Here is a 288358-nt window from a genome sequence, read left to right as displayed (position 1 = left end):
AAATATGGCTGATACAAAATGCTACCTGTGATAAGTACAAAATATACTCTGGAGCACTGGGGGCTGGCTCAGTCGGTAAGGCACTTGTTGTGCAGGTATGAGAACCTGATTCCTAGCACCCACCTGAAAGCCGGGAGCAGGGCCATACTTCTGTAACCCAACCCTACACTTCATCATTTGTCCCCCAGAAGAAGAATGGAAGGTTCAGAGAGGGTTGAGACCCAGCCAAGGTCACACAGCATGAGCACTACTCAGGGTTTTCCATTGCACCAGTACTGTTTTTAGTTTGTCAAAGCTTTTTATATAAAAGTCCCCCAATTAACTTCAAAGATATTTCTGGGAAATAACCACATCTACATTAGACAGATGAGGAACTTAGGCCCTAAGGGACAAAAAGACATGATTCATAGCATCTCTGGGGTAGCTATAACCCTGGCCTCTCACCTCCTGCTCCCCTCCCAGGCCAGGTTTCCTCTCTAGATTGGAAGGCTTGACCCCCTGGTGTGTCCTCCCACCCTTGTCCGGGAAGAATTACCCGTGAGCATTCTCCCACCTAATTACATAATGGAACCACACTGATCCTTTCTTCAAGGTCCAGGGGCACCATTTCCTCCCTGCCCCAGATTTGCTTGGGAATGTTGACTTTGGAAAATGGGATGAAAACCACCTCGGCTGCAATTTTCAAATCAGAAACAGCCTCCAAATCCTCACTCAATGGAGAGTAAGGGGGCCTCAGAAGGATCACGAGAGCCTAGGACCGCCCCTCCCTTGAGAAACTGGAGAGACAGAGTGACATCAGCACATAGTCTGCAAATGGATACCAGCCAGGTGTCCCAGGATGCAGGCAAATGAGCCAAGTTTTCCTTCCCCGCTGTCCCTCATCCAGCACGGGGAGAAGACGTGAGTAGCTGGCCAGGCAGGAGTGCATGGGTACCACACCAGGGTCTCAGGGTAGAAAACAGTAATCCAAGTCGGTTTCCCAGCGGAGCGGTCTGACTGGAGTCTCAGAAAATGGCAAAGGCATTGTAGGCTATTCCTGGCAGAAAATGAGATCATACCAACCTCTGAGGACACATGACCTGGGCTAGATGCTCCTTCCTGGTGTTCTCCCAGGCTCCCCCTGAGCCCAGCTGTTCCAGCAGCCATGGTAACTCCCTACATCTCTTGGATTTTTCAGCCCACAGCACAAGTACCCCAGAAATGAGCCAGGCAAACATCACCACATCCACGCTCCGGATCAGAAAATCACCCTTGAGGAAGGTAGTGTCCTGACTGATGTCATCTAGGAATATCAGGGAACAGTGTCCCAACCCAAAAAAGGCTGACTTCTGCAACTCAGTTCCGCGCGGTCCACACAGCTCAGCAGCCATGCATGTGAGGCCTGCCACAGTTTTCTGTACTCTCCCCTTCAGCTAATGCCAGGTGCCACTCAAGGGGCACCTTGCAAGTGTGACTGTGTTCTGTGGTTCTGGTCTCGGGACGTTTGTCTCCCCTCTCATAATACCAACCCAAGTGCTGGGCACACAGTAGGTGCCCAGTAGACTAGCAGGCTGTGTCAAAGAAGGATTTCAAAGACCTCTGTCACCATGCCAATCCATAGACAACTTTCTCTGGAGGTCTTCCACCAGCATGGCTAGCCCCACTCATTGTTCCTAGCATCATCCCATCACCCATCTCCACACACCTTCCTAGTTGGCCACATGGACTTCCTACATCCCCAACTCTCCTGTCATCCTAGGAATTGGCTTTCAGAAAGAACAGAAGGTATAGGGCTCTGCCTGTCTGTCTGCACATGTCGGGAAAGGAGGGAATGTTACAAAGAAGAAAATAGATTTCTACTACCACTAAGCTCTTCTTTTATTTATTTTTTTTCTGGTTGTTCGAGACAGGGTTTCTTTGTGCAACCCTGGCATTCTGGAACTCAAGCTGTAGACCCGGCTAGTCTCAAATTCAGGGATCCACTTGCCTCTCCCTCCCAGATGCTGGGATTAAAGGCATGCACCGCCATGCTCAGCTTCATTAAGCCATTCTTAATTGAGATGCATAAGTATCACGTACACCCAGATTTCAAAGACTTAGTCCAGAACAAAATAGCTCATTATGTTGAATACATGTTGCTGTGGGACACTGGCCTGTACCTTGTCACTTGTATTTTAAATAAACACTGATTGGTCAGTAGCCAGGCAGGAAGTATAGGTGGGGCAACCAGGCAGGAAGTAGAGGAGGGGCAAAGAGAATTCTGGGAAGAGGGAAGTTTCAGTCTGCAGTTGTCACTCAGACACAGATGAAGCCAGACACAGAGCAAACAAGATGTGACTTCCTTGCCAAATAAGGTACCAAGCTATGCGGCTAATACAGACATGAATTATGGGCTCTTATAAGTTACAAGAGTTAGTAAGATGCCTGAGTTAATTGGCCAACTAGTTTATAATTAGTGCAGACCTCTGTGTGATTCTTTGGGGCTAAACGGCTGTGGGATTGGGCAGGACAGGAATCTCTGTCAACAAAATGTGAAAATGATAACACATTAGACATACTGGGTTAAGTAAGTATTATTACAAAAATTCATTTCGCCTACTTTTTACATTTATTAATATGGCTACTGGAAACATTTTAAGGAACACAGGTGGCTCAGGTGGCATTTCTTTTGTATCATTCTGGTCTGTAGAGAGGTCTAATCTGGAAGGAAAGGATATGAACACGGTACCTAAAGTGAGTCTGATGTGTCGGGCGCAGGGCCTCAGCCTAAACTTCTACCTTGTGTACTTCATTTTTCCCATAGTGTGCACATGTTATCCCTTAGTCTGTCCAACCCAACTAATATCTCCCACCTTTAACCAATCCAAGCCCAAGGCTTTCACACACACGCACACATGCACACACACACACACTGGAAGAACAGCCTTTCCCCACAGTACCTATTAGCAGGTCTGCTTAGCGGCTCCTGCTGCCCCACTAGCCAGGGGACAGCATGCTGATTCTAGGGTAGCCCCCCAACAATGGGACTGCTCGGTTGACAAGGTGACAGCCGGACAAACAGAGAATCTGGTGCAGCTACAGTTCTATCTGCCCTTCCCCCTTTCCTTCCGCTGTGTGCGGTGCCACACTCATAGAAGTCTTCTCGTTCTGAGACTTCTACCTTATCACGTTAGCTGGGCTCTCATCATATGATTTCTATGTCAGTACCCAAAGAACTTTTGACAGAAAGTTAATTCTTTTTCTCAATGCCAAGCCAGAGTCTCCTTCATAAACTTCCCTGAGATCTCACTGAACCCCACTCTTCCTCCCAGTTCTGTGCGTGCTATCCATACAGTGAGACAAGTTACGTCATAAGTTTTCTTTGTCATTATTTTCTCAGTGTGGAACCTCCATTCCTTTTAGTCCTATGCCAGCGTAGTGGTTCCTTTTCTGTTGCTAGGATAAAAACACCAGGGCCAAGGCCACTTGGGGAAGGAAGAGTTTACTTTGGTTTATGGTCCCAGAGGGGTAAGAGTCCATGGCGGCAGAGGCAAGAAAAAGTGACTGCAGCAAGAAGCTGAGATCGCGCTTCTTCAAGTTGCAAGCATGAAGCAGAGAGAGCAAACTGAAGGTAGGAAGAGGATTTTGGCTCTGAAAGACCACCCTGAGTGAGGAACTTCCTTCAGCAAGGATGCTCCTCCTAAATGTCCCCAAACAGCAACACCAACTGATGATCAAGTGTTCCAATACAGGAGCCTATGGGGGACATTCTTATTCAAACCACTGCAGCTATAGTTTGTATATTGAATGTTCCTGTAAAAGCTGATGAGTTAGAGGCTTGGTCCTGAGCTTGGTGCTACTGGGAGGTGGTAGAAGCTTTAAGAAGAGTCTGCTGCTGGGAGGAGGTAGTGTCTGCAAGTCGCTGAAAATTTGTCCTTGAAGAGGCTACTGAGGCATTCCCTATTTTTTTCTCAACCATGAGGGAAGTCTTTGTTTTGGCCACACACCCACACATGATGGGCTGTCTCACCTAAAAGCAACAGGGCAAATCCACTGTGGATCTGAACTTCCAAAACTATGCTCGAATAGCCCCTTAATACAGTGATAGCCTTGGGTGTTATAGTTGAGCTCCCAAACCAGGCACACTTGGCACGTACTCCCTCGGCCCATGTCCCCAATGAGCTAGGAACGTGAGAGGACCCAACCAGGCCTAGGAAGTCAGATGGGATTCGGAAGGCTGTTGTGTAAAGCAGCCCTGACACTGCTGCCATTGCCCACCAGATTCCCCGCTTCAGAGAGCCCACAGAAGACAGGGACTTAGTTCCTCAGGTCCACAAACCAGCTGGCCAGGTTATAACCTTAGCGCTCTATGCTCTGTGCATTCTGGGTGGTTCTGGCTCTGGCCCCTGGAGTCCCAGAGGAGCCTTCTATAAAGCCTCCCATAATCTTTACCTGTGACTGTCTCTTGTCACAGACATCCTGGAAGGGACAGGGGAGCCCTACTTTTGCACTTGTATTGGGTTTCTCGGCCTCTGTTGCCACAGGCAGCACTCTTCTCCTGACTTTTGAAGCTTCCATGGAGCTCCGTGGACCACCGTTCAGCATGCAACCCTAGCCATCAGCAGAGTAATTAGTACTTGAAACAGAAGAGACCTAGAGTTGGGTTCACAGGTCCTCCCTGGACCTCAAGGGGTTCGCTGGGAGCTGCTCAGGAAAGCCAGATACAACTCTGAAGTGAGGCCTGCGAATCCGGGACTCTCTGAATGGAACAATAGTCCACCAGTGCATGATCACAGGTCCTCCAGGCTCCACAGGCCCCAGGGACTGGTTTTTCTTCCATAGTAGACACTACTGAGTGTCAAGGCACTTCTCTCTTGGCCTTAGTAATCTACTTCATCCAGAATGTAAATGGCCAGTTTGTTACAGGGCTGAGCCCTCCCTGCTGTCCCTTAAACCCTCACTTAAACATCATGATAAACGCTGAAAACCGTTGGACTTAACTGCATTCAATGTTTCAGGGAGAGAAATAAGCCTGTATATCTTATATTCGCTATCCTTCCCTAGATCAGGTAAGCGGTCAAAGTTCAATGAAGACTTGCTGGTTGAAAGCACACAAGCTCTCAGAAGAATTTATTAGTGCTCACAAATGGACACCATTGGCCATGAAATGGGTCACATTTGTACGCCAGAAGCCTAGAATATAAGTTAAGCTGATAGCAAGGTGGGCAACAATGCCCTGTGAGTGGCATGTGTGTGAGCATGAGTGTGTGCACTGGTGTGTGTTGGAGATCTAGAAGTGGGGGATGTCAGAGATTCAAACCCAGATATCCTCCATGGCCTGAAGGCTTCTGATTCTGTGCTGGGAAATAGATCTAGCCATCTAGAGATCCAGTACCAGAGAGGTCCCTTAACCAAGACAAGCCCAAAAATACTACTGTGGCCCCACGAGAGATTAAGAGGGGCTCTCAGGGTGAGGCTGCAACAGTGGGTACACTGGATCCCTGGCAAGGGGAACGGAGTAGGCTAAAGCTCATAAAACACAAGAGACAGTCCAGGTCCGAGACCTGAGCAGAACCACCCCCGTCGGTGGCCTGATATTGTGATTGTCCAGAGCGCTCGGTTGAAGCAAACGAGTCTAAACATCCAGCTAGGACTGAGTTTAAGACTCAGCACCTCCCTCCATCCAGAGTGTTAACAGGAAGTGATGTGGACATGGAGCTAAGCAGTCACTTAACAATGACTGGTCCAGGGACATTGATGTGCCTTCATTTCAGATTCTAAGGATTCCTGGCTCCTGCCACCATCCTGCAAATGGGACATATTGACTTTCTACAGCCCCGCTGCCTGGTCTCTCTAAAGTCTTTGATTTTAGGAAGGTTGGAACCACTCAGAAGTGGGAGTCTGCTGACGTGTGTGAGCACATACCTGCTTGGAGCTTTAGGAGGATGTGTGTGCTTATGTCTTTCACTTTCCTCACAGGCCTTTCTACTGAAGTTACATTTTTCTAATGTTTTATTGAAAACCAAAGAAATACATGACTGTGCAGTGTGGAATCGCTGGCCTGTTCAGAATATGTGGGGGACATTAAAGACACTGTTAGGATTTGATGACAGCTGCCAAGTATCTTTTTAAGAGTCATAAATGAGATAAAGACAAAGTAATGAAGACAACATAAAAAAAAAATCCTGGCCTAGAGCAGGGACAGGTGTCTCCCCTGTTAGAGCTAATGACCTGCAGGAATCTGCTGCTAGCACCACACAGGCCCCCAGAAGCCTGGGGCGCAGGGGCTATGCAGTCACAGGGTGCCTCCCTACTGATGCCTATTCCTACCTATAAATAACTTCCCAGGATCATATTTTGACTTGGAACACCTCCTCTTCCATGTTTCCAGCTACTAGAATCCCTGCCTATCTTCAGCGAGAGCCCCTTTCATCCCCAGAAGACTGCCATACTTCCCTCCTGTCCCCGTCCCGAAGTTCATCTGGCTCACCTGGTCTCCTACTCTGTGTCTTCTACCAGTGGACCCTGGATTGCCTGGCCTACAGTGGAACATTCCCAGACTCCATATCCAGAAACTCTGCTTGTTCAGGGAAATGTCAATTGCACTCTGATAAGTACACACCGGGGCTCCGTACAATGGTTTGAATGTCTCTGCCAAGACTCGTGTTAAAACTTAATCCCCATTGTGAAGAATTAGGAGGTAGAGTATTAAGAGCTGATTAAGTCATGGGGCTCTGCCCTCCTGAATGGATTGCTCCAGCTATGGATTAATAAACGAATAGATTCATTATCTTGAGACCCTGGAGAACCAAAAGTTAAGCTTTGCTCTGTCTCCTGTGTGCACCCCTCCTATAGTGTGACATCCTGTGCTATCCTGGGACTCTACAGAAACTCTCTAGCAACAAGATGGCCTCACTGGATGTAGCCTCTCAGAGTTGGACCTTCCAAGCTCTACCACCGTGAATGGAGTAAGCCTTTCTTCTCTATAAATTGCCCAATCTCTGGTGCTCAGGTGTAGCAACAAAAAATACACCTGAACTCTTCTTGAACAAAGAGGCCAGGTCTCACAGGTACTGTAGCCTCTACGGTTGTTTATTCTCCGACTGCCCTCTCTTCCAGAAGTGCTCAATCCTGAAAGTTGGAATCAAGTTCTTACTCGTGACGCATCCAGGCTGCTATCTAGATGAAGACACCCAAGGAGCTGAATCACAAAAGCTGTGTGGTACACAGAGAATAACTCACCCACTTGTGTCTCTGTCACCCACTCGCTTTATCCCTGCCATGCCTGATGTTATACTACTGGGAAGTAGAGGGGGTGAGGATGAGGGTGGGGAAGCAAGGGAGAAGTGTTGTTTAGTGCCTAGCCTGAAGTCAGTTTCCAGGGGACAGCACTCAGTTGTCACGGAAATCACAGAGGCATAACTCCTCCTCAGTGCCCTCCCCTTGCCCAGGGCTGAGGTAGCATTGGAAGCCAATGAATATTCTGAGGGAATCCAGTCCACATTCCCTTCTCTTGCACCAAAAGCTGGCTAGGCAGAGAGGGAGAGGCTCCAAAACCTGGCAAGCATAGAGCCCCTGCCGGACAGAGCCAGAAGACAGATACAGGGCTAGCCAGTCTGTGGTTAAGACCTCACTGTCTAGACACTCTTACTCCTCTGAGAGAAGACTAGTCTCCAGCTCCCAAGAGCATGCAGATCGAGCCAAATGTGATTTTGAAGGACTCTCACTGAAGCATGGATTCACGGGCTGGAGCCTAACTCCAAGTTTTCAAACACAGTTGGAGAAACCACAGGCATCAGGGTTTGGGAGAAAGACACTTAATGGTGGGAGACCTGGAGCAATGCTTAAGGCAGGGGATCATTCTGCACAGAAGACAGGACAGCGTCCCTCAGCTTTTCTGTCCCAGGGCTGGCCTCTGCCCAGTGGTGACCACTTCAGCTTTTCTCATTGGCCGGACAACCGCTCCCCTGCTTGTTCCCTACACCACCTGCTGTGAAGCTCCTGAGACCTGCAGCCTCTCTGAGATTTTCTAGTGAGCAGAGTTGACCCTTGGAAAGCACCCGAGCACTGACTGCCATGCAAAAGCTATGCCCTCGCCCTTGAAATGTCTGTTTTTTTCCATCCACAATTCCCTTTTAGGGACAATTGAGGGCTCTCAGAGGCCTGGAACCAGTGTGGTAGAAGAGAGGGTGGGGTGCAACCCCAGTGGTGTCTTGTCTGAGCTTCTCTTTGGTCCCCAATACCATGATACTGCTGTCCCAGGGCCACAACTGTAGGACATGATGGCATGCAGAGACTCTTCTCTGTTGTCACAGGATGTCCCTGTCACCCAGCACAGTGTGTGATTGACACCAAGGACGTGGTTAAGAGCCACTGGCACATTTGGTGTATGCCTTGATATTTCTGTGATCATCTGACAGATAACCTCAGAGTTTCCCGAGTGTGAGAAGCCTAGGGAAACCACCCAACCTCGGAGGACAATGGCACAGCCTATCACAGTTAAGCCCAGCAAGGTCAACATCATTAACTGGCCTGGGATAGGAGGAGGCAGATGGGAATGTAGGTGGGGAGGGTGGAGAAGGTCGGCGATAGCCATCCAAGCCTTTCCATTTCATATCAAACCTTCTATCTTCTGTTTTTCTCATTCCCTCGTCCCCATCCTCCCTGCCTCCTCACCATCTTTCTGGTTTTCTTTCCAGTATCTTTGGTTCTGTCTTCATCTTTTAAAATGACTTGAACAAAGAGTTCAAGGCACCTTCCCAAGGCGGGTGCTGAGCTGTAGTGGCTCTGCTATTTGAGATCAAGGCTCTGCAGAATCCTGGAGGTGTCTCTTCCCTTGTTACCTCCATGCATCTGGCCAGCCTAAGAAGAAGTCTCCCAAGTCTTCCTTTAATTTCGCTCCTTGTGCACCCCAAACACTCGACCGCTGCAGACTTCTGTCCTGTGCACCCCAGGGCTTGTTTTTATTAGCGTAGAGCACACTCTCTTCAGGAGCAATGACATCACTCTCCCCACTGAAGCAAGTCCTCAGGAGAAAATGCCACTATCGCAGAATAGAATCATATCACTTTATCACTTTCTACTAGAAAAGGAAGCCTAGATTTATGCAAATTGGTGAGTGGGTCAGACCTGAAAGAATACCACCATATAGTTTGGAAATAATTTTATCTTACTAAATTTTATTCTGGAATAATTCTAGATTTGCGGAAGATGTAAGAACAGTGAAGACTTCCCGTACGCCCTTCACTTGGTGTCCACTGTTGTTAGTGTCTTATGTAAACACAGTATACATGTCAGAACCCAGAAATTCACATGGTTGTACTGTAATTAACTGAAATTTATATCTTATTTGGAGCGCATTAATTTTTCCACCAAGGTCTTTCCTGACACCCACCCCCTTCTCTGCTCTAGAATTCAATTAGCCAAATAAATGAATTTAGTAATTCAATCTAACTTGTATGGAATGCTTTAGATGCTGAAGACCATCATTGAAAAACTATGGTTTTGAGGTTCAATTTTGTTTATTATTATTTTATTTTTCATTTTGAGACAGTGTTTCTCTGTATAACAGCTCTGACTGGCCTGAAACTCACTTTGTGGACCAGGCTGACTTGGAACAGAGATCTGCCTGCCTCTGCTTCTTAAATGCTGCAATTAAAGGCACATGCCACCACCACACATAGAGATGCAGTTGTTTAGCTTTTTTATCTTAGGAACTTTGTGCTGTAGCACCTCTGTGGTTGGCTAACCTTGGGAGCTTGCTCTTTCCAGACTTGTATTCCTGGGAACACAGTGTTGCTATATCTGGCTAACTTACCAACCAGACAGCCCTGAAACCACATGTCCTTATTAGGATGATCCACTGCTCCAGATAAAGAACATGATGTAGTTTATATTTAAACTGTATCCCACAAAAGACTCATAAGCTAAAGTTTTGGTCCTCAGAGCGTGGGATGATATTTGATTAAATTGTTAGGGGTCTGACTTAGTCAATGGATCAATCTCCTAATGGCTTCATGATCTGATGGTACCTGAAGGTAGGAGAAAATAGGAAGTGGGGCCTAGTAAGAAGATTGGCTGCTAGGGGTGTCCTGGAAACACAGGCTGTCTCTGGCACCTTCCTGCCACCCTGCTTCTTGACCATCATGAGATGAGCAGCCCGTCCCATTACACCCTGTATGACCCTGCCTCTCCTCAATGCCTAAAAGTGGTGCAGTCAGCCAGACTTCTGAAACCCCGAGCCAAATACAGCTTTCCCTCCTTTAAATGTTTCAGATCCTGTGACAGTGAGAAAGAGCTAACACGGAACCCGACTCGGTGCTGTTCTCTGCTCCTCAGCATCCTTGCCTGGGAGGAGAGCTAAGCCCCTTCCAGAGTCCCTCCTGCCCACTCTCTAGGAGTCTTGACTGAACCAAGGAAAGATGTTGTCTAAGGTACTGAAGCAACTACAAGGTCACTTCAGATGTCATCTCCTTCCCTCTCATATCAGTAAGTTTAAAGCTACAGAACCTAAGAATTTAGCTCCAGCAATAAGTGTTTTCAAGGGACCTACCCCCATAGCCAGTAAGGCTTTGCCATTCCTCATTCCTAAACCGTTCATCAGGGTATTCGCAAAGCCGTTCCTACAGTCCAAAATCAAATCCAATTTGATAGTTTTAGGAGGAAGAGTATCATTAGTACAGTAGGCCATATGAATGGAGCTCTTGTGCATGGGATCAATGCCCTCATTTTGACTTACTGCCTAATTTCTTCAACTGTGTTTGGCAACCCCATCTGAGGTCATGTAACTAAACATGGGGAGTCTCCAAAAATTGGCAACGATAAATGGTTTTTGAACAAGCAATGACTAAACTTTGTTTAATTCAAAATTAAATGTATAATGGATCCAAGGTGTTTCTGGTGGTGCTCACCCCTTCTGTATCACATGACCTCACCCCATGTGGCTATAGTGCGCATTGCACCTTGCACTGTGTTCGCACTCAGGCCACACAAAGCCAGTGAACACTGCCCAACATATCTCACATCCTCAATTGCAGGGCTTTTACTGTTAAACAAAATTTTCTTCTATTATAGAAAAATAATGTTTAATTACAGAAAACAAAAACTTTTGATTGTTTTCTACCATCACCCCTCAGCAGGCAAACATCATCATATTTGAATATCTTAGTTTATGTTAGAAATGTTCGGTCTTAAAAATTGCCATTTGAGGGGGCTGGAGAGATGGCTCAGTGGTTAAAGGCACTACCTGCTCTTCCAAAGGTCCTGAATTCAATTTCCAGCAACCGCATGGTGGCTCACAACCGTCTATAATGAGATCTGGTGCCCTCTTTTGGTTTGCAGGCATACACACAGACAGAATCTTGAGAAAACTGTATACATAATAAATAAATAAATCTTTAAAAACTTGCCATTTGAGTTGCTGACTTGTGTTGTATTTTTAAATATCACTTAAAAATCACTGAATGAATTTTGGGTTGAGATCAAAACAAGATTTTTCAACAGTTTCTTAACTTACCTTAAACATACTTCTGCTATTTTATATTTCCTATGTGGAGCAACATTCTGAATATTGATGATTATAAAATAAGAATATTGATCAACCCTGAAAACTGTTGGGGATTCTCTACATCATGCAGTATTAAATATTCAGCCAAGTTCTGACCTTTCCATAGAAATAGACAAGTATATCTATCTAATTAGTATGTAAATTTGTTTTATCATTAATAAATTATAAAGTTAGATATGTAGATATATAATAATTTTAAAAAATAAACTTATTTATGATTGTAGTGGTTTAAATGAGAATGGCCTCTGTAGCCTCGTATGTTTGAAAACTTGGTCCCAAGTTAATGGAACTGTTTGGGAAGGATTAGGAGGCGAGGCCTTGTTGGAGGAGGTGTGTTTCTGGGGATGGGCTTTAGGGTTTCAAAAGTCTCATGTGATTCCTCTCTCTCTCTCTCTCTCTCTCTCTCTCTCTCTCTCTCTCTCTCTTTCTGTTCCTTGTGGTTGTGGATCAAGATGTGAACACTCCACCATCATGGAATCTAACTCTCTTAATCAATAAGGCAAACTAAATACTTTCTTTTATAAGTTGCCTTGGTCACTGTGTTTTATCACAGCAATAAAAAAACAACTAAGACATAAGCTGCTCAGGTGCAAGAACACCAGGCAGAAGAACAGGTGAGTGACCTGTCTGCCAGTTGAGCTGCCCCTCTCCTAGACTCTGTTCCCAGAGACCCATTCCACCATCCACTCCTCCCACCTCGTCACCAGCCTTGAGGCAGGTCCTGACCCCACACTGGGGGGCTTCTGCTGCTGAGGTGCAGGCCATACCAGTCAGAAGAACAGAGAACCCCAGATGCACCAAAGGTCAAGCTAAACCCCAGAAAACCAGGTCCCAACTTGGATACAGACTCCTTATTAGCTCACTAGTCATGCTGTCTGCCAGAAATCCAAACTACAAAGTCGAGAAGATCAAAGAGGAAACAGAAATCATTGAACAAAACACTCACCCAATAAAAACAAACTCAGAAATCAGAACCTATACCTATAAATATCCCAATGCCAGTGCTAGATACCAGTGTAAGAACACAATCAACAACAGTCAGGACAGCATTAGAGCCCAACTATACTATGACAGCAAGACCTAAATATTCCAATGCAGCTGAAGCATAAGAAAACAGCCTTAAAAACAAATTTTGAAGAGGATAGAGGTCCTTAAAGAGGAAATGAAAAAAAAATCTCTTAAAGAAATGGAGGAAAAGACAATAAAAAGATATGGGCTAACACAACAGGCACAAAACCAGGATCCATCCTTCTGCTGCATACGAGAAACACACCTCAACATCAAAGACAGACATTATCTCACAGTAAAGGGTTAGAAAAAGATTTTCCAAACAAATGGGCCTAAGAAGCAAGCTGATATAGCCTAGCAAAATAGATTTCAAACCAAAATTAATTAAAAGAGATGGAAAAGGAAATTTCTTACTCATCAAAGGAAAATCCACCAAGAAGAAGTTCCATCTTAACATCTATACGCCAAGTGCGAGGGCAATCATATTTGTAAAAGAAAGATTACTAATGCTTAAATCACACATCAAGCTTCTTACATTAATAGTGAGAAACTTCAACACCACACTCTTACCAATGGACAGGTCATCCAGACAAAAACTAAACATAGAAATAATGGAATTTACAGGTGTTAAGAATTAAATGGGCCTAACAGATATCTACAGAATATTTCACCCAAACACTCTCTTTTCGGCACCTCACAGAACATTCTCCAAATTTGACTAAATACTTGGTCACAAGGTAAGTCTCAACAGAAACAAGAAAACTGAAATAACCCATTGTACCTTATCAGACCACCATGGATTAAACTCAAATATCAACAATAACAGAAACAACAGAAAGCCAAAAATGCATGGAAACTGAACAATTCCCTACTGAATAACTACTGGGTTAAGGAAAAAAAAGAAAGAAATTAAAGACTTTCCAGAATTCAATGAAAATGAATGCACAAATTTATACTCAAATTTATGGGACACAATTAAAGCTGTGTGAAGAGAAAAGTTCATAGCACTAAATGCTTCATAAAGAAACTGCAGAGATCTCACACTAGCAACTTAACAGCACTCCTGAAGGCTCTAGAACAAAAAGAAGCAAGCATACCCAAGAGAAGGTAGACAGCAGGGATAAATCAAACTGAGGACTGAAATCAACAAAATAGAAATAAAGAGAAAATACAAAGAAGCAATGAAGCAACGAGTTGGTTCTTTGAGAAAAATCAACAAGATAAACAAACCCTTTTCCAAACTATCTAAAAGACACATGGAGAGAATATCCAAATTAACAAAATCAGAAATGGAAAGAAGGACATAACAAGAGACACAGAGGAAATTCAAAGAATCATTAGGGCAGTCTTCAAACACCTGAAATCCTCAAAATTGTAAAATCCAAAATAAATGGACAGTTTTCTCAATGGATACTGTGTACCAAAGTTTAATCAAGGTCATACAAATAATTATAATAGACCTATAACCCCTAAGGAAATAGAAACAGTCATTAAAAGTCTCCCAATCAAAAAGCCCAGGGCCAGAAGGTTTTAGGGCAGAATTCTACCAGATTTTCAAAAAACTAATATCAATACTCCTCAAATTATTCCATAAAATAGAAACAGAAAGAACACTGCCAAATTCATTTTATAAGGCCACAGTCCCCCTGATAACCAAGCCACACAAAGATTCAACAAAGAACGAGAATTAGAGACCAGTTTCCCTCATGAACATTAATGTATAAATACTCAACAAAATACTCATAAATAGAACCCAAGAACACTTCAAAAAGAACATCCACCATGACCAAGTAGGCTTCATCCCAGAAATGCAGGGATGGTTCAACACACAAAAATCTGTCAGTATAATCCACCATATAAACAAACTGATAGAAAAAAACCCACATGATCATTTCATTAGATACTGACAAAGCTTTTGACAAAATCCAACCCTTTCGTGATAAAAGGTTTGGAAAGATCAGAGATACAAGGGACATACCTAAACATAATAAAGGCAATTTACAGCAAGTTGACAGCCAACATCAAATTAAATGGAAAGAAATTCAAAGAAATTCCACTAAAACCAGGAACAAGACAAAGCTGTCCACTTTTTCTATATCTCACTAAAACAATAAGACAACTGGAAGAGGTCAAGGGGTACAAATTGGAAAGGAAGGAGTCAAAGTTATTTGTAGCTGATATGACAGTATACATGTGACCCCAAAAACTCTGACAGGGACTCCTATAGTTGATAAACACCTTCAGTGAATTAGCTGGATACAAGATTAACTTAAAAAAAAATAGGTATTCCTCCTATATACAAATGATAAATGGGGCCAGCAACACTGACCCAGAGTCAGTGATCTCCACCAGAATGGGAGTGGGACAGAACCAGCTACCTAGGACAGAGAGCAAACAAACTCTGCCAGGAGCAGAAGTCAGGAGCAAATCCAGTCCTAGGAGCCAACCCAGTTCAGGACACTGAAGGATCAGGATTGAGCCAGCGACCAGATCCAGAATCAGTAATCTCCACTAGAACAGGTATAGGGGAGTAACTGCTGAGCAAGTGAGCCAGAGCCAGAGACCGCTGAGGGTCAGGACATAAATCTGGGACCTTCAAGGGAGTAGACCTAAGCCAGGATCCGGGTGGGTCTGGGCATTAGTCTAGGACCTCCCAGGAATTAGGCCTGTGCCAGGACCTCTGCCAGTCTGGGCATGAGTGAACCTGGGGCCTCCAAGGGAATAGGCAGGAATCAGAGATCTCGGTGGGGCCAGGCATGAGTCTGGGTCCTCAGAGAAAGTAGGCCTGAGCCAGGACCTCTGTGAGTCCAGGCCTTGGTCTGGGACATCAAAAGGAATAGGCAGGAACCTGAAACCTCTGTGGGTCCGAGCATGAGTCAGGGACCTTGGAGGGAGTAAGCAGGCCCTCTGCAGGTCTGGACACACCTGAGCCTGGGACCTCCAAGGCAGTAGACCAGAACCAGAAACTTTTCCAGGTCCAACTCCAACCCAGAGACTTCTACAGAAGGGGTTCCAGATCAAGATTTACAGAAACAAGGCAAAGCCAGCAACCTAGGCCAAAGCAGGCCTGAGACAGCAAGTTCCAAGGGAGCAGAGCAAAGTACAGGAATGCTGAGCTATCTCCAGGAACATGGAGTAACCAGAAGGGTAACTAGAACTGTGACACTGACTGTACCACAAGGAACAACCATCTGAGCTTTGGATTCACTGGCACCTAGAAGATTATTCTACAGAATCTCAGAAAACCCCAACCACACCTACTGAAGGAAAAGATAAGTAGAAAAGGTAAGAACACATACAACATCACAAAGAGCAACACAACACCAGTAAAACCTTACAACAGCAAGATCTGAACAACCAAATATGGATGAAGCAGAAGAAAATGACCTAAAAAAAATAACTTCAAGAGAATGTTTGAAACCCTAAAAGAGGAAATGAGAAATTCCCTTAAAGAAATGGATAAAAAGACAAACAAAAAATTGGAAGACATCAGCAAACCACTTAAAGAAAGCCAAGAAAAAGAAACCAAATGTATGAAAGAAACTATTCAAGACTTGAAAACTGAAAGAGAGGCAATAAAGAAATCACAAACCAAAGGAATTATAGAAACAAAAATCATGAGAAAATGATCAGGAACCACAAATGCAAACATTAACAGCAGAAAAAAAGAGATGGAAGAGAGAATCTCAAGCACTGAAGATACTATAGAGGAAATAGACTCATTGGTTAAAGAAAACATTAAATTTAACAAGTGCTTAACCCAAAATATCCAGGAAATATGGGATACCATGAAAAGGCCATATCTAAAAATGATACGTATAGAAGAAGGAGAAGTTCAACTCAAAAGCACAGAAAATATATTTAACAAAATCATAGAAGAAAAGTCTTCCAAGTAAGAAAAGATATGCCTGTGAAGATACAAGAAGCTTACAGAACACCAAATAGACTGGATCAAAAAAACGTTATCTCATCACATAATAATCAAAACACTAAATATACAGAGTAAAGAAAAGAATATTAAGAGCTACAAAGGAAAAAGGCAAAGTAACATATAAAGGTAGACCTATCAGAATTACACCTGACTTCTCATTGGAGACAATAAAAGCCAGAAGGTCATGCTCAAGCAGTATGCAGACATTAAGAGACCATAGGTGCCAGCCTAGACTACTATACCCAGCAAAACTGTCAATCACCATAGAAGGACAAAACAAGATATTCCATGACAAATCTAGATTTCACCAATACCAAGCCACAAACCCAGACCTACACAAAATACTAGAAGGAAAACTCCAACCCAAGGAAGTTGGCTACACCAAATAAACACAGACAATTGATGGTCTCATAGCAGCAAATCCCAAAGAAGAGAAAATACACAAATTAACATCACCAACAATAAAAACTAAATTAACAGAGATAGCAATCATTAGTCATCAATATCCCTTAATGTAAATGGACTCAACTAACCTATTAAAAGGCAAAGGCTAACAGATTGGATACAAAAACAGAATCCATCCTTCTTCTGCATACAAGAAACACACCTCAACCTCAAACAGACATTGTCTCAGAGTAAAGGGTTGGGGAAAAATATACCAATTAAATGGACCTAAGAAACAAGCAGGTGTAGCTATCCTAATATTTAACAAAATAGATTTCAAGCTAAAATCAATCAAAAGAGACAAAGAAGGTCATTTCATATTAGTCACAGGAAAAAATCCATTAAGAGGAAATTTCAATACTGAACATCTATGCCTCAAATACAAGGGCATCCTCATATGTCAAAGAAACACTTCTAAAGTTTAAATCATACATTAAACCCCACACACTAATAGTGGGAGACTTCGACACTCCCCTCTCACCACTGGACAGGTCAATCAGACAAAAAATGAACAGAGAAATAAGAGAACTAACAGATGTTATGACTCAAATGGACTTAATAGACATCTATAGAATTGTCCATCCAAACAGAAAAGAATATACCTTCTTCTCAGCACCTCATGAAACATTCTCAAAAACTGACCACATACTCAGTAACAAAACAAACCTCAACAAATAAAAAAAAAATGGAATAACCCAATGTACCTTATCAGATCACCATGGTATAGAAGTCAACAGCAACACTAATTCCAGAAAAGCCACAAACACATGGAAATTAAACAATGCTCATCTGAATCATCAATGGGTCAAGGAAGAAATAAAGGGAGAAATTAAAGACTTCAAAAAATTCAATGAAAACGACCACACAACATACCCAAATTTATGGGACACAATGAAAGCAATCTTAAGAGGCAAGTTCCTAGCACTAAACACCTACACTAGTGAATTAACAGAACATTTGAAAACTTTAGAATAGAAAGAAGCAAACTCACCTAAGAGAACTAGAAGGCAGGAAATAATCAAATTGAGAGCTGAAATTAACAAAATAGAAACAAAGAAAACAATACAAAGAATCCATGAGACAAAGAGTTGGTTCTTTGAGAAAATCAACAAGATAGACAAACCTTTATCCAAACTAAGTAAAAGGCAGAGAGAGAATATCCAAATTAGCAAAATCAGAAATGAAAAGGGGGACATAACAACAGACACAGAGGAAATACAGAGAATCATCAGGTTATATTTTGAAAACCTGTACTCCACACAATTGGAAAATTTAAAGAAAATGAACAACTTTCTGGATAAATATCACTTACTAAAATTAAATCAAGACCAGATAAGCAAATTAAACAGACCTATAGCTGCTGAAGAAATAGAAACAGTCATCAAAAGTATCCCAACCGAAAAAAAAGCCCAAGACCTTATGGTTTCAGCTCAGAATTCTACAAGACTTTCAAAGAAGACTTAATATCAATACTCCTCAAATTATTCCACACAATAGAAACAGAAGGAACATTGCCAAACTCTTTTTATGAGGTTACAATTACCCTGATACCCAAAACACAGAAAGACAACACTAAGAAAGATAATTACAGACCAATCTCACTTATGAACATTGAGGCAAAAATACTAAACAAAATACTGGCAAATGGAATCCAAGAACACATCAGAACTATCATCCACCATGATCAAATTGGCTTCATCCCAGAGATGCAGGGATGGTTCAGCATATGAAAATCTGTCAACGTAATCCACCATATAAAAAAGCTGAAAAATAAAACCACATGATCATCTCATTAGATGCCAAAAAAGCTTTTGACAAAATACAACAGCCACTGAAAACAGGAACAAGACAAGGTTGTCCACTCTCTTCATATCTATTCAATATAGTTCTTGAGGGCCTAGCTAGAGCAATAAGGCACAAAAAGGAGATCAAGGGAATACAAATTGGCAAAGAAGAAGTCAGACTCTCACTGTTTGCTGATGATATGATAGTTTACATAAGCGATCCCAAAATTTCTACCAAGGAACTTCTACAACTCATAAACACTTTCAGTAATGTAGCAGGATACAAGATTAACTAAAAAGAAATCAGTAGCCCTCCCATGCACAGATGATAAAAGGGCTGGGGAAGAAATCAGAAAATCAACACCCTTCACAATAGCCACAAATAGCATAAAATATCTCAGAGTAACTCTAACCAAAGAAGTGAAAGAGTTGTATGACAAGAGCTTTAAATCTTTGAAGAAAGAAATTGAAGAATACTCCAGAAAGTAGAAAGATCTTCCATGCTCTTGGATAGGCAGAATTAACATAGTAAAAATGGCAATCTTACCAAAAGCAATCTATAGATTCAATGCAATGCCGCTCAAAATCCCAGCAAAATTCTTCAAAGACCTTGAAAGAACGGTACTCAACTTCATATGGAAAAGCAAAAAACAAGAATAGCCAAAACAATCCTGTACAATAAAAGAACTTCTGGAGGCATCACAATCCCTGACTTCAAACTATACTACAGAGCTACAGAACTGAAACCAGCCTGGTATTGACAAACAGGAGGACCAATGGAACTGAATAGAAGACCCAGATATCAATCCACACATCTTCAAATACCTGATCTTTGACAAAGAAGCAAAAAATATCAAATGGAAAAAAGAAAGCATATTTAACAAGTGGTGTGGTCATAACTGGATATCAACATGTAGAAGAATGAAATTAGACCCATATCTATCACCATACACAAAACTCAAGTCCAAATGGATCAAAGACCTCAACATAAAGCCAGCCACACTGAACCTTATAGAAGAGAAAGTGGGAAATACACTTTAACACATTGGCACTTCCTAAATAGAACCCCAGCAGCACAGACACTGAGAGACAATTAATAAATGGGACCTCCTGAAACTAAAAAGCTCCTGTAAAGCAAAGGACATGATCAACAAGACAAAATGACAACCTACAGAATGGGAAAAGATCTTCACTAACCCCACATCAGACAGAGGTCTGATCTCCAAAATATACAAAAAGCTCAAGAAATTGGTCACTAAAAGAACACATAATTCAATTTAAAAAATGGAGTACAGACCTAAACAGACAACTCTCAACCAAGGAATCTAAAATGGCTGAAAGACACTTAAGGAAATGTTCAACATCCTTAGTCATCAGAGAAATGCAAATCAAAACAACTCTGAGATTCCATCTTACACCTGTAAGAATGGCCAATATCAAAAACACTGATGACAACTTATGTTGGAGAGGCTGTGGGGAAAAGGGAACACTTCTGCATTGCTGGTGGGAATGCAAGCAGGTACAACCCCTCTGGATGGCAGTGTGGCAATTTCTCAGAAAATTAGAAAACAACCTTTCTCAAGACCCAGTAATGCCACTTTTGGGTATATATCCAAAGGATGCTCAATCGTGCCACAAGGACATGTGCTCAACTATGTTCATAGCAGCTTTGTTTATCATAGCCAGAACCTGGAAACAACCTAAATGCTCCTCAACTGAAGAATGGATAAAGGACATGTGGTACATTTATGTTAAAAACAATGACACCATGAAATTTGCAGGTAAATGGATAGAACTTGAAAAAATCATTCTGGTAAGGTAACCCAGACTCAGAAAGACAAACATGATATTTACTCACCCATAAGTGGATATTAGTTATAAAGAAAAATTAATCATACTATGGTCCACAGACCCAGACATTCTAAGTAATAAGCAGGGCTTAAGGTGGGACAGAAGGATTTTCCTGGGAAGAGGAAATAGAACAGATCCCTCAGATGGATTGATGGCAAGGTGGGCTTGGGAACAGGAGGGATCAAATGTGGCGGGGAGTGAATACTGAGAGAAACGACTGGAATTGGGGGAGCATTTCAAGGGCAAGGTGGAAACCTAGTGCAATGAAAACCCCATGGAATCTCCAAGAGTAACCCTAGCAAAGACTCCTAACAATAGGAGACATGGAGCCTAGACCAGTCATCTTCTATATCCAGACAAGGTCTCAAGTGGAGGGACTGGGACACCAGGTCAGCCACTGAACCTTCGATTTACGGTTTGTCCCGCCTGCAGAGTGTTCTAGGACCAGAACTTAGCAAAATCATCATCACAGAGACGGGAGAGACTTCACCCAGCAACTGATGGGAGCAGGTGCAGAGCCCACAGCCAAACATTAAGTGGAGCTCAAGGCATCCTGTGGAGGAGGGGGAGGAAGGAATAGAGGAACCAGAGGGATCAGGGACACCATGAGAACATGGCCCACAGAATCAACTAACAAGGACTCAAGGGGCCTCACGAGCCTATAGGTGTCTGTGATGGTTTGAAAGAAAATGGGTCTCTGAGTGGCGCTTTTAGGAGGTGTGGCCTTGCTGGAGGAAGTGTGTGACTGTGGAGGCTGGCTTTGAGGTCTCACGTTCATGCCAAGTGAGACAGACCTCTTCCTCTTGCTTTTGGGTCAAGATATAAGACTTTCACCTCCAGTACTATATCTGCATGCCTTGTCTCCCACCATGACAGTATGGACTAAACCTCTGAACTGTAAGCAAAGCGCCCCAATTAAATATTTTCCTTTATAAAACTTGCTGTGTTTATAGTGTCTCTTCACAGCAATAGAAACCCTAAGCCAGGATCTGACCTAAGTCCTCTGCATATGTTATGTCTGTGTAGCTTGGTATTCTTGTGGCAGTTCTAACAGTGGGCTTTGTGGTGGGGGCTGTCTACTTTGGGAACCTTTTTCTTTCTACCAGGTTGCTTTGTTCAGCCTTAATGTGATTGTGCCTGGTCACATGGAAGCATATTATATCATGTTTGGTTGATGTCCCTGGGAGGCCTGCTCTTTTCTGAGGGGAGACGAAAGGAGGGTGAATCTGGAGGAGAGGGGAAGTGGGTGCAGAGACTGGGGAGAGGGGAAGGAGGGGAAAGTGCAGTCAGGATATGATATATGAGAGATGAATAAAAAATAATAACAAACGAACACAGAAACAAAAATAACTAAGACTGATTTATTATTGGTAAAATAATTTATTTGCATACTCATTTTATTTCTTATATACCTAGGGCCTCATAAAAAGATTTTCAGGTGAAAAGGGATGGTAAGCATAGAGCGTTAAGGAAGCTCTGCCAAGAGGGCAGGGTGACCAGGAAGCAGCCAAGTGCCGAGGCAGTGAAATCTGCCATGATTGGTATGTCCAGTCTACATGTGAATAGCTACAGAGTGCAAAACCGCCCACTCAGAGCCCTGAGTGGGAAGGATCAAGGCCAGGGTGAGCTACTCCTCATTCCAAGCCCTCTCCACACTAACGGACTTGTCCAGGAGTCCTAATGCCCACGGTGCCCACCAAGTGCCCACGGTGGAGGGGAGGTAAGCAGGTCTCAGCCTGCTTCTTCTAGAAGTTCCTCTCTCCATCCTTCCCAGAGATGTACCAGCACACCCAGATGTGATGCTGTGTGTTAACACCTTCCAGCCCCTCGAATCTCCATCCTTCCCAGAGATGTACCAGCACACCCAGATGTGATGCTGTGTGTCAACACCTTCCAGCCCCTGGAACCTTCCCGGGGTGACAAAACAAAAAGCAGCGGCAGGGCCAGAGTCTCTGGTCTGCTCTTCCTAGGAGGCCTGGTTTGTTTGTTTTGCTAAGCTGGGCAGCTGCAAGCTGTTTGGTTTGGGGCTGGGGGATTAGTGTTTTTTCTTTCAGCATTTGATGAAGTCAGGTGAGAGGACGCCCAGGGCCTGGGCTCCCACCTCACTCCTGCTGCTTGGAAAGCCTCTCCTCCAACAAAGGGAGAAGCCGCTGCTTTTCAAGGCAGGGCAATTCCTGGATACAGACAGAAGTCTGGTCTGCCCCATGGGAGGAAAGACCCCAGCCCCTGAGCTCTACCCCATCACCAATTCTCCTACCCCATCTTGGGAGTCTGTCTCACACGGGGCAAGGGAGTATGAGGGGGACCAGGCCGAAGAGCAGTTCCTTCTCAGGCTGCTGAGCTCCCAGGGCTGCCAAAGGCAAATTCTCAGCACAGCCAGGACACTTTGCTCTCAAATGTATGAACTGCTGCTACGCCATACCAGTCCGCCAGTGTGACAGGGTCTACTACGTTAGGGTCGGAGAGAATCCTCCAAGAAAAGACAAACAATCACATATGTAATAAACGAGAGTGCTTTATTCCAACCTTAGGGTGGCACATGGCGACCACCCAAGGAGGTTGCAAGCTTCTTTTAAGCGGAGTTAGGGGAATTCCAGAGAGGAGGAATTAATCTGGGGCTGATTGGTGGAGAAAAGATTACTCTGGGGGCTGATTGGTGGAGGAAAGATTACTCTGGGGGCTGATTGGTGAAGGAAAGATGACTTTGGGGCTGATTGGTGGGAGGTCCTAGTGTTAGGGACTTTCCAGCAGCAGGGTAGGGAAAGCTATATTTAGTTATTAGGAGTCTGTGGTCATCTGCTGAGCCAGCAGAAGACCAAGGGGGCACCTGTTGATTGGTTGCCCCTGAGTTGTAGTTTTCTCTGAGAGCTGTTTCCTCGGCTCCAGCCACCTTCAGTAAACCTAAACTAAGGCCTGGTCCCTGGCAGGGGCTCTTAGAAGCCCGTCTAGGCTCTGGTGCCCTCCACACTCCCACCCTCCCATATTACATTCTAACTTAGATGAACAATAGTTGAGTTCTGTTTAGCAATTCATCTGCATGGGCTTTTCCTCTTGGTTTGATCAAAAGTTCTTTTAGGGTGGAAACATCTTTCTACAGCCTGAAAACACTGGTTGAAAAAATAATTAAATCATACTCACTGAACGATGAAGCTAGATGATGGATAAACAGTTGAACAAACAGACAACTGAATGGCACCTGTCTTTCCCTACAGGCTTTGTAGCAGGACTACTTTTTCTGTTCAGTCACATCAAATATGTCTTTAGCATGTGCTAGCTATAGCTTTAGGTCCCTGAAATTAATTCATGAGCAAAACAAAAGTCAAAGTCATTGTCTTCATGGAACTAATATGCAAATGTTGGAAACCCCAAATAATAAATATTTTAAAATAAATAAACACATACACACAGGACCTCAGAGTGGGATACGTACTACAGAAACAACAATGACATAGAACAGGGGAAATAGCTTGAGGTGGGGAGGCAGGTGTAGTAAATAGGGGAGGCAGAGTAAGTGCAGACATGGCAACACTGAGCAAAGATTTGAGGGAGGAAGAGAGTGGATCGTGGGAATGCCTGGGGACCATTCAAGGACAGAGAATGATAGTAGAGCTTGTCAGTTGGAGCATGCCTTGGGTGTTGAAGAGTTTCAAGGGTGCTGTGGAACAATTTTTTCATGCACTATGAGTATTACTCTCATTGGCTAATAAAGAACTAATGGCCTATAGTGAGGCAGGATTTTCAGGGAGAGAGGATGGTGGGAGAAGGAAGGTCAAGCTTTGAGGAGATGCAAGGAAGAAGGGAATGAACACACTGTACTGAGATAAGATCCTGAGCCACGTGGTAGAATAGAGCTAAAAATATTGAGTTAATTTAAGATGTAAAAGCTGGTTAGTAATAAGCCTAAGTTATTGGCCCAGGATTTATAATTAATATTAAGTCTCTGTGTGGTTATGTGGGATAGAGCTGACTGGAGGTCCCAACGAATCCCCACCTACATAGTCACAGGGTATCGTGACTGAAGTAGAGTTGATAGAGGCAGGATAGGAGATGAGTTTGGAGAGGTAGAGTTGGATGGCCTCAGGGAAATGGAGAGCGACTAGAGGATGTTGAGGAAAAAGACATGGTCTGTTTCTATCTTAAAAGACTCTCTTGTTGACTAAGGTTTCTGTCTTGCCCAGTTCCCACAGTCATTAAGTCCCAAAGAAATCACACAGAGGTCTACATTAATTATAAACTGATTGGCCCAGTAGCTCAGGCTCTTCTTAACTAATTCTTATAACTTATATTAGTCCATATTTCTTGTCTATGTTAGCCACATGGCTTGGTATCTTTTTTGGCAAGGCAGTCACATCTTGCTTCTTCTGAGGCTGAGTCATGACTGTGGACTGTAACTTCCATCTTCCCAGAATTCTCATTGCCCTGCCTATACTTCCTGCCTGGCTACTGGCCAAACAGTATTTATTTAAAGTACAAGTGACAGGGTACAGACCATTGTTCCACAGCGCTCCCCTCACCCTTTTTTAAACAAGAACTCTGAATTGAATTTCTTTTGTTTAGCTTTTCTCCTGACCATTATCCATAAACACTTGTAACCAACATTTTAACAAAGGCAAACATCCATAATCCATTTTTGGGGAATGTGGGTGTAGTTTTCCAAGCTGCTTCCTGCTGATTGGGGGTGCTGATAATCTCATGGGATCATAAAGAAAATTTAGAATTATGATCAAGTCATGACTGGGTATCCTGTGAGGCTTGATCATCTCAGGCAGCAGTTTTGAATCTGTTCTGGATGTAGAACTCAGACATCTGGGCTGTCCGCTCCTATCAGAGATTTCTCAGGGAGTCTTCCTTGGTAAAACCTGATTTTTCTTAACCCAGAATGAATCCACAGCCTCTCATTTCCTGTGGAAACAAAAGCAAAACCTCTTCTCCAAAGTAACATACCTTTTGACTTCAATTTTGAAGTCAATGTATTTTCAAAATACCTATCTTGGATTAATTCAGCAGCATTTATAAACAAATATCTTTTAGCAGCTGTTGCTCCTTCCTCAGCATTTAAACAATTCAAAAAGAACATAATAGCATAGAGTATCTAGACTCTTTGTGTATTTTTCATCTTTACATGGCTTTATTTTAACCTTTATTTCTTTTATTTTTATTTTTAATTTTTGGCTTTTTGAGACAGGGTTTCTCTGTGTATCTTTGGCTGTGCTGGAACTCACTTGTAAATCAGGCTGTCCTTGAACTCACAGAGATCTGTCTGCCTCTGCCTGCCAAGTGCTGGGATTCAAGGTGTGTGCCACTGCACCTTGAACTCACAGAGGTCTGCCTGCCACTGTCTCCCAAGTGTTGGAATTCAAAGTGTGTACCACCATGCCCAACTACCCTCTTTCTTTCTTTTTTTATTTTAAGGACTTTATCCTTTAAAAAAAAATCCCAAGTCTGCATATATTTTTAAACACACAGTAAACCATTTAGAGGTTTTGTTCATCTTTGAATCTATCTTTATTGTATATCTCTCTTTTTCTGACCACATGAGTCTTTAATTTGCTAAGCGATATGGCTAGGATTAAACTGTGGCCTTGACAGCTGGATCCACCGCTTTTCTTAGCTTTCTGAGAATCTAGCCTCATGGCAGAGGTACTGGCTGAAGCCATGCTTATTGCCACAACTCTATGTTGTTTCAAGATTCCTGCCACTATCGAAAGTGTGCAGTCAGGTTTTCGTTAACACCATTTAAGTGTTTGGTGGCAGGACCTCTTAAAGGAGCTGCAAGGCTTTGTAGCTAAAGCTGAGTCAGGAAGCCTCTCTTAAACAAGAGCGCTTGCCTCTAGCAAACAGAGCCCACCTGAGAAAGTGCTGCTATGAATAAGCCATGCTTTACTCTATTATTTTATGTCTAGAGTTACTTCCCAAGCTCTCTCAGGCTTTATGTGGATGCAGTAGTCCTTGTGGGTACCATTTGTTACAGAAGGTGGGACAATGGTCTTTTATCCTGTTACTTGTACTATTTTTAATAAAATGCTGATTGGCCAGTAGCCAGGCAGGAAGTAGAGGTGGGACAACAAGAATTCAGGGAAGAGGGAAGTTTCAGTCTGCAGTCATGACCCAGATGCAGAGGATGCAAGATGTGACTGCCTTGCCAAAAAAGGTGCCAAGCCATGTGGCGAAGACAGACAAGAATTATGGGCTAGTATAAGTTATAAGAGTTAATAAGAAGCCTGAGACACTAGGCCAATCAGTTTATAATTAATGTAGACCTCTGTGTGATTTCTTTGGGGCTTAACAACTGTGGGAACCAGGCAGGACAGAAACCTCAGCCAACACCCTCTAGCTGTCTTTTTTTTTTTTTTAAATAGACTGTAGCAAGACAAGGGAGGTCACTGAACAGTTCAGGTGAAAGTGATGCAGATCCAGATAGGAGGGTAACCATAGGGGTGATGAACCTAGGTAACCAGGAGACTGGAACTATACCAAGTGTGATAGCAATAGCTGTGGATGAAGGAGCAACCTTAAAGAACCAAAGATGCCAAGAAACCAAGTTCCAGAAACCAAGAACAAAGAAACGGTGGACTTGAGGCTGAGGAAGCAGCCAGCACAGAAGAGAAGATGATGTAGTGAGGAGTTGCGGGCAGGCCTGCTTTTCATCCTGCCCAGCTCCCGCACAGCTAGCTTAGCCCCAGAAATAATAACACATAAGTTGTATTCATTTAAATACTGCCTGGCCCATTATCTCTAGAGAGTTAGTTACTGGTTAACTCTCACATCTTGATATTAACCCATTTCTAATAATCTCATGGTAGCACCATGAGGTAGTGGCTTACCGGAAAAGATTCAGCATGTATGACCTGGTGGCTGGCTCCATGGCGTCTGGCTCATAGCCCTCTTCCCAGCATTTTGTTCTGTTTAACTCTGCCTACCTAATTTTCTGTCCTATCAAGGGGCCAAGGCAGTCTCTTTATTGACCAATGAAAATAACACAATAGACAGATAACCCTCCTCCATCAAGATGAGATGCTCAAAGCACAGCTGAGAGAACCGGACGTTCCCAGTGGACCCGCGAACAGCGACAAGGGCAGGGTGGAAACTGAGACAAAAGGCCGGGCGAGAGACTGGGAGGAGACAAGGGGTAGAAGCGGGACACAGAGAACGTCCCAGAGCGGTTTTGTGGCATTGGGAAACACACAAAAAGTCTTAGGTAAATTTGGCCCAAAAGACGTTTTTAAAGCTGGAGGGCACAAGTCCATGTGTGTGTGCTGGCAGGAAAGATTTAGGAGGAAGTGGATAGCTGAAGATGGAGGAGAGAGTGGGGAAAACGGCTGGGGTGACGTCTTTGAGCAGAGAAGAAGGGATGAGATGAAACACAGGTGGAGACATTGGCTCTCCAGAGGCACGAGCGAAGTTCATTCTTGATATAGGGAAGGAAGCAGAACACTAGGGCAGCGGGGAGGGGGAATGGTGGCCTGACCATGAGGAAGGAAAGGAAGCAAGATTATCAGCCAGGAGTGATGAAGAAGGAAGGCATTAGGGGTTTGAGGAGAAGGAGTGAAGTTATAGTCATTATCTTGAGTGAGAAAGTGATGCGTTCAGGCTGTGGGTGATTGATACCTGCCAGTGTGTGATAACTTGTCAGTGTGTGATAACCTGTGGGCATGACCTGAAGATGAGAACATTCAGCGTAGTTGTGGTACCCACCCCAGCCCCCAAACAAGCATGGATTAAAAGGAAAGTCAGCCTTAACCATCCATGGATGTGGTTTTATAAGGAGATGGAGACAGAGGCGTCAAAGGGACCCAAAAGGGAGCAGTGATAACGATTGGCCATCGAAGGTAAGTTGCATTCGAGAAAGAAGGGTTTCCGTTTTAGTAAGTGGGAACATGTGAGGTCTTTTGCTTTGTCAAGAGTGAGCTGTGGATGGAAAAAGTCTGTGCCTCATTGCCCGGAGCCATCATTAACTCAGTGGCTCCCTGATGGCTTCATGGAAGTGACCTGCCTCCTGAACCTGCTCTCCTAATCAGCCCGCCAAGAGACAGGATGCAGCATATGGGTTGGCTGGCAGAGGAACAGAGGCAGGGGGCTGTCATATTTTATTAAACTTGCCATTAGGCCACCATGGAGCACCCCATTCGAAAAGAAAAAAAAAAGTTTTCCTGCCTCATCAGCCAGTCTGGTCTCACCAGGAGTAACCCCAGCAGCAGCCTGGACTTGGGCCACGCCTCTCATTCCTCCCATTGAGCTGAAGGAGCGCCCTCATGCGTCTGTCCCTCCTGCCTTCCTGTCATAATTAACTGTGTACCCAGTCTGTCAGCCCCACCTCACAGTCATGTCCCCTAAGAGATGTCAGAATCTCTGATCCTGGCTTCTAGGACCAAGTCCTTGGCTGCGGTGCCTCAAGCTGCTTCCTTACCTACCTGGTCCTCACCAGAGATGTAGGTGGACCTCAGCAGCAAGCCAAGTCCTTCTCCATGCAGCCCCAGCCTCACCTCCCCCATCCTCACCCAGCTGCACTGTGTGCTGGGATTACAATCGGGCCTCCATGCCCATGCATCATTTATGCTAATTTAAGTTAATGCTGGATCCCCAAACTCTGGTACTCACTGATTGCACAGCACGTTCTTTCCCTGCTGAGGATTTCCCCAGCCCCTTGGGTGTTGAAGTCTTAAGAATGAGCAAGTCTCTCTACCGTATTTATCTCTTTAATTCTCCCAAGAACCCTCAGTAAAAGCTGATACGGTCCCAGTTTTACTGATGAGGAAACCCAGAATTATAAAGAACCACAAAGCTAACAAGTGATCAAAATAGAAGCCAACCCTGTCTGCCTCTGGGCCCACTACCTCATAGGAGGAGCAAAGCCACTCTGGACCCACCAAAGACAGAACAGGAGGTTACAAACCAAAGCTGCTCACCAGTTGAGCTATGTTGACGTTTGGTATGATGGACCGGGGAAGCTCTCGGCTCCAGCAAATATCTTTGTATCACCTAGCCCTAGAAAGCGGGACCAGGGACTGATAGCCGCACTTCTCGGATAACTTTGCCTCAGGGACACCAACTTAGAGCTAGAGCCTTGGAGAAGAGTTCAGAAAGTCCTTCCAGCAGTGGCCACCCTCAGGCTTCTCTCACGACCCTGCCCTGTGTGTTCAGGAGCTTATCTCAGATACCAAGTGCAGGACAACCGTCTGCCGCTGGCACCGACACCGCCAGCTGACACCGCGTGTTCAGCCGTTTCACAGGACAGCGACTGTCTGGCTAAGTTCTGATGACACTTAAAGCAGTGTGTGCTTTTTCTGCATCAACTTAACTGTTGGTGACATTTCTTCCCAGAGAGCATTTGACAATGTCTACAGACATTCCTCATTGTCACATCTGGAAGATGTGACTCCTGATATCTAGACGGTGGATTCCAGAGGTGGGAAGCATACTACACCTTACACAACAGCCCCTCCCATAAAAGAGTTACTTGGCATAAAATAATATAAAAAGTGTTAAAGTTGCAAGGTTCCAGTCTAGATCATGCCCCAGAAAGGAACGCACGCTACCTCCTCTGGCTCTGTCTTCTCCTCCGTGCTACAAGGTGAGAGTACAGCATTCTCTCTAGATTCATTTGTTAACAGAGAGCAAAAACTTGATGCCGTGACTTGGAATACAGCGTCCCTGTGAAAAGGTCTGTGAAGTTCAGTCATCAGCTCATGGATCCAGTCATTGAGAAGCGATTCGACTTGGAGAACTCTGATGGAATTGGTGGATAAATCCATGGGTTCCTAATTTGATAGGTTTGCTGGGAAGTGGAGTGGGGAGGATCTAGGAGGTCAGGCCTGCCTGTGGAAGCAGGTCACTGGGGATCTATCTGCCTGTCTGTGACCCCTGATCTTTCCGCACCCTCACCTTCTGTCCTGTGTCCCTGACACCATGACACTCTGCCACACCTCAGTCATAGCAGTGGCAGGCTAGTGAACACACCTGGACTTGTCAGCCTCGCTCCAGCAGCCCCGACTGCTCACCTCCACAACTGCCACAGAAGAGCAGTGACCTTTCTTGCTTGTGGCAAGCGCCTGTAGCACTCCTTTTGTTATAGCAGCAAGCCCAGTAGCGCTCCTTTTGTTATAGCAGCAAGCGCCTGTAGCGCTCCTTTTGTTATAGCAGCAAGCGCCTGTAGCGCTCCTTTTGTTATAGCAGCAAGCCCTGTAGCGCTCCTTTTGTTATAGCAGCAAGCGCCTGTAGCGCTCCTTTTGTTATAGCAGCAAGCCCTGTAGCGCTCCTTTTGTTATAGCAGCAAGCGCCTGTAGCGCTCCTTTTGTTATAGCAGCAAGCCCTGTAGCGCTCCTTTTGTTATAGCAGCAAGCCCTGTAGCGCTCCTTTTGTTATAGCAGCAAGCCCTGTAGCGCTCCTTTTGTTATAGCAGCAAGCCCTGTAGCACTCCTTTTGTTATAGCAGCAAGCCCTGTAGCGCTCCTTTTGTTATAGCAGCAAGCCCTGTAGCGCTCCTTTTGTTATAGAACCGTAGGCTTCTTTACTTTGCAAAGGCCAGTCTGCAATGACAGGTTCCCAGAACGGCGAAGGCCCCTTTGCTTTCCATAGCACGTCCTAACTGAGGCAATGGGATCTAAGAGGACAGCAAGGTAGACGTCTCCAGATGGCCTCTAGGGTCAGCAAGCAGTCCTTGCTCTTTGGCTCACTTCCCCAGTTACTCTACTAATTCCCTGAGATGGTCTCTTATCCTAGGCACTGAGTAACTCAGTGGAATTTCATTTCTCCTAGTCTTTTTCTTCCTCTTTCTCTCATGACATGCAGAATAATGCCTCCCACCCCCACCGATATCTACATCCCAGTCTCTCAAACTAAGCAATTCCTAGCACTGGAAGTGGGCCCAGGGGTTGATAAGCTAGATTTCTCAGAGAGCTCTGACTCAGGGATGCCAACTGACCGTCTAGAGCTTTGGAGAGGAGTTCAGAAGTTCCTGCCGTTGGTGGCCTCCTCAGGCTCCCCTCGGGGCACATCCCCTGTGTGTTCGGGTACCACATAGAGACTCATAAGTTGTCAGTCAAACCACCTGCAACAGGAGCAGACACCGCCTAAAACATGTGACAGCTTTGTGTTACCCAGCAGAAGCACCCCTAGATTGTCCAGATAATCCCAAAGTCATTGCAAAGGTGATTGTAAGCTAAGGATGGAAGCAAGAGAAAAGGTCAAAGGACACTGTGACAAAGGCTGGTTTTGAAGATCAAAGGGGCTGCAAGTCGAGGGTTGCAGAAAGTTTCTGGGAACTGGGAAAGGAGAAGGAATTTATTCTTTCCAGAGCTTCTAAGGGTATCAGCCTTACTGGAACCTGATTGTCACCACGAGACCCACTTAGGACTTCTGACTTCCACAACTGTAAAATAATGTCTGTTGTTAGGCACCAGATGTAACTCATTCCAGCAGCCATAGGAGAGAAGACTCACCAGGCCCCCTCGCCACCCCCACACACTTGGTTCTATTCCTCTTCCCAGAGTAACTTTCGGGGTTCTATTTCTCTGTGAAGGTCTGAGCTGGCATGGAGAAGACACCTGGGTCAAGCTAACATATGTCTGCAGCCGCCACAAATGCCCTCCCAGGAGAAAGGAACTAAGACTAGAGAGAAGAAAATGTGTTCCCACTAATCCGAAAAAGGAATGGGATCCAGTGAATCACGAATTGAGGACTAATTCTTCCTAAAATGTACTTTCCAAAACACACCGCATGATCCCCAAGGTTCTATAACAAGCTGCCTGGTCTGCTCCTGTAGCAGGCTGCCTATCATAGCTCATCTACTGCTCAGGGATGCCCTCCTTCTCAAAGGTGCTCGGTCCGAAGCTGAGGGACCAGTCGGTGGGAGCTAAATGGAGGTGGAATTAGCCAACGCTCTAATTCCAAAGTGTTTAGCTTTGGAGCACAAAAAGTTAAACACCTTCTAGCAACACATTGTAAACATGTCAGTGTGTTTAACATGTTAACCGTGCTCTGTTCTCCTGCCCATGTGTTTAGAAAAGAAACAGGTTATGATGTTTAACTAGTAAATGGATGTATGTGCTCATAGCAGCTAACACTTTTTAAACACTTGTGGATGCTTAAAATTATGATGTGTTTAAGATTCGAACACGTTTGCTTTTCTACACTCTTAATCCAATGAGCGCAGGCTCTGCTCCTTCCACTCACGGGGCTTGTCCACCTTGCTGGGGCCAGTCTGCAGCTTCCTCCAGCTGCAGGCTGCCCCTTCTCTCTTGCTCTTAGCATTTTCGTCCACACGGACCCCTTCTCAGGTGACAACACCAAAGAGGAGAGCGTAAATGATAGTCATGCTTCAGAGGATGTCTAGAACCCTGTTTTAAGGGCTTTCCTGGCACCCTCCGTGGGGCCTTACCAACTCTACTGTATGACTCAGGAAATGAAAACCGAAAAGACTTCAAGTCCCACGCAGGCCACACAAAGTGCAGTGTGCAGTGCAGTGTGAAGGAGCCAGGCGGGGGTGAGGCCAGGCCTCTAGATGCTATCCAGGCTCTGCACACTCGTCTTCTCAACCTAGTCTTCCAAATCAGCATCCAGAAAAGGTTTTCTTTGGTCTTACTGGTATGAGCTCACACTGCAGAGTCATGGAAGCGGGCAGGAGGGGTGGGTGCCTGTTTCTTTCCTCTGTCCTTCTGTCACTGCGCCCTTTCACCTTAGGGTTCTACCTTCTCCTTTCTGAGGATTCCAGGTATCCCCCCACTTGTCTCCCTTGGCCTGTCTTGGTCTTCTCTTCTCCATGCTGTACTCCTGCCATCACACACGAACCCTAGCCACCTTGTTTCTCGCTAGTTTCTCCAGCCACCCTGGCCTCCTTTCCACCGCTGATATTTCCTGCTCTGGGGCCCTGAAAACCATTCCTTTCTTCGTTGTCTCCCCCAGGCTGTTTGGACTTTTAGCTCAGAATCCTCCTTTCTGTGCTATCCTAGCCCAACAGCCCCAGTCTCCCTCTCCTAGCACCTAATTACCATTTATTTAGATTTGTTTTCCACCACCGAGCTCAATTTCCAGCGAGAGCCTGTCTGTGGCTGTCTTGTTCACGATTGTACCCCAGCACCCAATGCCTGACACATAGTTAGCACCTAATGAACGTGTGTCCAATGGCCAGTGGGACTTCCAGCTATTCTGTTAATCTTGAAGGAATGGAAAGAAAGGTTGCATTATGTGTTGGGAGCTGTGAACGAGCATAGATTCCCACCTGGTGCAAGCTGTTTAATTTCTCCAACTCTCAGCCTGGCAGCGGGCCAGGTGGGAGCTAGCTCAACTCTGCAAATGTTTATGAAGCTGGCCAAGGGATGAGAGCTGTGCTGGACACCCTGTGGGGGGGGGGGTGGCCAAGACCGCCAGTTCTTATACCCTCCAGGAGCTTGTAGTTCAGTGTTCAAGACAAGGCTCCAACGCGACTAAGTTTAGTACAAGGCAAGCCCAATAGTGCTCCAAGGTAATTTAAAAGGGTAAGAGATTGCTAAGAAGAAAGAAGCCACTTCAGAGTCATGTAGGGAGCTTCACAGTGGAGGGTCATCTGGGCACCACTTACAACAGCAGTACTTCAGCCTAACAAAATATAGGGGTACAAGAGAACCCTGTCAGTAATGCAGGGACTAATGACAGAGACCAGAGGCACTTGAACCAGCACAGAGCCATCTGGGATAGAGTGAGACCATGACACAGAAGGCGTAGACTGGGGAACCATAGAAGATTCATTACAAACCCAGTGCAGTGGTGGCTCGTGGCAGACTGTGGGCTACGAAGGATGGTTGAGAGTCACGCATTAGTGTGCATCCAGTACCTTCCTCGGCTCTAAGAAATACAAGATAAAGGCAAACTGAGGCAGGATAGGGGCTGTCAGGCAAGGCAGCTGTCACAGTGTCCACAGTCAAAAGACAGATGAACCCCAGCCCGGTGGCTGCAGCCCGGTGAGACCCATGCAGGGTAGATCTTTCTTACATGGGCAATGCACTTAGAGGTGTGTCTCCTAGGTGACTCCAAATTCAGTCAGGTTGACAATAAAGGCCAGTATCTCGAGGTGGTTGATTCAGTAGGGAAGGGTGATCACCTGATACATGATTTAGATGAGAAGGTGGATGGTAGAAAGGCAAGAGAGAAACTGGGTGTGGTAGCATATAGCAACCTCCCAGGACATCAGGGATCCAAGACGAAGATTCTCAGAAGCCAACTAGCCTAGCGTATGCAGTGGGACACACGATGCAGAACAAGCCCCTATGCCTAAGACTGTCCTCTAACCTCGCTAGTCCTGTGGCATGTCTGCAGTTACACTCACACATGCAGACACACAGGTATACAGGCATGCACAGAGGCACAAGCACAGACACACACACACACACAAGCACACACGTGTAGCACACATTCTAATTGGTCTTAATAAGAAAAACTCAGAGTCCACTATCGGGGATGAACGCTGAAGGATCAGAGAAGCAGAACAGCCAGCCACTAGAGTTCTTACCTCGACCAATGCTCAGACGAAAGGGGCAAGCTTATCTCTATGAATCCTCAAATGAAATCCAAACCCCTGTCTCCTCCTGCCTTATATTCCTCTCTCTGCTCAGTCATATATCCTGTCTCTACCTCCCTAGTGCTGGAATGAAAGGCATTTGATCCCAAGTGCTGGGATCACCTTTGTGTGAGTTCTGTTTCTTTTTAAAGCAGATTCAATCTTGTGCAGCCCAGGGTAGCCTTGAACCCACAGAGATCCATCTAGCTCTGTTTCCCAAGTGCTGGGATTAAAGGTGTATGCCATCACTGCCTGACCTCTACAGTCAACTAGTGGTTCAACTCTGCACTCTGAACTTCAGGCAATGTTTATTTGTTAAATCGTAGACAAAATATCATTATACACAGGAGCACATACACAGGCATGCATAGAGAGATTTAAAAACAGGAAGGTGTGGGGAGGGGTGGAGGATGAGATCAGGAACTGGGAGAAGACATAGCCACTGACAGACCTAAAGGGAAGGGGAAGGGAGAGGCCCAGCAGAAAACCCAAGGCTGCAAGCCTCGGCCATTGGGAACACAATGCTATAACACACAAAAAATGGGAATCACGGAGGCCAAGAGAAGTGGTACAGCTCAGACAGGCTCCCGTTGAGCACTGATGAAGCCACAGCAAACATCTTTACAGAAAACAGGAAATGCAGGTCATGAAACTAGAATGTGGGTTGGTGCCTCCACACCTAGGACAAACAAAGGGGGCTTACAAAACAGCAGGTATTCTGGGACATACCAGCCACTGGGTGCAGGAAAGGTGTGGCAGTGTGTGGATTACTATAACAGTATGTATGTGTATTAATATCTAAATTAAAGACGAGGAAAGTGTGTCTAATCGCTTTGTCTCTCTGCTTAGAGATTAGAGTCCCAGTATGTAGAGGCAGCCTGCTTTCCTGGGTGTTGAAACCAATCCACGAGCAAGCCCAGTGAAGTACTATAAGACAGCCTGGCATTAGGACCTGGAGGTAGTGAAGGCACTGAATAATCCCAGGGACGGGGACAGGGAAACAGGGGGGCATGTCTGGTCTCACCCATCCGTCTACTTTCTAGGGAAACTGATAGAAAAGTGTCCCCCATCACTTTGGGGGACAGGTGTGCACACACACACACACACACACATGCATGCACACTCCCACACTGCACTGCTTCTATTTGCATTCTATCTGCAGAGATGCAGCCTGAACTTCTAGTCTTGCAGCAATCCATGAGGCTGGCTCATGGGAGTTCTACATGGAGGGAATGCAGTCCCAGGCAGCAAGACTGAGCCTCAGGCCCACTGCTAGCAAATCTGCCCAGTGAATTAGTAGACAGTGACCTCGGTCAGAGAGAAACGAATAGGCTCAGGAAGGGGATGTTATAGGAGTAAGTGAATCGGGCTTTCAAAACCAACCTTTAAAAAATGAACACTAAGAAAAATAAAGAAGGTACTTATTTTCCGACAGTAACAGTCAAGCTATTTTTATGACTAACGATTCTTATTAAAACAGAGAGCCCCAGACAGAGTGTGCCACCAACACTTTAGCAGATTTAGAACGAGCTCTCATTTCCCTCGTCCCTAGGAAGTGTACAACATCTGTCCTTCACACTCACCGACATCTGGGGTAACCTCAGTGGACAGAAACAAAGTCATACCCCAAGTATGATTTAGATGCCATTTTTCCTAGCTTTCCATTTCTGTGTCATTCCTTTGGCACTGGGTGAGCGGGAGGCTGGCTCCCGGCAGGTGACCCCAGAGGCAGTTGGCTCTTGAGCACTCTGTAGTCTTCTGAACCAGGTAACGTCTTGGGAGGTACAATAAAGTGTTTAAGCTTTAGATTGAAAATAAATAAATCATTCATTTCCTGAGAACAGCATTACTCCATGTTTGGTGTGGGTTCAGATTCCAGCCGATGATGCCCGCCAGCATGGGGCAACCCTCTCTGGTAAGTCTCAGGGCTGGTGAATTTGCCTGTGATGCACATGGGGTAGCTTGTGAATGTGACTTACCACCACACTCAAGGGACAGTCCAGTCACGGGACAGTGCAAGGAACCTTAACCACCACTCTCAAGGACACTGTAGATACATGTTTGTTATATTTCAATTTATTTATTTTATGGAGGGGTCACCCATCACAATGTGCATTGAGCGGTTAGAGGATGACACGTGGGTTCTGGGACTCAAACTTTTGAAACTATGGAGGCTGTCTGAATTCTTTGGTTTCTGTCCCCCCTTTTCATCTTCAAAGTCAATACTGTGCCATCTTTAAATATTTCTTTCTTCACTTTTGCTTCTGCAGCAACACCATCCTCCGAAACTCTGGCTTTGTGCCCCCTTATGAGGACACATCTATAGGGCTCAGGTGGAAAACTCTGGGTATCTCCTGGCTCCAAATTCTGAACTAAATCTACCAGCAATGCTCCTTCGCTCTGTGAGGTAACAGCTCACAGGTTCAGACAGATATCTTTAGAGGGCCTCATTCAGCCTTTCAGGAGACCCATATATTTGCTTTTCCAGCTGGTCTCCGATCTCACTCTGCAGGAAATGGACCGAGGTAAGCGGCCTTCGCCAAGCAGTGGTCATCCATACTCCCTACAGCATGTCTATCATCTATACATCTATGTGTGAGAACGGATGGTGGATGTACTGCACATAAAGGAAACACCTAAATCTGCAATGAAAGGAGAATGCATGAGGAAGTTCTAGAACATTCCATGTGTGACTAACAGGCAGCCACTGTGAATGCTTGAGACATAACTGCGTAGCTAAACTTCATGATCATTTTTAAAGCAAACTGTCATTTGGAAAGCTCTCAACTCTGAGAAAAGACACTAGAAGAAGGGAAACATGTTTATCTCAAATGTTCATGCGGACTCTTTACTCTTTTCCTGGTGGCTACATGCCTCTTTTTTATAATTACTGTTACACTTTTTAAATATCTGCAAAGAACAAGGATGCCTCTGCCATCAGAAACCCCTCCTGGTAAAAATGGAGGAGGGGGGCACCAGGGACCAGAGTGATCGGAAGATTCCAGGGAGTTACATATTGACTGTTTCTTGGAGTAGGAACTATGCTAGCCCTCTGGGAGCTCCTGTAACTGGCCAGTCCTGCTGCCTTGTGTGCTCAGAGCCCAGGCTTCCCTTCCTTCTGTGTAACATCCCTGACAGACTAGTCAGGACTTTGGAGGAAGGCAGAGGGACCTGCTGAGCCATCTGGGACAATGGGGCTCAAGATCCAAGATGGCTCTTGGATCCTGTAGGCTCCTGTTCCAGTCAGCAAGAGACGATAGAGGCAAGGTCTGGACATGAGGAGGTGCCCCACCTTCCATTGTAGCCTGGGGACATGCGAGAAATAAAATTTCAAGTAGAGCCGCACAGCAATGAAGCAGTGCAGGCCTGAGCCCACCCGGTTCCTGGGTGAAAATGAGTGAGATGGCTGGTGTGACACACACAAACGATTCCTTTGAGATGGCTGGTGTGACACACACAAACGGTCCCTTTGAGATGGCTAGTGTGACACACACAAAAATGGTGCCATTTGAAGGTGGCAAGAACCACATGATCAGGAAGCAAACTATCACAGAGGCGTCCACCTAGCACAGTATTTCCACTTGAAGGAATCCATATTAACACAACAACAACAACAACAAAAGGCCACAGAGAAAGAAAAAGCCGTGAGAGGTCAAGGACGGGGTGACCTTGAGGAAGGGGAGAAGACTACGTGTAGGAGAAGCCAGTGGGAGAATCCTAGGGCTAGAATGGTTTAAATAGGGATGGGAGCGCAACCAAAACATCAAATATACAGGGAAAAGTCAAACAGAAACATACTAAATTATAACCATGAGATTTAATTAATTAAAAAAAAACCTCTCACCAGAGGTATCCTATATGAATGGACAATGCTGCTCTCAGAAGCCAGGTCTCAAACAAGAATCCCTGGGTCAAGGGTGGGCGAGCTCCCTTTGAATGATTAGTCAGAGCCCCCTCAGAGACTTTCAAAACAACGGAGGTTATTGTCATTGTTCTTGGTCACCACCGGAACTGGACGGTAAGACCCCATTGCTGATGATATGACACCACCCACTTGGGATGAACACAGGGATGAGTCAAGCGGGAACTAAGATGGGAACATCCCCGCTGCTGGCTAGCATCATGGTGCCAGAGGGTGCTCTGCAGGCTGCCGAGAGGGAAAGCATTAACCATCTCACCCGGCTGGGGCACGAGTGCTGAGTACCAAGGCACTGGCCTGCCAGGCAAGATGCAAGCAGCCACTTTCTCACTGCATCTGAGGCCGTCCCTGCAGGAAGAAGCATGCACCTGGTGCTATAAACCAAGCACAGATCTACAGCTGAGGATGTTGTAAGTCCTAGGACGGAACTACTGACACAAAGCTGGATAAATACTAGTCTAACTGCCTTCCAAATATTTATGTTCTTAGGCGAGCGCAGCTATCCACTCTGGGTGGAGAAGCCCCGTTTTGCAGTGGATGACAATTGTTAATACGGAGACTCCTAACTGGTCAAAATGCAGAGAATAAATGACTGTTGAGCGCTCGGTCCCAAATGGGACCCGGGGAACATCACAGATAAAGGGGCCAGAATGACGGCATGAGCTGGAGATTGGTGTGTGTGTGTGTGTGTGTGTGTGTGTGTGTGTGTGTGTGTGTGTGTGTGGTGGGAGGTGCTTTGAAACATCTTCTGGCTGTGACACGGCTGGTGTAAGGATGAACAAGAATGACTGTGTCCACACACACAAGACCTTGCACACAAAAATAAGACATGAAAGTAAAAGGGAGACAGTTGGGAAGAAGGGAGCCTGTAGACTGGGAAGTGGAGAAGAAAGGGTAACCTCGGTGGATATGTTTAGGATACAGTATATACACAAACACACATATATATGTATTATATTTTATATAGTACATATTTATAATCATATAACACATATGCATATATGAAATTGCTTTTAATTAAAGGAAAAGTAATAGTCCTAATGTCCAGATTTGTGAACTCCATTTAGTAAAATACCATCCATCCTCTAACACTGTTTTTGGGAGAACGCTCAAGAAAGAGATTTCTCACACTGTCAGGTTTTAAAAGCAGGATATAGAAAGCAATATATAAAATTACTCACAAGGCTAATCTAATTCCACAGCAAATAAGTAAGTGTGTAATTAGATGTTCCTAGGGAGGAAATCCTGCTATTCTGTTTCTGAAATCATTACGCAAAACTGCTGGTATTATACCCCCACCTCTGTGCACCTTCCCCCCTGCTATGTCTGAGTGGTCAGTAGAGAGTGTGAACTTGAACAGACAGCCTAGCTTTGCAGAATCCTTATTCCTGGTGCAACACCAGGTGCCTAGGCAAGAATTTAAGTACTGAACATGATTATTTTAAGGTCAGACTTGTGGTCCATTTGGCTAATTATTTTTAAAAATACACTAGAAATGTTTTACCTTCTGGTCACTCCATGTCTAAAGCAAAACAAAAACTGCCACTGAAGTTCATATAGAGCTGGGGGTGTGGTTCAGTGGTAAAGCAGTTGCCCAGCATACATGAGGCCCTGGGTTTGATTCCCAGTTTCACAAGGAAAGACTTCACACCTAAAGTTCTCATGTAGTCATCATCCCCAAACCCGCAGACTGTTTCCCGGAGTCGCTGGCTGCTGGCCTCTGCCAAGGCTCCCAGATTAGCAGCAATTACCTTGTGGCCATGCGAGCCCCAAAGTCCACCTCCCCTGTGGGCTCACCACCATTGTGGTAGAACGCAAACCTGAGTCTGGGCTAAGTCAACAGCTGCTTAAATCCCACCAATCCCATGCTTCAGTCTCAGGAACAGAAATGGTTGGATTTTTGCAAACCAGCAAGGCTCCTAGTAGACTGAACTTCCTTCCAGCCCTGAAGCTCAGGCTTCAGCAGCAAGAGCAGTACAAAACCACACCCCCTTCTCTCTGTCCTCCCAGGCCAGCTCACTTAATGCAAGGCTGATCACCATGATTAGCAAATACGAAGGAAATGCCTGCCCACACATTGACCGCCTCCCCACACATTGGCCACCTCCCTACACATTGGCCGCCTCCCCACACATTAATCGCCTCTGACTCCCCACACATTGACCGTCTCCCACACATTGACCATCTCCCACACATTGACCGTCTCCCACACATTGACCATCTCCCACACATTGACCGCCTTCCACACATTGGCTGTCTCCCACACATTCATTGACCGTCTCCCAAACATTGACTGCCTCCCCACACATTGACCATCTCCCACATATTGGCCATCTCCCCACACACTGACCGTCTCCCCATACATTGACTGCCTCCCACACATTGACTGTCTCCCCACACATTGACCGCCTCCACACACATTGACCGCCTCCCCGCACACTGACCATCTCCCCACACACTGACCATCTCCCCGCACACTGACCATCTCCCAAACATTGACCACCTCCCCACACATTGACCATCTCCCACACATTGGCCGTCTCCCACACATTCATTGACCGCCTCCCCACATGTTGACCGTCTCCCACACATTGACTGTTTCCCACATATTGGCCATCTCCCCACATACTGACCGTCTCCCTGCACACTGACCATCTCCCCATACCTTGACTGCCTCCCACACACTGGCCGCCTCCCCACACATTAATCGCCTCTAACTCCCCACACGTTGACCGTCTCCCACACATTGACCATCTTCCACACATTGGCTGCCTCCCTGCACATTGACCGCCTCCCACACATTGGCCATCTTCCACACATTCATTGGCCGCCTCCCCACACATTGGCCGCCTCCCCAACGGTCCCAACAACAGGCAGCACAGATTCTCTTTTCTAAAATCAGAGTCCCGTTAAGTGTTATCTCTGCATATACGAGAGTGGAAATGGGGGCTTTACTGACCAGCACCCCTGGTTCCTTTCCAGGACAGGTCAGAACTTCCAGCAAAGCTTGCATGTCCTGGGGAATGCTGATGTTACATGGCAACTACTTTAAAGGGGACACATCTCTCCTGGCCATGTGTGTTTTGTAAGGTTAGTTTTAAGGATGTCTCCATTACTATCCAGTGAGTTATTCTTAATAATTTTCGGTTCCATGTCCATCAAGGGCCTTCCTCAAAACCTGCAATAAAGGCAGGTTTTGCAAACTAGCTCGTTCTGGGGGATCCTTTGTCTCTGCCTAGAATTAAGAGTGGGACACCATGTACTCCTGGCATTGTAATGGATTTCTGGGGATCCGAACTCCAGTCCTCATACTTAAGTGGCAAATACTTTAACCACTGAGTCACCTCCCCAGTCCCATCTTATCCCTTTGAGACAAGGTCTTACTATATAGCCCAGGCTGCCTCAAACTCCTAAGCCTTCTGCTTCTGTCTCCTGAGTAACTAGCCTTACAGGCATGCACCGCCACACACAGCTTGCCATCTATTGATCACACCCAAGCCCACTCTGTCCCCTTCCTTGGCCTCACTGCCTGGCCTTGTACTGCAGTCTGAACTGCGGCTGTCTTCTGCCGGTCTGTCTCAGGTCTAGACCTCCATTGCAAGCTGTTCTTCTCACCTCCCTGTGGTAACTAATGGGCTTTGACTGTCGCCTTGATTGATTGGGTGACAGAGTAGTCAGGGTCTGAGGCACCCTAGTGACTCTTTGCACGAGAAAGAGGAATCTAGGGCACATTCCAACCCTGTCAGCATTGGCTTAGTCCCTTGTGGTGTAAAATCTCACGCCTGGAGCCCTGGGAGCTCCTGGTACCAGCTGCAATTTTATTGGCGGTCTGTGACTTCAAAGGCCTCTCCTATGCACGGCTGGCCCAGGCAGTCTGCCTAGCAGAAGGCCTGTCTGTGCCAGGGCACTGAGGAATCCCCTGGGAGCTGAACCCAGCTTGCCTTACTGCTTTCTTTCATATCAAAAAAAAAAATCTCTTTCCCAGTTTACTGTGGCCAGGGCACACAGAAGGCAGCTGCCTGCTTTGGAGACCTTTCATAGACCAGTGTGTCCCAGGTTTACGGGCAAGATTCTTCTGATCAAACATCTGTCTGCTGTTGCAACCGGCTAAGGCACTTTGCTTTCCGTATTAGGGAAAGCCCTTGCACGGGTGTGGTTTGGGTAACTCTGGATTCTTGCTTGCTATCTCTCTCTCTCCCTCATCTACCCCAGAGGGTGATACTAGGGTCTGACCACAGCCTCACAAGGGTTTAGAAGTTAAATATGGAGGGGCAGGTGGTAGAACTCCCGGCAGAAGGCATCAGTCAATCTGTACTGCTGGTGTCCTCTGGCTGGTCTGAAACTCAACCAAGGATTGTATTCAAGGCATACCCAATGTCTGAGTCTTCAATCTTACATGCCCAGCCACGTTCCTTTGGGAAAGCACCCAATCCCTCTCTGCCTCCGTTACCTCATGGGGACTAGTTAATATCGATGCAACCCGTCAGTAGCCCTGGTAGCGCAAGCGCTATGGAAGTGCTGGCTACCATTGTCATGTGTCCACACATGTGTCTCATTTTGCTTCTTTATCCCACCTGAATATGTATGATCTGCCAGTGAATGAGATGGCCATCTTGCAGGGTTTCCCACTTCTCCCACAGTACAAACAAGCACGTACATCCCAGGTTGGCATGGGCAAAGAGGGCAGCTCAGCTTCTGTTTGTCTTTGCTCACTTGTTCAGTGAATTTGGGCAAGTTTAGTAAGCGCCTGCAATCTCATTTCCTCCTATGTCAAGGGACCTAAAACAACTGGGTTCCTCAAGTCGCACGGGATTTACATGGAGTTGCAGTAAAGCTACCATGAAATATGAGCGGAGCAGAGCACCTGGTCTATAGTGGGCATCTAGTAAGTATTCATTCTCCCCATGGCATGAAACATGATAGCTCAGTAAACGCCTGGTAGATTGAGGCCCTTTCTGGAAGGTATGTGCGCACCAGGGAATTGGCAGCAGTGACTAGCTCACACACCATCACTACCACACCTTCCTGAATGGCCTCAGTCAGAATGAGCTAGATAGGTTGATTGCCAGCACTGATCTCTTCCTTCACACCTGGCAGCATCTGGTAGAGCATCTGGCACAGCTCCGTGCAACCCCAAGACACAACCTCACAGGGGCAGCCCTTAGCCACCTGAAATCCTGTCCAAGGGAAGAGTGAGAGAAGCCGAAGAAGATAGAGCTACCCTCCACTCTGCCCCGAATCTTGCTGGAGATGGAGACAAACGGGGATGGAAACACGTCAGAGGGAAAATACACACCATTTTGAAGTATGCCCACCTGGGGAGTCAAGCCACATTGAAAATCAATAAGGCATTCGAGGCCGGGAGCTCAGAGAGCCGATTGGATACCTGTTTGGGCCTCCTTTAAAGTAGGGAATCCTTTGAAGTTGCAGATGACCAATAAAAATACAGCTGGCATTTACAACTTCAACCCCTTCTGCCTTTGCTTTTCCTTACATTGCTAACACACCACACGAAGCTACCCCAGGCAAGAATCTTTGCCTGGGACCACAGGGCCCCTGTCCATTCTGACAGCAAGGGCAGGCTGTCTCCTTGGCTCCTCTGGCCAGGAACTGATGATAGGCCAGGCAAACTTGTCAGGTTTAGGCCATTAGAGGCAAGACTGGTTGTCCCCAAAGCCTTCTAAGTTGTGACCACGATCCTCAAAACAGCAAGCTCTTGTCCGCATGAAAGACCATCACTCCAGTGTGCACTCTCGCCCAGTGTCTCATTCGGCATGTGCTTAGGGATGGAACAATGGAGACACAACAGGTAGAGAGAGGAGTCTATGAAAGCAGAGGAGTTACATTGAGCGGAGCTAGATCCTGAGTCCCAGACAGACCAAGAGTTACTGTCCTGCCGGAGGCTCTCCTCACCTCCCTAATTACCCAACTCACCTTCATAGGTTCTTTGACCTTACTTTTCGTTCAGTAAGTGCATAACAATTTTTTATTTGTGGATAACTATTTCAAACAGAAATGTTCACATGAAATTCTCAATGCTATATAATATTTTAATTTTTTAAACTGTTTCTTAATGGGTTTCACATCATGCATAGTGATCCTATCCATCCCCCTGTCCCTTCACATCTGCCCTCCACCCTTGCAACCCCAAAACAAAACAAAATTTAAAACACACACACACACACACACACACACACACACACACACACCTCAGCATGCAAGCTGTAGTGTGACAGAGTGAGCCACACTGAATACCCTTTCGTCCACACATCTTTACATGCTAGTGTAAGTGTTCATTGCAATGCATCACGAGTCTGTTTCAAAACTTCTGACTTCTGCTAGATCCTCAATCCTGGGACTCCTTTTGGATATCCTGTTGCTGCCCTGTGTCATTGAGACCCTGTAGCTTTGAATCTGCAGGTCCAGACTCTTCACATGCCCCGGTAGTTCAGAGATGAGGTGAACATTGGGGTGGGCCAACTCATAACACTGATTCTGGGCCTGGGTTGGTCAGCCTGTCAGTTTTCCTGCATTGACATCAACAGGGCAAGCTCTCCAGCATTGGCCCAGCCAGCTCACCTGCTGCAGCAGGCAGAAGGAGTCAGTTCTCCTGTTCTTACAGCCTCGGGGTGGGGCACGCACACCACCAGGGCCAGCTCTCCTGAGCACGTAACAATTTCTTGGAACTAAGGCCTCATAGTCCAGCCAAGACCATGAGACCCAGAGACATAAAACATACGGAGAAAATGTGCGAAAGCAGAATGAATAGATGTTATGCTACACAGTATATATAGGCGATGTCAGGGCTAATGACCAAGCTCTGCTAATGTCAATAAACAGAGAACTATTAGGAAATTCATTTATCAAGGTCTCGTTTATACTCCTATTTGTCAACCAATTATTTGTTTGACTTGTGGCCTCCTTGGTTTCTTACGGTCACTTCTGTCGTCAGCAGGGCAGAGCTGCTGGAATCTCACACGCTGGCTCGTGGAGCAGTGGCGAGCAGCACGCACGTTAGCGGAGCTGCAGTGGGCAGCCTTCTCAGAGGTCTGTGTTCAGTTAACAGCCACTCTTTCTAATCTGAGGACTGGCTGGACCCTAATTGATCTGCTAATCACTGCTTCCTGCTTCCAGAAATCAGCTAGAGCGGCTGACCTCCGAGCACCCTCTTACTCTTTGGGGCTTGTCACCAGGAAGCAATGGCAGGATGAAAACACAGCAGCAGGCATAAGAGGGGACTGGCAACTTTCTGAGAATGCCAGGCTCCTACCCAGCCCGACTGTGATCTCCGGAATGTCGCCTCTTTCTGATCCTCAGATCCCTCATGCATCTGCACCTTGTCTTTTGCTTCCCCCCTTTCACCACCCCCCCTTCACATGCTGAAGGCCAATCTCCTTCAAAAAGCCAGAAAGCCAGGAACAATTTATCACTCCTCGACCTTCTGGGGTCTTAATCTGCTCCACTGGCACCTGCGAGCTATGGTCAATGGGGCAACGGTAGGTACGTGCCCAGAGGGCTACCAATCCTCCATGCCTCCCGGTTCTGTGTTCTAATTCTCAGCCCTGTTCCTCCACCGATACTCATAAATCTGTGTGTTCAGGTGTAATGCTGGACCAGCAGAGTATGCTACCCAGTGCAAATGTAACTGCCAATAGAGGTTGGTCCCCAAGGCATCCCTGTTTAAGGCCCTGCCCACAAAAACAAGTAGGGTATGATAATCACCTTGGCAATAAGTAGATTTCCCCCCTCTTTCATCTCCTCAGCTACACTAACTTCTGGAGTTTCCGCCTCTTTGAGCAGGGGCTTCCTGTTCGGGAAATAAACGTGAAATGATTTCTCCATTTCAAATGACAGATCACAGTAGGTTTCTGAGTAGCAGGCAGGGGAGCCCACCTCATAAAAAGTCAACATCCTTTGTTACTTTGAAGGGAAAAGGGTGAAAGGCCTTGTGGGGAGTGAGACCAGGGATCTGTTTTCTCTCGAATCCCTCGCGGTAACATCTATCCGCAGCCGCCACCCTATGGCTTCTGACAGATCTCAAAAGAGGAATCTGGAAAAAGCAACCAGAATCTCTTACTCTTCTGCAAAGGGCTACTGTGCAGTCTGTCCCTTTGTAGTTGTGGGGAAAAAAGAAAACGTCGAGCCATCTTGGAAAAATCAGAAAGCAGATGCTCCTGTAATTGAACTTGGCAAGGGCAATAGAAACCTCGTTATGGGTGTTACAGGCACTCACACCCCAATTAACCTGGGGGGGGGGCGAGAAACTGTTGGCTGCTTTGCACAGATGTCTGGGGCAAGAGATTCAGGTGCTGGAGAGACTCCACAATCTGAAGGCCCAGGATCCGTGGCCAGGCTGGGTGCAGAAGCCCTTCTCCATGCTTTGGAGATAGCTCTCCTGTGAGCCCGCAGCGGCCTGGGACACCAGGCCCACCCCAGAGCCGACCCAGCACAGCGCGAGGCCAGTTCTGCTCCCATCGCCACGACCTGGGCTGAGTTTTACTGTCCGTCATTTACCATTCTGACGGGGGAAACAAATTTAAAACACCTGGAAATTTATGTCTCTGATGGGTCGAGTTGCACTATTCCATTATATTAAATAATCCAGGCTGTGTGCTTCAAAGGCCGGCCTCCTGGAGGCCAGAGGGGCGCACTGCCTTTGTTAGCTGAGTGGGAGCGGGTGGCAGGCCTCACCTGCGCCTGTGCAGAGCAGAGCTGGGAGCAACCGGGCCCAAGACACTCCACTACCCCACCCCCCTACCCCCCCACCCCCTGCCAACTGCGCCTGCGCCCTGGCAGCTGTAAGCTTGTGCCTAAAAGACCAGGCTGAGGGCCAGGCTGAGCCCCACTTGGGACCAGCCATTTTGTACTTTTAATTATCTCTGACACCTGCCTGTCCTTTCCCCTCACCTGAGCACATTGGGGATTTGAGCAGGTAAGACCTGGCATTTGCACGTGGGCTCGAGTTCAAAATTTGAGGTCTCATTTCTCAGAGAGGTGTTTACTGACTTTGACTTAGAGAAATGGTTCCCGCTCCTGTGTTACCAGGACACTGGCGCCCGGCAGCTGTGTGCATGGCCTGCTCCATCCCGTAGCCAGCCACGGTCTGCACAGCAGCCCTCAGACTCGCCTATGAACCAGAGCTCCTGATTCCTCGAGGGAGCTCCCATGTGAAGGGTGGGGGTGGGTAGGGGGGGATGAGGTGTGGGGAAAGTGAGGGTATTACTTGCTTTTGTTTTGTTTTCTAGACAGGGTCTCACAGTATAGCCCTGGCTGGCCTGGACCACATTATGCAGACCAGGCTGGCTTCCAACTCACAGATATCCACCTGCCTCTGCCTCCCAAGTGCTGGGATTAAAAGGCGTGCACAGATATGCCCAGCTTGTTCCTGTGGGTTTGATTGCCCCTCCTGAGGTAAAAGTTCTAAGAACTCAGAAAGTCCCAAAGTGATTTGTTGCTTCAGATTATGACACAGATTATGATTAGGTTGCATCACCGGCAGATATAGACAAGTCACAAGAGGACCAGTCCTGGCTTGGGTGTTGATTGGGCTTCCTTGCCACAGAAATATACAAATAAACTGTTTTCAAGGGAAATTTGGAAGGAGCCAGCACCTGGAGGTCACCCCACCCCTTTACACAGGTCTGCAGGTTGTAGGAGCCTTTTGAACTTCATGGCACCCAGGACAACATCCCTGACAGGAAGTGTCCATCTCAAGGTATCCTTGTTCTGGCCACAGGCATATAAGAAAATATGTCCAAGTCACTGTATGGACAAAGCAAAAAGGGCCATGAGAAGCCCTGGTGGATCTCCACCAGGGTACTTAGAAGAGCCCAGTCATTAGCCCATTCAGAGACATCAGATGGCAGAAGCTGGAGCTGGAAGAAGACTCTGGAGGGCGACTGGCCCAAGCCTACTGGCTGGCAGGAAAGATATTTAAACCCAAGGAAGAGGCAGGCGGTGGTGGTGCACACCTTTAATCCCAGCATTTGAGAAGCAGAGGCAGGCGGATCTCTGTGAGCTTAAGGCAAGCCTGGTCTACGGATCAAGTTTCAGGACAGGCTCCAAAGCTACACAGAGAAACCCTGTCTCAAAAAACCAAGCCAAACAAACAAAGACAGGTCTGCTCTAATGAATGAGGCGTATCTAATTATCCAGACTGTACATATGTGTGCAGCAAGCAAGCTTAGGACATTTTCCTAGCTTAAGGAATAGTGACAATACTTGAATAGATGATCATTTCCAAAGATCTCACATGGTATGATTCTGCATCACTTCATGACAAGGAAGGGTGGGTATTAGTACCACTGTTTAAATTAGGCACTTCATATACTATCATGCCAGTGAAACGCTTCTGTGTGTCAGGTCTCCATTGTCTCCCACAGTCTTATCCTCACTGGGAAGCAGTTCTTTGCCCAGAGTACAAGCAAAATTTTTTTTATCACTTGCTTTGTCAGCAATTTTATTTTTATTAGAGGCATAGATTGCATTCCCAATTATAAAGATAAAACTCGAGATATAAGATTATGTTTGAAGTATGATTGCCAACTTTTAAAACATTTAGATCACACTCACATAGAATAAAATAACCAAAGTAAAACACACCCAACTGTTTAGCTGTCATTGCCCTGCGACTGTGAGAAGGCAGTGCACTTGACTTTCGCGGCCGTCCTTCGCCTCTTCATACGCTTTAAGACCTTTCCAATAATATGTGCTAATTTCGGATTTTAAAATAAGATACTTTACAAATTGAGTTTTGGCTCAACAAAACATGTAGGAGTTCAGCTTGGCCCCATCTGCATCTTTGTGAATTTCACAATGGCACCAATCCAGTTGGGGATGGCAATTACCAAGGGAGAGCTTGTACTTTAGCACCCCAAGGAAGCCCCAAATTAATGGCTGTTAGCCATCACAATGGCCGATTTCTCAGGGATCACTCCAATTAGGATCTTCTCTGCGGCTTACGGCACCAGCCCTCCGACTTCAGACAAGCGGCATCTGTGGCACAGCTGGAGCAGCTGGGTTGGAAAGTCAATCACTGCCCAACAACTGTGCAACTGATGGCCCATCAATCAGAAACATAAGGCGTCCGCTCCGTTTATAAAGCACATACATTTGCTTGCAGATCTGCAAATGCACTCAGCAGCCCCCGCACCTCCAGCCCTGGAGAAATGGCAGCCACCAGTCTCTTACTTCTGCCTGTTAAGAATCACACGGCCTGGCACCCCTATGTGGAATGCTTCCACCTCAAGAGTCTGCTTGGCAAGTCTCCTTGGTCCCTTCCCTGCCAGCCCTCCAATCTCCAGCATCCCTTTAGGCCTCCCGATACACTCAGGGTTGGCTTTGAGGATTTTACAGACCCTGAAAACTGCCCTGCTGTCATTGTGTGAGGAGCTGTCCATGCACACAGAATGCAAAGCCTTGTAAAATGCCTCTCCTGCTTGTCTGCTTGTCCCATCTTTCCTTCTAAAATCCCAACTTTAGAGGGGCGTCACACACCTGTAATCCCAGCACTTGGAAGCCTGAGGCAGGAGGATGATGGTTTGAGATTAGCCTGGGCTGCTCAGTGTACTCAGTGAGAGAGACAGAGATGGAGGGTGTGGACTATCTTTTCTCTAGGTCATGGCTGGGCGAAGAACAGAATTATTTGTCTTCAACACCCATACATGAACTGATTTCTGGGGTGTATTTATTTTTTCAGGCCCACAGAACATTGTTTCACACATTTCAGAAGTCCTAGTAATTAGACTTGAATTAATGCATGAACAAAAGACCTCATGTCCAACTCTGTCCACTTGGAGAAATACGGCAGCCACCTCTGTTCTTTCTGCCCTCTTACTGGCCTCTGCGAAAAGTGGGCAAGCATTAGGTTTTGGCTCCACTGGGCTGGGAAGGTAGCCCAGACTGTTCCATATGTCTCCTAATAAAGATGATGTATACTACTCTGTGATTTCTAAGTTATCTTGTTTGATTCAGGAAAAGCTGTGATTTGAGCATCATCATCCCTGATAAAGAAAATGAGGAAACAGGAGAGTAACTAAAGGAGCTTTAGATAAATGTTTATTATCGATGTATTTGACAGGATATTAAGCACTTTTCAAATATGAAATCATCTGCCCTTTGGGGCAGACTTGAAAAGGTGAAGTGCGCTCAAGCACGCCTGCGCACACGTACTCACAGACACACAAACACATACACACACACATGCATGCACACAATTATATCCGTTTTTCACAAAACGAATTAAGATTCAGAAAAGAAAAAGAATCAGAGAAATTGTAGACATCATAAGTCTACATTTATGGTCTACATTAATGGTCTGTTGTGGGTGAACTGGGATTTACACTTGGGACATCTTAATAAGGGAATCTCGGAACTTTCCAACTGTTGGTTTTGTTTTTAATTGACGTGTAATAACTATAGATGTTAATGAGGTCCACATGACATTTCAACACACATGCCCAGTGCATACTGATCAAATCAATGTAATTCTGATCACAATTCTGTGAGTTAAAGAGACCTACGGGAGGGCAGGCAAGATGGCCCAGTAGGTAGAAGTATTTGCCACATAATACTAACTACCCGAGTTCAATCCCTGGAACTTATGGTGAAAGGAAGAGAGCCAACTCCCAAAAGCTGCCATCTGACCTCCACACAAACACAGTGGCGCGCATGTGCCCCCACTCACATCACACACACACAATTTTTAAAAAGTCAATTAGTAGAATAGTTGCTACTGTTGCGGAAGCTTCTCTGGTTGGCTGATGGACTGGAGTTCAGTGTCTCCTTCAGGTAGCAGAGCACTGGACCAAGAATAGCCCTGTATAACTGTCTAAGTTCAGACTGACTCCTTGGAATGTTCCCCATGCTCCGAATCCGTGCAGCCATCCCCAAGGCTAGATAAAACATAAGGGTTCTGGAGGTGCCACGTCATACGCACCAAACACAGTGCCAGGCCACCTCTCAGTCCTTGCACATCCAGCCTGGAACTGCAGGCTGGGTTTGCTGTAGAGGCAGTGCTTCCCGACCCCCAGGATTCCCCAGTTACACTGATTTCAGGAAGGAAAGACAGTTCCCTCTGCGCTTGCTTTTAGAAGCTCTCCCCCTCCACAGGGGGATGGAAGGACTCCAGAGTGTCTTGTTCCCCTTCTGAGAGGTCCTCAGAAAACTTGAGATGGCAGAAGCCGACTGCCAAATATGACTTCGGAGGAAGAGCGGTGAAATCACGGGATGAGCCACGCACAGGGAGTTTGGGTGGGTGAAGGATGTTAAAGAATAATAATAGAGAGCGAGTGTTGAACATTTACATGTGCTTGGTGGAGGAATGCTTGGACTTTTCCGTATGGTACCTTGGGAGGACCACAGGGAGACAGACTTCAGGTGGCTAAGGGGAGAGTAGAGTTGCAGCGGTGTAGGAGTCTGAAGATAGAGGTCCTTCCCCTGGAGAGTCTGAACAAGCCCTTGCCGTGTTGTGGGAGAATCATGGGACAGAGGAGCAAAGCATAAGATCTGAAGACCTTTGATATTCTTCCCAACAATGAAGCTTCCAGAATTCTACCACTGTTTTAGCCATGTGCTTTTTCTCTCCCATCCTTCAAACCAAGTACTTGTTGACATTTTCCAGCAACCCTGGGCAATACCCATACCTCAGAACTTTCTGAGAAGGTGGAGACATGAGAATCCCTTCTCTTATTCACACAAAGAGTGAAAGCGGTTCTCCAGAACTTTCTGCCAATATGCTGTTACTTGTTCACACTTGAGGCCTCTGCTGCAAAGGACAATGACTTCAGGTAAAAAATGAGCATGGTACAGTGATAGAGCCCAATAGCTCCAACCCAGACAAACGCCACTGAGAACACACACCACGTAGAAAGCCATACCAGCAAACAGACAGCAAATGAGCTCTTGCAGCTCAGTGGGCCTGAAATGTGGCCAGCAGAGGCAAAAGCTTCATTACAACCATGCATGGTTGCTGGATGGTGGTGGCACACGCTTTTAATCCCAGCACTCGCAAGGCAGAGGCAGGCAGATCTCTGTGAGTTCAAGGCCAGACTGGTCTACAGAGTGAGTTCCAGGACAGCTAGGCAGCTAGGGCTATTACACAGAGAAACCCTGTCCTTAAAATGAAAACAAAACAAAACCAAAATGGAGCATGGTCTAAAACATCAGGAGTTGCGTTGGTTTAGAGGTTCTCTACTCAAAAATGAAACTAGCACTGAAGAGTGTTACTGTCGGCTCTGCTTTGTCTGGAGAGGTCAGGGAAATAAGGTATTCATAAAGCCAGAGCCTGGGTCCAGCTTCCACAGGATCAGGGTAGAAGATCCAAGCCATAAATACCAGGCTTATAGGAGACACCAGGGACAGGGCACAGGATCCCTGCAAAACTGTTCAGTGAAGGTAAATGCAAGGTCAGAGAAGGAAGGAGAGAGGGAGAGAATAAGTGTGTGGAGGAACAGAAATTACATTCAAAATAAGTTTGCCAACAAAAATTCCCAAACAAGAGAAAAACTAGCCCTCAGAAACTTTCTGAAAAAAAGCAACAAGAAAATGAGTTTACTTCAAATTAAATAAAAACAATTGAGAGTTCAAAAGCATTGGAATAAGTACATTTAGGAAAAAGGTAAAAGAAAATTAACATCTTAAAGTAACAGGAAGATAAACGAGGGTGAGACAGATATAAAAATGAAGAAAACCCAAAACTTTGAGGGAAATAGAATTAATAAAATTTTAAAATGGAATAAAATAAATCTTACATGGGATGGATGTAGTTAAAGAGAAAAATGATCAGTTACAAGGTGAAAGCAAAGCATGTTCTTAAAATTCAGCATGTAACCAGGTATGATGGTGCACGCCTTTAATCCCAGCACTCAGGAGGCAGAGTTAGGCAAAGCTCTGTGAGTTTGAGACCAGCCTGTTCTATGGAGTGTGTTCTAGGCCACCTAGGGTTACATGGTGTAAGACCCTGCCTTAAATGATGTCAGCATGTAAAGAAAAATAAATTATATATGCAGTTTAAGAGACCTAGAGAATAGATTGGCTAATGCAAACATATTTAGTAGATGCTCCATGTTACTAAGAAGGAAGGGAAGAAAGAAAGGAAAGAAGGAAGGAAGGAAGGAAGGAAGGAAGGAAGGAAGGAAGGAAGGAAGAAAGGAAGGAAGGAAGGAAGGAAAGAAGGGAGGGAGGGAGAGAGGGAGGGAGAAAGGAAGGAAAGAAGGAAGGAAAGAAAGACAGAGGATCAATACTCAGAGGGGGAGAGATGCAAGGAATTTCCCAGTAGTAAGGAGATACATACTTCTCATCAGATTGAAAGAAGTCCCTGAGAGCAGACACGCTAAATCTGGACATCACTGTGGAAATGCAGGCCATGTCAAGAGGATCCTAAAGATGTATTGGACCCGGTTCCAACAGAATTCAGGAGATGATCATCAAAGAAGCCTATGCCTAGAGGCAAGAATCTCTGGTTCTTTTTCTTTTTTCTTTTTTTTTCTATTTTTTTTCTTGAAATTTGAGGCAAATGGATGGATCTAGAAAACATCATATTGAGTGACGTAACCCAGATCAGAAAGACAAATATAATATGTACCCACACATAAGTGGCTTTTAGACATGAAGCAAAGAAAAGCCAGCCCGCATGCAATTCACAATTCCAAAGAACCGAGACAACAAAGAGGACCCTAAGAAAGACATACGTGGATCTAATGTACATGGGAAGTAGAAAAAGACAAGATCTGAGTAAATTGGGAGCATGGGGATCATGGGAAAGGGTAGAAGAGAAGTGGGGAGGAAGGGAGGAGAGTGGAGAAAAATATATAACTAAATAAAAAATTTTTTAAAAAGGTGCCCCTGATCAGAAAATGATTACAGATATGCAATAGAGACAGACTCAGACAAAAATAAACCTCTGAATGGATCATAGTGTGTTTAAAAATGTATTTAGGCTTGGGAGTGAGAGGAAAAAGAATAAACAGTTATAAAAAAAAGTATATAAAAGAGTACAGCCTGATATAGATTTTAAAAAGTAAAGATAATAAGATAAATACTAAAAAGTAATAGAGTAAAAAAATCAGCCATGTAAAGATGGAATATACGCAGAGAGTCTGGAGTATGCATATTATTGTGTTTTCTTTGAATTTTTTTGATTGTGAGTGAGCTAACTACAGAGAGAAATTTCATTATACAGGCTGCTAAGCTAAACTAACATATATATTTTAAAAGTGTCTTGACTTCAAAATTTGAGTCTAAGGATATATTATTTTGGAAAAGAGGTTCTGCTTTTGTTTCCACAGAATTTTGTTTCTGTGAATTCCTACCAGGCTAATGTGGTTTGATGGAACAAGACCCCCTAAAAGGTCTCCGTGAACCCTAAGAATACTTTGCCCAACAATCAGGAAGAAGTCTAAAGAACTATGCCCAAATTCCCAAATATCATTTATAAATGTTTGTTTTCAATTAAAGGAGGTTTATTGTAAATTGCTAATGGTCACAATCAAGGTCTTTCTTAAGAAAAAAAGGAGATATGATATAGATATGAATATTGGTTTGGATCTTGATCTATTGATACAAACTTAGGCCAATTTTGTTATATGTATATTGCTACTCTTGTTTAAGGTTTTATGTTTATACAGCTCATTTAAAAATTTAATATATAATTAAAAACAAAGATTAATAGATAATCATAATAATCAAACTTGTAGTCATGTTAGTTAGATTTTCTAGATATATAGAGATATATTTCAGTTCGACACATAATCTTCAACACTTCAAAGACCTACAGAATATGACATTTAAAATATTTTAAGAACTTAGATTTTTCTTGACAATGAGATATGTCTGCTTCTGGCAGCATCAATTGCTTCAGAGAGGCTGATAGGCATTGAAGAAACTCATTATGAAATTTGCTTTCAATGTGAAAAGGCTAGTCATTTGGGCAAGAAACTTCTGCCTGGAGTGCTTGATGGTAAGCTATATGAATTGGACATGCAGAACCAACAGAAAAATGACTGATAAACTTTCCAAAAGATGGGATGATCCTTCAGGGTTCCTACTTCACAGAGAAAACTGCCAGACATTCTGCAGGACACAGAAGAAAGTGACTGACAAACTGCCAATATAGGTGAAACAGTCTTTGAAATTTTCTGCTCCACTGAAAAGTTTGCCAGATATTATGGGTCTGTAGGCTAAAGATGGATGTCCCAGCATTACAGAAGAGCTTTAGGTGACCATCCAGACAGCAAGATGTCTCTGTCAATTCTAGAGTTTTGGAAGTTGCTTACAATGCACTTTCTGGTTACTTAAGTAATATTATATTCTTCTGGAGTCTCTGATGGAGCTGAAGACAGAGAGTTATAGTTTTCCTTACTTATGATAGAAAAATAAATGAGAAACTTTAGACTCACAAAGATAAGATAGATGATAGAGTATTTTCCTCAATTTGCCAAATATAAATGAACTAAATATTGCAATTATAGTTCTTACTTGATAACTGTTTGTTATATGTAATTTTACTGTGTTAAAGTTAAAACCTTCCTTTTTAATTAGAACAGAAAAGGGGAGATGATGTCAGATGTCCTGTATATATGTGTTGCTTTTGTTTGTTAATAAAGAATCTGTTTGGCCAATGGCTTATCAGAGTAAAACCATTTGGAAAATCAAAACAGAGATAGAGAGAGTAAGCAGAGTCAAAGAGATGCTATGTAGCTGTTGAAACTATATAGCTGTTGAAAGATGCCCAGAACCTTTACCAGTAAGCCATAGCCTCATGGCAATGAGCAGATTAATAGAAATGTATTAATTCAAGATGGAAGAGCTAGCTAAAAATATGCCTGAGCCATTGTCTAAGCAATGTTGTAATTAAAAATTTTAAATTTTAATTTGTGTGTGTGCATGGGAAAGGTGTATATGTATGTTTGCAAGTGGTTGGAAGACAACTTGCAGGAGTCCCATCTTCTACCACATGGGCCCTGGGGATTGAACTCAGGCTGTTAGGCCTGGCAGCAGGTACATTTACCCACCAAGCCATCTCACAGGCCCTAGGATTTCTTCCATTTGTTCTCAGGGCGAGGAGTACAATTAGACCCAATACCCAGAAGAAACAGGGCCAGCAAGCTGCCACCACCATGCTAGGATGGAGCAGTGGTCCAGGTGCACAGGGAAGTACACCATCATGATCTAAGTCATCCATAGGCCACTTGACCCTACCTGTACACCCAATTCCACATACTCGTTACAAAAGCTCTCAGATTCTTGATAGCTCTTATTTACATTTGTAATGAACACAGATTTCAGAACTTGCTATAGTAGAGTAAATCCCGATTCCTAAAGAAACAGGTCTTGTGGACGGCATCTGAATTCTTTTCTTGCCAGGTGCTGTTTTTCTTAACTTTGAAATTTTTAGTTTTTCCCACAGTTTGTCACCCTGGAAAGAATGTAGAAATGGGACTTTTACATGTTTGAGAAAGAGAACACAGTCCTGTTGGAAAAAAACGAAATCTCCAACCTGGAGCCCCAAGTGTGAGTCAAGCTTCCCACAGTATCAAAACCTCTTCTTGCAACTCGAGAAGCAAAATTAAGTTGTAATATTCCAGAAAATAACCAGGGCCATTCAGAATTCTACTCCTGGCTTCTTGGCTGAATCACAAACCGATGTCGAGGCAAATTTTAATTACCTGTCAGGAACTAAATAAAAAGTCTGCTTCATCCAATACTCCCAGTGTGCAGAACAGCTATGAAAACAAGCCCAACACTCAATCGATTTGCTGTTTACAGAGGCCTAAAGAGGCACCAGGCCACGTGAGCGAGATACCTGGAGCTGGAAGTTTTCACTGTTGCTCAAATGCACTGGCCAACCTCTCTGACTTCCCCACCTTCACTCAGAATCACTGCCTACCCACAAGAGACCTTGCATTTATGTCTTTAAAATATCCCATAATCTTCCCTTTCAGAAGTAAACAATGGCCTCTAAGGTGAGGCCCAGGGCACTAGGTTATATATACAGACAGAATTCTGCTTTCTGAGGTCTGGTGTTCAGCACACATTCCCCAGGCCACCGTGACTAAATCTCAACAGTAACTTGAAGCCACTAGTGGGTCACAGGAGAAAGAATATCTTGGTATCAGTTTGGGAAACAAGCTAAGCTCATATCCACCGCTTCAGAATTCAGTTTCCCCAACTGCTGCCTGGAGAACTCTACACAGGGGGGGGAGGGAGCCGAGTGTGAGCTGATGAATGCAAATATGAAATACCCCCAACAGGCAAATGTGTTGCATGCTTGGTCTCCTGCTGGTTTCATTGTTTTGGGAGGTTGTGAAACCTTAGGAAGTAGGCCTAGCTGGAGGAAGAAGGTCTCAAGCAGGGTGCCTTTGAAGGGCGCACCTTTTCCTTTGCCCCCGCCTCCTGAACTTGTGAGGTAAAGACTCTAACCATCGTGATTTTCTGCCCAAGCACATGGGGTTGAGCTACTGTAGTCTGAGTGAACCCTCTGAAACTGTGAACTAAGTAAATCCTCCCACCCTTAAGCCATTGGCTTAGCCATTTGTTTACAACTAAATCACCCAGGTATGAAAGACCTGGGTCATGTAGGGAGGTCTTAGTATGCTGATCAGTGTTACATTTCTTGTCTGGTGTTGAGGGTCAGAGGTCAGGAGAGCAATTACCGCTTTTGTAAAGTGGTGCCACACTTGAGAGTGACCGTTAGCGCTGGGGTGGAGCTGCTGCACCCTGGGCAGGAGGTGATCACTCCCAGTAGAGTACACGAAAGCCGTGTGGCCCAGAGCTGAGCTTGACACAGCCCGCTTCAGCTTCAGGAGAACTCAGAAGCAGTTTCAAAAGAAGCAGTTGGTTGGAAAGAAAAGCCAAACTCAAGACAAGGCAAAATAGAGTTTTTCAAAATTTTGTTTTCCCTGCCTAAAGTCAGCCCTACTGGTTTTCAGAGCCGAGGGGTGGGGGTGGGGGATGGGAGTGGGGTTATTGCTGTTACACCTGGATGCACTGTTTAATGTCTCTGGGCCTGAGTTTACTTATAAAACAGATTCTGAAAACCATCATTGAATTATCATAGTTTCTGCTTTCCACCCAAGAACCCAAAGGACTTCAGAGCCTCATTAGTCTCTCAATACTGGCTTCCTGGCCCAAGTGAGAACACTCCCATCTTAAAGACCCTGGAAACTCAGCATGAATGTTGGTAAATTAAAGCAGGTTTTCCCCCATCTTCCCCTACCCCTGATGCCTGGGCAGTGTCAGCACCCAGAGCAGGGCTCCCAGGATTGGAAGGCCCTAATACCTCTTACCCACACTTCCTAACAGGTGCACGACGTAGCCTTGCTGAAACTGAACCTGTGACCTCTCCTGTTCATACGTCATCGCCGTGGCTCTACCCACATCTCGATGGCCCTGCCCTTCACAGACCAACTTCACGTTTGCTTCTTCTAACCCCGGAAGAAATACCCTACTTTCTGGTCTGCCTTTCTGCCTACATGCAGAAGACCCAGGGGACCTGAGTATAACTGGCCCTGAGCTAAGAATGGAATGAATGCGGACACGGAGCTTTGCCTGTTTGTTCCAAGAGCAGAGCGTAGGAAGATGCTTCTCACTGTCTTTAAGGATCCGATGATCAGGAAGATACCAGATTTCTAAATTGCTCTCCTTGGTGGTTTTTCCTAAACAGTGCTAATAAAATCTTAAACCCACATGGCAGCCCCACTGCTCATCAACCATCCACCGCCCTCAGGGCGCACCAGTCTGTTTGTATTATAAATAAAGACTAAAATATGCAGCTCACTCCACACAGGCTCCTTGGGGTCCAGTAGGAGGGGAGCCAGTCTCGTCCCACTGCCTGCTGCCCCCAGTTGGGGAAAGCTATCCCTACAGAGAGTCCTTGCCTGAAGGCAGCTCCCTTAGACGTTAACAAACCACTACAAGGACCTGCGATCCATCCCTGGAATCGTGGTTTAATTATTTAGGAGGAAGAGAGCATTTGCTTCCCCCGAGCTCTGTAGGCCCCCAGAGCCCATGGAATCATTGTTCAATGCTTATTAGCACTGCAGGCCCCCCCAGGCACGGTGTTTGCAGGGGCCTCATTTCAATATTTACCACTTAGATCACTTAAGGGCTGTCAGCTTTAATAACATTTTATCAATCGGATACTTATATTATTCACGGCTTCATAAAAATAACAAGACCTGCCTTGGCATTTCAATCATACCCCCGCTAATTTTGGTGACTGCTCAGGGATTTCAGTTTTATTAACGTTTAGATCGGAAGTGGCTGGTTCCCTTCTGAGATGCAGTGTCTGGGGCAAGCAGACTGTGGGGGAGGGGGAGGCTTCCTCAGAGCTCTCGCAGTGAGCTAGGATCACCCCGAACCCTGGACGAGTTCTCAGTGCTCAGGATGACTTGGGGGTCCCTGAAAATTCCCTCTTCCAGACCTTGAGGACCTGGCCCTGGATTCTCTCTCCTTCCCACCCTCTCTGCAGCATCTGCTGTCGGATGCAGTCCAGATGACCTGCTTCAACCTTGTTGTTGTCTGTCTGTCTGTTTATGGGTCACCTCTACCATAGAGCACTCCCCAGCTCACCGAGAGACTGGAGCCAGGTAGAGGCTCAGTGTCTGTCTGTATAGTAGTGACAGCCGGCCGCGGGCACTCTCTGTTACCCCAGGGCAGATTCCAATGTCCTCATCTTCCTTGGGCAGCAGAGCTCCGGCCTGAAGCTGCCCTTCTTTCTGTCATGGAAGTGCACCACACTTCTGCAATTTTGCTTTCAGAAAAAGCTGGTGGCCCGATGTCAGACTCAAAGCATTTGCAGTTGCTGGTGACGGCAGGACTGCTGTGAGCGTCTTGGTCATAGCTCCAGAGATGCCACCCTTTCAGAGGACACACCACTTCAGGCAGTGGCTACTTCGTCTCCAGTGGCTCTCAGCGCCCATCACTAACTTATTTTCTGCACGGCAGCCTTGTCTCCAGGCTTGTGCTCCCTTCTGCCCCCTGAAACCCATTCGCCTCACTAAGTTCTACGGTGAGGCTTCAACTCCCACATACTTGCTCTCGGCACCAGCTCCAAGCCTGCTGTAGAACAAGTTGGTTCTTTCTAATCAGGACTTAAGGGAAGTCAGTTTCTCTGAACTGCCCTCAAAGAAGGGTTACCATTATCCCAACAGCCCACAGCACAGCCAGCATCAGGCAGGGAAGGGGCTGGTTTCTCCGACTTCCCTCTGGGAAGGTGGCTTGTGGCCCTCTCTTACCAGAGAGAGTCCCCTGACCACAGAGACTCCAAGGCTGCCAGAGCCAGTTTCCCTTTGTAAGTAGCACTGTCAGTAAACGTGTCTATTGTTGCTCTATGTCTGTCTATTACAGGGAGGTCAGGTGCCTCCCACACTACTGGGCGGTGCACGCCGGCAGTGTGTGTATGTGTGTGGGTGGTGCTCTGTGGTAGACTTAGCCTGGTGCCACCCAGGTTGCCTGGTTCTGTCCTTTCAAAGGTTACAAATTGCAGGAGTCACTGGACAGACCCTCCCACTCACAGACGAGTCTTTTGTTACTGACAAAGGTGTTGATCCTCCCCTGGTCAACAGCTTAATTAAGTCCTCAGAGATGAAAGAGTCGTTTTGAGTTTCGGAGCTGATATTTATAGACAAACCTCCTCACTCCTCCATACTGGAGGTGTTAACAACTTGAGGGTTAAATCAAATAAAATTATAAAACTCATTTTTTCACTCTACAAAAATTACCAGCAAATAAGGAACTCTCTGGACTCGGGACTGCCTCCGGATGCAGTTTTACAGAAGCCCAGGCAAGCAGCACAGGTTGAAGCATACCATAGATACTTGAGAAGCATTTGCTGAATAAAAAGAAAAAAAAAAGCACTTACTACATTTTATTTCTTCCATGGAAAAGGAGTTGCTTCTCTCCTTCCACCATGTCAGTTCTGGGGCTTGAATTCAGGTCATCAGACTTGGAGACAAGACCTTTCCCTGCTTAGCCACCTTGCCAGCCCCATTTGTTGGATTTTACATTGTTCATTTTTCTGGCAGAGATCACTGTGGCATCGTAGTTAAGAGGCTGGATTGGGACTTGACCTTGTCACTCAGTTCCATGCCCTTGGACAGGCTGTTCAATATCCTGAAGCCTCAGCTTCCACAGCTGTTAAATGGGACAGTAACACTACCTACTCCTCCCTTCCCCAAGTCTGTAGCGCTGTCTTTTGGAACACAGAAGCACATTTGGCATTGGCCACTTTGACTAACAAACTCAAGCCTTCTGTTTCTATAGAGGCCTTTGGCCGCTTTGAAAGTATTCCCTAAACGGCTCAGTTCTGTTAAGATTGAACATTTAAGGCCCTGGGTTTGATCCCCAGGCCAACACACAGAAAGAATATGTTGAGTCTGAATTGGGTGTAGGGGCATACACCTATAATCCCAGCATTCAGTAGGCTGACTGGAAGATCAGGATTGTTCAAGGCCAGCCTGGGCTACGTGGTGAGAACTTATTTAAGGAAAAAGGAAGGAAGGAAAAAAAGAAGGAAGGAAGGAAGGAAGGAAGGAAGGAACGAAGGAAGGAAGGAAAGAAGGGAAGAAGGGAGGGAGTGATGGAGGGAAGGAGGGAGGGACAGAGGGAAGAAAGGAGGGAGGAAATATTTGATTCCTTTACTTGGGAAATGAAAATTCAAAATCAGAATTAGTATCTGCTTCATATCCACTAGGCCGACTCTAAAAGAAAACTGGAAAATGGCACTGTTGCCACAGTCACTGAGAGACTGGAACCCTCGGGCCTCGCTGGGAGATGTGCTCCAAGGGCGCAACTGCGGGAAGGACTAGTGAGTCCCCACAGAGTTAAATGTGGACTAGGACTTGGCGTTGCACAGCCTTGACCCTGCCTCTGGGAGAACAAGGCAGGACGGTTGTGAGGTCAAGGGCAGCTTGGATACACAGCAAACTCCTGCCTCAAAAAGCAGTTAACCCTCACTGTGCTCCGCACCCAGCAGCTCCTCCAGGTGTGTCCTAGCCTGGAATAGCAGAAACCACCACAGACTGGGAAAATACAGTGTGGCTCCGTTTATGTGACACGTCCAGGAGAGACCAATCCATAGCGAAAGAACATGGAATGTAACGCCTGTGCTACAGAACGGTCCACGAGTCGGCGAGGGGCTGGAGATTGAAACATAAGGGACGTGGGTCATCCGTGAAGAGAGAATGCCCAGTGCTGTTTATTGAAGCTTAGAGCAAACCTTGTATACCTAACGGCTGCTATCCTCTTTCCCTATCATTTTGGATCTCACCAATGGGCAAGAGGTTTCTTTTTCATCTTCTTCTTCTGAGTCAGGGTCTAAGATGGGACTATAATGTAGCTGAGGAAGACCTTGAACTTCAGATCCTCTCTGCTCTGTCTCTTATGGTGAGATCACAGACTTGCACTACCATGCCCAGCTTATGTGGTGTTGGGGATTGAACCCAGGTTTTGTGCATACCAGGGAAACCACTCTCTCAGCTGAGCTACAAGCCTAGTCCCAGACATGGTGCTTCTACTCGGGTTGATGAAACTGCTCTGGAATTAGTGCCGAGTTCGTCCATCAAAGTAATGAGAGTCAAAGCTGCTGAAATACTGTCCCTAAAGCAGTGTGTTTTATACTACGTGAAGCACATCTCGGTCCCAAAAGGAATGGATTGTCCTCCCAGTGACCCACACCCAGCCTTCGCTCCTGCGATGCCCATGTGAGCAAGCTTGGCACAAGGCCCCCTTCATCACCTTGTTGTCTGAGACCAGAACTAAAAAAATGTTTAAAGGCAAAGCCTATATAATATAAAATTTTTCCTAATCCTTTACACTTTGCAAATCACCTACCCATTTGATCCCAGATACAGCCATGAAGGTTTCTATTGCTGCCGCTAGTCTGCAGATGTAGAAACAAACTTAGAGACACGAAACAGCACAACCAGGATCCCTCAGCTAAGAGACGGGGGTTTGAACTGACACTCTGGCCTTCAAGCCCCAGCACCGTTTACTTTCCCTCCCCGCAGACACAAGCTTGCCAGTGGCGTGTCATGTCATCACCACCAGGAGCCATTTCCAGAGTCCTAAGCTGACTCTGATTTCAGCCCTTAGCTTCCTCCACATGCATGGCTTTCCTGACTCTGTGGGCCTCCAGAGACATGTCTCATAGGTCAGACACACTGAGTGTGACACAGGAGATTCTGAGAAATGGGTCTTCCGGTTTTCATTTCAGCCAGAGTTCCCCTGCTACTGACCTTGACATTAACCAAGGCAAACACAAGAGGACAGGAAGTCCCAGTTTGTTTGTGTCTGTCTCTTCCCTTTGACCTGCGTCTGTTCTCCTCAGAAGACTTCTCGTGAAGCTCTGCAGCTTTTACACAAAAGGTGAATGAAGGAGATGCCAGGTCAAAAAAAAAAATTAAATTAAATTAAAGCCAGATGCAAAGAAGCCGAGAAGAGAGCTCTCTGTTCTGGGTGTTAGGTGTGAGGTGAGAGAAAAGAGGACGCCAGGGAGAGCGTGTGTGGAGGAGCCATGAGAGGACAGGTGGCCCAGGGCAGCAAGGGCAGAGATGAAGCAGCAGCAGTAGAGTTACCAGGGCGCAGGCAGCAGGGTAAGGAGGAAGGGCTGTCAGGTGGGCAGTGACAAGTCGTCCAGACTTCCTGAGGAGGGACTGAGAGGAGGAGCGCAAAGGTCTGAGCGGCCCATATGCAGAGCTGAAACAACAGAGAACTTGCTCTTGGCTCTGAGATGCAGGGAATGTGAGCAGCCAGCAGCCATGGAGGCCACTGTATGGGGAACGGAGCCAGTGGCGTGCCTAGAGGTCATACTAAAACCTCTAACTGGGAGGTGCTACAGAAAGATTAAAATCCTGACACCCCCTCCCCAGTACATTATTCAGATAGGAGGGTGATCTTGTTTACGAAAATAATGGCTTCATCCTTTGCTTCTTTACTAATATCAAACCGTTTCTTGCTAAGGCTAAGAGTGACCTTAAACTCACCAGTGCTCTTCTGTGCAACCCGGGCCCTGAAGTGACATCCTTGTCAACTATTGTCTTGCCTCTGCCTGAACCCCAGCAAGACAATGCTGTCACCATTGGCTGTCAAACGTCTGTCTTCAGATTTTAGGAACCCTATCCTTTGATAAATTAAACCTTCTTGTCTTGTTCCACTTTGAGGGCTGTTTAGAAACACTCTTGCAGGGCTGGAGAGATGACTCAGTGGTTAAGAGCACTGGCTGCTCTTCCAGAGGTCCTGAGTTCAATTCCCAGCAACCACATGGTGGCTCACACCCATCTGCAATGAGATCTGGTGCCCTCTTCTGGCGTGCGGCCTTACATGGAGGCAGAATGTTGTATACATAAGAAAGAAAGAAAGAAAGAAAGAAAGAAAGGAAGGAAGGAAGGAAGGAAGGAAGGAAGGAAGGAAGGAAGGAAGACTCCTGCTCATTCTGCTTCACGGCGCTTTCTGTTTTGTCTTCTGCTGCAACCCGAGCCCCTTCCCAATGAGCGCTCTCAGTAGCTCTCACAGATCTCGAAGCTCTGAAGTACCCTAGTCATTCGGGATGTGGTGCTGCGTATGTGCTGTGCCCCTCAACGACACCCTCAGCCCCAAGCACAGCTTGTAGGAGTCGGTTCTCTCCTTCTATCATATGGGCTCCAAGAACTGAATTCACATTGCTTGGTGCCAAGTGCTCTTTCCCGCTGAGCCAGATACGTGGCCATTATGAGCTACGTTCTAGAGGAGAAAACGTTTGCATTTCCTCTGGGACACTTTGTGATGCCCCCTCCTCGGGTTAGCACCAACATAAAGGCTTGGTTTCACATCCTCCTCACCTTCCAAGTTAGCCATCTCGTGGCTTGGTCACGAGGACACAAGAGCAAGGGTAGAACCCGGAAGTAGAGGCCTCAGCTGTGACACAGAAGCTCCTGGGAGGAAACCAGACGTAACAACGGAATGTGAGAGCGACGTCTAACAGGCCTGGGAGCAAGCAGTAGTGGCCAAAGAAATAGCTCTCCAATCCCCATAGCAGGAGTGTGTTGCGATGCAGACTAAACACTCTTAGCCAAACAGCCATGGGTACCAGTGGAGCCATTTTCAGAGGCGGGTTTCTGAGAGGTGGTTGGATCACGAAGGCTCTCATCTCATGAATGGATTCATCCATTCGGTCTGGATCGCTTAAGGGGCTATTTGGCAGTGGTGGTGATGCTAGGAGGGAGGTATGGTTGGAAAAACTGGGTAATTGAGAGTGTGTTCTTAAAGAGCACAGCTTGTTCCTAGCTTCTTCCTCATCTCTCTCTCTACTGTCGGCCGCTATGTACTTCCAGGCCTAGTGAACCAGGCACTGAAACTTCCAGAACTGTGAGTCATACTAACCCTTCTCTTAAGTCAGACCCTCTGTGACAGCAACAGAGAACTAACCCAGGACTCTCCAGAGAGACTATGCATCTAAAAATGACTGACCACCCCAAGACACGCAGACAATGGCTTCAGGAAGGCTGTGCAGCCTCCTGGCCCAGCAAGCCTCAGGACCAGGGTCTTTGTCTTGAGACTGGCATTAGGTGAAGGCCATCAAAAACAGGAACAAAGGCACAGGGAGTTGAGCCTAGAGCTCAGCATCTGCATTTGGATGAGGTCGTGGCCCGGAAGTCTGCCACTCTGGCCGTAGGCAGAGAGTTCTGGGCCACCGGCTCTACGGTGTAAGACAGTCTCCCTCCAGTAGCTCTTGCAAGCCTCTGTTCCCGAGTGCTGGTTCCTGGCACAAGCAGCACCCTCCTCTATCCTTTTATTCTGTCCTGCCCTACCTCCCACTCTCGATCCCAACATCTGGAACATCTGTAACAGAAAGTCCCCTTCACTATTCTCAGCATCTGTACATCTTCCTTTCCCTTCATCCAGCTGATTGGTGTTCCTGGTACGGTAACCATCTAGACCTGGGATCCCAAGTTGCTGAGACTGTTCCTAGAAAAGAGGTTCACAGCTGATTACCATTGCCACTCCAGCATAGGCGGGAGGTGTTGGGGAATATTTGTTTACACTGTAAAGATGTGTCTCTGTCTAAGGAACCTTCTGATTGTTTTAATAAAAAGCTAAATGACCAATAGTTAGGCAGAAGAGATAGGCGGGATTTCTGGGCAGAGAGAGGAAACGCGAGATGAATCTAGGCTCAAGATAAACGCCACTGAGAAGCAGAATGAGCTGGGCGGTGGTGGCACATGCCTTTAATCCCAGCACTTGGAAGGCAGAAGCAGGAGGATCTCTGTGAGTTCGAGGCCAGCCTGGTGTACAAGAGCTAGTTCCAGGATGGACTCCAAAAAGCTACAGAGAAACCCTGTCTTGAAAAACCAACCCTGCCTCCAAAAAAAAAAAACAAAAAACAAAAAACAAAACAAAACAAGAGAAGCAGAATGAATTGGGCACACAGAATGGGAGAGAGGTAAAAGCCATGTGGTAGGATGTAGTCATAAAAATATGGGTTAATTTAAGTTCTATGAGTTAGTAGGATAAGTGTTAATTTAAAAAAAAGTTTCTGTGTCATTATTTGTGAGCTGACGGCCAAAAGGAAAAGTTTGCCATGAATGCTCTGTACTTTCAAACTAGCAGATAAGGCTGGCATCAGAAGGGGAAGAGCATCAAATGGTACTTGAAGCTGCTGGATTCAAAGTTGGAGCAGAGCTGCCTCAATCCCTCCTGCCAAAGCACAGGATAGAGCCGACTGCAGCATACCAGGGAGGCACTGCCAAGCTTGAAGAAAAGGCAGCGCTCAGCCACAGTCTCCATGCTAGCGTAAGGCTCTGGCTGTTTTCAATTCCTCCAAGCTGCCCTGGTCCTTGGCTTTCCTCAATTTAGATGAGAGACTGAAAGATGCAGGAATCGTTCCATGGAAGGGATTTTTTTTTTCAGTGTCAAAAGGAGGACACCACCTGTCTCAAGCCCCTCCCCCCCAAATCTTACACAGAGGGTAGGGAAAGGTGGCCCAGGAGTGGATATAGTTAGTAGAGAGATTGACTTCTATAGTGAGCAACTGGAAAAATATATGGGAAATTTCACTATGTATTTAAAGAGCTCCTATCACAACTTGGACATGATCCTGCATATGAACCCTTGTAATAAGAACTGGCTGGGCTTGCTATGTGTGTTCTTACTGTAAAAATACCACACCCTTAATGAAGCTCTGGAAAGTCCGAGGAGGCCACCCGGATGGACCACGGCCAGGAGGGCAGAGTATCTGGGAGAGGATTGGAGTCTATCAAGGCATTCGAGCAGGATTTTATGCAAATATAATCAGCTCCAAAATCAAATCACAATTATTTAACCCATTATCTCTGGCCCTCAGTAATGTCAGCATGTTGCCCTCACCAGCCCCTTGCCCTGTCAAGGAGAGGAGAAAATAGGAGTGCTTACTTTTATTATTACACATCCTGTTCCAAACCCCACTGTTGCTAAGTATGTACAGAACCTTTAACTAAAGGAACTAATTGCAAGCCACTTTCAATATCTCTTGTTTTTTAATTTAATGCCCTCGGAGAGACATAATTGGGCTGGAGGGAAGAATTTTCACTGAAGTCATGAATTTGCTATATAAATACAAACAAGAAAGAAAGCTAATACAGTAAGGGAATATGGGATTAATTTTGAAATTGTCTGATTAGTGGATTGCTGCCCATCAATAATTGCCTTATATTTTCCCAAGGCCCTCTCTTTATTGGAGTTTGGCACCGCATCTGCCCACAGTCTGTCAATCAGCCTCTGCAGCTGGGAGGGTCTGGAGACGCCACAATTGGAAGCCTGCTGGGGCGCCTTGTTAGACAAAGCAATATATCCCAGACGTGAAAACACTCCATCTCAACTCAGCCGCTAACGTCTTTACATTCAGTCCTCCTAGGCTGGAGTCTGGCCTCCATGGGACAAGGCCTGACTTTTTTAAAGGAAAGGGGGAAGAAATGTCACCGTGGCCCATTTATGTGTCATTTATGAGCCCGGGCTCTGGTGGAGTTTGAGGTCAGGAACACATCCTCCTCCCGGCTGCCAGGCTGGTCCGGCACTGTCATTAAGATGAGCTGGGCGACAGCTGGAATTCCTAAAGTTGCAGTGGCTTTGTGGGGGGCGGCTAATGTGCTTCCTACATTTAGAAATTCAGAAAGATGATCAGAGGGATAGGAGCAAATATGCAGATGGCAAGTTTCTAACTTAATTAGCACTGAAGATCTGGAATGTTCTTCCAGCCCCCAACACGTTTCCTGAAGCTGCAGTCATTAAAGACTGATCAGAGAACGGAGAGGAGAGAGAGTTTGTTAGCCGGAGGCACCATAAGCATCCCTTCAAGCCACACTGGCTATCACACACACAGAGACAGAGTTGCTGCCTGGTTAATGATATGTTTATGCCATGTCCGTTTCTAGCAATATTTACATCTCTCTATCTTGCCAGCAATCAGTCAAAATATACAAAATGATTCGCATGCGGGGATGCTTCCTTTGGAAGACAAAACATGAGAAGGCAAAGATGGCGTAGATCATGCTTGTTTCTGTTTGGTTTTCTCATTATCCACTGTTTGCCTTCCCTGTTTGGTAAATGGAACATTTGTTCTCAGCAGGGAGTTTGTTCTTGCTAAGTAGGGAGCACATGACCTGGAGCAGGATCCCCATTGTGACAGGATGGGTTGATTAGTTACTCCAAGGCATCCTCACCTCTAAGTCTCGGTCCCTGCTTTGTCCAGTGACCAGGACTAGTTTGAGGTAGCATCTTTCCTTCATCCTGTACTGTGGACACCTGTGGTGGTGTCAGCCTACATGGGGTACACAGGATCTAGATCTTCCTCCAGCTCTGCCCAACTGCTTACTTTGGATGTACTGAGAAACAGGCTAGGCTGTAGGTACACGGAGCTTATAGAAGTCACCTTCCCAGCTACTGGCCCAGGGCTTCAGCACGTCAGAACATCTTTCCAGTCTCTGCTTCACTTTTGCAATCTGTTATCCCTCCAAGGGCCTCCAGGCACTGGACCAGTTTCTATTCCAACTTGAAGCAAGTCCGCTTCTTCTATTTATGACCTAGGTACTCCTCAGGAAGTGGCAACTGACCACGTCCCTCCCTCCTAATTAGTTTCCAGGACTCCACGGCTTGCTCCTCCTCAGATGTGTCTACCCTTCCTCTAAGCTGATCTCCTGACTCCTGACACAGGCAAGGATCCCCCTTTGATCTTGCCCTTCCCTCCCCTCTGTCGCTTCTCTTCTTCCTTCACCAGTGACAACCTGCCCGCCTGTGAAGCCCAGCTTTGGTCTAGTGGCTTCCAATTGCGCTCACTCCATGGTTCCCAATGTCATCCCTTGTCATCTCCTCCTCCAGCAGTCTTGTGTCATTTGTGGTTGATAGATATCATGCCCACAGGGATTTTCCTTTCACATGTACTGAGAATCTCCTAGTGTTGTGTACCATGCTTGCACAGATCCACATGAGAATATACACACTTATGTCATTGACTCTTACGTCCCCAGTGCTTTGTTCTATCTGGTATGTGAGAGACATTTGAGGAACACTTTCTTTAGGTTGTTTGTTTTTTAGCCACGATCTTGCCATAGAGCCTTGGATGACCTGGAACTTGCTACGTAGAACAAGCAAGCTGGCCCTGAGTTTGTGGTCGTTCTTCTAGCATTACATCCCAGATTCTGGGATTACAGGCTTCCGTCACTAGGCCTGGCCAAGGAGCACATGTCGAAAGAGTAAATCTGTGTGTGAACAGATAAGGGAATAAGCTCTCAGGAAATGCAATATTGTTCTCACTATCACATACACAATAACTGTCATGAAGTAATTTAAAAAACGTGTGTGTGTGTGTGTGTGTGTGTAAGTGAACTGGCTTGCCAAAAGAAAAACACACAGATTGATATCCAAGATTATAAAGAGAATCCCTAGCTGGTTTTTTATCTTTGGGGCCTATCACTCAGCTCCCAAATAAACACATGGAGACTCATTCTTACTTATGAATGCCTGGCCTGAGCTTGGCTTATTTCTAGCCAGTCTTTCTAACTTCTATTATCCCATTTCTCTTTAACTGCATTTTGCCTCTGGGCTTTTTACCTTTCTTTATTCTATATTTCTTTCTTTCCTTCTTACTCCATGGCTGACTATGTGGCTGGGTGGTTGGCCCCTGGCTTCATTCCTCACTTTGTTTCTAGATTTCTCCTATTTATTCTTTCTGTCCTCCAGCCCTGCCTATTTCTCTCTCCTATTAGCCATCCAACTTTTTATTAGACCACTCAGGTGTTTTAGGCAGACAAAGTCACACAGCTTTACAGAGTTAAACAAATGCAACATTAAAAAAAAATGCAACACGTCTTTGCATCATCAAACAAATATTCCACAGCATAAATGAATGCAACACATCTTAAACTAACATTCCACAACACATAACAGAATGAAACTCAGGCCTAGTGGGACTAGAAGAGGGTGCCATGGGGGGGGTACTGAACCTGCCTTCCTGATTCTCTTTCCACAAGTTCTGCAGTGGTTTGAATGAGAATGGCCCCCATGGCTCTTAGATTTGAATGCTCAGTCACCAGGGAGTGGGGGAGTGGAACTATTTGGGAAACGTTGGCAGGATTGGGAGGCATGGCCTTCCTGGAGGCAGTGTGTCACTAGGGTGGGTCCCATGCTAGGCCCAGTCTCTCTCTGCCTGTTGCCTGTGGATCAGGATGTAAACTCTTAGCTACTGCTCTAGCATTGCACCTGTCTGTTTCCTTCCATGATGACAATGACTAAGCCTCTGAAACTGTAGGCAAGCCTCCAATCAAATGCTGTTCATAGCACAGAATGGCGACTGAGGCAGGTCCCCTCCCTCCTCTAAAAGCTTGGATCCAGCACTGCTTTTGCCTCCATTTCAACTTCTTGCAGCAAGGCTGAGCCAGGACTGAGCTTCGAAACAGCTCTTCCCTGACAGCCATGGGATCCTGAAGAAAAGGCTTAGTCTCCACGGAATGACATTTCAGACCTTGTACACAGGGCACAAAAAATAAAAAAAGAGCTTTGAGGGTGTCCTTTCTTGGTGACCAGTCTTGTGTAACTGACCCTTTGGGGAAGGTAAGGTTGGGAAAGAGGAAGGAGGACATGTCAGTCTTATTATTGACTTAGGTTGGACACCAACACCACAAGTCAACATCATGCATGGACGGAAGAATTGCAGGATCAGGATGTCCGATAAGAAGGCTGAGGGGCCTGGAAATACATTACATCTCTGTTCCTTTAGACCCTGCTGCAGGGAAGTCTTGTCCTCCGGTGGCAGCCTAAAGAAGATGGGGTGTGTCCACTTACATTGCAAACATGTGCTGTGGCTTGTCGTAAAACAAATGGTTTCACCTTCGATTCCCCAGTGATTAGCACTCAGAGAAAGCTCGGAAGCAAAGCCGCACCCTAACCATAGGCCCAAACGGTGCGTGTGGCTGATGCCGGAACAAGAGGACGTGGACCAGAGGAAAGCAGGACAGCAATTCCAAGATACGCGGCTGCATACAAGGAGCTCGGGCGCTGACTGCATATTAGAAACAGTCCCCACTTATCCACGTGGAACCGAGCAATCTGCGGCATAAAAGGTGGGTAACATTTGGCAGGCTCACTGCGAGCTGGTGAAGAGGCATGAGAGGAGAGAGAATTCCCGAAAGAGACCCTAACTTAATCAATCACTCAAAGCGGGAGGCTGAACTAGATCAAAGGGCTGTATTGGCACAGGCATGCACACACCATATCAATCTCTGGCCCGAGCGTGGAGGCTCCAGGCATTGCCTCACAAGCATGCCCAGAGCAGCCTGATTTTATTTGTAAACGCATGGGGGAAGGCTTGAAACACGATCCCGGGCAAAGCCTATGGGCATGGCCATGTGGAGCAGGAGTCAGGACTAAGAGGAAATTCCCTTGGATTTATCTTTCCACTGATTCCTTTCCTGTGGTGCACATACAAAGCCATCCCCAAACGGACAAATTAGTGAGGTTCCATCTAAGAGGTGGAGAAAGGCCCAAGGCAAGAAAGAAAGGCCTGTGACAGAGGCCTTGCCTCATTGGCCTGTATCTACATGACCTCAACTCTCAGCGACAGAGATCTTTCTGGTCTCCTAGCTCGGCACTCAAGGGTCTGGCCCCAAGAGCTAGCCCTGGCTTGCCTAACTCCCTGCACATGTAAGCAATGCCATCCACAACTTTTTAATCTACAGAAAGGGAATTAATTCTCCATCTTGCTTATCTTTTCTCACTTTATATTATAAACTTTTAACCTTTGTTTTCTTCCTTGAAAGTATTCTCAGAGGAACTTTGCATGCCTTGAGGTGGCAGTGGGTGTCTTCTCGACTCAACCTCTCTCCGCTGCATTTGGAATGACATAGTAGTTGCATCCCCGGGAAGAACTAGGAGCCCTTGAAGTCACCTTGAGGTTGGGTGAGAATGAGCCTTGCATCACAGTTAAGAGTGTGTTTAACATCCTCTAGTTCATAAGTAGCAAACAGGCCTTGAGTCTGCCTTTTTAAGATACCTTTTTCTTCTCTCTTCCCTTTGCTCCCTGGAGTTGAGTGTTCTTGATGTTCAAGCTTCAGGCTCACCCTGGCAGCATGATTGCCAGGACTCTGAAGTGTGACAGTCACAGACCTCAGCCCAGCTCTCTGCGACTCGAGCGCCTGGGGGCCTTTGAAGAATCTGGCTAACATAAAACTGAACCAGGAACACGACTGGTTGGGGTCTGGTGAGATGTATTTGCGATACAGTCTCTAAGTCATGACTAGCTGCACTGTTGAAAAAGCAAAAAAAAAAAAAAAGTCAAACCCTTAATTTTACTAAAATAATATCAAACAAACCAAATAGTTCACGGGTCCTGGGAAAAGGTTGGATAATCCTAAGAGACATATAACCAAAGGCAGTCCACCCCAACTGTCCGAGATAATTACTTTCAATTATTTTGACATCTACTCTAACATTTTCTTGACCTTTATATCAATGCTTTCAAACAAAATTCTAATGCTCCATTTTTTTTTAAAGAAAAAAGAAAACCAAACTTGTGGATACATGAAACTCCCCTTATAAAAGTAATCTAGTTTCTGTATAGGAAAATACCTCATTTTGGTCTTGAATATTATAAAATTTAAAAATTAAGATAAATTGTCATGTAAATAGTTTATTATAGGCTTCTTGATTTGTAATTAGATACTATATGCTCAATCTCAGCCCGTCGACTTCTTCTCTCCCACTTTCTTTTTGTGGTTATGCTGCTTTTTCTGTGGTTGTGAAAATGATGAACTTATATTTTAGATGACAGGGTTAATACTTTTGTAAACATTAAACGGATGCATCATAACTTTCTTCTGTATAATTATTTCAACTGTAGAGCTGATCTATTTCCTCCAGTAAGCGCAAGAATACTCGTAACAAAGCCACCCCCAGGGCCCTTTAACTAAAACTCACCCACGACTGTCAGGAATAGACTGTGATATACAATTAAGCACTTCGATATGTATGATAACGCGTGAACTGTTGTTGCATGCAATAACATGAATGGATCTGAAAACCATAATATTTAGCAAAAGAGATGAGCCACAACATGGCATGTGAATCTTACACAAATACATAAAGATACAGCTACTGTATTTACTTGGAAACCAAGTAAGCGAACATTCTGAGGGAGGAACAATTATGGTAAAGAAACCTGAGGAAGGCTTTCTGGGTGCTAGAAATATCCAATTTCTGGGCGGCTCCTTTTTACATAAGTATATTCATATGCTTTCCCTATGAAATTTAACAGTATGGGTATGTACAATTTCTGTATTTTTCTATGTATACTTTACTTGCATAAAATTTTGAATATCATTATAGAAAGATGTTTACATTTCTGATATTAAATGATATTACTTGACCTCCCAGCTTTTAAGGACTTCTATTTAGAACATGCCTTCATCCCTTTGTCCAGCCTCTGCTGCTTCATTCCCTTTTCAAAGTTTCTTGGTTTATATTCGCATTCTCTGCTATAATCAAAAACTGAAGTTTGTTTTGATTTGTTCCTGCAGCTACACGGATCATCTGACCGTAGCAATGCCCCATCTTTGTCTATGTGATTAAAATACATCTCCTGCCCATCGGTAAGATTCACTGACACAAGCATCCTCGAGTGTGTTCGGGATTGTTCAAACAGTGTATTGGTTGGCTTTTAATTTAGGATCTTAGCTTGACCCGCAGGAGAAGTCTCAGGTCACACCTTCTCAAGACGGTAAATTCTATCATCTTCTAATCACTGTGAGGTGTGTCTGATAAACCCCACACTTTAGCTTCCCATAAGTAACTCATTTTACTTGCCCACTTCTCCGAAGAATTCTTTGAAGCTCAGCAGTGTTTGAGTCCATAGCTCCAGGTGACTGCTCAGGCTCACTAGTTCCTTTGCCTCATAAAGTTCTCTATTTTTAGGATTTCCCCCCTGAATTCTATCTTTAGATATTTGCTCTGTCCATTATTCCTGATGCCTTCTTTAAGTAGACTACTTCTAGTCGTTCTTCCTCAGGGCTTTGCTCCTCGGCAGTTTGCTCTCACTTTTCGCTGTTAGTAGTCCCAATTGAGTATGTACGCCCCTGAGCAGCAGCTCTCTACGGGGTGTGCAAGCATAAATCGTTTTAAGAGCATCAGTTTCTATTCTCTCGATTTTCCTATGTGTTCTTTACAAAAATTGATCTGCCAGGAAACACGTCTGAAGTTGCAATGTTCTACGGGTTATTTTTCCCATCTCTGCTTTCCCAGTCATTTGTCACTGGTGCTGGCAAAGCCTCCTAGTGAATGACCATAACCCACACCAGGTCGGTAAGACTGGCTCTCTTCTCCTCGGGCCAATGTGCTTGCTTCTTTCTAGGGAGCTGAGGCCCCTTTGAGGGGAGGCCCTTACTTCATGCAGTGACTGGAGTGTCACATGGCGGTGCCAGCGCTGCCCCTGAGGCCTCGGGTTCTGTGCTCAATGCATCAACTCTACCCACACCCTGCACAAGTCAGTATGAAGACCGAGGTCCCCCACTGTCCTTAAAAGAACTGGTATAAGTGTTGAACCTCTCTGGCCCGGCTCATTGCCAAAGGTTCTGGCCGCTCTCAAACTTGAGGGCTTTGTCTTCTACACCGGGGCTGGTGGACCTCCTCCAGTAGCTGGCTCTGGGCCAGCAGGAAGTCCGCTCGTCCATCACGGCGGCCCTGGCTGAGGAGAAAGCAAAGGCAAAGAAGGAAGGATCTGAGGAGTCTATGAGTTCACTGTAGAGAGGGTTGGTAAGAAAGATCGTGGATTTCGTCTGCGATTCTCGCCTCTTCCAAGCCATAACTGTTGTCAAAGAACACGTTGCCCCAGGAGGAATTCTGTGACGGCATTCAGGGAATAAATGTATACATGATCTCTTCTGTCTTCATTAATCTGAGAATTTTGAGCATCAAAGTGATGTGTCAGTCCACAAGGGGCTCTTTCTGAACCTGTATCAATCTTCAGGACAGGACTTGGAGGACCTTCCATCGACTCATCCCTTGGTCCTGGAAGGTGCATATCACATGGCCTTGAGGACAAAATGAACAAATCTCACACTAATTTCCCAATGCCTGTAGCAGATTAGTGTTGCCTCTGAAGATAGGAAATATATCTAAATTATCATAGTGTTTTTTGAACTTTTATTCAAACTAAGAGAGGAACATCTGATCTTTTGCCAATAGATTATGAAACACAATAAGCTCATTATTACTTGGGTATACATACAAACACAGAAACCACACACCGCTCGATTCTTCTTCTTCACTGTGCACTTAGTAGATATGGATGTTAGTGGTAGGAGTTGTTCCAGATCCCACTGCAGATAATACATAGAGTCACAACTACTAATACTTTTGCAGGCCTCTGATTGTTGATGGGCCAGTGCTCTCCATGAAGGAATTTAAAATGTAATTCTGAAACGCAGGTCAGCTTCTTCTGTGCAGGCCTAGGATAAAATGTTCCCTAAACACACACTAGAACACGATACCCAGAACTTTCGATGGCCGATTTTACTTAATCGGGGGTAACGTCTCCAACTCCATGTTGATGTGCTTTTCTAATCATGCCAGAAGCATAATTATGAGCACGCGCCTTTCGAACCATTGAGTAAGTCACCAACAGATCCCGCTGAGGTCCAAACTCTCTTTCCCTGTCCTTGTCTTTTTAAGACATTTCATGCTACCTTAGGAGACAGTAATGCAACCTGATGCTGCTTTGCTCTTAACACTGGGCCATTCTTTCTTTGAACTCTGTGAGTGGGAAGAGATTCTTTGGAAAATAACAAGAATAATTCATAGAAATTTGGTTAAGTCTTGAAAAGAGTTGGAAGAGGGGCAAAGTCACAACTGGTGGGTTCTAAAACTTAGGCAACACAATCTTTTGACAGCTGGGTGAGTTCTAATTCTGGATTTTGACAAAATAAAGGGATCAAGTTATCATTATAGATACTTAAAATAATTTGTATTACCACTGTAAATTTTGGTATAGGGATGTCCGCAACTTTGGTGACATTAAAACATTTGTCTGTCTACTTAAGTTAAAAAAAAAATAGGGGGAGTTCCCAGCTCTTACATCTATGAAAAACAAAATAAGGGGGGGGTAGAACTGACGCTAGTTCAGCCATATTTAGAGCTATAGCTATGACTGGAAAGTGCTTCTTCCATTACCGCCTAGAGATAATTGTCTAGCCGACTTCTGCTTTCTTATTTATCAAAATTGATAACATTTACTTAGCTTAATTGTACACTGCTAATAACTGGTTCAATGGAAAAAGAATACTTAGGAGGCTTATAGATATAGGGAATTATAAACGACATTATATACTATGTGTCGATTTTGTTGCAGAGAAATATGATCGGGTGAGAAATTACTTCTTTTAAGCATAACGATGCTGTGCTGGGATAAAGTGTCCCAGCAAAGAAAGGAAACGGGCCCAAGGGAAACAGAAATGGCGCGAACAAGGCATCTTTTACAATAAAAAGCTCACTTACATAGTTTGACTTATATCAAAGTATTGAGAGAGCTAATTTTATTTTTGAGTCAGGCTCTTCCTACATCACCCTGGATAACCTGGAACTCACTCTGTAGACCAGGCTGGCCTGGAACTCACAGAGATCCACCTGCCTCTGCCTTCAGAGTGCTGGGATTCAAGGTGTACGCCCCATGCTTGATGTATTGTGATATTTAGACTTGAATGGGGTTAGAACTCATGCAGTTCCAGGGGCTCTTGGGTTGTAGTTTGCAATCCCTCATCTAGATCTAAGGAAGCATCAGAAAGAATGTTAACACTACAGTTGAGACTTAAATGTGTGTTGTGTCTGCAGCCACAGGGACTGTAAAGAGGGAAAATGAAAAGAGAAGAGAGAAGGAAATAGAAATCGGCAATCTCCCCAGTAACCCAGAACACACCCAACAGAGGGTTTACCCACGCCACTGGCAGCTGGTGGGCAGCGGAGTGGTGCTCCGTCCACTGTCCCCTCCATGTCACCAATGGACACAGAACCCACAACCAGGCAAGTAGGAGACACGTTCCCAGCAGCACATTGCTGCGTGAGTACCTTCCTGCTTCAGTCAATAGTCGCTGAAGCACGAGCCCCCGGTGCTGCGGGAGCGCCTTCCACTCCGTCGAAATACCAGCCTACTGGGGCGTGGTATATTGCTCTTTCTAAAAGAGCTGCAGGTCTCCGCTCGGGCCTCTTGGTTCAGGCGCTTGGTTCCGGCTCCTGCTTTCGGCTCCTGCTCCCGGCTCCTGCTCCAGCGACTAGGCTCCCTTCCTGACGGTTTATGGTGTATGTAAGTTTTACCCCCCAAAATAAATACCCCCTTAAAACATAATTGGTGTGGGATTGATTCGCCATTAGCACATGCTAGTGGGTGGACTCGGGCGAGTGCCTCCTTGTTCAGATCATCTCCTTTTGTCTCCAAACTAAGTTCGGGACCGGGAGCCTTCTGCCCCCAGCCTATGCCTTTCTCTCGTGTGTACATGAAGACCTTAAACGCCACATTTCAGAATGTGTGCCTCCGCTCTGAACCTGTGGTGATGGGTTCTCTGCTGCTTTCTGCCGCTTGCCACACCCACAGCTTCTGTCTTGTTTTTAATTCAATTTGAATAATCTCTGCCTTCCCATCAAGGAATATTCAAGGTAATTATTGATGGTTTGGGGCTTAAAACTAGACCACTATAGCTTTTTATTTGTCCCATCCAAAGTGCTTCCCGCTCTCCTTTCTTTCATTTTATAAGGAAATTAATTTAATATATTTACCCATGTGTTCTCTTTTAGATTACTCTGTTAATTATACATCATCTTCTAGTCTTTCCGTGGTTACTGCACCTTGACTCGCTAGAACACGTTAGAAATTTTTGTTTCAGCAGTGTAAAGATTACATAGATTTTCTTGGTTCTCTTGATGTTTTTCTTACTTTTAGTGTGCTATTATCATCAATTTTATTTCTACATATTTTAATCGCCTCAAGATAACATTTTTAAGAGTTTTAATTTATTTATTATATCAAGGTTTTGAGGTTTTTATCAAACAAAGTAGGCCCTGCTAATCTAGAACTCACGATATCCCTGTTGTAAGTCCCCGAGAACTTAGATTGAAGAGTACCACCATGGCCAACAAATCTTCTAAGAGTTCTTCACCTGTCAGTGTTAAGATATCTATCCACATGTTTTTCTGGCTTTATTATCAAGGCAATACTGGCTTTGTGGAATAAGCTGGGAAATGCTTTCTTCTGTGACATTCTAGAAGTAATTGCTGAAGCAATCAGTAGTTTTTCTTCAGTGTCTGCTGGACTTGAGAAATTTTCAGCGACAAATCCAATCTCTTTAACAGACACAGCACAGGCCATGCCACCCACTTCTTCTAGAAGCAGCTTTAGGACCCAATTTACACTTCTAAGGAACTGGCACCTCAGTGCCAAGCCAATGGTCACAAAGATGTCATCCAGTCTGTCTCCTCACCCCACCCCAGTGTAGAAGAGATAGGGTTTATCCAAACTGGAGTGAAACCCTCTCACAGGGTGAGAATGGCCAATGGTCAAAGAGGTCCCTATCCCAACCCACATTTTAAAATGTATTCCTTGATAATTTCGCACATGCACCTTGACCATATTCGCTCGTTACGCTCTAGTATGCCCCTCCCAATTTCTCTGGACTGCTTAACAACAACTTCCCATCCTAGTTTTATGTGTCTTTTAGACAAATTTGAAAGACTCACCAAGTGTAATTAGGACTGTCTACGTGAACATGGGTATAGGGTTATTTATTGGAGCATGGACTTACCAGTGGCTTTACCACTGAAGAAAAATAGCTATTAACTACCAAGAGCTCCTCGACTAGGAGGTGGGGCCTCCTGGGTGCTTCTCTTGCCCATGCTGGAATGTTGATGGACTTGGATAGATGTTGAGCAGGTAACCACCGTTGTTACACAGTTGTGAGCACAAGAGCCATGTCTTGTCTAGAAGACAGCATTTCATGGCACCCCTCGCTATCCTTCCCATCTCCTCTTCTACGGTGTCCTCTTAGCCTTGGATTGAGTTGACAAAGATGTTCCATCTAGGGCCTAGTGCTCAACTGTCGCTATCGTCAGCGTTCTGACCATCTATGAATCTCTGCATTAACTGCTGCTCACTGCAAAAAGAGGCTTCTCTGACCAAGGGTGAGAGCAGCGTAGGTCGGCTGACCCTACAGGAATAGGAGGAGCAGTGACCCCTAGGCTTAATATATTTGTTTCCAGAACTTCTCTGGTGGGTAAACAGTTTAGTTGTATCGTCTTGACTGTTTTTCCTTCATGGACCTTCTGTAATGACGTTACTAATCTGTCATCTCATCTAGAAGGCCGAGCTTTGTTCTTTTATTCTTTTAAGACTTTGAATGTGAGCCAGGTGGTTGTGGTGCACACCTTTAAACCCGGCACTTGGGAAGCAGAGGCAGGTGGATCTCTGTGAGTTTGAGGTCAGCCTGGTCTATAAGAGTTAGTTGCAGGACAGGTCCCAAAGCTATGCAGAGAACCCCCCCCCCAAAAAAAACCCAAACAACAACAACAAAACCCAAAACAACAACAACAAAAAAGACTTTGGATGTGAATAGGAGGTAGTTATGACATCCCTCTCATTCCTGAGACTGAGAAATTATTGTCTCTCTTTTGCCAGTCTGGATGGAGGCGCCTGTGCCCTAACCCCTGCACTTCAAGTGTTTTGCTTTATTGATTTTCTCTGCTGTTTTCATTTTGTTCTTGTATGTTATTTTCCTCCTTCTTCTAATGTTGATTTCATTTGATGTTCTTTTATTGTTCCTTAAGATGAGAACTGAGGTTATTGACTTAAAGAATAAGACTGCTAAAGACTTTATAACTTTCCCACTTAGTGAACCTGCTGATCCTAATGACTTAAGTAAAGAACTGAACAAACAGAGCAAGGAGGAGTAACTTGGATCTTGAGGATCCAATGGAATCTTCCCATAGACTCCCAGGCTTAGGTCTAGAACTAGAGACCTGCACCTGTGAAGAAGGAGGGGCTTGGATCCACAGGCCAGCTTTGTAGATACGGTTCTGCAGGGGAGCATCGTAGGTCCATAGACACACGGGAAACAGAATGGCTCTGCAAGAAACTGGAGCACCACTTCATGTTAGCTCTGACTGTCCTCAAGTGATCTACCCCAACTGTAACTCCGTGGCAAATAACAGTGACTAGTACCTGGAAAATGACAACATTCACCACAGTCTCACAATATAGCCATGCTTTTCATGTATTAGTGTCTAAACCAAGAAAGTACCAGCCATACAGAGAGATAGACCCAAAAGACCCAAACTGAGGCATCCAGTAAGTGGCAGAACAGACTCATGGATGACAGAGCTTGGAGTTATCAGACATGAATTGAAAACAACTAAGCAAGAGCGCTACAGTCAGCAATGACAAAAAGAATCAGCATGCAACTTGGGTGCATGCAACATCCAAGTTACCGAATTGCTCATTCAGAAGGGGTGAGCTCTTATCTGTTGATTTTTCCACCTTCGGGGCGCATCAAGCACAGCGGAACAACTGTCCCTGTAGCGTGATGCTATGGCTTACAGCCTAACCGAGCGACACTTTCGAAGTTCTAAGAAACGTTTCCTTTAGAATTCTATGTTCAGTTTAGCAGTCAACAGAGTGGGTAGACTAGAGATATTTTCAGACATTTAAATCTCAAAGTATTGACAGCCAACGTTTATGTTTCAAGACATCCTTAGAAATGTGTTCCGGCTAAACAACAACAAAAGAATACAACAAAGCCAACTTCAGTTTTAAGGAACGGTTCCACCTACCCGCGAGTATGACTTTAGAAATGTTCACAGCAGGCTTTGAGAAGAACTCATTTCAACTGCCCCCCCCCCCGCCAAAGAGTCTACCGTCCAAAGAATGGATTTTGTCAAGGGTTAGTATGATAAGGGAACAGATGTTTTCGAGTATGGAGAGTATGTTGCCATATGCTATAAGGAATGTATCTAATATCAGCACCAGGATAAAAAGGCAATTAAAAGCCTGAAGCACATGATGATGTATAAGAAAGGTGACCAACTACAATGCATTAATTTTCTGAGTGTAAGATGGATACAGTGGTGTTTGGAATGTTCTACCTACTTCAACAGTAAGTGACATGGGATTTTGTTTCATTCTCTAAGTTTCTAGTAACAGTGTTTGAAGACACAGTTCACCATATTTTCACAGTGTGCAATAATTTAACCAAATGCTATTTTCCCAGTTTTAAAAACTGGAGTAAAAAAAAAACCCACGGAAGACATAGTTGCCTCAAATCTCAGTGTTGTAGGAAATGACAGAATAGTACCAGATGGTGCATGGCAAAATTAGAACAGGTAGGCAAAAGAACTGTAGATAGGTTCACTTTCTTACTTTGCTGTACATAAATGTATGCGTGATTTGAACTTGGTAGGAAAGAACTAGAAGCTTACATGACTAGAACACAAGGCATAACTAAGAAGAGAACTAAACTAATAAAGTCGGCAGGTCTTCATTTTAAGATGGAGAACTGAGGATTGCTCTGACCTCTTGTGTCTTCTAAAATCCACCCTAAACAAGGTGGATACAAATTGCATCTGAAGGAAGTCAAATAACATCTACAGTCTTTTGCCATAGTGAAAATTAGCTTGGCACTCATGTCTGTGGCGAACAATGGTGCACAATTTTCCAAGCTAGTGACTTAGCCTGAGAAGCAAACATTCTTTATTTGAAAAGGGATGGGGCTGTAACTTCTATTCTGACCATAGAATTCTTTCTTCCTTACAAAGTCACACAGAGAGAAGGCTCTTGCAAAGAGATGCCCTTTAAGCAAGTAGAGAAAGAGAGGTTATTGAGTAGTCCAGAAGAACTACCAATTCTTGTAAATAAAAAGCTGGAAAATCTGACTTTATTCTTAAGCTACATTCTAATCAGCTTAAATACGGGGCTTCCCTGTGAGTCAGAACTTCTTGACCCAGAGAGTGTTTAGCGTCTCGGACATCCTTCCCACACTTTCTTTCCACAAGAAAAATTCTTCTTTAAAAAGAAAAAAAAACAACACTTGAGAAAGAAAGCAGGAATAGTTTCACAACACTGCGAATATCATTTTAAAATATCAAATTGTTAGGCTGAGAGATGCCTGAGTTGGCAAAATGCTTGCAACTCAAGCATGAAGATCTGAGATCAGATCTCCACTCCCCTAACAAAAGCCATATACAGATGCTGGAAGATGTGCCTGCAAACCTGACACAAGGGGCAGAGACAAGTGTGTTCCTAGACTCCTGTCATCAACCAGGTTCAGTCAGAGTCCCTGCCTCAAAAATTAAGATAAAATTAGAATAAAAAAAGGTACCTCCTATTAGTCCCTAGCCTTTGGATGCACCTGCATGCCCTTTTAGGCAAACATGTGCACACACGAGCACATGTGCACGCAGGCACAATGCACACAAATTTTCAAACTGTGCGCTTTAAGAGGTCAATTATATACTTCTCTGCTCCCACATCCACCCCTCCTTCATCCCAACCATTCCATTCCCTCAAACTCTCCCCATCCTCCCTTTCTCCCTTCTCTCCCCCCATCTCTCCTTATCCCCACTTCACCCCCACCCCCGTGCTCCCAACCCCTGCCTGGCAATTTTGTCAACTTCCAATATCCAGGAGGATAACTATATGTTTTTCTTTAGGTTCACATTCTTATTTAGCTCCTCTAGGATCACGAATTATAGGCTCAATGTCCTTTGTTTATGGCTAGAATCCATTTATGAGTGAGTACATACCATATTCCTCTTTTGGGGTCTGGGTTACCTCATTCAGTAAAACGTTTTCTATTTCCATCCATTTGCATGCAAAATTCAAGATGTCATTTTTTTTTAACCACTGTGTAGAACTCTAAAGTGTATATGTGCCACACCTTCTTTATCCATTCTTCTATTGAGGGGCACCTAGGTTGTTTCCAGGTTCTGGCTATTACAAATAGTGCTGCTATGAACATAGTTGAACAAATGCTTTTGTAATATGATTGAGCATCTCTTGGGTATATTCCCAAGAGTGGAATTGCTGGGTCCTGAGGTAGGTTGAGTCCCAGTTTCCTGAGAAACCACCACACTGATTTCCACAGTGGCTGCACAAGTTTGCATTCCCACCAACAATGGATGAGTGTTCCCCTCACTCCACATCCTCTCCAGCATAGGCTATCATTGCTGTTTTGATTTTAGCCATTCTGACAGGTGTAAGATAAGGGAGTCATTTTAAGGTTGCCAAGAGACTTGACTCTAGAGGGGTTCCCAGATCCAAGGAGATGTCCCCAGCTTGTTCCTTGAGCAGCAGAGGAAAGGGTGCCTGAACTGGCCTTGTCCTATAGCCACACTGATGAATATCTTGCATATTACCATAGAACCTTCATATGGTAATGAATGGAGATAGAGATAGAGATAGAGACCCACATTGGAGCACTGGACTGAGCTCCCAAGATCCTAATGAGGAGCAGAAGGAGGGAGAACATGAGCAAGGAAGTCAGGACTGCGAGGGGTGAGCCCACCCACTGAGACGGTGGGACAGATCTAATGGGAGTTCACCAAGGCCAGTTGGAATGGGACTGATGGAGCATGTGATCAAACCAGACTCTCTGAATGTGGCTGACGGTGGAGGCTGACTGAGAAGCCAAGGACAGTGACACTGGGCTTTGATTCTACTGCATGGATGGGCTTTGTGGGAGCCTAGTCTGTTTGGATGTTCACCTTCCTGGACCTGGGGGGGAGCGGGGAGGACCTTGGACTTCCCATAGGGTAGGGAACCCTGACTGCTCTTTGGCCTAGAGAAGGAAGGAAAGGGAGGGTGGGTGGAGGGGAGGAGGTGGAAATTTTTAATAAAAAATAAAAATTAAATAAAAAAGAGGTCAATTATATTGCATGTGGATTGTGTTTCAGTAAAACTTTAAAAAGTGAATCAGAAAACAAAATAATTAAGGGGAAAATGCAGAACGGAGAAGAAAAAATCCAGCAAATGTCAGGAAATAACACTGGAGTAGCAGTTTAAAAATGGCGATCAAATAACTTTACAGAGATTTGAAGGACACAGTGAAGAAGTGGCTTCCGTGGGTCACAAGTACAAAGCACAGATAAAAGGACCAAAGCAAAAAGAGGCCACAGGAAGACAAACTGAACTGAGTGACGCCAAAAAGATTGTGATACATAAAAAGTAAATTACACAACTACAGTTAGGGTTATTAGGAGCTAAGGAAATGGAGGAAGCTGAGGGAAGTAAAAGAAAAAGGAAAACAGGGTTTTGAAGAATTACAGAAAAACATTCATCTGTGTGAGCATTTGATAAGAAGAGTCACAGTTGAGTTACATTTTTTTTGAAGACAGCAGAAAAATCAAGCACACACACAAAATCCAGGGTATAATTCAAGAAATCTTCTGAAATAAGATACTCGAGTCTATAATTTTCAAAAGCTCATCATCTTCCAGGAAGATCTAGCAAAGGTTAATCAGTACTAGAACATTCTCTACTAAACTTACAGCACTTCAAAGATACAGCCATTCAGACAGAAGGTCAAACTGAGCTGGGGAAGGCCAAGAGAGGGGTGGGGTTGGCTTTTAGTTTTGTTAAAGCAATATTCTGCGTGTAGAAACTTGATGTCTTCAAAAACCCCAGGAAAACTATGACTAAAGAATTTTTGTTTCCAGCCAAAGTCTAGTTCAAGCACAGAGACAACACGTGGATGGCTTCAAATATGCAAATATTCAGAGAGTAAATCCAGGTACCTTTCCCTTAAAACTTCGTATAAAGGGCTGGAGAAATGTCTCAGTCATTGACGCATTCGCTGCTCTCAAGGAGGACTCAGCTCAGTACTGAGTGGTGGCTCACAACTGTCCATCAGTCCAGGTCCAGGGGAATCCAACACTCATTTCTGGTCTCAGGTCTCCACTGGTACACCTATAGTCATGCTGGCAAAATACTCATATACATAAAATAAAAATAAATCTTAAAAACAAAAGAAAACAAAACAACTATTTTAGGTGGCTTTATTTCTTAAGAGAAGAGTATAGGATGGAAATAATTAAGAGTTCAGTAAGTTAGAAGAAGCTGGTACCCTACCTACCCTTAGGAACAAAGGAAGAGGGATGACTTGGGAAGATTAAAAGAAACAAAGAGTTAGACAAGAAGGAAGCTGTGGGACACTGGGAGTTCATAGGGGACACTAAAAGGTACACATTTAGCTAGGCTAATCAAAGAAGAAAAAACAAAAGACATGGCAAAATACTAAATATAAAAATGGAGAAAAAGCCTGAGAACATTGAATTGCAAAGTTATGTCATGCTCAGCGTTATGATATGTTTGCTCCTCTGTGTCTGTGAGGGATTTGTTCCAGGGCCTCTGTGGGTAACAACATGTGTGGATACTCAAGTCCCTTGTACAAACGGCATAGCATTTGCATCCAACTTACACGCATCCTCTCTTACACTAGAAAATTATCTCTGGATGTATCCTGCAAAGGCCATGCCCATCGCTGTTGCACTCTATTCACTTAGGAATAATGACAACAAAGGCTAAACATATTTAACACAGATAAAATATTTTTTAAAACATTTTGAATCTGTGGTTGATTGAATTCATAGATGCAAAAGCCATAGGGATACAGGGCTGGGTGTGTACGTAGTAGATCGAGGTGGAAATACAAATGATCAAAACTTACTCCATAAAAAGGACAACATACAAATATATTAATTAATAGAAAAATTAGCAAATGGATCCCACCAAATCTTTTAAGGGAACATATAATATTATTTAAATGGTTCCAGAGAAAAGAAAGTGTCAAAAATCTTATCAACTCAGCAGTCGAACAATTTAACCCTCAAATTTATTAAACAAACACTAGCAAGCAGATTCCAGTAACACCTTACAAGATATATATCATGATGAAGCAGAACTCACACCAAGAACTCAAAGATGGTTCAACATTAAGAAAACTACTATCATAATATGACTTGCACATACATATAAGGAGAAATATCACATAAACATTCTTGAAATTGCATCTAATAATATTTAATACTCATTTTTACTTTAAAAGATCAGTAAAATAGTAATAGACATATATTTCTAAAAAGCTATTGAAACATATGGAAAGTATACATATTTCACATTAAAATTCATAAAATACACAGTGAAATTCTGAGTCCCATTAAAGTCACAAACAAGGGTACATGTTGCCACTCTTACTTAATTTTCTGTGGACAATACAAGCCAGTATCATTAGAGGAGAGAAAAGAAAAATATATCAGAGCAGACAAGAAAAAGATGAATATACTTAAAGGTGAGAAGAAACTGTGCCACACAGTTTAGTAAGTCAACTAAAAATATCCATTGACAAAAGCAAGACAACGTAGACAAAATGACTAAGAATCAAACTGGAACACAAAAGTAATAGTTCTTCTTATAAACAATAATCTAGAACTATAATAGAAGAAAATATTCAATTTACAGTAGTGGGAAATTATAGAATTCTTAAGGATTAACCTAAAAGGTATGTGCTATTGCACTATTAAATAAGGAAATAATGGTAATATGATGGCAATCCTTTCTAAATAAGTCTAAAACTTTTTTTTTTTAATTTGAGACTAGCATTCATGATCCTGGAAGATACTCCACACGGCAGCAGAAGAGAAAGTTAATCACTAGCACCCGATAGCTGCGATTCTGAGACCTCCAATAGCAACCTGCCTGGAAGGTGCACTGGTGCGGAAGTGGCAGAGATACTTCTTCCTTGGACTTAGGAACCCATATAGGACACTAACAAATTGGCCTAGAACCTGAGACTAAATAGATAGACAGGCCATGGGACCTAGGGAAAAACCCAATATCATTGTGCTAAAAGAACAGAGAAATAAAATGGCTACTAATGATATACTGCTATACCCATAGCTTCTTCATGTAGTAGTTGGTAATTATCATAAAGAAATCAAGCCAGAAGTAACCTGAAAACTTGCTACCTGCATCCAGCTTTCATAATGCCAGAAGGTGCTATGTAGCCACTGGTGGGGAAGGATGGGTGTAGAAAAGCCACCAATGGTATTACCTAGGGAGTCTGCAGGTAGTGGGCCTGCTGTGGTACCGACCTGCTAGGAAGATGTGCTCACTGGAACAATAGTGGCACTAAGGTTATTAGGGTAACCACTTTAAGATTGTATTAAGATTCACTCCATAGGATGGAATTCATTCCTGATATGTAAAACTGGTCAATGGTCAGATCAGGAGGTCCCAGACTCTAGAAAGAAACTTTCCATGGCTGTTCTGTTATGTACCTTCTAAGTAGTTATGCTTATACATATAGATTAGGGCTGCCTTCAGTCTTGGACAGAGAAGGTTCATCATGCAGTGGTCAGCAGTTAATGTGAAGACTCATAACCAGTGTAAGTGCTGAGAATGAAGGACTATGGAATGTTCAGCTCGAAATAGGACATGTGCATCAGTCCCCGCCCCCTCCAAGGCTCAGGGGCATCCTGAAGAAGGAGAAGAAAGGAATATAAGGGCCAAGGGATGGGGAGGAGCGCTATGAGCTGCCGCCTTGCTCATGATTCCCTGCAGCTATGGCGACCTTAGAGAACAAGTCAGCAAAATCAGCAACATTCCGACGGGCAACACTAACAGGACTTGGGAGAGTTCAGTGGAAAGAACAGAGAGAAGAGATCATGATATAAAGAGGGGGACTTTTGGTTGAACCTGAGAGAAGTGAGGTGGAGGAATGTAGGCAGGGATCTGATCATTATCTACATCTATGAAATTGTCAAAAAATAAAAGATCTTCTATTAAAAAATCTTCATTTTTCCTTCCTTTTGTTTTAGCATATCAAATAATCTGTGTCTAGTAATTCCAGCATGCACAGCATTCACCATCAGTCTCATTCCTGCGTTTATCTTCCTGCTGGTTCTTCTTCAGGGTGGCTTATGTATTGTTTCGGGTTGTTGTTTGCTTTTAAATCCAGGACTCTGAGGTCATCCATTGAACTCAGTGGAGTGGATTCCTTCAGATCGTGTTCATTCCAGCAGGTGTCGAGAACACGGTGATTTGAAGCCATACTCTTGGCTTGAGGATTTTGGGGTCACTCAGGTCATATGAAACCAGCAGCACGAAATGACATTTTCTTTTTTGATAGGGTGTCTTAATTTAAAGTTATACTTTCTAATTTTAACTTGTGTGTGTGTGTGTGTGTGTGTGTGTGTGTGTGTGTGTGTGAAAAGAATTGAACGTTTCGATGCTCCTTGCTGGTTTTTGCTGTCTGGCTCACCTTCCTGGGAGTCTGTCGTGAATGCTAACTGCCACCCTTTATTCCATCCTCGGTCCTCTCCTCTCATACAGACGAACCACTGCATGCTGTCTCTAGCATCACTGCTGTCACTATGCTTAGGGGTGAACACTCTTTGTCCTTTGGTTTGTTTTTGTTTTTATTGCACATAGTGGCAGGTCTAATCCAGATCTTATAAAATTACTCCAGAGGGGGAAAAAAAATTCACAGACAAAATCTCCCGCGGAGGACGTCAATGATGAATGGGCTCACCTGAAACAATAGAGTCTATTGAAGCAGGGCAGTCAAACCTGCTTCCTCCCAGGACAGAGTTGATTTGTTTAATTTCTGAAAGGTCATCTGCCCCCGGAAGAGGAAGGGAATTCTGCATTCTCTTCATCCGTCTGTAACTTCATCCGTGACAGCTGCAGGGACACGTGCACAGGACCCTGCTGCTTTGCTAGTCACACAGAACTGCCTGGCCGTTTGCTCTCATCACTGGGATGGGATGGGCTTTACCTGCTAGACAGCATGCTCTCTGCAGAGGAAAGCTGCTTTTCAGCCTCTCAGATTGCCTTCCTGACTCCCCTGCAGGATTGAGCTCGGTTCGTCAATAAGCCTTGCTGAGTGTAACTATCCATCCCTGACTTGGACTGAGTGTCTAATCACCCTGGTTTTATAGTTGCAATGTTGTGTTCACCAAAGCAATTGACCTAGGGTAGATAAATTGAAATGCCTCTTTCCTAAGAAATAAAGAAATACTATCTTTCCTAAGAAATAAAAAAAGGGAACCAGAGGTGATAGACACAAAAGTTAATATAACAAATCCTACACACAAGTACTTAAATTCTTTTCTTAGTTTCCCTAATAGATTTTAAATAATAATGACACCAGTGTATGACTACTGGGTTGTAACACATATAGGTCTAACACAATATGACAAAAGCTGTAGAAAACAGTACCAGAGAAGACAGAGTTGCATAGGAGTAATATGTTTCTGCAAATCAATGAAGTCAGCATAATCTGGAATCAGTTGTGCTAGGTTAAGATGTAGATGGCAAGTGTGGAGAGATACCAAGAATATATAAATCCAAACAAAGATATCCCATGCAAGGAAAACTACAAGTCAACATCTGTTACAAATACAGATGTAAAATCCCCAACAAGCTACTAGCCAGCCAAAAGCAGTACTATATAAAAGGATCACATATCATAAAAGTTTCCCAGGATTTTTGAAACAACGTATCAGAATGGGTGTTAAATTATCAGTTCTGGAAGTTAGATGTCTGCAATGAATAGTCACAGGTCTATTCTAGAACTCTCTTCTACCATGGTTCCACGGCACATACCAGTCTAACTTCATTATTCACACAACATTTTCCCGGGGTCTGTCTGTGTGAAAAATCTTCCCCTTTAAAATATCAGTGATGGTGGCTTAGGACCCATTGCAATCTAATAGGCCTTGTTTCAACTAATTATATCTGCACTGATCTTATTTGCAACTGAGGTCATATGCTGAGGTACTGGGGAGCAGACCTGCAACATATGAACTTTTAAGGACATGATTCAAACCATAACATGCCATGATCAGTGGAATTAGAGTTGGGTTAGCTTTTGAAAATTAATTAATGTAACACTCAGTATTAGAAGACTAGAAATCAGAACTTGTGCTAATCAATCTCAATATTAAGGAGAATTGGCTGAATTTTAAATCACTTACCCCTCCAAAAAAATTAGAAAAATAAGACCTTAAACCTCACAAATGGTGTATACACACACACACTCATACACACAGACATGCGTGCATGCATACGCACTCATACACGTATGTATGCATGTACATACAATGTGTTCACATACTCATATACACATATACATGTGCATATATGCACACGTGTGTTCACATACACACACCAAAACCTCAATAGCTAATAGTATACATAACAATGGAAATAAACCTGAATTTTCCCCAAGATTATGCGCAAGGCAAGAATGACTACTCTCAATTTTTGCTCAACTTCACTCAGGCTCTAGTGAGACCAACTAGTTTTCCTGAAAATATACTAAAAAGAACGCCTATTTCTATTCAATAAAGATGGGTAGGACCTTATACATAGTGATATACCAAGAAATCCACTAAAAATGAAAGAGTTTAGCAAGGCTGTATTATACAAGATCAAGAGTATAATAAAAAGTCAATTATATTTCTACATACTTGGCAGTGGGTGTACAGAAATAAATATAAGAAACATCCTCCTTTATAAGTTCATCAAAATGAGTAAAACAGGAATAAAAGTAGCAAAAATGCAAAACTTATCCTCTACAACAACAAAACCATTTTTAAAGGAATTTAAAAAATAAGTAATGGGAAGACATCCTGAGTTCATGATTGGAAAGTTTAAAATTGTTGGATGACAATGGTCCCCAGCTGGTCAAAACAAACAACAGAATCCTCAGCAGGCAGCTTTGAAGAAACTGACAAGTTCATTCCCAAACTTCTAAGAAAATGCAAGGGTCCTAGAATAACCAAGATATTCCTGAGAACGAGGAACAGAGAGTACACACATCCCAATAGTGAAGCCTGCTCTAATATTACGGTACACAGGGATGTGTGCTACCGAACACCACCTTTCTCCAGTGGAGACAAGGTGCATCAACCACACTCCAGAGCAGGCTCCATGCTCAAAAGCAGTTGGCCAACCTAAAATGGACTACTGGATGGTAATTTTATGGAATTTTTGTTTCTTTTTGTCTTACTTGATCTTTTTATTTGTTTGTTTGTTTAGATTTTATTTCTTTGTGTTTTGCCGAGTTTTTGTTTCTTTGTTTTGAGAAAGCTAAAAAACATAAAGTCGGGTGGGTAGGGAGGTGGAGAGGCTCTGGGGGAGTTGGGGAAGAGAAAAACATTATCAAAATAAGATGTATGAAAATTTTAATAAAAAATTAAAATGCATCAAACAAAAAAAAAGAGGGAGGAGTGTATGCACTGACATAAAAGTCTGCGGATTAAAATTGGTCTGCACAGGAGAGACTTCACACTGTGGTCAGCTGATTATTGACAATGTCCTAAGACAAACATGAAGAAATGGTTTTTCTTCAACAAATAGTGCTGGGATAACTGGACAGATGATACTGACATCCCAAAGAATCAGTTTAGGCCACTGTCTCAGTCTTTTCATAAATAGAAACTACTTGTGGACTAGAAACCCGAGTGCCTGAGCTAACATGATTAAACATTGTGTTTGGGGATGGGGTTTGGCCTGTAGCTTGGCATTTCTTTTGATTTGGCAATCCTACCGCCTCAGCCTCTTTAGCATGGGGATTATAGGTAGAGCATCATCACACCTAGCCTCAAATAATTAAAATCCCAAAAGAAAAGAAAATGTCATAAATCTTTGGGATCTCGGACTAGGCAAGAGTTGATTAAACACAACATCAAAAGTTCAAAGTAACCAAATTTAAAAAACTATGTAAATTAAATACGAAAACTAAAAACACGCTTCAGTAAACATCGTCAAGAAAATGAATGGGCAGGCACTACAGTGGGATAGTTGGTAAAAGCTGTACATCTGAGGAGAAGCCTTTCCTAGAGTACGCAAAAATGCTTACAATGTAGAAAGACACCCTAATTAAAAAGAGTGGCCAGAGTCTTGCAGACAGTTCTTCAGAGCACATATATGTACAGTCAGAACGCACACAAAACATGAACAATGACATTGTGTGTGCGGCAGATGTAGGTTAAAATCACAATGTCAAAACACTAGAGTGGCTGTAATTAAATATGAGTGATCACTAATGCTGATGAAGATGTGGAAAAATGGAACCTGTACCAACTGTTGATAAAAACGCACTGTGTGCTGGGTTTGGTGGCAAAAAACCTTTAATCCCAGTGCCTGGGAAGCAGAGGCAGGCAGATCTCTGTGCATTTGAGGCCAACATGGTTTGTGTGTGTGTAAGGAGTTCCAGGCCAGCCAGGACTGCATAGTGAGACCCTGTCTCATAAGGTAAGATAAAATAAAAGTAAGTGACACGTCCAGAAGGCAAAGCCACAGAGGCAGTGAGTGGATTAGTCATCATGGCTAGAAAGACTGCTGAGGAGATGAAGGCTCTAGAGAACCATCGTGGCAACTGTTGCAGAACTCGGCGAATACACTAAGGCCTGCGCCTTCTATTATTGCTTTCTTGTGCTGTCTTTTGAGATGGGGTCTTGCTGTATAGTCCATGCTGACTTTGAACTCAAGAGTCACCCTGCCTCAGCTCTAAGTGATGAGTAGAGGCATGTGCCACCAGGCCCAGCTTCGCTTGGATGTAGCTTTTAAATGGGTGGATGGCATGTTGTGTATATTTGATCTCAGTAAAACTGTTAAGTGAAACTAAAAGCACAGGGTCCCGTTTCTGGAGGTGAAGCATGGTTGCAGACTGTTTTCTTTGGTCCTGGCCCTATTCGCTGGGGCCAGCAGACTGCAGTAATGAAGGGCTGGCCAAAACCCAAAGGAACTCTCCTGCTCTACTTTGCTTTGAGCGGTTTATTTTGAAACAGCCCTTTGTCAAATCAGACATGCACAGCCTAGTTTTGCATATCCTCTCCTAGGGGTTTTGATGTTTTTATCTTGGGGATGGAATAGGACAGGGAGAGTGTTTTCCTCTTTGAAAGATGTGGGTTAAGGGCCATTTGTCAGCTTTGGTTTTCTTGGCCCTTGACTCACATCCATTTCCAGCTACAACAGCTTCCAGTATCAATCACACAGGAGCCAAACTCGCCCCGAGCCAAAGCCCTTTTCCTACTGCTAGGAGTTTCTCATTTTCCTTCTTGGATGTGCGTGCAGTGGCTGCTCAGAACCCTCAGAGGGCTGGGGGTGGGGGGTGGGGTAAAAGGAGCTGAAGGAACACTGAAAATGGGCAGGCTCTTGGGGTCTGGACTACCTGGGCCCAGTAGCATGGGTGGCAGTTGAGAACCACAAGTACAGAATGGGGACAAGCGATGATGGGGGTAAGCTGGTGTGGTGAGGTACTGTATGGCAGGAAAATTCAGTGTGCTGGGGAAGACCAATTCTAATGCACCAGTCTGTGCTGGTTGTTTATGGGGCCCCCCAATTCATGTGGTCTTCCCTCATCACTCCCAGCCTTATTGTCTCAGCCTGGATGCTACTGTGGTGACAGGGACAGCTGTCTCACTTAGCCGGGCAAGAAGACAGGGAACAAGAACCAGACTTCAGCATGACCCCCATCACAACCATTGCCATGGGGACTCAAGGTGCTTCCCCTACAGTGGTCTAGCCCCATTGAATTCATTTCCTCACTTGCTGTCCACAGAAACCAAGAGGCAAAGCCAAGACAGATATGCGTACCCGGTGCACGATCAGGTGAGGACTGGGCAGTGAGAACGTCAGGGAGTAAACACTCTGTCTTTTTATGTCTGCTTCCTCCTTCTGTTCTGAGCACCATCATTTCACACATCTTCCCACCTGAAGACGAAGAACCCTGGCCAGGTGCTGCTCTGAGGCTGTGAGCGGCCTTTTGTGTTTGTCTTTTCTGTCTCCCTGGCTCTTCAATCTTCTCTTCCTTTTCCTGCCCTGGGGTGGTAATCCTTAAATATGCCAGGCATGTGAGATTCCTCAGTGCTCTATTTTCTACAGAGAGTGAGCTAAAGGAGAGCCTGAAATGAACACACCTAGGGAACCAATGGAAGAAGATGGAGAATCTGGGCTGAAGTCAGAGGAGGAACGGATGAGGAGGATCAAGATGTCTGGATTAGCATCAGCAGTGGGACATTCAAGGTCACAACCCCCACAGAGAATGCAGAGGAAGACATTAACAAAATGTTGAGTCACATAAGTGGCTAGGAAGTGAAGGCTGGTTTTGCGGTACGAGGAGAGCCTTGTGTCAGCTTGATTTATGTAGCCTAGCAGGTCCGTGAGACTTCTGATGAGATATCTTCCGGGGTGAGATTGTTCAGGGGATCTGATGGAGGAGCGGGGATGCACATGAAGGGAGACTGTCTCAAGCGGAAGGAGTGACTCCAAGAAGGTTTCATAACTTCCTCATCAACTGGCCTGGATTTAGAATCACCTAGGAGACACACTTCTACCAGTTTCTGTGAAGGCATTTTCAGAGATGTGCAACTGAGCAGGAAGACCCAGCATGGATGCTGGCAGTCCTATCTCATGGGTTGAGGTTCCACAAGCAATAGAAAGGGAAAACGAAAGTTGAACACCAGCATGCAGGCTCTCTGACATGTGGCTAGCATTCTCACATTCCGGCCTTGGCACCTTCCATGAAGGACTATACCCACTTTTAAAGTATGACAACCCAAACAAATCCTCCCTCCTATAGCTTTTTATCAGGCACTTGGTCACAGTGACAGGACTCACAGCTGGTGGCATCATTCTTACTCCTGAAGGATTTCTTTCAGGCTTGACCTTCCCTTCTGAATGTCACAACATCTGCGGTGGTTTGAAATGCCCCCAAAGGGAGTGACGCTATTAGGAAGTGTGGCTCTGGTGGAGGAAGTGTGTCACTGTGGGGGTGGGCTTTGAGGTCTCTTTTTTTCTCAAGCTTCACTCAGTGTGACAGTCAACTTCCTGCTGCCTGCAATATGTTGCATTCTCAGCTCCGGCCACCACGCCTGACTGCATGCTGTCATGTTCCCCATCATGATGATAATGGACTGGACCTCTGAATCTGGAAGCAAGCCACTCCAATTATACGTTTCATTTGTAAGAGTTGCTGTGGTTGTGGTGTCTCTTTACAGCAACAGAAACCCTAAGATAACAGATTCTACATCTTAGCCCTTCATCAGCACACAATGGGCATAGAGAACCGAGACAGACATTTCACAGAATGATAGTTCTCCTCCACCCTGGGTATCTAAACATGCTTACACTGGCAGAACAATACCTTCAGGACCGGGTATCAGTGTTCCCAGCAATTGTCCACAGACAATGCTTTCCTCTCTGCTCTCACAGAATCCCTGACAGAAGAACTAAGGGAAGGAAGATTTGGGGTTTTTTTTTTGGGGGGGGGGTCCAGGTTTCAGATTTCAGCCCATCACAGTAAGGACCACATTAAGTCAGGAAGTAGACAGTACAGGTACAGAATCAGGGACAGGTGTAACCTTCAAAAGTCCATTTTTTAAAGAACTATTCTGTCACATAGGCCCCACTTCCATAAAGGTTCCACTGCCCCCTGGAAGAATACCACCATCTGGGGGGACAAGTGCTCAAATGAAAATTCTGGCAGGGCCATCTGAGACTCCAACCTGGACCTGTGATGAGGCGGATATGTGGGTGTTGATATGAAAAGAGCGTCCATACTACACATTTTTAGAGATAAAAAGCAGAAGGGTAAAAATAACCCCAGTTTAACAAAACAGTAGTTAAGACTCCAGTCTATTAAAAGTCTTCCCAGGAACATACAAAGTCTGGGAAGTACATGATCTATAAAAGTGGCTACTTTTCACATTTTAATTTCATTATTTGCACATTATACCACAATGTGTTCCTTTTTTAATCAGGAAAAAAGGTCATAAAATTATGACAAAACAACTCCAAAGAACTTCAGGAGTGTGTTAGGTAAAATGACAGTATACCTAAGAATTGAGTCATTTGGTTATTAAGGACCAAATTATACAAACTTAACCAAGCAAGCATTTTGTGGTCTAGCCTCATGAATTCCTTGGCAGTGTGAAGCAAAGAATTTGAGAAAACGTTTCTTTTCCTCTGGTGCTACCTTCATTGCTGAGGGAACCGAACCTGGAACGCATGTGTGAAGTCATCCAAGGGGACAGGCACTGGGTCACAGAGACATGCAAACGAGGCTGCCTGCAGTGAATGCTCCTCCTTGCAGTAAGGGTGGAAAGCTTCTGCAGTGACAGTGTTCAGTGAGCACCAGGTTCCCTGGGTCACTTGAACACTCTGTAAAACACTACAGTAAATCCAGAATTGAACTGTGTCTGATTGCTTGGATACAACGGGGTTCTCCAGTGACGCAGTCATTACATACACCCCACCCCATCTCCTACCCACCAGTGTCTCTGGCTGGAGATTTGCCTGCTAGGACTGGGCTACACAGCATCCCAGGCCTGCAGGATGCCACTTCTCCGTGGCATTTAGAGGAATCCTTTCCTTACTTTAGTGCAAGGGACGACTTCTCTCTGGCAAGACGTTTGAGGGTAGGACCATAGTTGTTAGCTAGAGGCTGCTCCAGGGTACAGAGCAGTTTCTGGGGTGAGTCTTAAGTAAGTTTGTGATTCCTCTCCCCTAAGTAAGAAATCCAGGCTGTGTGAGCCATCCTCACCCTGTAAGACGAGTGAGTGAGAAGAAATCCCATTTTTCTTCCTGTGGAACGGGCGGCATTGGCAATGAGCCCGATCATTCAGGAGTCTTCATGATCTGCTAATAAAACCCAACTCATAATTATGGCTGGCTTTATGCAGGAGGCCAAAATGAGGAGACAGAATTTATTTCTGGTTTTTCCATCCCGCCCCTTCTTGCCGTTTTCAATTTTAATGCAAGTGTTAACTCTGAGGTTGGAGTTAGAAATATAGATCTTCCTGCCCCCACCCAAGTACTCTATTAATCCAGAGCTAAGCTTTCTGAAGTCTCGTGGCTTCCAGCATGAGGAGATGACCGCTGTTTGGATCCCAGGACCATTGCAGACTCCCGTAGACCAGCTCCACCAGACCTTCTTCCTCTGCGGTTCCTGACCTCCCGGCACAGGGCCCCATCACCTGGGACATGCCCTTCTGAGTAGAATGCTTAGGTTCACAGATCCATGTCTTCCTATACTTTGTTCTTGCACTGTACAAAGCTTTTCAAAGGTTTCTCAAAGCCCTTCTCTATTTGCTTCAGAAGACATTTCATTTATGTATGACCCACCTAGAATTTATTTTATCTGTGAAATGACAATATAATTTTGTCTTAATTCAAAATATCGCTTGTTTACATACACTGCTTTTATTACTGTTATTGGGTCCCATTTGTCCAGCTCCACTGGTTAAATGACAGCAGTTTTAGAAAAGTCCTTCATATTAGACATTTTTCTCAAAACTCCCGCATTCGAGCACTGGCCTCAGCCTTCACCTTTCACTCCATCTCAACCTCTTCTCGTCTTTCCCTTTCTTCTAAAGTCTCTGATTTCAATACAGAAAAACAGAAGAAACCAGGGACCTGTACACTCCCGCATCCACTCCTGCCTCCGTGCTCAAATACGCCATCTCCTCTCCTATTAATGTGGATGAACTCTGTATGCCTAGCTTTGTAAAAATCATTTTATTTTTTAATATTTAAAAGAATTTTAAAATTTAAATATATTTTGATTATATTCTTCCCCTCTTCACCCACCCAACTTTATTCTTTCTAAAAAAAAAAAAACAAAAACAAAATCCCAAAACCCAATACAAAAGTGGGAACTCCCCAAACTAAGCAAAATAAAACCACATTTAAAAAAAAATATCCAATTGTAACCAAGTAAAAGCTTACATACAAAACCAAAACAAAACAATAACGACAACAAAAAGAAACCCTGTGGAGTATTGTCCATTATATGTTGGTCAACTACTTCTGAACAGGAGGCCTACCCTAGAGTGGTTGGCAGACTCTGCCGTTTGATTGGAGGAAACGGATTTTCCCTCTCCCAGCAGGTATGAGTACAGTTCAGCTGTTACGGTGTCCCTGTCTTCTAAACCACCCCGGGAACTGGATTCCATTTGAACCCGTTCAGGGTATCATCCAGCAATTTTCCTGTCGTCTGTATCAAACTCCAATTTTAATTTTTACACATATTTCTTCTTTCTAGAAACACACAGAAACTCTCTTGGCTCCATTTCCACCTTCTAGCCGGTATGCCATTTTCCCCTACAGCCAAACTCCGCAAAACTGTTTATGGTTGCCATCCCAACCTGACTCCAACCCTTAAACCCGTATCAGTAAGAGGACAATGATGACTGAGATACGGGCCTTGTCTCCTAAGACGGTCCTTTTCCAGCGCGCCTGAGACATAACGGGCAGAGGACACGCCGACGGCAGTACTACCTTCTTAGCTGCCACGGGCTCAGAGCTGCCCTGGCTCCTTCCTGAGAGCACCCTGGGATGTCACTCAGCACTTATGACTCTGTGAACCAGAGAACCTTGGGAAGAATGAATAGGAAGATCTACTAAACATGATAGTATTAGCATGCACTGCCAGGTGAAGACCGGCAAGCAGCAGTAAAGCTCACCAGGAATGAAAATTCGGCAAACAGGACTCCAAAGACACCTAGTACACTAGTTAGAATGGAGGGCTACCAGACAGAACCATCGCGAGATACTACTTCCTGACTACTATCTGTAACTGTATGATCCTGAACTGGGCATCCTGAGAGCAAAAAGAAGCAGAACTGAAAAGTCTGCAAGGGTAATGGGCACCTACTTACAAATAAATCAATAGGGCTGCCCAGCCTCAGTACCCATCCTCCACACACTCCCCATGGAGACCGTCAGACACTGTACTGGGCAAACCATCGCGGCAGCAGTGCGCAGTGTGGCTCTGCTCACCTCATTTGACCCTGAGCTCTCATGAAACACTTACCTTCACTGAACAACACGAGTCAGGGTCACTTCCTCCACAGTTCTTGGCACATTTCACCTGATCTACATTTAGTCTTTTCTAAGGTCATTTTTATTCTGATTTGAAGTTTAATCCCAACAGTTAAGAGAATATGCCCTCTGTGATAAGTTAATTAATGTAATTCTTGACATTTCTAGACTCTTCCCACTTCCCCAAAGGCACAGTTTCACAAACTTTAATTCAGTGTGGTTTCTAGCATTCACTCAATGAACACAGCAAACCAAAGTCACCAGCCAGTCATTTATTGGAGGGCCATATATATGCTCTTCTGAGGAACACACTGTCATTGACTTGATGGTCATAAACACATGATAATTTCTTTTACTGGTATATTTTTGCTCAGTTTGGTAAGAGAAAATAAAGATTATTATTACAAAATTATGAATTGTGTGCAAAAGTCCTAATTTAACAACTAAAAAAATGGCAGGATTAAAGATGGCTACTCCTAATGTGTCAACCAACATCGTGCATTTCAGATAAAGAAAAGAACCCACCCAGGTCCAAGACAGCAGATGCTAGCAGGGAGCCATGAAGCCACCGGCTACAGAAGGCAGTCAATGAGCAGTTACAAAAGGTACGAAAACTGCTGCCACCCAACGCCATGTGAGGACATTAGGAGTTGTTTTCTAAACGGGGAGTCAGGATGGCATGACCAACACTTCTACCCAGGATTCGATCTCTCTCTGCTGACTAGGTCTCCTGAGCTTTGGCTTGTCCTTGAAATGAGGAAACACAATGGTGCTTGGCCTTCAGCGAGGGACTCACAACACCCGAAGGAGGTCCAGCGAAATCCTACATCTGGGGATGTCGATGTTGAGGACTTTCACTTCCACCTTCTCTCCAGGACCTAGGCCCAGGCTCCTTCTCTTCTTTGTCTTAGACAGCTTCGCTTCTGTTATGCTCCGTATAGGAATCAGACCCAACTTCCCCACTCCTATATCCACAAAAACCCCAAACAGTGTGGCATTCTCGACTTTGCCTGTAAGAACTGTCCCAACCTGTAGATCTTCCAGACACACTATGTTTCTCTTGAAGTCAGGTTTATCAAAATCTATGAGGAAAGAGGGTAAATGTTAGTATAACCAAGAAGGCGCTGCGCTGAGAGGGCTGGGGCTCACAGTATGCTGACTGATAGGGATGCCCAGATCAATAGCAGTCTCTGAGGGAAGGCAAAAGGAGCTGAGGGCACAGGCTTGTCCTGAGAAAAAAATACATCCTGGGAGAAACAGTTTACACAGACGATTCAAGAAAAATTTCTCTGACATTTTCTTCTCTCTACAGTCTGTCTCACTAATGTGAACATGAGCAGTCTGTAAGGCCATGGACAGGCGGTCTCATTTTCTTTCTGGCAAAAGACCATTGGTGTGTACCTTTGCTGGTGACCACACTGGACTAAATGACAAATGCTCAGGAAAGGAGAGCCCTAGGGACACGAGAGCAGGAGTTAGCGTTCAGTTCCTGGATTCTTAAATTGTTTCAAGGTGGTGAAAGTCTCACTAGTTTCTGGACAAGTGTGGGGGAAATCAAATGTTCTCTCTCTACTTCTTCCCACAAACTGGGAATTCATGAGTCAATGCTTTCTATTTCAAACACATTTATTCAATCAGAATACATAGGTTCTCTATTACCTATCGCTCAGAAACCCACACCAGTCAGAGCTGGCCTTCTTCCTTCAGTTAAGCTGATGGAATATTTACTTCCTCCTACCTCATGGCCAGGTGCTCAGCTGGATGCTAGATACACAAAGATACCGAGGTCCCCATCTCAGTCTTGACAGTCTTCTCCTGGCCCACCCCACTCTCCAAGCTTCTATTCACCAACACTAGCCCTCACAAAGGCAGCACCCAGTCCACCTCAGCTTCCTCCCAACTGCTGCTCTCCCTGGCTACCTGCTGAGTTATCCTTTACAACTGTATTAACAACTGCTCACCTTTCTTGTCCTCCCTCAGTCCAACCACCTTAGATCAGGATCTTTTAGAAATAAGCTCCCCCACTGCTATCAAACAAGTCCAAACCCAGGAAACCCAATTTCACTGTCCTCATTAAGCACCCCAATATGGGGACTGACTCTGAGATTTCACCTGATGCTGAATCTCAAAGCAGGAAACCTCTGGGAACTGAACCCACAGAGGGTGAGGGCTACTCAAAGCCGAGTGAAACTCAGGCAACGCAGGGTCAGGGCAGGATGGTCCCCAGGCCCACGCGTGAAAGCTCTCTCCTCCTTTCCCGTGCAGAAGTCCAGGTGCTGCCAACCCCAAAGGGCTCTGATTAGCTGCTCAGTTTAACTGTGCATGAAAACCAGATTCAAGGGCTACTCAACATGTTCCCCTAGATGGCTCGGGCTACTGAGAAACCAAAAATCCTCCGTGTACATGCAAATTTTAACACATTGAGAGCCAAGGCAGCACATACAGTTAGGTAACTGTCATCAGCTTGTTCCTAATTAAGGAAACTCACTTGCAAGGAGAGCTTGGATAAAAAGGAATTGATTATGAAACTGAAAAAAACTGAAGTTTTATGAGTATAAGAATGAGACCATTAAGACAGGAAACACTTTTGAGAAAAAGGAGAAAAGAGATGTAATTCAAATACTATAATATGAAAATGCCCAAAATATGTCTATGCCCTCTCTACCTCCAAAGTATGACTCATCAGCACCCCCCTTTGGGAATGTGTTCAGTAGTAAGTTGAAAGTTCTCAGATATCTTGAAAACTGTGACTTAACAAGGGCAAACGTTAGTTGCAAAGTCTGCTTAAAGAAAGCTATTTGAATTTGTACTTGTCATGCTGGAAAGACCAGGTCTGTCCGTGTTCCGCTCAACAAGAGGCTCATTAAGGAAGGCCCTCTGCTTAGCTGGGTTAACTGGATGTTTACCTTTGAGTCCCTAGTGCAACTGAGATAATGAAGCAATCAACAGTGTGACAGAAAAACCAAGGTATCAGGAAAAGCCAATACAGGCTACCTGTGGCTAAAGTCTTTGTCAACCATCCAGTTGGCACATAGGCATGTCACCAATTTCACCCTGTGTGAGAGACATTGATTGATCTTAGTGTTTCTGTAAAAGACAGCCACGGAATCCACATAGAGAGAAGTAGGCTTCTTGGCAGTTTCATCTGTGGGAGCAGCCACTTTACACGAAGGACAACTGGAAGGCTTTGATACCACTGGTCTTACTCAGTGTTTTATTTTCTCCAGCGGCAATTCAGTCTCAATGGGCCATTGCTCTCAACAACTATGGCTATTATACTTCCTTCGCCCTCTACTTGCACAGAAAGCCAAGAGCATGCTAAATTAGAAAGATGATCAACACAGAGGTATCATCTTATTTGTTCATCGTGTTCAGTGACATGGAATCCAGAAACCTGGAAGGCTGCAATTTAGGAAGAAGATTCACTTGGCATGAAGGGAAAACTTTACCTTCCAGCACTTCAGACAGAAGATAATTTCCAGTGTACTCAGGGAGAGCATGCCTCTGTGCACACAGTGATGTATCATCTAGCTGAGTGTACTGCAAATCAACAGCAGGCAAGGAGTCAGAGCCCTGCTTCTGTTTGACTCCAGATACCAATTCTAGTGAGTGTGGAGGACAAATGCTGACCCTTGGCTCTCTCACGGACAGGATGGCAGAATCTGTTCACTTCAGGCACTCGGCCATTGTGAGGATCAAATGTGATGGCGTAGCTATACGAAGGCATGGGCTACAACTCAAGTTCAGCTCACCTGTTCGGAAGTCAAAGCTTTCGGGCTGGCTCAGACCATCCATGATGACCTGCAAGGTGTGTGTCGTTGTCTGTAACCTCTCTGCAATCTTCTCTATACTTTCTTTTCCAAGAGACGAATTTATTTTTTGTTGCATTTCAGGCTTTCCAATCTCATGTAGTGTCCCACCAATGAATGACAAAAACCTTGAGTGGAAAGAAAAGCCCAAATTCATTAGCAATACAACTTTTACATTTTCTTGCATAGGTCATCTTCAAATTCTCTTTCCCCAGATCACTATACATCAACCGGTCTTTGCTGTAATAAGTGATGTAGCTGAAGGGCATGTGGGCGGGGAAGGAGTGTATTTAAACTCTTGCGCTACTTCCCAAGGGCAGCACCTGATCAGAGTTGGCCCAGGAACATTTTACAATACGCTGTTCATTACAATTCAGGGTCACATGCATACTTCCTAGGCAAGGCTATCTGTACTTACCTCATGTTTCCTGCGATTTTCAGTTAGGAAAACATTTGAATTTAGAGTAACAATCACATACAATCTATTGATGATACCAAAATATAACATGGCATATGTCAAGCATTGCCAAATTCTGACAAACACTCTGCTCATGTCCCATAGTCTTGTTGTATGTGTATGTCTATGTGATGGGAGGGTGACCTGCCAGACTGCCAGTACCAATGACACAAATGTCATTGAGTCACATATACATGAAATTATCTAAAAATTTCATGGAGTATTCACAGGAAAATAAAAACCAGAGTGCAACGAGGCATTTGTGAGTGCTCGTAGCATGTGTAAGTGGCAGGCATAAGAGAACCTGGACATACCCCACAGCAACAATATAAAAGTGGGAATGTGAAAGAAAAAAGTGATTTTTTTTTCCCGAAAGGAGATTAAGTAAAATTTCAAAGATATAATCTAAAGATGAATGTTCTTTATATTCTTTATACACCACATACTGCAGTGTTCGCTATCCCCCTGCTTACACAGATGCTACCCAATTATCGAGCAGAGGTAAAGCCATAGCAACACAAAACAAAAAATGATGGTTAGGATGCAGTTCCCTCCAGTTTCATGTGAGTTCTGGGTCATGGCTCCCTTTCTTGACATTCCTTGGCTGGGCATTTTTCTACATCATTAAGTTCCATTTCCTATGATTAATGGCACTTTAAAAATGTCAACACAGTTATCAGACAGATAGTGATACTAATGCCCTCAAATTCTTTCCTTTAAGAATGCCTCTTGAACACAGGAAGGGAAAAGGAAAGTGCTGGAGGTCTGTCTTTAGATCTGGCCCACACGGCAGACAGCTGCACTGTGCAGAACTGGGCGCCACTCTGTTTCTGTTTGCAGTGCCCAAGCAGAGCAGACCTCTTTCTTCAGTGAGACTCTGGTCTGATTATCTTGCACCTTGTGGGAAAGGCCTCTCACCTCACATTTAACTAGGATGTCTCTTGGGTTGGCTCAAATGTGAAACTCTTCCACATTTCTGGAGCCATAGTTTTGATTTTAGAAGATCCTCTGGCATCCACCAAATTCTCATGAGGATCTATTTTGGTTAGCAGTCTGATAAGAAGACAAGGAGTGATGCTTAGATCCTTCTTTGGACACGAGCATCCTCTGGAGGCCAGGAATTCCCCAGCAGGTGGAGAGGCAGTCTGTGTGTTATACTGACTGACGGACAGCAGCACCAGGGCCAGCTGCTGGAGTTCCTACTGAGAGGGTAGCTGAGACAGGCAGTGTCTGCACACAGCTAACTCATTTCTCAATAACTGCCTCTCTTTGGACAGCCCTTTCTGGTACTCACTAGTTTGGCTTTACTGTGTGTGCAACTAGTTACTATGTAGAGCACCTTCCAGCACCTCGATACTCTGGCTCACACAATAAACCATTTGTTAAGATGCACAAAATTAGTGGATTTTTGGGCGATATACATATATATGAAAAGCATCTAGCAATAAGTAAAGCTATGGCAGAAAACTTCCCAAAGCACCCACTCAGCAGGCCACTTAGAGTCTTAAGATTGTATCGTATGTGCATACGTGCGCGCACATACACACATACATACACATCGGAGAGATAGTAACTGCTACAAAATCACATTTATATATAAAAAATGTCTGCTTTTAGTGACTGCAACTGTAAGAAGAAAATGGGTTTGTTTAACCTAGGAGTGTATTTCATTTATCATTTTCATCCTCATGAAGCCTGAAGGCAGTAGTCACGGAAATCAATAAGAAAGTATCATGTTTGCTTCCAGCTAAGGCGCTGTATTGATCAACCTTATTTTTTAACAATAAAGGAATGAAGTTAAATAGATCTTGCATTTTGAAAACTTCCTTAAAGTTGACTAGGCCACAGGAAAAAACCAACAGAAGGAAGGGAAAAACTGGGGAGGACTGGAGCAAGCACTGAGGCAGGTCTTACCCTACCCGGGTCTCGGGTATGTTTTGCTGCCCAGGATAGGAGGGGACACTTCATGCTCAGGAGCTGCTCAGGAAAAGTATTCTCCAGATCCCAAATTTCCCTCTAGAACTGAGAACTAAGGCCAACACAAAGTACTAGCTCAAAAGTACAAAAGGAAAACGCATACTCGAAGAAGCCTGGAACCTAGAATGAGCCCATACAGATAAATATATACCAAGCCCCGCTAGCCACACATTCTCATTTGATCCCAGCAATCTGAAAATGCAGAAAAAAAAAATCGCTAATAGCCTGCCATGGTCATGCAGCTCCTCTCAGTCACTGGAGTCTCACCTCACACATAGGTGTCCGGGCCACTGAGCGCACATAAAAATTACTGTTATATTTGGCAAGATAAAACTCAATGTGTTGGGAAATATTACACCAGCACAATTTAATGTCAGATCACTTCTAAACATTAGGCAGTTAACACCAAGAAAATCCCACAAAGAACTTACTATACACAAGCTTTTAAATAGACAGTTCTCACAAGCCAATGAGTTATTTAAACCATTGTCTTGTTTTCTCTCCTGTCTCTGGAAGGCTTTTTCCATTTGCTAAGGACTGCTGTTGGAGCTGCTGTTTTTATTTAATATGTAATTTCATCCATCTTACTTAAAGTAAGAAAGTAGCATAAATGCAACAAATAAGCACATCATGTTCTTTTAGCACACATCTGCACAAAGTTAAACACAGCGTTTTCAGCGGAGACCACGCTTACCCTGCAAGGACAAAGCTATACAAACTAACACTCCTGATGTTTTCAACAGAAGCTTGCGACAAAGGCCAGGTCTTTCTCTACAAAGGAAAAGAAACGTCTTTGTAAAACTTTTCTCCCAAAGAGTAAGAAATTCTCTAGATTCATAAGACTTTGGAAATGACCATTCAGATTTCTGTAATCATTTCCAGCCCAGGGATTTAGGAGCAGAGGAGTTTGTTACATAGAGCAACGTGACACCCTGTGGAGCTCACAAGAGCCTTGGTGATATAACACCATCACTTAAAAAAAAGCACATACAGTTTACAACAGAGAGAGAGAGAGAGAGAGAGAGAGAGAGAGAGAGAGAGAGAGAGAGAGATGCTACCATAGAAAATTTCATGGTTTTCAGAGTTTTTCACAATCACTTCATTTTATCCATTCATTAGAGGAGTTTTTGTCAACAAGTAAAAAATTCAACATAAGAGCACAGCCATTTTGGAAGGAAAAGGAAACAGAGGGTAGGTCAAAACTGGTAATGTATGGAGAAATTCCATGACGTGGGGAGATTTAGCTTTTAGGCTGGGGTTGTGTGTTAAGTGGTGGCATTGACTCAAAGCCCAGCAATGATTTGCTACTCTAAAGACTTCAGATACATGTATAGTTTCAAAGCTGTTACTGGAACGAGGAGAGAAGAAACTTTAACACAGTGTGGCAAACGACAAGACCCGCTGTGCCTCTGCCGCTGCCTATCCAAGTTGGTGTATTTAGGGGCACTGTGCACAATGAGTTCCATCTGGATTGATGGAGAGGGTGCCAACTTGACTGTATCAGATGTCTTGTGATCACATCAGGTGACAGCCACAAGGCACTTTCATCACTAAGAACCTTCATATTTCTCCTGGGTAAACTAAGACATAGGCCTGGGCCAGAATCCTTAACAATCTGTGCTGACACACACCCCAGAAGCAAGGGACAATCCGAGAAAAGTGCAGGTGCAGAAGGCCCGAAGCTGCCGACTGCTACCCCGGGAAAGAGGTTAACGAAGTGATAATGGAAATGGCACGAGTGGGTTTTCTCAGCATTGAATCAACCACGGAAAGAACAAAGAACTCTCCATAAGAAAGTACAGCAGACAAGGCTTTAAGAATATAGAAAAGGTAAATATTCTGAGAGATATAATGGGGTTTGCTGTGAAGACTTTCACACTCTGCCCTGGAAAGTGCAGTTTTAAATGGTATGCACTATCTGGGCCAGAGTAGGGACAGATGACTCTAGAGCCATTTTGGGGCACTATTTAGAATGTCTTCAGAATGTCTCCTGCACTGGTGAGTAGCAGAAAGTCACTGAGAACCAAGAACCTGCTACCAATGATTGAGGAATACAGGGTTTGTTTTTTTTCCCCTGCTCTCACCTCCTGCAGACCGATGAGATGAGACCCTTCCTTCCTTTTAAGGGCCATCAGACAATGCTCAGAAGCAGAACTCACAGCACGCTGCAGTAACTGCAAGGAGAACCTGTCCTCACGCAGCTGTTTCAGTAAAACTCACAAGCTTCAGCACTCCAGCACAGGAAATGAACTTTACTTAAAAAGAAGTGCCAGTTAAATATCTTGACAAGCCTTCTAGAAGTTCAAGCATTAGGACGATACCTTTTTAGAGACAGTTTCACCAAAGCATCTAAGATTGGTGAAGCAACAACCAATGTCATAAACAGCACTGATCACCTATTCCTGAACAACTGAACAACCTGTGTAAGTCATATACTGTGTAAGTGTCACAGTTTAACTTAAAAGTCACAAGTGTGGGTGGATGCACGTGTGCACACACACAAAGAAAGAGACAGAGAGAGACTGAAACAAAGGAGCCCAATGGTGGGGTTATGACAGAATGATAGTGTCCTGTTTGATCACCTTCTTTCCAGCGAGCCTAGGCATTCTCAAATATATAATGAGGAGAATTTGCTAAAATCAAAGCCTTGTGACAAAACGCTGAGGCCAATTAAAAATACACTGGAAAAGCTTGCTTAGCCTGGTTCAGTACGCAGTATTCATGTGGAGAGATTCAATATCAAGGAAACAGATCCTTGGCCTTGAATAAGCTTTCTCAGGACTCGGGGAAGAAGAGGCCAGTTGGGACACTGTCACTTCTGCCTGTCCTCGGAGGCAGGGCTTCATGTTCAGGCAGATACACACTTTCAAAGTGCTCAATCAAACATGCGTTTCACTCTCTGGAAAATCTTACTGTAGCTTTACATATAAGAGAATCAACGCCCCAGAAGTGACCAGTGCAGAGTCACGCAGCTGGAGCTGCACAGCTGGAGCTAAAGGAAAGTTACAGTCCTTTACAGCTTCACTAATACTCTGACCCCCTGACTTTATAGGAGCCCCAGTGCAGACAGAAGATTCAGATTGCAGATAAAATTTGGCACCCAGAACTACTGCCTGGGAGCAATTTATTATTATTTTTTAAACCAAATTTGAAAGAAAGAAACTTTGGCTCTTTTTGAGTTACTGAGTAAGGGTTGAACAAAATTAAGTTAGTGGTTTCAAAGGCTGCAGCCTCTATATAGTTCAAAAACACTGTGTTTAGAATGAATATAATTTAATTTACTGCCTGTAAAGCCATAATGTGGATTAGTGCCTGCAACTATTTGAAAGAGTAGGGTAGATAAAGCAATAGTATTCAGAAGCACACAGGCGGCCGATGGAAGGAAAAGCTGAAGCAAGTCACTCTAGTGTCACTTGGAGCAAGCCCAAGTGACAGGGAAAACTCCTAAGAGGCAAATTTCATACCACAGGGCCAACTGTCAATGACGTTCCTTTCTAAAAACTAGCAGAAGCTTCCTAACATCCACCATTTTGGTAAATCTCCAGCTGCCCCTGAATGGCTAGGAGCCCTCTGTTTCAGTAGGGAAGGGAGGCTGAAGCAGCTCATTTATGACGACACAGTATCAGAAGACAGGCTGAGCTCAAACCCACAGCTAGACTGGGAGCAGGAACGTGAGAGAACAGGAGATAGAATCAGTACCTTCCTGAGAGTCAGGCTCCAGGCTGAGGGGTCTAAACTCGAGCGAGAGTCAACAAGGAGACGGACAGACACAACTTGTATGGTGGAAGTCTCTAAAGGCAGCACAGTCCCCGGCTGGCCTGCAGCTCCCTCTTCATTCTCCTCCACTGGGAGGAGCTGGCTGTTGTACATACATTAGCAGAGAAGCCAGCCTACTCCCCAGTCCCAGGAGCGGGTATTGATATGAGTTAGCAGTGCTAAATACGCAAATTACAGTCAGATCACAGGCTAGAATAAGAGTCCCCCCCACCACAGCCTTAGACAAACTATTGTGACTTCTCCATGCTTTTTTTCCAAAGCTTACTGACAGCACCTTCTTGACAACAGCAAAAACAACAGCCATCACTACGGCCACTATTGTGTTCCAGGAACTAAGTATATGACATACATCAGCTTACCCAGTCACATGACATCGGCACGACTATTTTACAGACAAGAACACTAAGGCTAGTGATTTGAGGTCAAACAGCCGGATCTGAACAGGCAGTCTGAGGATTTTTACTTCCTAGGACCCTCCACCAGTTTTGTTGGGAGCTTAACCGGGCTGTGTTGGAACAATGTGTATGGTATTTCCAGGAGTGCCATGGCCTGGTCATCCATACTTCAGCAGGCAGGTGCTCTGCCATCATTTCCCACTTCTGTGATAGCACTTTTGATATGCAAATTTCCTGGGAACTACAGTGAGATATTTAGATTAAGTAAATGATTATTTATTATTGGCTAATCTTTGCAGCCTGCTTTCTCCTGGACGACTGTCCTTCCAAGGCTGAAATTACAGGCTGCCCGTTATGCCCACCTGCCTTTACTTGGTTCTGGATATCCAAACTCTGGCTCTCACACTGTGTGCCAAGCACTTTGTCCTGAGTTGTCTCCCCAGACCACCTATTTGCTTTTTTCACACCCACACAAATAACTTAAACTCCCTGCATTACAGTTGTTTGTCATTAGAAGTTTTGCTCCTAGCTGGGCACCATTTAGTAAAGGGTCACAAACCTCTCTAGACAGCCCTGGAAGAGAAGTGCAGGCAGCACAGACAGCCCTCACTAAGGGTGCGCAGTACAGAGGGCTGCCATCAGCCCCACTGCTAGCCTGTAGGTGCTGCTCTGGGTCCTCCTACCCACTGTGTGCATCCAATGGAGTCATTCTACTTCGGGTCTTAAAAACCCACTATAACTTCTCAATAAATCAAAAGTCAATATTGATTGGTTTTTTTGTACACAAGTTCCACCCCTGTCTATGGAAGCAGGGTGCCAAGTTTATGTGATTATTCTTATCCAAGACCTGAATTTTACATTCATGGTTGTTGATGCTCTCAAAACACACCTTGTTGCAATGACTGTAAGAGGCATGAACAGGCAGACCTGCAGTAATAATGCAACTTGCACAACTTCAGGACTTCAGCACTGAGCTGATAGGAACTGCTCTTTGAAATCTGCTCACCTGGCACGTGACAGTGGCACCACACCTGGCACATGACAACAGCACCACATACCTTCTTCCTGCTACACTGGCTCCTCTGGGAACCTGTCTTCTAAAGTGCTCCCTAACGGACCAAATGGAAACAGCATATACTTTATTAAAATGAGTGCTGAGTGAGTCTTGACATGAAACTTCCTGGCATTTTTCAAGTTAAACTGAGAGCAGAGAAGTGCTGGGGTTTAACTATCGGCAACGCATCAGATTCTTAACCCAGCCTTCTCTGGGTGAGTGCCAGGTCTGATGTGATGCAGAGGGCTCAGCAGAACCTGCAGCAGGAGTTCCCTTCTCTCCTAAAGCAACAAGGAAAATCAGGTATGTGCCTAGCTCTGATACCAACTAAAATGGTAGGACAAAGGGAGAGGAGGCATGGAGGGGTGGGGGCCCTACACACACTCTTTCTGGGCCTGCTTCCACTCATACAGCAGCAGCAAACTACTCACATGTGGATACCTAAGGATTTCTCCATAACAAAAAAAATGCAGAAACAACTGGCCTGTGGCTTTCCTCTGCTTGCCCAGTCTGTAAACTCTGAGAGGGCACTGGAAGCAGACATAAGGCTCTGTGAAGGTACATGGGAGTCTGTTTAGAAGGCTGGAACCCTTTCAGTGAACTGGGATTCTCAAAGTCCTTAGTTGGTACGTGGATAAGCCAAGAATGCCAGGAAAGGATGATCCAGTGTGTTCAGCAACAGCTGTGCTTGCACATTGAACTCAGCAGCTTTAGACTACAGAAAAGAAAAATGCTGGAGGTCAATCTAAACATTTCACCTTGTTTTGGGAAAGTTCACTCATGGTTTCTTTCCCTCAGTGTTCTCTGCATAGTTCCCTTTCATTCTCTATTCTTTCACTTATTCCTTCAAACTTCTGGATCAGTCTTTGTTGGGTGCTGTGGATACAGTGGTAAGCCAGATTCCGATCGTCCCTAGCCAATAGGAGCTTATAGCCTCCAATAACTAACCTTTAATTACATTGCTACGAGCCTAACAAATCTGATGCCAACTTTTCCAATGCATTATTTATGTTACAGGCTCAGGAACAATTGTAGAGAGTCAGAACTTTAACTATGCTATTACACTGTGCGGTTTTTTTTGTTTGTTTGTTTGGCTTTTTAACTATCCAAGTCTATTGTGAATATGTAAGATAAAGTAGAGAACAATACAGTCACATCAAAAGATGTTTAATGACAAAATTGAAATCTAATTCTATTTTTCTTGATTTTATACAAACAAGTCTTTTAAAGACTTCTATGATCAATTCAATATCTTTGTTTTTCAATACTTTTATGTTTGCTTGCTTTTTATCTGTGTGTATGAGTGTGTGTTTTTATGTGTGCATGTATGTGCATGATGCTCACTGAGGAAAAGATCCCCTAGAGCTGGACAGGTTATAGCCACTTGATGTGGGTGTTGGGAACTCAGAATTCTCTGGAAGACTAACAAGTGCTCTTAATCACCGAGCCTTTTCTCCATTCCCTGTTATCTTTTTTAATGGTTCCAGTATTACCATATGAATTTTGTTGGTGACGATTTTATTCCTTTGGGATGTGGACAACATTGCAACAGGATATATAAACCGAAACATGAACAGAGACGATCTATGTTCTCAAGAAGCCTGTCAATGCAGGGAGGAAAACACTCTCGGACGCTAGACTAGAGGTCAACAATTAGCAAGTAAGATCCATTCCTTCTGACAGCCTCAAGCTGAGAGTGTCAAATAAGGCAGTATGGGTACCTGGTTTAAGGATGGTTTTGATAAGCAGGTCACTGGTTGAGAAAGAACTTCAAAAGAGGAACAAGGATAGAAAAGCGACAGGGAATGAGAGGAAGAAAAGAGTAAGAATTAGAGGCAGACAGCTCTCAGCAGGGAGCACTAGATCACAGCAGTAAGAAGTCTGAGCTAAACCCATAAGCAAGGTGGAGGAGACAAGGAAGTCCTAGACTTTCACAGAGCTAAAGCACGGTATTCCCCTAGCTGCCACCTCCTTACTTAACAGAGACCACTACAGTCATAGCGCATGGAGGAAGTGAGGGTGGAAACAGAATCCCAAAGCTGAGTTGCTAGGGAGAGACAGGGGGGCAGAATGAGTGCAGAGAAGGGTGTAGAGAGGCTGCAGGGGAGTTTCAAATTCTTCAGCGAGGAAGGAAGTGAAGTCACCCTGTGAGTGGGAGAAAACCCGGAATCAAGTTAAAGGGACACAGAGGCCAGTGTCTTCAAAGGCCTGAAGAAATGCTGGTTCTCAGCTCCAGGCTCACTCTGTCTTCCAGGGTATGAGTGCTTCCCCCACATTTCATCCAAACGCTTTCTGATAAACCCCATCTGCTTTCTGCCCCTCTATTCTGGTTCCTCAAAATTTTCTTAATTAAGAAGAAAGCAAATGTGGGTACTATTGGTCTGCTTACTTTACTTGCTCTAAAACACAAGCAAAGGGATACTTTTCTTTTTTTTATTACAACACCAGGAAAAACACCTTTAGCAGAATAGTATAAAACTCTACCTGCTTTAGAAAGCATCCACTTCCTGAAGACTTCTCAATAAAATAAATAAGCAAAGCTTCTGTTAGGAGACAGGATGTTTCTTGAGAAGCAGAAAGAATGCTCAAGGATGCTAGATAATACCCAAGGCAGACAGATACTCCCAATATTCACTATTTTTCCTTAAGGGGCACCTTACGTTCTGTGAACACCACACTTTATCTTTCAGAGAAGACCATGACCACAGCGATAGCATTCAAATCTGGCTCCAGTTTGAAAAGTACGATCCAGTTAAGGACTCAGGTTTTGAGTGATGGCAGACCTGGCTTAAATCTTGGTTCTACTAAGCTAAGTGTCTCAGGCAATTTACTTTCTCCCTCTGAGACTTGGCCAGTCTGAAATGGGAATAACATCAGCACCAGTTTCCTGGGGTTACTGTGATGCTTACACACCCTGATCCATCTAACATGCCTGGGAATGAGGAAGTAGCCAATGAATGTTTGTTCTCACGGGTCTATCAACAACTCCTTAAATTAGCTTGAGCTGCATTCTCCTCTCTCCAGCCTTCTAGATACCCTGTCCGTTTTTTTGTCCCACCACCTGTATGAACCTACAAGACAGCCCTGTCTGAAAATGAGCTCTCTTCCCCCTAGTTTAAATTCTGCCTTGCTGTGGTGTGCTCCTTTAAGGGTACATTACCTTCACATACCTTTATGTGCTCCAGGCCCTACCACATTCTAAGGGGTGAATAAAACCTCAACAACAAAACCTATGGAGCAAATATTGGAACCATAGGAATATTAAAAAATTAGAGAAACACTAGGCTTCCCTGAGATGAGCATATTGAAAGATGGGCCATCTTACATAAAAGGAAGAAAAAAAATTAGCTCATCAATATTAAACATTCCTATTTCAAGCCAACATTATGAGCAAATACAAAGGTAAACAGCGCAGACTAAAGTCTTTAGCTCACACAATGGCAGACTTTAATATATGAAGAACCCATAGACAAACAAGAAAAAAATCACACAAATACGATAATAATGGTGTAGTTATGTCTCTGCATCTGAAGGTACTGCCAGCCAAGATTCAACCACGCATGGATCAAAAAAGCATTTGGGAGGCTAAGAGATGGCTCAATGGTTAAGACTCGTGGGACACCACTGTGAGTAGGAACTGTCTATGTTGGGTGTCGTCTAGATGAAGTGTGTGAAAGTCAGATATGGCTTCTACAGCTTAGCACTGGACAACAAACACACCAAGGCAATTACTCATTTCATCTCCAAATTTCTGAGGTGAGGGAGGGGGAACTGCATGTAAAAGAACTTCCCTATGAAACTGTCTACAATTGTCTTGATTCTGGGCAAATAGGTCACCCCCAAAGGAAGCACAGAGAGAAATGAAGTCACCAGTTGTGCACTGACATTCCACAGGTGGAAACTGGTGCGGGAGAATTGTCTGTAATCTGTTAATCATGTTTTAAATAAATGCTGATTGGCCAGGCAGGAGGTGTAGGTGGGAAAACCAGACAGGAAGTGGAAATGATGCAAGGAGAGCAGGAGAATTCTGGGGAGGAGGAAGTTGATTCCTCTCACTCCTGCCCAGATCACCCAAGCAGCAGGATGTGAGCTGCCCCACTGAAAAAGGTACTGAGCCACATGGCTAACATAGATCAGAAAAATGGGTTAATCAAGATGTGACAGTTAACTAATAAGTAGCCAGACCTAATGGGCCAATCAGCTTTATAACTTATAGAGATCTCTTGTGTGATTTTTCTCTGGGACTAAATAGCTGGGGAGCTGGGCGGGACAGAAACTCCCAACAAACAAACAGGCCCCCTCATGTTACAAACTGGTCCCCGTGAGAGCTGACAGAAACACCTGCCTCCCAGGGGAAATGAAGACTGCTCTGGCTTGAATCCTGCTGAGAGCATCACAAGCTAGTATGTTATTTGACAATGTATGTGAAGAGCCACTGAAGCACTTGAACCATTGGCAAAGCAGTACTATTTCTAAGGATCCACCACAAGGAACCATTGCTAAAACTATTATTACTAAGTTACAGTCACCCAATGAAAAAGATCTAGATCTTAAATAAGAGGAATATATGCTTACAATAGAAGCAAATCGAAAAATCTTATAAACCATATTGTAAATGGGGTAAAGAAACACAAAAATGCACATAGAGAAAGACTGGTTTATACAATATAACATGCTAATTAGGTTCCCATGAAATTATCTGTTTTTTTATTTTTATTTTACAGGGGATTTACAGTTAAGAGACTGCATGGATCTCAGAAAAGACTTTGAACTTTGGACTTTTAAACATCATTAAGACTGTGATAGAGTATGGGAACCTTTGAAGTTGTACTAAATGCATATGTGTTATGATATTGTTATAAGTGTATGGGGGCCAAGGAGTGGAATGTGGTAGTCTGGATGTAACTGGCACCCATAAGCTCACTGGGAGTGTTACTATTATGAGGTGTGGCATTGTTGGAGTAGGTGTGGCCTTGTTAGAAGAAGTGTGTCACTGTGGGGGTGGGCTCTGAGGTTTCTTCTGGTCAAGCTATACTCACGGTGACACTCAGTTCTCTTCCTGTTGCCTTCAGATCAGAGATGCAAAATTCTCAGCTCCTTTTCTAGCACCATGTTGCCTGCAGGCCACCATGTTCACCATAATGACAATAGACTAAACCTCTGAACTGTAAGCCTCCCCAGTTAAATATTTTCCTTTAAAAGAGTTGCCATTCCATCCACAATATGTGACCTTGGCCTAAGCCAGCAGAAAAGCCCAATCTTGGACTCCAATCTCTACAATTAAGTCTACTTCAAACAAAAGTCTAGGGATCCAACTAAGTCTTTAGTTCCCTTAGGAGATAACACTGGATTCCACCCAGGGAGCGGTTGACCTACAGAATGCTTTGGTCTAGGGTGTGAGTGTGACTTGTTTTGTTCTAGCAACAGACTATTAAATATGAATGTAACCCACAACCTTCAACTGGTCTGTTCATTTCCTTGTATTGTTTTATTGCAGTTTTTTAAAATCTTACTCCTGCCTCTTGGGGTTGGGGTATTTTAAGCAATTGGAAATTAAATGTGGGCAATTTTAGTATTCAAAAAAAAAGTTGCCACAGACAGGTTATCTCTTTATAGCGACAGAACCCTAAGACAGTCCCTCATGCTGCTCCTGTGCATTATACTGAAGCTTTTGATCACTGCAACAGGTAAGAAAAAGAACTAAAAACATGAAGATTAAAACAAAAGAGGTAAAATTTTAATCTATTTGCTGATGACCTAAATTTATGAATTCTACAAGAACATACACTCATGTGGCAGGTCTGCAGGCTAGAGCAGTGCACAAAGATCAACCGGGATGAACACACTGGGAAAGAGAAGCAAGCCATGAACTAGAAATGCTTCCATAGCATCGCTGGGAACACTACACAGTAGTGCAGCACAAGTAACAACTGTAGACAGAAAACTAAGCTTTGCTTAGGAAAACAAAAAAAGAACTAAATAAACAGAAAGAATTACTTAACTTTCACTTTTTTGTTTGTTGCAATCACTAAGTAGCCCTGACTGGCCTGGAACTCCATAAATAATCCAGGCCTGCTTTGAATTCTCACAGAGAATTGTCTTTTGTGTGCTGGGATGTAAGGTGTGCCCGCCTGACCCCTATTATTGTTTAACAGAAATTAACAAGTTGGTTCTAAAAATCACAGGAAAATAAAATTAATCTGGAACACCCAATGCAGATTTCATCTGGACTTGCTAATTGAGAACTTGAGTTCAACAGTAATCAGTGCCGTGTGGCAGTGACACCAGGCTGAGCCATCAGTAAGGACTAGTTAAGCTCAGTGGTAGAGCATATACCTAGCATGTCATGTGTAAGGCCCTGGGTTCTCCAACATGGTAAAACACAAAACCACCATAACAAAACCCACAACAATTCTAAACAGACTAATTTAACAGTTTGGAGCTAAAAATGAATCCATATTTACACAGGCATTTGACTCTCCATGGAGATCTGGGTAAAGGAATGGTTGAGTGTACATATGTGCCTGCATGCATGCATGTGTGTGTGGTGTGGGGGGGAGGGTGCTTTACTCTTTAAAAGTCACAGTACTGGAAAACTTTCAGTCCCACATTTCCAGGGACAGGAGAGGCTGTACTCTGAGTTGATCACCAGTGATGAAATCATTCAGGCCTCAAAAAACAACCCAGAAGAATGACGTCCAAGCTCTCGAAGGCTGGACATGGGCAGAGGTAGAAGATGCAGATGCTTCAGTCGTAGCCCCTATGTCATAACTCACCACACACACACACAGCTGTGCGTCTTTACTCACAACAAGAGGGTGCACTTAAATATTTTCCCCTACGTTCTGTGAGCTGGCAAGTCGACCAAACCTAAAGAGACTATCATAGAGACCTCAATTTATTGGTTTGTTTTGCAGTATTAACATCAAAACCAGGGTCTAACACAAGATGGGAAACCCTAATTCATAGCAGACTGGCCCAAACTGTGGGTGACAAAACATGCTTGTGAATGGCATGCGAAGAGAGGGCATTTGTAGAATGGAACCTCCACCTCATGGAATCTGACCCTTTGAGCATTGTCACAATGAATTTAAGGGTGTCCCTGGTCCACTGAGAAATGTGTTACACAGCTAGCTTTGGACACCACAGGTTACAGGCACATTTTACGTTGTACTGAGAGTAAGGAATAGTAAAGCAGATTAATTTTTTTCTATAGCTCTTAATTCTCTAAATATAATAGGTAGGACTGTAGTGTATTTATACAGTGGGATATTACCTAGCAAAAAGAAAATAAAAGAAACAAGTTGCTGGTGTTGGTTACAAAGGGAATAAACCTTTGAGTATTACACTGGCAAGACATGCCTGGTGAGCACATCTGTGTGGCAGAGTCTGGGACACGCACTGAGCACATCTGTGTGGCAGACTCTGGGACACGCACTGAGCACATCTGTGTGGCAGAGTCTGGGACACGCCCTGAGCACATCTGTGTGGCTGTGTCTGGGACACGCGCTGAGCACATCTGTGTGGCAGAGTCTGGGACACGCGCTGAGCACATCTGTGTGGCTGTGTTTGGGACACGCGGTGAGCACATCTGTATGGCAGAGTCTGGGACACGCGCTGAGTACATCGATGTGGTGTCGGAGTATTTCTAAGTTCTAAGAGCAATGAGCTAAGTTTTGCCAAATTCCTGGGAGGTTTCAGCAGGATTGGCTTCAAGAGAAGGGAATGTTTGGCGATGAAAGCAATAGTTTTTGTTTTTGTTGTTTTTTAATTTTGAAAGAGTTTTGGGTTACATTGATATATGTATTTTCCAAATGTACGCTAAAAATTTAACTTTATGTTAATTTTACAAGAGAAAAAAACTAAAGAATGATTATGTTATGCATGAAGAATAGGGAAAAATACACTGATGTCTATAATGTTCTTATTTCAGCACCTAGATAAGTTTGATGATAAGTAGATGGATAGATATGGATAGATGTAGAAAAAGGCAGGTGCAATGATATGCTAATATCTAGATGCAGGTGTAATGAAATACTCTGCATGCATCAATAATTCTCAAAATCAAACTCAGGGGAGGGCAGACTGCCGTGGTGATGGTGGACTAGCTTCACATCTCCTTTTCTGAGTTATTCCTCTACCTTTATAATAACAAATACTGTTGAAGAAAGCAAGTCAATGACATTTACCAAAGTGAGCAAATACAAATGGTTTCAAAGCAATCTATTGATCCCATATTTTAGCATTAAAGCTAAAACAAACTGGTCCTAAATCCACTACTGTACAATCTAGTCAGAACCTTAGGATTTCTGGTTATGTATCAAGTCATAGGTTTCGAACTAACTGAAAGTTTTAAAGGTAATTAAAAATGCAACTAAAAAGCTGTTTTGGGGTCAAATGGGTCAGTGAGTGAGACCAGCTATCAGTCAATCCAGTCATGCCAGTTTTCTAAACAAACAGAGAATGCCATGCAATTTTCATTTCATACACTTCTCCCTAGAACCAGGGCTTATTGGCTGACACAGCTCTAGGAAGAGCAATAAAATAACGTGTGGTCAACTCAGAAACTCAGGAACTTCTGAAAACTGCTATCATGTTTAGTATGACCTCGGGTCTCAGCTCCCATTATGCCCGTCCAAACGTTGTGTGCTGTGCAGAGCTCACTGTGAACACGCAGAGTTCTGGAGCTGGCCTCCGGCTCACCTGACTGCTATGTCATAGGATTCCGGATGGATGCAAGTCTGGTCCAGTGGGTTCGGTGTGAGGGTGACATCTGCTTTGGTCTTCTTTTTGCCCAGCTTCTCACCAGTGAGCACAGCAGCTCCCTGGTGGCTCTGGCCTGAAGAGTCAGTGGGCCCACTACTGCAGTCAGGAAAAATCATGATAAAAATGAGGAAGTGGGGCAGAAAAGCAGAGAAACATGACTTAACTATGCACTCAGTCCTCTGCTACATAAACCACACATGGCAGTCATTCACTTCACAGAAACTATCACATTTTGCTTAAAATACTATTAATACAATTTTGTTACAATTCAGTCCATACAACTGGCATTCTAGGGGAAATGAAGAAATAAATAAAACCATTGCCATTATAGTAAGATGGCAAAGATAGTTTCTCAGAGCTGAGGAAAACCAAGTTCCCAAGAGAAACTACTGAATGTAGAATGAGACCATGAAGCTAGATTCACATCTGACATATAAACAGGACATCTACTTGAATATCTACTTGAGAAAAGATAACGGCTTTCAAAGGAGTAAGCTCAAACTCAGTATTTAGAGACAAGCCAAGCCAAATCAGCCTGGCATTAGACTTCACCTACAAACAGCAGATGTCAGAGCACAGGCGACTAACCTTGAAAGAGTAAAGAAAATGCCCTGAATGCAGAGTCAAATGCTCTGAATGCAGCATTCAATAGGAAGACAAACCAAAAACATCTCCAGGCATGTAAAACTTCAGCAAAACCTATACAGCAATAACATGTAAAACCTATACAATAATATGCACTACAGAAACAGTGGGAAGTACAGGAATAAAAAGTAACATTAAACAAATGCTTATCAATGTTATTAAAATGACTATATAAATATATATAAATCTAAATAATGCTACTGTATATATGTATGCATGTATGTGTGCATGCACGCTCATCTCTCCATGGAGGGAAACAGAGCTAAAGAGAAGTCGGCAAGGAGAGTGGGGAAAGTCCTAAGTGTTTAGCCCTTTTCAGGAGGACAGAGCTGCTGATTAAATAAAGATGTGACAGGAAAACAAGGAGAGACACAGGAGAAAGCATGATGGGAAAAATACAAAAGACAGAAGATTCAGTGCATTTAATTACTACAATACATACAAATGCATCAGAATCAGACTGAGGGAAGCCATGAGATCAGCTACATGCTTACAAGAAGCACACCAACAATTAAATGCTAGGCATGAAAATAACACCAAACATGATCTATAGAGGCAAGCAGAGCAACAATGCTAGCCATCAGAAAATTTCAAGACAAAATCACAGAGGTAGCAATTTATATGATATTCTTATTAAAAGGCATGAGTTGTCCAGAAGATGTCACAGTCACGAAGTTCAAGTACTGACGCCAGCTGAAAATATGAGGCTTGAAAACTCAAATGTTTACCAACAAGGCAAAGATTACATTAAATTATAGCCCGCCTGTAATTTAATTAAAATATTACATAGGCCATGTAGAAAATGACAAGAAAAATAGCAAGAACCTATACATAATACTTGGAAAGATTTCAAATAGTTATATAGCATAAGCTTCCTGCTCATATTTAACAGAACGCCACAAGCAAATGATGTGGAAATATACCTACAATGTGGAAATAGGTACAAGAAGCTCTAAAAGTGAGAAAGAAAAGCATGCTCACTTATTTCTTTTAAAATACTATCTGAATTTTCTGACCAAGCTTTCAAAATACATATCAGTTAACAAAGGACTATTTTATCTTCAACACTATTAATGTATGGCTTCTGGGTCGTGTGTGTGTGTTACATGGAACTGCAGATGAGCGCAGACTCCCGAGGTGCAGTCTTTCTTTTGGGCAGCCAGCTCACAAAAAAATGACATGAAGACATTACTAATTATGAAAGCTCAGCTTTAGCTTAGGCTTGTTCCTAACTAGTTCTTATAACTTAAATCAACCCGTCTCTTTTAATCTCCATTCTCTTATGTGGTTTAGTTACCTTTACTCTGTACTGCTCAGCCTGCTTCTCAACATCTAGCTCATAACCCTGCCGTCCTTCTTTTCCCGGTTCCCCCTCTGCCTGGAAGTCCCACCTATACCTCCTGCCTAGCTTTGGCCATTCAGCTTTTTATTACATTAATCGCAGCAGCACACCTTCACATGGCATACAAATATTCCACAGCACCTGGGCTTTACGGTGGTGCCAGGACTCAGGTTCTTGTGTGTGTTCTGCAGCACTTTATCAACTAAGCTGTCTTGCCAGCCCCAGATTCCGGGCTTTTTAATTTGCTTCGGAAGAAGTCCTACTGTTGTGCAAGAGTTCCCCAAGTCTTTCACTATACACTTACAGCTTCCTCCTTTACATATAACTTTATGAGCTACTTAGAATTTACTGACGATGAGAGTGAGTTAGGATGCCAGTATCCTCTGCATGCACCAACATTCTGAATTACATTTTTCTGTGATTTTATCTATCCATGATCTACCAGTATACAAAATGTCACCTTATTATAAGCTAAGTTCCAATTATTTTATAGTGGGTTTGAGATTTTACTCTGCTCCACTTACTTATCAAACCCCAACTGTTTCGTTCTTGCTCTCATGACTGAGCTGTGTAATGTATTCTACCATCATACGGGGCTGACATTCGCTTAACCCACTTCCGGGTGAGACTGCTTCTGCACGACCTGTACTATAGTTTGTGAGGAGAAAAGATTATGCGTTGATGAACCAGGAATTCCTAAAGGAGCCGATGCATAAAGAATATCCCTTCATGTCTATAACATGCTACTAAATTTATCCAATTTCTTTGCTTTTGGACAACTTGGACTAGAAGGGAAAGATTCAGTTCAGTCCCCCAACTGGTGGCCGGTGGTCAGCATGAACTCAGCAGTGCAATATGGACACATCAAGTCTCTACCACTCCTTCCCCGGCCATGCTGCCATCATGTGGCCGAGCCTCTCCTTCCCCTGACACATCGTGGCCATCCGGATGAGCCTTGTTTTTGAACACATCAAAACTGGCTCTGCCACAGGACTTCTCACACTTGCTGCTTCCTATGAGCCCTGTGTAGCTGGCCCCTTCATTTCACTTAAAACTTTGCTCAAATAATTTTCTAATTCATAATGTAGTTAAAGCAGCTGCTTGGCCCCCAGGACAGTGCCAAATTCCTTAATTTTTACAGCACTTACCATCTGAATCTGCTTGTTTTACTAGTGGCTTATTGTCCTTCCCAAGCATTAAAACGTGATACAATGAGAACAGGCAATTTTCTGTCTTGCTGGCTGCTGTATTCCTAGCCTAGCACAGTAATACTGACCCCTGTGGGGGTGAGAGGATGGACAACAAGAACAACAGAGGAGCCTGGTAGTACCACTACAGGTGCGAGCTTCACAATCACCTGCAGAATGTCCGGATGTAGTCCTGGTTGATTCTGATGAAGCCAGCACACTGCTGGAAGGATTTTGGACCAAGCCCTTTTACCTTCTTCAACTGTTCTCGGTTGATGAAAGGGCCATTCTTCTCACGCCACTCAATAATATTTTTGGCTCTGTTGGCATTAAGTCCTGCAATATGCCTAAAAAATAAAAAGGTAAAATAAAATAATAGTTATAAATGAAAAGAGAAAGATCTTGCCTAAAAATATGATGGCACAAATCACCTGGACCTTAACATCAACTGCAATGACACACCACCAGACATCTGCATTAATCAAAAGCAGGACAGAAGAGAAAATGCAAAGCAGCAACAAGTCAGTTGCTCCCTGTGCTACTGGAGGAACTGAGGCGGCAGCAGAGCGTCTGCTCCTCTACATGACTCACAATCTCTGTATCTCCCAACTCAGGAAAAGTGTGAACATCTCTGCTCAGCTTAGAGAAGGCTTCACGTAGCTGTCCCTTCCTATTAGAATCTCCCGGTCCATTGCTATATAAAACTGAACTTTAGAGAGGAACTTCCCTATGAAGTTGCCATAAAGGCATGAAAACTCTATCACTAAGGTCTTTGCTTGATTTCAATTAAAAGACTGTTATTACAGAGAACCCTAATTCCACTGCACAGTTCCAAGCATGGAATTACGACTTTTGTGGCTTTGGTAGGAGGTAAGTGGTATCTTAGAACACAGAAGGTATTTTCCACTATCACAGTTTTAGTGAGAAGGGCTCAGATCCAGGAACTTCATAGAGCACCAGCAGACCCGTACATCCAGAGCAAGAGTGTGAACCAAAACAAGGAAAAGAAAAGAAAGAGGTACTCCTCTGTAACTGTCAGGAAAACAGCCAGTCAGTGTTGACAGGTGACTGAGATACTCTTTGAACCTGCAGAAGCCCTCACCATTTGGTGACCTTCAGCTTTGACAGGTACATGAAAGAGACTAGGCAAGTGAAGGCATCTACTCTGCAGCTTGGGGCAATGGCACTTTTACATGCTAACCTCATTTAAGTTCCATCAGCAGCATTGATGCAATCAATGGTTACCACGAACCATTTCAGATGTGCACTACTAAAAATAATTATGTGCACTCCTGCAATTCTTTCCTTAAATGACATCTTCCTCTCTGGTTATTCTACAGGAACATATAAAACTACAGATTTTCTATGCTGGACAACTTTATACACAAGCCCACTTCTCTCAGTTAGCAAGTTAAACTCTTGTCTCACCGCAACAGAATCTCGGAACAGATGTTGATATCCACTCCCACAAAGCTGACACATTCTTCCACAATGCTGTCCAGGGTTGCCTTGAGTAAAGTCTGGGATACATCGTGCTGAAAAGATAAAGATGAAGCAGTGATCAAATGCAGGTGATGCCATTTGTAGACTGTTTCATTTCTGCCCACATTTATTGGTAGTTGACTAACGCACACCATGAAAATCCCTTTATTCCTCTTAAGCACACTTTAATAGATGTAACTGAGCTGAAATTAAGGAATCTATTTCCATACATTCTAAACCATGCATACACGTTCATATACCACACACAAAGGGAAACAGAAAAAATCCCCGATAGACTGGAAGTGTATCTTTGCGAATGATGTTCTGATAGACTGAAGGTGTATCTATCTTTGCTAATGATGTTCTGATGGACTGAAGGTGTATCTTTGCTAATGATGTTCTGATAGACTGAAGGTCTATCTGATAGACTGGAGGTGTGTATCTTTGCTAATGATGTTGATAGACTGAAGGTGTATCTATCTTTGTTAATGATGTTCTGGTAGATGCCAGCTTTAAAACTGCAAAACTGAAAACAAACAAAAGCACTTCTGAGTATTCCAACCAGAAAGACTGAAATACAACTGGTGGCAAATACCAAATATTGGTGAAGGTGCAGACCCATACTGCATGGAGCATTATGCAGTATGCACCAAAAGTGCATTTTAGATCAAATATATAAAGCAAGGCAGTTTTTATGGAGGGTTTATTTTGTGTGGTTTAAATATAACTTTACATATAACATAATCAGACATTTACACAATGTAAAAAGTGTACTGTTAGTCAATATAAATTAAACTACAAAGGAATAAAAAAATTTAACAAAATCCCTAGGAACTCACCCAAGAAGAAACAGAACAGCTGAGCAGACCTACCAGGGGATTCAAGCTTGAATTCCTCCAGTGAAGACCTTGGGTACAGGGTCCGTTGATGAATGTGACTAAACATCCCTAGAACAATTACTGCCAACACTTCCCAGATCCTCAACTACAGGAGTGACAGCTCCTACCTCATTCCACAAGGCCATTACCAACACCAAAGTCAGACAAAGATACCACAGGAAAATGCCACCCCTTAGGAAAATAGGTGCACACAATGCTAGCAAACCAAATCCAATGAGAAGAATGACAGCAGCTTAACTAGGAACCTTTCTTGTTCCAAGGAGTGAAAATCAGTTTGCAAAAGGTACGGCTATCTGTTAATGCACTGTAGTGTCAATTATATGTACATTTCTGTAGCCTTTATCTGTTCTAGCCTTTTCCTTTTCTTTTCAATACATAAAGTATATTGCACTGTAACTATAGTAGTGACTAGGAATAAAAAATAAGGTATTTTTAACTTTTCAAAGAAAAAAAATCACTACACACCATGGCATGCATATGTGCGCACGCACATACACACACACACACACACACACACACACACACTTAGATACACTCAGTAAAAATGAATTCAAGAACCAAATACACATATTTTTAAATTGCAAACAATCATGACATTTTTAAACTTTCAATTTCGAATTCAGAAAAGAAAAGTATTATTGTAGAAAGCTAGCTTCAGAGCAGAATGCCATTACCATCTTAATCGGGCACCTGAGGCTGCAGCTGCTTCTTGCACTTCCTTCTCAGCTGATGTAATAATTCTATGGGCTCCCTGTGGTCTTTGGAGGGAATGTGGAAGTTTAGAGCCCATCTATGCAGCTACGAGGGAGCTGTCATCCATGTTTAGTGAGAGCTTGCAAGGATGCACTGTCTGGGCATCAGGCAGACTCTAAGTCAGTCTGATTAAATAAGCTCACTTGTTCACCACACACAACTTGGTCTGTCGATGGTGCCCTATCTGGGGTGAGTAAGTGTTACCTCTCTAGAAAAGTTCACCCAAGTAAAAAGAGCTCTTTATAGTTTTCCATCAAATAGACACTCCAGTGTGTTTTCCAAATAGGAAGAACAGTGTCACACATATTCATAGCACAACTATTAAAAGCAGGCTAATGCATAGCCCACATTCAAGTTTTCTGAAAATCTTAATCACTCTGCAGAGAACTGTTCTACCAATCCAGAACTCAACTTGGGATCACAAACTAAATTTAGTTGACTCATCTTCACATACTTTACTAGGCAGCTTCTAAGAAGGTTTCTAATGATCTCCAAATCTTACTATTCGTGCATTTCTGTAAGTTTCTATTGAGTACTGGACACATTAATGACTCTTCTGCAGATCAAGTGTTATTAATATTATTATACCAAGTACAGTGAGTGTGAATCTGAGAAGTGAATGGACTAAGCTTGAAAGTATCATACAGCTTCACAGCATTGCCCTCACCAGTAGCCTATCTACATTAAACCTTTGCTAATATTTGTGTTTGGCCACTAAATATGCAATGTGGTGCTTAATCTTATAATAGCGTGTTAGTTAATTTTACATCACCATGCTGTTAAATACCTGACATAAACTGTTTAAAGGAGGATTTGTTTCCGTTCACGGTTTCCAATGTGGTGGGGAGGATATGACAGAGCAGTTTCATACCGTAGCAATCAGGAAACAAAGAGAGATGGAAAGGATCCAGGACGAGACAACACCCAACGACACCCATGCTCCTACCCCACAACCTACTTGTAGCTGTCTTATGTCCTAGTGCCAGCTCCTCCACGACAGAGGACCACGTCTGCACCACATGTGCCTTTTGCTGTGCATTTCACATACAAACCATAGTAGGTGGCAAAGGTCATTATTCATTTATTTCTAAGGAATTAGATTTCACTGTTTAGAGTGATATATACATATGCTCAAATATATGTGTGATGGTAATGTGACCATAATACAAAATATATTTCCTCCAGTGGATCCAAAGGGATGAAAAACAATAGTCTAAGCCAACCATGCTAGCTCTATTCCATTTATTTAATGATGTTAAATCATGTGAAGATAGATCTGCCAGGGGCTTAGAATGAGAAGCCACCATTACTCAAGAAAGACCATTAGGATCTTTGTACCACATGATAGGACGACCTTGAGAAAAGCCAACTCACTGAGGATGGAATACTCGGAAAGACAGGAACTCCAGAATTAACTGGCTCTGGACTCATTTCTCTGAGTTTCTGGCAATGCTATTTCTTTACTACTTAATAAAGATAATAGGTTTCCTTATTGTTCAAGCCATTTTGGGTTATGTCCACTAATGGTTTTCTAACCAAATGCCTTATCTAGGGGCTCAAAGTCTAGCAAGAAAGACAGAAGCAATGAAAACAAGAAGCATACGACCAAACACCTTTGAGCTTTTACAGTAAGGCATTATTTAAGGCTTTGTAACATCATCTAATTGAATTCTCACAACAATCGACAAAATGCTTCTATGATTTTACACAATATCTTGACAATAAGAATATCTTCTAAGGAAACAGCAAGACAAATTAAGGGTGAGTGTGTTGTTTGTATGTGCACATGTGCATTCAAATGTACAATCTAAGGGTCTATCTACAGGGGACTCAGGAAATACATGATAAAATCAACCAAACAAATGAAGCCCAGAGTAGACTGGCTATTTCACCAAAATGCCACATACAAAACGTCTACGGCAACCCAGGGCTAAAATGTCACCCTCAGCAGCTCCTTAGTAAGAAGTCACGCAAGCACTGCTGTCCACGCTCACCATGGGCTTTGCTGATGGTGTCCTTCACCTTTGTGCTCGGGACGGGGCTAACATCCTCGTCTATCTGGGAAGACTAACGGATCCACACTGTGCCCCTGACGCGCTGAAGCAGAGGTGCCTGTAGCTCCTCTCTCCCGGGCACGGTGCAGTGCTCACAGAGCTCGGTGCAGACAGCGCTGTGACGCCATGTGTGTGTCATGTCTCAGAGCTTTGCTGAGACTGTTGAAAGCTGAGGCGTGACACATGGCGCTACCTGCACTCACTGGTCCAAGACATGAGGCCCCCAGGACTGACTGCTAATAATCCCCAAGGACCTGTGCCAGGAAAAATGAGCCATTCTATTTTCAGAAAGAAGTTACCCAACTCTGCGGTTTTTTTTTGTTTTGGTTTTTTTTTTTTTTTGGGCAAGTTATGTGAATTGTATAAACAGACTCCTTCAAATTCAAGGACATACTTTTTGGGTCATTATATTTTTACATAAAATTTATGAGATTTTAAAAGAGGATTATAAATGGTCATTAATGCTAGTCAGCTTTTTGAGGTCAGAATCCACATTTTTATTATTACTTTACCACAAACTTCTGAAGAATTGCTCATCAAACTGCTTGTTTTACTCTCTCCTGAAGCACCAAAACTATCTCACAATTATTTTCTTGTTAAAAGCCCTTCCAGATGCAACACTGGAGATTCAGCTTCTAAAGCAACAGAATTTCACTCTGTATATTCACACTAAACTTCAATTTTATCCCTTGTGGTCTTCTGGCATGGCATTCTTTTAGAGTCTTTATTCTGTTCTGACCCAGGTTCCTTTCTAGCCCTTAAAGATGACCAAATACAAACCACAGCTAGGAACTAGCATGCAAGCCAAAACAATGAAACAACAACAACAGTGTAGAAGGAAAAGTCTACCCGATTTTAAGCAAGGCAAGTTTTTTCCCGATTTTTCCTCACCCTGCGCCTACTATGCTTTGATTGACATGTGGCAGTCTAAGAGTCATCCAGAGGAGTGTGAATAACCCATGAGCGAAAGAAGTGACAGGAGAATGGAAACCATTCCGGAAAACAGAATACAACCCAGAGGTCTTTATGAGGCCCTGTGAAAGACAGGACAGAGATCCTGGAACCACTGTGTTCCAGCTCTACCGATCACAGAGAATTGTTAGACGCAACAAGACAAGTGATTTTGTTGGACAAATGGACAAGAGTTCTGCATAAGCACATTCCTTAAAACACACCCTGAACTCCAGAGAACAAGTTCTGCGCTCTAAATGAGTAAACTGTCCGGTGAACTACTCACCGCGCTTACGGGGCCCTGGGATTAAGATGGCAAAGGGCACTAGTCTTTCAGCACCAGAGGGATTTTCAGGATCTGGAAACAGACTGAAATATGGCTGGTAGTTGGGAGAAGAAAAAACAACACAGAAGGAAGTCTCTGCAAATCCTCTTGGTGAAGCATATGGAAGGGATGCTGGCAACCACTAATGTGGCAGTAAGCAATGCTGCCTGCGTGAGCTTTTACTATTTAGTGGTAATCAATTATTCAAGCCAATTTGACAGAAAAATCCTTGGAACTACAACTTATTTGTTCTGCACAAGACAAATTGATTAATTTTAAAACCCTAACCTTTTAGGGCATCAAGTGAGCATCCACAGATGTTCCATGCTCTGCATGGCCAGACTCCTGTTTCCAGGACACACTGTACCTCTGGGAATCTCCATTCAGCTCACAAATCTCCAGCAACTTTTCTGTCTGGCTTCATGGAATCTTGTTATATACACACTTTTATATTTAACAACTGATGTTGGATAGCAAGCAATGCAGTACTATTATCTGAGGTGAGGACACTAAACAGGAAAAACCTACACCCAACATCACATTAAATGTTAAGAAACTAGATTTCTTACTAGTAGAAGAACAAATCCAGGACGTCCTTTCCCAACATCATCCTCTAAGGCCAGGCTAACATAGTAAGACAAGAAAAAAGGAGGTGCATATTAGAAGTGAAAAAAATTAAACTACCCTTGTTAAAGTCACAGGAAAGATGCAGGATACAGGTAGATACACTAATATAGAGTTCAGTCACATTTCTATATCAGTGAATGAATGACACTTGAAATTGAAAACAAATTATCATTTACTTTAGCAGTGCAGAAATAAAGAACTCAGGTTCAAACCTGACTATCTACACAAATAGTCCTTCCCTGTCTCCATGTGTACGAAGAAAATCAGCAAACTTTGGCAAAATACACTGACAAATTCAATGAGTGAAAGCCATTCTATGTTCATGGATAGGACAACTCAATATTGTTAAGACGTCAGTTCTTCTCATATTGATCTATAAAATTCAAACCAATACTAGTCAAAATTGTAGAAAATGATTTTAGGGATACCAAGTTGGTCCTAAAATGCACACAGACAAAGCAAGACTCAGAATGGTTAACAGAATACTGAAGGAAAAAGTAAAACTACAGAACTGACAAAACCCAACTTGCTATAAAATTTCAGTAATCAAAAACGACGAGGAACCGGGGAAAACAAACAAACCAACAAAAACAGATTAAAGGAATGAAGAGTCCAGAAAGTCTCATGTGATGAACTCATCTTTGACAAAGGAACAAAAGCAACACAGTGAAACAAAGGCCATCTCTTCAACAAACTGTTGCTATAGCAACCACACACAGAAAAATATTAAAATGAACTTAGGCACAAAACCAATTCAAAGTGGATCAAAGGCCCTAAATGTAAAATCCGAAACTATTAAACCTTGCATCAGTCACAGGGAGAAACCTAAGTGACTGGACTACAATGGAAACAAACTGACAAGTGGACTTCATTAAACTTTAGAACCTTCTGCTCTAAAAGGGACAATGTCAAAAGAAAAAAAATGAGAGGACAAGCCATACATTGTGAGAAAATATTTTAAAATGTTATTATAACAATAATAATTATTAAAATTGGACAAAAGATACACAGATGGTAAGTAAGCATATGCAAGATGTTTCGTAAAATTGTGTCACTTGGAGAATCCATATTAAAGCATTATTGAGGTCTGAGCATTCAAAAATTCTATTCCATGGTTCTTACCAAAATGAATTGAAAACTTATATCAACATAGAAACTTTCATATGTGATGTGGGATTTTCCTCTGTAACAATGATCAATAAGGAAATCTCATTGGACCTATAGCAAGGTAGAACTTAGGTAGGCAGGGAAAGCTAGGCTGAATGCTGGGAGAAAGAAGGGCGGAGTCAGGGAGATGACATATGTGTCCCGTGTCCCCCCCCCCCCCCCCACTGGAGACAGGCGCCAAAACTTTAGCTGGTAAGCCACATGGCAAAACACAGAATGATAGAAATAGGTTAAATTACTATGTAAGAGTTAGCCAATAAGAAGCTAGAACTAATGGGTCAAATAGTAATTTAATTGATACAGTTTCTGTGTGATTATTTCAGTGCCGAGGAGCTGGGTTCCTCCTCAACAAATGGTTCTCTCCTACTACACATATGTATCATCATTCCCAAAACTTACAAGAACTAAGATGATCTTTAGTAGATAAATGGGTAAAGGTGGTACATCCAGATGGTAACATATTAATCAGTAAGAAAAAGAAATGACCTAGCAAATCATGAAAAGACATGGCCAAACCCCCACTGTACACTGCTTAGGACAAGAGGTGAATCTCAAAAGGCTACCCTACTGTATGACTCCAATTCATGTTCTGGGAAAGGCTGTCTTACAGACACAATGGAAAAAGTGCTTACGGCTAGCTGAAGGTGGAATGAACTGGCATGGTACAGACAACTTCTGTAAGATTTTCGAATACTAGATACATGCCATTACACCTATGTCAAAGATCTACAGAACAAATACCCTCAACTATGGACTCTGGTGATAACGTAACAGTTGGGTTTATTGGTTGCAATCAATACACACCCTGGTGCAGGGTGCTAGTAGTCTGGGAATCTGTATTTCTATGCAGGGGAAAATATACGGGCACTCTAGTTTCTGCTTAGTTTTGCTGTAAACCTAAAACCTCTCAAAATTCCTATCAGATTCAGTCTGATCAGCTACTAAGTTACTTGACTGACAGAACAAATCTAATACTCTGAGGAAAACAAAATTTGCGTTGTGTCCCCATATAAAATAAAAAGGTATGGCAAGAAGTGACACAATGTGATCTATAAGAGAGATCATTAGTCATTCAACAGACAACAACCTAGGATGGATGACCCAGATGGCAGAGAGTACAGACAAGTACTTTAAGGAAGCTTTAAGCTACTAAGAGGGCAATATGATTACAAACAAACCAAGCAAAAAACAAAAAGCAAGCAAACAAATGGAAAATAGAAGAGAATCAGAGGCTATAATTACCACATGATTGCAAAAATGTATCTGAAATAAAACAAAATTAATGAAAACAAAGTTATTAAGTTTAATAGTGGATTGGAGGAGACCTGTATTAGTGAACAAAAAGATCAGTAAAATTATTATATTGGAAAAAAGAATTATAAGGAAGGGATGGGGTGGAGACAGGAAAGCCTCATGACCTACAGAACAAAAGTTAACATGGATAAATGTGTATCATGGAAACCTCAGAACAGAGAGTGTACAGAATAAAAATATGAACAATTGACAGCGAAAATTTTTTCAATTCTTTTGGAAAACATTATATAGATCCAAGCAGCACACTGAAACCTCAAGAAAGATAAGAAAACCACACCTAGGACTGTTGTAGCCAAGCTACCAAGAACACAGTGAGAGCAGTGCAGACAGAAAGGGTGCACTGTGCATGGAGGACGAGCCCGGGTAACGGCTGGACTGTCAGAAACAAGAGACAGCGACGTGACATCTTCAAAGTACAGTATAAGGAAAGAAAACACAAAAACCCTGTCAACTTCAAATTTATCTCTCGAAGATAAAGGAAAACTATGGGCGCTTTCAGATAAATGAGAACTCGCTGCCAGCAGACCTGCCGTACAAAAAATGTTGAAGGGAATTTTTCTGCCTAAAGAAAATTGACAACAGATGGGAAATGGGTGGACACATATAAAATTATGAGTTAGTGTGTATTATAATTTTACCTTAAAGATAAAGGAATACTTAGAGCAAAAACGATAACATGGAATTTGGAGATACATGTCATATATGTGACACTTACATATCATGTCTATGAAAACAAAGGAAAGGGAAGTGAGGTAATGCTACTGCAGACTAGGGCAAAGGTTACACATTACAATCCCTGCCATAACTGCTAAGGGAAAACTGCAGAGAACTACAGATGAAACTGAAAGTTGAAAACCAAAAGCTCTTTGACTTTTCTGTCCAAAATAAGCAGAAAGAAAGAAGAGAGGAGCAAAGGACCAATGAGAAAATAGAAAGCAAAAAAAAAAAAAAAAGAAAAGAAAAATAAGAACTGTAGACCTTAATTCAGTAATATCAACACTCAAGCTATAGTCTAGATGCAATAAATGACAAATTTGTCTTTCATCATTCAAAATTTTTGTACTTTTAATACATATAATTTTAAAATAATTATAAATAGTTGAGGATATGGCTCAGTAGTAACTGCCAAGCAAGCAAGCATGAGAACCTAAATTCAAATCCCAAGCACCCTCAGGGAAAGCTGGGTGTAGTGTTGTCCTCTTGCAATGTCGGCACCATAGAGGCAGATTCCCCGAGGTTCACAGGCCAGCTAGCCTGGTTAAACTGATGAGCTCTGGTTCAATGAGAGATCCTGTCCCCCAAAATAAGTCAGAATGCAAAGGCACCTGATGCTGATCTCTGACCTCCACACTCATGTGCACAGTACACACAGAACTATAAGTAAGCAAAACTCCACCCTAAGTTTCTAAACTGTGAACTCAGATTTCTGGCTATCAAAGCTAACAGTTTAGAAGGGATACTGATACTCAGCTCTGCTGTCTTTAGCTCAGGTTTCATAGCTCTAGAACACGTGACTGAGACTACTCTGGGGTTTGTCCACTGGACTGACAGCCCTGACTTTGACAGAGGATTTCCCTCTATATAACGCTGTTATTTTCAAAGCTAAAATCATTCTCGTCACAGCCTTCCAGACCCGAGAACTCAAAGCAAAGGAGCACAGTTGGGTGGCACAAGCTACCCAGTCAGCTGCAGGTTTGCTACCCTCCTTTACAAAGCTCCCCATGGTAACAGAGATTTAAACAGGGTGGGTAGCTTCTCTATGAACATGAAGATCATATCCACGTCTTCCTAACTGTTCAGCGTTTACATGTTAAGAACTCAGGCTTCTACTCTGTCCTGCAGCAGGTGCTCTTATGTCCCCTAGTGGATACAGGATGACATAGTGGAGAAAAGACAGGGCCAATACCAGCCCAGTAAAGGTCCATAACTCCTAAATGCCTGCCTTGCCCACAAACTTCTCCAAACCAAGGCTTTGTGTGTCCTACTTGATCATAACAAGGAAAACATTAGCACATCTGAACTGGACCACGCCTACCTGCCCCATGTGTGGCCACCTAGCTAAAACATGATCTTGGCTCATGACATAGGCATGAACAAATGTACACCAATTAGTGACAGAGTTTGACCTGACACAACACAAAGGAGTCGACATTTCCACTGTAAATCTTTATTTTTAGCGATTTATGGCTTAGTCATAAAAGCAGACCTTAGGAAAAAAAATAGAGTGAAAAGATTTAGCCACAACAGAGAAGTTTTCCTTCTAATAAACTAAAAATAAAACCATGTAGAAAATCTGATCTGAGACGACGGAGGTTGGAGGGAGGCCCTTTGTGGGTGTGAATGCTTGGACAGCTGCTGTGTCACTGTGTCCCTAAAGTGGCAGTGACTGGAAAGAACCAAGGCAAGGTTCAATTGTTCTTGAATATGGAAAGAAGGCTCCCTGATGGCACCTCTAAGTTCTAAAGACACGTGTCCTCAAATGCATGTCCCACGCACACAGTGGCCCACACAACACCGGCTATCAACTGACTTCTGCCTATTATTACTAGAGACAACTTACTTTCTTCAGTAAAACCAAAGGCCGTTGCCAGCACTGGATTCACAGCAGAACATTTCCACAGAGTTGCAGCATAAATACAGAAGGCAAGGTACCCATTGCCTTGGTATCCCTTTTCGACAGAGCCGACTTGGCAGCATGGAGCCTGGGGGCTTCATGTGGTCTACAGCAATTCTGCAGCTAGCCTAGCTTTCTGCATCACTTGGGGTGAACAGTGGGCTCTAACACTTAGCCCTCTCATTTCCTGTTTTCAGCTGTATAAGGAATATGCCATGCCCACAGCTGTGGAAAGTGAGGAACTTCATTTTATTTCTGGTGTATGTGGTACGGACTCAGTGTGAGTCTTGCCATCGTCTTTTGCACTCCACTGAGCATGGGGCGTGTGGAGGAAGTTTCTGTGTCTCTGTATCTCCACTTCCTGATGCCTTGCTGCCTGATACATGGAGAAAGAGGGGCAACTGGGGGCAAAGTTCTTTCTCTTCAGCCTTTGGATTCTTTTGGCATGAGTTGAGAATTAAGTTAAAGAGAAGAGTGGCATCAAGTAAGACGAGACACTGGCCCAGAGCAGCCTGAGAATATGGTGGTATTACGTCCCAAACACACATTAGACAGAAAAATCTTCAGCAGGCAGTCAGCAGCAAACTCAGAATGAAGTTTTACAACAAAATTCAACTGTTTTAACATGTTATACTAAGACTGGGCATGGGCCTTTGCATTCCACACTCACCAAGTCTCCAGAAGAATGGTCTCTGGGTGAGGTTCTAGATTAAGAGCTCCTGCTACTTCCCACACAGTCAAGACAACTGCAGGTGCTTTGCTGCAAACACGCGTGCCTTTTTCCTGGAAAGCTGAGAAAATTCAGCACCTCCTGTCTTTGAACTCACTTAGCACCTATCATCTCAAACTCCACTAATTTGACACAAATCAGGAGACAAAGAAATTGGGTGGTCTCAATAATAGAAATATTATTGAGTTCTCACCTGGGCAGCTTTCAAGTCAGCCTTCAGAACTCATTCACAAACACCCCTTAGCACACTCAGAGACATTATAACAAGCACCAAACAAACAAAACCAAAACAAAAAACAAAAACAAATCAAAACAAACAAAAAAACCCTGACTCAATGTCATTGCTAGACAGGTCAAATAGTTGCAGATCCTGACAGACAAGCAGCAGGTGTGGAGACAGTCTAGTTGTTGACATCACAGACTGCATCTATATCCATTATTTCACTGGGACCAGTAAGTCTGTTATCTCCGCTCCCAGGAGGCCAGGGCAGGAGAGTCTTTGCAGTCCATGCCTGGTCTCCACAACAAGCTCCAGCCCAGCGAGAGCTGTGGCAGCAGACCATACTGCCGTTCCCTTACAGCCTCTGACAGTTCCATGTATGACAACTGCCCCTTTCCCAGAAGGATCCCCCATCTGTCTGACCCAGAGTGATGGCTTTATAGGGGAAGGGTAGAAACATTCTGAAGTTCAGAAAGGTATTACAAATGTTACCGACTCCTCAGAAATAAGAACTGAACACTGTCCTTACAGAGCAGCCACACAAGATTAGGACTCAGACACTTATTCGCTGTGTTAATTCTTCAAACCACCAAGGAGACTATTTAATCAATAGGAGGCTCTGTTTAGAGCAGACTGTTTTGGATAAGTTTGGTTTTTAAGATGAATTTGTACTTCCTTTCTAGTTTAGTTTGAGAAGTTTGTTTGTTTTCCTGACACTGAGGAAAAAAAAAAAAAAGAAAGGAACACAGTGGGCATTATAACAATGAGGGCGCTACTCTGTCTAAGTCATAAAAGCAATGGTCAGGATAACCAGCTGTTCAGAATGGAAGGTGCAAGAGATGGCCACAGGCCATTCAAACAGGAAGCAATAGTAAGCCTTACCCTGTTTAAAAGCAACACACAGGACTGGGGCTGTCGCTCTGAGAGAAAATATGCCTTGTTTCCACGGGGACCCAAGTTCGATCCCAGTACTGCAAAAGAAAAACAAACCAACAAACCCCACATAGTCACAGGCCACCATTAAGGAAACTGAAACTCTAAGGCAACTTTCTGCCTTAGACACTCACTGCCTGTAATCAGGTCCTCTTGATTATGAAAAGGAACCCTGGTTTGCTTCTGAGCTGCATGTGGTTATCACCCCTGAAATGAGGTCACATTATGGGGTGAAGACAATGATCTAATGTGGATGAAATGAACAGTCACCAGGTGGCGACCCGAGTTGTGGGTGGCCTCAGGGAAGAGCTGAGGCTGCTCTCAGGTTTTTAATATAAAGAAGTCTTAATGAGGTTTGGAGCTACTAATTGGATTTGCTCAACTGGCGGGGGGCTGAGCTCTCTATTAGGCATAAGTCTGGGATGTCTATTAGATTTCCAACTTATAAGCTATAGGTAGCTGGTACTTAGGCTGGGGTTCAAAGAGGTAAAGGATGGAACATACTAAGCACGGAAGGCTTAGGAAGAAGTGCAGTGTAGCAGGACAACAGTGCAGAAACACTGAGGGACGAAAGTGGAAATGTACACTCTGTAAGCAAGAAAGTCACCAAAAACTTGAGGATAACATTTTTACAGTTGCTATGTACAAATGACCCAAAGAAATCCATCTTTTATAAAGCCCAGCCTCCAGAATCGACACACACGCCCAGTGGCATCCACTGGATCAGACATTAATCTGCTAGGTGGGTACTCTGTAGGTGACCAGGACAGGGCTGGGTTTCCTTAAGATTCATCATTGCTTCGTTGTTCTTCACATGAGAAGCAGAAGGCAAAGTGCTACAGAGAACCCACACAAGGCTGCCAACGCTCACCCATGTCTACAGAGAAGATCCATTTTAAACAATAATCTAGAAAACATTAATACTGAATATTAATAGGTATGTACAATCTTAGATTATAATTATAGTCTGAAGTCATCTCCACAAAACTGTGTTATAATAAACATTACCTTTCCAAGTTATAGAAGAAGAAACTGAGGCACAGGTGGGTTCGGTAAATAGTCTATGTTGGCTGAACATATTGGCAATGTGGCTGAACACAAAGGCTCTATCTCTGGAGCCCAAGAATTTAAACATGAAGTCCCTATTAGGACTCAGACACCCCAGCTTTTTTGCTTGCGTTACAAAGAAAACCCACTGATTTTACCTAGCTTATATTTTTTAAGGCAAGTTTTAAAAATATTCATCAGAATACCTTTTTATTTTTCATTCATTCATAAGACTTGCTATGACTAAAGGTTATGATAGAGATAAACTTTTAAAATTCTGTATTACAAACCTTACATAAATGACAGCTGTGTACAATTTTAGGAGAAAAAGCAAGATAAGTGATTTCCAAAGAAACTACATGGCAACTTGTTTGACAGGGTACTAGTCTGCTCTATCATAAAACTATAATTTACTTTCTCCTGTCTGCTTCCCTCTCATTTTTCTATCCTTCGTCACTAAGAAGGATCAATTGTAGCATTTTATCTGACACACTGAAAATAATTATGATTAGCTGCCTAAGCAACTCAGTTCTGAATGACAGATGTATTTCTTCCCCCAAGGAAATGACTACTTTGGGACATTTCCATCACGGGTAGGGTCCCTCACAGAACAGTGTTGATGTAGGTGAGCATGTGCAGACGCACACAGCAGAGTCAGGGAGGAAGAAGAAAAACGCCTCATCAACTGGCTCTTGTTTGCCTGTCTTTCTCCTTCTGAGTAATTATATAAGTCTTGATGAGATTTCTAAATGTGATTTTAGACAACTGCATTTTAAAAAATGGGAAGGGGATGTGATGGACCCATACCTTTAATCCCAGAACTCAGAAGGTAGAGACAGGCACATCTCTGTGAGTTCAAGGTCATCATGGCTTACAAATCCAGTTCCAGGACAGCCAGGATCACAAAAGGAGACTCTGTCTCAAAAATAAAACAATACAAAACCAAATGGAAAAAAAGAGCAATTTGTAATGTCTAAGGGTCTTTGTAAGATCTGATTTTTAGGTCAGAAAAGCTTATTAGGGATTACACCATAGTATCCAATTCATAAGAAAGAGTAGCTACACATCACGATCACAATGTCTTTGCGTGGAACTGCATCTCTGTCACAAGAAGAAATAACACTACACTACTTGCTTCAGTTCTTCTAGAGCCTCAATTCAAAAGATAACAGTTTCTTCCTTTATCTAGAAAATAACTGAGGATAAAACACGGGCAAAGCTGAGAGTCATCAGCTGAAACTCAGCATGAAGTAAATGCCAGCCGATGACAATTTGTCCGTGCTCAACAGCAAAACAGAAGAACAGTGTGACAAGTTTTTCAACACAATAATTTCCCTTTAAAGAACTGCCATTTACTATGTAATTATGATATCCCTACTATTTAGGTGTTAAGACAGTCCTTTCTCTTTTCCTCGTCACAAACAAGGGAAAACTTTAAAACCGCGTCAGAGGTCCACAGCCCAGTGCCTTAGTTACCTGCTGCTGTGTACCAAACCACCCCAGAGCCCAGCCACTCACAGAAGGCGCTTATTTTCTCAGCTCAGAATGGCTTAGTAGAGCCTCTCAGGTGGGTCTCCTACGAGCTTTCCATCACGGGGCAGGCTGGAGCTACAGTCAGGTTAAAGATTGCTTGCAAGATGGTTCACTTAAGTAATTGTTGACAAGAAATGCTGAGTTCCTCAGAGGCTGTTGCCACCGTTGGAGGCACCAGGCCTCATCATAAAGGTCACTGCATATGGCTGCACAGGACATGGGAGCTTCCTTCCCAGTGAGCCATGAGGAAGAATTTAAGCAGTGTTAACTGAAGTCAAGATTACCTCATATAACTGGGTCTCAGAGACAAACCACCACTTCTCCTATGAAGTACTGGATAAAAAGTCTGACAGTCTGATACAGTGGAAGACATGAGAGCAGGGTGTGAATACCAGGAGTCAGGGATCAAGGACAAGTATCCTGGACACTAGAGGTCATGATAGACTTTTAGAAGATGTTGTTAGTCATGAAAGAAAACATCTAGAAACTGCTGCTGTATCACAGATACAAAAGGCAGGAGGAAAGAGAACACTAACTAGTGGCAGGCAAGTCACTTAACTTTTGAGATTTTAAGTTCTTTAGATAAAATGATGGGTTTAGTTTAAGTCCTCGGGTGTCGTCCTCAACGTTAACAACTTAATTCTACAGGAGGAATGGTGCAGTCGACACTGAACCCCAGCAGCTGGAAGGCAAAACACCAGCCATCTTCCATGGAGCTAGCAGCAACCCTCCCCTCCCTTTTCATTCGGTGGCAGAGCCTTGCTCAGCTGCCTAGGCTGGCAGCCAGCTTCTGAGCTTCTTGCCTTAGCTGCTGGACAGTTCCTGCCACCCTAATATTAAATAAACTAAAACAAAATCTAGTAAGAAATAGCAAGTGAAACACTATTTAACATAGTGCTATCAGTTGTACCATGGAGAGAAAAATCTTGTCTCATCCCCTTTAGTACATCCTAAGAATAAACTTTTCTTTTTACCACAGTGTAGTGGCTTAATCAACTTGTATAGCAATGTTTTTTATGCAGTGTGAAATTCCCTCCATGAAATCACCACGCTATTATACTATTCAGACAGCCCCTTCTTGCAATCTTGGAAAGAGATACACTTGCTATCATCTACAGTATGGACACCTGTATGGCTTGCAATGGTGTGAACTTGTGCTAAGCTTTTAAATCATGTTTTTCTTTGTTCTCTCATTTTCCTTCTTCCTATGAACTTTTATTTTTCTCAGAAGAACGTTATGATGGCTTAGTTTTAAAATTAGTTCTTTTTGTTAACAGTTTTCAGGAAAACATCAAAGATTCTGCCAATACAAAGAAAACATTTTACATTGTCATATAGAGGATAATTCCTCATCTTCTTTGTTAAAAATAACAATATAAACATGCTACTTGGCATCATCTCAGGGTAATTTTCCTTATGTTTTTACAAATTTCCTCTGAAATTTCCTCACAGGCTGAAACCTGAAACCAGAAGCAATTCTTGGTATCAGTAAAAACAAGGAGAGGCCCTTGCTCTGGGGCTGCTCACTGCTCAGGAAACACAAACTTCTGACATAAAAACAAGGCAATAAAAATAAAATAAGAAAAAAAAATCAGAAGAAATGATGCAAATTTTCTTAAAAACATTGCCAGACTGGCTGGAAAGACAGCTTAGTAGTCAGAGGTGCAGGCCACAAATCCCCATGACCTGAGTTTGATCCCTGGGACCCACACATGGAAAGGGAAAGGCAACTCCTACAAACTGTGCTCTGACCTCCACATGTGTAGATGCACACACACACACAAGCACACGCGTGTATGTGCGCACACATGCATGCATTAATAAATTAAAAAATATTGTCAGAGGACCAAGAAAAATAAAGGCAAAAGCACAGAGCAAATTGGCTTTTCACTTTAGGAAGTCAGGGGAGGAGAAAAGTCACCTTGGGCACAACAGACAGTGCTTCCGCTGCGCTAACTGGTAGCATGGAAAAGTCATCCACATGTGGGGCTCTGGAGGGTGACAACTGTCTCTCAAACAGTTGCAAAGGACTTGACAACATTTGTTGGAATAAATGGAATGTGCCTTGGCTTCTGTGGTCAAAATTTCTGGGACTCAGCTGAACATGATTCTGGCTTAAGACTTCCATGGTTTTCAACACCCCATAAACATTAACATTATTGATGTAGATCTGCCACTTGAAATATTCTACCCATATCCTCTCTGGGAAAGAATTCTCTTTTTACCCATTAGCCTCTGGTGACATATTTGTGGCACTTACAAATTTAAAAGGCTGTCAGAGTCTAATAATGGAGTCTTGAGGAGAGTCATGTGGGCCAGATCAGAAAGAACCAAAATTAATTTCAGAGGATTTACTGCATAGGTTAGGGTCACAGGGAGGCAGAGTTCTCTCTACAATGTGAAATTACAGAAGCAATACCTTTTGAGGGTAAAGAGAAACCAGAGGAGAAATTAGTACTAGCTAAGGCACAAAACCCAAGTTAGAAATGCATGAAAGAAACCAACACATGGACAACATGAAAAAAGCCACTCACTGTCAGTGACGTAAACGCCTGGGTCACACCTACTTTTAATGATGCCTGTTACCATCAGACAAAACCCTCAACCACTGAGAAAGCTCACCTATAAACCCTTTCCATCTGAACAAGGACTAAATTTAAAGATGGAAGCTCTAGACCTTGCCCCCGTGAAGTTTAAGAAAACATGCAGAAGAGCAACAACAAAAAGTATCAGGGTTTTATTTTTCCTTCCTAAATCCTATATGGTATGCCTGCCACTAGAAAATGTCAGCAGCATGGGACAGATGTTTGCTTCATGTCCTCAGCACTAAATGCCTTAAGAAAGAAGTTGCAGGCTAGAACATTTACAGCGAGGATACGAATGAGGAGGGAGGTTTCTAAATCAGATAGATCCTCTCTAGAGTTCTGGCATCAGATGTGTCAATGGCCATACTGGATACAGCGGGTGCCTTCCAACGAGAGTAAGTAAGAATTAACAGGCCAAAGACTGATGCACACTGCCTTCATGCAGTGTGGAAATGGTAGCCAAGGAGACACGACAATCCTTACTGGGATTATTCCAATCCCCGCCTTCTGTACATGGTACTGTGTCAGGGGACTTTGTTCTCATGAGGACACTGGTAATTGGATCAGGGCTCATGCTAACGTATTATGGCCTTATTCTAACAAGTTATATCTCAGAGACCCTCTTTCCAACTAAGACACGAATTTTGGCTTCTCAACCAAGTATCCACAAGACTTACCCCAAGCATCATGCAAAATATCAACGTCCTCCATTTAAGGGGGATGTGTATGGACACACATGCGCTCTCTCTCTCTCTCTCTCTCTCTCTCTCTCTCTCTCTCTCTCTCTCTCTCTCTCTCTTGTTTTCACTAAGGAGGAGGACCTATTAAAACACCAGAAAAGTCCTCCTCGGTGTGGCAGGTAGACACTTTCTTTCCCCTCAAGAGATCCTGGCAAAGCAGAGCCTGCTAATGAAGTATGAAGCCCTGCTACATAAAGCAGAGCTCCTGTCTGCTCTGGATAACTGGATCTTTTTTTTTAAAAAAAAATCTTTTTTTTGGTTAATTCTTTGGGAATTTCACATAATGTTTTTAGATCATATTCATCCCCTCTCCCCCAACTCCTCCTAGATTCACGCTCACCTTTCTACTCTAATTTTGAGTTTTCATTTTCTTCCTTAAAAAAAAAGAAGAAACACAAACAAACAAACAAATCATCAAGTCCAATCTGTAGTGGCAAGCTACTCATGGGAATGGGGCTATGCTGGAGTGTGGATGACCTACCAACAATGACAACACTTTAAAGAAAACCAATTCCCTGCCTCCAAGTACCTACCAAATGCCAACAGCTCCTCAGCTAGTGCTGGGATTTGGTCTAGCCTGAGCTCGCATGGGTGTTGTGTATTTTGTCACAATCACTATGAGTTTATACGTGCAACTATCCTACTGTATCCAGAAAACACTGTTTCCTTGAAGCCATCTACCATGTCCGCCTCTTGCAATATTTCCCCCCCTCTTCCAAGAAGATCTTGAGACTCTGTAGGGATCTCTCCTCTGTGATACATGCACCCTCTTTAGTGTCAAGTCTTTCATAGTTCCTTATTATCTGTATGGTGGCCAGTTAAGATCTGTGCTAATTGCCATCTACTACAAGAAGTTTCTCTCTGGAGAGGGATGAGAGATGCACTGATCTATGGGTATAGCAGGAGTCACTTTAGTACTACATTTATTCACCAATGACTGGATTTTTAACTTGGAAGAGACCATCAGACTCCCATTAAAAGCTGAGAAACATCTTTATTCTAAGAGACATCAAGATAACAAGGAAAATTAAATATAATATCATAGCTAAAAAATAAGATCATAAAAGGGATTAGAACTCAAAAGAATATTTTTTAAAATTAGAAATATAATTGCCAAAATAAAACTATTAGAAGAAAAGCTGAAGGGCCCCCTAAGAATAACGATATCACTACTACAAACCAAGAGTTAAACATTTATTGGTAAAAAGGAGAGAGACATAGCTAGTATCCACCTATGAGTGATTACATACTATAGTCATCTTTTTGAGTCTGGGTTACTTCACTCAGGATAGTGTTTTGTAATTCCATCCATTTGCATGCAAAATTCAAGACCGCTGAGTAGTACTCTAATGTGTAAATGTGCCACATTTTCTTTATCCATTCTTCGGTTGAGGGGCATCTAGGTTGTTTCCAGGTTCTGGCTATTACAAATAATGTTGCTATGAACATAGTTGAACAAATGCTTTTGTAGTATGATTCAGCAGCTTTTTTGGGGTATATGCCCAAGAGTGGTATTGTTGGATTCTGAGGTAAGTTGATTTCCAATTTTTCTGAGAAACCACCATACTGATTACCAAAGTGGTTTTACAAGTTTGCATTCCTACCAGCAATGGATGAGTGCTCCCCTTACTCCACATCCTCTCCAGCATAAGCTATCATTAGTGTTTTTGATTTTAGTCATTCTGACAGGTGTAAGATGGTATCCCAGAGTTCTTTTTATTTGCATTTCCCTGATAGCTAAGGAAGTTGAACATTTCCTTAAGTACTTTTTGGCCATTTGAGATTCTTCTATTGAGAACTGAGCCTATAGTTCATGATCCTAGAGAAGCTAAGGAATAAGGTGAACCCAAAGAAAAACATATATAGACCCACCTGGAAATTGGAAACAGACAAGATCACCTGACAAATTAGGGAGTAGGGGGGTTAGGGGAGAACGGAGGGTAGAAGGAGGAGGAGGGGAGAAGGAGAAGGTTGAGGAGAACTTGAGGGAATGGAATAGTCGAGTTGGAGGAAGGACAGAGATGAAAGCAAGGAAAGAGATATCTTGATTGAGGGAGACATTATAGTGCTAGCAGAAACCAGGCTCTAGAGAAATTCCCAGGAATCCATAAGGATGACCCCACCTAAGACCCTAAGCAATAGAGGAGAGGGGGACCCACCTTGACGTGCTCTGTAATCAGGCTTATGATTATCTTAAATATCACCATATCCAGCAACTGATGGAAACAGAGGCAGACACCCACATTGGAGCACTGCACTGAGTTCCCAAGTTCAGTTGAAGAGTGGGAAGAATGAGAATATGAGCAAAGAGGTCAAGACCATGATGGGTTCACCCACTGAAACAGTCTACCTGAGCTAATAGGAGCTCACCAGCTCCAGCAGGACTGGGAAGAAACAAGTATAGGACCAAACTAGTCCCTCTGAATGTGGATGACAGTTATATGGCTGGGGCAGACTGAGGAGCCATTGGCAGTGGCACCAGGATTTATCCCTACTGCATGTACTGAGTTTTTGGGATTCTCATCTCTTTGAATGTACACCTTGCTCAGCCTAGATATAGTAGGGAGGGCCTTGGACCTTCCACAAAGCAACGTACCTTACCCTCTCTGAGGATTCGATAGGGGTGCTACAGAAATGTAGCACACCCTTTTGAAAGTAAGAGAGTGTGTGGAGGGAATAGGAGGAGAGGAGGGAGTAGGAACTTGGTTTGGTATTTTTTTAAAAAAAATCTAAAATTTTAAAAAATTCATAAAACTGAAAAAAAGGAGAGAGACAATGATATTCCACAAAGCAGGACCAATACCCAACTTAGTAGAATTAGACAATAAGAAAGCAGGATTTATAAATACAGCAAAAGATAATTTCTCAGAAAAGACACTGTCAGATTCTGAGAGTCCCTGAAGAAGTATGCATCCCACCAAATAGAAAAAAAGAAGGTAAGAGGAAGGTCCAAACAGCAGCAGCAATATCTTAGCCACCATTTATTTCTATTGTTGTGAAGACACACCGTGACCAAGACAACTCACAGAAGAAAGCTTATACTTTCAGAGGGAGCTGCCATGCTCCCTTCCATAATGGTCATGGACCAAAGCAAAAGCTTTGGCTCTAATAGTAAATTTCCTGTTCTTTTTTCCTCAAATTATACATTTTGCATTTGTTTTTACCTCATTTGCTCATTTTCACAGCAAACCTGGATAGGAGTCATCACTAATTACGAAGTGACAGTCAATTTTAGGATATCTTGAAATTTCTGCCAATAAAATTAGTTCAAAATTCTTCAATTTAGCCTCAGGCAGATTCTTAGAAAAGGGCAAAAAGCAGTCACATTCTTTGCCAAAACATCAAGAATGGTGTCTAGGCCAGTTGCTACCATTGTTCCTGTCGGAAAGAAACCTCCTGAGCCAGGCTTCTCAGTTCTATTGTCTTCTAAGTGCTTACTTACAGTATTTAACTGCTTTTCGAATCCAAAATCCCAAAGTCTTCCACAATCATCCAAAAAATAGCATGGTCAGGGCTGTTACAGCAATAGTCCATACCCTGGTACCAGTTTCGGTCTTAGTCATTTTTCCACTGTGAAGAGATATTATGACCATAAAAAAAGTTTCCTGGGACCTGTTTCCAGTTCAGGGTGAGTCCATGACCATTACGGCAGGGAACACGGCAGCAGGCAGGGCACTGGTGCAGCAGCTAAGAGCTCACATCTCAATCTAAAAGCATATGGTGGGGGGTGGGGGTGAGGATGAGTGAGCTAACTGGGAATGGTAAGGACTTTTGAAACCTCAAAGACCAGGCCCCCATCCCCTGGGTCATGCCTCCTCCAACAAAGCTACACATACTAATCGTTTTCAAAGAGTTCTGCCAACTGCAGACCAAGTATCCATATATTTGAGCCTTTGGGGGCCATTCTCATTCAAACCACTACGAGCAACAACAAACTTTAGAAGTTCCAAGTACAGATTATTCTTCAAGGGAAATGCAAATCAAAGCACCATTGATATGACTGATGGTAGATAATAGAAAGTGTGCAGGAAAATTTCTAAGGAAAAATTATTTTCAATCCAAATGTCTGTATCTGTGAAAATATCATTCAAGCATGAAAGTAAAATATTTTTCAACATGTCAAACATTTACACACCTCCCCCAACTCTCCACCAGGGTAGACAGATGCCGCTTCCGTCTTCCTAACTTCCCATGTGTGAGTGGATTTAAACTCTTTACACAGTCTACAGCTAGCATGGCCTCAGTGCATCCCCACGCCCACCCCATGCCAGCTTTCCCCATGATTTGTAAACAATTACTTTCAAAAGGGTGTGCTACATTTCTGAAATGGGGTTTCGAAAAGAAGTGACTTAGCCTTCATGAGGTTGTTACAAATTTTGGAATATATTTATTTTTTGTTCCACAGAGAAGCCAATTTCTCCCTTTAACCAGAATCTCCAAAACAGTTACTTTTGCTAAAAGAAGACCCAAAGGGAAAACTAAGTATGCATTTGTGATAACAAACATTAGGCACACAAAATATTGGTGGTAGTGTATCAAGGGATTACCAAAGAGCTTGCTTACTGACCAGGTTATGATTCTCAGTACATGGTACCTCACAAGCCAAGCACATCAGACTTAGAAGTTTGAAGCTAACATCACTTTATACACAGAGGAAGCACACGTTTCCTTCCTATAGACATGACATAACATGTATATCAGGCCTTTGTTGTACATAGCACTGTTTCTTCTCCACATCTCAACATTGTACAATAGTCAGTTAAAAACGTAAGTAACAGAATACTGGTTAATGAGAGCATAAAGAATAATACCAGGAACCTTAGGTATTTATTGTTTTGTTTGCAGCACATAGTCCACTTAGTAACAGCTAATGTATAGGAGAATTTATGCTAGCAAAGAGAAGATATAAAGTGCAAAATAATGTAAAATAAGGACTTAAAGAGAAGACCATATTTATGTATTTTACAGAGTAAAATTGGTCTGAGCACTATTATTGCTACTCTCTTACTGTGTTCAATTTAGAACTTAAATTTTTATTTCATTAATTAATTTAATTAATTAATATTATTATTATGATTTTTCAAGATAAGGTTTCTCTGTGTAAAAGCCTTAGCTGTCCTGGAACTAGCTCTGTAGACCAGACTGGCCTCAAACTCACAGAGATCCCCCTGCCTCTGCCTCCCGAGTGCTGGGATTAAAGGTGTGCACCACCACTGTCCAGATTAGAAAATTTTTAACATGAGTGTGTAGAGTATAGGAAAAAAAGAGACATATACACATGTATATAGGGTCTGCTACTACACATGATCTGAAGAATTGTCTAGGGCTTTTCCAACCTGTCCCTGTGGATAAAAATGGTTTTGTTTTATCTACTACATTCTCAATGAACTTCAACCCTGAACTTGATTCAAGAAAAAACATTAATCACTGTATCTTAGACCAACAGATTCAGAGGCATGCTGTGTAGCCCTTGTCATATTCTTACAGGTATGCATGTTTCTTTTCTAAGGCCACACCAGCAATGTTAAGCACTTACAGTAATACGAGGTAGGTAAGAGTTCTGGAGTCAGCTACCCAATGAAATTTCAGGTGAGCAATCTGAAGCAAAGATCCAGGCTTCCAAAAACAATCAGAAGCTGGGTATGAGGGTACCTGCCTAGAGTCTCAACACCTAGAAGACAGAAGAACAGACAGGAGGAGGGACTCAAGTTTAAGGCCAGCATGGGCAATAAAGCAAAATTCTATTCAAACAAACAAACAAAAAGCTATCAGAATTGATAGCAATTATCTTTCCTAGGACTCTTTCTTTTTTTTTTCATTTATTTATTTATTATGTATACAATATTCTGTCTGTGTGTATGCCTGCAGGCCAGAAGAGGGCACCAGACCCCATTACAGATGGTTGTGAGCCACCATGTGGTTGCTGGGAATTGAACTCAGGACCTTTGGAAGAGCAGGCAATGCTCTTAACCTCTGAGCCATCTCTCCAGCCCCCCAGGACTCTTTCTTGACAGTAAAACCCAAACTGTTCCATAGAGATATTCAACGGAAGCAGCCCACATGTAATACATCAACAGTACTTGGGAGGGAAAGAAGTTTTTACTTACATTTTCCAAAAGATAGCAGAGGACCACAAAAAAGCACAGCAGACACACTTTCATATTAATCTCATGAGAATGTTACAACATAGAGATCAAATATAGGAACAGCGAGGAACCTGGAAAGGGAAAAGCCCTTAGGAGCTAACAGCTTTATGGACTGGCAGTTACATATAAAAAGAGTGAATTTAAAAGTTCCTCTGAAGCACAGCTCGTGTACTTCACTACGCAACATGCTGTCCTTGAGATTGTCCACTGGTTAAATAAGCAGAGGAATAATATTAAACCATATTTGCACAGTATCATATGCCAAATAGGTTTGTATAACCATATGTAACATACTTTCACATAAGGAACAAGTATATACCATAGCAGGAGTGGGCTTCCAAAAAATTTTAGGCCCTTTATACTAGGAAAAGAAAAACCCTTAAAACATTTTTCTATTTTTTTTGTGTGTGCTCTGAAATGTTAGTTGCAAATTAGAAAGTTCTTTTCAATTAGTATTTATCAAAAAAACAAAAAACAAAAAAACCTGTCCTGGTCCATTAGATGGTCAAGAGGAGGAACAAAAAGATGACTATATGTCAATTAACGCAACTACAGAACAGAAGGATGTTAGGATGAATATCGATCAAATTCATTTTAGTACAAATAAGAAGCATCAGTCTTAGAGGGGGAAAAAAAAGCAAAGTGCCCTATCTAGGCCGAGTAGACTATTAAATTCAGATGCAGGGTTCTATTTAGTTTGGACAGGTCCCAGCCACAGAACAAAGTCAGTCTGTCCTAGTGCCATAACTGAATTCTACAAGTTAACAGCTTTTCATGAAAAGCTGCCATTTCAAAATGTCAATCAAATCTGAGCATAAGTGGGAACTCCTGCAGAAATAACCAGCTGCAGGTTTGAAAAACATTTTTCACTGAAAGTGGAAACACAAAAGATGTTTGAATGGGATCTCTTTTCATTCCTGTAACAGTAGACAGCCATTTTCACAACATCAAGGACAGAAAGCAGAGGACAAAATTGCAAATAATGTCTTGAAAGGGTTATTTGCAGGGGTGATGACTGATTCAAGTTACAAATGACAGAATTATTGGCAAATGGGTTCTCATTAATATGAAATTGTTTGTTTCTCATTACATGATCATAGTCTCAGACTGTTTTAAATTATACTTGAATGATTATGCCACATAGAATGAACTGTAGACTTAAGTTTTGACATTTATTCTCAACTTGTTTACAGAAATAGATGATGGTATCCCCTGGTTTTCTTGAGAGAAATCTACCAACTGAGGCTTATAAACATATAAAAATCAAGATTAAAAACACATTATTTTACTGCATTTAATATCAAAGTCAACAAAAACGTCACAAATCAATACTAAACCTGTCTTCAAGAAAGATCCTCTTGTAGGCAATTACATAACACAGAAAAATCTAAAGGACAAATTCTAAATGTACAACAGGAAATATAGTTAGGTGGAAGATCTGCCAATTATGTATCTTCAGAGGTATTCAACAATAAAAGATCAGTCAGAAAAGAATATTTAGAGTAGGAAAGGGAGCCTAATGATAGTATCTATGCCTTGTTAGTTCGAGCCCTTGGTTTGCTCTCCAGCATATGTGCACATGCGCACGCACACACACACGGGGGGAGGGAGGGAGAGAGGGAGAGAGGGAGAGAGGGAGAGAGGGAGAGAGGGAGAGAGAGAGAGAGAGAGAGAGAGAGAGAGAGAGAGAGAGAGAGAGAAATATGCATGTACATGTAGCACACATGAGTATGGGAAGATGGAAAGAAGAAAGGGTGAGGGAGAAAATAAAATTTTTCTAAAAGAAATTGATAGATTACAGATTTTCCAAACAAAATCTCTTTGTATCACACTTCGACATTTTTTTCCCTCATTTGCTGGCAGCAATTAGGGCAGTCAGTTCATAGGGATGGTGACCCCTCCCAACACCAATTGAATGGCCAGTCTGTGCAGCAGAGCTGGCATCAATGTTAATTTTCTTTTACAGACACAAAACAAGACTGGTAGTTTAAAAGCAGAACCCTTCTGCACATATCCTATTAGAATTCTGCAAACCCTTGAATTAACCGCTTTTATTTATTTCCAAGACTTGAGAACCTTTTGAGCTGTATTTATACATCCTATATTGGTGTCACTTAAATACAAAAACCGAAAGGAAATTAGAATGGGATCTCCAAATAAATACCACAAACTGTTGGAACCAAAAGATGCTTTTGTATGGTATGCCAAAATTCACAGACATTAAAATTTGTCACTTTTTTCAATTTTCTATTTTTTTACAAGTTTAAACTTCTACTGTATTGTCAACACAAAAAAATGGCCACATTCACCTCAACAGCAGATTTAATTTTAGTAGGTCTAGTCTAATTAACACACTTATCAACTAGCCAAATAGGGATTCTTGGGTTTCACACTCTAGGTTCCTCAGAATTTCTCTTGGGCAGAAATTGGTCAGGGAGAAGAGAGCCCCTAAATAAGCAGTTAATAATATCTACAGTATCAAATACACAATATTGATAAATCTCGCTAATCTCTCTTCCTTCCCAAGAGTCACAATTACATTCACCATTTTAAAGAAATCTGAGCAAATACATTTGATATCAACAGACATGTTTCTCAGCACGGATCCTTGCATCCTGACAAGGTGGAGCCTTTCTTGTTACCTGGAGAACTTCTCACCCACTGCTGTCACATTCCCAGATCTTCCTGCAATAACAGCTAATGTTTATCTCTGAGAGCGCTGAATTCCTATGTGTTCAAACAGCTGGATAAGTAGAACTTGAGAGAGAGAGAGAAGAAAGAAAGAAACTTGGTCATGGTGGCGAGCAGGAGTTTGCTCCCAGTGTCATCCAGACACAGGCACTGCTGTCACTAGGATATTACAAATGCAAATGGCTAACGTGGCATAAACTGTATGCTAGCTTTAGTTAGAACGTCTAAAGCTATCACACTGGGCATCCATCTGCAGTCCCTGTTTATGGGAGTGAAATATGTAGTCATTTGAAGTTCACAATATGTATACTGTGTTTGTAATAACTGCAGATTTTACAAGCACATTATTCTTTCCATTAGGATTAAAACCTCACCGAATAGCAATTTGTGAAGGAATTCTAGCAGGGCCCAGAGCCCAGAACTCTGACCTCTGATGAGATACTTGGCAGCCACAAACTCTAGATCTAGGCAAAACATCTGGTTTGAGTTAGACTTCCTGAAAAAAATAGCCCCTGTACTGGGGAAACTGGTATTCACCCAGCTTTGTATATATACTTTGACTGACTTCGACATTGCTAAGGGGGAAAAAGAGGAAGAAAAAGAAAAGACTCCACTAGATGCTTGTCAATCATGACCAAGCTCCTTGGTGGCCCGAGTTAAGTACCCTTACCAGACAGAATAATCTATTTCATTCCATATTGCTCAAGCTATTTTCTATATTACAGCATACACAGTCTACAACAATGTTAAAGTAAGTTCAACTTTGCTACTAACAAACAATACATTTCTTTAATCAGCACAGGAGAGGAACTGGTGTCTATATTACCCTCCATTCTGTTTATATGATCAGAGAGGAAAAAGGCAAAACCCCCACACTTGAGGGCTCTATAGATTTCACAAGGATTAAGTGTTTTTGTTTTTTTTTTTTAAAAAAGGGGTGGGGGTTCTTAACTAGCTAGTGTTCCTTTATCCTAAAAATTTACACAAATCAAAGTTAGTGGTGAAGTTTGGGAAGAAGTTGTACTTTGAGAGTCTGATTTATGAAAAATCACAACTAAAAACTTGTTCTTCAAATGTTATAATAAAGAAAAAAATTTCTGCATTACTCAGAATATAAAACAGTCCAGAGACAGCGCATAATCTAAGGGTTCCAATCCTCTTGCTTTCTGCTACACGGCTTTAGGGAAACAAATGCGACAATTCGCTCACTGCAATGAACAAATCTCTAGTTTACTTCAAAGTCACCCAAGGGGGCAGTTTTTAAACTGTCCCACCTTCTTAAATAAACTCAGCCTTTTGAAACACGTTTTTATATATCAGATGGAAGATGGTCCCAAACCACAAATGACGCTGGAGGCACAAAGCCTACCTAGGCCAGCTATCTTCTGCACTGCAGGCTGGTAGGCAATCTTAACAGTGGGATGTTTCAGCACAGGACTGCCCACCTTGTTGGTGATTCGATTTGAGCATCTAGTAAAAGTCAACGTGTAACATAATTTGTTCCATTGTTACTGCGGGGAATCCATATGAGGTAATCACGGGAGCATGATTCAGTCTGAAGAAGCTGGAGACTTTCGTTGTTAATCTTAGGTGGTGGTAAACTGCCATTTTACCTTCTGATGTATCACCTTAATTTAATTATTACTTTTGTGAGTAGAAGTAAAAACATATTTAAATTCGGTCTTTTGAAAGAACAACATGGAACAGAAAGCAAATGGATAGTTGTGCGGTTTTCTTTAAGGACAAATTAACTTTTCCACTCAGTGTCATTTGGCCGGACCCACTGAACAGTTTCACGTTATAAACATCAATAGCGTCTCTGACAAGGGTCTGCAGAACTCACCTCTACCACACTTTAGGGGGCAATTTCAGGACGGTTATAGTTATTTACATTCTGCTTCTGAACCAAAAAAAAAGTATAACTGATCAAACTGAAGCCAGATTCTGCACAAAGATCCCAAACATCTGCACGATATTCAATTATCTGTCCAGGTGTGACACACATCACAATTTTGACATGTTTATAACTGTTACTTACCAAGTTACAAAATTGTGCCATGGTAATGATATAAAAATTTTTAAAATTTATATTTCTATGATAGTCTTGTTTTTTTCTATTCTAACCTGAACTAAAAAAAATAGTGAATTTTGCTTCTCTGAATTTTATTTCTTGAGTGCATAACTTTTATATAAACTTTCTATTTGTCAATTTTAGGTAAACATATGTAGCTCAAATTCAGCCTTCATATTTCCACACTCTGAAGCCCTGTTTGTACATATAATCCCCTACTGCCTTAGTTCACGTTAAAGTTAATACTTCTCTAAAAATACCTATTTTGGTTCAAAAAAGTAAACAAACTCCTCTCATTTGAATTTAATTTTCTGAAACTATGTTGTGAATGTAAAAATGTTTATTAATCAATATTTTCAAGCTTCAAAATGAGATAAAGCAAACCTGTTTGATTCGTTTCAGAATAAAAGGCACTTCAGAAAGAGCATAAAAATGCACGCACTATTACAAAGCACACACACCGCACTGTAGGTGCGTGGCAGGGAGAGAGACAAAGTTTTAGAATAATTATTGTCCTTACTGCCTACTTTAGCTATTTAGTTATACGTGAGAGATCAGTCTTGTCAACAGCATGACCAAGCAACCATCTGTACTTGGGTCAGAGCACAGACATGCCTATGACTTGACATAAAAAGGGTTCTCATCATGTCTGAAGATGATAAAGAAGAAAGCCACACTCCTACTTCTGAAAGCAGAAAAGGAATCCAGGGAAAGGGACTGATCTGTTGCTTCCCCACAGTAGAGCAGCAAGCAAACCATCTCCCAGGACACTGTGCACAGGGCAGAGCTGGACAACACTGAACAGAAGGACAAGTAACAGAGCTGATTCTGTATTCTCAGGCCTCTTTATCCTGAAATTAAATGGCCAATTCTCCTCCCAAAAGGCATAGAGAGCACGCCACAGCTAACCTCATGCCTTCTTAAAGCCACAGTCACAAAGGCACATTTATGAAATAAGCCCCCACTTGTTAAAATGTAACACTGCCACCATCACTGGAGTTCACCTTAGTGACTTAAATAAATACAAACAGAGGTATAAACACTATACGTTTTATAGGGTTCTATGAACAGGGGGAAAAAGTCACCTTACTAAATAACCTTCTGGCAAATGCAAAAGGAAGGTAAATTTGGTTTATTCATATTTTCTGAATTCCCAAAATATAAGCAGCAGTATGTGGCCCTTAATTCCTTTAGCTGGAAGACGTTTACTCCTTTCATTTTCCACACTGGCCTTTCTGAGAAGCGGGAGGGAAGCACGAAAGAACCAGAGCAGCACAATCAACAGCAACAACTACCTGGGGTCTACGGGGCGCTGCTCATGTTCTAAGAAACGCTCGCCAGATCTTTCTACCGAGTGAAGCTGGAGGTAGAAAGATCTTGGAAATAAGCTCTGTGAGATGCAGACAGGACAATCAGCTAGTCTAATTGGCCAAAGCCTCCAACAAATAAGTTTCTAGGTTTGTTGTGCTCAGCAAATGACAGCCAAACATTCCCAAATACTGAAATGTCTAATAAGGCAGTCCTGGAAAATGTTTGTTTGGAACATGCTAATGACTACCATCATATAAACAGTTTCTCAAAGATACAGTGCTTCAGATGTGTTAATATACTAGTGCAGTTTCTGCAAAGTGTGAGTACAGCTTTTGAATCATCACCTGGGTGACATCAACAACAACAACACTTATTTAAATAAGCACAAATTATACTCACTTGAGTAAATTTTAATTTGTTTTCATTTAAGGTCTTCTAAAGTTGAGGCCAGCATGCTGAAAAAAATATTAAACTACCTAGAATCCTGTGTCAACACATGATGCTACTGGGAATGGTAAGTGAATTAATTTTCCAAGGAAAATTAATTACTTATGACTTACAGTTGTAAAAGCAAACAACGTAACTCTGGATTAGGGCACATTCAATTTCTGTTTGTAGTAGCAATTAAATTAATTTCATATAATTCATGGTATGTAATGGAAAGCAGAGCAAAATTGAAATTCTATACAATGACTGACAGAAAAATGTATACATTTATGAATCTGATTCATAAATAAAGGTCATGGATGTTAATCACTGGATAATAAGCCAGTATTTTTAATGGCTTGATAATAATGGATTTTTAGTTTTAGAGAAAGCATTACCAGACAGTAACATCTAAAAAAGAGAATGAAGTAAGAAGGTAAAATACTATCCTGTGATGTCTCCTAGCACACTCTCACTTCCCCACGAAGGCCATTAGACTCAGGATCTGAACACATTTTATTTATAACAGACTGATGTTTATCCACCTAAACTTGAGCAGCTGAAATGAAATACAGCATTAAATGATTTGGGGATGAAGTTCTCAAAATTACAACTGAATTTTCTTCCCCTGACATCCAAGCAATAAAGCGCCTATAAACGGGTCATCTGTGATTGATTTGCCTGAACTGTGCACCTGAATGTGAGCTACCAGAGCAACAGGTCTGGGCGAAGGACGCAACACCACGGGCGCAGCCGCATGCAGGAGAAAGCCTACACCACCTCCTACTGCTGGAACCAGGGAGCGTTAATCTCTGGGTTTTGAATTCCAACCTAGTGGTACATAGCTAGAGTTTAAGATAAGGATTAAATCCTGATATTAACTGTAATTAAATGGTTTAAAAACAGCTTTAAAAATGCCATTTTCTTGGTGTCATACAGCTCACAAAATCAGAACATGTCATTCTGGTAATGACCCCCAAGTTTTAACTGTCACCAGGGACCTGGTGACATCACTTTAATCTAATTCCCATTAAGGGTTGGACTCATTTGGTTAGGCAAGAGGAAGACTTTGACAAACACTTTGAAAGTATAACTTACACTTTTAGAAGAGAGTGAACTTTCGGTGACAGACACAGTAAGAGCATGATGAGAACATATACTATAAAATATATACTATAAAATATGTACTTCAAAATCTGACTTTTCACACAATTTAAACTAGCTTTCCTCTTCCTAGCCAGTCTTTCACAAACAGAATTACTATCCACTGCAGCTTTTAAATTACATCTTTATACAGAGAATAATTAATTTATATAATAACTTTATGACTAGAGGGAGAATTCTACTACAGGTATTTTAAACTCCATTGCAATTTCAAATGTATCAAGCCAACAGCAGAGCAACGAAAGACACTCTTAGGAAGCACAAACAGACTACTCTGCAGCTCAGAGGGGTTTTTCTAAAGCACCCTCCTCTCCAAGACCAGCGTCGCGTCTAGAGATGTGACTGAGATGATTGGAGCAGCAGCGGCAGCTCACCTTTCTGACTTCTCTTGCTACAGCATAGAGATTCGTCATTTTAAACGGGACTCGCTGCAGTATAGAGCCAAGAATCTGTTTATAAACTGGCTTGGAAGCCTCTCTACAGGAAGAGGCACATTCAGGTTCTTTTCAGCTGGTAAGGCTGCCCTGGAGGCTGAACCATCATTGCAGATGCAAAGAACTTTGATTTAACTTCATTTCCTTTCATTCCTGGCTTTCCCATCAGAACAGTGTTCTAGGGAAAATGTCAAAAAGATAGAAGGCAACCAAGGGTGGCCTTCTGGATCAGAACAAACTTTTCCTACTGTCTGCATGTGTGCAGACTAACTACATTCATGGAAGCAGAAACCAGAATGCCTTTCAGATGGGTGGTGGGTCCTCAAGAAGGTAAGTATTACGTTGAGACCCACTACCACCAATACTCTCGGAAAACATGCATGAAAAGTCCCTCAGCATTCCCTTCAGTTTAAAATGTACCTCAGAAGTTTCTTCAGGCATCTTTCTTTTATTACAACCCACATTCATACTTCAGTAGAATGACTACAGGAGAATCACTAATTTTTTATCTAAACGATGACGTTTGGCAAACGTTATGCAACCAACTATAAATCTACAACAAGCCTCAAACAGTAAAGAGCTAGTAATTACATGATTAGAAACAGCTTGATTATGGGAGAGGAAAGGCAGGCTGTCAACAAACAAACAGCTGCTTTTTATTGCCAACACACAGCCAGATCGTGGGTCCCAGGGAAGGAGTTTGTTTCTGTTTTAGCGGCTATGTTTGCTTTTAAGCATTCTACTCTCTTCTATCCCACCTCCAGAATAGTGAATCAACTTAAACACTGGATATGAACCACAACAGAAGAATCAGATGTGCACAGATAACAAGTAAAGCACTATAGACTTGGATAAAAGTCTAGCTAATCACTAACAGAAGTCTCACGTGCATGCCCCAAGTCAGCTCCAAACGCCTGTCTCTCGCTGTGCAAGACACTCTGTCATGACTTTTGGTGAGAGGCAGCTCAGGCCTCACTTCCTCATTCCTGGATTATGACCATAGCGAGGCTGCCACTCTGGGCCTTTGTTCTGGAAGTTTCTCCTACAGCTTCTTCTGTCCTCCTTGCCTTTGACAGACAGGAATGAACATGTTTATATGTGCCAGTATGAACTGAGCGACCTTGACATTAAATGATCCGATGAATACTTGATAAGCTTAGCATATGAATAAATATTTGGAATAAAACGAACTTTAACAACAACAACAAAGGCTATAGAAAAGTATATGGAATTTATTTAATGTCTCCTAAGAAACAAAAACACTTCCATAGCTTAATCTTCAGGCATTTTCATGTCTATTTTTCTTTGTCTTTTAAACATTTTTGTAGAAAACATATAGGCATCCTTATTTTCCAAAAGGGCATGAAGAAGTGAAATTATTTTCCCAAGGAGACATGGCAAGGTAAAGCCATTTTGCCCCGAGGCTGTGCTCTCCTCACTGAACCACGCTAAAATGAGGACGGTGCCATGAGAATGTTTGTGTAATTTAAGTTTAAGACAGGCTCTGTCTGGGTAAGAATTTCAGCTTTCAGGGAAACTTTGATTAAACACACCCTGAATTATAGCTATTCAACTGCAAAGATGGGCATAGGTCAGTGAACATAGTTTTGTGCCCCCATACAATGATTAACTAAGAATTTTAACCTAGAATTCAAATTTCCTTTACAAACTTAATGGTAAATTTAACATTTCCCACAAAAAATATTTCCCTCTTGTCTCCCTCTCAATTGGAAGGTGAGATTTATTTCAGGTCAAGCTCATGGGACAGACTTGACCAGACATGGTCTGTATCCTGCTGCCGTCACCAGGCCTGGGTGCAGTTAATGCTACTAACTTTTGTTAACACATCCACAAATTTGTATATGAAAAACTAAAAAGTTGCCTAAATCGCACATCTCTGTAAATTTCAAGTTATAAATAATGGTTGGATCACTTTTTAAAGAAGCCTGGCTGTATTTCAAACCATATGAAAGTGGGAGGTGGTGGGAAAGTGGGAATGAGGGACTGGAGACAAACTACTCAGGAGGCTTCTTGTAGCCTACCTATCAGAAGTACAAAGACACACACTAAAGCAAGCAGACAGAGCAAGGCAAAGTGAAAGGTTCAGGATGCACTAGGGATCAAGCTTTCTCCAGGACCAGGCTTTACAAACAGCCGTGAAGCTCTGCACTGAGTTGTGGGTATCTAGAAAAGCAAGACTACCGGATTTAAAAAGCAACTCTCAAGAATAACTATTAAATCTCAATCTTCTAATATATAGCAAAAAAAAATTATGAAGAGAAACCCACTTTTACTAGGTCACATATTGTCCAACAGTGTCTCTTCCCAGACTATTTGTCTAAAATGGTTTTCTTCTACCAGTGAGAAGTCATGGGAATTGGAGAGACCCAATGAGTATGGCTAAAACAAGCTTGCCTACTATCCAACTTCTTCTAACGTTAAATTTCTACCATAGTTGGGGCTGCAGATGGTCATTACTGCTGAGGAAATCTAAAGCAGCCTGCCATGTCTGGGCACATGGTCACTGGAACGGCTTGGCTGTGATGACTGAGAGCAGCTGCCCAGTGCCACCCTTCCCATCCATGCTTACAGACACTGCAGCCCACACTGCCCTGCACTCTCTTCAAACTCCACAAACGAAGTTTCTCCTGCCATCGCCAGCTCTTTCCGAAAAGTATGCTATGGAGTGATCATTTCTGAAGTAAATTTAGGACTCTGAAAAGGAACGTGGTCTGCTAGTTCCCAAAGAAAAGACGAACTAGAAAAGGGATTGTTATTCTTACTTCATGCAAACTGGTGATGTCTCAGATATTAAATGCCTTCATTTTTCTTGTCAATACAATGTCTGACTGATTTCTAAGGTTTGGTCTATAAACGAGTGCTACTGGCAAATCTGGAAAGTGAAAGAGTCTTTCAAAAACTGCCCTGGAAAGATGACCTATTTTTCACTCACCTTCTAGGCAGGTTCACATCAGCAGATTATGCTGGCTATGGCACAGTTCCAATGAAAACAGCCTTCCCAGCCATTCTACGGCTGTTTATGAGTATACAACAGGAGCTTTATATGCACCGTGAGCTAGTCAGATGCTTAGGGTCCCTTCCGACCTCACTCCGCAGTACACACACTTCTGTGTGGTGGGAGGTTCTCAGCTCCTCCCACAACCACCCTCCAGCCACAAATACACACTTGTCAGGGGCTCCTCCAGGAGACTTTTCCAGGGTAGCTGTGTGTGGACACGGCACAGGAAGGGGAAGACTTCTGATGCCTGACTCTCCCCACCCTTGTCTGCTTCCATCTTCATTTACTGAAACCTGGAGGTGTCAATTTATTCCATCAAGACCTCTTCTCAAGTACATACAGGGGCTTAGAAACCATTAAGCTATGTTACCCACTTTCCTAATGGCCCCACACATAGATTCTCAGCCCCACCTTCCCTTGAGGTCATTGGCAAGGACTGTTTGGTTTAGATTCAGTAAGTGCTCACAATAAAATGAGGGAAAAATTTCAAGGTTAAAATTAGACAAAAAGATTACAGAAAAAAAGAAAGAATTGTTTTGTAGATAAACTTCACGCTCTGGTGTTGAAAGTTAAGGTCCACAAATCAAACAGCAGACATGTCTGCAGAGCTGGGCTTTTCCACTGCACCCTCAGTGAATCATGCTGCGGTTAGTTGAAAGTGCTGTTCACATAATAAATTAACCACCTCATTTCCTTCATCACCAAAATATACACAGCACCCCCATACAGATTTGTTTTAATAAAAGTAATAAAGCAAGCCCAGAGGTTATGGCTGTTATGACATAATCACACCTCTGAGAGTTAAAAACACTCACTTGCACATCATGCCTCACAAAGACTTTGCCCCTCCAACAAAACCTAACTGTACTCATGCCTTCTGGGCCCATTTATTTCAAATAAACAACCAAACAAAAGACTTGGACACATCAGGAGAGACTCTCTTTCAATTACACATCTGAAAGCATGCAATTTTACAATTGTGCAACAAACAACTTACATGTCTGCCCTTGGTTATCACAGAATCCATCTCACCCTGGTGAGCAGTGTCCTACAGCACCAAGCAAGTAGCACTCTCGCCCCCAAGCAAAGCTGTTTTCTAAAGTCAGTTGTTCAAAATGTCAGGCCACAGATGCTTTTCTTCCCAAGGACTGAAAAGAGAATTCTCTATAATTCCTAGCAAATGAACTTTCTTTCTAGCAAATGGTATTAAATAGTAAGAATAGTTGAGAGGGAAAGAAAACTTTCATAAATTCATATCGTCTTCTGGGATTGATTTATTTTTCGCTCCTTTAGATTCCTCTTTATGACTATAGAAAGACACTGCAGTATAACTGTCCACAAAAGAAGGATCGGGTAGTGTCGCATGCCACTGGTGAATACACGCTATCATCAGTGTGGCCAGCTCTCCTGCACTGTATCACATTATAATCCCTTTGCAGACATAGGGTTCACGGATCATCTAACCCGACTACATCCGAGTGGTCCCATAGGAGCCACTATGTCACTATGCTACTGATGATGCCTTCTTTTGGATGCAAAATGTAACGGGATCTCAAGCAAATATTATTACCAATGCTGTTCTTTTAATAGCTTTCCACATACAAAGTTATGATTAACGTTTTTGAATGTACCAGATACAAAACATTCAAAATACACACTTTTACATGCTCAGTTCAGAAGTGGCCTTTTTTTTTTAATATTTACACATTTTCTCTTCTTTTTCAGTCATTAATTATATAGTAAAATTTATAATCTTACAGTCCTTGGGTTTTCAACATCCCTCTAAGGTGCTGGGAATTTAATCCAGGACATTCCACATGTGAGATCTGTAGAGTGCTACACCATAGCTCTCAACTACCCCCTCGTGAATATTATTATATTGCAGATAGTCTTTTTGACTAAGATAAAAATTGTATTCAAGATTCTCCATGATATTCCAGTAACTCAGACATAATTATATCTATATAAATACTCAAACTGAACATTTTTAGAGTACTTTTTTTTGTTGTTGAGACAGAGTTTCTCTGTAGCTTTGAAATCTATCCTTGAACTAGCTCTTGTAGACCAGGCTGGCCTCGAACTCACCAAGATCTACCTGCCTCTGTCTCTTTTAGAGTACTCTTAAAGCTGTTCAATGCATGTATGTATGTACATACATAGTATAGTATACACAGTACATAAATAAATAGTATATATAGTGTACTATATATATTATTTGTCCATATCTAACCAATAAAATAATAATAACATATTAAAAAACTTTTTAGGATCGATTAAGAGAGTTAATAAACTTCTATTCTGATATCTAGTTTGTTTTAAAGCAAAGATCCTATCCCAGTGAATTGCACTGTCCTGTAAGAATTACTTCTGTGAAGACAAACACATAGTTCAGAGGGGAAGAAAGAAGAGACGGGTGTGAAAGAACCTTAGTTCTCTCATCAACAGCAATCCTTCCTTCCCCAGTTATTCTCTAAGACAAGGAGGGAAAACAAAGGCACTGGGCAATCAGTTCTTCCTGTCCCAGTAAGATTCTCTCAGGCTAACTAACAACAGAGAAGCACACACAACTTAACCTTCCTACATTTCTCACTCTGCCTATGGGGATTTGGTCTGATTGGGGGCAATGAGGAAATGCAGAAAAGACAGAGTCACTGACACAGAGAATCAGGAAAGTTGGGAATAGGTGGTCTGACTTCTCTGATGACAAAGAAGACTTGGCATCCTGGGAACTTAGCGTGTTTATGTAGAGTTGAACAGAAGTGAGACTACTGCATACAGCTGAGCGAGGGGTGACCATTACATACAGAAAACAGGGAGGTGGGGCTTATGGTATGCAGCTGGATCAAAGGGACAGGTTTGTCTAATCTTGGTAGGGACAAACTGTTGAGGAGCAGTCTTCAATCTGTAAACATCTGGAAGCTATGGTGGCCATTTTCAACATACTATCAACATCCACACATGGATCAGAAGGGAAGGTTTTGCCATTTCCTTCTGTGCTTCTCTCCAAGGGACAGCTTGGCCATTTTCCCCATGATCTGAAGGTAGGGTCTTTGGCATGCCTGGCTCATGTCAGCAACACACATTCACTCAGGACTTTACACACGCTCTGGGCTTCCTCTGCTCCCACATTTTTCAATAGCTGATTTTAACTGAAATTCACCATTGGAAAACAATGCTATAAAGCATCTTCAGAAGACATTTTATGAGTTGAGGTTACTGAGTAAATGGCAGATTTAGCAAGAAGGAATTACTTTCTTAAAAGGTTAATTAGTATTGTCTCCATGTATTGGGCATAAAGTACCATTATACAAGGAGACAAAACAATGTGGAATTAGTCATTCACTACCTCACTTTGGTCACTACCTCAGCTTTGGAACAAATAACATTTAGAGGCATGTAAACAAAGCTTTCACAAGGCCAGCCACCTACTATGAACTAAATTCAAAGGCTTGCAATCCTCATTGGGGGAAAAGCAGCAAAGCTGAAAATCAGAGTAGACCATAGGTGAATGAGACAACACATCTTCAGGTCACTAAGGTCTGAAAAAACAAGGCTCTAAATAAAATAAAAATAAAATAAAAAAAGGAATATGCCCAAAGTAACTTACTAAAATGGGGTGTGAGACAGGAAGGCTGTTTATGAAATACTAAAACCATGTCATCTTAAAGAGTTTACCGTAATCATTCAATGAAACGAGCAACAATACTCAGAGATGAAAATGCTATGGCTGAAACACCTACATGCGTGCACATGCATACGCACACATACCCTCCCCCACTCCTTTGGCAGTCTACACGCTCATGGAAAATGGATCAAGCTACGGAAGTAGACCTCTACAGTCAAAGAACTGAACTAATTTGTAAAATGAATATAAAGGAATAAAATGTTTTAAGGCTTAAAATGTAAGACTAAAGTAAACAAAGATTTTTCAATATATTTGCCTGAATGGAGTTTCATAAAATGTATCATGTATGCATGCGTGTGTGTGTGTAAATGGCTGTGGACAGTAGAACATTTGCCTAGCATGTGTGAGGCCCTGGGTTCAATCTCTTTTACCAGACATAACCATGAGCTTCTCCAGCTCCTCATGTCCATTTCCTTGCATAGCCTTCTCCTCCTGAGGATGTGTCCTCCCATTTATTCAGTTTCCGCCCTCCTTAACCTCCAACTCACACTTAAAAATATCCTAGTTCTGACCTTCTTTAAAGATCTATAAATGTGTCTCTCTCGTGTACATTTCTCCTTCAGTCCTGAATTCACTGCTAATTTCCTTCTCTGTCACTAGTCCAACTATTCTTGTTATGGTCACCATTTCTCTTTATATCAATCTTACATTTTGAAAAGTTATTTGCCAATACATAAAAATGTACATTTTAAAGAAGTACTAGATGATGCCTGATCTTTGTATATCTTATACTATTTTTAACCAGGTTAACTATATCTATCTCTTCCAACATCAGTTCTTTATGGTAAAAGCACTCAGAACCCCTTGCTCTTCTATTCAAAGTGTGCAGTACACAACTGTTTTTGGGGGTCTCCCTGTGTGTAGCAGTGCACTAGAAAGTCTTCCTTAATTTGAATGTAACTCTCAATAAACCCTTCCCTATCTCTTCCTCTTTGCATTTTAAACATGAAAGGCATATTCTTAATCCCATTTACTCTTCGTGATGGTTCATCTATATTGATATTTGCTTCTTCCAATGTTTGGCTTACCTGACAAGAATTCCCATTACCCTGCTACATCACAGAGTCTGTAATGTGCAGTCAAGACACTAGATGCCTTATGGCAATCCTATTCTGGATCAGTAGCACCTCAGGTGGGGCCTGGGAGGCTTTGAGCATGGTATCTTGCTATAATCTGGGTGTTTTCTTGAAACACAGAATCTCATTGTCCACCCCAGGTCCATTGACCCAGAATCTGGGTTGTAACAAGACCTCCACGGGAATCAGCATATCCAAGATAAAAAGTATTAGAGACCAGGGCTCCTACATTTAAGCTGACAAAACAGGCTGTAGGGCTCATTCCTCCCAAACGTCCTACCCCATCACAAGAATGTGCAGTATAAACCATTCTAAGGCAATACTAAGTAGCTTCTGGGGATTTCATAGGACCTGGAGACTAGAGTCACAAAACCTGTTGCCATGTGAGGCCCAACTCAGACCAAGCAAAATAAAATCTCTGAAGGATGTGGTCTGAACTTCTTTTCAAAACTTTCCTGCTCAACCTTAGGCTTTCTAGTTCAGAGTACTTCAGAGTAAGCAAAAGGGGAAGTGCTGTAAAGCTAAGAGTACAGGACGTGTGGTCAGATACTAATAGCACTCTGAAGAACGCCATCAGCAGCCCTGTAAATGAATCTTAACAGTCTGGCCTGGCAAGAGCTCTACCAAGGAGCAGAAGAATATTTCATCATGAAATTCACTGAAGATGGTGTTTGTGAGAACATGTTCTCAAGACAGTATCAAAGCAAGTTCTAAAGACTATTGAATTATGTTCAAGATTAGGTGTCAAACAAAAACATCAATATTAGTACTATGGAAACAAATACTACCTATGATAGCATTTTTTTATTTTTCATTGAAAAATGAAAATTTCTTTTTCTGATTATATATTTTTTAAAATCATCTAAACTCTCACACATTTAGACATGAACATATGAGAAATTAAAAACTGACTGAAAGTCAAAGTTTCCAAGTTAGGGCATATTTAGCATTTGACCCAATATTTCTGCCTATTTTTAATAATATGATGTATTTAACCAATGTTCTAGAGTCCAACACAGTGGAAGAGAGCGTGCACACCCTCCTGGTGTGCCTCCCTGCTTCCCCCTCCACGCCTCTATCAAAGCAGCTATAGACGTATGCTCCTGTGCTTGTCCTTCTGTATTTATACATGACTAGCCAGAAATGGCAGTGCTGTTGGCTATGTTTGAGCCTCATATCAGCTGTATGCTCCTATACACACTCCAGAACTCACCCCCCATCTCCCAGTAGGGAGCTCTCACTGGGTCATTTCGCTGCATACAACACTGAACCATACAGTTACATAATACATACAATACATAAACCATACTAGTTTATCTTTCCGCTTTCCAGACAAAGGACACATGACTGCACATTTTCACCACTGTACATAGTGTTTAAGGAACTTCTTATACCTGACTCCTTGCACCAACATGAGGGGACTTTTCTAGGCTATGCACTTCCAGCAACAGAAACTCAGAGTTGAAGGCCCCACCTCCAACTTTACTGATTTCTAATAGCTCTCTAAAATGCAGCACCAACTACACACCTATAAGGAATGTACAGGATTCTCAATGTTCTCCCTGTATGTTGCCTGTCTAATTGTTTTCTAACCCAGAGAACATTTTTAGATTGAGACATAGTTTAATCCTTCCCTTTATGATCATGTTTTAATATAATATGACTTTTTCAATACTCATGTTAACTAGTTTTTAAATACTTAATACCTTAAAGTTTTATAACTCATGACGGATTTAAATGTTAGTATATAAAAGTTGGAAGCAGTGGAAATTGACATAAATGTGGTTTTACTGCCAAAGTTGACAACATGCAAAGGGCAAACCAATACCAGATAAAGGACATTAGATACGTTCCTGTTAACTCACGGTATCACTAAAATTTTACACCAGGGTACTCGGGTATGTATACAAAGTCTGAAAAAGAAACTGAAGCTAATATTTCAGTGTTGGAAGCTTAATTTACCCAGGTGTAAGAAAACAACCCAGGAGATAATTTTTATATATGACTGCATGGATGCCTTTATGCCAGAAAAGGGCATTAGATCTCACTATAGATGGTTGTGAGCCACCATATGGTTGCTGGGAATTGAACTGAGGACCCCTGTAAGAGCAGCCAGCACTTTTAACCGCTAAGCCATCGCTCCAGTCCCAGGAGATAACTTTTAAAATTGAAAATCTGGGTAATTATTAGCAAATTATAATTTATGAGTTTGGTTCACACTGTTCGTCAAGGTCAATTACTTGTTTATATTCAGTTAGTTCACATGCAAGGAAAGCTCTGACTACTAGACTCTTAAATGTCTTTCCTAACTTTGTAGGCAGGACAGTCTGTGTCCTGCTTAGTCACAGGAGGAGACTGCAAAATCATTTTGGCAGGAAATTAATCTAGGTGGCCGCCTTAGTAAGGTTTCTATTGCTGTGATAAAGGCCATAACCAAAAGCAACATGGGAATAAGAATGTTTATTTGGCTTAGAGGTTACAGTATATTATTGGGGAGCCAAGGCAGGAACCTGGAGGCAGTAACTGAAGCAGAGATCACAGAAGAGTGCTGCTTACTGGCTTGCTCCTCATAGCTTACTCAGCCTGCTCTGTTACAGAGTCCAGGACCACCTGCCTGCCCAGGGGTAGCCCTGCCTCAGTAAGCTGGGCTCTCCTACATCAATTATTAATCAAGAAGACTTGCCTACAGTCCAGTCCAAGTGAGGCATTTTCTCAGTTGAAGTTCCTCTTCCCAGATCACTACAGATTTTTGTCAAGCTGACACAAACCAGTCAGCACAGTGGCTAATGCCTTGGCTTGGGAAGTATTCTGTTTCACCTTTGCCTTAGTTATCAGTGCTAATAATAATAACAGTATCAATCTAAGTAGTCACCCAGACAACTATGGGTGAACTCAGAAGAGTCTCACTCTATAATGACACATTACCCAGTAGTTCAAATGTGTTTTAAAATATCTAAGCAAGCCAGGTGATGGTGCTGCACGCCTTTAATACTAGCACTAGGGAGGCAGAGGAAGGCGGATCTCTTGAGTTTGAGGTCAGCCTGGTCTACAAGAGCTAGTTCCAGGACAGCTAGGACTGTTACACAGAGAAACCCTGTCTGGAAAAAACAAAAGTCTAAGCAAATGACACCAAAAAGATGAGAAGCCTTACCTTTATAGACCTAAACAAAATGACACCTAGCAGGCCTGCAGGTTAAACTGGAAGTGTCCAGTACGTTCTCCATGAAGAGCTGCCTGTTTTGTTTTGATTTATCTGTTTTTAGCCACAATTGATCCCACAGCGGAGAGGAGAAATGCAAATTGCTATCTGTGAGGGTCTACTAGAAAGACATGCAGTGCCCTAGCCAGGTGATTTTCCTTTTACTGTGATCTTCGCTATTCTCAGGAGTGAGGAACAAGGATGGTTTGTACAACCATCTCATTCTCTAACAGCACCAATGATCTAACAGAGAGGTAAACAGAGGAGAGGGCTGCTCTGAGTCCTTGCTATTTCACTGGATATACACTTTACCAAATGCAGGTGCTAATGAGTGGGAAAGGTGCAAGAACACAGTCCCAAGAAGAAACAAAGAACCAGTAAATGGAACTATTTAAACTTAAACTCAGGGTATGACAAGGCCAAGTTAAGCCATCATTCCCCACATCCCACACAACCCTGCGTCATCCTGCTCTCGTCCGGGAGTGTTTTCTTGGGAGTCACACCAAGCCACTTTCCAGCAAAGTCTTTAGGGGTCAATCAAGGATATGCTGTCATTCGACCACACTGGCTGTCTTGCTCTCCAGAAATAATGACAGGCATGTGTTTTTAAAATCAGCTCTCCTCATTTTCTCAGACAAGAACTGGAGCACCGCCGCAAGGACTCTAGCTGCCATTAAACCAAAAGCATTTCAGTTTCCACTGAAATACCACTGGAGTTTCTGCTACTTCATCCAACTTCTGTGAGCACCTTTCATTTTCTCAGTCAGCCATGTTTATCTGGCTGTTCTTGTGTTTTAAGTCAGGATAAAATTTGCATCAAAATCACAAAGTGGACCCAAATGAAAAGAAAGTCAGTCCTACTATGATTTACTGATTTACATAGTATGAAGACGTAACATTACGTGGTTCATATATTGAGATATAGAAATAAATATGTATTTGAAAGCAAAATTAACTAAAATAAAATACATATTCATTATAGAAAATCTGAAAATCTCTCATCCCATCCAGCCTGCCAGGTACTGTCTTCTTCCACAGAAGCTCACAGCTGCATTCTGAGACCAGTTTACTGCTGCACTACTCACTACTGCTGCACTACAACTCTGTGTAACTTGAAAACATCACATCAAGAGTGATTTCTCATGTTAATAAAACTTAGTGAGTTTTGTTGTTGTTGTAGTTGAGAAAAGGTCTTGGTGTGGTACTTAGAGAAGTACTGAACTCTTATTAATTATCCAAGTATCTGGGGTACTTGCAAGTTTATGTGGCTCAAAAGCCTGAACTTTTAATCATGACATGCCATGGACAGACTTTTTATATATTTTCTGTAAATGTTTTAAATAAACCAACACCTAAATGCTTACAAACCAACATGGAAATAATCTAAATTCTTAACAATAAAATATGTAAATATCATACAATACATATAAATTTATGGTAAATAATTTCCCTAACATATCATCTGGCTTCAAGCTTTTGTGTTAACTAATGACTTGTGTGTGTTTGGGGCTATAAGTCCACCAGGCCTTTTCTATTATTATTATTATGATTATTATGATTATGATTATTATTATATTAATTATACTATTATTCATGCTTAATATCTTTTAGAAATTCCTGAGTTCCATCCACTGATGGGACTCCTTATTTTTGCAGCTATTCACAGAAATATGCATTTCCCTGGGTACAGACTCACGTGCATATGTCTTTTCTGCCATCTCCTGGAATGTAGGGTGTCCACACTGGGGGTGGTAATGCAGTTAAAGAACACAGTGAGTTGGTCTAGCTTTCATTATCTGCTCAAGTATGTGCACCCTGAATTAGCATGGCTACTTCCCTTAGTCTCAGACAAGTAGACTCAACTTGGATATCTCCTAGGCATCTCAAACCAACATGTTCAAGGTGGAAATAATGATCTTTATCCATAAAGTTTCTGTACCAAGGCATAAAACACATTAACAGTACACCTCTTTGAGCAAATCCTTAACAATATCTCTTCCCCTACTGACCACGCAGTCCCCACGAAACAGACTCCTTTCTACATTAACTGCCGCCAGTGTTGTCCGAGCACCATCCGCTCTCACACGGGCCAGTTAACAGCTACTTTAATTAGTTGTCCTGCTTTTCCTGGTCTCATTCGCTCTCAGCAGACTGAACAAACCAATGTTTAAAATTACAAATCATTCCATTACCTTGATTAAAATTTGCCTGTGATTTCTTAGTGCTGTTGGAATAAATTCAAGGTTCTTTGAAACTAAAGACTACGTCTGAATTTCAACCTGGAGGTCAGTCCTCTACTAAAGACTTAAAGATACCCTTAATGTCAAAACTTGGTAGGCTTCCTGGGTTCCATAAATCTGAAACATTTCTCTTTTCTCTAACCTTGAGGTGTTCCAAACTTCATCTGCATATGTTACAAAAACACAAGGTGGTACTCCTTAGATACCAGGTATTTCTAGTGATCCCTTAATGACTATCGTCCCCAAACGAACAAGCCCAGTTAAACATCTTTTGTTAGACTTTTTATCACTGTGAATAATACCTGAGCAAAACTATTTAAGTAAAGAGATTTATTTGGTTCAAGGTTTCCGAAATTTCAGTACATCATGACAGGGAAAGAATAGTAAGGCAATACAGTCTACCTCCCGGTGGCCAGGAAGCAGGGAGAAGCATGCCTGTGCTGTCTGGCCTCCCTTCCTTTCTCCATTCATTCCTCTGCTCTTTAGTCTATTAGGTGGTGTCATCCACAAAAAGAATACATTTTTCCCCCTTACTAGCCCTCTCTGGAAATGTAACCACACACATATCCCAGTGTATAACTAATCTCAATGACATCTCTCAACTCAATCAATAATAAGCATTAAAAAAGTATAGTTAGCACTACCACTATAAAATGCTAATACTCTCAGTTGAATCATAATCCATGTGACATGTTAACCCAAATTCTGCTACTGTTTGATTCTGGGGCACAGCATGTTGGTTGCGTTATAGTGTTAAGTAATGGGGTAGAACTGAATGATTTCTAGAGTTTCTTCCATCTCTGGTAGTCACAGATGCCATGACCACATAATACTTCTCTAGGAAAGAAGTACAATGCAGCACCACTTAAATTCCATGAAAACTAGGGTGGAAAATACTGTCTCTCAGATCTAAGAAGTACTTTCTTGCCAGGAGGATTGCCTATATTTCCATCACTTAAGAAACTGAGGTAGGAGGATTGCCGTGACTTAGAGACCATCCTGGGTTACTTACGGACTTCCAGGCCAGCCTAGGCTACAGTAAGACTCTATCAAAAAACCAACCCAAACAACAAGGACTACTTAGTCTTGCACACTGGCTAGGCTGAGCTTGAACTTATAAATGCAAGGACTCTTCCTGTCTCAGCCTCCTGAGTAGCTGGAAGTTTAAGAACATATCACAGGAATAGTGTAGGAAAGAATTTCAACAAAAAGGAGAACACTTTTGACACAAGTCTTCTGGACTCCATGTACCATGAGTTCTCTATACGAGTCTTATGTAACCAAGGATTCAACTTGCCAAGGTTTACTGCTGTCCTCAATCATTCAGTGCATACATACAATCTCAAGACTTGAAAATACAGTATCTACAAAAACCACAATGATAATGTCATTGGAGCAACAATTACAAGACTTTAGACTGTTCAGGGTCAAAACCGAAAACTAATAATGACCAAACAGAAATGAATACTCTGGTACAGTAAATACCAGAGGTTTCTCCTGGGAGACCAGAAACAAGCAAGAGTTCATTCTGGTTTAAACAAAGAGCCACACAGCCCAATGGTCCACAGAACCTCCATTTTTAGAACAGAGTTAAAAAGACCACCATGACTGGCTTAATGCTTTCAAAGTCTTTAAATCTGATTATGGACAATTTTTAAACCTGATCAAAATAACTAAGACAAGAAAAAAAAAAGGAAAGTAGTCTCTCTTTCCCTGTGAGTTGAAACTTTTATTACCTTCCTATCAACTGTATAACTTTTGAAAATGAAAATCTACTTCCAGTAATGATTAAATATAACACCAGATTTAAGCATACTCTTTGTATTGCCAGATTTCAAAAATTAAATGATCCACATTGCTTTACCTGGTACATTCCAACTCCAATGTGCTTCGGCTCAATTTTTACTAGCTCAGCTAATGGATCTTGAACACGCCTTGCTATGGAAACTGAAAAAAACAGAATCAGAAAACAAGTATGACTTAATGTAAAAAGCAATACTCAGATAATTACTTAGGTTATGTCCTTATGATACAAATATTTAACCTATCCCTCTAGGGCCCACCTCCAATTTAATTAAGTTTCAAAGTACTCTCTTTTTCCTATGCAAAAAGGAATGAATACAATATTTCAGACATAATTATATCACCAGGACTACAGGCATTATTTATTATTTTTGAGTCAAGGTCTCCTTCTGTGGCCTTGACTGGCCTTAAACTTACTATGTGCCATGATAATCCTCCTGCCTCAGCCTCCTAAATGCTGAGATTATAGACATGAGCCATCACATCTGGCTAAGACTCCCAGGCATTATTAAGACACATACAGAAAGGACTACAGGAAAATAAACAAAACATTTAGCTCTTATTTTCATACAATTATCTCTTCATTCTTTAAATAAAGCTTAGGTAGTAGGGTGCTTTTTGCTTTAAAGAGTATGGGGATATTTGCTTCAAATAATCTTACATTGCTACCGATATGATACAGCTAATATTCTTATTAAAAGTAGATTGGATGTTAATAATAAATGGATGTTAGAATATTAAAAGGCAACCATGTTATACTGGTTAGTAAATACACTTGGGTGATTTAAATATGGCTGTAGGGTATACTGAGTCTGCTCTGGAATCTACCCACTTAACCACACCCCTTTCCACACCATCACAGTGCATCATCAAGAAACCAGAAGTACGGAAACTTACTGCTATAGAAGCTTCATCAAATACATACATATAAGAAAGTAATCTAAACGGAGTTACCAAATAATATGGGAGTCAATGTGCTAACAAGACATATTTTGCCACCAAGTATCTCTGGTGCCAGGAAAGCATTACATCTTATTGAATCATTGGCCAAAGGGGCCTCATGAAAACCTCCAAACATCACAGGTATTGCCCAGGCTATTGGTTACTTTCCACAACCAAATGGTAAGGCCCTATTGCTGAAAACAGCACTTGCCTATGTCATCTAACATGGAGAAGTCCAGCTGGTGTCTAACTAAAAGTTTGCCCCCCTACTGACTAGTGTTAATGGTACTGGAGGGTACCCTGAATGCTACTAGAGGAGAAAGTTAATAATCACTATTTCTCAGTTACAAACATTACTATCTAGCACAGTGATGTGACTACAAGATGCACTAGTGTGACAGTGGTACAAGTGTTATAGGAGTAACCAACTACTTTATGATTCAATTTAAAGCCCACTCCATGAGATGGAACCCATACCTGCAGCCAAGAACCTGAAACTAGGTAGGTCATGGGCCCTGGGGGAAAACCTACTACTGTTATTCTGCTAAAAAGATTATGGCAATGAAATGACCCCTAATGATATACTGCTATGTCCAGAGATCAGTGTCTTCCTCAACTCTCATCAGAGAAGCTCCTTCTTGCAGTAGATGGGCACTAACATGAAGACCCACAACTGGACAATGTGCAGAGAATGAGAGACTTCAGAGCACTTAGTCCTAAATAGGATGTCTTCATTAAGCCCTCCACTTAAGGCTCAAAAATCTATGTGGAAGAGGAAGCAGAAAGATTTTAAGAGCCAGAGATAATTAATTATTCCAAGCAAACAGTGTAAACAGTATCTTCCAGACACAACAGGACTGATATACATACAAACTCACAAAGACTGTGCCAACAACTAACAAGACTTGCACAGGTTCAAGCCAGACTGGGCCCAGCATTGAGAGGGGGTGGAGTGCACATGGACCCCTAGCCAAGAGGCTATCTTCATTTGATGCCCATTGTCAAAGGAAAAGTCAGTTTTCTCCAGAGGAATCTCACTAGGTATATTTACTGTACCTCAGAGCAGGCCCCCAAGCCCAGGAGCAGTTAGTCAAAATAAAACAAACATTACTTTGTAGACTTTTTTTTTTAAATATCATTTTGCTTTGAGCATTTTTAAACCTTTTGCTTATTTTGATTTCTAGTTTTGGAAACAAATTTTGTGTTTTTGTTTGTGTTTGTTTTGTTTTTTTAAAGAGAGAGAAAGAACATGAAGTCGGGTAGGTAGGGTAGAGAGGATTTTGGAAGAATTGGGGGATGAAAAAAAATGATCAAAATATATTATATGGAAGAATTTATACAAAAATTAACTTCAAACATTCTTTCATCTACATCATGATTTTTATTCAACTACTCTGTTATCAGCTTTTATTAAATATTCACAAAATTTTATATCTAATCTAATTTGTAAGACATTCTTAGAAGGGAAATACACTAATTCTTATGAATAAAGGCCTGAGAAAACTTAAAATATTGGAAAGTATAATTATCAATTCAGTAAAAAGATATAAATGATGATAGTAAGGGATACTGTGACATGAAGTTAAGCACTAGAGTAATGGGTCTCGGCCCGTGGGTCACAATCCCTCTGTGGATTTAAAGACCTTTTCACAGGGAACACACATCATATATCCTGCATATCAGATATTTACATTATGATTCATAACAGTAGCAAAATTACAGTTATGAAGCAGCAACAAAAATTATGTTGAGAGTCACCACAAGATGAAAAACTGTATTTAAAGGGTCACAGCATTAGGAGGGTTGAGAACCAATGAATTAGTAAATAGTCTTTAAACTTTGTCTTATTATCTAATAATATTAAATAGAAGTGTTGAGGTGGTTTGAATGAAAATGGACCCCATAGGTTAACAGGGATTGGCACTATTGGGAAGTGTGGCTTGTTGGAGTAGCAGTGGCCTTGTTAGAGGAAACGTGTTAATGGGGGTGGGCTTTGGGGTTTCAGAAGCCCAAGCCAGGCCTTGTCTCTTATTTCCTGCTGCCTGTTGATCTAGACGTAGAACTCTCAGCTCCCTCGTCAGCACCATGTGTGCCTGTGTGCTACCATGCTTTCCTCCATGATGATAATAGACTAAATCTCTGAACTGTGAGCCAGCCCCAATGAAATGTTTTCCTTTAGAAGAGTTGCTGTGGTCATGGTGTCTCACACAGCAATAGAAACCGTAATGAGACAAGTGTTTATTTTTAAAATCTAACATTCATCTCATTTTATCACATTCCTTCTCATTAGAAAGTACCCTAGTTAGTTTTTTGCCAACTTAATACAATGCCTCCAGGAGAGTGGACTGTATGGCATTTTCTGGATTAATGACTGACACGAGAAGGCCCAGTCCACTGGAGATCGTGCCACTCTAGGAAGGTGATCCTGGGTTCTAAGGAAGCAGACCGAGCAAGCAAGAGGAGCAATCCTGCAAGCTGCATCTCTTCCTGGCCTCTGCATCGGCTCCTGCCCCCTGGTTCTTTGTAACTCAGCTTTATGTTTACAAGTTCCACTCATGGCATGGCATGTTTTAGTACTTCACCCTTTCTATGGTTGTGTGGAAACAATGCATTTCCTTCATGTAGTCATGGCTGCTGGACATCTGGATTGTTCCCAGCTTTCGGCTACTGTGACAGGCGGTGCTGAGCACTGGTGTTTAAGTACTTGCTTGACTTCTTCTTTCCCATGTTTGAGCACACACCAAGGAGCACACTGCCGAGTCATGCAAGACTTCTGTTTCAAGTGTCCTCACCACTTTGTAAACAGACTGTCATCAGCCCTCTTCCTTTGGACCCACCCTTCACCCCCCCAACATACTTCCAAAGGTGCCCACACACTCCTGAGTCGGTAGGTGTGCCACAATCTTATGGTTAGCTGCCTGTGTGTGTTCAAGTATGCTATCTGCTGTCTTAAGATTCAACATGGTCGGAGCTGGCTCACTCATGTATGTCTCACATCTGGTTTCAGGTTTCAAAACTTGCGTCTCTCTCATCTCATTCTTTCTGGCCCTTGTTTTTATCTGTTCATGTTTCTATCATTTTTTTAAAAAAGGATTTTAGAAATAAGGGAAAGAATGAAGGCAACATTCACTCTGCAGTGCTAACTCAGAAATCTACTAGTTCTATCAACTGAATGTTAAGCCTTCTCATTTGCTTTATTGTGGGGACATAAACATTTAATACAAGAACAACTGTTTTCAATAAGCTGATAAAGATGACATTATGATGGTTATTTCAGATACATTTTAATTCTTCTAAAATTGTTATAATTCTGTCATATTCTAGCTCAGCAAATTTATAGAGGGTTTATATAAATCTATTTTCAGTTGCTATAACAAAATTCCTGACACTGGGTCACTATTTTTTTTTTTTAAAAAAAAGGCTCATTCAAATTCAAATCATACATGTAGAGTTAGAAAGTCTAAGATTGATTGGCCTCATCTATTTGGCTTCTGGTAAGGACTGAATGGATTATGGCATGGAATAAAGAGAAAAACCACAGGCTGAAGGGGTAAAGAACAGTGTGGCCTCTTATGGACGTGCTCTTAGGAAAAGCTGTTTGCCCATTCTGAAGGTGATAGCTTTATGGTTCAAAGACCCAGGACTAGACTCCAGTTATCTAGGTAAGGTTCAACCATCTATCAACAGTGCCATGATAGGGACCAAACTTCAATCATCTTAATCTGGTCAGAAACCACCTCTAAAGTATAAAAGTGGTTAGAGGTGTGAAATGATATAAGAAATCATCCTGGGTGCAAATTACCAGGAAACAGCAAGATGTTAGACAACAATAAGACATGAGAAGGAAGTGGGCCCTAGGAACCAAGGAGTCTCTAAGTTTCTTAGACTATTTCCTTAAGGACATACTTTGAAGATTTAAGTGTCTTGATAAAATGCTTTGAGTTGGAATAAATTAAATCTCATCACTTTCTGCATAAATGCAAGCTGAGCTAGAAGGAAGGTATAGCTGCAATGAGTTACAGACTGAAGACACCGCTAGTCACACTCTCACATCAGAGGCACAGAAGCAGGCGGAGAGGGGTCATCTTTTTCTAATCTTCTCTCTTCAGAAGGCATTACTGGACACTGTAATCTGGTTTTCACCTGTAATTCTAGCACACTTGTGCACCTGCATAGCTCAGCAGTTAGGAAAAAACATCAGTTTCTTGAGAAATGGGGAAGCCCAAGAAGCTATTTCCTCCCAGAAATTATGGCAAAGGTATTCTTTCTAAAACTCTGTTGGAAGATAAAGCCAACTTGGAGAGTTCTTCTACTTTCTTTTTAAAACTATTCAGACATTCTACATACAAATATTACAAGCACACTCACAAAATGTATGGCCGCTAAAGCCTTAATTTTTTTCTTCTGTAAAGTGGGAAGGATCTTGGTGCAATGTCTCCTGCACACTGAGTAAGAGAGATGAGAATCACAGTTCCCACACGGATGGCTATTCCCACTCCTACCACAGTCACCCACAGCACTGTTCTGAGGCAAGCTCCACGTGAGAGCACGGGAAGAGGCTGAGCTGCTGTGACAGGGGAGCCGTCACACAAGAAGCAAGATTTGAGAAGATAGTTCACCCAGGAAACTGTGTAATTTCAACAGTTATCTAAAAGGAACAACAGGGGCTTTCAGATTAAGAAAAATTAAGCTTTTGATCAAAGCAAAAATATTTCCAGGTATAGAGTTAAAAAACTAAAAGTCAGTGAAAATATTTTAGGACAAAAATTAAAACATCAATTTTTAAAGAAAGTAACATAGTTATTCCCTATTACACAGAAAATTACTCTAAAATTTTATTTATACCAATTACTTTCCCTAGATGTCTCAAAGTATTTTAATTTTCAATTACAAAATTTTAACTATTCTACATCCTAAACATCAAAGCAACCAAGTACAAATAAAAAAAAAGGCATGGTTTTTAATGTAATGCATTACCATGACAGGCTCAATCAGAGGTCAAGAGAGAATATTCAGTTGCCAAGCATTTAGCAGTAAAACAAAGTATGTTCACATCGGAACTGCATTTTTTTATATTTCTGCTACTTACTGCCAAGAAAATGCGATACTGATTATTTAATAATAATTATATTTTCTTGGTTATTGAACTCTAGCATCTAATTTTAATAAGACTTTCGTGTTAAATTTTCATTAATTCTAGAGTACTGTGAGGTATTTAAAAACATAAGAGCACTGTTCCTCATGTTTTTCATAATTCTTAGTATTAGTTTAATGTACATGAATGTGCCAAGTCTTACAGATGTGACATTGCTTTTATGTAAAGTATTTAGTTTGTCATATATGCAAATCCAGACTATCACAATTCCATGCCGTGTCATGGAGCATGCCTACGCACCTGCACTCCTCAGGTTGGGGTCCAGCCCTGGCATCTCTTTGTTGGCTTCCGGGCTGACGCTGTAGATGGAGGCCCCTGCTTCACTGACGATACTGAGGAAACAGAAAGTGGGAACATTTTTTTCCAAACGTTCCATCTGGTCAAAGAGAGTAAGGGAATGAAACTAAGCATCACAAGAAAATACCAAGGCAAGGTGCTCTCTGCAGAGCTAAACAAAAACTACACTATCAACTATTCCACAATATAAATAGCACTGAGATATGCTTATCTGCCTTTCTGTAGAGCAAAAACACAGGCTTAGTACTCCTGTATTTAGGAAGCACTCTTGACTGACATTTATGAATTCCACTGGAATCAATCGCCCTAAGCATCTTGGGAAGTATACAATCATGGTATGGCAGTTATGTGCATGGGTGGACACGCAGCAGAGGCCATTGTCATAACACTACTGTTGTTATTACCTGGTTCTAGTTAACAACATACATGAAAAAGAAAGGTCAGATAGGCTACCATCCTTTCAGGAGGGTTCAGAACCATCCTTTGAGCAAACCTGAAGCTTTCACTTCAGGAAGGAACTCAAGCATCAGCTCATCATTTCCTCACTCAATGCACCACACAAATCACCCTCTTCCTGTCTTCTGTGGCTCCAAGTACTTTATACACTACAATGAGAACAACCTCTCAGACACCATTGGTACAGTGGTTGACCAAACATTTTAAATTGGAGTTCTTGTTTATGACATAAAATCTAAGAAACACTATTTACTTTTCAGCACCCAATAGACCCTCAGCAGTGTGGATCCAGAGAGAATCATGTCAGTGTTTTTATTCTTCTTTTAGCGACCTCTCTCATTCTGGGTTCCTCAAATTCCACTTTAACCACCTGAGACAAACTTTGATAATGTTTAACATATTGCCCTTTGCTAATAATCAAACACGGAGAAATCAAAAGGAAAACTCTAGATTGAAACTCTAGTTGTCTAGTGACAACTGTAAGTCACTAACACTTGAGATTATTCTAGAGCAGCAGTTCTCAACCTGTGGGTCTTGATCCCTTTAGGGGTTAAGATTTCCTGACATCCTGCATATCAAGAGATTTATATTATAATTCATAACAGTAGCAACATTATAGTTATGAAGTAGCAACGAAGTGATTTTATGGTTGAGGGTCACCACAACATGAGGAACTGTATTAAGGGTCACAGCATCAGGAAGGCTGAGAACCACTGTTCTTGAGAGTCTGAAGATGGGAAACAGAAGCACTGCTGTTGAAAAGCATGGCTGATGTTCGTTCCTCAGGAACACCACCATGAGGATAGCCGAAGAGGTAGCAGAGCAAATGTTTTCTGAAGCACAAAACCAAGTCCTCCACAGAAATAAGCTTACTAGTGAGTCGGGTCCTATTTATAGGTAGGCAACGTGCTCAAAGTCACTACTAACGAGCGAGCAACCGTGCTGGGTCTGTATCCTACCTGCCTGGTCCCCAAGGCTGAGCTCTGGACCCCCACAGCTGAGTAACTACTAAAGGACTATACTATTCTCATTGACATGAGAGTCCAGTTCTGTCAGCACCTCTCCTAAGATTCACTTTCTTAACAACCGGTCTTTTAAGAACTCATACCTTCATCTAGGTATGCCACATCTTCACCTAGAACCTAAACAAAAACTGAGTTTGTTTTCTTTAGAACTTAAACCATGTCCAAGATCAATGAAATTCCTTAACTTGAACAAGTTTGACCTAAGAGAAAATTGTGCTTTTCTCTCCAATATAAGATCTAGATTATCCTCATCTTCTACTGCATACTGGTTAAAGATAAAACGCAACATTAAATAAAACGAAGTGAAGAAAACACAGGCTGGTGAAGTAGGTCGGCAGATAAAAGCTTTTGTCACCAAGTTTTACGACCAAACTGAATTCGATGAACTCAACTGCCAGAACTCACAGAGAAAGAGTAAAAGGAGAGAAGTGGCCTCTGAAAAATGGACTCTGACCTTCACTAGCGAGACAAGGCACACATGTCTGCATGTTCTCACAATAATAATAAATAAAACTTAGAAATGTAAGCCCCATGAATTGAAAAATCTTGGTGTGGCCCAGAAAGATGAAGCTAAATGTCACACACATTAGGAGGGCATCACTTTCATTACAGCTGTAACTAAATGTCACACACATTAGGAGGGACATCACTTTCATTACAGCTGTAACTAAATGTCACACACATTAGGAGGACATCACTTTCATTACAGCTGTAACTGGCTTCTGGTGAACTACACAGTGAGCAGCAGGTTTAGTTAAAGTTACATTCGAAATGCTTGTGCTTATGCATACTTTGCCCTAGGAAAATGGGTGAAACTACCACAAGAGGACACTACTCAGGGATCAGCTATGGAAAGCACCATTTCAACACAAACCAAACTATCCTAATGAAGTCCTTTCTAAAAAATTTTAACTACTGATGGGCTGCAGCCTGAACCCATTATTAAAAGAAAATATTTTTTAAAAATCTTTCTACAAATGTACTTTATATCATTTCCAGAAATTTCCAAAGTTATAATTATTTAAGTGAAGGGAACTTAAATGGTAAATTAAAATTTTAATTAACTGTGGCCTTTAATAGTACGGTACCTGAGAATTTACCAAATGATTCACTGTCTCTTGAAGGTTATAATTCTCAACAAACTGAGGGCAAATAGTTGCAAAGAAAAGTACTCAGATAATAAATATTCCTCCAAATTCCATACTGCCACTTCTTTTAAGCAGAGGAATACAAAACAGATGTGACACACTGTACTCAAAGATTTTCGATTAACATTAATATTAAATCAATACAAAATGTAGAAATTTTCATGCGTCATACTTACTGAATGGGTCCAACAAAGAGTTAAAGTACTAATTATGGATCATAAAGCTAAATAATCTAGACAAACAGAAACTCAGCACTGATTACTCCAATATAAAACATATACACACCTAAGATGTGGATGTGTCTAAAATCAAAACAAATCAGAGTGGTGACAATTTTTTACAAGAGAATTTGCTGAGAACAAAAGCTATAATTTCCCTCTCCCACCGTTTCATTCCTGTTTCAAGTTCAAGGGCACACACTCAACAACAGAATGTGTGTCAGATTTATCAGGCATCCTCTGTTTAATTATGTCTAGCAGTCAAGTATAGGGAATTATCCCAATCAAATTCAGAAATATGAAGAAAATAACTTTGAACTTTGTAAAAGTATCATGTGTAAGTATGTACTGAGAATTTTATTTAAAAAGTAAGCTTCTCTCCGGCACAAACCAGTATTAAAATCATAGCAATTTGATTAGTTTATTTATTTGACCATAAAGTCAACAGGAGTAACAGAAACTTACTATGTGGAGTATTTTAGGAGAGAAAGTTGCACATGAACTAACGCTTTAAGAATCTCACAGTGAAGGTCCTTTGAAATATACAGCTAAGACAAGCACCTAAATGGAGACATTTGACATCTTGAGCTTGTAATACAAAAAGGAATATTTTAGAAGCCAACATGGAGTTTCATTTCCCCAGAACCGCATGCTATTATGATGATTCTCTAGAATTAAATAGGCCATTTTAGAAACACTATTTTGGGGTCTTCTGTGTCTTTTTATGTTTAAAAAAAAATCAAGCCATACCTTCACAACCTAAAAAGTCAGACATCTACAATATAGAAACAATTACGGTCAATTCACTAAAAAACTTCTCCCAAAACTCTCTAAGTAATAATACTGTATTTTTTGATTCCTCTAGTAAAATTTAATGACGGTGTTTATATAAAATAGATCATAAATCAGCAGCTGATTCTTTTCTTAAAGAGTTACTTCAGTTTCAGAATTGAAACCTCTCAGCTCTAACATGACAGACTGCATTTGATAAAATCTTGAGAGCACTTGTCTTAGTGACTCAGATCGTAAGAGAATGTGGTGCCTTTTGCTTTCTTCTTTACAGACCTAAGAAGAAAAAGTGAGATCTTCTTCATAAGAAAAGCTTGGGTTGTTAGTTTTTCCTGGAATTACTAACAGTTTTCACATTCATTAGAGAGGCTACGCAAAGCCTCGGCATGAATTTCTTCCTCTTTCCCCATTTTCCAAATATGAAAATAGCTTCCTCTGATGCTTAAAATAAATCACTTGCTTTCTTATGTTAGTGGAAGAATTTAATTCAAAAGTAATTTACTTAAATAAAAATGTAGCTACTGAGATTACAAAAAAAAAAAAAAAATCAGCCAGGGCATGATTCCTCCATTATTACAGAGTGCTGTGTTTCTAATTGGTCCTAATTCTGTGGTTCCTTCTTTTTGTCTTCCTAAAATGTATGTATCATACCTCTGGTATGTTGAAAAGCTAGCATTTCACTCAAGTCTTCAAAACAATTTTTCTAAATGCAGTTCTTCCGAGACTGGAAGCATGCATAGAGAAACTGAAATGGGTCCCGGAATCTCGGTCCTAGGAAACACGAGGTCACTGATTTTGTACCTTCTCTTGGGCTCTTTTCCCACTGTCTGTCTATCTGGTACAACTTCACTCTGTTAGTTTTTGTTTTATCTTAATTCTATTCTATTTATTTTATTATTATCCCTAAAAAAATACTAGCAACAAATTGATTCCTTGCTCTGGCCATGAGGTAGTCTACTATGAAGTATGAATGATAGTGGCTTGTATGTTAAAAACAGGTAATAAACCCAAAACTCAAGCTGCACAAACAGAAGGGGCTCTAAGACTTAATGCTTAAGGAATACAGCCAAGCTCCTTCAAATCCCTTTACTTAGTGGAGCTTACCATTTCAGAGAGTTCTCGATCAATACTTTGTCAATTTTAACACAAAGGCAACTTAGTTGGGCATGGTAGTCCACACCTATAACTTCAGCACAGGGGAGGCCGAGACAGGAAGACCACAAGTCAGTCTAGGCTCTGTAGGGAGATTTTCTCTCAAACCCCAAACAAACAAACAAAGAAACACAGGCAATCTGTTCATAATCGGGAAGATGATAGGAGAAAAACTCAAACACTGGCAAGGACATTTAACTATAAAGCTTGGTGACAAAAACTTGAGCAAACGTTATTAAGGACTATTCTTTCTTCTTGACTTAGCAATAATTTTAGAATTTATATGAAACAGATTAAGAAACACAAAAAAATTAAACAGTACTGTTCATAGTCTAAAAGCAACCAAAACTAAAGGAAAACCAAAATGTTTATCATTTAAAAGGTTCAATGAATGACAAATTACGTTGTCAATCAAAATTATTATCTAAAAGATTAGACTTCATGGAAAATAATCATGATAAATTATTATATGAAAAACTAACAAAAAACTGTACAACCATAAAAAAATTGAGCTTTAAAGTATATGTATAAACAAAAAGAAAAAGCTTCATGTACTATGTGAGTAGTACCTAAACAGGAATTATTTCTTTTATTTTCTGCAATAGCCCAGTAATATTTAATCTGTAATTTTTTAAGCTTAAAATTTAAGGATAATTTCTAACTGATAAGGAAATCTGCTATTATGGCTAATATTTTAAAAAATGCCAGACTTTAAAATATTCTACTTCAACTTAAATCTGGATAGACAATATTTGTTGGTAAAAACCTCTGAACATTACCTTTAGATTATTGTAAACATGGTATTTTAATGGTTGCATAAAAGGAAGGTAACTGAGCAGAAAACTCATATTGTCAGTTTTACACACAGGCCAGATAAGAAGCAAATGCAGGAAGAAGACTAGCAAGGACAAGTTATACGGTCCTACGTCCTATGTTTCCATCAGATCTTATCCTTCACGATCACCAAGGCCACCTTGGCTCGCTGCTTACAATAATAAAAATAAGCATCCATTCAGAACCACGCCAGGAAGACATGTGTGAAGAAAGCAGTAAGGGTCGAAAAGGAAAGAAAGTACATCTTATCTCCACACCTTAAAGTCACATTTCAACAGCATGGCAGGGCTGCCTCTGTCTTTAAGTGTGTAACACTAGCACCATCTGGTGGTAGGCAAGCCAGGAGCACCTCTTCAATTACCAAAAAGTCTTCAGCAGTAATTTCAATGACCATTTTCCTGAAATCAGCATTAGCAATGGTACAGCTACCACGCAGAGGACCCACTCTAAGTCTGGGTGGATTTAGAGTCTACTAGGCATGAGACCTCATGTACTCCCAGATGGATAGCCTATCAATTGCCTACAGAGCAATTTCAACAGAACTGAGCTCTGGCTAATTCTCCTGCAGTGTCTCACTGAACAGTGAATGAAAAGCATACTTTCTTTTCTTCTTCTTAGGCAAGAAGAAGCCTAAGGAAGGCAGATCACAATTAATTTAACAACTACCAAGCAGAACGTGAATGTGGAGTTTGAGGTTCCTCGGAGCACTAGCAATCAATCTTCTCCCACTATTCACACACAAAACATCCACTAAAATAGAAATCAAAAAAGCTAGGTACAGTGCTCAAGCCTGTCACTCCAACACTTGGGAGGTGGGTACAAGAGGCACAGGGGTTGAAGCTTTAGCCTTGCTACCATGGTGAACCAGAGTCCTGTCTAAGCCTCATGAGACTGTCTCTGTAGGGCTCACAGAAACGGTTCAGCAGGTAGGAGCGTCTGCTGTTCATCCAGAGGACAGAGGTCAGTTCCCAGTGCCCACATCAGACAGCTCACAACGCGCCAGGGAATCTGATAGCCTCTCCTAGCTTACAGGCACCTTTGCATGGTATGGAACTACACCAACACGCATGAATAAAAATAAAATCTATTTTTTAAAAGAATCAAACAAAAACCCTGCATTCACATAAAGACTCTGACTCTCCTGTACAGCCTAGCAGGTTTCCGTTCACAGAAGCGGCTGCACCGACACCTCACAAGGTGTTTACATCTACTGCTACTCGTGGGTCAAAGACTGAGACTGGGAGCAAACCACCAGAGCTGAAAGACAAAGGAGGTGAAGAGCTTGTCCCTACTGCTAAGTTGAGACCCTCCTCTGAGGTACCAGCGGTTGCAGATGGAGGGCAGTAACACAAAGTGCTTCTGATTCTTCTGTGTACTGTCTACAATAAGTATGACAATTCTTTTTCCAATACCTTCATCATCATCTTTCATTTTCAAAAATATTTCACCCAACCTCCATCTGTATGATATATCAGCATAAAATTGCTATACAAAAGTACCTGGCACCATTCAGCAAGTCACAGGACCAGCATAAGGCTAAGCAAAGGCCCCGCTGAATGCGGGACAGGAAAAGCAGCTTAGTTATCTTTGGAGAAACTGCAGCAGAACTACATAGCTCCAGGGTCATCGTGGACACCATACAAAAACTCAGAGGGCAGGAAGCTCTGAAGGCTTGAGAATGTTCTAACTCTATCGTTGAAATGTTCTTCACCTCTGTGCAAGTCCTCCCCACACCCAGGAGTATGCCGACCCTCTTGATTTACAGTTGACTCTAAAACAGTAAATTCATATGCACTCAATTTATACCTACTCTTACTAAAGATTAGCTGCATTTTCCTATTCTGATTGGATTTTAATTTAGAGATGACTCAATGTTCACTGAGAATGACAATTTTTTTCTAATGAAGGGAAGTCTGCTTCATTCATTCTATTTTTTAATCTTAAATATATGCCTTGGCTAATTTGCTTGTTACTGTGACAAAACACCCTGTCAAAAGCAGTTAAAGAGTTTGTTTTGGTCCTCGGCTTGGGGATGCAGCCCCTCATGAAGGAGTGAACCCTGGCAGCAGGAACTAGAGGCAGCTTAAGTAGTCAGTTGCACTGTATCAGCAGTCTGCAGCCAGAGAAGGAAGGCTACACATGCCCTGCTAGCTTCTAGGAAGTCCTGGACCCAAGTCCAGGGAATGGTGCTATCCATTGTTAGGTGTAATTTTCCCATATCAATTAACCCAATTAAGAGAAACCCTTATAAATAATCCCTTGAATCAGAGTCTACCTTTGCTAAATCTTTTACAGGCATGGCCACAGGCTATCCCTGGTAAAATAATCCCTGACAGGCATCCAGAGGCTTCCCTCCAAGGTGAGTCGAGATCCTGTCAACCTGACAATCAGTATTTACCATTTATAACATCAGTGGGAGTTCATCTACTAATAAGCATATGAAATCAGATTGCTATAGTCATTCTCAATGAAACTTATTCCAAAATGTTCTTGAGTATCCAGATTTTTTTAAAAAAAAATCAGAATCTTAGACAAACAGAGAGAACATAATATAATACTCTATCACTCCAATAAGAGCTCAATAACCTAATGCTATGGAGTTAAAGTTCTGGCTAAAACAAAAAAAGCAAACCCTAAACAAACGACTGAGAGAGACAAAAAGTCAGAGGGCGAGTGTACACTCATGCACAAGCGCAGCACTGAGGAGGCTGAGGTGGGCAATCAAGAGTGAGGATAAGGCAGCCTGGGCCATAACTGAAGCTATGTCTGAAAAATAAACACATGAAGGGGGGCACTTTAAGGAGAGATATAGTGGGAGATAGAAAAAAATAGAGTTTGCAATAAATAATAACCCCAATCTTTCACTTGCAGTTAATGAAGTTTTAGAGGTAACAATGGTAACTCTTTAACACTTTCCTAACTGGAAGTGTTCACAACCATGATTTCACAGACAAGTGACCTGAGTTTACAAGTTCCATGCTCTGGCTCCCACATCTCCTTTGCTCCCCATCTTTTAAAGCTGTTTTACCCTATCTAACATTTCTACTTCCCCACAAAAGGTTAGCGAGGTCACAGGTGAACTTTGCGAAGCCCCAAGATAAGCAATACTGTAAGTACAAATCCAACCTACTGTCTTCCAAGAGCATCCAGGCTGGATCTCCAGGCCCTGTGGGGCAGCCTCCAGCATCAGAATTCCTTCTGGTTCCCCAACCAATGCTGCAAAGAACCCCCATAGCACATGCCGTGTGTAAGATCTACTGCAGATCAAACTTCTCTGTAAGGGGAGGTTTGAAACAGCCGCAGACTGAAGGAAAGAGAGAATGGAGGCCCAGTCCAGCAGCTGCTCCACTTATCTTTATCAATAGCAAGATCTTTCCCTTTTCCAGGATCACTGCACACTTCTAGCTCTGCTACATTACACTGTGTAAATATTTAGGAGAAATAATTCCTTTCAAGGATCTAAATTTCCACTGTTGTTATGGCAAATGAACCTGTTTATATTATGTTCGTTAACAAAGGCAAGCCTAAAAGAGCACAGGAATTTACAAACATGTGGTACACAAACATTACAATCATAAAGCTTCTTGGGGGAACATATCAAGAACATGAAAGAAGTTTATTTTTACTCACATTGCCCTGTAATTTCTTTTAACTCTACTAGAACAGTCCTTAATTTAAACCTTTCTTGTAGTTACAGAACAGGGTAGGCTGAATGCACAGAAAATAGACAACACTGCCCACACCTCCAATGAGCTTCTCTAGACTCTAGAGTAATAATTCTCAAACTTCAGCCTGCATCAGAATCAGCTGGAAGGCCTGCTTAAACACAAATGGCTGGGCCCCACCCTCAGAAGAGGAGAGCTGCACTGCTAACAAGCTCGCTGGCCATGCTAAGGCTAACAATGATATCATTGCAGCTATCATCCTAGATGAACCTTTGTAGGAAGAAGAGAGGATCAAACCTGCAACTGGTTTTAACTCACTACATGATAAATTCACCTTCAGCGAGTATTTTAAACTTTGAAGACAATGCTGACAATGAAAACTATGGATTTCTAAGCCAATAACTGGTCAGTCCCATGAATGACACTATGCTTAGTTAAGGTGTGCTTCTATCTACTCTATAGATCACTAGAAAGAAAGACAACACACAACATAGAGATTACAAATAACCTATTTTCTAAAGGGTATATTTGGTTAACCTTATGATGGGTTATGTGTGATTGTTGTTGTTTAATTAAATTGCTTTTCTTAAATTTGGGGCCTTTAAAGAAATAATTTACATGCCAACAATTCTTTATTGAAAGTTTGTTGGATTTTAAATTAAGAGGAAACAATAACGACCGGAGTTCAGTCTACAACCCTAACTCGCAAATATATAAAATGTTTTAAGATGAACTTGATTCAGGTAGGAACCATATTAAGATAGGTTTTTTTTTCTTAACCCTCAAGGTGAAACCCAAAATAATGTTTACTCATTGATCATTTATTTATACCAAAAATGTAAATCCTAAGGTGAAGACACTATAAATGCTGCAGCTATTACCTAAGACACATATTCTAGATTCTGTAGAAGCTATTACACTAGGAAAGATCCAATTAAAAGATGAAGAAAGAAGATTTAAAAAGATTTCTTTATATAATTCAATTCTACCTAGAACAAAGTAAGATTTTATTATGGAAGGTTTTATTACAAGGCTTCCACTGTAAAATATTTTCAAATTTGTATGTTCTACTTCATGGATTTTATTAACATATGAATCTTTTGTCCTCATCGCTTTCCGGTTGCTAACAATGGGTTTTATATCCCATCCATCACTGCACTACAGTGAAGAGCCTGTGACCAATATTCATTCTCCCTTGCCCACTGTGCCACTCAAAGTCACTTGAGAGGCAGATTTCCAAAGAAAAGCCACAGGGCAATAGTTGGCCACATTTTAGTCTTACCTGTGCTCTGGATCCCAACAACACAGTGTTTAGAGCACTTCTCAACTTTTTACAGTTTTTTTTTAATTGAAAGACTGAAGTCATGGGAGCATTTTTCCCAAATTACTCTGAGTTGGACTGTGATTAAGTTAGACTTGAGAGTCAAGGTAAATGTAACTTAGGAAATAGCTTATTCAACTGCATATAGATATTATAATGCACTCCTACATTTACAAGGTAAGAATAAACTACTATTGCTGCTGCTGCTACTATGACTACCAAAAGTAACAGCAGCAACAGTTCTCCAGACTCTCACTTTGATGCCAGAGTTCAATTCCTCCCTTCAATCAGTGAAACATCAGTAACTCTGAGGAACAACCTTACTAAGTTATCACTTTTCCTGCCTTAACTCACCAAATTATTCTGTGGTCCTAAAATGCTAAGTGATAGGAGGAGATCTGGAGCAGAAGCTCTTACTCCTGCAACTGCAGATATGAAGGACGCCAGGAGCCTATGTGCAATCAGACCTCAGCGGTAACCCAGCTCCCAAAGCTGCAGCTTCCCACTGGGGCTTTTGATATGCACAGGGAGTGTGGAAGGGAACTCCTGTCTGAATCATTTATCTAATGAAATTCAGGAAAGATTATTAAAGCATTTCCTTATCTAAACAGCATCTGACTGTCATACCAAAGAGGTCTAAGAGAGAATAAGAACACATAAACACACTAAAATCTTGGACACAAATGTTCTATAATCTCTCCCCAAAATAAGGGGACTGCACCACTCAGCAATTCATTCACAGACAAATGCCCTCAGCCTCCTTCAGGAAGGGGAGAATGATCAGTTCTATATGTCTTCATCTTATCTGGAACTCCTGACATTTTCCAGCAAGTACAGGTTCCAAATGGCAGGTGTCAGAACGCCTTAGCGTCACATGTGGGGTTGGAAGGCAGAAAAAGCAGCAGCAGCAGCAGCATGTGGTCATAGCAGAGCCACAGAAGCTGCCTAGAAAGCACATTCTGTAAAGAGCAAACCTCAGACTCAGTTACATCAGCCCAGTGCCAGATGTCACTCTCAGAACAGGGCTGTGGAGCCAAGGTTTAGCTGCCCAGAGAAACATTCAACTCATGCTCTTATGAAAATGAGAAACCGCTGAATGCAAAGGCATAAGCACGGCCTGTCTGTGTAAGGGTTTGGCCCAGCTAGACCCTTCTTAGCAAGAGAGTAAGGTGACTGAGGAACTTTGTTTAGTCTACAAGCGGGTGTTACTTTCTCGAGGTCTTCTGCTATTCTAAAGTAAATAATGCAGATCCTTTACACTCACACAATGCAGTTGGTGTCGCTTGACAACGGGGACATGTGAGAACTGTGTCAGAAAGCAAGTGTCATTTCCTGAGACCACAGATCATACCTACGCCAGCTCTAACAGCTTTGGCATCACTGGGCACCACTCATGCACCCTTGACCAAAAAGACTTAAGTAAGCACACGACCATTCAGTTTTCTGAGAGTACAATAAGACCCCCTCACTCTAACATACATTCATATTCATGGCCATAGAGCAAGCATGCATCATAAACAACCTTACTTTTGATACAGAACACCAGAAAAAATGAATAAAAGCTGTATCGCCTAAAAACAAGATTTAGAATAAAAATTTCAGTCTCTGGATTAGCCCTTTCCACTTCAGTCCACCTTGTCCCCCATCATTCTCCACAATCTTCTGATAACAAAACTGGCAGATGCTCCACTGTTTCCCCTCTGAGATGGACTTCAGAAACTATAATGGTGATGAAAGGGTGACTAAAGATGAAGATACTGGGAACAAATACATTGTTTACTCAGGGAGGCTCATTCACCATAAACTCATCAGGTCAAATACATCAAAAAATAAACATGTGAGAATTCACTCAGCTCAGTGGTACATGGTTAATGATACAAACCATTCATGAAAATAGTACATTCAGTATAATTTAGGATTTTGTATCTGCCTAGAATCTACAAAGACCAGTGCCTCAAACCCACCAGATACACACCAATACCTCACAAGACAAAGCACAAACAAGAGGCAGGCTCTCCTTGGACTGAGGTCACAAATGCTTTAACATGCAGCAGACTCAGTGAAAGGGCCTGAAGTCTCGGGATTCAGATGGTCTTCTAATGCTCTCACGGATTGTCTTTCTTCCCCTCGACAGGGCTTTTACCTCCACGACTGTATCACGGATCTTCATGCATTTGCCATATATTTGTGCTCTTGCAGCTGGCAAACATGGTTCTTCTACAGTGGGTAGGCTAGTTAAAACAAATGGCATGGGGCTGGAGAGAAGGCGAGGTGGCTAAGAGCACCCACATTAAAATGCCAGACATGGCCACATGTTCCTGCAATGACAGTGCTGAACAGGATAAAGAAAGTAGGATTGCTGGGGGAAAGGGTATGGAGGCTCCAAGTTCAAGGGAATAAGGCAGACAGTGTGACGATGGAGAACATACTTTGTCTTCCTCTGGTTTCCACACATACATGCAGAGGCACATATTCCTGTATACACATGTACACTACACACAAACACAAGCATATACACACATAAATAAAATACATAACATGAAACAGATAAAAATACCAATCATCACAGAACTGCATTCATATAAAAACTAGAGATATTCTTATATATAGCATATAGTTTAAAAATCAAATTATTAAATAAAATTAAACCTAAATAAAAAAATAAAGATAACTTTTCTAAATTAATTTAATTTCTTGTTTACCATGTACTTTGCAGGTTTATATTTCTATGTTTGCTGTCTTTTTTTCTATACCCTTTCTGACTTAATTGATTCCAGACTTCCCAGAATTACCTGTTTTTCTGGTTTACACATTAAAATGGAGGGTTCTTCTTTTCTTGCTCCTGAACGTAAATAAGAACCAGTCTGTGCTCATGACTGGAAGACGAGGGGTGTAAAGTAGGGGTGCAGCTCACAGGGATGTTCACTGCTCAAGCCACGCAGATGATACACAGCAGAGGGACGACTGCTATCCCAGAGTCAATGGAGCACAGGCAGGACAAAGAGAAGCCAGACTCCACACAGCCCCAGTGCTGCTGCAGGCTCCCACAACAGTCATCAGCTTTCCAGTGGGCTTAGAAAAGCAGACGAATGAAGGCACTTCAATATTACCAGGCTAATGCGCTCACAGCAAGCGCCTTGACCGAAACAAAGCACAGAATCTTATGTTTAATAAGTCACACAACATTCTCCAAAACAAAAACAAATCCATAGACACTCCATTCTCCTTTCAAGCTACCAGCATTTTCTAATGTCTTCTTGGATTTTCCTGGCAATATTAAAGCTTTATTTTGTTGAACCTAACTTTCCACAAATAAATCTTATCTCGATATTTTGCAGTGCTAAAATAAAATCATAGAGTGGCAAGAAAAAGTGGGCGGGGAGCTCTAGCCAACAAGAAGGAGAGCATACACTCGGTCTAGTCTTATATTTACCTGTCCCTTCTGAGTTTCCTGCTCCCAGTAGTTAAGTATGGCCGACAGACACTCACAGAACTTCTCTTTGTATATATAGCATTACTAACAGAGAAAAGTATAGAGCCCTGCTATTAAGAACAAGTATTAAAATACTAGAAATTTCCAAAGTTAAAGGAGGTTAACTGTCACTAACATGTTCTTAAGGCAATGTGTAAAAATCTGCAATATAACCTGACCCTCAAGAATTTAAACTGCAGACTTCCTGAAGTCCAGAGCTGGAGAGCCCGCCAACAGCAACTGTGCACAATGACTGGAAGAACTTGTAAGACTATTTTATTTCTCCTAAATTTGATTTAAGTACGAGTCTTCATTACAAAGAAAATTTTAAACAACTTGATGTTGTCTCAAAAGCATGGCATTTTATAATATGGGCTTCCATTAATTTCTTTTTGTGTTAATTTCAGGTTTTCTAATTAGAACTTTTAGAAATATAAGTAACATTATAATCTTTTAAAATAGTATTAAAACATAGTCATTTCCAACATAATTTTCATTTGCAAATTAAAAACAAAGAAATTAGAATATAATCCAAATTCCATGAGACACTATGCTAACTATAACTTTTTTCTTATAGAATAGTGTCATTCTTATGAACAATTTTAAGCAATGAAATGTTAAAGGTAATTTAAAAGTAACTCTATGTGGTGGTTTGAAGAATTCATGTGTGTGAATGCCTGGCCCACAGGGAGTGGCACTACTAGAAGCTATGACCTTGTTGAAGTAGGTGTAGCTTTGCTGGAGGAGATGGGCTTTGAGGTCTTAAAGCTTGGGTTTGGCCAGTGTGACACAGTTCCCTTCTGCTGCCTGAGAATCAAGATGTAGAACTCTTAGTTCCTTCTCCAGAATCATATCTGCATGCATTCTGCCATGTCCCATGATGATGATAATGGATTAAACCTCTGAAACTTTAAGCCAGTCCCAACTAAATGTTTTCCTTTTATAATAGTTGCTGTCTCTTCACAGCAATAAAAAACCCCAAGACAGTCTATTAAAATAAAAGTTATTAATATCCTAAGTCTTCATGGGGAAAAAAGGCAATTAATAGTCAAAGGTATGCCACAATGGTAACTAAAGCTGTTAGCCCCTCCCCCATATTCAAATGAGAGGGGGAAAAAAGAGAAAGAAAAGGAAAGCAGATAGGAAATAGAGGGAGGGAAGGAAGAAATGAGAATACATTAAAAGTTTTTAATCTTGGCTAGAATGATGGCTCAGGGATTAAGAGCCCTGGCTTCTCTTCCAGAAGATAAGAATTCAATTCCCAAAACCCAAATGGCAGCTCACCCTCTGTTCCAGGGGCTCTGAGACCCTTTCCTGGCCTCTGCAGGCACTGCATGTATATGGTGTACAAACAGGCATGCAAGCAAAACCTCCAATACATAAAATAAAAACAAATAATCTTAAAAAGATTAAGCACAATATTCAAATACAAGCTAGTAATGCACTCTAGTAGGAGACAGCGTGGCCCATCAGCAGAGGGCAGTGCACTCATTGCCTCCTCCTCTTACTCCTAGAGAACATTTGGGAGGAAAACAAATGTGTTTTCTTCATCCAGAATAAATCACGTCATCACTGGCAAGTTTGAGAGTGTTCATTTCTAATCACATCTAGTAGATAAGAAACAAGATGTCACATATTAGGAACATGTAGAGACAGAGAAAAATGTGTATCTAATGTGTACACTCTGTATTTGCTTTAAGGTTTACTTTCACTGTTTTTCCATATTAAGCCACAAAACACTCTCTCTCTCTCTCTCTCTCTCTCTCTCTCTCTCACACACACACACACACACATACACACACACTCACTCACTCACACACACACACGCAAATTAAAAAACCCGTCATTGAAATCAATCTACTTTACCATTTTCAGGGAGGGATGCTAAATGTACTGTTGCAATAAGACTGCCGGCTAAGCCGCCTCCTGGGCAGAGAGTACTGCTCAGCTCAGGACCTGGGCTCCATCCTACCATCACAATGAAAAGAGGGCATAAAATTTATGTGCTGAATCCATCACCTTACTGTTCTCTGGAAAGCTTTCGTCACAAACAATCTATTACACTGTCTGCTCTACAAATAGCCTAATATCAATAAAAACACATCCAACGATTTAAGATTTATTGAATAAGACACCTATACAAAAGGCTGCCAAGCAGCTGGAACTCGCCTATGAAATGGCTCGCAGGAACTTCCAAAGACAGTTCCCACACTGAGTTCACAGACACAGTTAAAGAAGCCTCCATTTCAGGCACGTGTCTAAATTTGTTCTCTGAATTGTTTCTTGTCAAATTAAAATGTCAAAAATTATTCTATCAAATGTTGTCCCTAAGGAATCCAAGCTCAATCCAAAGAGCAGCTACCAATTAGCAAAGATGGGCTTCTGAAGGGAGGGGGTGTGCATTTCTATTAGGATGTGAAATTAGCTGGGTCCAAAAAGGAAAGTTTCATCTCAGCAGTTAGTTTAAGTGCTACTGATAGCTATAATCACATGCAGGCTGCAATTCCGACTGAAAGGCTTTTCAAATGAACAAACACAAAGAAAAAGGAGAAACACAAGTGTTTTCATGGTGAATGATTGCCTAGGATTACAGAACTGTAAGAAGCTAAGGCTAGAGGTCCAAATATGCCTGAGTACTGTGAACTAACAAACCCGAGTCAAATGCAGCCTCATTCACTCTTCTGACAAGGTCAGTGCACCTATCCCTCAGCACAACAACCAACTGAATTCCAAGTTAGAGACAGGACTCTGATAAAATGAAATTCCCCATAAGTCATTTTGTGTTCTCTGCTGCCTTGGATGGACAAATCAGCCCCTCTAAGAACGGCATTTTCTCCTCCTCACCTTGCTTTACAAAGGCTGCACATCACTCGCACTACAGGGCTGAGGTGTCCACTGTGAGCAGCCGACTGTGAGGCCTGTGCAGAGACATTCTCTCTGGCAGTCAGCTCACCCACAGGGTGGGGGGAGGTTTATAGTACATTAATAATTTAGCCATGCAAGTACTGGAGAAAAAAAAATCTATTATCCACAATCTACTCCACCCCCCAAAATTCTAAAATGTTATTTCTAAGGCTTAAAAAGGCAAGCACAGGACAAAAAATAAGACTCTCAGAATAAGACTTTATACAGAGCATGCTGAAGTGATGCCTAACTTACGGTGTGGCAAAAACCATCTGATGCTATGCCAGATAATCAAAGAGGTCCTCACTGTGGCAAGGGGCTGCGCTAATAGCAAAAAGCAAGGGTATACATTCTGTGCACATATTCCTTTCAAAAAAGCCCTTGACTTATCAAACGCATCTCTCTGCTGATGCCTTTTAAGGTCTCTTTCCGGGTAGTAGCTCAAGTGATGACAAACAGACCATTTCCTACTCAATCTACTTACCTCATCAAGGCTGCGAGAACCCCTTTATGTAAAGAACTATTTTCCACAGCCACCTTCAATTACAAATGTCTGACGTGATCCCAGACATCAGTGCCAATCTCCTTTCATGTTTAAATATCCACACAAGGGGTCTCTGAGATGCACAGCATGGCCATTTCCTCTGCTCTCCCTCACCCTGCAAAGAGCCTGAGGTACACAGCCATGTCCATCTCTAGCAGGGCAGAATAACAAAGGGGTACTCACAGTCAGGACATGGCTTTCCTAAGGGAATTTCTAAACCTGAAGGCTACCTAAAAGAAAAGGGAACAACATGTTCATGGAATTTATACTATTTCTCCAAATTTTCCAATACACAGCACACTTTCTTGGTTTACTTTCATGTGCATGACCTGTTTGTATTCAGCGTCCTCCTGCTGAACCAATTCCAGCTGTAGAAACACTCAGTATAGTTTAAGTAAGAAAGAATAGCTACTGTTTAAATGGCGAAACAATCTGAATCTATACAGGATAACCTCAACAACATGCCAAGTTTAACTATCTGGTAACAAAAGAAAGTTTAAAAAAATTTTAAAGAATAATTTCTTTTCAGCACAACAGCTCTTTACTATTTCTGTAGAAAACAACTGAGACACTGGACTCAAAGATAAGACTTCCATTTTATGTGTGGGTTGGTTCAGGAATATCTACTCTTCTGAAGAATTTTCATAACGCACATTTTCTTCTTAATGCATTTTATACATAATCTGTGAGCTCACCAACTATCTAACTACAAAGTAAAATGTTTACAATGCAAAGGGGATCATTAGGAAAGCAAATGCTTGCCTCTCCTCTTACGAGCTTTTAACTCTGGCATGTCTATTGAGAATTTATGTAAGTGAACAATACTTTGCCTTATGCCTATTTTGTATTTATGTTAATAATGGAAACACAAATCCATCACATTCTGTTGGGAAGAAAGAGAGAGATTAAACCTTAACCTAAACCTAGTGCCTGTTCAGGGAAGTAAGATGCAATACAAGCCCCATGCTGACAAGGGTCAGCCAAGCACACAGCAAGACTCACAAGCTCCTACTGCAGCACACACCTCCTCTCAGGAAACACACAGAAAAGATGGCAGCTCAACTCCCCTTCCAGATGCCTTCCTTGAGGGTCATGCCACTATTCTATAACACTCAACCTGTGTTCCAGCAGAACTGCAGCCACAGGACAGCATTGCAGATGTGGCAGAGAGACTTCACATTTCTTCCCCTGCATTTGTATAATGTGATATTGTGTTAGCCCATAGGTAAATCCCAGTGACTATTTCCTGTCACCCGCTAAGATGACAGGCTCAAAAACTGTCCGGACAAAATGGATCAAAGACCTCAACATAAAGCCAGCCACACTGAACCTCATAGAAGAGAAAGTGGGAAGTACACTTGAACACATTGGCACAGGAGATCACTTCCTAAATATAACCCCAGCAGCACAGACACTGAGAGAAACAATTAATAAATGGGACCTCCTCAAACTGAAAACCTTCTGTAAAGCAAAGGACACAGTCAACAAGACAAAACATCAGCTTACAGAATGGGAAAAGATCTTCACTAACCCCACAGCAGACAGAGGTCTGATCTCCAAAATATACAAAGAACTCAAGAAACTGGTCATCAAAAGAACAAATAACCCAATTAAAAAATGAAGTACAGACCTAAACAGAGAACTCTCAACAGAAGAATCTAAAATGGCTGAAAGACACTTAAGGAAATGCTCAATATCCTTAGTCATCAGAGAAACGCAAATCAAAACAACACTGAGATTCCATCTTACAGCTGTTAAGAATGGCCAAGATCAAAAATACTGGTGACAACTTATGCTGGAGAGTTGTGTGGGGTAAAGGGAACACTCCTACATTGCTGGTGGGAGTGCAAGCTGGTACAACTCCTTTGGATATCAGTATGATGATTTCTCAGAAAATTAAGAAACCTTCCTCAAAACCCAGCAATATCACTTTTGGGTATATATCCAAAGGATGCTCAACCGTGCCACAAGGACATGTGCTCAACTATGTTCTTAGCAGCACTGATTGTCATAGCCAGAACCTGGAAACAAACTAAACGCTCTTTGATCAAAGAATAGATAAAGAAAATGTGGTCCATTTACACAATGGAGTACTACACAGCAGAGAAAAATGACGACACCTTGAAATTTGTAGGCAAACAGATAGAGCTAGAAAACATCATATTGAGTGAGGTAACCCAGAAACAGAATGACATTTACCATATGTACTCACTCATAGTGGTTTTTAAACATAAAGCAAAGAAAACCAGCCTACAAACCACAATCCCAGAGAACCTAGACAGTAATGAGGACTCTAAGAGAGACATACACGGATCTAATGTACATGGGAAGTAGAAAAAGACAAGATCTCCTGAGTAAACTGGGAACATGGGGACCATGGAAGAAGGTTGAAGCGGAGGAGAGAAAGGGAGGGGAGCAGAGAAAAATGTATAGCTCAATAAAATCAATAAAAAAAACCTGTCAGGACAAAGACATAATACACAAATGTATTATACACCTAAGATTACTTTACTCTCTGAAAGATCCACTTACCAAGAATACACAAAAGACAGACAAAAAATGACCAGTTAATGAAATTAGTTTCAAATAGCACCAAGACAAATTAGGTTCATGTTGAATTCCAAAATATTAAAGAAGGTTAAAGATTCAAAGAAGGTGTTACATTTTACAACCTTAATAATTTTTAAAATGATTTGAAAGTTTCAGAACCTACACAGAACCAAAGTCTATACGGCCTGATTTCCATGTCTTGAATCTCTTCCGGAGAAAGGAAGTTGGACTAGATCTGAAGGCATTCCGGCTTCTTTCTCACACTATAAATGAATTAAGCAAATTTCTTAATGCTAAGAAACATACAAACTCTTCTGAATCTCATTCAGAAGTTTGTGTTTGTGCTCCAAAGAAAAGGCTTACTGACTCTCAAGTCAGACGTTCTAATCACCATGGTAAAGGGGAAAAGGCACATTATACAGAGAAACAGCAGGGATTTAAGGCCTGGCCTCCAGTCTCCCTTCCCCTTGTTTTTTAATCCCTATTAGGCTGCAATTCAGTCTCCTAGACACACTCAGGGATCGCTATGAAAATAAAGTGAGAAGAGGTACACTCAGTATGTAGCAGCACGAAGTCTGAATGAAAGAACTTACTAAAATCACACTTTACTCATCTCTAAGAACACCATGGTACACATGATGTGTGTGTGTGTGTGTGTGTATGTGTACACATATATAACTAATATACGTATACATACACATATACACAGTTACTTAACTTACTATCCAATAAAAAGGTTCACGTATAAAGTCCAAGATCATCAACTAAGGGTAAGCTTTCTGCCTTTTTTTAAAACCATAATAACCTTATTTATACCCAAAGAAACAAACCATCTGAAAGTCTTAGTAGTTTTCCAGGGGTAGAGCATATGCCTCCAATCCCAGTATGCAGAAGAACCAACCACTAGTGTGATCAGCATGGGCCATTTGGAAGTGCTGTCTCTGAATCTCCCGTTCAGGAAAGGAGAGCACATTCTACATGTGGTAAACTAGTGCTGACAGAAGAGCAGGAGTGAGCGGCTGTGGAAAGCAGAGAACAGCATAATGAGCAAGTCTAAACAATGCAGACAGAACCCACAATTAAACAGAAATGACCAGCAACAAGAAACAAATGGGAGAAAAGAATTACCTCTCAGATCATGTGTGAAAGAAAGGGGAACAAGATTATTTTACCAATACACTTATCTCCTAAAGTGAAAAAGACAAACACACATCACTCAGAAATATGCCAACAGAGCTACTTTAGCTGACTTCCATGGTAAGATGAGGCAGGAAATTCAATTTCTTTCATGCCTATAATAATCCACAACTAAGAAGAAAACAAAAACGTCACACTGTAGACTGTCCATGGTGAAAAGAAAATGGCTTGGGAGAAGTTGGGCCAGTCTCCACCCTGTTGGTTCCATCATCACTATGGAAACCAGTGAACTGTGCAAGTCCAGTCGGACTTCTCAAAGGAAGTGTCCCCGAGATAAACACTTTCCAACTCTTCCACATTTTACTTAAGCTACTTTTAAAAGTTATTAATGACTTCCTTACACCTTACAAATTTTATAGCACTGGCAATTTCTAAAGCATTTTCAACCAAACATTCCAAGTCTGTCTTAGATGATGAATAGTTAAGAAAGACTACATTCTTCAGCACTGTATTCAAACCTCTAGTCTCTTTCATTTTAAAAGGAATGGCTTTCTTTGTAAGAAAACACACTACTAAGCAATATGTCAGACACCTGGACATTGATGGTAGTTCAAGGAAACCAGTCTGTGATAGGATAGGAGCAAGTGCAGATGAAGCCATATCCTACTAGACATAAAATGTGGAACCTCGCAGAATTAGACCTTTCCTTCTTGCTACTGAGTGCCAACAGTTTCTAGAGTCCACTATAATTACACAACTAAATGACACACTGGCTAATAAGAATACATGTGTACTAATTTTTAAAATCCCCACAGCAAACCTAGTACTAGCCTATGTAATGAGGAAAGAGAAGCAGCTCGGAGGGTCAGGGAACTACGAAGGTTACACAAATAGTTACTGACACGGGTAGGATCTGCAGTCTCAATCTGATCAAAGAGTCCAGATTCCTGGCCACTACTTTGAACTGCTAGTTCTATTCAAATATAAAGATCTTGTGTGACCCACAGACTCCCGGAAAGCTGGGATTATTATTTTCATTTTACTAACTAGATACCTGAAGCGAGGGAGATTAACTGCCTTGTCAAAAGTCAGACAGCTAACAAGGCAGAGTCCAAACTCATGCTGTACAGCTCAGAGGTCTATGTGTAGACTGAAGGACATAGGGACTCTGCCACCACGACAGCCTCTCACCCGTGGGGATGCTTCCTTCCTGTCCTGGATCTCATCACTGGCATGATAGGTAAGTGTGGGGACCAAAGAAAGTCTATGATGTAAACAATCAAGAAACATCTGAAAGAGCATGTGAATATTGTGATACTTCTAACTTATCTGCAGAGAAAGGTCACTGTTGTCACGCCTTAGAAAGAAGGCGACTCATAAAGAGGTAGATCATAAACCCATCTTTTCATGGTTATCACACATGCTGGCTGGAGCATGGCCAGTCCCAGAGACACAATGGTGCTACAGGGAGCCCCTGGGTACATCTGTGATCTCCAGCAACCCTAGCCCTGTCCTCCAAGATCTCTTTTCTACCCCACTAAAACCACTCCTTCCTAGCCAAGCATGCAGCCTTGACTTTAAACCCAGTACAAAGATTTCCAACGAGCTCATTTCGAAGTACCAGGAGCCTGCGATGTTTACTTCAAAAACATGACTTGAGGATATGGTATTGAATATACAGACTATAGGAAGGATTAAAAGGAGAATAATTCACTCTTAAAAAAGAGACAAAATGAACATTCTAAATATATTAATAGGAATACAAGACTATTATTATACAATATTTTTTTTAATAAAAATAAGGATAAACTAGAAGCTGATTTTATTTGGATTGGTGAAATCTTGTGTTTCAGCCTCTGTTAAAAAGAGTTCATATTAAGAAAATTAATCATAAAATAAATAAAATGCTGCTTCCAAATCCTTAAAATGCTATGTATAACACATTAATGAAGGAAAAGACAGGGACTGCCAATGTTAAGTACAAACACACCTGATGGGGAAACTCTATCAACCAATCACATCTAGTTAGGGTGTAGCTACCTGGGGCCCAGATAAAAAAACTGGGAGGAACCAGATGTGCGCTGTCTCTGCACGGTGCCTGCCTTATTTATTGTACTGACCTAATTTGCAACACACACCTGCACCACAGAGCAAATCTGGAATCCTGTAATACACATGTAAGAACAATGGAATAATGACTATCACTCCCAGATTGTGGGGTACATATTAACTTTCTCTAGTGTTTGCTGGATTATGATCTACCATTCAAACTACCTGCAGGGGCCCATAGTTCCTCAAAAGCAATAGTAATATTCTTATTTTTTTTTTAGTATATAAAGAACATACACATAACAAGGTACATTCTGATTTCATCAAAACAAGGATTGTTTTAAAAATGTTAAATATATATGCATGTATATACATGCTTATGTGTGTATATATACATATATATGCTGAAAAAATTACAAAGTGAGGGTTTGGGAGGAAAAGGCATTTTGTAAATATAAACATAAAACAAAATACCCTAGTACCCACAAGCCCTGGTTATGAAGAATGTATTTAGTGAGTTACCGTGTGCTAGGCACTGTTCTATCCTTGAACACATATCTGTGAACATGTGGCTCCTTCCATCTGTGGTGCTCTACAAATTAGTGAGTACCCACTCGTCCTTAAATTTCCCCAAGTACAAAAGTGAGCAACTAGAGCCATGTGCAGCCTGCTAGTGATGTGAACTGTGGCTGCAGAAGAGCTCAGTCACAGACAATGCGCATTCCAGAAAGGTGGGTGAATCTACTGTAAGACTCGAGAATCTCCAGCCCACTGGTACTCTGCAGTTGTGAATATTTTATTAAATCAGTTCAAACATCATTAAAGCATATTTTCTGCATTGCTTTGCTGCCATGGTTATCCCAACTTTTCAATACTTAGCTCTGTTTTGACAGCTATTTTATTTGTTAACCTGTACTATTTTTGTGAGAGTTCACACTATTTTCTGATATGCTTTTTTAATCATTTTATCTAAGATTCAACTTTTTCTCTTAGTGAGAATTTTCACTGAGAAATGCTCTGGTGAGAGGCCAGTTTATATAACAAACAGGTTACAGTAGGGAAACTCAGAGCAGGAAAAGCTGTCCAATCCCTCAGAAAAGATAAAAGCTACTTCAGAGCAAAGAGGGGCTGCTGTGACAGGCTTTGAGCAAGCCCACAGCTCAGCCTTGCTGCATTAATTTGTCAGAAATCACCTGCTGACTCAAAGGCAAACTTCATTCTTGCCTGAGTCTTTGAATGCATATAGAGTTTCAGAAATAATTTGGTCGATCTTATTTTAACATCTTTATTATAAGAGTAATCTATGATAAAATTTTATGTCTAGACGATTCAAAACGCTCTTGGTGATGAAAAAGTGCAATGACAATTTAATAGGCAGGGTTTTTACAGTTGTATAAATATGGCGTGTCTTAAATTAATAGCATCTCACATTCACTGCATTCATAGATTTAGCCTCCATAATAATCCTATTAGCATTGCTATCGCCCCCATTTTTACAAGTCAGAGAACTGAAGGTTAGATCATTTACCCAGGGACACAAAACTCGCAAAGTATCAGAGGTGGCCTGGAGCACACAGCTCTAACTCCTCCTAGCTTACTTCTCTGCTGATTAGACTCCTCCTAGCTTACTTCTCTGCTGATTAGCTGAGTCGACATCACCCCTTCAAAGAGTTTCCAAAATAGCTAAGCTATTATCACCATTATCACCTCTCAATTTACTTGAACACTGATGATAGAGATGATCTCAAGAAAAATGAATCAAAGAACATGATGAAAGCACATGTGGTGGTACATGCCTGTTACTTGGGGGAGGCCATGGGGAACCAGGAGTTTAAGCATAAGTCGTGGCTACATGGCAAAGAGGCCAGCATGAGATCCTACCTCAAAAATAATAATAACAATAACAATAACAACAACAACAACAATAATAATAATAAAACCAGGCAAAACGGTTTTGTACATCAGTCTCAAGCTAGAAAGGTAGCCACTGCTATCAGTTGCTTTGGGAAAGAGAATGAAGAGACTGGCGGAGGCTCAGCGCCTCTCACTTCCGTATTCCACAGCAAATTGCTGGGAAGCAGAGGGAAGGAGAAAGCAGCAATCTTCCCTTACACTTCCCGTGCCCACCCAGGCTGGAATCAAACAGGGAAACAGACTCTTTAAGTTGCGGACAGACTGTAAAGCAATAGCTTGGAAAGGCACAGACCATAAAAAATGGCTGGAAAGTTTCCTACACTAAAGAATCAGCCACAGTCAAAGAACTAAGTCTATTTAAACACAAATGTCTATGCGACTTATTTGGCTCTCTTATTCTTGCTTAACGAACCAGCAAGTTACAAATGGTAAAAGTGAGCTTTAAAATTTTTTTTAGATAGCATTGAATTAGTAGGGCTTTATCTACCTAAGGTTTGAAGAGGAAGGAGGTGGCAGCAGCCTAGCAAAATATAAAAGAGATGAAGAATTTATCTGGTTTGTGATGTTTTCAAGGACCCTAGTGCTGGTATTTTAAGATTAAAAAGGTATATTTGATTAGATATGATTTCATATGCCCCCCACCTTTAAAGATGAATTCATTCACACACTCTTATTTCCTTAAGTATACTGAACATATTTACATTATATTCTTTATCTTATAACTCCAATAACAATGCTGTTTGATGTGTCAAAAGAAAATCTGGGGGGGCTAGAGAGATGGCTCAGCAATTAACAGCAAATATGCTCTTACAAAGGACCTGAGCTCCAACTCCCGCACTTGAGTTGTCTGCTCACAACCACCAGTAACTCCAGCTCCAGGGGATCCTGATCCTCTGGCCTCCTTGGGGACTTGTATCCACATGCATATGTTCATATACGTAATTTAAAATGAAATAATTTTTAAAAGAAAAATTTGTTAATTCTATTGACTCAACCATACACATTAATTTGAGTCTTAGAAAATAATCACACTTCTTGTTTCGGCTGGGGAAGTGGCTGAGTAGGTACTTGTCATGGAAGCACAGGGACCTGGTTAGAACACATGAACGCTGAGTACATAGCTGCGTCTGCAATCCCCAGATGCCTAAAATATGACAGAGACAGGAGACGCTCTAGATGTACATGAAAAACCTAGCCTCAAACAGATGAAAACTCAAGGTGGAGGAAGAGGACCAACAGGGGAGGTTATCCTCCAATCTCTGGACCTGGGCTTTTTTTAGTTTTGGGTTTTTTGTTTGTTTGTTTGGTTTTTTTTTGGGTGTGTGTGTGTGTGTGTGTGTGTGTGTGTGTGTGTGTGAAAGAGAGAGAGAGAGAGACATTAAAAAATTCTATCACAAAGGATAGAATTTAGCCCTACTACATGTGGCAGAATCCTTCCCTAAATATTTCATATATTTGCTTAATTTTACATGTGAAGAAAATGAAACCTGTAGAATGAGATAACTTGATCAAAACCAAAAAGATATTAAGTGCTAGATTAGGATTCAGATTAGGCAGACTAGATACAAAAGTGATGTCCTTAAGTACTTCTATGTACAAGCTATTCCTATCCAAACACAAGGAAAAGGGGCATTTGACAAAAGCCAGAATTTTCTCATTATATGTATAAGTAATATAGATATATTTATATATATATATAATACACGCATATATATGTAATATATACATGAAAAAAATTCAACAAAGTATGATGGCAAGGGATCCTTTTCAGGCAGATAAAGAGCAAAACAAAACCCCATAATTGGCATGTTTAATAGTAAAAGATTATAGATACACCTTTCCCCTGATATACGAACAAGTTGAGAATACTTGTTAATTGCGCTGGATATTCAAGCCATGGCAATTAGTTAAGAAAAAGAAAAGACACCCACATTGGAAAAGAATTGAAACTATCTCTATGGGCAGATGTCATGATTGTGCATAAAGAAAAGACAAAGGAAGGCTGTGGAGACGGCTCAGTGGGTAAAGTGCTTGTCTTCTACAGTGTGAGACTAAGGTTTGTGTCCTTAGCACCCATGTGTGAGGTTCGCCTGTGATTCCAGTGCTTGGAAAGTGTAGACACAAGGCCCTTAGAAGAAGCTGGACTAGGATATTAGTGAGCTCTGAAATCAAGGGAGAGACTATTTTAATATATACAGTCGGTGAGAGAGAAAATAACACCTGTGGCCTCCACACATTTATGTACACACATGTGCCCACAAACTCCAAAGGAGCCCCAAATACGTACACTCTCACATGTATACACATGCAAAAAATAAAAATCAAATTTTTAGAAAAGGTAAATCCAAAGGTACCAAAAAACACATAAACACACATTGAGCACGGTTACAAGATAATCTATCATAACATTATAAAACCAACTGTATTTCTACATACTTGCAAAGAACAATTGAAAAACAAAATTAAAAAATTCATTTACAACAGCAGCAAAAATAGCAAAATGTTTAGGAATAACTTTAATATAAGAAGTAAAAACTTATACTCTGAAACTACCAAACATTATTAAAATAAATTAAAGAGGATCTAAATAAATAGCCAGCCCATGCTCATGAACCCTGAAGTGGAACAAAGCACTCAACTCATGAACCAGGAAATCCCCTTCAAGGTCATGCCTCTAATGAGCTAGGGACTCCCAACAAGGCTCCACCCACTAAAGCTTTCACCTACAGTTTTAACACATGTAGCTTTAGCAGATGCTCTCCCAAACCTTAGCAGTAACTGCTCAGAGTCAGGAGGAATGGGGATCAGAAGGGAACGACAGCAAGGGTGGGCTCTTTTTAGTATGATCAAAATGCTTTCTAAATCAACAGTGGTGACAGCTACATTATATGTGAATATATTAAACATTACTGAATTGTGTATTTCAAGCGGAATTATATTGAATTGTATACTTCAAATGGAAGAACTATAAAATGTGTGGTTTTATCTCAATAAACGATTATTTGGAAAATAAATGGGTCTTCAAAAAACAAAACCAAAAAAATAAAAACAACTAAAATCTCTATCAACCCTAAAATAGAAAAGTACATAAAATTTTTTGCAAGGCAACATCGAAAATGAACAAATCATAAATACAATTATATACGCAGGCATTTATCAAAACAAATGTAAAATAATCAAGAAGAAAATGCAAGGCCAAGAATAGCAAATGGAACAGAGTTCTATAAGGATCCATTCTGCAAAATAGCAAAGGAACCATCAGCACAGAGCTCAAGAGAGGGTGGTCACTGCAGGAGAGATGGAAAATGTGAAGGAAGACAGACAAGGGGCTCTCAGTGGATTGATAATTTGTTTTAAACCAAGTGTGGGGCACACAGTTTCTTAAACAACACTGCTTCCCTTGTTTCGGTAATTTCTTTTAAGACAGGGCACTGAGTAGCTCAGGCAGACCACAGTTCTGTAGCAGAAGATGACTATAAACTTCTGGCCTTCCTGCTTCCATTTCCCCAGTGATGAACCTCAGGTGCATGCCACCACACCAATTAATGTGGTAGTGGAGAGTCAAATCCAGGACCTTATACATGCTAGGCAGGCACTCTACCTTCCACAGTACCTCTACAACATTTTTAAAAAACATTTTTTAATGTGCAAACAACACTAGGTTTTAACTTAGAATGCATACCATGTATGCTTTGTATCCTTCATAGCCCTCTGAAAATGTCTTTACTAAATGAGTGTGTGTGTGTGTGTGTGTGTGTGTGTGTGTGTGTGTGTGTGTGTACACATACAATATGTGCAGGCAACAGAGGGAGGTAGTTTAAAAGAATTCAAATCCAAGACTGCCAAGTTGGGCAAAGCAGTTACTATTCTGAAGAAATGAATAGTAATGAGACACTGGTTATAAATGATCCCCCATGTAATAATTACCTAACAGGTACAGTAAAATGATGATTATACATTAACTATCTCAGCAGAAGTACATACAGAGTTTGGAGGGAATTTAGAGGATGTTAGTTTAATTTTAACCTGAAATAACTCAGAGAATTTCACAAAGGATGGAATGTACAAGAGACTCTGAGGACTCTGGTAAAGCTGCAATAGGAGGATGAAGAAAGGGTGATAGCCCAAGAAAGAAACAATGAAACAGTAATAGACACTAAACCACTGTAATAAAAACAATAGCAGCTCATGGCTACTGATTGCATACTACATATCAAGAACAATTCTGAGTACTTTTAATGCTTTACTCAATTTAATCTTCAAAAAAAAAATCCTACAAAATAGATAATCTTACCATTTCCACTTCATAGATGAAGAGACTCGGAGATCAGCAACAGTGACGAAGATTATGAAGCAAAGGAAATCTGCACAGAGACATGGATGAGGGAAATGCTTGACAGGTACATAACTGTGAGGGAAAGGTGAAAGAGTGCACAGAATGCATGCTAACAGGCCACCACTACAAAACAATGCTGCCTCAGACGACCGGTATGAGGGAGATGGAACCAGGAAGCTAAAACTTGGGAGTTGCTTCTGGGCTGAAGTCATGTAGGCACTTGGTGTGGGAAATCCTTCTGTATATGTGTTGCTTTTATTGTTTAATGAATAAAGAAGCTTCCTTGGCCTGTGATAGGGCAGAGTAGAGTTGGGCAGGGAAACTAAACTGAATGCTGGGAGAAAGAAGGCAGAGTCAGAGAGATGCCATGGGAAAAGTTGTGAGCTGCTAGCTGAACTTTTCCAGTAGGCCACAAGTCTTGTGGTAAAATATAAAATAATGGAAATGGGTTAATTCTACATGTAAGAGCTAGCTAGCAATACGTTTAAGTGATTGGCCAAGCAGTGATTTAATTAATACAGTTTTTATGTGGTTATTTTGGTCTGGGTGGCCAGGAACGAACAAACAGCCTTCCAACAACAGGCACTCAGCATGGTTTGCCTTCAGCTCACTGAGCCTAGCACAGAATGAGGTTCTCAAAAGTATTTAATTGATGAGCAGACTATTTTTTTTTTTTATTTTGACTTTTTGAGACAGGGTTTCTCTGTGTAACAGTCCTAGCTGTCCTGGAACTAACTCGTTTGTAGAGCAAGCTGTCCTAGAACTCACAGACATCTGCCTGCCTCTGCCTCCCAAGTGCTGGGATTAAAGGCGTGCGCCACCACCTGGCTGAGCAGGTGAAGTGTGATAGTCAAAAGAGATGGCAATTATCTATTCTAACCAGAAGATTCCTGAATGTACTACCAAAGGTGAAAACAACAATGACATCACAGTGCAATCTCGAGCATCCGGCTGTGGTCAAGAATTCAAAGAAAATAATTTCACTTCTATTAAAGATCAAAAGGGCAAACTTCCAGCTAGATACGAAATTCAAGAAGACAAATACATTTCACATTTCCCACCAAGCGAAAACCTGTCAGGTCTCACTAAGGGAAAGTAAACAAAGAGAAAGCGGGGGAGGCAGTATCATAAGTGAAGAAGAGTAGAAACAAATCAAACCAGAAAGGTCTGAGACATTGCAGAAACCCAGTGCATTCTTAGATATCCTCAGGCCAGCTGTCTTTATCTACCTCTTGGTTCTCCCTGTCAGGAATGAGGAAAATGTTGATCCAATCCATGGTCTGAAAAGTTGAGTGAGGGTCTGTAAGGTAATCTTTGTGAGGAAAAAGTAAGTCTCAGAATAGCACATGCAACAGGGTTCTATTTCTAAAAAGGAGCCATCATGCAAACAGCAAAGGAATAATTAACACAGAATGAGAGAGAGTGAGAAAGAGAGTGAGAGAGGTGGAGGCGGGGATCTGTACCCTGCTAAATTCTTTAAAATCAAAAACACTTAGCTTTTGGTTCAAATTTTCATTATTGTTTTCTCCACCAAAGTATAAATCATCTAAAAGTGGAATCTCCTAGTAAAACTGGACAAAAGAAGGTCTCAAAAAACTTGACAGGTACAGACTCCAGAAAGAAGAAGCTGTGAAGACAGGAGGTGTCTGATTTCCTCTTGTATAAGTAGAGAATTCTAATTTAAAAGCTGCCCAGGATACTGAAGAGAAGGAAGTCACTGAATGCTATAATTAGAAGCCATAGTTCAAACAGGGATGGAATGAGCGATCCTTAAGTATTTCTTGTAACAAAGACATTATAAAGGCTTCATTGCATTCCCAGAATACCAAGTTCTGGCAATACCACATCTGAATTTTAAGTCAGAAATTACTGAAAATGGCTAAAGTACCAAATGGAAAATGAAATTTCAATGAAGGCTGCAGCATGGTTTCGGTTTCAAAATATTGAAATACCTAATTCAAGCCTGTAATGCACTGAGGGAGGTCCATTACAGATAGTCCTTATGGCTCTTTGTAGTCCTTTGATTCTTGAAAATCACAAGTTGAAGGGAGAAATAAAAGTGCTTTAAAGAACCATAATTATTTTAGGTAAACAAAACAACTAAATATGATGTGCAGCTTCAGCTGTGGACTTGACTGGCTTATGCAGCACTGTAGGACTGACGTGGTAGCCCTGCAAGTGTCTGTGCCGGTGGAACTGAGGACTGGCCCATGCAAGTGTGGGAAGCAACACAGAAGGAATTCAGAACCGGATACGAAGGGGAAAGTAGGAATCCAGATGAACCTGAGCATTCATCTCTTTCTATCCCGACGGAGGACCCCATGCTACCAGGCACCTTACATTCCAAACTCCATGCTTTCCAGACCAAGAGTTAAAATAACCCTTCCTCCTCAATTTGCCTTCTCTCGGCTATTTACTAACAATGTAGAGAACAGCTAAGACACTAAGTAGGCATATGAATCAGGCAGAAATATACTGATAACTGCTAAGCTGATGGCTCATTTGCAAGTTTAAGTTGCTGTCTACCAAGCAGCTAACAAATGTCGCTTCCTGATCCTTGCCAATCAAGAATAACTTGTAAATAATATGTTTGAATAATAATATACATTTATGAATTTATGTACTTTATGTTGATCACTAATAAGATAGAATACACAAAACCCCAAAATGTTAAATATATAAACAGTAACCGAAAGAAAAATGTCCTTTCTAAGGAGCCCCGATTCACTGTCTATGACAGTGAGGCTCGAGGGAGCACAACTGCAGGGCAACTCTGCGGGCTGCAGTAATGCGATCGCATTTCAGACCAGCCTACACAGCAAGGCCCTGCTTCAAAAACAATATACCCTATACAAAACTATTAATTAAAGAGGTACAGAGGCTGAAGGGCAATGGAACTAGATAGAAAAATGTCTATCTTCAGCTTTCATTCTGTTACCTATTCCTTAACATGCATCTTTTCCTCCCCAAAGCCGCTCTTTTAAAGGCAAACGAAGAGCCACATATGACACATGGCAATGATGAGAGCAAATTCCACACTGTCTTTACTGGCGAGCGAGCAGATGTGCCTCTCTCACTGTCTTTCTCACCACAGACTGCATGTATGCTCATTGGACTAGGTTATCCTCTTCCATAAAACACAACAAGAGGCCTCAGTAGTTCATTTTGTGTTGTCAAAAATAATCTGCTTTTCTGGAAAAGAAAAGGTGATTATTAAACTCCTCCATGTCACTCAAGTGCGGATGTCCTATATTCTGTAAGCCAAAATCTCTGGTCCAATAAACTGCCAAAAAGAGGTCTTGGTTGAAATTTATGTTCACATCACATATGAAAAAAATAAGTAGGTAAGTGCATAGATAAATTATAGAACATAAAAATAAAGAAATTTGTGGGTTAGAGAAACGGCTCTGCAGGTAAGAAAATTTACTGCTCTTTCAGAGGATTTGAGTTCAGTTCCCAGTACCATCAGACAGCCCACAATCCCTTGTAACCCCACTTCCAGGGGATCTGATACCTTCTTCAAGTCTTCTCAGGTACCTGCATGCACATGGTGTGTGTGTGTGTGTGTGTGTGTGTGTGTGTGTGTGTGTGTGCACATACACTCATAAGGCACATACAATAAATATTTTAAAACTATATATTGTATATATACATACCAATTTTGTTGCATTTTGCTTACATACAAATACACATTAATGCACACTGTTAACAAGTCATCTTATTGAAATAGATTATAAAAGCCTTTTACAAGTCAGTGTTATGTTGGTATGTTCAAATAAAAACTTGAAGGCAAATAAGCTTCACTCTCTAAAACAGGCCATAACTTCTATCTTCTACTATTTGAATGAGGAAAGCCTAGAGTAAAGAGCACAGGTATAAATCCTGGGACTTGATGAGACTTCTAAGAGAGCAGCTTATACATGACTCCTCTTAAGTAGGGACAAACCATCAACAGTTGTGAATTGTAACAAAACAAAAACAAGAATCAATTCAAAACCTAACTACAAGAAGTTCTACCCACAGACATTTGGCCCCCAAGAGACCCCAGCCTCTAAAAGATGCATCTATGGGAACTAGAGCTCATAAAACACATGGCCAGCCTTCTCTGGATCCCACTTACTTTGTCCATTCTTCAGCCTCTGCTTCCCATGAAGCAGTCAAGAATAAACAGGCTTGGAAGTAACTGTTCCAACAATCTCTGGAAAAGACACTAACATTGCCTCTATGACTAACATTTATTTTGTCACAGAAGTATGAGGATTTTCTTTGACCACCCTTTTCAACCTTCTGATAACCAAGGTACATGCTTCCTCCATTGAATCATAGCAATGTTCTGATCTGAAAACCCTCACACAGTGGAAAACAAAATCAGACTGGGAGAAACACAGCTGGAAGAACAAGCTCTTAGGCTCTCACTACTGTCCCATCACCACCACCACTACCACCACCCCTACCATCACACCCCCCCCCATCCCATGAACACTTGAAACAACTGCTTTAAATGTCTTTTAGTGCAGCAAGCAATAGCTTGTAAAAGGATGCAAAGTAGCTGAAACATTTGACAGACAATGTTAAATACCAGGGAATTCCTATCAACCATTTGACTTTAAAAGGGGCTTTGATGTTGGCTATCTTTCATGTACCTCTTTCATGGCACATTAATAAAGAAAACGGAGCCGAAGTAAATCAAGACCCAAGGTCACTGCCGTCTAGAATTTCAGCACTGTAGGTACCTGATGAAATGCGGATTAACGCTGCAGGAGTAGTGAATAAATAAAAGCACCTCACCCACCAATCAGGCGAGCTTTACAAGTGCTTCTGAACTTTCTTCTGCAACCAGACCTGCGACACCTTTAATCCCCCATGTCCCGGAAACCTCATTATCATAATGTGAACCCAAATGTTCAGGTTCCTTCAATATGGAAGTGCTATGAAGCAGAAAAGGAATGGGAATTAAGTAACCTTAGAAATGTGCGGATGTGGGGCAACTTAAAAGTGGCATTTCACTAAGTCAGGAGTACCTAATACAAAGATTTAGCCACATAAAACACATTAGAATCAAAACCCAAAATACCATACCAAAAACCAGAAATAAGGTAGATTCGAGAGCTCCTATTTTCAACTCTGTGTTTCTACTCCCTAAATTTATAAGTCCTGCAGTGAACTGAAAGGGATCTTAGCAAAGGATCACTGCAATTCTGAATTATTCTAACACAAACTGCAGCGAGAAAGAACTTAGTGACTCAGTGGGACCCAGACAGGAGCAGTAAGAAACAACTTGCATGCTTCTAAATAATCAATGAAACATTTCTTTTTCAAAAGTGACAGGAAACTGCAAGGTGTCCAATGTCACAGAAAAGAATACATGAGTAAGAACAGGCTGAGAGCTTATGTCAGAGTAGAAATGGTTCCATTATTTACCACTGACCCTCACAGAGAATCCACAGAGGAACTATGAGCAAACAGAGCTAAAGCTACTTACTACATCTGTACCAGTGTTCTGCATGCCTGTGTTCACTCTAACACAGAATCTAGCACAGACTACACTGGACTCTATGAAATGGCTGAAAGGCAGGCTCTCCATTTCCTACAATACAGTTCCCAACACTGCAAATATCATCAACCGAAAGGTATTAATTTCACTCACTTATTTACAAACATTAGAGTCTTTAAAACTATTCTTTAATATTCTACTAACATCTCCAGAATGTTAGGTGAAAGTAGAAAGCAGAAACTAGCACTTATCTGATATATGTACTTTAAGAAATAACTGAACTATAGACATAAAATTAATTATTTACTATTTTTTAAAACCACAGTAAAATGTCAGTTTACAAAAATGTAAAGTTATGGATGCAAACTGAAAACTGCACAGAAAAATATAAAATAATTGCTGAAACTGAGCACTATTTCTTCTATAACCTAATGGCTATCAGAAACAAAATTCCAAAGTTCATCACTTATTACAGTAACGTTGAACACTTTGCTGTTTAATTGACATCTACATTCTGTTACAGCATGTACATTTGTCTAAAAAGAACATCTGTTTCAGTTATACTACACTGTATCTTTGGCAAGAACTTGCAATAAAACTAACAAAAACAATCAAGAATCTATATTGGAACTGGCAACAAAAGCAGATTTGTAACCAAAAACCTTAAGATGCAAAGTGACCATCACTGGGCTCTAGGCCAGTTCTAATCTAAGTCAATAAACAAAGATCTACAAGAAGAATGAAATTAAGGGTGGGCTGAAGAAACTCCTGCAGATACTTAAATTGGACTCTATGACACAAAAACACATGGGTTACAAAACTGATAAAACACATTTTATTTTGATCAAAACCTGTCAAACTGAATTCAAATTTTCATTTTGAAAAGCTCTCCCTTTATTATTTATTCCTCATGCCTCCTTTCCCACTCCACCTTGCTGAAACAGTCTATTTAGCTACGTATGTTTAAAAGCATGTTGGCCTTTTAACAAAAGGAAAATAAATTTATTTTTAAATTGACTGAATAGCACAAATATTCCAACAAGAAGCCTTATTAAGAAGAGTCCAGTATTTATGGCAAGTGTGGGAATGGAGAGAATACTGAGATATCAAAGGAAACAAAATTCTACAGTGTCTCTTACATCTTCCCAGGCTATGACTACAAAAAGTTCAGAATTGATATACCACATCACCTTAATTTGTCGTGACTTATAAGGACCATGTTGAGACCCTTAAAACAATTGAGCCCATCACAGGTTCTAAGACTAATTCATGCCAGGCATAGTAGTGTGTGCCTGTGATCTCAGTATTAGGAAGGCTACAGAAAGAGGATCACAAGTGTGAGCCCAGCCTAAGATACATAGTGACATCATGGGATGTCCTTCTTAATTACAGAAAAAGCCCCCCATGTAAAGCAGGGAAGGAAATGGAGTAATTAATGAGAAAGAAGTAAGAGCAACCACATTTCCTCACACAAAACAGTACTGACTTCTTAGCATCATGGGGTTACACAGCTAAATACAGTTGTACAGCAAATTTGTTAAAATGTAAATTTCTTTCAACTAAGGCAAAAGGAGAAAGGTCAGATGGTTTGTGTTGTTTGAGAGAATTGCCCATACCCAAAAATCAAAGAAACCTTAGAAATCACCTGATCAAAAAAAAAAAAATCTATACCTAACACCTCAAATGATAGTTCTCACAAGACTGTATCTAAAACATAAAGCCTTTCAAATTTTTTTAGGTATTGATTCTAACTGATCTCTGTCCAAAGATTTGAAAAGCATGCCTCTAAAACTGACTAATAACCAGTCCCTTGTATGTGGCAAGGCACTATGGCCCTCATACCAGGTATTAATCACATGCCTTGGAGAGTCACACAGCCAACACCTCTAGTTTGCCCACTGGGTCTGGAAAGACTATCAAAGACTGTGACTATGATCAGAAGTGTCCAGAGGTTCCTGCCACCATGTCTGACAAGACACACAACAGTCATTGTCAGAACAGCCAAAGAACAGCCATTTTCCTCTGGTTTCCACAATACCTCAGCAACACACTGTGATTTCAGAATGCTAGTCAGAAATCCGCCCAGAACATCAGGCAATGTTTCATCTGCACAAGACAATGAAATAAAAAAACAAAACCTTCCTTATCTTAAAGAGGTCGTCCTACTTTAATTACAGTCCTGTCTCCTTTTGTGATACTCATTCCTATCTTCAGTCCTAAAATCATTTATTTCCTAAATCTTTAGGAGAGGTGAACAATTCTGCTTGATCTTGGCCACTGGTGAGGCTTATGGCAATCAGAACCATCTACAAGCAGTGGGATCCATTTATTGCGCTCTTTCCCTTAAGATAACTATTAAAAGCCTTTGATGTTATACTTAGCACATAGAAGAAGAAAAGTAAAAGCATTTGGGCCTTAAGCTTTAGTCTCTGAGAACAATTTTTGATATCCCCTCTTACACATCCTTGGCTACTTACATTATTTTTTCAGCTTTATGTCTCTGTAAAAGTCAAGCTTGGCAGGAAGTCTGCAGTCAGTACATATAAATTGGTTTTCACGTTTAGTTTCTATTTTTTTCTTCCTAGTGGCAAAGCCCTGGAAGCCAATGTAGTCTATTCAGAACATGATGGAATATTTGCATATAAAACAGCATGATTACATATATAAGAGCTAAATCAGATACTAAATGCTAGCAGATGTCAAAAGAAAATGTTTGAATGTAAAAGAAAATTTATTGCAATTTTAGTTTAAGCAGAAAAAAATTCAAACTCTTTACAAAAAAAATACAACATTCTGAATACACTGTTTAAAGCAATTACCTGATACATTTTAACGGACATAAGATTTGTTCCTCAAGCCAATCACCCAAACAGTTTTGATTTTCTACAATAACCATTTTATATTCTCTTTTGAATAAAATCCTACTCCCAAAAGTTCATCTCAGTTGGTCTACAAAAGCCTTTTCTTTTGCAATGAAATCACAATAAACTCTGATGTGTCACCAACCAGTATTTAGAAAGTGTTCTGACATGAGGATCTTACTGTGATCCTTGGAAAGGGTTGTGGTTTGTGGTGGCACAAGCGCAGGCTAGTTGTCTGGGTCACATACACTGTGCTTTGTGAACTACTGACCTGTTTGTTTTCATAGCGAGGATCTTTTGTCATTTCATAAAGCAGTCCAAATTCTCTTTCTAAAAACGCCCCACCTGCTCATTAAAGAGTGCTGCTGATCAGCTTTCCCTCGTAGCAGTTTTCAAGGTTCAAAAGTTTCTAAAGGGTTGCCGGGTTTCATAAAGGAAGGATTCTCAAACTTACCTGATTGTGCCACTAAAGATAACGAACACTCTGCATATCACAACCCAGTGTCTAATCCATATTCAAGCTAAGTAGTCATGAGATGATAAGTGGCCTGCTGTGTAAGACACACATTTTCTGTTATTTCAACTAAAATGTTTTTAGCTTTCACCAATAGACTGCAATCTACATTATGAAAAACATGGCTCACAGAATATGCCCAAATAAGAACACTGATAAATTCACACACCCCTTCTTTCAGCTTGGGTGACTTTCTTAAGACCATAGAGAGAGCATCTGCTCCACCTGAAACCTGTACTTCTTGCTCCTCTCTATACTCTTCCTTTGCTTTTAACTCTCCATGTGTAGTATATCACTAATTCATGTACCATATGTAAATTCATGCATATTTATATGTAAGTTTTCCCCACTTAAAAAAAAATCTAGATCAGTGGTTTTCAACCTTCCTAATGATGTAACCCTTTAATACAGTTCCTCATGTGACCCCCAACAACAAAATTATTTCATTGCTACTTTATAACTATATTTTTCTGTTATGAACCATAATGTAAATATATGATATGCAGAATATATGATATGTGACCCCCTAAAGGGGTCATGACACACAGGTTGAGAATCACTGTCCTGGATGGAAGTTGCTTTGTGCTGTTCACTGATCTCATTCATAGCATACAGAATGGTGGTGCCTTTGAGTCTGGGTGCTGAGCAATATGTCCTCATTGCATGAAAAAAAAAAGCACCCACTGTGTGTTTGTTAGGATAAAAGCTACAAAGTAATCACAAACATTTGTCCTAAAAATGGCTGTGTCTGGATGTTAGGGAGAGAAACTGTCTTTAGGAAGGCTGACGAAATGCTGGAGCTTTTGTTGCAGCAATACCTCAAGGCGAAGGGCATTCAATGCACGCCATGCTAGAGGTCTTCATGCGGACTCCATTGGAGCTTCATCCATGTTCCCTGGATGACGGACACCCTTATAAATACGCTTTGGAGAAGCTGATCGCTCCTTCAAGGACAAAGGAAGAAAAATATGGCAGGGAGGGCAAGACGAGGAAGAAAGAGAATTACTGCAAGCACAGGTTGATGAAAAAAGGACTCCAAGGAGAAACAACGCTGTGCTCAGATGTTGAGGGCCCTCCTTTGAGAGGAGGCAAGAACGGTAAGATAAAATGGGCCTGAATGGAAAAGTATGCATGTTTGCTTTAAAGAAATTCTGTCTAAGGGTAATGAGATGCAAAAATGATTCTCTAAAAGCAGTCGAAAGGAAAGCCTGATCCATAAAAGAGTCACAATTGGCCCTATGGAGAAGACAACACAGCTTTCAAGTGGAGGAATCAAACAAGCACAGGGAAAAATTCTTGAAAATATCTCGTGAAAGACTGGTGATTATGTTTGATCCACCCAGAGGGTCTGAGCTCCAGATTACAACCACCCCCACTTCCTAAACACATTTTTATTTTCTTAGCGCTATAACTCTGAGACCGTTGATGTGGGAGAATTGTCTGTATTCTGTCAATCATATTTTAATAAAACACTGATTGGCCAGGCAGGCAGTATAGGCGGGAAAACCAGACAGGAAGTAGAGGTGATGCAATGAGAACAGGAGAATTCTGGGAAGCAGGAAACTTCCTCAGCCACTCCTGCGCAGACCACCGAAGAGGCAACATGTAAGCTGTCACACTGAGAAAGGTACTGAGCCCATGTGGCTAACATAGATAAGGATAATGGGGTAATATATGTTATAAGAGTTAACAAGAAGCCTGATCTAATGGGCCAATCAGTTTATAACCTTATGGAGTCCTGTGTGTGATTTTTCCTTGGGACTTGCCAGCTGTGGGGTACCGGGCAGGAATAGATACCCCAACAAGCCGGTCCCTCATGTTACAGACCGTCACTTAGAGGGATTAAGCTACTGAGACTGGAAAAAAAAAAGCACCAAGAAAAAGTGGTAAGGCCCTTCATGACAACTGCCAGTTCCTACATTAGTGTTTCCTGGAAGGAAGCAGGCCTGTTAACAGAATTAACTCACCAACCACAGAGCCCTGGTGACTGTGGTAGAGACACATTTCAGGTGCTGAAAAGACGTGGTTCTAATGACTGAGAAAGACTGAAAAAGCTCTGATATCTGTCCATTATTCAGCTAGGGATTACCCTTAATGCATTCAAATAGGTTAAATAACGGGTTGGGATCTGGTGGAAAGGCACCCTCCCAACTCCTATTGAGTCTAGCTGATTAAATTCAAATTCAGATGCAGAATTACCTGCAGCACAAACAAATACATAGTAAAACAGCTAAAGAAGTCTATGAGAATATGAATGCCAATCTCTGAGTAGTAGATTACAAAATAGTTTTGCTTTCCTTTGTATTTTCTGAGTTTAATAATAAAAACTTCTCTTTGAACATAATTATGAAAAAATTAAATTTCCAGAGAACAAAAGCTATGCCATGTACATATTTCCATAGGTAGTCATAATCTGAAGAAACAAGTAATTCTATAAAACGTAAACTAAGATGGGTAAAAGTGTTAATCTTCAAATTTTCTATAATCCAATTTGTTTCTTTGATGCCTAAAACTCAAAAAAAAATAATTGCAAAGAAAGAAAATCACATAATGACTTTTCTTTATGAACAATATGAAAAACTACCCATCTAGGCTAATTGTTACTGACAACTAAAAGTCATAAATAAAATACACTATCTATAAGATATCTATGTGTGGTGATTATTTTGTTTGTGCTCTAACAAAGCTTGCCTGAAGATCAGAGGGTGAAGCAAGTCATTAGTTAACCATAGAGGTCTGGAGGTCTATATAGATAGGAGATTGGAAGTGATATGCCTGGGCAGAGAGAGGAATAAAAGACAGGAGAAGACAGGATGTTATTCCATTGGGACACTTTAAGAACTAACCACGCCCATCCCAGCCACTTTTGACCCTCCCCCAGCCGCCATCTTCTCTCTCTCTCTCTCTCTCTCTCTCTCTCTCTCTCTCTCTCTCTCTCGAGCGCGCGCGCATGTGCGTGTGTATGTTTGTCTCGTCTCGTGTGTACGTGTGTCTTTGTTCTCTCTCTGTTTTTCTCTTCTTTAAGCAATAAATGTCTCCCTCTTCTTTAAATAATACTATGTCCTATGTGCCTTTTATCCGCTGTAACCGCCCGCCTGACTCCCCCGGCTGCATGGCGTTGCAGGGACTCACGGCCATCCTTGTCAGCCGCGGGGCCATCCCATCATCATTATTTTTAAAAGAACAATACAGGAGCTCGGCCTCTTTCAATTGGCAGAATACATAGAGGCAGGAACTCTAGTGGCTGGCTATTCTGCTTCATTGATCTTTCAGCTTTCACCCCCTAATATCTGACTCTGGGTTTTTATTATTAAGACTAACTAGGACCACACTTCATCTATGAGTCAGCATGAAAGAAAGACTCAAACTTAAAGAGATGAAGTACATGCAGCAAGCTCCATTTCTGAAGTTTGTGGCTGAGAGCAGGTGCCAAGCTGAGTGAATTTTATGTTCTAGCTTCACTGCTTCATGGAGTTTCACACCCCCCAGAAACAGCTACAAAATCTGTGTCTACCAAAGGTATTAACTAGAGATTTCACCCCCTAGAAAACTGAAACCCAAAAGGGTTAACCCTTGGTAAAATGTAAAATAGAAATTAATTCACTACATCCTGCACCCTGGAGACCACAGTGAATGTCACAGACATCACTGATGAGGATATAGAGCCCTAAGTCAGCTCTCCAGCTTGCAGGTTAAATTCACACTACCTGGGTGGTCAGAAAAACAAACAAACAACAAAACAAACAAAACCCCTCAAGCTGATCTCAACTACTATTGTCTATAGAAGTCAACAGAAGCAAATGCAAATCTTTGAAAACAGGCACAATCAATCCAGGCCTCAGTGAATTCCCACAGAAGAGGAAAAAGACCACCAAGAACCAGCAGTGAGGAAAGATGGCAGAGACTGACTTATCCTCACACAGATAGGAAACACCACGGTGACCACGACTAAGGAGACAAAGGCAAATCTGGGAACATGTTCATGAAGAACTAAAACCTCTAAGCAACATCAAACAGGTGTGAGAAAAGTAGACCATTAGAAATCAAACACAGAAAGGAAATTAAAAATTAAGTATCAATTCTTTGAGCACTAAACGACAAATTAAATGAACATTAATAAAACTATAAAACTTCAGCCTAGGAGTGGTGGTTCACACCTTTAATACCAACACTTGGGAGGCAGAGAAAAGTGGATCTCTGTGAGTTTGAGGCCAGACTGGTCTATGGAGTTAGCTCCAGGACAGCCAGGGCTACACAAAGATACTTTATCTTGAAAAACAAATTTTTAAAATTTGATAGATTGAATTTCTGGAGTTCATCAAAATTAAACTATTTTGCTATTTCTAAAAGTCTATCAAAAAGAAAAAGAAAAGCCAAAATTAGAATTAATATTATAAAACATACCTAATAATGAACTTAAACATAAAAATAAATTTTAAAATTTTCATTAAGCAACAGAAAAGAAAAAAATTTCTAAAAATTTGTTCTTACATTAATTTGGGCATGTGTGTTAAGTTGGGAGCATAGACCCCAGCCCCTCGCATCTATCCCAGCCCCCAGGTCTGAGAGTTGTATTGGTTTGAACTCCAAATCTGAGCACACCAGGTCCTGACTGCCGCCCCATCTCCCCCACTCAGGTCAGGACCACTCCCACAGAGTATTTACATGAACTCCCAAAAGAGGATCACGTGGTCCCTTTTCCTTCCTCCTGGTGGTCACATTTGTGGCCTCCTGGTTCCCCCGCTTGGGGCTACCTAAGAACACAGGACTCCCATTAAATCTGGCTATTTCTTAATTTGGCTTGTTTTGATTTGGCTTGATTGGGATTTTGCGTCGGCAGAGAGCTCGCATTTGGAAACATTCCTAACAATGTGTATGTGTGTATGTGTACATTTGTACCTCAATGCACATGTGGAAGTCAGAGGACAAACTGCAGGACTTGGTGTTATTCTTTTGGTCTGGTCCCTTTAAGGGACAAGCCACGCCCACTCCCAGCCACTTCTGACCTCTCTATCGCCATCTTAACCCCTTCCTTCTGTTCCCTCTTTTGGCGTGTGCACATGGGTCTCCTCTATGTCTCTCTGTCTCTCTGCCTCTTCTTCAAGTAATAAATGTTTAGCTTTATGTTCAGCCTTATGTCTATTTACTCCGCCATCTGCTCACTCGCCCGCCTGACTCTCCCGGCTGCATGGCTGGTACCGCCTGTCCGGGATGCACTCCCGCCAGCACTGCCGCTCCCAGCGGGGAACCTACACCGCTCTAGCCGCTCTAGCCGTCTCTGCCTGGACTAGCAGCTGTGGTCACCCTAGCAATATTTTTTAAAGAACAAAACTTGGATCTTTCTACTCTGTGGGGCCTGAAGATCAAACTCATTGCCAGGCTTGGCAGCAAGTACCTTTACCCATTGAGCCATCTCACCACATCCCAGCACCCACACCAAGCTTCTCACAACTACCTATAACTACAACTCCAGAGGACCTGATGCCTTCCTCTGGCCTCTATGGGTACCATCACACCTTTGACACATAAACACAGAGATACACATAAATTAATGTTTTTAAAGAAAGCAAATCTTTAAAACTTAAATAAGATTTAATAATTCAAACAAAATTCAAAACACGTTGTTTGGTTGAGGAGCTTCACCTCAGGTCCCTGGCACCCCTCTATTAAAAAAGTCTGGATTGTTTGCCTGGGGGCTTCACCCCAGCTCCTGTCATAAGCTCCCTCCCCTGGGAATTGCCTTTGTTTAAACTCCACCTCTGAAAAAGCCCACCAAACGGTGGCCCCTCCCCAGGGAAGGCCAAGACCACAGGCTATTTAAACTGCCCCACCCCCAGAGAATGAACATGTGGTCTCTGGGTTTCGCTTGGTTTCCCCTTCTCTCTCTTCCCCTCTCCATGTTTTCCTGGGGTCACCTAGGAATAAGGTCATCTGTTAAACATAAGTGTCCTTTAATTCTGTCTGATTTGGTGTGGTTGGGATTATTTGTGTCTGCGGAGAGGTTTGTCTTAAGAAAATACATAACACCAGTTCCATGGGCTAGATGGATAGGATAAACAGAGGCAATAAAAAAAAAGTGTGTGAAAAAGCCTCAAATCTGGGAGCAATAGCATAATGAGATAAATTTTATAATTAAAAAAAGCTTTATTTTCTTCCAATTAGATCTAATACTTTAAGTGCCCTATGGTGTAATGTTTTTAAACAGCAGAGCCCTAAAAGGCCAGCATTTTAGCAAGAGGGAGAACTGTTGTACAGAGAGGACCTAGCACACTGACTCTGCCATCCCAGCATTCCTCAGTCAGCAACAATGGTGAGGCGCTTCCTCAGAGCTTCGTTCCAGTGCTGGAATGTACTCAGTATCTACTGCAAATATGTGAAAATGTCTTAAAGATGAATTCATTTTAAAAATCTGTATTTCATTACTAGAATGTATTCCAAAGAAATAAGGTAAGTGCAAAACCAAAGCATAAAATACTTAATTTAGCTTCATTTAAAATTAATATAATTGGAAAAATCTCAGCTGTCAAGCAAGGAATAACTAAAACTGGGTATAGTCACACAAAAGTGCACCTACAGTGATGTTTGGAGGTTGTAGGGCATGGTGACGCACATGGGAAGATGACAACACGCTAAGGAGGTTGTAGGGCATGGTGACGGACATGGGAAGATGACAACACGCTAAGGAGGTTGTAGGGCATGGTGACGGACATGGGAAGATGACAACACGCTAAGGAGGTTGTAGGGCATGGTGACGGACATGGGAAGATGACAACACGCTAAGGAAAAGCACAGGAGACAAACAGTGGGAACTCCTTTTCACAACATATTATACACCACATAAATATGAGAAATATAATCTAAGGCATAAATTTCATTTTAGGCAATGGATTTAAAATCCTACCACATAGCCACATTCTCTAGCTAGTCTGTAGTAACATGTATTTTTAATTTCTTTATTTTAAAAGGGTTGACTTTTTCACCTTCAAGTCTTTTATTTATTCTCCAAGTGAGTTAACCTTTTAAGGCTCAACCAATTCCCAATAAAGATTTCTGAGAGGAACATCAACTTACCTCAAGCAAAAAAAATAATGATTCCTTAACTTACGTTTTTCTACTGCTAACAGTTTTAACTCACTAGGAGGAAAGGGGAGTGAGCTTCAGTGAGTGTTTCCGTGATGCCCACTACCAAGGCTTCTTTCCTAGTAGGATCTGGCCACTTCGGTCCCTCCCTTCCAAACCACACTCCAGATCTCACCACAGCACCTCTCTTTGCACCCTTTCATCACACACTGCACTCTCTCAATCCATTCCAATTCTTGCTAATAAAACTGTTCATTTCTTCTTTTTAAGATCTGCCTGCCAACATCCATGTGGACAGCAAAGCTTTCAGTACAGAAACATAAACACCAAGTCAGATAACAGCACGAACTGTTCTGCATTTCTAGACACCAGGCTCGGAGTGACCTCATATATCCATGATGCTCCAAAATATACACAATGCTGTGATTTAAAGCAATCTTTAGCCTAAAGCTTGCCAACTGGAGATTAAAATATAAGACAGCACATATTAAATATTTGCTCCAGTTATTTCATGATTCAATTATACCACTCTAACCATATCATACCCAAAACAACATCTATCTTTGAAAAATATTAAGGTTATAAAACCTCAAATGCTCAAAAATCACTCACACCTATTCCTAAGATATTTACATCAAACTAAGATGAAGAGACAAGAATGAAATTGGCTGTAATAAACATCATCAGCTACATCCAGGGGATTCACTTAGCTTCTCAAAAGTCCTGGTCCCCTTTGCAGTTTTTAGAAGAGGGAAGACAGACATGTAGGATGCCCAAGCTAACTTAACAGTGGCAGAGTGAGAAGAATTGAGGTGACTTTCCAATTTGCTTCTTTCCTGAACTACATCGCCATGGCACATTGGTTTTCCCTGACCTTCTTCCAACCCTGTTTGCTACCCTGAGTTTACTTGCTGGCTTATTTTGACTGCACTCTCGGCACACGAGTTACTAGCCCCTCCATTCAGCCTTTCTTAAGTGAATCCTTGAATTCTTTCTGTAGGAGGCTTGCTTTTATTCGCTTTGCTGATGCTGCCTGTACCCTGTTCAGCTGTTCTGTTCTGTTCTGCTCTTGGGCTTATCACTAAGCGGAATCAGATGGTCCCTAAAGCATGTCTACTTCAGGACTCACACTATACTTCTCTCTCCCACAACTGGACCCTTAGAACTTACTATCTACTGCAAGGGTAGACTTAGTTATGTGAAGCCCAGAGAGAAAGAAGAAAAACATTGAAAAATGAAAATAGAACTACTCTGAAATGCTGGGTCAGGCCTAGGAAGCCAGAGCATAATTCACAGCAATTACCCAGTCAACTGTCTGCCTATATGAGATGGGAACACTTCAGGAAGAGAGTATGAGAATGGCACATCAGAAACATTTGCAAGTTACCTTGGCTCTCAGTTCCAGGGCCCAGTGGATCATAGGCTTGCTATTCTGGCAGAAGAAGGGTAAGCTATCCAGTCAGTGGTTGCTAATCTGGTACTCCACCATACTTAGTTAACACTTAACTAGAGTCCTCAAATCAAGTACAGTCTGGAGGACTCCACGGGAGTAAACTGACCTCTGATAGGCTGCTGCTGTGAGAGCTTCCAGGGCCCTGCCCTGCACTAGTAATTCCCGCAATATTCCTATTAACAGCAAGAGACAGTTTGGGAGGCAACAAGACACATGTTTTCAAAAAGGAAAGAAAACGGATCACAAAAGGAGCCTGAGAAGATCCTAAGCCCTCCAAGAAGGCGAGTCTCCCTACTGTCCTCACCAGTAAACGACATCCAGCGGTGCAAAGTAATTTCTTGTTATCAGGTCAGCAAAGTATGCTTCGGTCTCCCGGCAGGCAGTTCCATTTCCAATCACCACTGTGCTGCAGCTTCAAGGAAGAAACAGATGAAAACCTGAATGAGATCAGGCATACTCTGAAGTCAACCAGTGAAAGCACATGAAATGTAGTGTTAGACACAACTCTAACTCTCGAACGACCATGAGACCTCTGCACTGCTCTAGACTAGCACATTGCACTTGGGAAGGGGAGTGGGTAAGAAGAAAGAGTTTACTGTCATCTTAAGAAAAGACAGGTGTTTTTCTCATATACACAGAGCCAAAATAAACATAAGTAAACTCATGCTCATTCCAAATCATAATAAAGACATACAACTAAATCATACAATGCTAATTTCTGAAGTTCCTAACTAATACAATATCCCTTCTTCAGGGGAGAAAGTAAGGGAGGGAAGAAGGTGTAGAAGGATTTCCCAGGTACCCACACCACCACTTCTACTTGAGAGAGGTCAGAGAGAAGAAAAGTAGTTCTCTATTGTCTCCATGTATGAGCTCTTGAACAATGGGCCCAGCATTGTGCACAAGGTTACTTCTTTCTCCCCAGTTATTTCTCTTAATTCCACACTCCAGATTAGGAGTTTCAAAGGTACCTAAGATGGTTGAGCCACAAAAGTACTCAGCAGGCTATTTTCTTACTTGAAATCCAGCAAAAGCCTCTTGATCTTCTCTGCCTCTCGGAAGCCTTGTCCACAGTGCAAATAAACCACATCGGTATGAAGAATCTGACCTTAAAAGGAGGGTGGGAGGGTTGTAAACAGACATCTGCAAACTCGAACTCACTACTGTTTCTATTAAACAAGTCCCAACAGAAAACCGAACTGGCCTATGCTTTAAAGTGAGGGTCTGTGAGATGTCTCAGAATGGAAGTGTATTTGCCACCAAGCCTGACACCCTCAGTTGGATCCTGGAACCCACACAGTGGAAGAAGAGAAATGATTACTCAAGCTGACCTCTGACCTCCATGCACAAGTGTACACACACACACACACACACACACACAAATTAAAAAGTAAAAAAGATCACTACAATGCAGTCTGAATCATTCATATTCACTAGATCAGGCTCTCCTTACGGATTCAGAAAAAGTTGCTCTTTTCAAAGTAAAATAACTCCACTTTTCCACACAAAACCATTAGTAGTTGAATACTGTGTTAGGAAACCTACAGGAGAGACGGTTTGCAGTAACACCCAACATGCTGCAGCTAAAGCTCACACTTGCTAGACAGCTGCTACAGATCAGCTCGATTACACTAGTCTTTCTTTTCAGTTTTTGATAAATAAACTTATTTATTCTGTCTATTTCTTTGAGGCATATATTTAAGAACTTTGGGGCTTTTTCTAGCTTGCATTATACACCAAGTATTTTATTGTTAAATAAAATTTTTTAGTTGAGATAAAGTTCCAGGGTGATCACTAACACAATGGGGAGTTAGTAAAGGAGTTAAAGGATAATTCCCGAGAAAGTAGAGGGTAAGAAATGAGTGATACAGTATTCAAAAAGTGAGAGAGAAAAGATACAGATGTAAAAGGCACACAGAATAAATAATTTAAAAAAGAGAGAGACCTGATACAATCCAACACTAAGTAGGCTGAACTAGGGAGACTGCCTCAAGCTTCAAGCCAACTACCCTCACCAAAAACAGTTAAAGGGGAAAAAAGGAGGGAAGAAGGAAGTATAACAGGATCAATGAAATTTAAAATAAAATATTTATAAGAAAAAAATGCTTTCAACAGTATAAATAAGGAAAAGGAAGATACAAATATATTACAAATAAAGAAATTACATAACTAGGGCTGCAACAGTTTAAAAAGAAATAAGACTCAGAATAAGAACTTTACCAACACACACTGAGAAAACACTGTGTTTCAAATTCTAATTCTAAGAACAACTAACCACAATACTGAGAATTCATCTACCAATAGGTCCAGAAGAAGGTAACATGGACAAATTGAAGTTATTAAAAAAAATGTGTAACCTGACATTCTCAAAACAAAATATACCTAGCTGGGCCCAGAACCCCTGTCCTCGGAAAGTTAAAGCAGGAAGAGCTCATCCGGGGCTACGGAATGAGTTTAAGGCTAGTCTGGGCTACAGAGTGAAGCCTTGTTTCAAAAATAAAGTAAGGAAAACATCTAAATACTGTAATTTATCACAGTGGTACAGTATCAAACAAGCACCTTAGTGGGTACAGGAACAATACTGATATTATCAACCCTTCCCATATGTGTGGAAAATTAATAACATAAATGACAACTAGGAAAGCAAAAAGCAAAAACCCATGGCTGTATTTTTAACAAAGGTAACAAACAATCCCCACAAAACCAAAAAAAGCAGGTCAGAATGACACAGCATCTACGAGAGGCATCTGAGGGACAGAGCAGAAGAGAGCAACAGAGAGAATAATGGCCCAAGGGAGGCGTTACCATCCTGGAGAGCACAAGAGTCAGTTAGAGAATGAGCCCACACTGGTACAGACCCAGTAACATTCTGAAGACTCCTGGATTCCAGAAGCTAAGAGAAGAGGAAGTACCAGAGTGGAAAAACGAAACAAAACAAACAAACCGCTGGAACCTGAGCTAAACTGAGTAAGTTGAACACAGAACGCCAAGGATGCCGGCTGAAGAAGAGCAAGTAACCAAGAAACCCATTCCAGAACCATCAGGTACAAACTCCGCCCTGGGCGATAGTGGCTTTTCTATGGACTTGAGCAAACAGGAAACAAAGTTAGTTTGCTGTTGTTGTCTTTCCAAGAAAGCTAGTTCTAAACACCGAGAAGCCTGTCCTGACCCAGTTCACCTTCTTGGAAAAATCTGGAGTGTAACTTTATGTAAAACTATGCAAAACAGAAGGATAAAGTACACTTGACGGACAAATGTACACAGACTTTTACTTAAGACAGAAAGTAAATAAGTGGAGAACACTATGTGTCCACAAAACAGAGCAAGATATATGAAAATGAGATTTTAATAAATAGTATTATAGAAACTGTGAGTGTAATACACAGCAGAATCGTAAAGTCACATGAATGCTATAACAAGAATTAATTTCATATGGAGGAGAAAGCAGCAAACGAGGGACAACACGGAGATGGGCAGCATGGGCCTGGGCAAGAGAAGAAAGCACTCCAGCAATGAAAACCCAGTCTACGGGACACGGAGAGACGTCCTCGGAGAAACAAACAGATAGCAAAGGCAACAAAATTAGAAGCAAAGAAGCTTACCAGAGAATTATAATGTATAGCTATATATCAAGGAGAAATTCTAAAACTATAATAAAACTAAATAAAGAACTAATCAGTAGAAAATTAAGTAAAACATTAAAAAACAGAAGGAAAAAAATTGAGAGCTATAGTAATATACTGGCACCCGAAGTGGAATTCTTGCAGACACATGAACACTGTTGAACACTCCACACAAAAACTTTCAAAATCACAAAAGGAAAAGGACATTACTTTTATTTTATTTATTTATTTATTCATTTATTATTTTCAATGCAGGGTGGGTTTCTCAGGATATCCCCGACTGTCCTGTAACTCACTCTGAAGACCAGGCTGGCCTTGAACTCAAAGATCTGCCTGTCTCTGCCTCCACTGGGCTAGGACATTAATTTTAAAGGGAACACTTATAAGACTGGGCTTATTACAGGAGGTTAAAAGCTATCATGCAAAAAAATGAGATAATATCTTTAAGTAACTACCAATTAATTAATTTACCCGTTTAAAAAAAATCTTCAAAAATAAAAGCAAAAGCAACTTTTACAGACAAAAAGTGAGACAATTTTTCATCAACTAACTCACATCAAAAATGATTACAAAGAAGCCAAGGTGTGGTGGCACACACCTCTAATTCCAACACTCAGGAGGCAGAGGCAGACGGATCTCTGTGAGTTCCAGGACAGCCAGGGATATATCATTGAAACTCTGTCTCAAAAAAGAAAGAAAAGGTAATAACATGGAGCTTTTCAGGCAATATGAAGATGTTCTCAAATGAGAACACAGAAATGCAGAAAGCAAAGTTACAGAAAGGGTAACTACATGGGATAGGAAAAGAATATTCACAGCTGCAAAATGTCTGATAATATATTTTTATGCACACACATATTTAGAATACATCATAAAGAATTAAAGTTGGTAAGAGCTAAAACGAGTTATATATAGCTCAGTTGGGAGAATGCTTGCCTAGCATGCCTTGAGTTTGAAGCCTAGTACCACATATGTAACATATGATGGCACACGTGTCTGTAGTACCACACTCAGGAGGTAGAGGCGGAAGAATCATGAGTTAGTGTTCTCCTTAGCTACTTAGAGAGTTCAAGGCTAGCCTGGGCTAGATGAAACTGTGTCTAAAGAAAAAAAAAGAAAGAAAGAAAAAGAGAAGAAACGAAGAGTTCAAATCTGACCCTAGTTAATGCTCAATCTATTTCTGTCCACTGACACACAGAGAAGAGGATAAACGCTGGTCTTTCTGTGTGAGAGTTCTGATCCAGAAATAAGGGAAATACTCTGACTAGCACGGCCCCATGAGAAAACAATTTCTAAGCCTCAAAAACAAACATTATGTCCAAATCTTCATGAAATCTGTGAAGTGAAACTTAGGATCAACCAACAAACTCTAATATTTAAAGCTGAAGAACTTACTAGTAGGAGAAATGATGGCTAGTTTGCATCCATGTTTGTAACCAGGATCTACTCCCATCAAGGTGCGACCTGGAACAGGACTTGTTAACAGGAGCTGGCGGAGGTTCTGTCCAAACATCATCACGGATTGCTTCTCTGCATCTGATGTCAGCTTGGCTCTTAGAAAGGCAGGCACCGGGGGAAAATGACACAAAAATTACTTAAGTTTATCATTCATCCAAATTTTCTTTCCAGAAAAAGAGCACAATTTGTTTTGTGCAGTTAATCCTCAGGAGAACCATCCCATTCCTGAGTTACACTGAGTCTACTTTTGCTAACCAGAGCAAAATGACACCACAAATAATTTTGAAGCAAACTGTCTGAATACATATCTTCTCTAGCTGCTGTTATGTACAAGTTATAAGTTAAATATGTATGCATACACACGAGAAACAGCCTGTAAAGATTTCAAATCAAATTAAAGCTCATCAGATGATTAAAAATACAAACACAAAACAGAAAGGCAAGGCCACAGGTAGCCTCCACCAACATCATTTAGTTCAATATTTTGACTTCAAGTCTCAATGTCATTGTCATTTTCTATATTCCTTTCCACATCTACCCCCTTGTCATTCAGACATTTGGCAATGCCATAGATCCTAACAGCTAGTACAGAACCATGCCTCTTGTAGCAATGCCTCTATTTTATCAACAAGCTTTGTTGGATGAACACAAAAGCCTATGATGGGCTTAACGGCAGTTGGAAACCTGAAGCTCTCAATGCATCATCTCTTGAAATTCATAATTATCAAGTATTTCTTCTCTACTGGATCAAATAAAAAATAAATGTCACTGGCCACAAGAAACTACTCAGTTATCTTGTGGCCAACGACGCTTTCAAAGCGTGGGTTTTGTGTCTATGTGGGGAGGGATTAACTACACGTATAAAGATGCATACTGCTACTGTTTGTTTCTCAGGCTTAATTTTGTTTGTAAAGATTTTCTCTCATCTTCTCTAACATTTCACTGTAATTATTTTACTTCTGCAAAACAAGATTAAAAAATATCATTACAAGTATTTCTAAGTTTTCATTTTGAACTTTATTTATTGTGAAATCACTGACCGGTAGACTTTGCAAATAACCACGATTGGTTTAAGTGATATAAAACTGAAGGGCCATATGCCTGTCCTTCATTTGAAGACCACTACATGATGGAAGAAGCAGAATAATAAACAGGACAGACAAAAACAATGGGGATGCTAAGCTTAGTAGGAACCTATGCCAGGAGCAGCTCAGGTGAATGAGAGCTACCCAAATAAAGGTGGGGATGTGGAGACACCACATACAAATAAAGTGGCATAGAAGGTTCACAGTTCTGTGAAGGAAAATACAGTGATTTCACATGCTAAGAGAAAAAGAAATAACAAAGACAGAGTAACTGAAGAGACAAGATAAAAGCCCTTGGCAACAAGTCACTAGGCTCTTCTAAAGAGCTTCAAGTTTACCCTGGACACACAGGTCTACAGGGAGGACTTTACGTAGACTATTGTGAAGTAACAAGATGGGATTCTTCAATGGTAATGTGCGGCAGCGAGATGGCTTATTAGGCAAAGCAGCTGCCAAGCAGCCATGAGGTGGGCTCAGGTCCTCGGCACCAACATAAAAAGCCAGGCATGTTGGCTGAAGGCATGCACCTGCAACCATGGCCTAGAACAGAAATAAAATATTAATAAAAAACAAAACAAAAAATAAGAGTCAGAGGAATCAACTTTTCTACCTTTAGGATAAGTCTCTTCTGATTGAAGGAAACAAAATATTTTTCTTCAAAGCAACATAAAGCCATCTTTATGCGCCCTCCTCAGCTGCTGTTAAGGTGAGTATCTCTAAAGAGACCCAGTTCTGGTCAATGTCTACACTCTATGAACTGAAAGAAACTATATTGCTCTACCACGGGCATTTAAGAAGAGGAACATGCTCTTGCTTACCCAAAATGCAAATCAAAAAAGGACTATGTCCTACAGAATTCCACACCACACTGCTTCAAATCATTCAAAGCAAAATGTCAAAATACCACTGGATGCTGAATAAAATATGAAAAAAAAACCCAACAAGGAAAGAAAAAGAAATGCCACACTGAAATTTTACCTAAGATTATTTTTCCCTTCAAAACAGAATGAATAGCGCTCAATAGTTCAGAAGACTTGCTACACAAGGGTTGGAATCCTAGCACCCACATAACAAGCCAGGTGTTTTACAATGCCTTCACCCCAGCTCCAAGCAGGGTATAGACAAGTATATCGCTAAGGCTTGCTGACTTTGACCTAGCTCATCCACAAGCCCCAGGTTCAGGTAAAGATCTCCACCTCAAAGGAGCATGTGCTGGTCATAGGACACCTTACCACCTTCTTCTTGCCACTGCATACAAGCACCATCATGTGTACCATGTATATACAACTCACACACACAGACACACATACAAAAAAATAAACAACTGAATAAATAAAAGAACAGATCCTTTAAAGTTTATGTCACAGCATGGAAAGCAAGAGACATTATATCACACAGATGATACAGAGTTCCAAACAGAACAATATCTTTAGGGGTCACCTAGGATAAAGGATAAAGCAAGGCAGGGTGGCAAACTGAACAGTGAAGTCCTCATCTTTATAATGTTCATTCCTTGCCCTGAATAACCTGAACTCAAAGACCAAACGTACCAACAGGGGAACAGAAATATATCAGTCGGCTAGAAATCCCAGTGAGCTGACCGGACAGCAGCAATAACACCATTCCCAAAGAGCTTGGCTGAAGCTTCAAGGAAAGTAAAGATGCTGGATTACCTTGCTGAGCCCTGATGGAAAGGGAGGAGCTTGATCCTGCATCAACCTGATGTGCCATGCTTTGTTCAAACCCATGGGAGGCTTGTCCCTTCCTGAATGCAGAGGGAGGAGGAATAAAAGGGGAGGGGGCAGGTGGAGGGGGAGAGACTGGAGACAGATAGGACACTACATGGGGAGGACAGGAAGAGAGGGGGGAAGTGATCGGTATGTAAAATGAATGGGGAAAAAGTGCTACTTAAATTTTTTTTTAAAAAAAAAAGTGAGGATGAGGATGCACTGATCTACAGTTCACATGAAGAATTGCATGAAACCATGCAATCTGGACTTAACTACCAAGACAACAGCTAGAGAAAAATCAAGAGAGAAAGTGAGAATCTTCCATCTTCTCAGCTAACAGCAATTCTGCACCTCACAGGACTCCCATGAGCCCCCTGGGTTTCCTTCAATCACCTTCTCAGTGCTTGTCATTGCTCATCCAGACAATTCCCACTAGAAGATGAACACACATAATTGCTTTCACTCCTCACAGCAGTAAGATCATCTCGCCTTTCACAAGTTCCTTATGTGTTCTTTGGCTCTAAGACCGTCAGAAAAATGATTCCAAGTAACCTCTCCATTAACTTCTCGGTTTGTTTTCCCCAAGCCAGATCTCTAATCAATAAAATCATGTTTGGTTTGGTTGCCAAACTGTAATATTGGCAAAGCAGAATTAGAGGGGGTGTGGACTTGGTGTTTCGGGCTAAAAAGAGTCTCACGATGAAGAATGCTGTGAGATTAACGCATAAGAAGGAATCGAGAGATTAGAACCAAGGCTCACACTGAAGACCTTGTTTGACTAACTTCTTTGGCTTAGTTCATACTCACCAACATTTACTCCACACTCTATGAAGACTCACCCCTAATGGGAAACAGTACACAAAATTAAACAGAATACATACCTGAACTCTCTACAGAGGAGAGGAACAATAAGGCGTTTAAAGGAGTCATCCAGGGAATTACGTAAGATCTGCATTAACTCTGGCCGTGCAAAGCCACGTGGCCTCCATCTACAAGAAGGAAAAGCTCATGATAAAACTGAAGTGATGAGAGAGACCATGAAAGCGCACCTGGAAGAGGGGAGCTGGGGAACATGAAGAGCCTTTATGGAAGCCACAGAGGATAATCTGGAAGGGGCTGTCCTAAGGCTGTGGTGTCTGAAAGGTATTATGTGACATGTTGAGGGGAGTGTTTAAGGGGGAGATTGTTGTTTTGTTTGAAGAGGTTTTGTTCTGGTTTGTTCAGACAGGATCCTCTGTGTTGATGTGGGATTCCCATCTCTACACTGTAAATACCACTGGTTAATAAAGAAGCTACTTTGGGCCTATGGCAGGGCAGAATAGAGCCAGGTAAGAAACCCAAACAAGATATAGAAAGAGAGTAGGCAGAGTCAGCAAGATGCCATGTAGCTGCCGAAGGAGAAAGATGCCAGCTGCCAGCCAGAACCTTCCCAATAGGCCACAGTTTCATGATTCACAGATTAATAAAAATGGGTTAATTTAAGATGTAAGTAAGAGTTAGCTAGAAATATGCATAAGCTATTGGCCAAAGTGTTGAAATTAATATAGTTTGCGTGTGATTATTTAGGTCTGAGAGGCTAGGAAACAAACAAGCAGTCTCTGCCTATTCTGTGTAACACTACAGGACCTAGAATTCACTATACAAACTATACTGCCTTCAAGTTTGCTGTGACTGTCCTCTCCAGATATTACCAGTAAAGGCTAACCTCCTGAGACATCTGACAACCACTAAAACATCTTGATGGTACTAGAGACTGAGTTTCACCCTTCCCGAATCTGCATGGGTAAGCCCCAGTCCCTGGTGTGAGGCATCTATGGAGGGGCTACAGAAAACATCAGGATTAAATAAAGATGGATGGGGCTACAGAAAGCATCAGCATCAGATGGTCGTATGGTAGGGCCTGCGCTGCTTCCCTAGTCACTGTGACATGAGAAAGTTGCAGAAGACAGCCCCACACAGGCCTGAACTGTTAGCTCCTTGATTTTCTACTCCCCGCCTGTAGGACTCTAAAGAAAGTAACTTTTGTTGCTGATGTCACCCAGTTCTAGTGTTCGGTTGCAGCAGCTTTGCCCAGAGCCTTATCTTTCCTGTGAGAATGAAAGGAAGCTGTAGAGAGAACCTGGATGAATCTTATTTCTTGGCACTCTCGTTTTCTAGGTAGCAAACTTTGACTTAAAACCTTACATGTCTCAAACTTAACAAAAAGTCAATGCAACTCAAAGTTAGGTTCTTCCTCTAAAACCCAAGTGTCTATCCTAAGTGAACCCTGCTCTCACCCACTGCTGAGCTCTTACCCTCACCTCTTAAACACTCTCCTCTTACATTTCTTATACAATACACTGGTAAAGATGTTTGTGTCATTGACAGGAGAGTTCTCACCCGCTTCTTCTCCCGCTTTACAATCGTCAGATGAGAGGGATAATGGGGAGTACTGTCCAAAAGCCTGACACAACTTAAAACAAGCACACATGATAAAAAGGAAAAAAAAACTCACAATGAATTCTGCTGAAATATATTCAAAAATAAATACAGTCAAATAAATAAATAAATAAATACAATCTTCATTATTTTAGCTCAAAATTCCTAAAATCAAAGTTAGTCCAATTTAACAAAGAAGGAAGAGCATCTCCGACTTCATGGCACCATTCTGGAACCTCATCTGTGTATTGTTGACAACTGGCCCCACTGTCTGCCCAGCAGCATGTATGCACAGCGGCTGACCTCCTCCTGCCCAGCAGCATGTATGCACACTGGCTGACTTCCTGCCCAGGCCACACTGCCTGCCCAGCATGTATGCACAGTGAATAGAACCAACTAGACACTGGGGAAAGAACAGAAAGGCAAAGATGATCTATCAGACACAAACCTAGACCCACAGGCTCCATGCTTCCATTCACATCCAGTATTTCTGCATTTGCCCTTCAACGCCCTCTTCTGCAGAAGCCATTAGCAAAAGTATGAATAGTTTTTAATAAAGCTAATGCACCTTAAGGTAATCTCTCCATAAGTTAGGCTGGAAATGAAACTTCAGCGAGCACACTTTAAAGATCATACAACAGTAAATAACTGAATGCCTTCCAAAGGATGTTAGGTCAGCAACATATAGTTTTATCTTCTAATTTAAACAAATGTGATTTTAGGCAAGACATATGATACATTCTTTTCACCCAAATCTCTGTTACTTCCCCACAGTCCCCCCTACATGAGAGGTGATAAGGGGGTAAGAATTAGACATACAGGCCCCATGTTATTTAATATGTTCCTAATAGACAATGTTTCAAGCACTTTTGCTTCCCAGGTTTGGGCACTACTTTGCAGGCTGTGGAACCTTCAGAAATGGGAACTGACTGGAGAAAGGTGTCACTTGGTAGACTTCTGATCATTGTACTTTACCCTGCTCCTTGTTTACTTTCTATTCCCTGATCTGAGGCCATGAGAGTCTCTATAGCTCCCTGCCATCATATGTAGTATTTCTGCCCCGACGAACCTACAGTCCCTGATGCCTGGCCCCAAATAAACCGTTGTTCTCGGCAGCTATGCCTGCCAAGTGTTTTGGTCACAGTGATACAAAGAGAAGCACACTGTTTTCAAGAGGAGACAAGTGATCTATCCAGATATGGTAGATCACACTTGCTATTTCAGAAAGACTAGGGGTTTGAGGACAGCCTCAGCTATATAGTGAGCCCACCTGAACTACATGGGGTCCTGTCTCAAGACAAAATAAATAAACAAAAATAAAATGTATACCATAAAACATAAAGAAATACAGAAATAGAAACATATAGAATACCCAAAAGTATGGATGAGGGCAGTACACTGTATTAGCTAAAAGCTAAATCTGAGATAAGTGGCCTTAACTTCATATAAACAATTTCATAATGTTAGGGTACCCAAGTGACAGCATCAAACTGGGAAGGTGAGGCTAAAAATGTGGCCATGGTCAGCTCATGAAGGGTCTCATAAATCAAATAAAACTACCTATCAACAGCAATACAAACTATAGAAAGTAAACAAACTCCTGAAGACTAAACAATACACTACTGAATAACTCAATCATTAAAGTGATGGAGAAGGGTTATCTGTCTATTGTGTTATTTTCATTGGTCAATAAAGAGACTGCCTTGGCCCCTTGATAGGACAGAAAGTTAGGTAGGCGGAGTAAACAGAACAGAATGCTGGGAAGAGGGAATTGAGGCAGACGCCATGGAGCCAGCCACCAGGTTAGACATGCTGAATCTTTCCCGGTAAGCCACACCTCATGGTGTGATACAGATTATTAGAAATGGGTTAATATCAAGATATGAGAGTTAGTCAGGAACTAACTCTCTAGAGATAATGGGCCAGGCAGTGCTTAAATGAATACAATTTGTGTGTTGTTATTTCTGGGACTAAGCTAGCCGTGCAGGAGCCGGGTGAGGCGAAAAGCAGGCCTGCCCGCAGCTCCTCACTACAGATGGCGCCCACGTGGATAACTGAATCCACAGAAAGCCTGAGAAAGCTTGGGAAAGAATAGAGTAAAGCATGTTTTCTTGGTAGTAGCAATTTCTCGAGTCTGCTCTGCTTGCTAGAGGCAAGCAAATGCTCTCATCTAAGAGAGGCTTCCTGACTCAGCTTTAACTGCAAAACCCTGCAGCTCATTAAGAGGTCCTGCCATGAAACACTTAAACTGTGTTGATGAAAAGCTGAATGCATGCTTTTCGGTTTTCAGTCATAGCAGGAAAAAGCTGTGCTGTTTTAAAATGCCGGTTTTCTGGGCTGTCCTGCCAGGGCAAACTCTGACTCTTTTAGGCAGGCAGTCCTACTGAGTGTGGTCTGTGAGCAAAATGCTCCAGTTTGCTTGCTGGCAGGGACCTTGAAACGCCATAGAGTTGTGGCAATCAAAATGGCTTCAGCAGTACCTCTACCATGAGGCTGAAAAGCTAAGAAATGGCCTAGATCCAGCCGTCAAAGCCACGGTTTTAGGCTCATGTGGTCAGAAAAAAGGAGAGATATACAGTAAAGAGAGATTCAAAGACAAAAAAAACCCTCTAAATGGTTTATAGTGTGTTACAAATAAATGTAGGATAAAAGTTAAAGTTCTTAAAGTAAAAAGAGAGTAGTTAAGTGTGGTGGTACACACCTTTAATCCCAATGCCCGGAAGGTAGAGGCATATTGACCTCTGTGACTTCAAGGGGTAGAGGTAGATTGACCTCTGTGACTTCAAGGTGTGGTAGCACACACCTTTAATCCCAATGCCTGGGAGGCAGAGACAGAAGGATCTCTGAGTTCAATGTGTGGTAGCACACGCCTTTAATCCCAGCACTGGGGAGCAGAGACAGACAGATCTCTGTGAGTTCAAGGACAGCCTGGTCTACAGAGTTATTCCAGGACAAAGATATACAGAGAACCTGTGTCAAAAAGTAAAAGTAAAAATAAAAGAAATAGAAGTTAAAATAAAGCCGCATAAAGATGGAAAATACACAGAGAATCTTGATACTGTATGCTATTATGCTCTCTTTGAATTGTTTGAATGCTGAGGAAGGAGCAACAGCTGCTGCTAAAAGATATTTGTTTATAAATGCTGCTGAACTAATCCAAGATAGATATTTTGAAAATACCTTGACTTCGAAATTTGGATGTAAGGATATGATACTTTGGAAAAGAGATTCTTCTTTTGTTTTCACAGAGGATGAGACCCTGTGGGTTACTTCTATCCCAATATGGTATGATAGACCACGTCCTCCTGAAAGGTTGCTTTGAACACCTTCAAGAAATTACTTCACTCAACTGCCAACTGAGATGAACCTGGCAGACAGGTTATACCATGAAAGACCTGATTAACTGCGCCCCTATACAGCAGGAAGAAGTTTGGAGAGAAATAACTACGTCCATATTCCCAAATATTGCTTATAAATGTTCTTTTACATTTAAAGGGGGATATGATATAGATATGAATAATTTGCATTGGTATGGATTTTAAGGTCAATTTTGTTATATGTGTATATATTTCTGATTTTGATTGTGTAGTTCATTTAAAAATGCAATGTATAACTAAAAATATAGGTTGTTAATGGATAATCATCGATAATAGTCAAGCTTGTAGTAATGTTAGTCTGATTTTCTAGATGTGCATAGATATATTTCAAAGAGACATTCTTCATATCTTTCAAAGACTACAGAACATAGCATTTAATGTTTTAATAACTTAGGACAATGAAACACGTCTGCTCCTGGCAGCACCAATCTACTTTAAGAGGAAGATGGGCATCGAAGAGGCTCCTTATGGAGTTGTTTAGCCATTTGGGCAAGAAACTGCTCTTGCCTGGACTGTTGTATAAACTGGACACAGAGAACCCACAGAGAGAGGACTGCTGAACTTGCCTAAAGGTGAGATGATCTTTCGGGGTTCCTGATTCATGAAAGAGTCTACGACACATTCTGCAGGACACAGTAGATAATGACTGAACTGTCTTTAAAAGTTCCTGCTTCATGGAAATGTCTGCTGGAACTATGGGCCTGATGGCTGAAGATGGATACCCCAACGGTACAGAGGAACTTTGGGTGACTGTACAGGTAGCGAGATGTCTCTGTCATTTCTAGAGTTTTGGAAGTTGCTTACTTCTTGTTTACTTAGGTAATATATCCTTCTGGAGTCTTTGATGGAGTTGAAGAATGGATAGTCATAGTTATAGTTTTCCATTATTATGATAAAGATATAGTTATAAATATTGTGACTGTAATTCTTGCTTGATAACTGTTTTGTTATATGTAATTTTACTATGTTAAAATGAAAGCCTTTCTTTTTTGTTTAAACAGAAAAAGGGGAAATGATGGAGGAGGGTTATCTGTCTATTGTGTTATTTTCATTGGTCAATAAAGAGACTGCCTTGGCCCCTTGATAGGACAGAAAGTTAGGTAGGCGGAGTAAACAGAACAGAATGCTGGGAAGAGGGAATTGAGGCAGACGCCATGGAGCCAGCCACCAGGTTAGACATGCTGAATCTTTCCCGGTAAGCCACACCTCATGGTGTGATACAGATTATTAGAAATGGGTTAATCAAGATGTGAGAGTTAGCCAGTAACTAACTCTGTAGAGATAATGGGCCAGGCAGTATTTAAATGAATACAACTTATGTGTTATTATTTCTGGGGCTAAGCTAGCTGTGCGGGAGCTGGGCAGGATGAAAAGCAGGCCTGCCCGCAGCTCCTCACTACATTAAAGAAATCAAGAAGAAAATTTTTAAAAATCCCAGCACTGAAGGAAAATGAAAACACAACATAAATCTTTCATGTCTGAACAAAAAATCTATGATTAAGGAGATCATGGGCCCTAGAGCGGAACCTAATGTTGTTACAGTAAATGGTCATGATGCCAAACTGCCTTCTAACCATATATTTATTCTCATTGTATAATTGCTTCCAACTTTGGTAAGAGACACTTCTTTTTGCAGACAGGAGTGGTTAACACAGAAACTCAGAATGGGTCAACGCGCCAAGCTAAGCAACTGTGACTGCTCAGCTGTAGACGACCAACTATACTGACTTCTCCGATTCAGGGCTCACACAGCATCACAGAAGAGAGCAGGGAGATGAGTAAAAGCTAGGAGATGAGGAGAAGAGCTGTGAAACGTTGATTGCTAAACATGACATGGTGCTGCACACATCAAATTCAAGCTTAAAATAGGGAGTGGCCCCAACCCTGGAGGAGTACACAGGAGGATGGTTGTAAGGGAGAGGCAGGCACTCTCCTCTGAGGACATCACTGGTAGGCTGTCGATATGCCAATGCATGATGCCACATTCATGTTCATATGCGAAGCACGAGTTTGGCTTAGAGGGTTACTAATAACAACAAAGGAGGCCATGAAATTGGGAGAAAGATGGGGTAGGGGACACTCGAGGAAGCTGAAGAAAGACAATAATGGGAGAATATGATCAAAATGCATTGTATAAATATATGAAATTATCAGCAGATAAATAAAATATATTATCTGAAAAACAAAAATGATAACTATACAGAAAAGCATAAAACAGAACATTAAAAATCTCACACCAGAGCTAAGGAGTAAACCATTTATTAATGTCTCAGATATTTTCTTCTAGCGTATAAGCAGATTACTCATAACCAGTGAGATCCTACTATAAATGGTTACTACAAATCATCTTTGCATTGTTTTGGGTTTGAGCTGGTGGTAGTATTTGGTTTGGTTTAGCTTTTCTTTTTAAGACAAGATCTCACTATATAGCCCAGACTAGCCACAAACTCATGGCTTTGACCTCATTCTCCTGAGTGCTAACAAACTGTCTTTTTAACCTTATATATTTCTATCTCAACTTTAGCTCCAACTCAATGTTTTCAAAATAGATGCACAGAATGCTACAGTATGGATGCAGCATAACTGCTTAAGCAACTTCTCTACTAACACAGACTCCTATTTTACTGGACAGCTGCCTTCACAGCATTATTAGCTGGTCTGTGGTGGAATTGGTTTTAAGCAAACCGACTTCCATCGAACTAATATAAGAACAATGTTGGAGGAGAGTGTCAATTCCTAAAGAACATCTGATCTAGCTTTTCAATAGATTTCCTGGCAAGCTCTCCCAAGGAGGCTACTAATCAGCATATACAAAATCCACAACAGCAGCAATCTGAGTCACTTTAATGTCTTTGCATTGGCTTTCTCAACCAAATGGTAGCTATAAAATCTGCTGTAGCAATCAAATAGGTTGTTTTGAGACTCAAACTCATGAAGCAAAACTTAAACTAAAAGTCAAGAAACTATACAAACAGCTGGTATCTTCAAAGGTTCTATTAACAGATGAGAAGTTTAATTCTAAAAGTTGCTTAAGGCCTTTGTTAACACATCTGGCAAGTTTAATCATTATTTCAATAGCCTTAATGTGCAACATACTTTACATAAATCACATATAATCTGTTCAATTATACTGTAATATGATATAAACTACATTAGTGTTTCAATTTTTAGCAAATAACATATCAGGCATGAATGTATAGGTGACATTTTTGTTAATTTGTTTTTCCACAAGGAAAAGCATGTTCTATAAAATATTCAAATGGCATAGCAAGGTACTTCACATATCATTTAATAATAAAGATGGGTTCTGAAGACTATATTAAATGATGATGTCACTGTGCAAACATCACAGAGTGCGCCTATATGAGCCTCTATGGATAGGCTATGGCTTGCAGACTGTGAATCTACACAGTTTGTCACTAAGTTATATACTGCATCAAGTACAACAAAATGGAATTTATAAATCTAAACACATTTAAACACAGAATAAGCACAGTAGAAGTATGGTATAGAGATGTACAGTACAGTGTGCTTATGCAGGCTCTTCCTCACATAGAGCTGGCAAGTCTTTAAGTATCTGTGGGTGAGTCAGTGAGTACCGAGTGATGGGACAGGTTAAGAACATGACTCATGACTCTAAAATACCATGCACTTAGGTTGTACCAAATTTTTTCTTTCTTCAATAAAAGTTTGAAATACAGCAAAGCTACACAAACATATTTCCTTTATACTCTCATTCTATAAGTTTTTTCTACTTCAAAGGTTTTATTTTTCCTTTTTTATTTTTTATTTTTGGTTAAAAACTCACATATTACCTGAGTGCTACACTGTGTCAGAACCAACAGTATTGCTGCTTCCTCCTCCGCATCTTGTCAGTGGAGGGTCTTCAGTGGCTGTAAGATGTTAGGAGCTGCCACCACCTGTTATCCACGACAACAAGCTCTCCCTAAACGCCTTCCCAAGAGCCTACTAGGCTCTCCTTGAGGCAGTGCTGCCGTTGATGCTGTGGTCCATGCTTTCACACTTTCTGAGCAGTCCAGTAAGGCCTACCCAAGCCGCTACAGCACCATTCACTATCAATTTTCTTGGGGCGTTCTTTTCATTTCTTGCAAATATTTTTCTTCTTGCTGCTTCTTTAATCTTGTGTTCAGTAAGCATTAGGAAGTTTTCAACTCCATAATAATTACAAAACCAAAATCACATACATGTTTCGTCAATGGCCACTTTATAAATCACATGACTATACTGAAGTAAAAGTCCTCTCTTCAAAGACAATCATCATTAATCATCTCTTACTCTCTTCACAGATTATTCCCTATTAAGGTATATGTCTCAATCATACTTTCTTTTTATACATCTAATAAAGACACACACAGAAGACAACTTCTGGAAGTTGGCAATCTCCTACTAGGGCCCAAACTCAGACAGCAAGCACCATCACCCATTGAGCAATTTCTCTGTCCCATACTTTTTTTTTTTTAATGCAAAATGGAAATATACATTGTTGTCACTTGCTTTTTTTAATAATATACATCTTTTCATATCAATATACAATAATACCAGAACAGTATTTTAGAAAGCAAATTTTATGGGTAGCCATAAACATACCTGTTTTGTAGGCACCACCTACAGAACTCGTTTTTCACTCCATCAGAAATGTTGACCTTCACTGTCAGTATCTTCAAATTCTCTCCACGGTTAATGGCCAGAATCTGACACAAACATATGGCAAAGACTGATAATCAATGAAAGAATGATAAACTTAACCAGTCTATATTTATAAAAACAAATTAAGCATCTATCTAGCCAAGAACAGTATCATTTTTATTTTTTATTTACAAAGGAATGTATCAAAAACAATTTTTACATTCTTAAACTGATACATCTCTCCTATAAAGAAAATCATAATGAGAGCTGGGAATTGGGTCAGTGTGTGCTACACAAGCATGAGAACCTAAGTTAAGATCCCCCAAATCCACATAAAGGTATGCACATGGGCACATGAAAAAACACATGCAGACATACTACCTTTTTAGTTATTTTTATAACTGATGTTCTGAATTATGCCAATTGATTAAAAAGAGCTCATGGTCATCTCAATAGATTCAGAAACATCCAATAAAATCTAGCAGCCCTTTCTGATGAAAGCACTCAATAAACGAAGAGCTGAATGCATCTTCTTAAACATAGAAATCAGAGCTAGAGGCAGAAACTGAAGCTACAGCTATGTAATGACAGAAGGCAGAACTGCAGCAAAGGAAGTAGGTCAACAGTGAGAGAAGCAACAGAAAAGAATAAGAACGCAAGCTGTCCTGGCAGAATGCAAAGGACGAGGTGTACAGCCAGGAGCTAAGGGTGAATTCGCAGAAGAACGGAAGGAAGATGCAGACGGGATGATGGACAACCGACAGCTACGGCAGAGCTGCTTTCCCATGGCCTGTCAGCACGTTGTCCATCCGTCTCTGGGGATTATATGCTGGCATAGTCACACGGAAGATGATAAAAAGTAGGGTTCACGACCTCAGACACTAGAGACTAGCTATGACCCAGCAGCAACCCTCAGGCACACAAGAACCTAAAAAGTCCTTAAAACACAGAGTGTTTTTCAAACTAGCATTCTAAAAGAACTCTACTTTCTCAGGCTTGAGTACTATCATCTCCAGCAGACTGTATCAATCATAAATTCACTAATCAGATATGACATGTATGAAACAAAATATTGTTTAAATACATACACACACAGAGACAAAATATGATACCAAAGTCACTCTTGAAAATGAATTTTAGTAAATTCATAAGATCACTGATACGCTTTTAGATATATATTGCTTGTGTGTCTGTGTGTGTGTGTGTGTGTGTGATGTGGAATGGAAGAAGCCAGAAGCCAGGGCCTCCCACACTCTAGGCAACCACTTTATCAGAACTATACCCTCAGCCCTCACTGGGGGTAATATTGCAAGTCGTTATTTTATTATCCTATATTTGTAATCTAAAACTAAGTAAATCCATCTCCATTACACCTAAACTTTATAAATTATGTGTTTCATCACCTATAACAAATCCAGGGCACAAAAAAGTAAAATAAGCAACTTTAGATAAAAAGTAATGGAGCTGGAGAGACGGCTCAGTGGTTAAAAGCACTTGCAGCTCTTACAGAGGACCAGAGTTTGGTTCCCAGCACCCACATAGAGGTTTACAACCATCTGTAAACCCCAGTTCTGGGAAATCCAGTGTCAGTATCCTTTCCTAGCCTCTGTAGGCAAACAGGCATGCCATGTGGTACATATACATATATGCAAGCAAAAAATTTTATACACATAAAAGTTAAAAAGTGTAATTAAAAAATAATGAACTATTTCAACTTTTCAAGGACAGTGCCCATGTCATCATCGTACTTCAAAATCCACCACAATATGAATACTCGAGAAATATTTGTGGGATGAATGAATCATGTTACAATAAGAAAAAAAGTAAGTTTCATGTTTGCATAACCATATATTTAAAATTACACTGTAATAATCAAATAATTAATTATCATACAAAAGGTAAAGAATTCTAACATGTTTTATTAGCCTCTCTACACAGGCTGTAAAATGTAGACAGGGATAAAATTATTTTAAAATGATTCATGAGAACCTTCACCTTGGGAGAATACAGGTAGTCTCCCAATTCAAATCACCCCCTTGCCTCTCAAAAAAAAACATAAAACCAACAAAAATAATAAATGAAATAACACAAGACATTTTTGCATCCATAGAACACAGAGAATTAGACTGGCATCAGATTTCTCACATATAAAACAGCATTCAAATTTTGGGATAGCCAGTTCACAACACTGTGAGTCACTAAATGTCATACACATGGTGAAGAGTGTACATTTTGTACTGTAGACATTTTACAACAGTTACAGTAAAAAGAAAAATGAATTATAACGCCCCAGCAAAATAAAATCTATGGCAGTCTAACTTTAGTAGACCTGCTCCACATGAAATATTAGTGTTGCTAAGACTAGAATGAAAAACGCTAACCTACAGCTCAAAGCCATATAAAGAAATATAGAACACTGGTTATAGTAACTATATATGTAAATAGAAAAACCAGGACATTGTAATTTTCTCTTGAAACACCTCTCCTGCGACTGTGCTATTTAAATTACATTCTGCACAGTACACTGCCTATGACCACATTTAGTAAAATAAATAAATAGATATTTAGGGAGATACAAGCTAAAAAATGAAATCAGAAGGTTGAGGTATAATGACTATGTATGATTCATGAAACCAAATGAGACCATATATACTATATTCTAAATTAGGCATTGGACTGTAATTGTCTTGGGAATGGTCTGTGTTCACACTAAGCACACTGAAAGTAGGGTCTAATGGACCTCTGTAATGATACTTCATTTGTATTTTAATAAATAAAATTTTCCTGAAGTTTAGAGGGTAAAACAGGCGCACTGATCAGCCTTACAGGCCAGGCAGTGGTGACACACACCTTTAATCTCAGTAGCCACACGAATTTACCATAGAAACCAGGCAGTAGGGGTGCACACCTTTAATCCCAGCACTAGAGGGAAATATAAAACAGGAGAGGACAGCTCTCTCTCAGTCACGCAGTCTCATTCTGAGATACCTGGAGGCAGGATCGTCATTTCAGATTGAGGTAGAGGTAAGAGTCAGTGGCTGGCTGTTTTGCTTTTCTGACCTTCAGGTTGAACCCTAATTTCTGTCTCTGGGTTTTTATTAATCGTGCTTCAGACCTCACCAGACAGATGCAAGTGATGTGGGTTGTCACACTGTCAGCTCTAGAAAGAATTTCCAGTGTCACTGACTTCTCAGGGTCTTCAGTTCTCCATTTGTGAAGTCAGAAAATATAATATTTTTACAAGTTTTATATAAACTAGTAAAATAATTGGCATAAAACATCTAAATTTTTAATAAAAGTATTATCATTATTACTACTATCGGAGGCAGTGTTCTTATTTACCTGGTGATGGTGGATGTTCCTTATGTTGCAGGAAAAGTTCTGGTAAAGTTGAAACTTACCAACATCTTTCTCATTTACTTTCTTTGAGGATACTTTTGCAAGAGATGACTGGATACAAATGTATCTATGTTGGCACCTGATCAGATATACAAATATTAAAAAAAAAAACATTTATGTGTGCCTTACATTTTATAAGTTTATATGAAATGAAGGAAAGAAAAATGAAATTTGGCTAATGATGCCCAAGTAAGAAACTGGCATTACTATCCCATTCAAAGGGCTCTGCCAGACTGCACCTTCAATCTCAACACAGGGGAACTGTATGAGTTAGAGGTCAGACTGGTCTACATAGCAAGTTCCAGGGCAGCTAGGACTACACAGGGAAATCCTGTCTCAAAACAAACAATCATACTAGCATATACCCTGAAGATCAATCTATGCATCAAAACAAACCATCCAAAATGCCTGAGTTCAGATAATATCTGTGAACACAAAATACTGAAATGACTGGTAGGAATCAAACCAATCATCTAGTCACACTGCTCTAGTCAGTTAGGGAGTCACTGTCAACGGAAAAATAAGAAGGGCAAAGGAGTACCAGAACAATATGGGCAACTGGAACACTGGGTTAAGCAGTGGTTCTCAACCCTTTTGGAGCTACATATTAGATATTCATATTACAACTCACATCAGGTATCAAATGGTTGGGGTCACCACAACATGAGGAACTGCATTAAATGGTTGCAGAATTAGAAAGGTTGAGAGCCACTGGGCCAGAGAGATGGCTCAGCTGTTAAATGGTAGGCTTACAACCAAAACTATAAAACTGGCCCATAAACAGAAAGGAAGAAAGAGAGAGGGACGATGGGAGGGAGGGAGAATGAAAAAGTGGGGGGGAGAAAGTGACTTTAAATCAATGTCTGTCATAGCCAGAACATGGAAACAAGCTAAATGTCCCTCGACCAAAGAATGGATAAGGAAATGTGATACATTCACACAATACATAGCAGAACAAAATAACATCTTGAATTTCGCAGGAAAATGGATGGAGCTAGAAAACATCATTTTGAGTGAGGTAACCCAGACACAGAAAGACAATTATCACATGTACTCACTCTTAAGTGGTTTTTAAACATAAATCAAGAAAACCAGCTCACAAATCACAATCCCAGAGAACCTAGACAACAATGAGGACCCTAAGAGAGACATACATAGATTTAATCTACATGAAAAGTAGAAAAATACAAGATCTCCTGAGTAAATTTGGAGCATGGGGACCTTGGGAGAAGGAGAGGGGAGCAGAGAAAAATGTAGAGCTCAATAAAAATCAGTTAAAAAAGAAAAAAAGGCAGTGTCTGTCTTTGTACCACTGCCCTAACCCTCTGTCTCAGTATCCTGCCTCTGCCTCCCCAGTGCTAGGATTAAAGGCTCTTTTATAGGAGATCAAAACTGTAATCCCAAGTAAGCTCTGACAAAACACTCCAACCTCCTAAAACTACACTGTGATGCCACAGCCAAGCTGTCCTCTCCAAGAGCTCAAATGCACTTTGGATCAGTATTTTCATCCATACCTGGCACCAAACATTGTCAAGGCAACCCAACACAGACATAATGATTGGTTTATCAATTTAGCTGGATTTAGAACACCCAAGAGATTAGTGAGGCACGCCGAGGACACTGGCATGCCTGTGACGGTACTGTCAAAGGGAAAGGACTGGGAAAGACTCACCATCCCATGACGGAAGATGGATTCCACACAGGTGGTTGAATAAAGGGGAAAAGGAAGAAAGCCAGCTAGCACTGCTGCCATCATGTGAACTGCTCAGCTCTACCACACCCACTTACCATGATGGCCTGAGCCCTCTGAAGCCATGAGCCAAAGTAAAACTTTCCTCCATTAAGTTGTTTACATCAGGCATCTCACCACAGTGACACAAGACCAACTAACAGAACAGTAAATCCCAGAAAAAAAAAAAAACAAACTGAGCACGCATAACAAAAGCAATGCTACCTGCTCCAAAGGAACACAAACCCCTCTCAAATAACATCCTGTCGAGCACGGGTTAAACTGTATTCATCAGAGCCTCCACTGGATTATCTGAGGATCAGAGTTCCAGGCCCTCTTACCATAATCCAATTAAAACAACTTTAACTGGGCTGGGCAGATGGCTCAGCAGTTAAGAGCACCAGCTGCTCTTCCAGAGGACCAGGGTTCAATTCCCAGCACCCACATGGCAGCTCACAACTGTCTGTGACTCCAGTTCCAGGGGACCTGACACCCATGGCAAAACATTACCAATGTAGTTAAATTTAAAAATTAAAAACAAAAACAACTTTAACGATTTTACACATTATGGTTTTACTGTCTGAGCAAATTTAGTTTAAAAAGGAAAAGCCTGAAGACCAGTTTTAAATGAACACTGGGTTAGCACTAACCATGGGACCTTAATAGCGTGAATCCCACAAAACAGAAAGTGCCCCCACAAAAAAATACTTACAAGTCCCGAATGAAGTTAAGCGTGTCCTTGTCTTTAGCAATCATGTCTGCTAAAATGTGTTGTATTCCTGTCTCAATATCCTTGAGTTCGGAGAGGCCTTTAGGAGGGTAGAAGGAGACCAGAAGCAGAAAGTATAAGATTGGCTGTAAGGTCTATAATTAGACATATTAAATTAAATTCCAGTTAATATAAAAACTTAAATTAACAAACTTAGGAAAGAAAATACCATGGGAGTGACTCACTTGCACCCAAAGCAGCACAGCTCTAGATGCAATATGTAGGGCCTTTCCTAACACTGCGCTGGTAAGCACAGAGCTGGTCGGCTCTTGGCTCTACCACTTACCAATTCTGGGACCTGGAAGAGGTTAATTTGCATTCTCTGCCTCAGTTTCCCTTAATTATTGAGTAATCATTACTTCCCTCATCTAGTTACAAAGATTAAATGTTGTAAGAAACATGTATGCATCAATCACAACCCAAGATAAGAAATTTTATGGGTTACAAAAATTTGTCCTTTCAAGCAATTTTATTAACATTGATATTTTAGCATGAGGCATTTCCAGGTTGTAAGTGATCCATTTCAATTTCTCATATTTCATAAAGACAGTCCCAGACATTCGTCTTCACGGAGAAACGTCTACAGGCAGTCCGTGAAATAGCTGCAAGCACTTTCCACTGGCTAAGCAATAGCACCAATTTAAACACAGTGCGGCCCCTGGGGTATCAACGCAGACAAGAGAGTATTTGCATTGTGTTCTTTCATTTCTCTTGTCTTCATTGTTTCATTTGAATTATGCTGTTGCGGATTTACATCAAGGCTTGAATTACAGAAGCACTAAATGCCATAAGTATGTTTTTTTGGGATCACAGTTTTCATGAGTAAAAGAGAAAACATGACAAACTTATTCTAGCATATTTAATAAAGACAAAAATACCTATTTGGTTGAGTTATAAAAATTTATGGTAATACTGAAGTAGTACTTACTTTAAAGAAACATGAATTGAAATTACTAAGAATTCTACTTACACTTTAGAAGACTTTCTATATGAGGAAGAATTTAGTGACAAATTACTTCTATAATATGGAAACCTGCATATGCTAAGAATTTAGAATGGTTGTAGCATACAATATGAATTCATACATTACTATTCTCCCTGGATGGATACTGAGCTAAGAAAACTCTTCACTCTGCACTAACACCTAGAGCCTATAGTGATATTTCATTTATGTTTTAATAAATAAAACTTGCCTAAAGATCAGAAGGGCAAAGCTAAGTCACTAGAAGTCAGGCACTGGTGGTACACACCTTTAATCCCAAGATTTGAGAGGCAGAGACAAACAGATTTCTGTGAGTTCAAGGCCACCATGGGCTACAAAAACTCAATGCAGAAACAAATCCAGGTGGTGACGGCTCACACTTTAATCCCAGTACTAGGGAGCCATGCCCTGGGAAATATTAAACAGAAGGAGAGGCTCTGTTGGCTAGTCCTCTCAGTCTGTGGTCACGCAGCCTTGGGAGAGGTAAGACTTCTCTAATGGCTTGGCTGTTTTGCTTTTCTGGTTTTGGGGTCTGGGTTTTATTACTCGTGTGACAGGAGCCCCAAGCACCTCCGAGTACCATTACACAGAGAAGACACCACCAGGGCAACAGCTCAGTAGTACAAGCGGTCTACAGGGAAATACTACTGAAGGCAGTGAACCGAAACAAAGGGCAAGTCTGCTGCAACAGAAGGGCCTTGCCACGGAGAAGAGCACCCCTAGAAAGTCTCACACACGCAGCGAATCTTCATAATTAAAATTACCATAGTCTAAGGACTGTCCTTGGGTCAAAGCTGCAGGTTCTTAGATGACAGGAGCAATGCAGATGACCGACAAAAGCTTTGTATAACCACTGCTAGGAAGAGTGCATCTTACCTCTCTGGAGCAGCGGCTCTCAGAGGAAGGCAGAAATTATAAGTCATCTGGGCAGTCTTTCCTACTGTATGCCTATCTGCTCTAGCCAAAAAGACTGGAAACACTGTCCACATGTCTGAAAAAGCCCCACTCCCAGTTGTGCTTTTAAGCTGACTACAGGCTTCAAGGTGAGCATCTCAAGACAAAAAAGGAACAAAGAAGGAACAGTGAACCAGAAAAATCAAATAATAAAATCTATACAGTAACAGGATGAGACGTTTTGGAATAACAACTGTGACTACAAAAAATTTAAAAAGCCAGCATTTCTTTCATCTGTACTTAGGCCTTCACAGTACCAGCACCATCAGGCCCTTCAACACAGAGATGCTTGAATCCCAGGACAATGCCCATCTGTGGTACAGTATAGATCTTCATTCAGATCAAGTTCTTAGTCTGCAGAAAGTAAAAAATGTCTACTACTAAGAGAGAAAAGAGAAAAAAAACACCAAAATATCTGGCTTTCAAAAATATTTCTCTGAAGAATAATGGGCATTAATAAAGTATTTCTTTTTTAAAAAAAAACATGGCAATAGAATTGAGAGTGATCATGTATATGTGTAGAACATGAAGAGTGAGGGGGAAGTGAGAAGGAAGAAACATTTCAAACAAAATTTAAAAAGCAGCATGTGGTGGTTTGAAAGAGAATGTTCCCATGGCATCTGAACTCTTGGTCCCCAGCTAGTGGCCTTGCTAGAAGAAGTACTCACTGGGACAGGCTTTGAGTGTTTACAGCCTCATCCTACACTCAGTTTGCTCTGTGCGTCATACCTGTGGTTGAAGATGTGAGCTCTGGTCTTACTGAAGTTGTCTAGCCATAAAAGACTCTCATCCCTTTGGAACTGCAAGCTAAAACAAACTCTCTTTCCCAGAAGTTGTTTTGATCATAGTGTTTATAATAGCAACAGAAAAGTACTAACACAGTACATAGTTATTTGAACTATGCGTAATTCTCTGTATTTGAGATTAGATAAAACTAAGAGAAAGTCCCACCCGGCTGTGTCTGTAAGAACCACAGAAACAGCCGGGCAGTGGTGGCACACACCTTTAATCCCAGCGCTCGGGAGGCAGAGGCAGGCAAATCTCTGTGAGTTCGAGGCCAGCCTGGTCTAGAGCCCTAGTTCAAGGACAGACTCCAAAGCTACAGAGAAACCCTGTCTTGAAAGGGGGGAAAAAAGAATTACAGTGACAAACCAATTATCACTATTTGTAAAATTAAATAATTTTTTTAAAAGGCTGTGGACAGGATAATTTCATCTGAGAAAAAGGACATGGGGAGCTAGAGAGAGCTTGTGGTTAAAAGCGCTTGCAACCCTTGCAAAGGACAAGAACTGAGGTCCCAGCACACATGTTGAAAGGCTCCTAAGCATCCGTTACTCCAGCTCCAGAGGATTCAATACCCTATTGTCTCCACAAGCACCTGCATTTATGTGTGCAGACACATACAAATAAAAATAAAATCATCTTTTAAAAAAGAGAGAGAGAGAGAGAGAGAGAACCACAGTGACAATGGTGGCCCTGAGCTAGTCACATGATCAGAAATGTCACTACCTGGTGTCAACCATCATGTATCCCATACATCATCATATGTGACAATTAAAAGGGATATGGAACAGGATTTATGTTTATGCTATAGAATAGTGCTGCTTTTAACTCTGGCCAGAGAAGAATCTTTGCAGTGGGCTGAAGCTCATAGAGACTCCTAACTAATCACAGCGTTGAGAGTAAGTGACTGTGGAGTGTGTCACCTTAAAAGGACCCCACAAATCCCAGAGAACAGGAAAGGGGGCAGAGAGGAAAGAGGGCTGTGAAATGTTGAGTCTGGGACATAACATGGCCACTGTACTCTTGAACTCACTGCTGTTATGGTTCCCTGCACAAGGTCAAGCCAAGAAGATCAGTCAATATTCCAGAAGGAGCAGTAACAGACACAGTAAGTTATATAACAACAAACCAAAAACAGCAACAAAAGTAAAAGGAGGGAACATGAGGGATGAAGATGGGATGAGCACACGCTGACGAGTTGCCAGGGCAGTGAGAAGAGGGAGGTGGGTGGAGATAGATGAACCTGTCAAAGAACAAAAAAACTTGTTTTAAGAGAAGTGGTTATCAAAGTCCTGTTTGACAGGAATGCAGTATACCTGGGAACCAAAGAGACCACTGTACCAAAGAAGACAGGATAACAGAAGGCAAAGAATCGGCCACAAGGAACAATAGGCAGAAATCTCTGCAGCTGTTCTCTGTGGTGGGCAGACCGCCCCTACCACCACAATGAATCTAAAGGCTGGACTACTCAGGCTCAGCTACAGTTAAAATATGAAATGCAATCAGCAGAAGGAAGGCCTGGGTCTGCAGGAGAAAAGGCATGCACAGGGACCTGGGTCTGGCCCCAGCACCCTTCCCAGAGAGTAAATGTGTAACTTAATGAAGCAACGTAGAGCAAATCGAAATTTAGAAACTAAATGTAAATCATTGAAAATACAACTACAAATAAGCATTAAAAATTAAACACATTTGGATTGTATTTATTTTAATCCATCTCTAACTTCAAATAATTCTTTCCATTACTATCCTTTCTCAAACAAATTAAAATGTACATGCTTCTGTGAACAGATAATTTGTATTTTACAGACACACATACTCAATTTTTAAAATCATAAATTCACATTTTCTGGAATATGACTGATATATTTCTCTATAATTATGGACATGGCATGGGTTTTGTTATCACAGACTGCCCCCTGTTGATGTGTGAGTCTCCCAATTTAAAGGATCAACAGAAAGTAAAAGAAAAACTAGAACTGGGATGGAGAAATACAGATTAGGGTTGGAGTTGACTTGCAGTTGTATGGGCTAAGTAAGCCTGGAAATCTAATGTACAGCATAAGGATTTCATTCATTATATAGCATATTAGCATTTGGCTAAGAAAATAAATTTTAGGTGCTCTTATCACCAAAAGAAGAAAAAAGTAAGCTGTGTCAGACAGTACACATATTAATTTCATTTCAGGTCAATTTTGTTTGACTACAAAAATTACTTAATTTTGCATATATTTCAAAACATTATACATCTTGATATATATAATTACTTAAACATAAAAGAATCTATGTTTTTTGAGAAATCTATAATTTCACTTTGAAGATGAGGCAAGAAAACTGCAAATTCTAGTACAGACTGAATAGTAAGCTTCCAAAAAGCAATAATCTTTTAGATCTTTTTCTTGTGCCCTGTCTCACTCTTTCTCACCCACAAAGGCCAGAATATATTTGGAAGCAAATTTTAGACAAAGTCTCCTTATTACTTAGAAAGAGAAACATAAGAACAGGCTCCATTTTGTACTTTGTGCATGCCAGGCATATTAAAATTCTTTCTGAAGAGATCTGAGTTACATGGTTTTTTTTTTAAAAAAAAATCAGAAATAAAACAAAAGCTTTGAAAGATAATGAGAATCTTTATAATCTTGGGATATGGAGAGGTTTCATTTAAAGGTAAAATGTCAATTATCTTAAAAGATTAATAAATTAATAATAAAACCAAGACCTTCTGTTGACCAAAGATGACATTAAGAAGGACCAAGTAGGAACTGGGGAAATGTGTGTTGTGAGAATATACTTGGAAATGCAGAAAGAAAATGGCAGAGGCATGACAGCTAAGTGACTAGAGTGGGGAGGTCATCGGAAGCAAAAGGCTGGGCGACTTGTCTGTCAGAATCACCTGCTCTTTCCCTGCTGTTACTAGACATCCATATGACCATTAGTGAAGATGGGTTTAATGTAAATGTGTGCATTCTAAAAGCTAAGCATCAGCAGGGCAGACGCCTTGTAGGGAGCCAGTACCTTTAACACCAGGCTTGACGTAAGACAACAGGTTGAGCTGTCCCGGGTTTTCCAGCAGTATCCGCGCTGCTCCTTCTAGTCCCAGCTGTTTCGCTCTCTGGGCTTTGGTGCCTTTGCTCCCCGTTTTATATGGAGCAGACTAGAAAGGAAAAGGTAGAGAATATATAATGGCAGTCTGTTTTCAAAGCTAAAATTAAAACAAGGCTACAGGGCTAGAGGACATGCTGAGAACGACACAGACACCCTTCTCTCTGCTCTGCCCTCTCCCCTCAGAGATGAACTCAGATTACAGGAGTGTTATGTGTCAGAATTATCTTTGTAATTTTCTATGTTCTTAATTAGTTCTTTGCTTGGATTTACTCATCTAAAAACCTCCTCATCTGGATGTCAAGTTGAATTACCCTTCACTCACTCACCAAGCCTTCTTCCTCCTGATCCGCACACCAAAACCTTCAGATTCTCTTCATAGTTGCCCAGTGGTTAACCCTGACAAGCTCATGAATTCTTGCCGGCTCATAGCTTCTAATAGAAGCCAACCACAGAACCCATAAGGGCCTGGCCTCTGTGCTCAGCAAGTTCCCAATGGAGAATGGTGTGGTGCTTCCACACAACCTCTGTACTGCTTCCTGTCAACACCAGTCACCTCTAGATAACTCAGATTTGTTAGCATACGTTATTTAGGGGAGAGTACATTTTTAAAGTATGTACCTGTTCAATACAGACAATGTTCTTCAGATATTTTCTATCCATGGTTGACTGAGCACACAGACGTGAAACCAACAAGCAATTATGGTGGCAGCTGTGCCAACTACAGGCTGCAGAACGCATGTCTTAATCTCCGGCTGTGCCATCTCCTTTGCATTCTATGCTTTAACAACCTGTTCTACTTCCTTATCTGACAAGAAATTCCTTGAGGGCAAGAACTGTTTACTACCGTATGTGTAAACCCAAGTTCCTCGCACAGATGAAAAGGTATTCAGTAAATATATATTGACTAAAGGACAAAAACCCTGATGAATTAAGTAACAGTGGCCAATGGCATTAGCTTTTTATGGCGTGTTCTCCCTCGGTGGTAAAAAGATCCCCAAGTCATACATAATTATGCATTACATTAAAAGATAAAGTTTCTTACCACATGTTCTAGTTCTTCAAATGTTTTACAGTTCAACAAGGCTTTTAGCAAGCAGTCAGACATCTTCCCCTCCTTCTTAATTTTCTGGATTGTACTATGAACCTTCTTTGCAACCGCCCTGAAATTAAAAACTTATATAATATATATGACCTACATGTCCGACCTTTCTTCTCAAGGCTATCTCACACTTCAGGAAAGGCACAGGGCAAGTAAAACAAAAGGAACACAAAACTGCTTTGTCTTTGACTCTGACAGACAGGAACTTCACCCCAAATACTTTAGCCTGCAGTTCCAAGAGAGAATAATATATAAATCACAATAAAAGTGTCAGTATCAGGGAGTTAGTCCTGACCTATCACTTTGCTCCTCCTGGCAGACCTGAAGCCTTTTAAGGTTTCAGCAGCAGTGCTGAGGAAGGCCTCTGTGGAGTCTCACCAGAACACAGGTAGCTGTGAGATGCAGTCTCTTCTAGTTGAAGCAATGTTCCAGGCTTTCCTGGATTCTAAAAGCCTCATACTTTGAAATATTCCCTACCAGTTACTTTGTAGTGTCTTCAAGCCTTTGAGGGCTCCTGTGATGCTGTGATGTTACCTTACAGTTAACCTGAGGCCTCCTGGCAGGAATATCATCCAAGTAATATTATACTTTATACTGCATCTCATTGAGAGACAAAATATCTTAGTGTAGCCTTCTACTAACGGAATGTAACCTAGGAAGAGGATACTTGTGGTTTTTGATATAAGCATCTTTTTTCCCTTTGTAACTGATACACACTTTGTGTAGGGATATTTTGAGACCATTCCTCACCAAACCTCTGATGTATTCACTGATTTATTCTTATCACTATAGACTTCTGGCTTATTTTTTATTTAGTGGTTATAATTCACCATTGTAACATATTTACTGTTCAAATTATCCTTGGCTTGGCCAGAAGTAACCCTTTCAAGCTGACTGCTATATGTTTTTGACTTGTTCCTCTTACTCTCTGAGTACTTCTTTATTCTCTAAAACAAGATATCCCAGCTCACCTTTTACTTTCCTCCTAGGCACTGAAATCCTAAGGCTGCTGCCTGGACATCTATTTGACTATTAGATGTGCTCACTGGTACTGGAGCAATATTGCTTAGAATGGGTACACTTAGCACACATAACTGGTTCTTAAATACTATTTTCCACTGACAAAAAACTGGGACCCATGCAGAAGAGCTGAATCTGGAAATCAATACAGATGAATCAATACACAGCTGGGGCAAGAGGAATGGCAGGCCCAGCAGGTCATTTAATTTTCAATCAATTTTTTTCACTGTGAATGTATAATCCTGCTGTGTATGTCATACTCACCATCTTATTTCATTACCCGTTCTTTCTGTTTGTTTATTTGTTTGTTTGTTTGTTTTTTGAGACAGGGTTTCTCTGCATAGCTTTGGAGCCTGTCCTAGAACTCACTCTAGCCCAGGCTGGCCTCGAACTTACAGAGATCCATCTGCTTCTACCTCCGAGTGCTGGGATGAAAGGCGTGCACCACCATCGCCTGCCTCATTACCTGTTCTTATTTACAAAACCTGCCTAGCAGTGGTATTGGTAGCGTGAAGGAGTTGAGTACCAATACGCATACATTAACCCTAGGCTCTTGACTTCAAATTCCTGCTGCCTCGATTTCCCTACAATAGTAGACTGTAACCTGGAACTATGAGCAAAATAAGCCTTCTCTCCCTTAAGTTGCTTTTGTTAGAGTATTTATCACAGCAGTAGAAGAAGAAACCAAGACAATATCTTTTCCTAAAGAAACACTGGCAGCACCATAGAGTATCATTTTCCTTCATGATCACATGGCTGACTGGGAGCAGCATCGTAAGAGTCACTGTAGCATCTTGTCAGCCCAGGATTAAAAACAAAAAAAAGGTAATATTCAAAGTAGAGTTTCTATTGAATGCTTATGGTTTTGATTATCATGAAGATGCAAAATTAAGTCACTCTACAATAGATTAAAGACCATCTATACTGGCAAGAACTCTCTATTTGGGGACTGCAGAGTGCTAAGATTCTGCCACAATAGTCAATCATTTCAACGTGTCCCATGAATTCACGTCCAACTCCATGGCCTAACTAAGAAAACAAAGCTGACTACTCTGACAAAAGAGGTCTGCACTTAGATGACAACAATTAATAAAAACAAAGCACTGGGACCGCGAAAACAGAAACTGACTTCCCCTTGTCTGCCCTCATGTGCTCGGAGCCTCGGTCTCCTACGTAAGAGCCACCACTCCCTCAGGTTTCTTACCGTAGCTCATCTAGGGTTTGGCGAACTTCTCTCAAGGAATCAGCATCGAGGTTATTAACAAGCTCTTTTCGATAGCGTATGATGAAGGGAATTGTATTGTCATCATTAAAGAGGCGTATGATATTGGCACAAACCCAAAGTTCAATATTAGTTCTCTCAGACAAAACCTGCAAAGAAAGAAAAAGTGATTCAAAATCCTATGGCCTATAATCCCAAAACTTTGAAGGCTGAGAAAGGAGGACTACCAGAAGTTTGAGGCCAGCCTGAGCCATGAAGTAAGATCCTATTCAAAATCATCATCATCAGATGAATAGGCCAAAACATACGATAGAACTGTTTACAAAACTACAGACGCAGTAAATGGCTGAACCCCAGAGACCACACAGATACCTCACTTCCTAGTCATCTTGAATACTGATCCTAAATCTCAGCAGTCATTCTAAGAAATGAATATCAGATCTCTGGTGAAGACATTAAATTCATATCTCCAGGCATAGCTCTTCTCCACATTGCCACCAAACCCATGGCCAATTATTTAAGACAGTATCCCAGAAACCTAATGGGTATCTCAACCTTGCATTTGTAAAGTCATTCTCCTCTCAAACCTACTCACCCTCCACCTTTCCTCATGTGCTATCTATTCAAATAGTAATTCAAACTAGAAAAGTCATCCACCTCCAAATCTTAAGTCTCATTCATTATAAGAACAGTACACAAAAGTTACAAACTACTTATTCATTTTCTCCCACCCCACAGCACAGTCTCATTCTAGCCCACAACAATGAGACAGTCTTAATTGTTCTCCCTGCAGACACTCCAGTCCATCTATTCCTATCTCCATAAGGAGCATGGTGAATACTCCTTTCAAAATGTATATTAGATCATGTCATTTGACTGGCCAAAACCATCACTGATGTTCCAAAGCACCTAGAATACAAACTCTACTGTTGGACAGTTAAACAGGAATCCGTAGCTTTGGAAGGTACTGAGAGCAGATCCTTCCCTCATAAAGCTATGGACCCACCTCCCATTTACCTGGTAATCACAACTTTCCCTCTTTAGGTTTCCTAGCCAAAAGAATGGAATACCTCTGACCCTGGAAGATAAGATAGTCTGATCTGCTCCAAGGATTAGACCATTGCATTTAATTGTTTCTTCCCTGAGAAGTTAATCTCAGCTGGCCCTATCAATCATCTGCAGGAATCTACTCCCCACACCCCAGAAAAGCTGATTTATCTGAAAACATGGAAAGGGAGTATATAATTAGTTCCTTAGTAAGAAAATGTATTTACCCTTCTCAAAGCCCCTACCCTGATGTACTAACTTCCAGATCCTCACCGTTAAGCATTTTTGAGTTCTAAAAATCATTTGTCTTTTTCCAAAAACCTAAGCATACTTATCAAGTCAAGGCATGTCTCCTTGATATGCTGGGCTACTCACCACATTCTTTAGTCATGAACTCCTTGCCAACTTTCATTGTTGAACATGATGGTTTTCTTAGACCCTAACTCAAAAGACATCTTAGGTCATACTAATCCAATGATAATCAAGACAGTCCCAGGAGTTGCTGGATGCTTACACTGCATGAAGATGTGTCTATGTTTTGATTACCTGTGTAAGGTACCTAATTGGTTTAATAAAAAGCTGAACGAACAATAGCTAGACAGGAAAGGCTAGGCAAGACTTCCAGACAGAGAGGAATTCAGAGGATGAATCTAGGCAAGAGGATTTCACCAGCCAGACATAGGGGGAGCTAGTCACAGAGAAAGATGGAGAGGTAAAGAACCATATGGCAAAACACAAATTACTAAAGATGGGTTAATTTAAGTTATAACAGCTAGTTGGGAACAAGTCTAAGCTAAGGCCAAGATTTCATAAATAATAAGTCACCATGTCCAAAGAAAGGCTGACAAGAAAGACCTGCTATATGCAGAAAAAAAAATTCAGTGGTAAGTGCTTGCCCAATATACTTAAGACCCTGGTACAATTCTCAGCTTCACACACACACACACCAAAAAAAAAATAAAATAAATTAATAAATAAAAATCAATCATCTTTCCAAAAAAAAAACTAACTGGAAAAGAAGCCTGTCCACATCTGACCTCTCCTTGTCCCAGCTCAACTGCTGAGTCAACCTGTACCGCTACACTCTGAGAGTCCAGGGCTTCTGGGGACTACAGCAGTACAGTCTCTAGTTCTCAAGGGAAAAGCACAGGCATCATCTACATCCTTGCAAAGTATTGGTCCCACCTAAAATACACTGAATCAGAAACTCTAGGGTAAGCCCTGACCATCCTGCACCTTAGGAAGAATGAGGCAAACAACAAGAACAAAGCAGAGAGAAACCCTGTAGAACATGGAATGCAGAGCAGGGAACTGTAGTCTTTACTTAGAAAATTCTCACATTAATTTCTTACCTATGTATGTGCTTACTTGTTTACTTAGGTAAAGTGGATATGCATTTACTAAGGAAAATCAGAAAGAATTGCAGAAAGGGAGGGATCAGGGAGGACTACCCTAACTACTCTAATACTGACTTTTAATTTGGGACTGCTGCTTTATGCTGACACCTCTATAAGGTTTACTATGTTCTGACTGCTTACATTCAGCATTGACTCACTTAAAATATGAGATAGATTAATATTAGTCTCATTTTAGACATACAAAAAACTTGAGTCCAAGAAGTTAATTGCCCCAAGTCCCACTAGCCATATTCCTCTTCAAAAATTCAACTTGTATGCAAAGCAAAGGATTTATCAGGCAAAGGTACAAAGTTCTTAAACTGTCTCTGCTCTCCTGAGCAGGTAAGACACAGTGCCTGTACACTGCCCTCAAACTGTCGGAAACATCCAGCAAGATGCCTTTTCCCCAGTGTCCCAAGGGTGCTACTGGGGAAAAGCCCGTCTCCTCTGTTAAAGAGAAGACATCTGGGCATCAGTAAATCCACCACAGCTGTCATCATCCTGCAACATCTGCACTTTAAAAGAGTTAACATCAAGCCGGGTAGTGGTGGCGCATGTCTTTAATCTCAGCACTGGGGAGGCAGAGGCAGGCGAATCTCTGTGAGTTCGAGGCCAGCCTGGTCTATAAGAGCTAGTTCCAGGACAGGCGCAAAAGCTACAAAGAAACCCTGTCTCAAAAAGACAAAAAGAGTTAACATCAAATTCAATGGCTCACTAATAAGTAAAAATGAGAGAATTTTCTCTTCAGAATCACCCCCAAGCCAGCAACTTGAACAGCTCCCTTCTGAAAAGCTGCTGGTTCCAACTGCTCCCCACCTGACCCAGAGAGTTGATTATGTCACTATGTCACACTGCTTATGTAAAGATGGGAGTGGGGACAGCTAATATACACTGCCAGAAATCAGAAAATTTACAGATGTTACAGGAGAGGAGGGGTGATTGAAGACAGGTATGAGGGGGATTCTATTGTTTACAACCTAGAAGTAGCTTGGTTATACTTTTGAACATCCTGGGCAACCTCATATGGAATACATCAAAGTTTGTTGATGGTGAAGTCTATAACAAATACTACCAACTTGATTATAACAAAAAAAAAAAAAAACCAATACTTTAACCTTTAACCTCTCCCAGAGAAAATGGGCTCCATCTATCAAGAACTACTGTACCTCCTATTAATGCAGAATGGCAGTGAGGTCGCCAGCTTAGAGACACTGGCTCCCTTTCCATGCCACTTCCTTTCCTATTTTGTCTTCATCTTCACACACATCATCTCTTATCAGCTCTTGAAACCAAGAGTAAAGCTTACAGAAAGGGGTTGTTTGCATTCCTCCTAATAGATGCACAGAGCACGGCACCTACCTAGGCTCATCCTCAAAATAAAGAAACTGTATCACGGCAGTCATAATTTTGGCACAATTTAATTCTTCCAACAACTGACTATGCTGGTCACTTTTTCAGCTCTTATTCATGTACAAGTGTGGGACCTAAGGGGATTTAAACAAAAACAAGTTTCCCATGGCAACCATATATTCACAATTTAGGAGACAGATGAAAATGCTCAAGAGGGCAGTCAGTCCCTGGCAAGGAAATAGACACAAACTGTGTTCGAAGACTCAAGTCTAAACACTAATCAAGTATATGCTACGGGCTTACCCTCCTCACACAAGATGGTGAGATCCCTGAAAAGGCAGTGAAGTTTCCAGAGTTAAGACGCCCACCCTCAACAGAACAGAAGACAAAGGCATGATGGTGAGCAGAGCCTGGCTAACAGCCAAGGAGTGACTCCGCCTGCCAAAGTGTTCAACTGGTCCATAAAAACCTCACCCTCCGGACAAGGTGCTATTCAGTGTTTGCCCCCGAAACCTGGATATATATTTTGTGGAAGAAGGTATGTACATTAAAAACATTTCTTTCAGTCTGATCCGTATGTAAATATCCAAGACAGTGTCCCCAAATACACACACAGCCGACTCCCTTCTCACTTCCACGTTCCCAGCCCCTGCACTATTCTCAGCTACATTTGGAAGGAGCAATACAGTTTTAAGGCAAAACTATTTTCCCACAAAGTTTTTTTTATTTTTGTTTTTGTTTTTTGGTGTGGGGAGCTGAGATTCCTAAAGCATAGAAAAGAAAGTCCACATAGAAAATAAGAACTGCAAAGAGAGTTAAAAGTTAGAAAAAGGTTTGTTAGGCTAAATTAAAAAATAAATAAATAAATAAATAAATAAACATGTAAATTCCCATTTGGTTTCCCAGGCTTTAACAAAGCTGCCCATAGATGTTCCGCAGAGGTGAAATAACTCTAACAACTCCCTCCAAAACCACAGACAAGGACCTGAGATTCCCTGAGAACTGTCTGCAGCAGCAAGGGGACAAGGCCTCCACCCCAACCAAGAAGCTATCCGCAATTGATAACCATTAGCAAAGGAAAAATTCATTTTCTCCAATGGAGTCTCACTTGGCATATTAACTACACTACTAGGCCACATGCCCAAGAGGCATCAAAAAATAAGTCAGTGGTATTTCTGTGGACTTTCTGTCCCATTTTGCTTTGGGTAGTTTTTTGTTTTGTTTTGTTTTGTTTTTTGTCTTATTGGTCTTATGTATGTAGATTTTGGTTTCTGTTTTTGTGGTTTTGTGTTGAGGATGTGTTCGTCTGTTTCTTTTTGAGAGAGAAAGAAAAGCCGTGGAGCTGGGTGAGTTGGGGAGAAGAGAATAGTGGGATCAGAATGCATTGTATTTAAAATTTGTCTTCAACTAAAAATAAAACCACTTCCAACTAATAGGAGAGAAAACTGCTTCAAATGTAAAGGAAAAACTAGTATAGCTATAGCCTCCAAGTAGGCCAAAGCCATGAAATGAGTAAACACATTTCCAGCTGATACTGGAATGATACTGGAGGATGATGCTCGGCTTCTAATAAAGATTCCCTTACTTCTTTGCCTCTGCACTCACCCGGCAGCCAGGTACCTGTTTCTCACCATGCTTTACCCTATTCATTCCCAGCAATTAACCTTGCCATTCTCTTGGAGTGTATATTACAAAATGCCTTGTGTATGAAATCCTACCAACATTATAGAACTGGTTAGCAAACTCAAGAAAGTATCCCTAACAGAAAATACAAAGTTGCTACTCATGGTGGCTCACACCTATAATCCCAGCAATCAGAAATTTGGGACCAGGGCTACTTAGTAGAGTTCCAGGCCCACCTGGGCTATAGAATGAAACCCTACCTCAAAGAAACAAAAATATTTAAAATAAAAAGAACTTAAAGTCCACATTAACAGATTTCAGAACAAACTTTCTTCTCTCAAAATCTGGAATCAACTTTAGTGATACCTATCAGAGGAAAGATACAACCTATAAACTCCTATGCTAAGTTAGCTGCCAGTAATTGTACCTTTTAGATAGGTTCGGTTTAGCTATCGAGTATTGTAGTATTATACAAACAAGAATTCCTCTGTCCATTCTCCTGACTATAACAGATTTTTTTAGATTAGCCATTTCTTTTTTTCTAATGTACTATGATAATAAATATATATACTAGCATGCACAGTATGCAGCCTAGCTCACAAAGTAAACTATAAATAAATGGCAAACATTATTACCTACCAGCAATTTCAGACCTGTAAGCATATACCTGAGATTATATCAGGATGCGTGCATGCGTGCATGTATGCATGTATAAATCTTCACAAGAGTCCAGTCATCACTGAGGTTCATAACTTTACATTCTTTACACCTGTCTCTTGCCATACTACCTTAAAGGCACTTGATCTCATCTAAAGCTCAACTCCAGAGGACATCCTTTTAGGCAGCCTACTCAGATCATCCTCACAGAACCTCATCCCCACTCCCAGCACTCTAAATAAATAAATGTAAAATTATATCAAAAGGTTAAGTTTCTATCCCTTGTAATCTGGAGAAAAATAGCTAGGGTGGGGCAATATTCATGTCTTCTCCCATGATAAAGATGGGGAGGAGGACAGAAAGTAGAGTGTCCTATAGAAGGGAGGCCGTTCTTCACCATGAATGACCGACTATCATGTCTAAAAGACCAGAAACTTCACAAACTTTGAAACCCTCCTTTCTTTCTCCTGTACACTGTCAACTACTGGAGGTGGATCTACCCTGGCAAGAAATAAGCTTAACAGTGTTCAGAAAGGGTAAGGCAAGAAAACTGGGCACACCCATTGCCCCTGAAGTTCTAAACCAAGAATGGAGTTTAAAGAGTCTTCAGAGTGAATTCAATGCAGGCGGTCTATGACCTGCTCTGTGAAAGCATTGCCTTGCAGATCTGAACAACGCAGAGGAAGACAGAGAAAGCTACTTACACTGCTTCTCAATGACTCTGCAAGGCGCATTTCAGTAAAAAGTCAGAAAAAGCTATAGTGCAACATTCCAGATTCCTTAGTGTGCCAAAGAGGAAAAACATAAAGACTAACAACTACCAGTGACACTCTACAGGTGACGGAAAAAGCAACACGGCCCAGAAAACGTCTCTCTGAAGAACACAGCCCCATTCTTAGAACTGTAAAAAGCAGCAATTTATAGCAAAGAGTCCATTCAGAATGCTCGTAGGACATATAGAGAGGAAGATCACCTTCACCTACCCTGATATGGCCCCAGAATGTGACGGAACACACAAGGTTAAGGCTCAGCTCACTGCTCATGAGCACTTCTAGTCCTCTCTATCAACCCCAAGGCAGCTAAAAAGGAACGGGAGAGGGGGGCAAAGAGTATAGGAAAGGAAATCTGGGAGAAATCCTCAAGTTAGAATTCTTAAAGAATTTCTCTTTGAAACATTGCTGGGTCTTGTTCCTATATACTGGATGCATGAATGGCCAATAACCTAACCATGTGTACTGCTTCTATGGGGAAATACAATCCAAACACAAAACAAAACTTTAGCAATGCGCCTTGGAGGCCTCCATTTGTTTATGTAAAATACCTAGACCGTGATGTGCAAGTATTTACCAGGGAACGACTTTCTTGACTGAAGTCACAGTTCTTAGCAAAAGAGCTGCAACTGATAAGCCAGATTACAAAATAGTATAGCCAAGCATAGAAGTAGTGGTCAAAGCTGGACTCCAGAAATCACTGGTAAACTGAAAAAGTGGATTCAAAACGGCCAGCACTTCCCTTAGTAAGCACAGTCTGTGTGCCATCCAGGACTCCGCACACGAGTGACACGGGCTGCACTTGCCTGCACCAGGACTCAGCACACAATGACACAGGCTGCACTTGCCTGCACCAGGACTCAGCACACGAGTGACACGGGCTGCACTTGCCTGCACCAGGACTCAGCACACAGTGACACGGGCTGCACTTGCCTGCACCAGGACTCCGCACACAGTGACACGGGCTACACTTGCCTGCACCAGGACTCAGCACACAATGACACAGGCTGCACTTGCCTGCACCAGGACTCAGCACACAATGACACAGGCTGCACTTGCCTGCACCAGGACTCAGCACACAATGACACAGGCTGCACTTGCCTGCACCAGGACTCAGCACACAGGGACACGGGCTGCACTTGCCTGCACCAGGACTCAGCACACAGGGACACGGGCTGCACTTGCCTGCACTATGTCCCAGCTCATCTCCACCTCCTCTTTAATGCTGCTGGCACCGTCGGGAAACCTAACAGGCTTCCCCTGAGGACAGGCTTCAGTCTTCATCCTCTTTAAAGGAGACTGACCAAATGTGAAGTCGTCTTCACTTTCTTCTTTCTTGCACACATCTTCCCATGTGGTACTTGTTGATGGTATCTCCATGTTGCTATTTCCACCTTCTAAGGGGCTGGCTTGGCTGATTTCTTCATCAACTTTCAACTTTTTTTTGGCCCTCTGTACTGAGTTTTTTGGTTTTTTTGCTGCAGTTTTCAGAGTCTTTGTCGCATGTAATTTGTGATTTTTCTCTTCCAAACTGGCATCAACAATAGCTATAGGGCTAGTCTATAAAAATCACAAAAAGAACACATGAGAATTATAAGATTAGAAAAGAACTACCCTGGAATATTTTCAGAAGTGAAAGGAAACAAATTATCAATACACATAATAACAACTTAAATGAATCTCAAGGGAACTATGTTGAGCTGTGAAAAACCCATCCCAAAGTTGCATACAATATGAGTACATTTATATAAGTCTCCTAAGCAGAGCCGAGCTCACCAGGAGCAGAAATAAGTGGGTGAAAGGACAGCAGTGACGCCTTTAATCCCAACACTTGGGAGGCAGAAGCAGGAAGATCTCTGAGTTCAAGGCCAGCCTGGACTTAGAACAAGGTCCAGGACAGCCAGGGCTACACAGAGAACCCTGCCTCAGGGAGGAAAAAAAAGAAAAAAAAAGGGCAACATCAGGGATCCTTTCAACGGCTACACAAACCTACACATGTAATAAAACTGTATGGTGCTAAATACAAATACCCACACAAAAATAAACTCTAAATAAACAGAGGTTTTTACCAATTATATTTTACAATGCAAAAATAAGACACTAAAATTTTACCATTGGGGAAAACTAGATAAAGGGTATATGGAATCCCTCCCTGTTGTTTCTTATATTACAAATAAAGTTTAATTTCACAAAGTGAGTAAATGATAGGTCTATATGTACCAGAAAAACAAGATTAAGTTATACCTATGGGCTGGAAATGCAGTCCAGTTAGGAGTGTGAGCTTGCCTAGAATACATGCCTAGCACATGCAAAGCCCTGTTTGATCACCAACACCTCATAAAACCAGACACGGTAGCCCATGCATGTCACCCCAGAACTTGGGAGGTACAGGTAAAAAGAATAAAAGTTCATGGTTGCTGTGGGATAATGCTCTTATACACTGTAAAGATCTGTCATTCGTATTGGTTCAATAAAATGCTGATTGGTCAGTAGGCTAGGCAGAAAGTATAGGTGGGGCAACCAGACTAGGAGAATTCTTGGAAAAGGCAGAGACCGCAGGCACCAGCCACATGCAGAGGAAGGAAAATGAGATTGCCTTACTGAGAAAAGGTACCAAGCCACATGACTAAACATAGACAAAAATTTGGGTTATTTTAAGATGTAAGAGCTAGTTAACAATGAGCCTGAGCTAGTAGGCCAAACAGTTTATAATTAATATAAGTCTCTATGTGTATATAATTAATATAATTTGGCTATGGGACTGGGTGGGACAGAAACTTCTGTCTACAAATGGTCATCCTCAGTTACGTGGCTAGCCTGGGCTACATGAGACCTGACTTAAAAATAAATAAATAATTGACTTGTTTAAATAAATCCAGAAACTGATAAATAAACAAATATAATAAAAATCAAAGCCAACTATATACAGGGAGAATTGCACCCACATGGTTGTGAAATTCAGCAGACTCCACCTGCCACCTGCTCAGACAGAAATTGGTGCCTGGAAACAGAGCAGCAGCCAACAGCAGGAAGTTTCCTTCTCCTTTGCTTTGTTTTGTTTGAGATGGAGTCTCACATTATAGCCCTGACTGCCCAGATTAACTTTGAACTCAGAGCAATTTTCTTGTTTTAGCTTCCTAAGTGCCAGGATAACAGGTGTACAGAACCATGGCCAGCATCCTTTTTCTCTGAGGAGGCTGCTGCCTACACAGGTATCCAGGAAACAATCTATACTCCCACTGCTCCCTACCAGTATGCTACATTACATGACAGTCATCTCAGCATTGGTGGTGGTGACTATAATGCAAAGATCCGCCCTTAAGGAGCTTCTAGACACGGGCTAGCTTGTCCATCACTCAAGTGACAGAGATGGCACAAATACAACTCACAAGAACTGACAATGAGTACTGTGAAGCACAGTAAGGGCACTTCTACTCAACGCCAACCACAACATGCAGTTTTCTGAGCACTACACCTGCACTCAAAATATAAAGGATCCAAGCAGAGGTAGGAAGATAAAATGACTGTGTCTATAAGTCATATGCCTTGGTATAACTAAAGAACATATCTATCATAAAGGAAGCCATCAAAGAAATGGAAACAAACCTACAAGAAACGAATATGATCAGCTTTCTTCTATCTATAATAAAGCAAAGACAACAAGCAGATCCTGAGGGTTTCCGTCCTGATGATAAGAGAGCGGCTGTAAGATGGCTGCTTCAGACTATCTTAACTCTACACAATTCTTAATTACAACGTAAGTGTCACTGTGATGACCAGAGCCGGGACCATAAGAGCAATCAATAAACCCAAATGGGCTTGTCTAGTTCCTCTCCTCGGTCCATACTCAACAAGCGAGTTTCTAACTATGTAATTCCCTACTTCAGCCTCCAAGAAGGAAAGTGCTGCCCGTAAGAGTTTCAAGTGCTTTTGATGATTTCTTTCTAAGTATTAACTATTAAACCAGCACTCCGTATATACACACATCACTCTTGCAAGCATGGGTGACATAAGAGTACCCCATGAGGTATATCGGCTCTTGAACTGCTGACTTAGAAACCCAGCTGCATCACTTAATGTCTGTGATCCAGGAGTAAGTGACAAAGTACCCCTTGCCGCACATTTATCTATAAAATCAGGAAGGTAAACTGCAGCCATTCCCAATGGTTGTAAGGATAATGAGCTCTTTGGAGTGAAATGTCAAGCATGCTACGTGGCTAGTAACATGCACAGATATTTGCTGACGTCACCATCCAAACCAGCACTTTCACACCTAGCACACCTCCTGGGAGGGGAAAGTGGAAGTAGCTGAAGAAACGGTTGTTGGACTAGGAAGCGTTCCTGAGACTGTGACGGGGATACCACGGCCCTGAAGAGTGTGTCATTTACATGTTCTGCCCTATACAGTGTAATGAGAAAACACAGCTCCTCCCCATCTGGGAAATACAGTGGCTTTCCCCACATCTAGCAACGCCACCTACCAACTCCTCCTTAACAGCCAGGTCTTTTGATACAGCATCCGTCTGTGGGATGTTCTTCTTCACCCGCCGCCCTTGCTTTTGTTTGGACTCCTTGGTAGCAGGCTGCTTACGGTTTTTGGGGACTTTCTTCTGAGGTTCCCAAATACTGTCTTCCTTGTCATCTTCTTCAGAGCCAGATGACCTAGAAGTAAATTGACAGGAGAACTTCTAGGAAAAATGAAACCAACCAAATGACAAAGGTCAAGAGAGGCATTATGCTTCTTAAATGACAATTGGAAGTGTGTGATAGAAAATGGATTGATATGGGCATAGGCTGTGCACAATTATTGCTAAGGAGGGAACAGTGATCAGAGACAATGTAGACACGCCCTCTCCCCACCACATACAAGTCTCTTCCCCCACCTGATGAGCACCATCATGACACAGAAAACCAACCATTACCTTAAAGAACTTACTGGGTCATGTCACACAATTGTCAATGTGAGCCTTTCAATCTTAACCGTAAAAAGCACTTAGGTTCCTAAATGCCAATCAAACCCATTTAAAACATACTAAGTTATTCAAACCAATGAAAGGACTAAGAAATAGCTTTTAAAATATCCAAAACTGCATAAAAGCCATTACCAAGACACTCCAACTACCTATTTTATTGACCCTTTTTCCCTTCACAGAATAGATCTGTTTCCTGAAGAGACTGGGTCAGGTGAAGTTACACCGCTTTTCTAACAAGAAGCAAACACACATCAGCAGCAGAGAAAGCACAGTCCTCCGCCCATCTGCTTCACTCTATTCCTCCCCTAAACAGGTAAATATAGGTGGGAAAAATGACCTGAGAGTAATCAATGAGGTTGTCTGAGCTCCTGAAGGGTCTCAGTTCTGCCTAGAGGCAAGAACCTCACTGAATGAATCCTCAGCTAAATTATGTTCCAAGAAAACATACTGATGGCAGGCCAAACCACTGACATCATCAGAGTTCTTTTCAGAGGTCAGTAAGCAGCCTGAGACAAAACAAAAAACACTAAAAAAAAGTAGAGTCCAAAGTAACTATCATTTAAAAACCTGTGTTCTGCCAGATAATCCTCTGAATACTTGGGAATCTGAGGCAGGAGGGTCACAAGTTCTGACCTTGTTTACCTATACCCTACTCTCCTTCACACACATACACACACAGGGGCAAGGGGAAAGAAAGAGAGGAAAAGACAAGGGGAGAGAAGGGCAAGAGAAAATAGGAGGAAGGAGGAGAAAAAGGGGAAGGGCAAAAGGAAAAGGTAAGGGGAAGACAAAGGAGAGCCCCCTCCTACTGTCAACCGAACAGAACATCTTCTACCCTCCTGCCTAGTAGCCTATCACACAGAACACTAACTAAACCTACTTCACATGGATAGGTTGCTAAAAGTATAGGGAAGAAAACACAAACGTATAAAATCACTGGCTACACAGGAAGTGGCTCAAGGCAGCTAGTCGATGCTCATTCCCATGCCATGTGAGTTGTCAGCAGGACTTGGCCCTCGTCCTGTACAGCACACCTTTTATATGACTCTCCTTAGACCTCTGGACCTTCCTTCTCCCCTCAACCTCAGAATGCTCAACTCTCCAGAGTCTTAGTCCTCAGTCCTCTCTCTCAGTTTATGTCCTATCCTATCAGTCAATAAAGGAATCTCCAAACTGACACTTCCCTTTGCAGATCCGCGTCCAGCTAGATGTCAAGAAATTACCACCAACTTGCCAAGCCAAAATAGAACTCTTGGATTTAACACTCTTACCTATTCCTCTAGTCTTCTCAAGAAGCCCGTAAACACCAACACGCCCTTTCTAGTCTACCTTCAGAAATGTGCCCCAAATCAGACTATTTCTTACCATTCTCCCCTCTATACCTGTTTCCTGGCTTCACCCTCGTACTTCCATTCTTATCCCCTTACAGCCTGTGACACCAAGAAACCATGATGATATTTTACAGACATAAGCCAGACCAAGTCAGATTGCTGCCCACAGTCCTCCACCGGCTTCTAATGAAGTCCTAGCATCTCCTCATAGACTCTTGGAGCCTACAATTCCAGTCTCATTGCCTAGCACTCTCTGACACGATGGTTCTAAGCTGGCCGCACTGTTCTTTCTGTTCCCCACACATCAACTAATTACTGTTTCAAGGTCTTTGTATTTGAGGCTTTCTCTATTTGTAACAGAATCTAAATCTTTGCCCTGAGGTGAACTCCTGTGTTTGTAAGCTTTGGGTCACTATATTGACGTAACTTAATAAATGGCTGATTTATCTAAAGACAGCAATTGGCAAAAGCAGGAACATGTGCTGAAACGCATGCACATCTTGAGATAAGAACAAAGAGAAGACAGGCCAGGGTGTTACAATTCTCTTGTAGAGGTTGCCTCCAGTGACCTAAGAGCCTCAGACTAGCCTTCACCTCTTACAGGTCTAACCACTTCCAAATACCACTACCCTGGTAGTGACCTTTGTGGGGCATTTATCTAATTCACAGCACCTAGTAAATCTTGGATCTCTTGGCATAGCCTCCAAAAAACACCATTACTGCTCTATTCAAAAATGCCCCTCTAATACAAACACATAGCATGCTCCCTAACCCCGACCTGCTTTAATTTTACCTTATGATCCTATTGTAACCTAACATTAATCACTTCTTCCTTTACATATGTTATATGGTACCCTATAGCAAAGACTCTGAACTGAGGGTGATCAGGAGCCCCTGGGACATTTGGCATTATCTAAAGACATTTTTGATTATCACATGTACTTGGCAGGCGTCACAGATGCCACTAAGCATCCTACAAAGCATCAGATAGCCCCCACAACAAAAGGTGACCCCACACACAGTGGCAATGCTGCATAAACTACAAGTTCTATTTTAAAGCAATGTAAACAGCAGCATGCCCTCCTTCAGCCTGGTTCCAGGGTAAATATTATATAATGTGTTCTGTTAGCTATTTTCTCTCCTGGATCATAGTATGAATTCAACAAAGAGCTATTGTATGGATAAAGGACAAGGACACATGGTTCTTCAACCCAAATGACTTAAGTTTCTAAGTGACAGAATATATTACTCCTTAAAATAGTCACCATTCCCGCAACAACATTTCACTAATATGCTTACAACTCAGAGAAGAAAGACAATTCATTTTTGGATTCCACATTCTGGGCCTGTGTTTTTGCTCTTCTTGGCAATGAAGACATCTGGAAGAAACAGAACATGAAGTCAGCATGACATGAAGAGTTTTATCACTTTGTTTGGCTATAAAATGATTCTCCACTCAAAACTAACACTCCAAAAGCTTTGCTGTTAAAATGACATAAAGGAGAGAAAAACATCAGGTTTGTTCACAAGCCCAAACACTGGCTTCCCACAAGATGTAGCCTGCTGATCAGAAGAATACCCAGCAATCTTTCAACAGTCTCAAATGCCTTATGAGTATGGGACCATCTTTTAGAGAAAGACAAGATCCTACAGGGTAATAAGTTTATTTTAGAATTAAATGTTCGAGTTTTCAGCAAGTATCATTTTATGGTGACACTATCAGTCAACAAATTATAAAGTCATCTATTAAAGTATTTATCAAATATAAGAAATATTTCTTCTCTTCTGTGTCTTCTGATAATAGTAAAGTAGAGGTGTCTTCATAAAGGTAGGAGTCAAACAAAGGATGCTAATTAACTGAATAAGGAGCAAGGTTATTCCTAAAACAAAGCACACATCTTCTTGTACTATAAATGATTAACCACTATGCTACCAAAAATATTTACATGAATTCACTTTGCAAGACAACTAGCTAATCCTCTGAAGAAAAGCACGCATTTAACTTCCATACCCTCCTTAGTAGCAAAACCACACCCTAAGATGATCAACTATTTAAATCACACAAAACAAAGCTTTAAAAGTTCTACAAAAAGCAAAAAGTTAACTCTTCAGAATATTTACTAGGACAAGAAAATGCAGATGTCACTAAGCACATCTCAAAACTCAAAGCCAAAAAGATTAACAGATTTTACTATATAAAAATAAAGTCCCAAGCCAGTAATTGGGGCATTTTAGAATTTAGCCTATAGTCTCTCCATTAAAAAAAATTATTTTATCTTTTTAAAAAGGAAGGAAGGAAGGAACAAAGAAAGGAGCAAAGGAAGAAAGGAAAAACAAATAGACAACAGAAGTGATTGCTGAAATCATTAGGAACAAGAGTTAGGGGTCTGGGACTGGGTATCTTTGTCTGACACAAAGTCTTCCTAGGTGTCCTAGCTCATGTTACATGTGCAACTGATCCACACAAAAAAAGTCTAGAAGTTCATTTTCCAGAACAGAGTCAAAAGACTAGAAGGCAATGAATGCAACTGTGTACATACAAACCATTCAAATTGAACCTCAAGAAATCACCAGTGAGAGGTGGGGATTGATATAGGCCAGTTGGGAGAGTGCTTGCCTGGCATGTATGAAGTCTCGGGTTCGATCCCTACTACCTTATAACCCAGATATGACAGGGCAGCTCCTGGGAGGCAGAGGGATTGAGAGCTCAAAGTTGTTCTCAGCCATACAATGAGTTCAAAGTGAACCTGGGATACAAGAGACCCTGTCTCAAAAAACAAGTAAAGAAAAAGCTACAAAAGATCCTTGTCCTCCAAGAAATACATTGAAAGAGGACTCCCTGGAGAATCTGAATCCTGCATAAAAATCTACACGTGTTGGGAAGAAGAGGCAAGAAGATCAGAGGTCAAGATCAGCCTGGGCTACATGAGATTCTGTCTCAAAAAGAAAACAACAGGAAAGCAACCTAAAGGTGTCAAGCTCCCCATCAAGCAACCCTCCCTCGATCCACTCACCTTACAACTACTCTGACCATCCCAATCTACGGCACAGTAATAGGCCACTCCCATCTGAAGTTTGGACTTATATGGTTTGAGTCCTCTCTGTCAACTGAAGTCCATAAACGTTAAACAGAAAATTCCAAACAGAAGCAATCAATAGATTCAATGACACACTATTCTAAAGCAGCAGGATAAAATTTCCATTCTATTCCCTCCAGTCAAGAACACGAATTAGCCCTCTGCCCAGCAGTCATTCTGTACACACTGATACCTACATGGCATTGATTTAGCAGTCACGCCATCACCATACCATGGTGCTTGAGTTCAAGTTTATTTAATTGTGGCCCCAAAACATGAATAGCAATGCAAACACTTTTATTACAATATAGTTATAAATATTTTTCGTTGTTAGTAGTTGTCAATCTCTTAATGTACCTAATATAATTATTTTGCTTTATCACAGGTATGCATACATGGTAAGAAATGTGGTAGATGTAGGGTTTGGTGCTATTAAACATTTCAGACTTCCACCAGGGAGTCTTAAAAGGAAGAACTTTTACACCTTAATTCAGAACACAGATAATTATAAGCCAAATCTGTTGCTACACTTCAGCTTTTCCAGGGAGGGGTTTAAAATCCTTGGAAGGTCAATGTCCCAGTTTGTTGTCTACTGCTGTGATAAACATATGAACAAAAGAACCTTGGTATGGAAAGAATTTATTTCGCCTTACAGCTTATAGTCGGTCCATCAAGGGAAGCCAAAGCAGACACTCAAGGCAGGAGCTGGAGGCTGGAACCACAGAGGAACACTAATTACTGGCTCGCTCCTAGGCTTTCATTCCGCTACCTGTCTTATATAAGCCAAGCCCATCTGCTTAGGAATGGAACTGCCCACAATAGGCTGGCTCCTTTCCACAGATATACTCATAATGCAATTAGATGGAGGCAATTACTCAACTGAGGTTTCTTCATCTGTCAAATTGGCAACCAAGACTAACCATCACAGTATTTAGATTAACCATGGGCCTTTAAAGTTTTCCCTAAACACATACTTTGAACTACCTCTTTATTAAGTATTAATAATTTATTAAGTCAATGGAACATGGAAAATTAGGTAAAACACAATTATCTATTTACAAACAGGATAGATAGATAGATAGATAGATAGATAGATAGATAGATAGATAGATAGTGTGTGTAGGCAAAAATTAGAAATTATTATTTGTATGCAACTACCTATATCAAGTATTCTCTCAGGGATTTGTATACTGCACTTTAAAAACCTGTTTCTCCACCTCCCACTTGGGATAATTAAAACCTCGATGACTGACAATTGTCATCTGGACATTACAGTGTACTCAACTAAGACAGCTCTATAGGTGAGACGGTCTTAGAGAAGCACTTTCAAAGTTGTACATGTTCTGTTGGCATTCATCCCAGACATCACTAATCAGTACAAGACTGTACCTATAGCACCTACTTATTAAAACCCTACTCCCTCTGTCCCAAATTTAAGAGTCAGATTTACATAGGGTAGGGGAGACAGACAAGAGGACTGATCATAGGAGCTTGCTGGACAATCAATCCAGCCACATCAGGGAGCTCCAGCTTCAGGGAGAGACCTTGCCTCAAATGAAAAGGTGATTAAATGAAGACACTCTACTTTGACCCCGGCTGTCTTAAGCACATGCACCCGCACATGCATGTGTGTACACAGGGCATATACACATAAATGCCCTGAAACTATTTAGAGGTTTCATAGTTTCCCAAATCTGACACATTCATAAAGGGACTCTTGACAATTATGTTCCTCTTCTAAAACCTGTTTCTATCCCTCTTTCCAATCTCAGTATCTATCCATTTGTTAAGCTAAAATTTGAGACATTTTTTAACAGTTTCCCTGAGGAAGCTAACATAAAATGCCCTGCTCATGATTAGAATGTTCAAATCTGCTAGATTCTGACATAAGTACACACATTTTCACAATCAAGATCGTGAGTATGTCCATCACTCACCAATGAGCCACGAGTAAAGCTACTACTGAGAATTTTTTTCCTTCCATCACCAACATTCAGACTATTAGTAATGAATTCTTCCTCCAAAATATATCGTATTTCATCAGCATTGCCAGTGAGCCCCTAGTCTCTACTGCTATAACAGGGGATGAGACTGGGTAATTAACTAAAACAAAATTCCTTCTCACAATCCCACATTATTCCATAATGAAAGGCATCACCGTGCTAAAGAAAAGGAACTGTAGGCTGAGCATTTTCTGTCTCTGCCTTTCAGTGTCATGGTGGGGACGGACTACCCTTATGGCCTCATCTAAACCAAATCACCTTGCAAAGGTTCGACCTCCCAATCTATGAATTTGAGGGTTACATGGGACACAAACCACAGGCGTCTTTAGCTCTTACTGGACTGCTGCAGCAAGCTCTCAGCTGCTCTCCAGCTCTTCCACTCTTGCCCCCTACCATTCACTGTCTCTGAGATCATTCCTAAAATGCTCGGAGAACACTCAGGGACACTCCATCTTGTGCTTCAAGAATCAAAACCAAGACCCTTTTCAGGACTGGCACATTCTATCCCTAACCCCACTCACCCCTTCATCAATCTGCTTGCTTCTAGTCACCTTCTTTCAGTCCCTGTTCCAAGCATGAGTCTTCCCCACATCAGGTCCACTCTACCTGAAGAGCCCTAATCCTATCCACATCAAACATCTGGTTCCTTCTCATCCCTTAGATCTCAGCATCCACTTACCTAAAATGGCATTTTATATCATTTTCCCCCTTCCATCCTGTATATAGTAGTATATAAAATAGGCTAAAAGTATAATATTGTTTTCTGCCTGATAGCCCCAATTCAATAAATTTGGGGAAAAAGGAAACACCTGCTTTACTTTAGTACCTGAGAGCCCAGAATTTAATAACTGATCTAAAAGTATTTACTTACTGAATAAGCATAAGTACAAATATGGTCTCCATAGAAAAAAATAAAAGAATTTTCTATCACTCTTTCTTCACTGATGTTTGGAAAAGATTATGACACATAAGAAGGCTCCTATTCTTTAGTGATTGGAAACATTCCCTCTTCTGAATTATTTCATCTCTGCAGGGATAACAATTCCAAATTACAGGCTACTGTGATATCACTGAGGAAGATACTAAAAACTGGGGAAAGTGAAAATAGGGAGAAAAGGCAATTCACATACAGACACACACACACACACAAATATTTTAAAGGGGGAAACAGCATTTAAAGTTGTAGGAGAAAAGAAAGAGAACTCAAGAGGCATCTAAATCATCTAATACTCCCCTGGGGGAACCAACAAAAGTGTTTCAAATGTTTGCAGAAATTCTCAAATGATTAAAAAAAAAAAAGCCAACAACCAAAAACTTAGCAGGAGAGTTGCGGCTAGCCTTGGCGATGAGAAAGCCCTGCTGCATTCTTTTAGTAATGAGAACCTTAAGACTGAAATGGTTTAAAGGAGTAAAGCAAAGGTCCTAGAACTCAGAGACACAAAGTACCAATGCTATCCTCGTTTCTCATTGCACGGACATTAAAAAGCTGCCCTGTGGGAGAAGAGAGGAAAGTTGCCTAGAGTTCTCATTCATCCTCAACTGTTGGAGCGCCTCCTATGTGCCCAGAGCACTTCTGAAGATGCAAGTGATTCCGAGCACCGCCATCTGACAGTGTTTCTTCCCTCACCTCCAACTCTATGGGGGGGGGGAGGGGGGGCTAAATAAAGTTCGCCCTGGCTTTCTCACGCCTGCCATGCGCTGCCACCTGGTGCAATGAAAGGATGTGCCAGGTTACAGGTGTAGATTGTGAGGCAGACCGCTGATACTGAAACGTAACGAAACTTCGTTTCAAAATTTGCTCTCTCCCAAACAAGCACTCATAACGGTAAGTGGCCCCCAAAGTACCGCAGCCCAGACACAGAATCGGGTCAGACCGAAGCATTGCCGCCAGGGCGGACACAAAACTCACCTTCCGGCCTGGTGTGTCTGCAAACTGGAGTTCTGTTGCAGAACCTTCCGGTTCCCGCCGGAAGTTTTTCAAATACAGGAAGTCCCGCCTTACTTTTCCAGAGCGGACTACCGGGGCGGGGCGGGGCGAAACGAGACGGGGCGGGGCGAAACGAGACGGGGCGGGGTGGGAGTGCAACTTGAGTCTGCGGGGAATTTGGGTACGCCCTTACCCAAGGGAAGGGGTAAAGATTTTGGCAAATGGTATGTCCGCTTCTGTGTTTTCCTTTTTCTGTCCTCTCTTGGACGACTTTACGCTCTTTTCTCCCATCCTTCCCTTTTGCCTTTTGGGTTTGTTTTTTGAGACAGAATCTCATTCTGTAAGTCCATTTCGGACTGAAGTTCTCCACGTTGTCCCTGCTGGCCTCGAACAGCCTCTGTGGTCTTGTCTCAGCCAGAAAGCGGGGCTCATTTTTTTTTTTTTCGAAATCATAAACGGCTCATTGCATCATTCATTCGTAGTGGGAAATGAAAAGGAGTTAGGCTCTATTGTCACATTAAAACGTTAAGTGACGTCCACAAGGATGTTTATAGTATAGTTAATTATTTTCTAAACTCTGACATAATGTTTTTTGCAACCCACTAGGAAAATGTCTGAAACTTTCCTCTTTGGGTAAGCCTGCATTCATTCACCCCACGTGAAACCTTACGTAATGAGAGACATTAGCTGGAGAGTCAGCTGCATCTTATATTCCTGTCTCAGGCCATTCGGTATACTGCCAAGCACATCAATTTGGAAACCGAGCCCTCTTATAAACTTCCTAGACAACCTGTACAGATTCCTCTTTGCCTTTGGACCCGTTTCCCCAGCCCCCAATTCTATTAAGATAACCCAGCACACTGAAAATAATAGTCACTGGATCGTTAACTTGAGGCAAAAGTAGATCTTTCACAGAGTGGGAGAAACCTTGCCCTATTTCACAGTCAAAGTCCATAAAAAGTACAGTGACCACAATCCTGATAAAGTAGCCTAGGCACATTTTCCTTTACATCTAATATCCCTGTTTTCCTTGCTCACAATACAGAAATAGAGCTGGTGATAGAACTCAGGTGATACAAGAAGATACCTGCCAAGTAAGCATGACTGCATTCCAGGAACCATGTAAAGAAAGAACCAACAACACAAAGTTGTCCTCTGACACAAAAATAGATTCTTTTTTATTAAATTAGGTTTAAATAGCTTTTTGTCCACAAGGAGGCATGTATGGTTTTGTTTTATTTTTTTGTCTGTTTTTGGTCACATCAAATGCCTAGGCTATTGCATAGTTCCCATGCATAGACTAGCAGAAGCTATACCCTAGGCCACAGAAAGTCCCCATGCTGCTCTTGGGCTTAGGAAGAAGCCTAATCTTAAACCCACTGTGATACCCTGAATCCCACTTTTTTTTTTCAGTCATTTCAATTTAAAAGCTATAAAGAATTCTCCAGAAATTCTTCCTGCTTAACTTGAATACATCTCAAATCAATTCCCAGAGGAAATTAAAAATGACTTATCTTTTCCAGTGCCATCATTTTATCAGTCCCACTAAACTCTAAGCTCAAAGAAACAACAAAAGAAATCAAGTTTTAAATTAGAGAAATGAGATTGTTGTTAGTCTAGATTACAATTTCATAGATCAAGCAGAGCATGGCCAGAAATCCCAGCACTTGAAAGGTAAAGTTCAGAGGATCATCCTCAGCTACATCATGAGTTAGAGGCCAGTCTGGGCTACAGAGGATTCGGTCTCAAATATTAATTTCACAGATCAAAAAACCCATGGATGGGCTGACAAGACAGCTCCATGAATGAAGGTGCTTGCCACTAAGCCTAATGAAGTCTGGACTCCACACGGTGGGAAGAGAGAACCAACCTCATCAAGTTGTCCTCTGACCGCCACACATGTAGTTTAAACATTTTTAAAGATGTATCTGTTTTCTTAGAAGAGTCTAGAAAATAGCTTTCTTCTACTAATCTCTCATTGCTAGAGACTCTGGTAATAAAGTGCAAGGTATTGAAATGACCCAATAGTGGGACTTGTTGTGAATCCATCCTAAGTGAGCATCTGTTTTGCTAGATAATTTTTGTGATAGGAAGAACAGAAGGGTTCTTTTCAAGCTCAGTAAACCAAATTGTGTTAAATCATTGGCCACTAGAGATAAGTTTCTGAGATTGTTCTGCACATATTTTTTCTTAACTTCCCATCTTGTGCTGCCTGTTGCAATTAGTTCTAGAAGGTTCAAAACTGTCTGCTGAAATCTTAGTCTGCTCCTCAGTTTTATAGGCCTGCAAGATTGCTAGAGAACACAATTTATGAGAAGAAAACTATGGTGATAAAATTTTCAATGTACTGTTTACTATTAGGTTTCTTTTGGTGTTGCAGTTTGCCAGACACTTTTAAGGTAGAGAAGGTTGTAACGGTCCAGGTGAGTGACTGTTCTACAAAGTGTGTCTCCTTCTTTCTTCTGTCTGTTGAGACAGGGTCTTTCTGTATATCCCTGACTGTCCTGGAAATCACACTGTAGACCAGGATCAGGCTGGCTTCAAACTCAGAGATCACCTGACTCTGCCTCCCCAGTACTGGTATTAAAGACATGGCTCTACAAAGTATTTCTACATGATTCATTCCCTGAAGACATTTGAAAACAACTCTAGAAAGCTGATACAACCCAAGCAAGACAGCAAGATTCATGGCTTGAGTTAGGCAGGTAATAGCAATCCTATACAATGAGGAGAGTGGATGTTGACCCGCATAATTGTTGAACCTCGACCAACAGCAAGATTATTTGCCTTTCACATGAAATATAGAAAAAAAATTACTAAACTAAAGTAATAAAGCTGGTAAGGTTTTAGACATCAGACATCTGGGAAAAATAAAAGTTGGGTAATAATCATCTAAAACTAAAATATGTCTGAGGTGGCTTACTCCAAAGACAAACAAGAGCATCCAAAGGCTTTTTCCCTTGGAATTTTGCAAGAGAGCCACTCCCACCACAAACTGTCAAGGGGAATTTGTAATAATTTAAGTATAAACCAGGCCCCACCATTAAAACTGTCTTTTCTTGCCCAATCACTTGTTTACCTTTGGATCTTAAGTAATGAATTCCAAGAAATTCATTGATTTAGACTCATAGCCTGGGATACTTTGGACACCCACCTGAGACTATGCAATAAAGTAATTAGATCTTTGTGGGGGATGTATTTAAATGATGTTTGTTTTATTTTCCCAAAACATACAGCTCACTCTCCCTCCCATGGTACTCATTGGTTTCTTAGCATTTGTGTTTGTCTTGTTTGTCAAATCTTTCTTTGGCTTTTATATCTCTGGGGAGAACATAAAATAATATTAACAATGTACCATTATTGACTACCCATTTCATGCCAAGAACTAATTCTTTCTGCATGTTCTTGTGTATTTAATTCACCTATGAACTAAAGGGGATTTTGTAACCCCATTTTTATAGATGAGAAAAAGACAAACTAAAGAAGGTAAGCTAATTCATCTAAGTTCACATTTTGACACTAAGCTGTAGACCCAGGATTCAAACTTACTCATCTACTTTGCTTCATATGAGAAATGTATATACCACGAGCCTAAAGCAAAGGTCTTTTTTGCCTCCACTCTGGTAGCCCTGACAATACTTTGAGCCTTTGGGTTGCTCTATAAATTTTGAACCTCTCCTACACTGAATAACGTCCTACCTATCAATTTGAAATGCAGTAAAACTGTGTTCTCTATTAGCTTCACAAGAACACAAGTTCTTAACGCAGGCACAGCTGGTCCACTAACTGAATTCTAAGATACTTGGATCTAAAAACTAGGCCTTGATTATTTTTAACACCTGCTCCATTTTCTGACTGTCTGGTAACTAATAACGTTGGAGAAATCATACTCGGTAAAATAGTAGACTGGCCCCTGGACCAGAGTACAGGAAACCCTTCCCTCGTACTAGAAGCGTGGCTGAAGCTCTTGCTGCACAGAGAGTAGGGGCGTCGCTTAAAATAAACCGTCTTTGTGGAAATGCAAGAATATTGTCCTTAGAGTCAATCACTTAGTGTGATGACTGACTTGGGGGTATCAGCTTGACTCAATCAACAGACACTGAGTAGATGGAAAGGAATTATTTGTGTGTGTGCCTGTCAGAGTGTTTCTCAAGGACAGTGACAGTTGAACTTGGTAGACAAAAGGAGATTCTCCAGATGATGTGGGTGAGTACTGTCAAAATGTCTGGGGGTCCGAATAGAACAAAAAGGTGAAGAAAAAGAAATGTTCTGTTTTCTGTAGTTGGCACATCCTTGTTATCCTGCCCTGAGATGCTCTACTCCAGAGACTATGCCCTAGGAATCCTAGGACTTACATCCTTTTGCTCACCAGTTTCTCAGGTTACATTCTGAGGCCTTTGGATTTAGAAAGAGCCATGTTTCCAGCTTCCCTGATTGTCTGGGATGGACTATTGCAGGACTGCCTCCATAATTGTCTAAACCAATTCCTATAATACATCCCCTGTCTTTCTATCTGCCTGCCTAATCTATATCAATCATATAGGCTCTGTTTCTCCGGTGAGCCCTGCAACTATAAATAATGATAATGGAAGAGTGTTTCAAGTTATACAATGCACAAATTAAAATGGCTCTTATTTCACAAATATGCATATTAGTTCCCATTCCAGCAGGAGATCTCAGTGCCAGCCAACAAAACGAGTTGATCTCAGTTAATTTCTTTGAATAATTCTGCCAGTAATTTAGAGAATTTATTGAAAGAAAATCCAAAAGATTGGTCCTCAAAATGGGACTGCCTCTGTCTCACAAATGAGAAAGGGATTTCTTGGTACATCTTTTTTTTTTTAAAGTCTTGTTAAGTAAACTTCACTGATAGATGGAGTTCTCCAACTTGGCCTGTGGCATGTCATGTTACTCTTCCAATCAGACCAGTAGCAGCAGTATAATCAAAAAGTGACAGTCTAACTTAAGACCATTTGTTAACCAATATAACCTCGTTAGTCTCTTCTAAAAGAAGATACATTCAAGAGATCAAAATCCTGAGCCTTGATTAAATGTTAAACAGTTCTGGAGGAGGCATAAATTAAACCTAAGGAAGTTAATTGTACAGCTTTTTCAAGGAACTGGAATCAAAGGGATTACATATATTTAAATTTCTCACATGAAATAAGTGATGAGACCTACACATCAAATTATATTCTAGAACATAATTTCTATTTTTGAGCCAAAAACTTTGGATTTGCAATGTTTTAGCCCACTTCATTTTTTTTTATAAGAAAGTATTTTGCACTGGATACAGTTAGAAACAAAACTAACACTCACAGAGGCTGGAGAGACTGCTCAGCAATTAAGAGTTTACTGACTGCTCTTCCAGAGGACCTGGGTTCAGTTCCCAGCATCCACCTGAGAGCTCCCAACAGTCTGTAACTCCTGTTCCAGGACAGCCGTTGCCTCTTCTGATCTCCATGGGTTAATGCTCAATAAAAAGCATGAACAGTAGATAAATTACTGTACCTACCATGGGGTCCACTGTTCCACTCATCACTTGTCTGGCGAATTCTCATGCAGGAGACATTTAGTTGGTTGCATTTGGATATTATACAAGTTCCTTCCTGGCAAATTTCTCATTAGGAACTTCCTCAAATATCTAAATTTTCTAAACAGTCTGAGAATCAAGTATGGGAGCCCCAAAGGGCTCATTTAGATCCTAACGCTGCCATGGCGGGTTGAGTTGGAAGGAACAGGTGAATGGCAGTATAATGAGTGATCATACTTAAGCTAGTATGATCTAGGCTAACCATTAGGGGACATATCTGGGCTTTCTATATACCTGAACTGGACTTTAGCTCTATCTAGCAATTGGGCCCAAGTCTCAGCATAGCAAACTTAGTAAAAGCAATTCTGGAAAGCGTTTGCTGGAGGGACTAGGGAGATGGCTCCACGGTTAAGAGAGCTACTCTCACCAAGGATCTGAGTTTGGTTCCCTGCACCTGTTGTTGGGCAGCTGACAACAACCTGTAACTCCAACTCCAGGGGAATCTGATGCCTTTTCCTGGTCTCTATTGGAACCTGCACATGTGCATGTTACATACACAACATAAATAAAAATGAAGCAATTTTTATTTAAAAGGTCATTTGGAATATTTAGGAATTCTTACAGTAAAAGTTTTAATACTAAAGTATTCATATAGTAACTAGAATTTCAATTTAGAAAAATCATTGTTTATCAGACCAGTCTATGTCTAAGTAAATATACACTTTTTAAAGCCAAATTCATTAAGTTATAATTTATGTAAAGTAAAACTCAACTTTTTTTAGAGACAGAGTCTTTCTCTGTAGCTCAACCTGCATTTGAACTTGTGATCTCTCTACCTCAGTGTTCTGAGTGCTATACAGAAATACATTACCATGCCAGACTAAAATTCAACTTCTTTTAGTCTAATAAATACATACAGCTGTATAATAAGTAGCATCCTTGGTCAAGTTATGGAACACCACCATCATATCCACCCCCACACTGCTCTTTTGAAGTTGGCGCCCCCAACTGGTGATCAGTGGTCTGCTCTCTATTCTTAGACATTTTACGTTTCCCAGAGTGTTGTGGGATTAGAATCTCACGGACTAACCATCTCAGGCTGTTTTCTTTCAGTGGGTTTAATGCCTTTGGGATTAATGTATTTCCCTGCTCGTATCAGTAGTTCATTTCTTTTGATAATTAGTTGCATCCCATTGTGTAGATCACTAGAGTTTATGCATTCACTAGGTGGACATTTAAATGTTTCCACTTTATGAATAATGCTGTTTGAGCATCCATGTGTGTCTATGTGGACATATGTTTTTATTTCTCTTGAGTAAATAAATATCTAAAAACAGGATTTCTGAGTATGTGATATGTATGCTTAATTCTATATGAAACTACTAAGTTATTTAGCACAGTGGCTGTAAGATTTTTCATTCCCACTGGCAGTTCATAAGAATTAAGAATGAAAGCCAGGCAGTGGTGGTGCACGACTTTAATCCTAGCACTCAGGAAGCAGAGGCAGACAGATCTCTGTGAGTTCAAGGCCGGCCAGCCTGGTCTACAGAGCTAACTCCAGGACAGCTATGGCTGCTACACAGAGAAAAACCGTCTCAAAAAAAAATGAATGAGAATGAGCCCCATAGGCTCATATATTCGAATGCTTGGTCTCCAGTTGGTAGAACTCTTTGGGAAAGATTAAGATGTGTGAACTTATTGGAGAAGGTGTGTCACTGGGGGTGGGCTGTAAGGTTTCAAAAACCCATATTAATCCCAATTCTCTCTCTCTCTCTCTCTCTCTCTCTCTCTCTCCCTCCCTCCCTCCCTCCATCCCTCCCTCCATCCTTCCTTCTTTTCCATTCTCCCTCATACTTATGGATCAGATGTCAGCTATGAGCTACTGCTCCAGGACCACGACCGTGCTTGCCTGCCTGCTGCCTTGCTCATGGACTCTAACCCTCTGTATGTAAACATCAGTCTAAAGTAAATGCTTTCCTTTATAAGTTACCCTGGCCATGGTGTATCTTCACAACATTGGAAAAGTAATTGCCAGACTTGACATTGTCATGTTTTTGAGCATATCTTTTTTTAACTATGACATTAAGTACTTTAAGGTATTATCTCCTTGGAGTTTTTATTTGTATTGACCTAATGACTAATGATATTTGTTAGTAATGTTTATTTGCCATACATAGGTCTTTTGGTGAAGTGATTATTCAAATTTTTTATCAATTTTTAATTGTGTGTGATTAGATTATGAAATTTCTCATAATTGTAAACACTAGCTCTTTATCAAATATGATGTCTGAATTTAAGAATTATAATTTATCAGCAGGGCATGGTGGCATATACCTATAATCCTAGTACTTGGGAGATAGAGACAGGAGGATGGGAGTTCAAGATCATCCTTGGCTCCTGTGGTGGTTTGAATGAAAATGGACCTCATAGGCCTATACAGAGTGGTACTATTAGGAGGTGTGGCCTTGTTGAAGAAAACATGCCACTGGGGGTGGGCTTTGCGGCTTCAAATGCTCAAGTCGGACCCAATGTTACCCTCTCTTCCTGCTGCCTGAGGATCCAGATGTAAGCCCTTAGCTCCTTCTCCAGCACCACATCTGCCTCCATGCCCAGTATTCTCACTATGACAATAATGGACAAAACCCCTAAACGTGTAAGCCAGTCCCAACTAAATGTTTTCCTTTACAAGAGTTGCTATGAATAGAAAATTTCTATTCTTCATAGCAATAGAAACACTAAGACACCTACTTAGAGGTCAGCTTGGACTAGATGAGACTACCATAAACAGATTAAAAGGGCTGGGTGTGTGGCTCAGGCAGTAGGAGTGTTTGCTTTCCAGTACACAGCCCAAATCTCAAGTGCCCACAGTAAAAGCTTCACAAGGCTGCATATGCCTGTAACCCCAGCATTGGGGCCAGAGACAAAGGCAACCTTGGAACCCTCTGCTCAGCCAGCCTGGCCAAAAGGGGCA

The 288358-nt window shown here is 41.7% G+C and overlaps 1 protein-coding gene across 3 annotated transcripts; it reads right to left on the bottom strand.

The window, feature by feature from the left end:
• Nucleotides 1-100601: 100601 nt before the first annotated feature.
• Srbd1 (S1 RNA binding domain 1) lies at nt 100602-279928 on the bottom strand. Of its 3 annotated transcripts, none has more exons than XM_048416099.3 (22): nt 279837-279893; nt 276578-276636; nt 274147-274226; nt 271025-271205; nt 267729-268103; nt 259682-259848; nt 257401-257518; nt 256269-256407; nt 250481-250577; nt 247983-248118; nt 244602-244705; nt 235080-235187; nt 231321-231478; nt 227320-227410; nt 226607-226714; nt 179330-179421; nt 173054-173136; nt 125182-125288; nt 123924-124100; nt 120517-120675; nt 104097-104281; nt 100602-101426 (listed from the first exon to the last, which is right to left on the bottom strand). In XM_048416099.3, the coding sequence occupies exons 3-22, from the start codon at nt 274224-274226 to the stop codon at nt 101137-101139; spliced, it is 2955 nt and encodes a 984-aa protein (XP_048272056.3). In that variant the 5' UTR covers nt 276578-276636; nt 279837-279893; the 3' UTR covers nt 100602-101136. The 3 variants fall into 3 exon arrangements, with proteins under 3 accessions (XP_048272056.3, XP_048272054.3, XP_048272055.3); XM_048416097.3 differs by lacking the exon at nt 279837-279893 and adding an exon at nt 275862-275955; XM_048416098.3 differs by lacking the exon at nt 276578-276636 and having other exon boundaries at nt 279837-279928.
• Between the last annotated feature and the right edge of the window lie 8430 nt (nt 279929-288358).

The sequence above is a fragment of the Myodes glareolus genome, chromosome 6 (genome assembly GCF_982192425.1).
Source record: "Myodes glareolus chromosome 6, mMyoGla1.1, whole genome shotgun sequence".
Classification (NCBI taxonomy): domain Eukaryota; kingdom Metazoa; phylum Chordata; class Mammalia; order Rodentia; family Cricetidae; genus Myodes; species Myodes glareolus.
This window is presented reverse-complemented; position numbering and strand designations above follow the sequence as displayed.

Bases quoted from the DNA above. Each gene is read 5' to 3' on its own strand.
- Srbd1 (XM_048416097.3), bottom strand. From the start codon at position 275,915: ATGGGAGTGGCCTATTACTGTGCCGTAGATTGGGATGGTCAGAGTAGT. The intron at 250,578-256,268 runs GTACTGGCTCCC...ACCCTCCTAAAG, and splicing joins CGTCAAGCCTGGTGTTAAAG to GCCTCTCCGAACTCAAGGAT. The intron at 173,137-179,329 runs GTGCGTAGGCAT...TGTTTTTTTCAG, and splicing joins CCCCAACCTGAGGAGTGCAG to TTTCCATAGCAAGGCGTGTT.